The sequence below is a fragment of the Hippopotamus amphibius genome, chromosome 17 (genome assembly GCF_030028045.1).
Source record: "Hippopotamus amphibius kiboko isolate mHipAmp2 chromosome 17, mHipAmp2.hap2, whole genome shotgun sequence".
Lineage (NCBI taxonomy): Eukaryota > Metazoa > Chordata > Mammalia > Artiodactyla > Hippopotamidae > Hippopotamus > Hippopotamus amphibius.
The window spans coordinates 13,894,137-14,182,494 of NC_080202.1; the positions used below are offsets into that span (position 1 = coordinate 13,894,137).

Genomic DNA, 288,358 nt, shown 5'->3' on the forward strand with positions numbered 1-288,358 from the left:
GTGGGATCAAGGAAAACGTGGCAGAACAGAAAAGGGTATTTGCCTATCTTTCTACAGAAAAGCTCTGAGAAACTTAGTTGGGGTGGGGAGGGGGAGAAAGGGAGGGGTGGGGACTCCAGGGAAGGCCAGCCAGGGAGGGTGGAGTGGCGAGTGGCAAGTGGGACACACAAGGGTGGCTTGGATTTTCCCAGCCCTCTTGCATAGTGGGGGGCGAGCCCATGACTGGAACGCCTGAGGCCTCAGTTTCCCAAATGTCAAACAAGGAAATCTAACCAAAGTTCTAAAAACAAACAAATCCACGGACCACCCAACACTGATGCTCCAATTCAGAGCTTCCCAACCAGCACAGCAAATGCCCAGGTGATCCCCTTAGCCCTGGAGCAGCCACATCCCCAGGCGCATCCATCTGGCCCCAGCAGCCTCTTCAGCTGCTCTGCCCGTGTGAGGCCAGGGGAGCACATGTTTCGAGTCCTGAAAAGGTTGGGAAGCACTGCAGACACAGACATGCGAGGCCTCAGGTGCAAGATACGGGGCTGGTGGGGGTTTTGAGAAAAGGATGGGCTTCCTTTCAGATGTTGCCCAAGCCCCCTTCTCCGAGTTTTGCTTGCACAGCTTTGTTCTTAGAACACAGCTGCCTCAAATGGTGTGGGGGGGAGGAGTGGGATCCCTGCTGTCTCATGTTCTCTTTCAAAAAGCGGCAAGGCTCAAGCCAGGAGGTGGCCTCCAGCGTGACTTGGACAGGATTTGGGTGACAGCTCAGGAGTGTTGAGCGGGTGGTGAACTTCAGATGACAAGGTGCTCTTTCCTGTACCAAGGTGACACCGCCAAACGCCCTCTCCCCTCGAGCAGCAGCTGCTGAGGGCAGCAGCTTCCAAACTGATTTCTGGGGAGAACCTGGAATTCTTGAGATGTTTTGCAGGGCAAAGGAGCTCCACAAAGCTCTGATCCTAACTTCCCTTTAAGAATGCATACTCTAAGCCTACTCTAAAAACCGAACATTCCAAACTGTAATAACATCCTCACATGTGTTATTGGTGCAAATATAAGATTTTACAGACCGTTGGTGTGTTAACCTGCGCTGCCAGGGCTGTTCCATCCGCGTAGACCTCAGGAGAAAGAGTCCCTGTCACACCTGGGTAACCCCAGAGTATCTGGGAATGGAAGGAGGGCTGTTTGAAACAAAACTGATACTGTTTGCAAATTCTTAGCTGGATTAAATCAAGATTTCTCTATTCTGTGCAACCAAAGCAAAACACAGAAATAAACCGGACACTGCGGTCAATGCATGTAAATTGCCGCCCATAACCTTGGCTTTGAAACGCTTTCTGTTTCACTGAAATAGTTTCAGTGTTTTCACTGAATTGCTTTGAAAGATATTTGAACTCACAAAATATATCCATAAAATGCTTTCATCTGTTTGTAGAGTGAGAGTCCCATGTAAAGTTGGGTCTCATAAACTTGAAAACCACTGGTGTAGCGCAAAGAGCATGGGTGACCCCAATCCTGGCTCCCACTCATGAGCCTTGTAACCTGGGGCACGTCATTTGCCCCCCAGGCCTCTAGGTCCACGTCCATAAAACCGCACCCACTTCACAGAGATTTTTATCCAACGAGGTCTCTTAACTATCCAGGAGGCAGGACATACTCAGTTCCCTCCCCACCCAATAGCACGGAATGGCCTGGATCTCTCAGCCCTCCTCACAATCGGATATTATTTGTGTGCCAGACGATAGCTGGGCTGCACCTAAGGCCCAGGGCTAAATCCACTGGGACCTTCAGGCCCGTCAGCGTTCTCCTCTGATGACCGCGCCAGCCAGCTGAGGGGCCGACCCTTGGGACCTGTTGAAAGCAGTGCCAAGGTTGCAGCAGGGCGTGGGTATGAGGTTGGGCGGGATGGGATGTCTCTGTGTGAACTCATGTTTTCTTCACACAACATTGGCTATTTCTGCATTTGTCTGCTAAAGCGCTTCAGTGGCGGCCCCAGGCAGCCCAACTGTGGGACTTTAGTCTGTGAAGAATTCTGTGGAATGCGGTCTCTTCAGCCGGCGGTGTGCCTCTCCTCTCCCTGAGAGGGGCCTTCCTTTTCCATCAGCACAAAGCAAACCAGCGGAAGAAGCTAGGGTTTCTCGCCACCGTTTCACCTGGTGCCCCGGAAAGTTGCAGCCCACTTGGTAAATACTTTTCTTGGCCCCAGGAGTAAAGGGAAGTTTTGTTGAGAAGCTGTTCTTCATTTCTCATGTGTTGAAAAATTACCCCAAACAGGAGGGAGCACCAGCAATTGTGCAAATTCCATTTGACTGTTGAGCAGAGGCTACCGGAGCTCTCAGGTTAAGTGATGAACATTCCCAGCGGACAAAGCATTTCCACTGCTCTTCCCCCCATCACCCTATCACCCAGCATTTTCTGTACCAATTTTCCCAAAGGGGACTGAAAGAGCCAGGTGGGTACTTTTCAGCTGATTACAGGGATCCCGCTGGCCTTGCGAAAGGTCTGAACATCTCTGAAAGGCAACTGTGAAGTAATCCAAATAGCTGGTGAACTTCTGGCTTCCAAGTTAGGACTGCCTGTCCCAAGATGATGTTGCTTAGAGTTTTTGGGGCACTGAAGGTTAAAAGAAAAAAAAAAGATTGCAGGCAAGAATTTTGTGCCTGCCAGGACTGGCCAGCTGAAATAAGTTCTGTGGACACTGGACACCATTTCTAAAGACGTGGTTTTTGGAAGGAAGCCTTTGGCACTCCTTCTGATTTGCATTCAGAGGAAACGTGCCACATTTTCCACAACAGGCAGTCCAGGCAACACCACCAGGGAGGAAGCTCTTTTCTCAGTGTCTGCAGGTTTATCCCTAAACGCTACAGAAATAGCAGTTGCCGCGGCAAGGGGAGCAGAGGATGGAGTGCCTTTTAAAACTCTCGAGTAAGTCGGATGTCACAGGCAGGACCTATAAAGGCAAAGGCTCCACGTTCTGGTGCTTGCTTCATATGCGGCCCACATCCAGCGAGCAGCAGGCCGTCGTCACCTGGCTGTCCTGTTCGAGTGAGCCCAGGGACAGAGCAAGCCCTGTGGCCACCCGGCATCAGGTCAAGTCAGCCACTTGGGCTTCAGGCCTGGCGAGTGATCACGAGGTCACATTTCACGTGGCTTCGTGGCTGACAGAGCCTGTGCGCACAGCCGGCTCTTATGTGACCTTCCCCGCCCTGTTAATTATAACCCCCATTCACAGATACTGAAAACTGCTTTTGTTTATGGACACATCCTTCACATCCCACTGCTTACCTGGTTATGCAGGTGAGAAGGAAGAGAACCCGGCATATTAATCATCTGGCAGTGCTCTTCTGGGTGGGTTATTCAGAAATATTTCTTTTCACATCAGATTGATTTCTGGCTACCCTATTAAAGTGGGGGAACTGGTGAAAATAAAGAATGGAAACTCGGGAATGATCTCAAAGCCAACCTAATGGAAGTGCTGCCACAGATTTTCCAGGGCTGAAGGGAACATCAGACTTCCCCAGAGAGTCACTGCAAAATGCCCACCCGGGTAATTCAGGAAACAAGATTGACTTACCATGCACAGGACAGAAGGCCTCTGGCAGTCACACAGAGAAGCAGGCTATGATTGGAACCATAAGGCGGAGAAGAGAGAGTCAAAGGGATAGAAATCTGGAGCACAAGCAGGAGTCCCAATCAGAAGAACACTTTTATACACATTTACAGAGGGTTTCCACCACGCTGGACACACCAGGACCTTGCTGGAGAACACCACATTCTGGTTTTGTGCCCTGCTTCCTGTGGCTGTCAGGGAAGGGGCACATTTTCACCAGGGAGAAGGGCAGATGCCGAGAGGTGAGCCCGGGCTTCCTAGGCTTGTTTACGTTTTTCTATAGTCTGTTCTCTTTTCTGTCAACAGTAAGGAAATACATCCTAGCAAATGACATCCAGTAATGCTTTAATTAACTGTAGTATTTTATGCGGCAATGTGCACCAAGAAATCACTTCCAGATGGAAAATGAACAATATTTACACAAAAAAGCAACCCCTTTATTTGCAGGAAATCGATATCTCCCAAAGATATAGAACCTTGAGGGTCGGGGGGGCTTATCTATTTTGATAAATGCTAGACTGGGACTGGACAATTTTCTTTACTGTGTAAAACCTAACACTACTCTCTCTGCACGCTGGCTTTTCATGTGTCCATGTTTCCAAGGCTATTGTTTAAATGGCCTAATGCAGTCCTAACGATTCTATTTTTAGCAATCTGACTTGGAGGAGAGGAGACGTGTGAAACAGTTGCTTCCACCCTCAAGCAAGCGGGTTATTTTGGAGATTTCTCTGCCTAGGGAGAGGAATTACATTTCCAGCTGTGAACTTCTGGCGTTTGTCCCTCGCGTTCTGTCAACAGGCGACTAGGGTTCCTTATCCAACGGCAATTCAGGATGGGCCGGTGTCACAGCCCCCGCACCCCCTACTCGCGCGCCCTGCCTGCCCGTCCCTGTCAGCTTGGTCCTTGGATGTCTGCTTTCAGTCCTATTCCACCTGCACCGAGGAGCCGCCCGAGGCATGAGCATGTCGGCGTCCTTTTCTGGGTGATGGGCAAAGCCCTCGGTACTGGTTCTTTGTTCTTCAAGAGAGGGAGGCGTGGCAACAGTTAGTTTCAATTCCAGAACTGAACTTGGAGGTCAAAACACCCTGTCTGTGGTGGTTCCTGTTTCCCTGGTACGATCCAAACAGAATTTTCTCCTGCCTGGACTCCTCTAATCAGCAATCAGGAAGTCTGTCCATCGTCAAAACAGCAGTGAGCTCTTTATCAATTATAAATTACCAATATTTATTTTACCCGCATAAGATGATTTCAAAGTGTGTGTGTGTGTGTGTGTTTAAAGGGTTTGAGAAAGTGGAGAGAAGGAACTGGTACAATATCTAATTTAACTAAATAGCAGAATTGTTAGCTACTGTTTTGACCAACGAGTGCTCCTTTATACATATATTATTTCAAAGTAACAGTAATAAATAAACTTTCTGTTTGGGGATTGGTCATCAAAACAAGAAGACTCCTAGTCAGTGCGGGGAAAGCAGGATTTCTGCCATGGTCCCTGCCACCAACACAAACTCAAAATTCAAGCTGCTGGCTATCAGCAGAGAAATCTTTACCATGTGGGCACCAGCTCAATTTTATAGTAATTACACTGGCTTAGAGTGAGAAAAAATACATACAGTTATGAAAATGTGCAATAGGAACCGCTCAATAAAGCAAATGTCTATTACAGTGGCTCTTCCCAAGGAGCAGGCATCATAATCACCTATGGAACTTTTAAACGGATATGCTGGGCCCCACTCCAGACTCACTGATTCATAATCTCCAGGCATCTGCACTTGTGGAGAAAAGAGCCCCAGGTGATTGCGATGCAGACCCCCAGCTGAGAAACATGCTCTGTCTGCACAGGACGCACACGTGCCCATCAACACGACACTTAACGCAACTCCTACTGACATCTGTTGGCTCCTTGCAGATTACTGACAGTGTAATAAATCAAGAAAGCCACTTCCCTGGCTGTGACCACCACCTGGGGGGAAAAGAGCAGCTTGACATCTCGGTGCCATTATGGAGACGTCCAGAAAATGACTCCTCGTGGAGGAACCGCAAAGAGAAGTGTGGCTCTGTAAACACCAAGAGTGACAAGAACCAGGTGTGGGAATCCACTGGTGTTTGCAGCTCCCAGGCCGATGACGGACGGCTGCAGTGGCTGTTTGGAGATGGGCCCGTCACTCCTCCTCTCAAGAGTGGGGAGAGAATGTTAACCTCAATTAGTGCGGGCTGGATAACCTTACCAGAGCAACCCAGTGGCCGTCTGAGCAGAGCGAAATCTATCGCCCGAGTTGCCCAGGTGCCACCCCCACCCCTGCCCTTCCTGCACTTTTCTTATTTAGTCATCTTTTCCTAATAGGGCTCAGCTAAAGGCCACACCTCTTTCGCCACCCCTGTAATCTGCCACTCCATAATTTGGGCCCTAGAGCTAAGCCCAGAGGACATTTCTTAGGGGTCTGGCTGCAGAGGGAACCTCAGACAGCCACAGGTGGAGGAAGGGATGAGTTCCAGGCATTCTCACCCACGGTACTGGGAAAGAAGCATGGAAAGGAACAGGGCCACATGCCAGAGGGTGTGACTGCAGGGGTGAGGCAACAGAGTCAGTGACAACTGGACCAGTCAGGGGCAGCCCGGGAACGGCAAGTGAAGCACAGGGAACCTGCACCCCCTGCTGCAGGAATCAGACCACCTCGACTGCCTTTTTATACTCCAGCCCTTACTCGGCTTCTCTGATTAGGACAAGAATTAAGACAGGGCATGTGAGAGACACATGAATGACCCAAATGTCCCAGGAAGTTTCAAGACTGATGATCTGAGAGTCGGGGGAGCATAGGAGAGGAGAGGGGCTTCTGGGATCTGGGTGTGGGGGGTCACTGGCCAGGGGAAAAGTGCCCCTTGGACGCTCCTACAGTCTCTTTTTAATTAGTTTCTCCAGTTTGCGGATGCGAGATGACTCCTGTTCTGGAGTTGGAGCCAGGAGGGACAGAGAGCTGGAGCCTTCGGGCCCTGAGGGCGGGGCTGGGAGCCTCTGGCGGAGGAGCTCCAGCATGCTGCTCTGCTCGCTCCTCTTCAGCCCCTGAGGTGGAGAGAGGAAGGAGGAGGAAGTCAGCTGTGGCCCCAAAGGGCCCGAGGGCAAGTGGAGTATCTGGTAGTCACTGGGCTGATGAACACCTTCTTCAGGGAACATACCGGCCCTGGGTAGTAGCTTGGGAGAGGAGCAGAAGAAGAGAAAAGGCAACAGAGGAGGAGAGGAGAGAAAGAAGGGGCTGAGAGGGCAGTGGACAGGCAGCAGGACGCAGGAGGGTAGCCTCCCCTCCGCTGCAGCCCTGCTGAGCCCAGCTCTCTGCTGGGCACGGAGGTGCCATCAGAACAGGGACGGTCACAGCCCTTGGTACTTCCTCCTCCTCAAAGGCTTCTTAGAACTGGGTGTGCAGCCTGGGCCAGGCACCGGCACATTGAGAAAGCTCCCCAGGGGCCCGTATCCCACCCCCCAGTTAACCACCCAGTGTGAGAAGAAGGTGCCCGGGAACGGAACAAGACGCTGAGCTAACCTTCATGTCCAGGATCTTCTGGAAGGTTTCTGTGTTACAGTCCGTCAGGAGTTTGATGTAGTTGTCCACGAACACCACCAACGGCTCGTGAGGGGCCATCACCACCTATCAAGGGAGAGAGACGGGCGCAGGCCCGAGGGGAACACTCACGGTCGCAGGCCGAGAATCGCCTTTCCTCACTTGCAGCCGATCACAGAACAGACTCTGTGCCATCTCCTCTGGGACAGCAGCAGCCCCAAACCCAGAAACGCCCTGACGGCCTGTTTCGTCTCAACGTTCAGTTAGAGCAATGCTTCCTAAATTTCCTAAGTCATACATGTCACCTGGATTGCGTCTTAAGTACAGATTCCTACGTCCCTCCTCTGAAGGTTCTAATTCAGAGGGCCTGGGGGGAGTCCCACGTGACTTGGTAAATATGGGGACCACGAGAAACAATGTGTCGGAGGGTCCCCTGTTTGAGACATTTTGTGGGTTGGTGGTACCTGCTCCTTCTGTCCTGACGTATCATTCAAGGGATGGCCTCAAAAGGCACTGAGTTAAGTGGATTTTCTCTTAAACGAAACCCCCAGAACAGCCTCACTCTTTCCAAACTTAAGATCTGGAACTTCATTCAACGGCATCCAACTCATACCAACAGCAGGAAAGCAATGGCATCGCAACCTCACATTCACTGCCGTTTGCTTTCCAGTGCGGTATCTGATGTCCTTCCTCCAGCAGACTGGTTTTGAATTTCTGAGAATACAACTCAGAAATTCTCTCCAAACCCTGCTCTCCCCCGCGGAGAGTAAACCAGCTGGGAAAGAAATGGATTAGGCTGCTTCCAGCTTCCTCAGGCCAAAGCCCAAGGTCTGTGCGGGCCCCTCACCTGGTCCCACCTATGTCAGGGCTCGTTGCTACTTTCCATTCCTCCATCATTTGAGTCATTCTGTTTGGAGACAGACCTGAAGGGCCTGCAGGCCCTGGCCTTCTAAGAGCATCCCCTGACAGTTCTGTTTGTTCTCCAGCTGTTTCTTCCTTCCTCAATGGGCCCCTTCTCCCCTCGACACATCCAGGTGGAAATGAGATGCAGGAGCTCAAGGCTTCAGACATTCCCAGCATCATCACCCCATGTATATTTTGTTACGTGGGGCTTTAGAAAACCCATTTGCTAACTAGAATCAGTTACACAACATCTGTTCGGAGTTCCTGTGAAGTGGCAGAATTTAGAGCGCCAAAGAGGCTTATGTGGACGGAGGTGGGTGAGGGGACTGATAGCTGGGCCAGAAATTCCTGCTGAGAAGCAGGGAGATTCCTGACCTAGATGCTGATTCACAGTGACAACGCCACCCAGCCTTCAATCTTGGCCAAACCTTATTACAAGAGAATCCCGTTACAAGGAAGAATTCATTTGTCAGATAGAATTACTGACCCCCCAGTAACGGTGCACTGACTTTCAACAATATCTGATGAGGTAAAAGTCTGGTCCTGCCAAGGAATGTGGACAATCTTTTGGGGCTGATGGGCATAGGTCCTAACCTGCGCTTTCAAGACTAGTAGTCAGTACTCCTTGGAATAAGCGATCAGATAACCAGGCCCTTTAAACCGAAACCCTAAGGAAGACACAAGCCCCACCTTGAGGATCATCTCCGCGCGGGTCATGCCTTTCACCACGATCTTCGTGTAACTGGCCGGGGCTTTCCTCACCACCTGAGAGCCTATGGAAGGCAGATCAAGGAGGACCATCTTCAGGGAGTGGGTGTCCAGCAGCAGCTGAGGGGAGAGAGCAGAATAGAACCAGCCACTTCACAGGGACACGACACCTAGTGTACTCACGCTGATAAATAACATTTTCCTGGTTTTAAATGTAATACATTCTCACTGAAGAAAATTAGGAAAATGAACAGATAGAAAAGGAAACACATGAGTTACAATTACTATGACCCAGGAAAAAATAAGAAGCCATAGTTCAATGTGGTATCATTCCCACCAGCCTGTGTGTGTGTATAAAAAACTAGAATTACACTGTATAAACAGTTTCACAACCTCGTTTTTCTACTTCATATATGAAGTTTTTTGAATTCTATTTTCCCATCTTGGCAGTCTTTAAAAAAAAATCATGATTTTTAATTGCTATACAGTATTCTATGGTGTGTGTGTGTATAACTTTAATGTTTTTAACCATTCCCCTAGACTTGTTTCTAGCCTTTTATTACTGCTGTGATGAACAGCTTTGTGGATATAATTCTAGGTCTATCAATGGCGTTTCCTTAGGAGACAGTCTTTGGCATGGAGCAAAGCATAAGAACATTTGTAAGGTTCTTCACACGTATCCTGAACTGCTTTCTGAATGGAATGTACCTATTTACATAGTGCAGACCACACCCTCACCAGCGCTGAAAACTGCCATAAAATTTTTGCTTATTCAACAGGCAAAAAATATCTCCGTACTGCTCTATTTTGGACTTCTCTGGATGCTAGTCAGGATGTAGGAGATTAAATCAAATTTAAACATCAATCAGTATCCTGGCAACAATCTGTCCTTTTCTTTTTCTTTCTTTTTTCTGTATATTTTTCTTTTGGTTCTCTTGGATGCCAATTATTTCGAAGGCTATCAACCTTCCTGACTGCCCACCAACTGCAGGCACAGAAATGGCATATACACACCGGCCTGTTCAGACAGTTCAGGAGAATGGAATGACATGTTCACCAACCAGACAAAGGTAGCAGCAGGGTGACAGTCCCGCTACTGCACCTCTGTGAATCTTAGGTTTAGGACAGGGCTTGCCATATCTGCCACTGCCTGCTCCTCTCAGAAAGCTTTTCATAAATTATATTAAGCAAGGGTGGAATGGGCTCTGTTAAGGCCCTGTGACACCCTGCATTCTCTCTTTCTGCGTGTACTTTGCTATGGACAGGAGAATTAACAACTAAAGATAAGACAAGCTCGTTAATGAGAAACACTATTAATTTAAAGGTCGAGGTGATTCTAATTTTGACAATGGTACAAACATTTGGAGAAGCCATCAAAGTTTTACTTGGGATAACTTAGAGGGGAATATTGCTCTCAAAAAATGGTGAGGTAATATGTAATACAATGGGATATCACTCAGCCATAAAAAAGAATGAAATAATGCCACTTGCAGCAACATGGATGGACCTACAGACTGTCATACTGAGTGAAGCAAGTCAGACAGAGAAAGACATATATCATATGATATTGCTCATATGTGGAATCTAAAAAAATAGTACAAATGAACTTATTTACAAAACAGAAATAGAGTCACAGATGTAGAAAACAAACTTATGGCTACCAAGGGGGAAAGCAGGGGGAGGGATAAATTGGGAGACTGGGACTAACATATACACACTACTATATATAAAATAGATAACCAATATATAGAGCACAGGGAACTCTACTCAATACTCTGTAATGACCTATATGGGAAAAGAATCTAAAAAAGAGTGGGTGTATGTATATGTATAACTGATTCACTTTGCTGTACAACAGAACCTAACACAACATTGTGAAATTAACTATACTCCAATAAAAATTAATTTTAAAAAATGGTGAGGTATGGACAAACTGATTCTGAAGTTTATATGGAGAGGCAAAAGACCCAGAATAGCTAACACAGTATTGAAGGAGAAGAGCAAAGTTGGAGGACTGACATTACCCAACTTCAAGACTTATAGTAAAGCTACAGCAATCAAGACAGTGTAGTACTGGTGAAAGAACAGACAAATAGATCAACTGAGCAGAAGAGAGAGCCCAGACATAAATCCACACAAATATAGTCAACTGATCATTCACAAAGTAGCAAAGGCAATTCAACGGAGCAAAGACAGTCTTTTCAACAAACGGTGCTGGAACAACTGGACATGCACATGCAAAAAATAAAAATAAAAATGAATCTAGACACAGACCTTACACCCCTCCCCAAAACTAACTCAAATGGATCGTAGACCTAAATGTAAAACACGAAACTATAAAACTCCTAGAAGATAACACAGGAGAAAACCTACATGACCTGGGGTATGGTGATGACTTTTTAGATAGAACACCAAAGACATGATCCATCAAAGAAATACTGATAAACCGGACTTCATTAAAAGGAAAAACTTTTGCTCTCCCAAAGATAATGTCAAGGGATGGGAAGACAAACCACAGACTGGGAGAAAATATTTGCAAAAGATAACATCTTATAAAGGACTGTTATCAGGACTTCCCTGGTGGTGCAGCAGTTAAGAATCTGCCTGCCAATGCAGGGGACACAGGTTCAATCCCTGGTACAGGAAGATCCCACATGCCGTGGAGCAACTAAACCCATGTGCCACAACTACTGAACCTGTGCTCTAGAGCCTGCAAACCACAACTACTGAGCCCGTGTGCTCCAACTACTGAAGCCCAAACGCCTAGAGCCTGTGCTCCGCAACAAGAGAAGCCACTGAAATGAGAAGCCTGTGCACCACAACGAAGAGTAGCCCTCACTCGCCACAACTAGAGAAAGCCTGTGAGCGGCAATGAAGACCCAATGCAACCAAAAGTAAATAAGTAAATAATAAATAAATCTTTTAAAAAAAAAAGGACTGTTATCTAAAATATACAAAGATTTTAAAGAAAAACTCAACAATAAGAAAACAAACAACCCAACTGAAAAATGGGCCCAAGATCTTAATAGATACCTCACCAAAGAAGATATATAGATGACAAATAAACATTTGAAAAGATGCTCCATATCACATGTCATCAGGGAAATGCAAATTAAAATAGCAATGAGACACTACTATACATCTATCAGCATGACCAAAATCTGGAACCCTGACAACATCAAATGCTGGTGAGGATGCAGAGCAACAGGAACTCTCATTCACTGCTGGTAGAAATGCAAAATGGTACAGCCACTTTGGAAGACAGTTTGGTGGTTTCTTATAAAACGAAATATACGCTAACCATACAATCCAGCAATCATGCTACTAGGTATTTACCCAGAGTTGAAAACTTAATGTTCACACAAAAATCTGTACATGAATGTTTTTAACAGCTTGATTCATAATTTGCCAAAACTTGGAAGCAAACAAGATGTCCTTCAGTAGCTGAAAGGATGAACTGTGGCACATCCAGACTATGAAATATTACTTAGCACTAAAAAGAAATGAGCTATTAAGACATGAAGGAAACTTAAATGCACATGACTAAGTGAAAAGGCCAATCTGAAAAGGCTACATGTTATATGATTCCAACTCCACGTCTGAAAAGGCTACATATTATATGCTTCCAACTCCACCACATTCTGGAAAAGGCAAAACTATGGAGAAAGTAAAAAGGTCACTGGTTGCCAGGGGTTGGGTGTGGTGGGTGGGATGAACTGGTGGAGCACAGAGGATTTTTAGGGCAGTGAAACTACTCTGTATGATACCATGATGGTGTCATTATACATTTGTCCAAAGCCACAGACTGTATAACACCACGCGTGTAAACTCTAACACTATAATGTAAACTATAGACTTTGAATGATAATGATGTATCACTGCAGGTTCACTGGTTGTAACAAATGTACCTCCCTGGTGGGAGATGGTGATAATGGGGGAGGCTAAGCTTCTGGGAACTCTCTATAGGTACTAATGTTGCTATTCAAAGGCCTACACTCTGTAGGTCATTCAATGGCAGACCAGGAAAGTGCTAGGGCATTTTGGATGTTTCTAGGTTTCCAGAGATGAACATTCTTATTCTCCTAGTGCCTGTTTTTTCGAGAAGGTCATGGGCTCACAGAGAAAGGTACGCAAGTATGCAGAGGACTGGTGAGTATAGACTGCCAGAGGTCCCCCCCCACAAAGCTCTTGGCATCAGAGCAGTTCTGAGGGCCCCACTGTAAATGATCATTGCTCAGCCTCAGAGGGAACCCAGCACGGGCCTCTAAAAAAACAAGTATGCTCAATTCCATGCAGATTAAAAACCTAGATATAAAAAAGAAAAACTCTAAGAAGAAAATAGAGATTATTTTTGTAGGGAAGAGAAGAATGTGAGATAGAGGAAAGATGGAAAAATCTACTTTAAAGTAACGTAAAGTCTATATCAAAAGACACATAAACAAGGTAAAAAAAAAAAACCCCACAAACCAGGAGAAGATGTCTGCAACACCGCTAAAGGGATAATACTTAGAACACAGAATGATTCCTGAAAATCAATAAGAAAAAGACCAGCAACCCCAGTAGCAACAACAGCAGTGGGGCAAAGATCTGAACAGGCAACCCACAAAACACAAACTCTCAAGTGCTCACAAGGCATGAGAAATGATACTTAATCTTATTAGTAACCCAGTAAATGCAAATCAAAACCACAATTGTGTACCATTTTGTATTCATCAGAAAGGCAAAAGTAAAAAGGCTGAAAACACCAAGTGTTGCCAAGTATATGGTGCAATGAAACAGACTTAAAATGAGAATATAAATTGGTAGTCACTTTGGGGGAAACTCGGTACTATTTCCTTACTGGAAGATGTGCATAGCCTGTAATACAGCACTCACATCCTTTAGAGAAATTCCTGCCTGTGTAAAAGAAAACAAAACAAAACAAAAAACGCTTCCCTGCATCCACTGTTGGTAAAAGCACAGACTGGAAACAACCTAATGCCCATCAATGGTAGAATGGATAAACAAATGGTGGCATATTCAGGCAATGGACTATGATATCGAAGTTAAAATGAATGAACTCAAACAACCTATATCAACATAGATAAATCTCAGAAAACATTATGTTGGGCAAAAAAAAGCAAGTGGGGAAATTATATGTATAGTACCATTTGCATAAAGTTTAAAAACAAAATTATACATCTTTTGTGAATAGATACACATGTAACATATCAAAACACATATGGGAATGATAAAAATCAAAATCGGAGTAGAGATTACCTCTGGGCAGGGAGGCAGGCAAATGGCAGGGTAGGGTCCATGAGGGACTTCAGCCATAATTGTAATGATTTACTTTATATAAAAAAAAGATCTAAAGCAAATGTGGAAACATGTTAAGATTCCCACTAAGCTGAGTGGGAAGCTGATATTCTTGACATTATTTTCTATACTTTTATTAACTGGAACTATGTCTTCTTCTTCTTCTTTTTTCACACTATGCTATTTAAGGCCTAGTGAGGATTCAGCTTTACCTTCCCTAGAGCAAAATCTCAGAGCCTCGTCAAAATCAAAGCCATGTCTTGGCATTATTTGCTAGCAGGGAAGAAAAAAACCCAATGATTATTTGAAAACATATGGGGATACGTCCTGTTTTTTCCGTACTTTCTGCTTCCCAGAGATATATTATACGCATAAATAATTGTACAGTCTTAAGTGACAGGAAGAGTTTTGAATGAGCCAGACATAACTCTCTAGTGTCTCCCATATTTTGAGAGAGAGGACATTTTCAATTTCCAGCCAGGCACAATAGAATTCTGTCCTCACCAGACAGCTGTACAGATGGAAACCTTTGTCTCAGGTTTTACCGGAAGTAATGCAGTCAGCAAAGGTGGGAGCTAGTCCAACAGGCTTAGCAGCTGTCCGTGGGAAATGCAGGCGAAAGGCCCCATTTATCAGGATAATCTGCTGGTGTTCATCTTTGAAAACAGCTAAAAGCTTGTCCCCTTAGGCACGAGGCACTGGCCAAGAGGTGGCCATCCACCAAACTTGTTGGGGCCTCAGAGATAAATTTTGGGGTGGTGTGGCTCATGTTGATGGGCTCCTGGGGTGCAACGCTGGCCAGCATGCTATGCCTGGGAAGGCGTATCACCCAGCAATGGAAAGCGGAGGGGTTTACTTCTTAAAGAGCCCCCTACAACTCTTGGGGGGACAGCATGACTATCACAGTGATGGAAACCTTGAGCAGGCAAGATAAAGGTCCACTCCTAGAAGGTAAAGAACCATATATGTTTCAGTGAGGTGACACAGAAGAGACAGTTCAAGATATGAGGAATGGATGCACCAAGGTGAGGACATGCCTTGTTCCTTTCCTCTTTCTTTTCTTTTTTATAATATTTACTTATTTATTTAATTGGCTGTGTTGGGTCTTTTCTGCTGTGCACGGGCTTTCTTTTTAGTTGCGGTGAGTGGGGGCTACTCTTCGTTGTGGTGCGCAGGCTCCTCATTGCTGTGAATTCTCTTGTTGCGGAGCACGGGCTCTAGGCACGTGGGCTTCAGTAGTTGCAGCACATGGGCTCAATAGTTGTGGCGCATGGGCTTAGTTGCTCTGCGGCATGTAGAATCTTCCTGGAGCAGGGACTGAACCAGTGTCCCCTGCATTGGCAGGTGGATTCTTAACCACTGTGCCACCTAGGAAGCCCTCTTTTCTTTTTTTTTAATTTAGGTGTAACTTTCATACAATAAAGTACACAAAGACCAAGTACATAGCTTGATAAACTATTACAAATGTATGCACCCTATTGCCTAATTAAAGATATGGGACACTTCTCCACTCACAGGAGAATGGATAAAGAGATGTGGCATTTATATTTATATACATATAAAATGTTATGGAAAAACTCGAACTTTTTGGCCAACCCAAGACACAAAGACACACAGACACACACAGATACACACATACACAGGAATACTACTCATGCATAAAAAGAATGAAGTAATACCTCTTGCAGCAACATGGATGGACCTAGAGATTATCATACTAAGTGAAGTAAGTCAGAGAAAGACACATACCATATGATATCACTTACATTTGGAATCTAAATAAAATGATACAAATGAACTTATTTACAAAATAGAAACAGACTCACAGACACTGAAAGCAAGCTTATGGTTATCAAAGGGGAAAGGGCAGGGGGATAAATTAGGAATTTGGGATTAGCAGATACTACTATATACAAAATAGATAAACAAGGTCCTACTGTATAACACAGGGAACTATGTTCAATATCTTGTAACAACCTATAATGGAAAAGAATATGAAAATATACATATATATAACTGAATCACTCTGCTATACACCAGAAACTAACGCAACATTGTAAATTGACTATACCTCAATCAAAAAAAAAAAAAAAGATACAGGACATTTCTTGCGTCCCAGAAGGCTCCCTCAGGTTCTCTTCCAGTCAATGCTCTCTCTTCCTTCCCAAGGAGGATGACCACTCTTCAGCCCTCTGTCACTCAGGATTGGTCTACTGCTCACTGACCTGCTATGAACATTCTTGTACATGTCTTTGGTGGCCATACACCCTCACTTCTCTGGGGTGGCATCTACATAGAAATGCTGGATCAAGGGGTAGATATATGTTTAGCTTTAGTAGAGACTGCCAATAATTTTCCAACCTGTGCTGATTTCCATTCCTACCAGCAATGCATGAAAGTTCTAGTTGCTTCACATCCTCACCAACACTTGGTATTGTGGTTTTTTTTAATTTTAGCCATTCTGATATCATTGTGATTTTAATTTACATTTGCCTGGATGATTAATATGCTCTTTGGCTTTTTGGTGAGCCTCTTCCTGAAGTGCCTATTCAAATCTTTTGCCATTTTTCTACTGGTTGATCATCTTTTTCCTAATGGATTTGTTGAGGTTTTTTTAAAGTAATGTTTTCAACTTTACTGAGGAATAATTGACAACTATACTGTAATTGTATATATTTAAAGTATACACTGTGATTATTTGATGTACATATATAGTACAATGATTACCAAGATCAAGTTAATTAACTCTCCTTTTGTATGTGTGGTAACAATGTTTAAGATCTACTCTCAGAAAATTTCAAGTATATCACACCATGTTATTAATTATCAGCATGCTGTACATTAGGTCCTTAGAACTTATATATCTTAGAACTGAAAGTGTGTACCCTCTGACCTACATCTCCCCATTTCCCCCTTCCCCCAGCTCCTGGCAAATACCATTCTATTCTCTGCTTCTACGAATTTTTTTTTTAAGATCCCATATATAAGTGATATGTTAGAGATTTTTTAAAGTATATATTTACAATTTGAGTACTTTCTTAGTTACATATATTCCAAATATCATCTGCTACTCTGGCTTGTCTTTTGAGAGAAAGAAGTCCTTAATTTTAAGTACTCAATCTCTTTTACGATTAGTACTTCTAATGTTTTGTTAAGGAATCTTTGCCTAACCCAAGGTCATAAAACATTCTTATTATCTTCCAGAAATTTTGTTGTCTTATCTTTCACTTCCAGAGATATAACCCACCTGGAATGGATTTTTTAAAAAATTGAGGGCTTCCGTGGTGGCGCAGTGGTTAAGAATCTGCCTGCCAATGCAGGGGACATGGGTTCGAGCCCTGCGCCGGGAAGATCCCACATGCCGCAGAGCAACTAAGCCTGTGTGCCACAACTACTGAAGTAGTCTGCACACCTAGAACCTGTACTCGGCAACAAGAGAAGCCACCGAAATGAGAACCCTGCATACTACAATTAAGAGTAGCCCCTGCTCGCTGAATCTAGAGAAAGCCTGTGTGCAGCAGTGAAGATGCAATGCAGTCAAAATAAATAAATAAATAATAAATCTTTAAACAAAATTGAGATATAATTCATATACCATAAAATTCACCTTTTAAAAGTACCATTCAAGGGCTTCCTAGGTGGCGCAGTGGTTAAGAATCCACCTGCCAATGCAGGGGACACGGGTTCGAGCCCTGGTCTGGGAAGATCCCACATGTCGTGGAGCAGCTAAGCCCTTCTGTTTCTTCCATTCTAATCTGTGTACCTTTTATTTCTTTAAAAATTTATTTTGTGTTTTGCCTTATTGTTCTAGCTAGGACTTCAAGGGCAACGTGAGCCAGAAAAAGTGACAGCAGACACCCCTGTCTTACTCCATCTTTCTATATTTGACCATTAAGCGTGACGTTTATGGCATTTTTTTTTTTTCATTAACTGCTTCATTTCTGTAGACTTTTTTTTTTTGGCACATGGGCTTAGTTGCTCCGTGGCATGTGGGATCTTCCTGGAGCAGGGATCGAACCCGTGTCCCCTGCATTGGCAGGCGGATTCTTAACCACTGCACCACCTAGGAAGCCCCTAACTGCTTCATTTCTTTCACGAGCTTGCTCGGTCCTCCCGCCTCCAGGATCTTGATGACCCTGTTGATGGTTGTAAATCCCTGTGGAGCGTGGCTGTGCCCGTCTCTTTCCTCTGTGTGGCACAAAGCGAGGACCCTTGCAACTGGGTGACAGAAGAGGTTTCAAGCTCTCAGTGGGAAGGATGGCCTCATAAAAATCAAGATGGGCCAGAGCTTAATGAGACAGAGAGAAGTGAGCGGTTGGGTAGTTAGGAGATTCAAAAAGGTATTTAGAGAGAGAAAAGGGCTGCACAAAAGGGAGCAAGCTCTACCACGTGGGCAGAAGCACATGCACATAAAAAAGGAAGGAGAAAGCTTAGCTTTTCTGAACATATGTTCTATAATCAGAAAATCTAGAAGGAAGCTAGTTTAAACAAGCACGGGAGTTTTGTGTCAATTCCCAAAATAAAATTTACTTGTGGATTACACTTGAGTGGGTATATGTGGGGGTGGACCACTACTATTTTTTTTTTTTAATCTTGTTATTATGGAGAGTTTCAAACATATATGAAGTAAACAGAATAGTAAAGTGAATCCTCCCACTCTCATCTGGCTTCATCTGTGCCTTGAACCTGGTGGCTCTCAGCTAGGGGTGATCTGGTCCATCTTCCCACCCTGGCCCGGATATTTGGCAATGTCTGGAAACGCTTTTGGTTGTCAAAATTGGCAGGGTGTTACTGGTGACTAGTGGGTAGTGGCAAGGAATGTTGTTAAACCTCCTATAACGCACAGGATGGCCCCACAACAAAAGATTCTTTAGCCCCAAATGTCAGTGCAGAGGCTGAGAAACCCTGCTGTAACTGCTTCTTATCCCTCAATTTTTTTGAGGTTAAATTTACATACATTGAAATGTACAATTCTTAACCGTATGGTTTTGACAAATGGATTTATGCATGTAGTCCAGACGCTTGCATATGTTTTGTACATATACCCTTTCTATGAGATCAACACATTTCCTTCTGTTCCTAGTTAGCTAAGGTTCTGTTGTTCTTTTAAAAAATTTTATCATTTATGTGTATTAAATTTTATCAGTTCATTTCTTTTTTTTTTTCCCTCCAAAGGAGTGCTTAAAAACACCCTGCCACATTTAGGAGATTCACCAAGATGAACTATGGCTGAGAATAACTACCCTATTTTCTCATTTTTCCAGCTGCCATGCACACACCACCTGATTCTCTTTTTCCCTTTCCTTGGTGTTTGGGCTTAACATTTTTTTTTAAAATTTGCTTTAAACATTTTTTCCAGGTTTTGAATTACGTACATTTAAAAGTCAGTATGGTCAAAATGTGGTAATACGTATGATGGAATATTGTTTGGCCTTAAAAAGGAAGGAAGGAAATTCCGAAACATGCTACAACATGAATAAACCCTGAAAGCATGCTAAGTGAAATAAGCCAGACACAAAAGGACAGATATTGTATGATTCCACCTATATGAGGTCCCTCGAGCAGTCATATTTATAGAGATGGAAAGGAGAATGGGGGCTGCCAGCAGCTGGAGAAGGAGGGGTGGGGACTTCGTGTTCAGTGGGAAAGGAGTTTCAGTTTGGAATGATGAAAAAAGACTGGAAGTGGATGGTGGATGGCTGCACAACAATGTGAATGTACTTAATACTAAGAACTGTACTCTTAAAATGGTTAAAATGTTAAATTTTATGTTATGTATGTTTTACCACAATAAAAAAAAGTCAGTATGGTATATAAAGATAATACACAGGAAAAGAACATTACTTCATAGACATGAAATACATTGCTCAAAATATTTTAGATCCGTAATATGATAGATCTAGCAGGGGGCGTGTGGAGAGTCTGATTCAGGGCTCTTATCTAAACAGGAGGAAACTGAGCCCAGAGCAGGGGAGCAAGTGCTCTTGATCACAGGGACCACTAACAGCAGAGTAGGGACTGGTCCCCAACTTTCAGGGTCCTTTACCTGACACCACAATGAGCCGCTTCCTCTCTGGTAAGTTTGCGCAAATGGATTCCATTTTTACTGTGTGCCTGGTCACAGATACTGTGGCCAAAAGACTAATTAATAACCCTGCAAATCCCACAAGACTCTCTGAAAATCACAAACTAGCAAGAAGCATTACAAATACTGGTATGGTTCAGCTCCACGTGCCCTTGCAATTGCTCAAGCGGACTCCGGGGACCAAAGAGAAATAATTTACGTTATACAGTAATCAGGGAGAGAATCAAGAGCAGGAAAACGTCTCCCTTCCTATTTTTGGCACAAGCATTAACGTGTAATATAAATTTAGAAGCTAGTACTTTAGTGGCAAAGCAGAGGCATCTGAAGTTAGGCCTCAGTCTTTGCTTTGAGTCTCCCAGCTTTTGTTAAACCTTGGCTTACAGCTGCTATGAGATTTGAGGCAGAATCTGTTTTAATCCATGGACTTCTCTTTGTTAACTTCTTGGTTCCTAAGGTTTTGCTGCCTGAGCGATCACGCCTCCAGGTCCACGACTGCTTGGGTTTCTAAACCCAGATACTCTGGGCAAGCATGGACCCCAGCGAAACCCGAACTTCATGTGGGAATCCTCCAAGGGCCACGATGCCCTTCAGTTCCCACACGCAGCCTCCCCCAGGCTGGGTCTGTTGAGATCTACACTCCCGTCACCCACTCATATTTGTCTGGGGTCTGACAAAGTAAAATGCCAGCTTCACAGATGGTTTTCTTATCCACATCTCAAAGCAGAAGTAAATACTGGCCAAACTGATATATTTCTGAAGATGTGGGCTTTGAAGTCTGAGCTGATTATTTTAACATTCTTATAAAGAAGGGGAAATCTGAGGAAAATAGGTATGACATTGGGTTCATGTGACAATATGAAAATATCATGGTTGCTAGACACTAAATCAGCTTGCAAGGCCTGGGCAGAGCTGCAAACTCATGGAAACATGTTCCCAATAAGTCAGCTTTGTGTTCCAGTGGCTTCATCAAGTCTAGAGACAGAAACCTAGTGACTGAGAATCTAAAGCTTCTCTCAGACATACACAGAGCAATCAATCCACGTCCTCTCCCATCACGCACAGCAGTGAGGTGGACAGGGTAGATTCTCAGTAAACACATGCTAATGAAACTGGACATGCTGGGGCATTATTCTGCTGTTTCCCGAGGAGAGAATTCATTCTGTACTTATGACACACAAGAGGTAAGAATTTCCAAACACTGAAACTCTACACTCAGACACAGTCGGTCAGTGTCTGAATCCACGCAACCCCCCAGGACGTCTGCTGAGACAATACTTCTGACTCTGCTAAGCTGGTCAGCCAGACAGCCCATGGCAAGCATCGACTAGATGTTTCCATGTGGGGAGATGGGCGTTGACCGTGGAAACAAACTGTCAATAGTGAGAGCGGGCATTTGTTGAGGGAGGGCTTCTCATGTGCTTCACATTGGGTCAGGTACTTCGGTGGCTTATCTTGTTTAATCCTCACAACTGCCCTGAGAGGCAGTGCTGTGATTATCCCCATTTTCTAGACGAGAAACTAAAGCCCTGGAAGGTTAAGGAACTTGTCTAATGACAAACAGCTGCTGTGTTGCAGAGACAGGATTCAGCGTCAGACCTCAGTGATTCTGGAGCCGGTAACCTTAAGGCTCACACCTACTGCCTTTTCGTAGCCTAGAAAGGCCACTCACTTCCAAAAAGAGTACAAAACATACAACACTTATCAGATGCAAGAGATGCCTGATATTCACAGGTGTTACGTCTCTGGCTTTGATGCTTCCTGAGGGACCCATCATGCACCAGGGCACACGCCGACTTGCCACCTTCCTGAGCCATGACTCCGGCCAGCACAGCCGAGGGCCCAGTGTGAGGGCAAGTCCCGGAGCTAGGAGAGAGCGGAGCCTCCACCCAGTCGACTAACTCAGTGGAAGAGCAGGAGTTTTGGAAATGTCTTGAATTATATATTCTTCTTACTTAAAAGTGTAGTTCTTTTAAATACAGAAAGTAACTGAAATAGGTTAAGTATTGCTGAATAAAGGTCTAGAGAGGATTTATTTTAATGAATACAGAAGGATCATTTGTGATCAGTACATGAACAGTTTGCAGGTAAGTAGGTGTTTTTAAAAAATTAAGGGCTGAATAAAGTGAGGAAAGCGGGGAGGGTTGGGGGGGAATGAACTGGGAGATTGCGATACCAAACTGTACTCTAAATATATGCATTTTATTGTCTGTTAACTGTATCTCAATAAAAGTTTTTTTTTTTTTAATTAAGGGCTGAATATTATTGTTTGTTTGTTTTTTTCAAAGTAGCTTAAACTGTTCTCCAAACTCAAGCTGCTCAAATTTCAGGGTGTATGATTGAACTTGGTGTACCCCCCAAAAATAATAAATAAATAAAATTAAAAAAAAAAAAAGTTCAGGGTGTGAACAGGTGGTAGCTGAGGACAGGCAACTTTGCTGTAGCGCAGAACTCAACTCAGCAGTGCTGAGGTGACACCATAGGTGAAGAGATGTCCTGAAACACAGAATTCGAGCAAGCAGAGTGGGACTGATGGAGGACGGCTTGCTGGAGGAGGTGAACGGTTTCTCAGTACCAAAAAGATAAGCCTTTCTTTGCTTGCTACTCTTAAATGGTCTCTGCCCCAGCCACTACGGGACCCAAAATAATCAGAGCCTTTGCGGCTGCCTGGACATTTTTCTCCTAGTCCTCCTCCAGCCCCAGCTCTCAGAGGTGCCCTCTCTGACCATCCAACCTAAAGCCACTACTCCCTCATAGAATGGAGAATATGAAGAAAATAAAATATATAAAGAATATCATGCCCCTAAGATATTCTTTCATATGAACTAGTTTTATACCCTGCAGTATACTTAAGTAAAAATTACCCTCTAATTTATTTGGTAACTTGTATATTATGTCTCTTCTTACTAGAATGTAAGCATCATGAAGGAGAGATGCTTTTCTGTCCTGTTCACTGTGGTATGCCTTGCACCTAGAACAATGCCCGGGGACTTAGGAGGTGCTCAACGAAAAAATGTTTTAAATAAATGGATGAATAATTTAAGCTGTCAGGTCATCATTTGGTCCTCAAACAGGAGAAATAAGTGATTTTACTTCTCCACAGCAGTTCTGTACTAGAAAGATATGTGGTTTGATCTATGACAAAAGCCGTAAGGAACAGCCCTATCCCAGTTTCATCTCACCTGTTCTGCTCCCACCATGCTAATTGGCTTGCATTTGAAGAGGTGGGTGATGAACTTGGGAATGAAGGAGCTGTGGATAAAAAAAGGTGACAAATTAGGCTTATTTTCTCTTTGGTAAAGAACCACAGAAACTTTTCTTTTTAAGGCCTCACTTAATTCTACAAGAAAACTGAGACTCGAAGTAGATACTACTGTGGCCTATCAGCACCCATTCTTTTTCTTTCTTTCTTTCTTTTTAAAATTAATTAATTAATTAATTTATTGGCTGTGTTGGGTCTTCATTGCTGCACACGGGCTTTCTCTAGTTGCGGCGAGCAGGGGCTACTCTTCATTGTGGTATGCAGGCTACTCCCTGTGGTGTCTTCTCTTGTTGCACAGCATGGGCTCTAGGCACGTACACTTCAGTAGTTGCAGCACGTGGGCTCAATAGTTGTGGCACACAGGCTTAGTTGCTCCGTGACATGTGGGATCTTCCTGGAGCAGGGATTCAACCTGTGTCCCCTGCATTGGCAGGTGGATTCTTAACCACTGTGCCACCAAGGAAGTCCCCATTCTTTTTCTTTCTAACCAAAGCCCTGGTTTTATTTAGGTGAATCTGGCCTTGGGATGCTGGGGAAAAAGCTGATCCCTCCTAAACTACAGAGGTGGATTCTAATTAGCCTTGATCAGGCAGAGCATGGGGTTCCCTTGGTGACCCTTTACCATTTTACCACTATTCTAAGGATGGAGCCAGGCAAGGAGAGCAGGGTAAGTAAAGAACCTGGGTCCCTGATAACATTGCTGAACAGCTGAATCAATCATTTTGGATCTGTCCTATCTCTGGATTTCGGTTAATATGGAATAAAAAAGTTCACCTTCTGTTTAAGTCAGTTTGAGTCAGGGCTTCTATGGCTGGTAGCTGAAAACATCCTAATAGATACTATAGTCAAATATATGTGAGGTAGTTATGGGGCCTCAAATGCAAAAAATGCGAAATAATTGCTAAGAGAGTAACTGTCAGATCAGGGAACAAAATACATGATTGCCAAAAAATTTACTGGGGACCGAGGGGCAACCTGGGCCACGTAGATTGATGATGCTGGTTTGGGGACAGGGAGGATGTAATTTTAATAGATCAGGAGGGTTTTTTAGAAAAAAAACACTGCAGAGGCCTGAGTAGGGGTGGCTGAGTTATACTGGTGCTGAACAGGTGTGGGAACCAGAAATGCCTAAAATCAGTTCAGATTCAGAGTGAACTGACCAGGAGAACATAGGGCCCGTGACCAAAAGAGGACCATGGCAATATAGCAGGATTTGGAGGTCGAGGGAAAGGCTGGCCAGCCTCCCCTTCTCTTCACTCTTCAAACGCTGCTCTCAGGCTTGTCCCGCCTGAGAGCTCTTTGCTCTCTCCACATCTTTTCCGGAACGCTTGTGCCCACTCTGATAACCAGTGACCAACTGGCCATCCCAATGGCGTGGCACCGGCACCTCAACCCCAGCACATCCAAGACTCAGCCCCACACCAAATCCAGGCTCAGGGGACTGGATTTCCTCTGCCCAGTCATCCAAGTCAGAAACCGCACCCTTGGGACTTCCTAGGTGGCACAGTGGTTAAGGATCCGTCTGCCAATGCAGGGGACACCGGTTCGATCTCTGCTTCAGGAAGATTCCACATGCTGCAGAGCCTGCGCTCTAGAGCCCATGTGCTGCAACTACTGAAGCCCATGCTCCACAAGAGAAGCCACCACAATGAGGAGCCCATGCACCACAGTGAAGAGTAGCCCCTGCTCGCCGCCACGACTAGAGAAAGCCTGTGTGCAGCAATGAAGACCCAACGCAGCCTATAAATAAATAAATCTGTATTAAAAAAAAAAAAGAAACCACACGCTTGCCCTCAACCCCAATATCCAATCAGTTCCCAGCTCTTCCCTGAACGCCCACACTCACCCCTCCTGCTCGCCCGCCTGCTGCTGCCCTTCTCTTCACGCTAGAACTCTTTCAACTGTTTCCTAACTGGTCTCCCAGCCTTTAGTCTCATCATCTCTAATCTATCAGCTGTCAAAGGGATTTATTTCAGATGCAAATATGATCAAGACCCTCCCCTGATTAAAACTCCTGCAATGGCTGCAGACAGGCCTTCCTTGACTGTCCTGAGTCTCTCTCCCCAGCCCCATCTCGCTAAGCCCTGCTACCCTGGGCTTCAAGCCAGTCAGGCCACTTGCAGATCCTATAACTCTGAAGGCTATCTGATGCCTCTGTGCCTTTGTTCACACTGTTTCCTCGACCTGGAATGCCCTTCCCCACAGCCTTTCAGGTCAGTGTACATACATCTCCCCGACTCTGCTCAAGGACAGCTTTCCCATGGAGACTTTCCTCAGTCACCTCCACCATACTCTGTGGAGTCCACAGACTTCTAGCCTAATACATAACCTACTCTGTTACACTTCTTTGCTTACATGTCTATTTCCCTCCACTTGACAAGGCAAATGAAGATAGGGACCACGCTTACTAAGACAAAGTACTTAACTCTGCATCTGGAACACAGCAGGTGCTCAAGTGACTGCATGTTGAATAAATAATAAATAAGAATGGTAACAGCTAACACTTTTTACATGTTGGCGTGGTACCAGCACTTCACCAGGAAGTTTACATGACTTCTCACTTTATCCCCCCAACCACTATTCGATCTGTCTTATCATTTCCGTTACTGAATGGAGGAGAATCAGCCGAGTGGATGAGGGAAGTCGCTTGTGGTTCAAACTGTAGTTTCAATCAGCGGGGTGATCTTGACAACTAAACAGGAGAGACTGTTGTTGCTTCAGAGACCAAGTGGAGGCAAAAGGAAACATCTAAGGCTTTGCATTAGTGAGATGAGAGAGGAAGTGAAAGGGCAAGGAATGTCAGCTCCAGACATCAGATCTAGGGGAAGGCCTGCTGATTGATCAGGAGGGAGTGAGAACAAGGGCCTACGTGGAAGGGATTCTTCAGGTGCTAAACCAGAGACAGGCCAAACAAGTAGTGTGAGACTGAACTACGACTGACTGCAATGGCGCACAGTTTATAACCTAAACTACTTCACACTAGAGTAGGCGTCGATTGTGCCCTTGAACTGGCTCTGTGTGTTAGACTATAGGGGGTGCGGTGGGGAGAATATAGGGACCAGGGGCATGTCTTTGTGGGAAGAGTTCCAGCAATGTGAAGGGTAAACCACCAGGGGCTCCTCCAGGCCATTGCAGTGGTGGCAGTTACTGCTCTTGGCTGAAGGGTCTTCTCACAGCCTCCCATCGGAAGGTTCTGGTCTTCAGCTGGGATTTCACAAGGATGAGAGGGTACCATGGATTAAATGAGAAAACTACTTTCTAGATCACAGGTTAAACTTTTCCAGATGTGAGAGGTGGGCATCCCTATTCCCAGCTCACCCAATATGGGCTTAGTAATAAAAGCAAAGGGCTCTGAGAGAATGTGAGGCTGATGTCGGGACCCCTGACTCACTTTAACATTGGCTCCACCTGACCCCTGTGCACTGCACTGGAGATTTCTGGCCACAGTAAATTTTTATAGAGATGCTTTTCGAGCAGGGGTTATGGGGAGTGTCACAATGTGATTTATCAGCAGTGCTTTTAACACGCGCTAATGAGCACCCAGAGAGTGGAGGGAATGTCAGTCCTGGCCCATCTGCCGCTCCGCACACGTCAATGCCTCCCGGGAGAGTCCACGCGAGTCTTTCCTGACAAATTGGGAACTGAAGCTAACGCCACAAGCCACTCCATAACTGCTGCTCCTTAGGGATTCATCTGGGAGGGAGAGCAAAAGCCTTAATTGAATACAAACTGGGAGAGATCTGGGGAAGACAGAAACTTGGAGCCCTAAATCACCCTTTGGGACTTGGATGAGAGCAACCTAAATTCAGTAGCTTGGACTGGGCCGATCTTCCTGAGGCCCTCGCCTGCGAAGTCTGCCAAAATGCTTGTCTGATAATTGGTCAGAGGAGGCACTGACCCTCAACAGTGGCCAGTCTCGGGGGAAACAGTGCTACAGCCAGATGCTGCCTGGCGAAGGACCAAACCGTTTCCCCGCTTTAAAACAACAAGTAAGCGATGGCCACACACGAGGACGTGGCAGGAAGACATGCAGTGCAGTGTTCACTCCACCTCCTTGGCTCCCTGACTTGCTCTCCGCGATTTCTAGTACCTTCCCTGGGCACGCGGATGTCCACAAAGTGGACATATCCCGGCAGACGCAGTAACAAGTGCTATGAGAAAGGAGGGGGAGAAGGCTCAAAGGAAACTGAACTCATGGTTCCTACCCTTCAAAAGCTTATCATCTAGTTGGAGAGACAAAATACATACATGAAATTGCTGAAAAATAATTTAAATTATCCAAACTTGGGGGGAGGCACAGGTGCCATTATGTCCACATAATTCAAATAACGGGAGCCCCCGACTCATTTCTGTCTGTCTTGAGGGGTGGATGATTGTACTGCTGTTACTATTATTTATAACTTTAGTAGATTAGCTTGACTATTACGCTTCTCTGGGGTACTTGCGTTAGCGGGATGGCGGGGACACCTGGACTGGGCGCACGCTGGTGGTCCGCAAGCATTCAGAACAACGCACTGAGAAGGATGCTCCAGGACTTACTTTGCAAATTTAATGCAGAACTGGGTGAAGTATTTCCGCGTGGACGCCAGGTTGTCACGGATGATGGGGACGTTCTGCTTAATGTGAAGAATGACAGAGGTGACGTAGGGGCTCTGGTCACCAACGTGCTCCACGTTCTGCCACTGCATCTGAAAATGGAGACAGGGCAAGACAAGCCTTTAGATCCTGCGCAGGAGGACAGCCTTACCTGTTACCGGGGAAGGGGCAGGGGAGTGGAAATGAGCCCACAGCTTGCTGTCACGGGGACCGATTTTTCTTGAGGGGGGTTGCCTCTCCCCGTCTACAGGAGCTAAGTGTGAATGGGAATGCGTAAGCCTACATTCTCTCTGACAGTGTGGCATGGAGCAGGTACCTCTTCCTACCCTGTCCCCCTCAGGCTTGAAATAGCCTTCCCTTCCCATCTAAGTGCCATCTTCTTTCTTTTTTTTAAATTCTTTTTTTATTTTGGCCACAAGGCATGTGGGATCTCAGTTCCCCAACCAGGGATCGAACCCACACCCCCTGCACTGGAAGCACAGAGTCCCAACCACTGGACCACCAGGGATGTCCGCTATCTTCTTTCTAAAGGAACCCTCACCAGTAGATGAACTGGATCGTATTCTTCTATCAGCTATTCCAGTAGAAGGGACTATAGGAGGACAGGGGAGGGACATCTACTTCTGACCAGACCGGCACCCTGGGAGACCCACATGAAAGGAAACCTGGAGTGCCTTTCTGGTACCTGGGGAGAAGTTGGGGGTTTTTTAAAAAGGAAACTAGAAATGATATGATATGTGAATTGTTTCAAAATAATCTAGGGTTGGGAGGAGTAGATGAAACAAGATTACTGAAGCTGAGTGATGGGTGCCTGAGGTTCATTATACTGTTTTTTCTAACTTTTTTAAAGTATAGTTGCTGTATAATATTATGTAAGTTACAGGCGTACAATATAGCAATTCACAATTTTTAAAAATTGAAGTTATAATTGATTTACAATGCTGTGTTGGTTTCGGAGTGATTCACAATTTTGAAAGGTGACGCTCCATTTATAGTTATTATAAGATACTGGCTGTACTCCTGTGTTGTACAATATATCCTTGTAGCTTATTTTCTCTGCTTTTTGGTAGCTTATTTCTCCTACTTTTCTGTTTTCCCTACTTCTGTATATGATTGAAAATGTCCATAATCAAACATTAGACTCTTACTCCTAGAGCCGCAGGGATTATGTGGGATTTCCCTTAAGGGGAAGGAAAGAGGATCTCTGGCAAACACAGGGGGCAGGTCAGAAGTGAAGACAGTGCCATGGGGAACAGGGCAGGGACTCTGTGGATGGCAGGTGCGCGGGAGACGGGTATCACTGAGAGACCCTGTGTGGCCCTTGACCAGGCCTTGAACAAAAACGAGAGACCTGCTGCGCTCAAGTTCTCATCACCGGAGGAGAATTAGGGGAAATGCTCTGAAACACATGTACAGTCAAAGGGAGAAAGAAGCAGTGGCATGGCTCCCCTGCCCCCACCTGGACACACCCGGGAGAAGAGAGGCTGTACCAGCTCCCAGCCTGCCTACTCCGCGCTGGCGGGGACCATGCTGGGACTCTGCTGAGTCAGCCTCTCAGAATGGAGCCGGGCTGCCTGTTAAAAAGATCCTAAGCCCAACACAAATCATATAATGTGTTCATAGAAGAAGGGCACTAGTTCTGAAGCCTTGATATCTCTGGCAGGAAAACACTATTTTTACAGAGCTCTCAGGGAAAGGAAAAATTCAGTCCCGAGAGAATTTGTTTAAAAGAATCACATGGTACACAGATGATCCCCCAGCTCCTGGGAAGCTCAGATGACTCTATGTTGTGTCCTAATGTTTCTTCAAATCAGCAGATATTTAGAGCCTAAAAGTTTTAGGTCTGTGTCAGCACAGAACCATGGAAAAGCAGGGAGGCACCTCCATCTTCATTTCACAGATGAGAAAACCAAGGCCCAGGCACATGAAGTCTTATGCAGGGTTTCACAGTGAGGCTCCAGAAAGACAAGGGTTTCTAATTTTTTTTTTTTTACTGGGAAAAAGTAAAAACGAAGAATGGAGAGATGGTAGAAAAGTGTAATATGAACTGACTTTATATTCTAATGCTTTGGCTACATGTAATGTTCTCCTCATTCTCTTCTATTTTATTCAAGAGGCTTCTTTGTGCATCTGATTTTAGGGATGTGACCCTTCCAAACAAGGAGCATCCTATGGGGTTTTAAATGAGCCCAGAGGGTGAGGCCAGAATTGGCAGGTGCCGTTAGCGTCTACGCTTCGTCTTCCACTCCCAGCTTGGCAGCAGCTCTGGAGCAGCAGGCCCCGGGAAGGCACAGTGAACTGGTAGGAAGTGTGATGCCCCCGCCCTCCACCTGGCACAAAGCTCGTCCACAGTAATGACCACTGTTTTCCAAGCTGGCAGCAGTTTATGTTTCAACAGTTCGAAAACTTCATAAACAATTACCTAAGCACGACAGTTCTCCATCAGAAGATGACCACAGAGGGAGGTGGTGACAAGCCCTGTCATTGATTACAAAGCAACTCTGGGGCAAGATGGAGCATGCGGTGTGAGAGTTCAAGTTCTCACTGGAGAGTTCTCTCGTCTTGATCACCACTGGCCATGTCAGCTAGGGCCCACATTAGGAATTGATGTTAAAAGATTGTATTTGCCTTAATACTTAAGCCAGTTGGGACTCCACCAGTCAAGCTAAAGGAAGTATTGGAGAAAGTCAAGTGGATTCGTGAGTTTAAATTTAAGTCAGCTTTAACAAACACATGAAAAGAGCTCAACATCACTAATCATTAGAGAAATGCAAGTCAAAGCCACAATGAGGTATCACCCCACACTGTCAGAATGGCCATCATCAAAAAATCCAGAAACAATAAATGCTGGAGAGGGTGCAGAGAAAAGGGAACCTTCTTGAACTGTTGGTGGGAATGTAAATTGGTACAGCTACTATGGAAAACAGTTTGGAGGTTCCTTAAAAAACTAAGAATAGAACTACCACATGACCCAGTAATCCCACTACTGGGCATATACCCAGAGAAAACCATAATCCCGAAAGAAACATGTACCACAATGTTCACTGCAGCACTATTTACAATAGCCAGGACATGGAAGCAACCTAAATGCCCACCAAGAGATGAATGGATAAAGATGTGGCATATATATACAATGGAATATTACTCAGCTATAAAAAGGAATGAAATTGAGTTATTTGTAGTGAGGTGGATGGACCTAGAGACTGTCATACAGAGCGAAGTAAGCCAGAAAGAGAAAAACAAATACGGTATGCTAACTCATATATATGGAATCTAAAAAAATGGTACTGACGAACCCAGTGACAGCACAAGAATAAAGATGCAGATGTAGAGAACAGACTTGAGGACACGGGGTGGGAGGCAAAGGGGAAGCTGGGATGAAGTGAGAGAGTAGCACTAACATATATACACTACCAAATGTAAAACAGATAGCTAGTGGGAAGCTGCTGCATAACACAGAGAGATCAACTCCATGATGGGTGATGACTTACAGGGCTGGGATAGGAAGGGTGGGAGGGAGTCGCAGGAGGGAGGGGATATGGGGATATACCTATAAATACAGCTGATTCACTTTGGTGTACAGCAAAAACTGGCACAACAGTGTAAAGCAATTATATTCCAATAAAGAGCTTAAAAATAAATAAATAAATAAATACATTTGAAAAAAATTAAAAAATAATTTTAAGTCAGCTTTATAAAGTAAGAAAAAAATTTATAGTACTGAAAAACAATGATAGTTGACACTGTGTGGGCCATTTTCTTAAAAATGTGCAAAATACAGTCAGCAGTGATGCTATGCGGCCACTGCCTCGGAGGGATGCTTTGCCATTGCTCACCCGGATGACGTGGGGTTTGGGTTGTAACTTGAATGGCCCAGTGTACCTACATGAGGACCTACCATGCACAGGTTGCTTGGCCTGGCACTTTGCATACCTCATCTCATTACTATTCAGACATGATCTTACTCACAGCAGTCTTATCAACAAGGAGATTCAAAAAGCTCAAAGAGGAGAGGTCACCTGCCCAAAGTCACACAGCTAGTCCGCGGCAGAGTGAACAGCCCAGGCCTGTCTAAAGCCCAAGCACTACTCCAGGCTGCTTCCTAGACACTTGTTAAAAGCTGATTTAAAACAAAGAAAACAAAGAGAAAGAAAAAAGCACTCAACTGGCCCTAGTTCAAGGGGAGCCGGTTTCTCACGGAGAAGCTAATGAAATACACAGTGATCAAGCAAAGTTCTCTTTCAAAGAAGGACACAAACAGTATCTTGCACTGGAAGAACAAACATCCTGAAAAGCCATCAGTAGAAATAAGACTCCAACTTTTCCAGGTGAACTTTGCATCTGACCTTTAAAATTTACCCGTCCATACTTCAAATTTTTCCTTCTGTGCTTTTTGTTTAGAAGGTGGGGTGGGGCTGAATACCACTGGTGCTATATAAACAAGAAAAGCAGTTTGCAAAAGAAGTGGTAACTAAGATGTAGGGTTGACAGAAACAGCAAGCAATGGAAGGCTCAAGACAATGCCTGAGCCTCCGGGACCCCGTACGTGGCCTCAGGGAGAGGCTGAGGGGCCTGGGGCATCGACAGCCCCCGTGGTTTCTGCCGCCTGGGGAGGAGTGTGTGGCTGCACCTCAGAGGGAAGGTCGGGGAGATGCCCCCAGGGCAGCAGAGAATTCTGACCCATCCACTGACACGCAGGACAGGCTCCACACGAGCTTACGATGGAACTTGTGTTTCTCCATGGCTATGTGAAACTTGCAAAGAGGTCTCCTGAGAAGTTAATTTTCCTCAGCTGAGAATTCAAATTCCCACATATTCATCTTGATCTGGGGACTAGAGGTGCACAGAGAACAGACTCAGACATGTGGTGTCTGGGAACACTGCAGGCAATTGGAGTCTAGTGTTACGGTTTAGGCTGCTGGGCCACAGGCCCCAGGCATGCACACATGCGCACTCTCCTGTCTGTGGAGGCTACTTTCGCTCACACAACAAGCGTGTGCTATGTTTCTAGGCACCTTCCCCAAGTACAGCACTGAACCAAGTACTGAGTGGAGAATAAAAAAGAGGAAGGAACATCTATCGAGCACTGCGATGTACCAAGCACTGACACTGTCCTGTGAACCTACTGCTTACAGTCATGCGGTGAAGGAGGTATTCTTACTCCTGCTTTAGGGATGACAAGACAGGCTTGAGGACAATAAGGGACTGGCCTAGTGAAGCATAACTGGTAAGTCTGCAGGGCTGAGATCCAGACATTGGTCTGACTGACTACAAAGTCCATGTTCTTTCCACTTCAGCACGCTGCTTTCCAAAATAAGTAGTACCACCTGCAATGAACTTGAAACTAGCTGAGGGAACTGGGGGAGCAGCTAAAACCTACGTACAGAAGGAGCTTGTCCATAGCAGATGATGTGGTGGTGGTGACGGTGCAGAGGGGGAGCAAAGGATGACTCTTCTCACCTCTTTGCTCAAGAATACATGTTCCTTAACTCCAGGAGGAAAATCAATAAGGATAGAAAGTGGGGCAATAAAGCCTTTCAGAAGATATACAGATATATAGGTATAGATTTTTTCCCCCATTCACTGCTGGGCCAATGGGAAGGTGAATTTGCATAACCTTTCTTAAAGGCAATTTGAAAACACCTATCGAAAAATCTTGGCATTTTACATCACTTTAGATCCCTGCAATTCCCTTACGGCAATTAATCAGAAGTTAATAGTTATGAATGCTCAGAAAACACACACACACACGAAGCTGTCCATTGCCAGACTGTTTATAAATGTGAGAAATCGGAAATAGCCTGAAAATCCATCAAAAGTGAAATGATCACATACACTTCAGGGGCAACAGATGATAGTATGTAAGGGAATCTGGAGTCACCAGTCATGAGTTCTAATACTGTCTGTGCAATCTGCTAAATGCGTGACTTGGGCAAGTGACCAAACTCTCTGAGCCTCAGTATTCTCAGCCACAAAATTGGGATGATGATACTCTTTATAATCTATACAGTTATGGAAAGACAGTGCATGGAATGCTCTTAACATAGTGCTTATGTATTAATTCCATGGTAAATGTTAACTACTGTTACCATTTTAACAGTAAATACTCTGGACTATGGAATACTATGCAAGCACTAAAAATAATATCATAGCTCCAGATCAAATGACACAGAAAACTATTAAAACCTGCTAAATGAGAAAAACAAGCTATATAGTGTATAGGTATAAACTTATTTTATCCAAAAATATATGCACAGAAAGACAGAAATATGTCTATTAATTGGAGTTATGGGCAGTTTAAATTTTCTTCCCTTTAAAACTCTGTAATTTTCTATAACGAAGGTCATTTGCTTTGGTCATAATGAAAAAAAATCTCTTTTATGAAGAAAGGAAGATGTGCTTTGATTATAGGTGGTAGATGAAATTGAGGATTTCTTAACCATGGAGTTCTGTGGGCCTCCTGAAACAGATCTACATTTTAATGATGGAGGGAAATAAGAACAGATTTGAGGACTGTTCTAGCTATTTTGAAATGTCTTTGGGGGATAGTAAGGCGGCCTCCTAAATTAGTACATGTTCACAATCTTGAAACCTAATAGAAATTACATGCCAGACTGTAAGGAAATTTAATTTGTTCAGTTTCTTCTTTCTGGTTTTTGGGGTTTTTTTCCCTTAAAACTACCACTAATGGGCAAAAAGTTAAGTCTGTTTGATTTTGGACAGACTTAAATTCTTTCAATCTAGTAATGTGAGTAGCCCTAGGAAAAAGGACAGAGTGAGGAGAGGACCACAGGACCAATGGTTCCTTTTAAGGAACCCACAGATTAAAAAAAAGAAAGAAAAAAAAAAAATCCTACTTGTAAGGCCATACTCAGACATACTAATTCCTAAGAATTTACATTTAAAAGACAGAACTCTTCACATTTCCACCAAAGCACTCCAAACAACTTTCTTTTCAAGAATAAGAGATTTGGTTTTATTTTTGCCTTCACTGTTATAAAGCTATATGGCTTTGGGCATATTATGAAAAAGAAAACCAAGCAATACACACCCCAGAATGACAATTCATTAGTTTTAAGGAGAAATGTGCAGAGCAGACTGCAATACTTGGCTTGGCCGCTCAACCTGATTTCTCCCCTGCAGGAAAGTCATGGTGTTAGATCAAGAAAAGCTGAAGACCAGTATCTAACAGAACGCCTGTAAATGCTTGAAGAGCTCATAGTCAAGTGAGCATGGGGCTTCCCTGGTGGTGCAGTGGTTAAGAATCCACCCACCTATGCAGGGGACACGGGTTCAGTCCCTAGTTCAGGAAGATCCCACGTGCCACGGAGCAACTTAGCCCATGAGCCACAACTACTGAGCCTGCACTCTAGAGCCCACAAGCCACAGCTATTGAGCCCATGTGCCACAACTGCTGAACCCTGCACGCCTAGAGCCCATGCTCCGCAATAAGAGAAGCCACCGCAATGAGAAGCCCATGCATCTCAACGAAGAGTAGCCCCTGCTCGCCGCAACCAGAGAAAGCCCATGTGCAGCAACCAAGACCCAACACAGCCAAAATAAATAAATAAATTTATTTAGAAAAAAAAGTGAGCATGAATGCACACTTGTGTGAACCCAGCAGTACCGGGCACACACCATCATCGTTCTCCTGCTTTTAGGCAAGTTACTTAAGCTGATTTTTGCCTTAGTTTCCATATGTGCCAGAAAGACTAACTCTTACTCTGTAAATGTGGTGTGTACAGTCCCGCACGGAGGAGAGACTGAGTCTGAATCCTGGCTTCATCACGTTATCTAAGAGATCTGACAAGAGACCTAACTTCTCTGAGTTTCAGTTCCCTTCTTCTGTGAAAGCAAGAAGGAACTAACAGGTACCTTACATAATTGGTCAGAATTAAGTGAGATAAACAGCGGGTGCTGATTCCTGGTAAGAACTCCATAAATAACAACTTGCTACCATTTCACAGAGCTCATCTAAGAAAATAATGCAATATGGGAGGGGAAGTGGTCTGAAAAGTAATTTTGACATAACTTATCAGTCATGGTGTCTCAAGGTTACAGTTTCAGAGAAACCACTAAACTCTCCTCATATTTCTCTTCCTCCACGTGGGCCTGGCCTGTTTAAAGCCATTCCTGCGGATTTTCTACCAAACTTTGCCCCTCTGTGTTCTCCTCTCCTTTTCCAGCAGCAGGGCTCTTGCCCATAGCTGGGAAGCCGATGGCTAGGTGTGGGCATTTCCTATTTCCGACCTTTCCTCAATCAGCTCCAGGATGCTACTTGTTGAAGTAAGAAGCCCTGCTATTAAGTACCATCGAGGAGCATAACATCGGCCTCGACAGCCCTTGGATGCGCCTAAAGGTTTCAGGGACTCTACAATCCTGCCATTTCCAATAAAGATGCTCAAGTCTCCAACTCTATGTCTACAGCTCCACCCAGCTAAATCTGCTCAGTAGAGTTACTAGCTATGTCTCACGTTGTCACCATTCTTTGGTCAAATGGGTGTCTACAATCTCTTGTCCTTCCTGCCCTTTTTACTTTCAAAGTCACTCAAGGAGTACTACTGTTAAGCAAGAACTGTGCTGTGCTGTGGAGATCAAAAATTGAGTAAGACACAGCCCTGGAGTTGTTTAAAGCTTAACAGGGGAGACACAGATATAAAAATACTTCTACAACAAAGCAGAGAGTTAATATAGGTGCCATGGTGTCTTGAGGGAGAAAAAGACTCTGGATGAGACAAAACACGGTGACATTGCAAAAGACTCAAAATAGCTAAAATAATCTTGAAAAAGAACAAAGTTGGAAGACTCATAAGTCCTGATTTTACAGCTTACTACCAATCTATCATAATCAGAACAATGTGGTACTGGCATGAGGACAGAGAGACAGATCAATGGAATAGAACTGAGAGTCCAGAAATTAACCCATGTACTTATGCTCAACTGATTTTTGACAAGAGTCTCAAGATCATCCAATGGGTAAAGAATAAACAGTCTTTTCAACAAATAGTACTGGGACAGCTGGCTATCTATATGCGAAAGAATGAAACTGAATCCTTACTTCAAACCATATACAAAAATTAACTCAAAACAGATTGAAGGCCTAAATGTAAGAGGTAAAACTATAAAATATTTAGAAGAAAATACAGGTGTAAATCTTCATAATTTTGGATTAGGTAATAGTGTCACAGGTTTAACACCAAAAGCACAAACACCAAAAGAAAAAAATACAAAAATTGGACTTCATCAAAATTTAAAACTTTAGTGCTTCAATACACATGATCAAGAAAGTATAAAGACAACACACAGAAAGGGAGAAAATATTTGCAATTCATGTATCTGACAAGCAGTCTATTATCCAGACTATAAAAAGAACTTTCCCAACTCAATAACAGAAAGACAATCCAATTTTAAAATGGGCAAAGGATCCGAACTGACATTTTTTCAAAGAAGATATGTGGATGTCCAATATGCATGTGAGAAGATGCTCAACATCTTAGTCATCAGGGAAATGCAAATACAAGTTGAAACCACGATGAGATACCACTTCACACCCACTAGAATGGCTATAATTTTTTTTTAAAAAGTGTTGATGAGGATATAGAAAAATGAGAACCTTCATTCACTGCTGGTAGGAATGTTAAATTGTGCAGCTGCTGTGGAAAAAACAGTTTGGCAGTTGCTCAAACGTTAAATGTAGAGCTACCAGATGACCCAGCAGTTCCACTCCTAGGTATACATACAAGAGAATTAAAAACATATTCACACAGAAAGACGCAAGTGAATATTCATTGCATTATAAATGAATTCAGTTAAAAGTAGACTGAATCCAAATGTCCACTGACTGATTAATGAATAAACCAAATGTGATATAATCATACAAGGGAATATTATTCGGCCATTAAAAGGAGTGAAGTACTGATAAATGCTACCCAATGGGTGAACACTGAAAACATTAGGCTAAGTGAAGAAAGCCAGTCACAAAAGGCCATATACTGTTTGATTCTATTTATGTGAAATGTCCAGAGTAGGCAAATCCCTGGAGACAGAAAGTAGATGAGTGATTGTCAGGGAAATGGGGAGTGGCTGCTAAACAGTATGGGGTCTCTTCCTGGTGTGATGAAGATCTCCTGCAATTAGACAGTGATAGTGGTTCTACCAAATTATACACTTTAAGGATAAATTTTATGGTATGTGAATTACACCTCAATTTTCTAAAAGGAGGAAGACTTCTGAACTTGGATTTTAAAGGGTGAGCTCACTGGGCAGACGAGTAGAAAGAGAATTCTAGACAGAAGGAAGAGAACGAGAAAAGGCATGGAAGCCACCAAAAAAGTAATGCGTTCAGAGAAATAAAAGTGACACAGAGGCTGGAGTACAGTTATACACACGGGAGTGGCAGAACCAACAAGACAGTGAGGGACGGATCATGAGAGCCCTGTATGCTAACCAAGGAGGCCACCGGGCGCCTTCCACGAGCATGAGGTCTCCTCCCTGGAGGACCACATAACTCGGTTGCTTGGCTCAATCCATCTTGCCAGAGAAGCCTCCTTCCGTCAACTCAGAATCATCTAACAACACCACTCCACTTTGGCGAGCCAAACGTTCATTTTCTCACCATTTATAAAATACATTTATTTACAGCACCAATTACTCTAAGTTTTCCCGTCACCAGAATATAAACTCCTTAAGGACAGCCCTGTTTCTGATCTTGACTATGTAGGTGCCAGTACATGCAGAATTCTCTGTGGAATTCCAAATATGTGTAACGAGACTGGCAGTTTTGACAAAGTTCTGAGCTTTCCTAACTTATAACTTATAAAGTGCATATTGTCACTCAGTTCAGAATGCCCTCCTAATCACAAATTCATTTAAAACTTCACCATCCTTCGTGGTCTATTTCAAATGCTACTTCCTTAAGAAGGCTTTCTTCGCTTCCCCACCTGAATGTGAATTCCCCTCTTTTTTTTTTTTTTTTTTTTTTTTAAATTTGTTTTGTTTTGACCATGCTATGCATAGCATGTGGGATCTTAGTTCCCTGACCAGGGATTGAACCCGTGCCCCCTGCAGTGGAAGCAGAGAGTCCTAACCACTGGACTGCCAGGGAAGTCCCTAACTCTCCTCCATTGAGAAGGGTGTATTTTGTACTTCTGGTACTGATTTCCTCATACCTTACACTGCAGTCACTGGGGCATCTCTCTTATCTCACACATCTCTTACTCCACACTTTCTGGAATCTAAGTACCTGGGAATAAGGTCCACATCTTTTCCAGCCTCGCAACTCCCAGCACTGTGCTGGGTAGAGTCTAAACTGAACTCTTCAACCAGCAGCAAAAGTGATGGAGTCACAGACAGGAATAAGCATTACTACAAAACAAAAGTTTTTTAAAAGCCTGGAAGAAACCACACAGAACTGAATGTAGGCACAAATAACAGAAGGTATTTGTTGAATCGCTTTATGACCACTTGGCTTGTTTATACCTGGTCATTTTCATCACATGGATTTCATTTTGCTAGAGCTCCAGAAGACTCAGACAAAGAGTAATGGCCTCCCAGCTGCTACGTTCCCACGTCTGTGGTTTTCCTCTGATATAAACAAAAGATCTGGAGGTATGGTCTCTGTTAGCATTTGCTGGGGTGGGTCTGGTGGAGAGATGGGTGGTGGGGGCAGTTTGAGGGAAATCCCCCTAATGAACTGACAGTTCATATAAGCAACACCTGGAGTGTTAAACCCCCCTACAACTGTTATTTTACTGAAAAGAAAAAATCCACTCTTCTTTTGGTAAATGTAAAAATTCTTTCACCAGCTGCATTCCAATCTAAAGTGTGTGGCAGTGCAGGAGAGATGGCAGCTGGAACAGATCATGTGCAGGATGCAGGAGGCGTTCACCAGCAGCGAGGCGGTCATCAAGGCCCACGAAATGAATCTTCGGTCACGTTCCTTTAAGAAAGTGAGTGTGCCTCGGTGTGCCTCTCGGGGCATTCTGCTTGTAAACACTCACATGCTGGGGATGCACATCCGCGTCTGACTGGCGAAAGGATCAGCCTTTGGATCGGAAACTGTGGCATCAGCTACACAGGACTCCCCACTGAGCGTCGTAAAGCCCTGAAGCTTAAGTTTGGGTTTTAGTCCTATTTTTCTTAAATATTTACAATCTACTGCAAAACCAAATTCAGACCAAATGTCTGCTTACACAACCCTGTGACGTGGCCACTCCTCCTGACAAGAGGGGAAGGGGACTAACGTTTATTGGCACCAGGCCAGTCTCTCTCCTCGTGTTCCACCCTCACAATGCTCTGGGAGGCAGTTCCCCGTGTTTCACAGACCGTTGAGATAACTTGGGCCCAGAGAGGTTGCTTTTTTTTTTTTTTAATTTTTATTTATTAGGTTGTGCTGGGTCTTAATTGCGGCAGGCAGGCTCCTTAGTTACAGCTCGAGGGCTCCTCAATTGTGGCATGCAAACTCTTAGTTGCGGCATGCATGTGGGATCTAGTTCCCTGACCAGGGATCGAACCCAGGCCCCCTGTGTTGGGGGCACGGAGTCTTAACCACTGCGCCACCAGGGAAAACCCGAGAGGTTGTTATTTGCTCAACATGCCCAAAGCAAAAATGAGAAGAGTTAAGTCTGTCTGATTCCTAAGCCAGCGTTCTTTCCACTGTACTCTGCTACCGGCCACTATGCCTCAGAGAAGTTCTTTCTCCAGAATTTGTAAGAATGCTACAAGAGTCTATGACTCTAGAAGAGACACTGGGAATCTTTTTCTGTAAAGGGCCACACTGTTAATACTTTAGGCTTTGCAAGTCATCTGGTCTCTACTGCAATTACTTAACTCTGCCATTGTAGCACAAAAGCAGCCATGGATAATATATAAATGAATGAGCGTGCCTATGTACCAATAAAACTTTCTCTGGCAGTGGGCCAGATTTGGCTCACCGGCTGTAGTTTGCTGACCCCTGCTCTGGAAGGTTCAGAGCGGGCAGCTTCATGTTATTTGGTTTAGAAATCAATGAAGAATTGCCTATTTCCAACTTAATTAATCAACAAGTACGAGAGACTTCTTTACTCTATGTGGTCCATGCACTTCAGGAATTTACATTCCTTTAGGAAGAAAAGACACAGGTATGTAAAAGCCAAAGGGTAACATGAGGCTGCATCTGGTGAGTGCCAGAGGAGGGGTCCGGGGACTGAGGGCTGACTGACAGGCCACCGTGATATTAGAAAACAAGGGTCCACAATCCGATCAAATCCTGCACAGGCACGAGTGCACAGAAAGAGACGGAAAAGCCTCTCAGTGGGCCGGAATGAAGATGAGCTGGAAGTGACTGCTGTAAGCACCACACCCATCCTGGTGAGACCACAGGAAGGGGTTTTGGCAAGTGTCAAATGCTGATCAAAGACACCCTTGCCTTCAGACTTAGGAAACGCACCTGCTCCCTGTCTCATTCTCAAAGCACAAGCAACTGACTTCAGGTGCAGATCAACTGAGTGCTTTAGGAAACTCCTGGAGGGCTCTTTCTCCTCCCCGAAGAGCCCTCAGGAGCTACAGGCGAGGGCCGGGAGAAGGCACCTGGGGCCACTCTTGGATGCTCAGGAGGAAGCGCTTCCTAAAAGCTTACCTTGCTCATGGCCGTCAGGGCAGGGTCGCAGGCGGCATCGAGATCCTGAACCAGCAGCTGAATGCTGCTGGAGATGACACTGCAAGTCAAACACACCACTGTGGGCAAGACCGACTGACACAGCCCCTTCCAAATGTTTCAGGCACCTGTGTGAAACTTAGATGCACCATTTCATCAGAAAAACTCGAGTTCCATTTCAAAAGGGAATGAATGACACGGAGGAGGGTCTTGGCTCCGCCCTCCTCCTTGCTGTGTGTCCTGGTCTCACTCGGGTGTGTCGCCTGCCACACGGTCAGGACACAAGATTCCATGGCTCGTCTCCCCAATGGCTACACCCAGAAGCACTCTTTGCTGCCTCCTCCTAAAGTATCCGTTTGCCCAAAATGTTTAAATCAGATCTTGGGGGGAGAAAAAGTTGAGAAAAAGAGAAAAAATGATCTAAGAAGAGAATTTGGATTTTTCCTCAGTAAGTGGCCAACGTGAAAGCTGAAGCTTGGCCTCCGCAATCTCACTTAAGGACCATGACAAAAATCCTGCCAGGTAGCAGCAGGGCAAGAACTGTTTCAAGAAGGCTTTACAGTCTGAACTCCTTGAACAGACACCCTCCCACCCCAAGTACACCTGCCCCCTCCAGTGCCGCCCCCCAGTGGCTAAAATTAGGAAGCTCACCCTTTAAATCCTGTAACACTGGAGGTGGGGCTGGCCCTCTGTGGATTTACCGGGGCATACAGGAGGCCCTGGACCTGACCTTCCTGCAGGGATGGCCAAGGGGGGATTTCTTCTCTCTTATTATTCGAGATAGTGCAACAATAAAGCCCCCGTAAGCTAAAAACGACTGCATCTGAGGAGGCAGGATGGGTGGCAGATGCACCAACTTCTAAGGCTCCTCAGTGGCTAGCGGAGAAAATAATCCCGATCTGACAGAAGGCCCTGGAAACCTCGCAGGTTCTATAGTGACCTAAGCCTGCGGCCTGTGACGCGCTGCTCCATGCAGGGGGGAGGGCGGGCCTCGAGCAGGCGCACTAGTACCTACGTGCTGAACGTGTCCATTTCTCCCGTTAGGTTGATTCTCTCAGTCAGACTTACGTCGACCTTCTCCTTGAGCTTCTCTTCCAGCTGTTTGAGAGTAAGGGAGAGAACAACACACCTCGTGGTTACTGGAGGGAGCGCCGTGATCACGGCACTTAACATTTACTGCGTGTGAGGACTCCGGTACAGTTCCAGGCACTTCGCGTGTATGGACTCATTTAACCCTCACCGTCCCGTGAGGAAGATTCTATTAGGATCCCCATGTGACAGATGAGAAAATGGAGGTGTGACCTACCCAGGACAGTGAGTGGTAGGGCCCGGAATCAAACTTCCTCCAAAACCTGTGCCCTCTGGCCTTGTGCTGTGTTTGGTTCTCATGACACTCTGACAACTTAATCCATTACATTTAATTTTAAACAGACCCCCATCTTTTGGACACTCCCTGCCCCGTGAACTGCAGGCTCACCCCCCAACACTGGAAGCCTCCAGTGGTGGGTGGCAATAAAATCAGGTGAAGTATTCCCTGAGTGCTGGGATGGGCCACCCACCACGTTAAGATGCTGAGGATACAGAGGTAAACAAAAGAAACACAGGCTGTCTTCCTCGCCTACAGCCAAGGGGGAGAAACGCTGGCCATGCTCCCAGCCGCCTCAAAGAAAAATACAACTGACTGGGAATTGTAAATATCTCAATACCTCCCGGGAATTGCTTCACCTAGCATCCCCAAACCTATTTATTACAGAAACTCTAAGAATGATGAATGTTTTGTCTTGAATTTAAAAATGCCTCTTAGGAATGGGTAAATTAATGTAAGCTTTTGGGAAGGCAATTTATTTAAAAGCAAACATTTAAATATACACACTCGGCCAGCAATTTTGCATCTAGAAAGATATGTCAATGAGTAATGAGAACAAGGTACAGAGACGTGCACGAGTTCTTTGCAGCATTCATGATTTCAAGCGATATCTATGGAAAGCCTATTCTGCACCCGGCTCTGTCATAGCATGAGGGAGTGAGTTGGTGAACAAAAACAGATAAGACACTCTTCTCACAAAGCTCGCATTCCGGCGTTTTTTGTCTTAGTGAAAAACTGGAAACAATCTGCACGTTTATAAGGCTCCGAGGAGACAAATTACGGTACGGGCTCACAGGGCTTCAACTCTTCAGCGGCCTTTACCTGTTACACTGAAAATAAAATCCTAACTTCCAACTCTGATTGGGGTCCTGTCTGGCTTTCTGGCCCGCATCCTGCTTTCCCCCCTTGTCTGCATGGCTTCAGTTATACGGACCTCTTAAGGTTCTGGAACACACCAGGGTCTTTTCCCCCTCAGGGCAATCACACTTCCTGCTTCCTCTCCCCAAAACAGCCCCTGCTCACTCCTCCTAGTCAGCTCCCTTGCTTTGGTGCCTCTACCACCCAACCCTTCCAGGCTCCTCACTTTCCAGTCTCCTTCCCACCCCTCAGGTCTCCGCTTCAATATCACCTCCTCCGGGAGGTCCTCCTTGACTACTCTACCTCAGTTTGCAACTCCCTAACTAGCACTACAACATCTGTTTCCCTCCTAGCACTTACCACAAAACTGAGGTTACATCTTGCCTTACTTACTTATCTGGCTCCTTTATTAGTTCTAAGTTCCATGACGGTAAGAAATTTGTCTACTCTGTTCACCACTGTGAATTAATACCAAATACAGAGACTGATACATAATAAGTGCTTCCTAAAGAGCTCTTGAAGGAATGAATGACACACCCTATGCAGGTGTTAACTGTAAAAGTGTTAGAATTACTGAACCAATATCGACACATTATTGGCATTGTTTTCTAAGTATTACTTTTCAGTTCTTCTGTTGCTTGGATTCTCAAGTCTCTTTGGTTTCTCCCTCCAAAGAAGGTGCATTTCTTTTGCACCACCCCCAAGCCTGACCCCCTGTGATTTTCTCTTAAGGAAACTAGGTTGTTTGCCCTGTAGATTTTCTCATAGTTTGATCTCATTGATTGTATCCACAAGGTATTAACTAGCATGTTCCACTATCCCTTATATGTCCTGTAAATTGTAGTTTGATTAGATTCAGTTTTTTTTTTTTTAAGAAAACTCCTTCCTGGGAATTCCCTAGTGGTCCAGTGGCTAGGACTCGGCACTTGCACTGCTGTGGCTGGGGCTCAATCCCTGGTCGGGGAATGAAGATCCCACAAGCCGTGTAGCACCACCAAAAAAAAAAATCAGAAAGAAAAAAAAGAAAGAAAACTCCTTCATGATGGTGCTGTGTACTTCCATCAGGAGATACATGATGGTCGGCTGTCTCTCTTTTTGTAAAGTCCGCAGCCACTGATGGTCAATATCCAGATCCATTACTCCATGAAGAGGTATAAAAGAACGATAATTGAATTCACTATCTTTTCTTCTTCATTTATTAGCTGAAAATCTGCTATAAAGATACACTTCCCATTGTCTGTGATTTGCTTATCCTGAGGTACAAGTCAGATAGGAAAGGCAGGATAAGAACTTTCCCTTTATTTGCCAGTATTCAGTTCATACCAGTGGTTTCTTAGTATCTTCCAAGGTGGTAAGTGAATTTAAAAAATCATTATAACCAAAGGGATTTAAACATATTTGATGTTTTCAACCCACTGTAGCTGATATTCTCACTGATATTTATACATCTCATCTTTGACCAGTAGAGCTTATTCAGGTTGGCTCCTGTAATTAGTTTCCTAGGGCTGCCGTAACAAATGACTACAAACTTGGCGGCTTAAAACAGAATAGTATTCTCTACAGAATCTGGAGGCCAGAATTCCAAAGTCAAGGGTTTGGCAGGGCTGGCTCCTTCTGGGGGGCTCTGAGGGAGAAACCATCCTATGTCTGTCTTCTACCTCCTGGTGGTGGCTCGCAATCCTTGGTGTTCATCAGCTTATAGACGCATCACTCCAGCCTCTGCCTCTGTCTTCACATGAGCATCTTCCCTGTGTCTTTGTGTGTTAAATCTCCCTCTCCTTTCCAGGGACATCGGCCATTGGATTTAGGCCTCACCCTAAGTGCAAGATGATCTCATCTGAGATCCTAACTTAATTACATCTTTAAAGACCCTATTTCCAAATAAGGTCACATTTACAGGTACGGGGTGTTAGGACTTGGCCATATCTTTTTGTACAATAAAAGCTACTACAGGACTTCCCTGATGGTCCGCTGGTTGAGACCCCACACTTCCACTGCAGGGGGCACGGGGTTTGATCCCTGGTTGGGGAGCTGAGATCCCACACGCTGCACAGTGCAACCAAAAATAAAAAGTTTAAAAAAAAAAAAAAAAAAAGCGCTACTACAGCTCCTAAGTCCTTTTGAAATGACTCTCATAGTCTTTGATATTTTTCTTGCTTTTTGTATGACATGATGTTCCAGGTTCATCTTGTACGTTGCTCCAGACCTGGAATTAGTCATTTCTCCAGGAATCTCTGGTTCCCTTCAGTGGAAAATGGTACTCAGAGATCACAATATAGGCGCCAAGGATGTATTCACTTTTATAATCAGTAAAAATAATTTTCTCTAAATAACAAAAAAATGGCTCAATCAACCGTGAGTCATCAAAATGGCCTCTGATCTACTAACACGTCTAGAACCTCTAAGGATCTGCTCTAGAAAAATAACCCAAAACAGATGTTCTTTGTGGGACTGCTCATAAAAGCAAAAACTTGAAATAGCATAAATAATTATGAGGGATACCATTAAATAATTTATGGCATAGCCCCTTAGTAGACTAGTGTGTAACCATAACAACAGTGGCAAGCAGGACATGATAGCAGCAGGAGAGATGCTAATACTGTGATGTTAAAAACAACAGAAGGATATGAATGTGAACTGAGTTAATTATAGCATATGAAGCTATGTTCACGAAGAAAGACTGAAATGCTCCAAATTGCTAAGATGATTATTTGAGGGTGATGGGATTGAGTCATTGATTGTATAGTTTTTTTGTTTTTGTCTTTTGTTTTTTTGGTACCATGCCTATTTTACTTTTAAGATACCATATTTATAGGTGTATATACTTTTTCTGCACACACACAAAATAGTTAAATAGTGTTTCCCCATCCAAGAACTCTGGGACCCCTGCCTTGGAGGTCCTCACAGATATTGTCGTCCTGCCCTGCAAGTTCTGAGACTGAAAGAGTTGCTGTCTCTGGCTCCAAGGCCAAACCGTCACAGGTCATGCTCTCTGTGACTCAGTGTGACCCTGTCCCCAAGCAGAGTGTGCTACTGCCTCCACCTCTGGCTGGCTTAACCTCAACTATCAAGTTTTTCAGGGGGACCCTTCTTATCTGGCCTCTTGTATTCTTACTCTGGCTCCCAGGTGCTCCAAGCTGTACTGTCTGACCCGTGAGCCACGACTGCCTTTCCATGATCAAGGCATGTAGAAATAATAAACCCCGAAAGGAAGGAAGAATGGAACCGTCCCCGGTTATTTTCTTTCTCTTGGCCTTAGGTGAACTCCAGACCAAGCAAGGAAAGGAACGGCGAATCCCAGGTCCAAGGCTGAATGGAAAATTCTTCTGGGTCTTCCTTCTGCTAATGGGAGCTCCAGCAGAGGCATCACCCTTTCCTGCTTCCCAGTTCCTGAACGTCAGCATCCAAACAATGGTTATTTGTTTTCAGGAGATGGGCAATGCTCCGTAAATTTCAGGAGACACATAAAAGCCCAAAGGATTTTCGCTGAGCCTGGTAACACTCCTGAGAATGGAATCCATTGGTCGTGACTCATCACCACCAAGGCCGGGGCCTAGCACCACTATGTTTGTTACTGCTTTTCGCATATGGGAAACAGGGCTACTGACCTACTTTCAAGAGGGCACGTCATGCCCTTTGAGTAGCTTACACAGCTCCGGGGAGGAGACCAGTCATATTTTCTTGTCCAGTCTCCTTTTAACAAGGTCCTTCTGCAAGGCCTGGGCTGTCTCCTGGCTGGACTGCGAGTTTTCCCCTGTGGGAGGCCAGCTGGTCTGCCCGAGGTTGTGTGTAGCCTCGTTAGGGCCCATACGCTTACCCACTGAGCTAAGTGGCTCAGACGGTTCAGGAAAAGGAGGTGGTGCGAGGGCAGCCGGGCCGGCTCACCTGCTGGGTGGTGGCCAGGCAGTACTCCGAGGTGCTCAGGATGCCGCAGATGAGGCACAGCTCGTCCACGGTGAACTTGGCCACTTCCGAGCCCTCCTTTTCCTTGAGGAGGCTGGTGATGGTCAGCCCGCCGCTGCTGCTTGTGGTTCTGAGGGAAAGGCATAGGAAGCAGTCAGGCCCGGGCTTCTCATTCGCTTCCTGACCTGGAAACTGCACATCTTAAGGCAAAGAAAAGGGGGAAGGAAACGCTGGACGTGGCCCAAACAAATCCACACACAATGAGGCCCTTTCCTAGTGGCCTGACCTTGACTGTCATCTGTTTAAATTCTCTGACCATCAGCATAGGAAGGGATGAGCCCAACAGTGAGCCCGCCATCCGTCACATTGACCACGCCGACTCTCACGCTCACAGAGAGGGCTGCTCAGCGGCCTCTCTGCCTAGCTTGGGATTTCCTGATCTGCAGAGTTCATTCGGGATCATGGGTAGCACAAAAGCTGGTTCCCCAACTGTTTCTCTCAGTTAAGAAAATTCTGCACAGGAATTTGTCTTTGTGCTTGGGGAGGGTGTTCAAAAGCAAATGTTAAGACGTGGTTCCTGGCCAAAGGCCTGATTGCCTCAAAAAACCCAAAAGCATCTCATCTCTTCTTACTGATCTCATCACGTGATCACAAAGTATAAAAATGCCGTTTTTTAAATAACTTCCTGTAGTTATAAAATTTCAACTGCGAGATTCTATTTTTTAGGAAGATAGAATGCAATGACATTTACCTTAAAAATAAAGGAGAAATTTTTTTCCTTAAAACACACACACAGGACCTCCTAGGTGGTGCAGTAGTTAAGAATCTGCCTGCCAATTCAGGTGACATGGGTTCGAGCCCTGGTCTGGGAAGATCCCACATGCCAAGGAGCAACTAAGCCCGTGCGTCACAACTACTGAGCCTGCACTCTAGAGCCTGCGAGCCACAACTACTGAGCCTGTGTGCCACAACTACTGAGAAGCCACTGTACCGAGAAGCCCATGCACCACCATGAAGAGTAGCCCCTGCTCTCTGCAACTTGAGAAGGCCCTCACACAGCAACGAAGACCCAACACAGCCAAAAATAAAAGTAATTAATAAATTTATTTTTAAAACAACAACACACACACACACACCCCTAAATCTGCCAGTCTTATTGGTAAGCAAAGATCTGAAAACATCTTAATTTCTCGCACTTACAAGAGTGTGAGGACACCAGCTCTCTCTCCCACTGTGGGTTAGGAGTATTACATTGTACAACTTTTTTGGAGGTATATTCCAAGAGCTTAAAAAAATATTCACGCGCTTTGACCCAGTAGTTCTACTTCTGTTCAAGGATGCTCTTCTGAGTGTTATTTAAAAACACCAAAATAGTGAACCCAACATAAATGGTCAATAAAAAAATAGTTGCCTATGAAACAATGGACGAAGGATTAACCTCCAAAATATACAAGCAGCTCATGCAGCTTCATACCAAAAAAGCAAATAACCCAATCCACAAATGGGCAGAAGACCTAAATAGACATTTCTCCAAAGAAGACATACAGATGGCCAACAAACACATGAAAAGATGCTCAACATCACTAATCATCAGAGAAATGCAGGTCAAAGCCACAATGAGGTATCACCTCACACCGATCAGAATGGCCATCATCACAAAATCTGGAAACAACAAATGTTGGAGAGGGTGTGGAGAAAAGGGAACTCTCCTGCACTGTTGGTGGGAATGTAAGTTGGTACGGCCACTATGGAAAACAATTTGGAGGCTCCTTAAAAAACTACAAATAGATCTACCATATGATCCAGTAATCCCACTACTGGGCATATACCCAAAGAAAATCATAATCCCAAAAGAAACTTGTACCATAATGTTTATTGCAGCACTATTTACAATAGCCAGGACATGGAAGCAACCTAAATGCCCATCAACAAATGAATGGATAAAGAAGATGTGGCATATATATACAATGGAATATTACTCAGCTATAAAAAGGGATGAGATGGAGCTATATGTAGTGAGGCGGATAGACTCAGAGTCTGTCATACAGAGTGAAGTAAGTCAGAAAGAGAAAGACAAGTATTGTATGCTAACTCACATATACGGAATCTAAAAATGGTACTGATGAACTCAGTGACAAGAACAAGGATGCAGATGTAGAGAATGGACTGGAGAATTCGAGGATTGGGAGGGGGCGGGGGGTGAAGGGGAAGCTGAGACGAAGCGAGAGAGTAGCACAGACATATATATACTACCAACTGTAAAATAGATAGCCAGTGGGAAGTTGTTGCATAACAAAGGGAGTTCAACTCGAGGATGGAAGATGCCTTAGAGGACTGGGACGGTGAGGGTGGGGGGGAGTCGAGGGAGGGAGGGAATACGGGGTTATGTGTATAAAAACAGATGATTGAACTTGGTGTACATCCCAAAAATAATAAATAAAAAAAAAAAATACCAAAATAGTTAACCCAACATAAATGGTCAATTAAGAGGCTAAATCAATAAGAAATCTCAGAAGTTAGCTGAGAGTCTTCTGTATATGAGACCATCATGGCATCATTAAAAGTGTCTTGATGGGTATTTTTACCGTGCTGACTGTTCTCTGCTTTGCTCTTCCTTTCTCTACCGCTTGGGAGACTGGCCCCTGCAGACTTATCAGCCAGGCTCCCTGGCCCTCTGGCCTCCTGTTGGTTTCAGCCAATGGCAGAGGCTGCAGGAAGTCAGAGAGGTTGAGGAGAGAGGAGTCTGAGCAACAGCTAGCCCTCCTGCTCCCTCTGCTTCAGTGTGGTCCTGGCAGTCGCCGTGGCCCAGTGGGCCTACAATTTCTGTGGCGCAGCCCTCTGTCCACAGCCCCAGCTCTCAAGTGAGTTTTCAAGTAGTAACAATTACCTACTAGTGTTTGGATGCTTCACAATCCTCTGTTGGTTTAGCAACCAACAGTATCCCAGCTGAGTGCCATTCGTTTCCTGCTGTGACACTGACTAGTACACATGAGAAAATGCTCACGGCATGACGTTAAAGGAAAGCAGCAGGGTATAAAACTGTAAGCACTACAGTCCCAATCCCGTTAAACAAATAAACAGAAGCACGCAGTCACACACATTACATATATAAAGAAAGACCTGAAAAATGTACACTGAAAAGTTAAATTTGTTTTCTCTGGGTGGTGATTTTTATCTTTGTCTCTGTGCTTTTCTGTGTTTTCCAAATTATAATAAACTTGTATTATTTTGAAAATCAGGATACAAGTTATTAAACATTTTTAAAAAAATGTTTATCATATTCAAAGAAATTCTCATCTCTGTTGGTTCATACATATCTGTTGGTTCAAATCTCTTGTAGAGCATACGGATTTTATTGTTCTTTCCTCCCAATAATGTAAAACTCCTACACATGACACATTTTAGTGACAATGACAGAAACTAATTCCAGAACTGTTGAATTTAGCTATGGGGATGATTTCTAATTACTAAATTCTGATGCAATGTTTTAGATCATATTCTATTACAACAGAAATTGTTATATAACCAAAACAGCTGTAAAACTCCAGTCGAATGACCCATTTATTTCAAGTAATAAGCAACAGAACAATACTTTAATACCCCACAGTAATAGAGTGAAGCCACTGTAATTAGCAGTTGTGCTGTGCAACTACCTCCTCCCATATCCCACCACATCTTTAAACATTAGACTCCATCCAGGACAGCAAGACACACACACCGTAAGAGAGACTTTGGCCTGAATGAAACTGCCCTTGCTGTTCAAAATTTATTTCTACCACCACCCCACTTTTTTTCTGCCAAATACCTATCACTGAATCCATGTAAACTAAATACATCTATAATGGGACTGACTCCCTTGAGTCCACTGTGGTTGGAGCTGACCTATGCCGGTGGCCAGCGTGGCCATTTCCTCTGGTGGTCCTGATCAGCTGTGGAGTCCCATTTGAGAGGAAATAGTCGCAGACCCTTGGGAACTCCACAAGGGTATTTTCCTCCCTGATACTCTTAGCAGTTCAGTAAACAACCTCGGGGTGGATTTCCTTAAAGATTTCCATACTTAGGTACATTCAGGATCTTACTTCACCACTCAGACCAGGAAGAACAGGACTCACTTGGGCAAGTTGCCAGAGAGGATTTTCCAGGCGTATTCTCGAAGGTACTTCTGGAAAATGGTGGTCAGGGCGATCATTGGCTCCCCGGTACTGAGCTGCGAGCACTGCACCATGCACTTCTTGTAGTAGACAAAGAGGTCAGCGCAGCTGGGGAGCACAGCACCCCCCTCATCTGTGTTGGGCTTGGGTGGCCCCTGGGCTTTGAAATCAGCCACAAATCGATCTATCAGCTCTCCAAGGTTTCTAGGAGGAATGAAACATGAAATGTTATGTTATTTCAAGAAAGAGAAAACAAATGTGCTTGACTGCCACAAGGAAATCATTCCTAATGTCTTTTACATTTAAAACTGGACCCAGGGACTTCCCTGGCAGTCCAGTGGTTAAAACTCCGCGCTTCCACTGCTGGGGGCACGGGTTCGATCCCTGGTTAGAGAACTAAGATCTGGCATGCCACGTGGCACAGCCAAAACAAAAAAACAAAACCCCCCAAAACCGGACCCATTTTAGTAAGTCAGACAGAGAAAGACAAACATTATATGATATCACTTATATGTGGAATCTAGAAAATAATACAATTGAATCTACAAAACAGAAACAGACTCACAGACATAGAAAACAAACATGGTTACCAAAGGGGAAGAAGTGAGGGGGGGGATAAATTATGAGTATAGGATTAACACATACACACTACTATATATAAAATAGATACGCAACAAGGATTTACTGTATAACACAGGGAACAATATTCAATATCTTGTAATAACCTGTAATGGAAAATAATCTGAAAAAATATAACTGAATCACTTTGCTGTACACCTGAAACTAACACAATACTGTAAATCAACTATACCTCAATAAAAAATAATTTAAAGCATTTAAACAAATCGGACCCATTTTTTATCAATATTGTCATTAACTTACATCACCACTCAGCAGCAATAAAATTTGGCATTTGTGTACTACTTTACAGTTTTCAATGCATTTCTTGATCACATTTGACCCCAAACCCCTGGGAGAAAGATATAGTGTTACTGAACCCTCTAAGAGATGAAAAAATTAAGGCCCAGAAAGTTTGTCTCATGATTTAGTGGCAGAGCTGAGCTTAGAATCTACCAATTAAGTGTGTGCACTGGTCCTACTACCATATTAGTACCAGCTTCCCTTTCCACAAATGAAACCCCTAAATAATGACAGTGATCATTTTCTGAAGACTTATTGTCAGCTCTTTATAAGCATCACTTCATTGAACTTCACTTAATTTTCACAATTACCTTATGACATAGGGACTAACACTACCCTCATCTTCAAAAAGCAAGTTGTGGGACTTCCCTGGTGGTGCAGTGATTAAGAATCTGCCTGCCACTAAAGGGGACATGGGTTTGATCCCTGGGCCAGGAAGATTCCACGTGTCACGGAGCAACTAAGTTCATGTACCACAACTACTGAAGCCCACGCGTCTAGAGCCCTGTTCTCCGCAACAAGAGAAGCCAACACGAGAAGCCCACACACCACAATGAAGAGTAGCCCCCACTCCCCGCAACTAGAGAAAGCCCATGCACAGCAACGAAGATCCAACGCAGCCAAAAAATAATTAATTAAAAAAAAACAAAAACAAAAACTTAGGGGGAAAAAAAAAGCGAGTTGCAGAAAAGGACCTTGTCCAAAGTCATTCGGCCAGAGAGTGGGGGAGCCAGGATTAAAAACCAAGCAGCCTGGCTCAAAACCTCCTGCTTTTACCTACTCTATCCTACTACCTTCTCAAACACAAAAAGGTTACGTCAGCAAATATTTGGATATCATTAACCTAAAGGTACTCAGCAGATAGATGCCTAAACAAAGAGAAACTGTAAAGAAATTTATTAAAAAATGTGTTCTTTCTCCTTTAATGCAGTTTTTTCTTACAACTTCCAGAATCAACGGTGTAAGAAATCTTGGGAGGAGAGAAAACACTGAGCAGCTCCAGGCTTGCCCCAGGTATGGTGGTGATGATGGTTGCAACTTTTGTCCATTTCCCATTCAAACATCACTGAATTTGCCTCAGTCGCACTGTCATCACTGTTGGAATCCAGCAGGGCTGTATTAATTGGTCCCTGCACAGTTGTGCTGTATGAAAAATGGGGGAGGGGAGGCTGTTCCCACTCCTCTTGACATTTTCCATCTTTTCAGGTTGCTGTCTAAGGCTACAGGAATCCAGCTGTGCTTTTTAAATGTATTTATATATAACAGTCAGGAAGAAAAAGACAAGAACCACACGCAGTATCAATTAGCAGGAACAGGAGAAAACTGACATTTTACTCAAGAGCTTTTGTTAGAAAAAAAAAAGAGCTTTTGTAATTGAACGTTTATTACGTCCAGACACAGCTACTCTGTATCTGGATGTAATAAACTTCAGGCCTACGCTGGTTCATTGTGATGGTGGTGACGGGCAGCAAGCAGAGAAGGAGCTCGTCGGTTGACCTTGGAAAACTCCAGGGTGACCACCCCCTTTCCTCACATCCTCTTCTTGTCTCAGCTTCCCAGCTAACCTCCCAGTTTTCCTCCACCGCGACCCCACGCTCCGGCCGCACTCCCCTCGGCTGCCCCTCTGCTCCATCTCCATCTCCATCCCCGACTCTGTGCCTTTGCCCGGATGCCTCCCCTGGTGGCTCCCATCACCACCTGTCCACTCACCCTCCCGCTCAGCTCAGGGGTACTCAGGCAACTCCTACTCACGCCCATCCTCTATCTCAACTGCAACTTCTGTCATCTGTGACACGCTGACACTTTTTTTTTTTTTTAAACACTTTACAGTGTGAGGATGTCAAACAGTCAGGAAACACGCTGACCTTCTCCCACCCTGGGCCGGTGGAGGGCAACGCTCACCAGTGACGGCTCTTTCTCACTGATCTTCGGGGTAATTTCAGAAGCCTTCCTGAGACAGCGCTGTAGCCAGGCACTGCTTACAAGCTGAAGTTGGCACAAAAGGTGAAAGCTGCTCACTCTATAGGGGTAGAATCTTCTCTGTGTCACACACGTTATCAAAGGATTCTTGTGAACAGGGATAACGTGTATGCTACTTCTGCTCCCCCGAAGCCCAGCCCTCATGCTTATGCGTGAAGCTAAGCTCCCAATGATGCTGGTGCCCAGTATGTACTCGGAGGATCAACCTCCACATTTTGCTCCTAAGGGACGGGAATGGAAGGGAGGGGTGGTGGGCGGGGGTGGGGCTGGTGCACTGGAGGAGAGCACGGAACAGAAGGCGAGGGTTCCACTCGAGTCTTCCTATGAGAGACTAACCTCTGAATCCACAGTGGCAACCAAAACAGGGGCCAGAGCTCTAAAGCGTTTTTACTTGAACCACTCATCTACTTCCCTTGGAAGCTTAAGCTGGGATACTTCCTCATCTACCTTCTATTTCAGAGCCAAGGTGATGAGTGAGACTGTAAATGAATTATGATCATAGAACAGAAACAAAATTTCCATAAAAAAAAAAACCCTCTAACGATCTTCCATATTTTGCATAATGTCTACTGGGTTACTTTTGACATTGTTCTATGGTGTGAATGAGAAATAAACCACACACACACACACACACACACACACACACACACACACACACACACAAACCCCACAAAAAACCAAAAAAACCAAACAAAAAAGAAATAACCTAGTCAGAGTAACCCACCCTCCCTTCCACCTCGCATTCTTCATCAGCATGCTTCTATGCTGCACGAGACACTAGAAATCAAGTAATCAAATAGTTTCACAGAAGAGAAGAGGATGAGTCATCCAGGTGGGACCAGGTAAAGTTCATGAGTTTGCAAAGAGGGTGCAATCCAATCAAATACGGATGGAGCACTTAGTATGTGCAAGGTGCTGTGGGCTGTGAGTATGATATAAATGAATTCAACTAAAAAAAAGAAAGCAAAGGGTACCATTTCTTCTAGGCACCAAACCCTACCCTGAGTTTCAGCAAGATCTTACAGGAAGGGCTACCAGACAAAGGGACATGGGGCTTGCTGACCTGTTGGATGGAAACACAGAGACACGCCTTTTATACCCTAAAGCAATTACAATCAAGTAAGAGTTTATAAAGGGTCAAGTCCTGATCACGGTGCTGTGGGGGTAGAGACAAAGCATCTGCCCACTAGAAGTTGTGACCTATTGGGGGAGATAGGACCTTCACGCTTATCTTCTTTAGATCTCAAGATGGTAACCAAATGCTAGTTTTGCAGTACAGACAATATGAACAATTTGTTCTAGACAAAGGAAAAGGCAGAGGAAACTAAACAGAAAATTCCATGGCAGATTCAGACAAGAGAACGAAGGCCTGGAGTCAGAAGTAAATACAGGACACGGCGGGAGGGGGAGAGCACAGGAAGGAGAGGGGTTGGCTGGGGTAGAAGACACAGACTGAGAAAAGTCTGAGCTGCAGCTAGGTTCATACACACGTCTGAATTCCCACAGCAAACGAGTCATACCTTTACTCCTCCATGCTGTGTTCCAAAATTTTTTTCTGCTCTCTCTCTCTCTCGCACTAGGCTATAAGCCTATAAACTAGGCGCTGCGCTGGGTGCGTTATAAATACAATCTCACTTAATCCTCACAACAGCCCTGGGCAGAAGCCATTAGTATCCCTGTTCTATAAATGAAGAAACTGAGGCTGACAAAAATAATATAACTTGCCCTAGGTCACAGAATTTATTGGAGCTAGAATTTGAACTGGGGCCTGACGGACTCCAAAGCTGAGCTCTATCCACTAGCCGATGCTTTGATTTCAAAACTCTAAAGCGCTATACAGATACGTGGTATTACGATTATTGCTGTGCTTCACTTTCTCTGCAGCTTAAGGAAATGCGTCATGGATGCGGGTGGTGTCTTTTACTCTTTCCCCTGTAGCTTGAGCTTTTAACCCAAGAATTGTACAAGCATTTTGGGGGACCATGTGAAATACTGTTGGGAGGTCCACTGATACAGGAAATGGCCTAGGAATGAAGACTATTGCAGGGCGGTGGCAGCAGAGGGAAAGATTAAAACACAGAGAGAAGAAAAACCACACTGCTGGTCAAGCTTAGGTGTGGATGATCAAGGCTGTTTCTCTTGGTGGATGTGCAGTCGGCATTCACAGAAACAGTACTCTAACTGGAAAGTACAGGAGTGATGGCTCTGGGAGAGGTAGATGGCTGTGAGAAAAAGTGGGCAAAGAGGTGAGTATGGGCAAAGCGGCTTAAGACCCCCAGGAGGTTAGAGAACTCGTTCATCCAAGGGTGCTCAGGCTAATTTGCACCCCTACCCCTTCCTTTTGGTTGGGGCGGAGGAGCTGGCTCTGGTGTGGCCAGTGGGGAGCCAAGCTCCGGCTTGAGCCCACCTGGGAGGTGGGTTCTGCACAGGTAAATGTAGCAGGTAAATACATGCAGGATACTGGGAACCAAGTTTCTCACTGCTGTAGAAGGTAGTCACATACATGGAATGGGGAAGGCGCCAATAAACCCTGCAGTGTTAGAACGGGAGTTACTGGCATAGACTCACAGGTTTTACTGTATAAATAGGTACAAAAGTAGATATATACATAGATATACACATACATACATTTCTTAGCTCTCTTGGTTCAGAGGACCTAGAAGTATGACACCCCAGCAGTAATCAACCTACCTGATGCCCAGACTTCTAAATACCATTTCCCACCAAAGGGACAAGGGATCCTGGAAAAATGGATGACTCCAGGGCTGGGTTAGGAAAGTACAAGATGAGCCTGGTATATTTTCTTGTGCCAAAAAGAAAGCGCTCAAAAAATGCGAGGGGCATGCAGAAAGGATGGAAAATAGCTGGAAGGGGCCAAATCAGGGACAATTTGAGCTTTAAAACAAATAACGATGGATCCTGGAAGAGAGAAAGGACATTAGTGGAAAAACTGGTAAAATCCAAATAAGGCCTGGGGTTTAGTGGATAGTACTGTACCAGTGTTAACTGGCTGATTTCTATAATAACTGTACTGCAGTCATGTAAGATGTGAACACTGGGGGAGCCTGGGAGAGGGGACATGGGAAATCTGCACTTTTTTTGAAAATTTTCTCTAGGTCTAAATTTATTCCAACATAAAGCTGAAAAAGAAACAGCAATGGCTATAACCCATTAAATAAAATAGGAATCCACCAGTCCATGCTGACACAAATCAATGGGGAAAAGAGACAGTTGTTTCTTAAAACAGAATAAATGTAGAAGAAGGGACAGACTTAGAAAAATAATTATTAGGCAACTATCTTAGTAATAAATGGCTCAGGCAAGTGTCATTCATGATGGTAAAATAAGTAAGAGAAAGATGAGAAAAAGGCTATTTATACGGTTTCAAGGTTAACACTTTAATTACTTATTAATTAATAGAGAAACCTGGCCAATACCCTCTAAACCAAGTAGTAAAAACGAGCAGCACAGGTTGTGGGACACGTGGATACCATGTGTCTCCTGACAGGGTCACTGAGAAGAGCGCGGCACCACTTCCGTGTGCATCATGAACCATGAGGCAGCATCAGGCAGAACCAGACTGAGGGACGTTCCACAAAGGAACTGGCCTGCGCGCGTCAACAATTTCCAGGTCATGAAAGATAAAGAAAGAGTAAGTTATTCTTCCGGATTGAACCAAAGAGACATGACAACTAGATGTAACCCGTGATCCCGGAATGGATTTGAGGTTTATAAAAAACAGGATTGGGACAAATGGGGAAAGGGAATGGGGTCTATGGATTTAACGGAAGCGCTGCATCAGTTACCTTCCTGATTTTGACGGTTTGTACTGTGGTTATGCAGACTGTGTCCTTATTTACAGGAAATGCACATTGAAAGATTAAGGACTAATGGGGCATGTTGCCTGCAATTTGAGAATTTGAATCTCTCAGGAAAAAAAAATGTATGTGCATATATACATGAGTATGTGTGTGTCTGTAAGTGCGTGTGTCAGAGGCAGGAAGAGACAACTGTTAATTGAGGAGTCTGGGTGAAGGATACACAGGAGCCCTATGTACAATTTTTGGAACTCTTCTGAAAGTTTGAAATTAATTCAAAACAAACAATAAGCATCATTAGTTTACAGAGAAACTCTAGGCTTGACCAAGCTAGAAAGGGTGGTGGGCTCTATTTCAACAAAAGCTATTACAGGGCACTCAGGAGAACGGGCAGAAATGGAGTCCCTAGTAATTTCTCGGACTGAGAATGTCACTGAATGGAGTGAAGAAAGTGCCTATGGAGAGAAATCTCTTCTGCAAGACTCAGCCAAAGAAAACAACGGTCTCTCCAAGAGTAGAAGAGATACTACTAACTTCCTCCTAGGATATAAACAAAAACTCAGAAAGCTACTCAAAGCATGGAAGGACAGCTCAGCCCAGCCAGCCAAGAGGTGGCCTCGCGACATCTCCATTCCTGCCTCCTCTCTGGGCACCGGCTCCACAGTCCTCCTACTGTGCTGAGGCTTTGGGCTGGGGCAGGCACTGCCAGAACTCTCCCCGGGCAGGCTGGAGGCTGGGGAGATGAGAGCGTGGACCCTGTGTCAGGCCCAACAGAGAGCTGGCAGCACCACCGAAGCCACCCAACCGCCTGAGAGTCTGGAACAAGATCACAGGAAGGGCAGGGCAGGCACAGTTTATGAGCCCTGTTTACTTGTGCCAAGTGCCAACATGTCATGTCATTTCATCCTCACCTCAATCGTGGGGGGGGGCAGTTATTCACTTGACCATAGAGCGTTCAAAACAAACTCGGAGAGCTTAGGACCATGCTCAAGGCCCCGGCTGGTGAGTGCCGAGCATGGACTCAAGTCCAGATCAGTCTGGCACCCAGGCCCATGCTCTTTCCACCACCCTGGGGTGGATGTCTGTCACCTGGGAGCTTGTGAATGGTCAAAGATTCTCCTCCCTTGCAGGTTTCTGAGTTAGAACTACAACAAGAGGAGTAATTTGCCCCAAATCAGTCTCCACCTGAGTTCCTTCCCCACTCTTAGGATTCTCTGACTTAAGGGAGGATGGGCTTTGCAGAACCCCTTGAAATTGTACTCAAAATAGCGTGTGAGTGTATGTGGATTTTTTGGGGGTTTTTTTGGCGGGACAGCCTGTGGCTTTCATGGGGTTCTCCGAGGGATCTGTGACTCAGAAAAGGTTAATAACCCACTGCGTCAGGCGTTGTTTGTCTGAAGTTCTCCTTTCACAGGTGAGATGGGTTTTTTGAACTCTATCTTCTACTTCAAGCTTTTGCTGCTTATATTGGAGCCACAACAGCACAGCCTACGCAGTTCTCCTATGAGATGCTTCCGTTACTGCCCTGATGTGTGGAAACATCCCGGCGAGGCCAGACGGCAGGATGAGGGGCCAGCACTGCATTTTTCATAGAGAAATGGAGAGTCTCTAAGGAAGGGAGGGTTGGCTCTTCGCCCAAAGTCTCATGAACAATGAGTGTGCTTTATAGGAATCAAGGCCATGCGAAAAGAGTAGATCCCAGAATTATACCAGATAATTCAGAAAACTGGCTCTTTAGACCAGATAGGTTTGGGGAAAGTACATGGTTATCTCGGATATGCACTTTAAACCCTGGACCTTTTAAGCCTTTTAAAAAAACAAGAATAGGGACAGATAAGAGAAGAAAGGGCTTTGTCTCAAAATAGTCATACAGGTGGGCTGCTCTAAGACCTGTGTATCTAACAGGCAAATAACTGCTCTTTTTTCCTGCCCATGGGGTGTCTTATTAAACCTGAGAGAAAATGTTGTGAATGCAGAAGAGAGGGTGTTTTCAAAAAACTAAATTAGGCAAAAATAACTACTGCCCTTCTGCGTGCCCTGAGAGCAGGAGGAAAATTGGCGCTTTACAAAGCAAAAAATGTCAAGGTGACTTTTTTTTTTGCAGGGTGGGGAGCAGTGAGGAGGTTGTTTTTGTTACCAAAGAAGCTCTTTTACAAAGTTAATCTTCCGGGGTTTTAATGTGCAGCATTTTATAATCAGGAAAGAAAAGAGTAGAAGCAATCTATTGATATAACATCAGAACAGGTGATTAATGGTAATATTCCAAGTAAGACACAAATATCCACTTGAAATGTTCTCTGAGTCTCACGGTTTACCCTTGAAACATATTTGGAAGCAAGAATGTGCTAAAATGAAAGCAGCATTAAAAAATAATAATAAAATAAAGGATGGGACTTTAGCACCTAAATGCTTTCCTGGAGAACTCCCTTCAAGAACTTTCTCACAGCTGTTGTCCCCTCTGTGTGAGCCACTGTCTGGTCCTCCTAAGCATGTTCTTTACACTACGAGGCCTCATCTCAGAGCCTGGACCAGCTTGTCTCCAGCCTGTCTCCGGTTTCTGTTCCAGAAACCCGGCCTTTCCAAAATCTGCCTTCCGGCATGGAAGGGCCTTCCACAGTTGCTCCAGCTGTGGACAGAGATTCGGTGATGAGGTGGGATCTCTGTCCTTTACACGAACAATGGCTACTGGCACATGACCATACACTTCTGGCTGTGAGGGAATCCGGCTGCAGTGGGCTGCTCTGTAAACATTTTCTGGAGCCCCTCCGTTTGTAAGAAGCCCATATATTAAATGGAGACTAATTCATCAAAGAAAATATAACCCATCAGCCCAAACAGACAAAAACAAACAAACCAACAAGTAGGGGAGAAGAGGCAGCTCTTCCTTATAGTAGAACCCCAATGAGTAAATGTAGAAGAAATGACAGAAACAGACAATCGACGTTTGGCAAACACTACAGTAATCACTGTTTCAGGCGGGAATCGTGGAGGGATGTGAAAATGAGTGGGCAAAGTGTTATGAAACAAGGGATATTTACATAATCCCAAAGTAGCCCCCCCACCCCACAAGATATTTACGAATTACAAAGCAAAAAACAGTAGCTTCACAGGGAGAAAGCTGGAGGACACCACCTTAGCAAGTGGTCAAGGTCAACCGCCGCAGTAACAGGACAAAGTCACGTCAGGTGCCTCTTGACATGCACTGGGCACTGAGAAGGACACAATGTCACCTCTGTGGTTTTCTTGCCCAAAATGCATAACCTTGATGTAATCAAGAGGAAACATCACAAACAGAAATCGAGGGCTTTGGACAAAATAGCTGGTCAAACACTCTTTAAAAGCGTCAAGGTCATGAAAGACAAAGAAAAGACTGAGGAATTATTCAGCTTAAAGGAGACCTTTAAGCTTGATTGGATCTTGGACATTCGTGGAGAATGGTACCTTTCTGATTTTGATAACTGCGGTTACATAAACTGTCAACATTCTCTGGGCAAAGGGTATAGGAGAACTTTTTTAAACTTTTTGGTGAGTCTAAATGATTTCAAAGTGAAAAATTAAACAAATTATACCTGAAAACATATACATTAGAGATGAGGCTTTCTTTCTCCACTTGCCAGCGCCTGACATTGTAAAGCCTTGTGGGCTGACATACAGTGCAGCATACGGGCTCAGTGCCCACCTGGGAAGTAGGTACTGGGGCTTGTTTGGAACCTTGTTAGAGTCAAACTCAGGCATCTGAGATTTATGGACACAATACATGATAACACTCAAAAGGCCGGAAAATATCCTTAACAGGTTTCCAGGGAGGGTCAAGGGCGTGGCCAAGTCCCTCCTCCAACCTCTAGAAGGAGCTGTGACCTCGTGAGGCCACAGCCCTGACCCGAGGAGCGAGGAACATAGGAGAAAGCAGCGAAATGTTCATCACTCACTTGTCCTGGGACTCAATATACACATAGAGATGAGGCTCAAAACACTTGGAAACAACGCCGTGGAATGGATTGTTGGGGGCTTTAGGCTTCTTTGGCTGTAAAGGAAAAAAAAAAAAAAAGAAAAGAAAAAAGAAACCCGATACTTGAGCCATCTTTGCAAATTTTCAAGCAGTTTCAAAGAAAACACCCCTGCAAACTTTACTCCCAAGTTACAGATGAGAGGCACTCAGTGTAACTAGACTGAGACTATGTCCTGTATTATGATTCATGCCAGTCTGCGAACAATAAGCCAGCTTTGTTGGCATCGTTTACGTGCTCTGTGCGGTGAAAGATTTACTGCTACTTTGATAACACATGTGTTTTCAATTTGGGGGCTCTTCATCATCTGACTGATGGTTTTAAAATGTACATCCTAGCTAATAACAGCACTGTACAGCTGGGCAGTGCTCTGGAACGTATGAAGTGCTTTCCCACCACCCAACTTTCAAAGCCTCCATTTACTACTTGTTATTACGCGTCAAGCACTTTGATATGAAATAACATCTCATCTATTCCTTACAACAATCCTCCATTTAGGAATTATTACTACTATTTTACACCTAAAGGAAGGAAGGCTCAGAGGGTGCTAGCAGCCTGCCCCAAGGCACATGGTGAAGTTTCCTACCTCCTAAACCAGAACTCTTTCTATGAGATCCTTGCTGTTCTGCGATGCCTCCTAAGACTGTTGAATTTCATTAACAAATATTAAAAAAAAGAAGAAGAAGAAAAAGAAGAAGGGTAGAGGCCAACACAGGGTTGCTAACTTCTTATTTTGCTACTTTCTAGTCTCACCACAAGTTCTTAAAAGAGTATTTTATACCCAAATATTTTATAAGAGAAAATAGCCACATAAAGGCAGTCCTTCCCAAGGAAAGATAGTTGGTGACCTTATACTAGATAGAAAAACAGATAGATAGACAGACAGACAGCCTGGCTGTTTTGTCTTTATTTTCTGCCTTACACCAGCTAAAACCTGGATCAGCACTGGTCCCCAGCTGATACTGGGAAACCACTGGTTAAAAAGGTCATCTGGGCTGCAAATATTTAAAGGCTATATTTGCTACTTAATCCACTTTCAAAACATCTAAAAAATAAACAAAAATCTTCCTACATATTTCTTTCTGTTCCTAAAAAAAAAAAAAAAGCCAATTCTATCTATTTCTGTTTGTTGGCATTTGAAAATAGAGCACCCTGAGCCTTTGCTGGGGTTGACACAAGAGTACAATTTGGGTATAAATTGGCACCCACAGTACACTAGTTGAACTGAACTGCTCATATCTTTTAATAAATAGAGGAAAAGCTAAGCCCCTAATGACAGACAGAAATAATGATTACCTTCTTCTAGTAACTAAAAAAAAAAGTAATGGTTAAAAGCATCTGTAAAAACTGGTAATGATCACCAAAAATTAAATGTCAACCATAGATATATTCCATTTAATCTCACGTTTAGTTCTCTTCCCTTTCCACTGCTAAGAGTTTCATGTCTTTAATTTTTTTTTTTTTTTTTTTTTTTGGGTGCAGGATTTGAAGAAACTCTGGTCCTTCCTAAGAATAACTACAGTGTGGGCTATTTTCTCTTACCATCCAGAAGCCACTGCCAAAGTCAGGCCTTAGGCTGAGACTGTAAGAAACTCTCAAGATCGGCTTCACTGAGTTTAGACTGACTGGATCCAGAATTCCACTTCATTTCATAGATGCCTTAGGAGTTTTTCCACATCTCCATTACATTTTCCAAGTCAGTTACCATTTTTAAAAATTATTTTATTCTTTTCAATAAGGTGATCTGATAAATGAATAGACAAATGTGATTTAATTTGTCTAACTTTTGTAGAAATAGATATCCTGACTTCAGAACTGGAAAATATGGCCACTATAGCCAGGTATCTTTTCGTTAATTAAAATAGAATCTTCATTAATGTTATAATTACTCCCTTTATTTATATGTTCCTCCCTTGATAAAAATATTCACACATCTGTAGGACAGCTTCTGGAAATTATAAATGGGAGTTTATATAATATAGAATGTTGTCATGTTTTAAATCAACGAGTATATTTTGTACTTGGCTTTATTTACCTACTAATTTATGTGTACCTTTCCAACTACTGACAGTGTTTTAATTTATCACTTTTGAATCACATTATAAAATTTAAATAAGTCTGTAAATGAGATAACAGTATTGTACTGATGTTAAATTTTCTGATTTTGATCTGTGGTAATTTAAGTGAATATCTTTCTTAAATGAATATATTTCCTAAAAAGGAAATACATACTGAAATACCCAGAGGCAAAGGGCATGATACCTATAAACTTACTTGTTCTAAAAGAGAGAGACAGGGAGGGAGGGAAAGAAAGAGACAGAGAGAGAGAGAGGGAGGGAGGAGGAAATGGTAAAGTAAATACAGCAAAAGAGTAACAACCAGTGAACCCAGGTGAAAGATATTTGAGAGTTCCTTGTGATATCCTTAAAAGTTTCCCTAAGTTTGATGTTATTAAAAAAAGAAACAAAGTTTAAAACAACAATAAAAAAAGTGGCAGATAATCCCAGGTACAGCAGCGGAGCATTTTGAGATACGGCACATCCCCAACGCTCCGGGTGGCTGGAGACCACGCTGTGTGGGAGAACGCAGACATCCACGCCTGAGTGAAAGCGGAGTTAGAATCAACGTCCTGGTTTTGATAAGGCACTAGAGTTATGTTAGCCGTCAGCCCTGAGGGAAGCCGAGAGATGGGTACTCAGGACCTCTCTGTACAACTTCTTGTGAGTCTATAATTATTTCAAAATAAAAAGGTTTTGTTTAAAGAGTGGTTCAGGAGAGTTAGACCCTGAATGTGAAGAAGCCTTGGGAATATCTTAACCTATTTTGCTTATGTTTTCCTTTTATGTACGCACAAAAGTGATATATGATAGAAATGTATGGATGAGTCTGAAGAGCTCATTCAGTATAAAATATAGATTCTAATGATTAAGGAAAGTCGCTACATGATATTCCCACAAACTCATCTTGATCAGTCTTCCAGAGGCTTGATGAGGCCCCACAGAACCCTCCGGATGTGGCTCAGAGAGACCCACAACCAGACAGCACAGGTGGCCCGCCCCACCCCGCAGGGGACTCCGCTCTGCCCAGCCTCTGCCACTAACGGTGCTCCTGGCAGTGAGGAGGGCCATGGCACAGGGCCCCCGTCCTCTTACAGTGTTTTCAACATGAGTTGGAAGCAAGAGGGGAACAATGGGAGGGACTGCCTGAAGTTTCCCTTTTTCTTTTTTTTCCACAGGGCTGCCTCCTGCCTCTGGCTGCTTCATAGCTGTGCTCATATTTAGATGAAAAGGGCTGGAATTTCAGCTCAAACTGGTGTCTCCCTTTGCACCGTCCAGCTCCCCAAAGGGTTGCTTCTCAGCTTAAAGACTATACTAAGTCGTTTAGCAGTAGCACTCAGGCTGGATTTCGGAGTGTGTGAATTCTGTCCAAAAGCTGCAGATGTTTAAGCTATTTCCTCCTGGAGTTTGATGGAATAATAAAAGGTTACTGTTGTCACAGTAAGGAGGTCTGCAGCTGGTCCCATTTCCTTTTATTACTATCCAATGTAAACAGATTAAATCTAACTGCTTGGATCACCAGAAGGGTACATTTTAAAACCAGAAATTCTTTATTTCTTCTCCCTTCCTTTTATACTCTGAGGACCCTCAGTCCCCTTTCAGATGCCATTTTTTAATCAGTGGGAACATGCTGGCAACTGACTGTTCAAACTAATCTTTTCAAGTTCAAGCTCCCTTCTCTAGAGCCTAACTGCAGCGGTGAGCAGGGAGTGACCCTCACCTTGAGGGCCACCAGTCTGCCAACTGCAGCGATGCGATGGGTTGGGTAACCCAGGACAGCTACTGGGGGCTCCTCCCCACCTCTGGCCAAGCTCACCACTAGCATCCTGTGGGCTTCCGCCCAGCGCCCCACCGGCTCATCTTCCTGTGCGCCCAACTCCAGAAGCCAGTGAGTGGCTGGGAAGAGCGGGGTCCTGGAGCTCCCACCTCATCGACCACAAGTGGGACGGATGCTAGAGAGGCAGTGGGAGGTCGGGGACGCCATGTGAGGAGGCATTAGTCACTGGCGTGTAAGTTTTATTACTAACAAGTAACAGCCTGCGAAGCTGCCGGTGCATCATTTAGTCCAGGGGTTTTCAGTACTTTCTTTTTGAACATACCTAGAACCGCTGACCCAAGAGTAATTTTACCTGGAAGTCCATGAAAAAAGTGCCTCAAAACAGAACTCCTGTATTTGGAGGGACTTAGGGCCCTGGTCTCCTCCCAACTCCCTACAGGGACATCTGATGGGGCCCCAAGGAATACAGCTGGAGAACCATTGGCCCACTCTAAACATGAAGACACTAGGGAAGTCCAGAGAGAGTAAAAACCTGCCTAAGGTCACACAGTCAGCTAATGGCAAACGAGTCTGGCATCCTATCACGTGACTCTGCCTTACCTCGTGTACCTGTGTTCTGTGTCCTTAGAATGAGCAGGTCTTTGTCCTTAAGACAATAATCTCAAGCTTCTAGGAGGAGCAAAAAGTTCCACGAGAAAGAAGTCCTACGTTCCCTGGCAAAACTGATTCTGTAGCTAATGGGGGACTCTCTGATAATCCAGTTTAATAACATCCAGAGATGACTAGCATAAGGGATAACTTTTCATGGCAGCGCTGCTAGCACCCGAGTGTTCCGCTACACAATTCTGGACGTGACAATGGCAGCCGCTTGCACTGGGGAGACACGAGGGCCCTGAAAACAGCCCAGCTACACAAGGCCAGCTCAGAGGGTGCAAGTGCCCGAGCACAGGTGGAGGATACACAAGAGGGGTGAGCTCTACACCCAGACTCTTCTTTACTGTCCCCGCCCTTCCTCCCAAAATGTGAGAGATGCATTTCTTTAGTTAGAAGAAATCTTTTGTTTTCTCCCAGTCTAGCTGATATGATGGGTTTAAATCAACTACGTCTAATCCCACAGATCTCTGGGATACGGCCTCAAGGTGTCTCTCCAGTTTATTCATTCATTTTTATTCATGGGATGCATTTCTATGTCCTCCACTTTTCAGGGAGACATCATGGTAGAACAGAAAGAGCGCCAGAAGAGGAATTCTAGTCTCTGACTTCTAGACCGGGCTTCTGGTCCCAGCAACTCCACTTCCAGGATATGGAAACCCTGAGCTAGTCACTTAACCTGCAGCTCATATAAATCCTATAAAAGGAGAGGCACGCGTTGTGAGGATGAAATAAAATAAAGCATGTAAAAGACTTTTAAACTATAAAGCACCATAAAAACGTGAGGCATCCGTGTTACTATAATTACTTAATCAATGGATCGGACACATCTGATGGCATCACTTCAGAACTGCTCCTGGAAGTTCTGCTCTCTTGGCTCCTGCCAGAAGGGTACACCTACCCTCTCTGCGCTAGGAATGCAGGGTTAACTGCAAAGGGCGTGGCTACGGGGTTCCCAGAGCTGCTTTTCCCAGTTGGCCTCCCTTTCGGTGGTATCTGGAGCAAAACGATACCATAAAATAATCCTCTAGCACCCAAGTGTAGAAAATTAAAAAGAAGGATCACTAATCCAGACAGGAAAAGTCCTGATCTACTGCTCTAACCTCTCTTGTCATAAAATGACAGTCAAACAAAAACACCATTCTCTGGGATGAAGGGAGAGGAAATTTAGAGTTGGACAGAAAAAGCCGAAGGAAATGAAAGTGCTTGGTGTGTTCTGAAAAGTAACACCCCAAATATGCCATTGGTCACCATGGTGTTTCCAGGCCTCTCCAACGGCTGCTAGGCTAAGGTGCTCGGCTTACACAGAGCAGAGGCCTCTCCCGGCTGATGGGGCTGCTAACTTCACTGGGGATCTTTCAGCCTCTTGTGTCATCACTGGACCACATCAGGGGACGATGGAAAGCTAAGCTGACAAGCTTGGGAGATGATGAACGAGACAGGGCAGAGTTCTGCCGCCCCACCACATGGGCTAATCAAGCTTGGGCGTGTTGGTAAGGCCGGTGGTGAGGAGATTCAGAAACAGAGGGGTGGGGCAGGAAGGGCTGCTCTTTCGCTCAGTTTCTAAATGCACTTTCAGATAAAGGCCTCCTAGAAAGACCACCAAAGTCGTAATCTTTGAATGTGGTCAACAGCCAAGGGATCATATTCAGAGGAAGCAGTCCCATTTTCAGAAACAAACATTACAGGTAGGTCGCAGGGGGAAACGCAGACTAGACTTACTTGCTCTAAATCTCCCTTCTCCATTGCCAGGTCCTCCATCTCTGGTGCTGGCTCATCTTCCAGGAAGGGATTGGTGGATACAGGTGGAGACTCGAGTTTTTTCTGTTGATTAGATATGAGATACACATTGGCATTTTTTGAGCATAGTCAATAGCTTTCCCCACTGATCTGCTTTTTCTAAGTCTCTCCAACAGCTACATCAAGAAATCTGCTCTAACGAGCAAAAACTGAGACAACCTGGACCACATTCTCACCTCCAGGCCTTCACACTGCTTTTTCCTCTTCCTGAAACCTTACTGCCCACCTGACCGACCCCAAGCCCAAGCTGCCTAAAATGCTCCCTCATCCTTCAGTCTTCAAATCAGAAGTTCCCTCTTCTGAGAAGCCTTGCCCACCTGTCAAGCCTGGGTTAGAAGTCCCTGGTACACGCTCCCATCTCACCTGGTACGTCCCCTACCCAGCTATTTATTAAAATACCACCAACTGCTCATTTATTTGTCTTCTCCCCACTGCAGTCTGTGAGAGCAGGAATCATGTCTGTCTTGTTTCTATTTCTGGTGTCTGGCATGTCATAGGTCTTCACCAATACGAAGATGGGTTTGAATTCAAGAACAAATTAGAGAGCTAATCTTTTGTGTTCTAGATTATAGAGAGAAGTCCCTTCTCAAATAAGTCTCATTACAACAACCACAACAAAATCTCCTTGAGAGAAATTACTCCCCAGCTCCTGAATGTGACCATTCTTTCAAAAGATATCCAAGTGGGACCTCAGGCTAATGGGAAAGCTGGAGGCAGGAGAGGTGGGTTTTAGCTCCAGTGCTGCTGCGTTGGCCAAATCATCTAGCTTCTCTAAGCCCAGCAGCCTCATCTGTTGAATAAGGAGGATAGAGTTACAGGACTACTTGAAGGATTAAATGTGATAAAACGTGTGAAATTCTAGGAGAAGCACATGATACATATTAGCGGTGATGATTCCAATGTGACAACAGAATCAAGGCAGCTCTTTGGAATTTTTTTACAAATCTGACCTCAGGATGTTGTTTATGCCAGGGAGCTGGGTGTTCTAGCAAAAAGGGAACTAAGCGGACAAGCAGGAAAAGAGGATTGGCTGGTGCTAGGGAAGAGGGGAAGGGGAAAGGAATGGCTCTCTGGAGACAAGAAGCCGGGTGGAGAGGGAGTTTCTAAATGTACCTGTGACATCTGAGCACATATCAACGGAGCAGCCTGAACTAATCTCTACACCAAGAGGGCTGGCAGATGGACCACAGTGTGTAAATGACTTTGTCAAATGCCAGGACATCAGCTGAAGACACTACCAAAAAAAAAAAAAAAACCCAGAAAAATAAAAAATAAAACTTAAAACACAAAAACAAAAAACACACCTGTGTCTGGTTTAGGCTTTAAGACAAATTCTGCTTATACCCATGTAAACGATTTAATTCTTGGCCAAAACACCTGGATGCTATGATGTAACTAGAGAGCTACATAATACATACACAGAGCATCCCTGTATGAAGAAAGCCTTGTGATTAATGCATTAGCTCAAGGTAATCAGTAGTAAGACAATGATTTTTGTGGTATCCTCTGGAGAAACAACACGGTCTAAGAACCCAGCAAACATCTCAAATGTACACACTCTAAATTTTGGCTTCTTTGCCTGATATGGGGGAAAAATCCTTATAAATGTAAAGCTATTTACATCTGTTTTCAGAATTAGACTATTTTTAGAAAGCAATGTTTCTTTGAAAGCCATATTTCTAAGTTTTAGTTGTCTCTGTGAGGGTTGCTGGTGTTTTAGGGTGAGAGAGAGAAAGGGAATCTAGGCTTCAACAAGTTAAATTAGTTAATAGCACTGGATTCCTGATCCCATTGGCTCAACAGTGGGTTTGGGGATCATACTGTTAAGCTGAATCGCCATGACTCCGAGTCTTTCGGTCGATGTGGAGAACAAGTCAGCAACTGAAGTGAAAAGCTTTGTTCAAAATCATTCAGCGACAGAAGCGGGATATGAATTTTTGAACCAAACGTTCCTCACCTATTGCTAGGCCTACCAGGGTTGATAACAACATCTCACAATTATATACGGACGGGCCTCAAGTTAAAAACAATGTGTTACTGGAAATCATAACAAAAAGGGGACACTGGTGACGTGGACTGAGGGTGTTCCTGGGCTCCACGCTCACCAGCGGAGAACCCAACGGATGGATGTAGGCCGTAAGAAGCAAACATAAAAGGCAGCACTGAGAAAGCAGAGCGTTTCAGGCAGTACAATGTGGGCTACTTGTCCGTGTCACTGGGTCAGGAGATTCCCAACAGGAAAGGTGTCTTTCCTATTCCCACCGTCTGTCTCTAGTAACACACTGATGAGATTACCAGGGAGTCAGGGGCACTCAGGAACTCTTTGTTCATTTCAGGCACACACATTCCTATCCGGAACCAAACTGATGCCAGAAAAGGGATTCACTCCTTCATTCACCCACTTGACAAAGGGACGAGCTGGGCACGGTGAGGAAGGCAGGGAGCAAGGCGGACCACTCCCTGCCCTCAGGGAGCTTACAGTCAGGTGGGCGAGGCAGACTTTAACCAAATAATCACACGAGCGTGTGATGAGGGCCATGCAGGAAAAGCAAAGGTTGTTATGAAAGGATGCAAGAGAGGGTCACAGAAAACTTCCCTGAGGAAACAACGTCTGAGCCAGAACTGAAGGACGCACCAGAGTTCGGTGTGGGAGGGCTGTAGGATGGCCGGGGCTTCTAGGCAAAGGGACCAGCACGTGACGCCATCCATTCCGCAGTCACGTGCTGAGCACCTGCTCCAGGCACCCGTCTAGGCACCGGAGACACAGCAGTGAACAAGACACAGGCAGGCACGGCGATGAAAACACAAGGGAGGAACTGGGCCGGGCTGGCAGTGAGGTGGGTAAGTGCTTCTTCATGTGGTAATCCAAGAGGGTCCCTCTGACGAGGGGATATTTGAGCAGAGACTTGAATGAGGGGAAGGAGCCAGTCGGGCAAAGATCTGGAGAAAAGCATTCTCACCGGGGGGATCCAATGCAAAGGCTGGAATCAAAGGAGGACGGGGCCCAATCACACAGCCTGTGGTGGGCCGTGGGAACGGTTAGGTTTTCTTCTCACGGCAACTGCAGGTTTGAAACAAGGCAGCAGTAGGATCTGAAGAGGCTGCTGCAGCATGCCACGTGGCGCTGACGCGGGAGTGGGCTAAGCTAGAGTTGTGGAGATGGAAAAAGTGGCCGGACATGGGGCGTCTTTAGGACAGAGAGTCAAGAGGACGTGGTGAGAGAGCGGATGTGAGGGGAAAGGAAAGAAAGGAATCAAGGGTGATGCGCTTTCTGGCCTGAGCAACTGTGTGGCTGGTGCAACCACTGATGGAGGGACGGGCCTGGGTTCCAGTCCAGGCTCTACCACTGGGGTATGTGGCTTAACCTCTCCATGCCTCAGTCCTTCCATCTGTAATGTGAAGGGATATTAATACCTGCTGCACGGAGCTGTCGTGAGAATTAATGAGGTAATGTACGTAAAGCTTGACTATGTCTGTAGAGCAGCTTAACACAATGGCCAGCTCGTAGGGGAAGCTCAGCCCATGGGGGCTGTTGTTAGTGTTTAATCGGGGCGGGCAAGTCATGAAGGCAGAACCATGCTGTGCCTCTCTCAATGAAGCAAATCTCAGGAGGGAAAGAGGGGGGAGCACAGGACTTAGAAGACTCGTAAGAAAGAATTCTTTTTAATCACAAGTGAGACACTGTCCCTGCTGTTTTGTCTCTTCGGGAGCTCTCCAGCAAACGAAGGCAATGCACTCATCAAATTACAAGGCAGAGGCCCACTGGGCTTCACCCTTCCCTGCTAGTCTCCAACAAAACCCTCAAAGTACCGTCCATACCACCATCCTGCTGGCAAACGTTATGTTACAAAACCCCAAGGGTGGACACAGACGCCTGCTATTTAAGGGGCCGTGTTACTGCTCAGGTTAATTTGCTGTGATGAACGCACAAGTGTTTGCCGGGAGCCATCACCGGCACAACTCAGCCTTCTGTGCAAGAGCCCCGCTGGCGGAGCCAACCAGACCCCGCTTCTCACTCCTGCTCTGCAGCGGTCACGGCCCACAGAGAATTCCAAGGTTGGGTTTAGATGTGAAAGAACTCAAATGACGTATTCCATGAGCTCTGGGGCTGCTAAGTGAAACCAAAAATTTGCCAAGAAATAAAAGACTGTCCAGTTTTAAAAGGATTCATTCTTTTTGCTGACAGTTGATTCCAAGTCCATACAGGAAGGAAAAAGTCTTCATACAGCAAGTTAATTCCTACTAATTAAACCACATGGGACTCCCAACATCTCCAAAACAACAAGGGCCACAGGACAGCCCAGCTGCCTAACTTACTGTTGGGAAGAGACGGCCGGGCTTTAGTCAGTAGTATACCCTCATCTGGGTCTGCCTGTACAAATCCCTCTCTGAGGCCTTAGCTGGACACTTCAAATTATCAAAGAATGAATTCTGAAATTTAAGATGAATCTGTTTCCTTTCCCTGGAGGAGAGAGCTTTCAGTACGAGATGAAAGTTTCACGATTTCTGCATTTCTCATTCCATAAACACTTTAGTCCAGCCCAGTTCCTGATTTGTCCTTAAAGAGATGGCCCAGGGACTTCCCTGGTGGCACAGTAGTTAAGACTCCGCACTCCCAATGCAGGGGGCCCAGGTTCAATGCCTGGTCAGGGACCTAGATCCCACATGCATGCCACAAGTAAGGAGCCCGCGTGGTGCAACTAAGACCCAGTGCAACCAATTAAATAAACAAATAAATAAATATTTTAAAAAAAGAGAGAGAGAGATGACCTGGAGGTTTCAGCTGATAAGACGGTAAGCACCAGGCTGTGTGCACCTAGTCTAACATCACTGGAACCCCTCTTTTGCTCTTGGTACCACCACGTTCATATCTTATGTTGTGACAGCTATGTAGGAAGTAAGGAGACAAGGAGCAGCCAGTCTTTAGGTGGGGTGTCTGGTAGCTAGAGTGGCCATCAGGCCAGATGGCCCTCCTGGCCCAACCCAGGCCAGCCTCCTCCCAACACTGTCTGTTGGGAGCATGGTCAATGGTCATGGTTTCTTTCTCCTACTAGAACATAAGCACCTGTCTGATTCAATTTTTCATCTTTTCCCAAGGCTCTGCATCAAGAGGGAGCTTGAAAAACATTTGTGGATAAATGCTGATCACATGAGAAGCACTCAATAAAGTCCTCTTCAGACACATGGGCAACACTGTCTATTTTTTGTAAAACAAAACAAAAAAACCAGTGTGTGTGTGCATGCAGATGCGCAGGCACATATATGCTTGGAAGAGTCTCAAATTATACCCCAAATTATTAAACAGTGCACATCTCTGGGGAGAGGGATTTAGAGTAATTAAGAAGAAATTGTTCTTTTAAAATACTTTATTCTGTTTGAGCTTTAACAAGCATGTATTACTCTCCCTCCCTCTCTCTTTTTGGTAGACAAATTATCTGAAACGTAAAGATGATTTATAACTAAACAGACAATATTTTCTAAAACCCCTGATATTTTAAAATTGTGATATAATTAACATAAAATTCACCATTTTAAGGTGATTTTCATTTCAGTGCTTTCATAGAGGCTGAATATAATGTTTACCCTTAGATCTAATCGTCAAGTCCCTAATAACGCATGTGGGCATAGGTAAATCATACCTAGACACTGGCTTTTAATTTCAAGGCATTTTAATTTACAGACCTTTTCTTCTTTTCTTTTTTTCTTTCTTTTAAGGTGACAAGTTTATTGGAGTTTTTATTACATTTTTTTTCTTTTATATTTTCATAGTGTCTAAGATTTTTGTTTACATTGATCACATACTGCCTTCCTAATAAGAAAAAAATCTGTCTATTTCCCTCTCTTCTCTCTCTTTCCTTCTGTTTCTTTCTTTTTTACTTTTTTATTTTTTATTTATTTATTTTTTTCCTCTTTTCTTTTTTTGGCTGCACAGCACGGCATGTGGGATCTTAGTTCCCCAACCAGGGATCGAACCCAAGCCCCCTGCATTGGAAGCATGAAGTCTTAACCACTGGATTGCCAGGGAAGTCCCTGAATGTACAGACTATTTTAAATCCCTCCTCAAGGGTCAGGACAAGTAGCTAGAAGCCTTGGCAGCTCTCTTCTTCCACTAACAGTTTCAATGCAGGAAGTTATAAGACTGGTGGGGCTGGAATAGTAAAAACAAAACAAGCCCGGTCCTTAAAAGTCTTTCAATCTAGATTTCTAACAGATGTCAAATTGCATTCGTCAGAGAAAAGCAAAAGACAATACATCACACTGATCAGTTAGGAAGGGCTTTCCAGGCAAGCCTGTCCCCTCTTAAGCTCACCCTCATTGTTTGACTGTTAATCAGTCACCAAGGGGCTTAAAAGGACCCGAGTGATATAGTGGAGGCGGGGAGGAGGCAGGCCTGGGAGGGTCTCTGGTCAACCTGGCTCCTCGGCTGACTTCTTATCTGCTCTATAATTTTCCAAGGAATTGGCTAACTTTCTATGAAATTTGGCATATGTTAAAGGGTATTAAGATATACACTGGTTCATTTTGTAGTTCTGATACCTTGAAACAAAATGGTGACCACAAAAGATTTTCCGAAAGGCATATCCCAAGACCAAGGCAGGACAAGGAGGAGGTAAGGAGACAAGGAGCAGCCAGTCTTCAGGTGGGGTGTCCGGTAGCTAGAGTGGCCGTCAGGCCAGGTGGCCCTCCTGGCCCAGCCCAGGCTAGCCTCTTCCCAACACTGTCTGTTGGGAGCGTGGTCAATGGTCACATCTAATCCATTGGGGTCCCTGACACTGAGGCTTACAAGCTGCTGGTGAAGCTGCTGGCAGAACCGGGGTCAGAGTGAACATCACCAACAGAGAAGCACGGCCTCCACATCTCACAGCAGGGCTGCAGTGAACTGATTCTCCAAGACCTGGCCTGCCTAGTGGAAGAGACCAGAGGAGTTCTGTTGCCTTTCTAGAAACTAATTTTTTTTTTTTTCATTAAAGATTTATCATTTATTTATTTATTTTTGGCTGCATTGGGTCTTTGTTGCTGTGTGCGGGCTTTCTCTAATTGTGGCGAGCGGGGGCTACTCTTCATTGTAGCGCGCGGGCTTCTCAAGACATTGAGTGACTTGGAGAGAAGTCTGGGCAGAAGACAGCTGATGAACTGGAGGGTGAATGAAAAGCGCCTGGCTCAGCAGGATTTTCTGGCCAAGGATCTGTAATCTGGAACTCTCTGCAAACTTGATAGGAGAGGCAAGCAACAGCTGAACAACTGGAGGAGATACTTGTAATCGATTATGCCAGAAATTTTCAAAAAACAGAAGTCCAGAAAGGAAGGGATTGGGGGGAAAGGTTCAGGGGTCCCTGGTGACCATGAGCCATACCACAGAGCACAGCATCCCCCAGGAGACGGGAGGCGGCAGTCTGGGAGCGGGGCCCTGGCAGCGGGTGAAAGTGGAGAGAGGCCAGGCTGCCCCGAGGAACAGCCCTCCAGCCCTCTCCTCCCTCAGACAGAAGCTGGTTAACAGCTGACCAACTGCCACTTTGACATTCCTATACCAGTTTTCCACAAAAAAGCACTGTCTTTGCGAACATACATGCAGCTCCTGCCCGTTTTTCATGGTCTCTACATGGTTACCCTGCACAGTAGCCTCACCTGGTCTAGAGGGGGCTTTCCCAGCCTACGTTACTCTAGCTCTTTTGACCTTTGGGGCACTTCCTAGCACAGGTGAGACCTGACGTGCCCTGGGACAGCCCCAAGTTGACAGGTTGGTCATCAGGTACCACAGGGCCGGCCATTCGTTCCCCTGTGACCCTACAGCTCCCTAAATGTAAAACCAAAATCACTAGCAAGTAGGGCCCAGCCAAAGGAGGGGAAGAGTGGCTCAAAACAGGTATTTAGGATGAATGTTATTCAAGCATTTCTTCACTGGGACAGATTTCCTGGACAGTTAGCCAGATTACTGGCTCCCGGGGCCTGTCCGAGTGCACTACCAACCCTGGCCCAGTGGAGCGGTGGGACTCGGGGTGGGCGCTGGGGCCTGTGCTCAAGCAGATCTCTGTAGGGTTGAGCCCAGAGCTGCACGAGTCTCTGCTTGACACCAGGCCAAAAGCACGGCTCCAGCAGGGCAGAGAGGAGCGCTGGCACGAGGAAATCAGGCGGGTGCTGAAGTCAACCAAATACTTCTCAGGACAGACTCAAGTGTCTTTTGACAGCATTTCTGTGGCCTGCTTCCTTTTGGGATTTGCATTTTCATTTGTCTCATGTCCTGTTTTTTTCCTTGTTGATAAGAAGAAATCAATGTTGAACATGAGTTAACAAGCAGAGGAATATCTAAAGATCTGTATGTATATAGTTTTATTTGTGAAGTGTGGAAAGAGTGCTTTATAGATCCCTGCATTTTATTTTAGTGAGGTCACTAGTGGCCCTGAGTAGACAGGCCTTTATGGCCTTGCCTTAAAACTAAGCGCTGCCATCACCACGCTTCAGCCCGCTGCCCTGAGGGAGCAGCTCCTGATGCCCCTACTCTGGGGCAGGTCTGGGGAGGGCAAAGAGGGGATTCCAATAAGTCACAGGATTTTACGACTGGCAGGGTGGGGGCTATAGAAGGCAGTGGAGGTGAGGGGTGAACAAGGGAACAGAACTCCTTGCCCATTCCCTGCCCTGCCCCTGCTTCAAGCACAGCAGCTAGTTTTTCTATATGTGCATGTTCACTGTGTGACCTCGGGTAAGTTTCGGATGAGTACTTCCTAGAACTGATGAAGCAAAGTGATGGACCCCAGGTAAACGCACCTGGCACAGTATGAGACACACCGTGGAGGTTCCCAAACTGTGAGCTCTTATTCTCTGTGGATCCCACACTACAATTTGTTCGAAGAAAGAGTTTAGACTCACAGGTATAGAAAACAAACTTATGGTTACTAAAGAGGAAAGTGAGGGGAGGGATAAATTAGGAATGTGGGATTAACATACACACTACTATGTACAAAATAAACAAGGACCTACTGTACAGTACAGAGAACTATATTCAACATCTTGTAATAACCTAGAATAGAAAAGAATCTGAAAAAGAATATGTATATGTATAACTGAATCATTTTGCTATACACCTGAAGCTAACGCAACACTGTAAATCAACTACAAGTTAAAAAGGAAGGGGGGGGGGAAGGGAAGGAGGAGACAGAGGAGGAGAAGAAAGAGTTTGGAAGTCACTGTTTGGGCCATCTCATTTAAAAAAACTGAAAACTACCTTTGTTAAAGTATGCAAAAACAAAGTTTAAAAAGTATGTAAATGTATTTGTATAAGAAAAATTCAAACAAATTACCAGAGTAAAATGATAAAAAAAAAAAAAATCTTTGCTTCTCTACCTATTCTCACTCCCATTTCCTTCCCCAGAGACATCCATCTGTTATTTCCAGATCTTTTTCTTACCTACTTACATACATAAACATGCGTCTTACACATGGAATTATACTGTATATACTGGGCTGCCGCTTACACTTTGTACTGTGAGAGGTTTTCTTTCTCTGACAGCACAGCTAGATGTATCCCCCATTCTACTGCTTTCAAACTGCTATCCCTATTCCACAGCATGAATATACCATATCTTATTGAACCATTCTTCAATGATGAACGTTCTAGCAATCTCCAACGTTTCATGCTTTTAAGGTTGCAATTCACCTCTTTCTTGGTATATCTTCCTCTAAACATATCCTAATGGTAATAAAATTCAAGAGTTGATAATGTAATAAGGTATCTGTGAATAAGTGAGGCCTCTATGACTCACAGAATTACTAGCCTGCAAAATGGGGCGGATCCTTATATAAAATGATGACAGGACACTCTAGAAACATGAATACTGCATAACAGACAGACAGTAAATCCACACAGAGTCTTGTATATCACTATTTGCAAGAATTCAGTGACATCCCTGGGATGGGGGATTAGACACTTGAGCCGACGGATGGAACCACCATACTGGGAAAGACTGAAGTGAAGCCCACCCACCCAGGCCACTGATTTCCTGGTCCAGCCTCCCTTAGGACAGTCTTACCAGAGATCCATCCATCAGGGTGCACCCGGAGAAGCGTTTTGCAAGAAACCCCTCAAAGTTAGTCGTTCTCTGAATAGCAAAGAGAAGCAATTTCACTTCAATTTCCTTAGCTCTGGTACGCATGATCTTGGCAAGTTCTGTCCTGCAAATTTAAGAGATAAGAATATTGTTGAACAAACTGATCATCTGAGACAAGACAAAGTAAGTGGCTTTAGCTAACACTATTAAAAAAAAAAGTATGTGGTCATTTCAAAACCTGAGGTCTATCACCAACTAAGTTTAATGCTCAGGGAACAGAAATGCATATTCTAAATAAGAATTTTAGGGACTTCCCTGGCAGTCCAGTGGTTAGGACTCTGTGCTCTCACTGCCGAGGGCCCGGGTTCAACTCCTGGGTGGAGAACCAAGATCCCACAAACCACACGGAGTGGCCAAAAATAAATAAATAAATAAGAATTTTAAGGTGAAATTATCCACCAGTCCAAAAAAAAAAAAAATCAAGGATTATGGACATCAAATTGTTTACATGGATACTATAATTTTTACTATTTAAACTTTTCAATCATTTGTTAATAATATATATGAAGCATTTACTTGGTATTTTATAAAAATACATATATTCTATATAATCTCACAAGTCATTAATTACTGAATCACAAAGCCTTCCCTCTTCCAGAGAGCTCAGTAACCATCTCTTCCACCAGAGAGCAGGAGCCCTGGAAAGAGATGTGAGAGATGGGAATCCTCACGTGAAAAGCGACATGTACACGTCTGGGTGGTTCCTGCCTGTGAAGGTTACGTGACAATCAAGTGTCCCATCTTAGAATGCTAAGTTGTAAGAGAGCAGTGACACGAGAGTTCTCAGTTAAGTACTGAGTTATCATCCTCCCACACAAATAAATGACAAAAACCAAACAAAGAGCCTCTGAATTTATTTGAGAATTATGTATCTGTAGGATTTTAGCCAAAATTCGAATAACGAAAGCTCAGCAGCAACACTGCCATCGGCTGACACAACAGCAGCAGATGTGTTGGCTTTCGTGTACTCCCAGTCTCCTGGGGACTTCGCTGTTCACGAAAATGAAATCTGCAAGTCACTGAACTGGAGGCTAAAGCGAATTGGTTCTCAATTTCTCGAGGAATTCGCTCTTTCTTTGCTAATCAGGACTTAGAAAGCAACAACCACAATCAACCTGGAATCAGTAGGAAAAGGTTATCTAAACCTAGCAGCAAATGTGTTTCTGAAAACCACACCACCACACAGAACATACAGCACCAAGGGTGAACCCTAACACAAACTGCAGACTCTGGGTAGTAATGATGTGTCAATGTAGGTTCAGCGACTGTAACACAGGTACACTCTGGTTGCGTATGTTGATAATGGGGGATATGGGAAATCTCCGTACCTTCCTCTCAATTTTGCTGTGGATCTAAATCTGCTCTTAAAAGTAAAGCCTAGTTAAAATAAACAAACAAACAAAACAAAAAAAAAAGAAAACCAGCCAATATCCCTTAAGAAATCCCCGTCCCCCCACCCCCCCACCACACACACACACACACACACACACACACACACACACACACACACACACACACACAATGTGCCCTTAAAGCTACAGCTTGACTGTACTCTATGATTTAAAATCATGGTAGATGACTACCATGAATTACTCTAAGGTGGTTCTGTTACGCTTAGATATGGGACTTTTTTTTTTTTAATTAACTTGGAGTTAACGTAATTGTGCACTATTAGGAGGGACGATATAACCAATAAAAGCCCATTCCCACCACTGTTGTGGTATAGAGCTGTGACTCTAGCTTTAGCTTTGTCAGTGGATATACTGATCTCTATTTCTTGGGCTTTAATTCCTTGATATAAAGGGACTATCTGGCCCTGGGCTACACTCATGGAAACTGAAGACAGGATGAATGAGAGAAGGTCTTTAAAATGCTTAAAACACTCCGATGCTGATATTATTAACTATCCAAAGACTATAAACACTGTATTAGGGGTGGGAAATTTGCTCAACAACTATTTCCTGAGTGTCTACTCTGTCACTGAGGTAGATACTGCCCCTGTCCCTCTGGAACCAGCTTCCTAGCAAGTAGAAAAGCAGAACAGTGATGGATGTATACTCACTGCACATTGATATATGTGACACAGACACGTGGGAAAACGTGGGGCAATGAATCACTACAGGGAAATCTGGCTGATGAGCTAGCAGTTGGTTAAGAAGGAAGGCTGTTCAAGGCAAGGGCAAGGCTTAGGACAAGTGCTAGAGCAAAGATAAGAGAAGACTTAGCTGCTGTGTTGGGTATATATTACTCTTAAGGCATAAAGAAGTGCTCTTGCTACAGGCTACTGGGCCAAGGCTCTCATGTACCCTTTTCCATGTTTCCTTATCAAATGTTTACCAACCCCCCCCCCCTTCACATAATGCTCTCTCCTCTAGAGCTGGAACTCTGAAGTTGGAGAAGTGGGATACAGCTACAGCTAGAGTTTGAGACTTGGCTTCGGGTATATAAGATCTAACGTTCAACAGGAAAGGAGTCCTCTGAGGGGAGTCCAGCACAGGCGACGACATTCTCATTAAAATGATGACTTTCAAACAAATAAACAAAAAAAAAGGTGGGAGTGGTACCAAAGCCACAATACCACACGGAGCCCACAGAGACTGGTGGATTGGTTTCAATCAACTGATTTCAATCAACACCAAAACCAGTAGAGAGCTGGCATCTACCTTGTGATGTGGCAAAATTCTACTGCAATCCTCTCCGCCATGTACCACTCACGTGGGAACATCCGGCCGTATTTCTCCTCGTAGTCCACAAGCTGGCGCTTAATCCAGGCATAGCGTCGGTCGATTTTGTCCAGCCAGGCAACCTTGGGGAGGCAGGGAACAAAATCCACCCGTGTTTAGAAGCAGTATTGACAGTTTAAGGAAATAAGCAAGAATACAGAACTAAGAAAAACACAACCAATCTATTTCTCATGGTTTTAAAGAGTCCAGGCTACTTTTTTACTTGATCCAGAGGCTCTTAACCTGGGGTCTATGATTGGGCTTCAGGGGTCTATAAATTGCCTGAAACTGTATGCAAAGTTTTATGCATAGGTGCGTTTTTGGGGAGAAGATCTGTAGCTCTCATTAACTTCTCCAAAGGGTCAGTGACCTCAAAATGGTTAAGAATCACTGAATTGTACAGTCAGCCCCTAGGATTCACAGTCCAACAATCACCATTTTAAGGCAGTAATACTAATAAAATATAAATCATAGACTTGAGAGTAATCAATTTTCAATAAAATTCAAATGTAACATCTGAGCTCCTTTGGTCAATACTTACATCTTGGTTTTCTTGAAAAAGTACCAGATACTCTGACAGATGCTGTTTAATAAACTTTTTGATGATTTCTTGTTTGATTCTGGGGTCCAAAATATTAGCAACCAGACAAGCATCTCGTAGGACATTGCTGGGTCCTCCTGGCCTCTGGTAAAACAAACAACACACACCAGTTCAAAAGCCAGAAACGACCTTTAAATCTTATGGCCTCTGACAACTGCTGCTTCTTGTTCTACTCATGATGTTATGATTACTTCCACTCCCCTGACACTCATTCTTGTGCTGTGGATGGATATTTTAGTTACTTGTTCCTTGTTGAAAGAATCATTAAGCTAGTCTACAGTAGCCAATATAAAAGCTACTCTGTGAATCAGCAATGAGACATTTTGGGAACAGGGCCAGCAATGATGGTAGGAACTTTTGCTCTCTGAACTGAAGTCATCTCACTGAAGAGCCCTAAAAATCAGAATGATACCAGTCTCACGCCACACGTGCCACTTTCCCCTGATTCTAACCTTGGATTCCTGTTCTTATGGTGCTATATTTGTGCCAAACAGTGTGCTGTCATTTAAAACCTAAATCTAGGTTCCAAACCACCAGCCTTGTTCCACTGATAGTCAACTATGCAGACAGGCAGCCAAAGGTAAAATATTATGATAATGGCCCCTTGACTTGAAAAAAACAGTAGAAGGCCATCATGATGGGAAGACCTTTGTTATTACCGAAGGCAATTATTACCGAAGGCAATTCGGTCTCACTGAACCTTTCCTTATAGTAATTCATTGAATGAACATGGATGGCTGAGTGGACTATAGTGAAAAGAACACTTGGCATGTGCTCTTGGCTTGTCTAAATAGCCATGTAACTTTGGCACAGTTATCAACACTCATCTGAAAAATAAATGAAAAAAAAATAATGGACTTTAACTAGGTGATGATTAAGGGTCTTCCAAATCTTTATGACTTTTTTTTTGTCAATTCTGCCCAATTAATCCATCTCAACTGAAATTCAAGAGTTTCCCTAAGTGTTACTTAAGCTGCCCAAGAGCTAAATTGTTAAAATTCTGCCTTGCTCCGCGTTGAGTGGCTGTTCTGTCTTTCACTGAGCACTCTGACTGCTCAACTCTGGCTTCTGGATGAAAATGTCTGATCTGACAGAGAAGTCACAGAAGCCAAAATCTATGGGCTAATGGGTTCAGATATTTTTTCATTTAAAAAGGACCTAATAGGTAACCTTGGATAATTTATTTAAAAAAAACTTCATTTCCATTTGTGAAATAGTAATAATAACACAAGGCCTTTAAGAGAAGTCAATCATTATTCAGAAAGAGAAAAGAAAACTCTTAAAAAAAAACATGAAGTTACCCAACCAGAGAAAAGGGAAGCTAGTTGTTGAAGAAAACCATTTTTCACTTCACCTGCCTCACAGGGTCTGAGAAAAAGATATAATGTATGTTAATGTTACTTTTTCTAAATGATAAAGCTGGGCTTCACTCACATTTTTCTTAAACTTCTTAAATCCAGGGTGAACAGCAGAGGACAGTACAGCAGACCCTGGACTAAGGACAGACTAGTGCTTATAATCTGTGAATATCTTACAATCCCTTTTTACAGAACAGCTTTCCAACATCCACTCCCCACAGTTACAGCAAATGAATAAGGAAGATGAAGTCTGCAAAGGGACATGCTTTACAAATAAAAGATCTGATTGCTAGAAGACAGCCAGAATATATGCAGACATTAAAATCAGGGGCAGGTTTCCTATAGAAGGTTATCTACAAAGCTGGGGCAGCTACCCCCACCTACTTCCTAAGTTTCTTTTATGAGGCACAAAGAAAAACGATTAAGATATTTCCAGTGATTGAATTATAGAGCAGCTCCAGGAGATGTTCCTTGGCTCGTGAATGAACATATATCCCCCATCTCCACCCACCAAGTGCTGCTTGCTGGCATGTGCTTCGGGTCACTTCTGTGCTGCACAGTTCTTTCTCCTGAAATAGTTCAAATAATAGAGGGGGAGAAAAAGCTTCTGAAGGTTCTTCTCTCCCCGACACATGCAAAGCATTAAGATTATGTCTGCTACAATTTGCAGGATGGAGCTGACAGCAGTTACCCAGGCACAATGACAGCCAAGTGAGGCAAAGCTTGTTACATGAGAAGTGTAACCAATAGCTCACAAGTGAAATTCTGTGGGCTTTGCAGACTCAACACAAACAGCTAAGCTACCAGTGAGAGCTAAAGGGATTAACCCCAAAGAACAGGATCATTAAAAGCCAGCCTCCTAACTGTGTCACTCCGAGAGTTACATAAGCCTGGGACACTCCTCCCAGCTCTCTCTTCACCAAAATGAAACCAAAAAGTTATGTAACAACCCTAAAAAATACTGCGGCTGAAAAAAAAATTTTTTTTTTTTTTTTTTTAAAACATAGCCATGAAAAAAAAAAAGGGAATTGACCGGGCAGACAACATATTGGGTTTGACACACATTAAATTAAACCGAAATAAATCCTCACTTTTTGATGTTGGGAGGACATAGATGAGGAATCAACATTGCTTTGGGATGTTTAAAATCAAGGATGGTCTCATTACCCTGAACCTTTAGCAAACAGACTTTATGGCTGCCAGCAAACGCTTCTGGAATGGTAGATGAACAGTAACGACCGTGAGTGTGAATCCAGGCAAGAATGGTGATAATATCCAAAGACTGAAGGGAAAACGAAAAACAATACCTTGGTACCCTGGGAAGGAAATGCTTCTTCAAAGTCGGCCAGGATTTGCTGTCCTAACTCGGTCTGGGCAGCCTTCACTCTGTAGGGAAAAGAGAACACATCACTGCCTGGTATAATTTTCAAACATCCGTAACTAATTACACACAGATCCGTAGGGGTTAGAACTGTTGAAGTCTTCAGGGATGGTCCAGGAAGGGGGAGGGTGGCTAGCTAGGAGAGGTCACACACTAGTTAGTAGCAGGTTTATGACCAGGACCCAGGCATCGGATTCATTCTGACTATGGACTCTCACTACATCCTAAAGTTCTAGGCCAACCCTCACCTGTCATGAGGTAGTATATGCTAACCTCTAACCTGTCATTTGGCGGGTAGTTATGCTGCAGAAAAATGCTATATAATAATGCCCACATCACATATAAATCCACTTCGGGTTACTGGTATGACTCCTCTCCAGCTTCCTGGAGTATAGGATGGGAGGAGGGCTCCACACCGCTTCCAGAGTTGCTGTTTTTTCAACCTGGAAACTGACATCAGGAGCCTAAGTTTTATCAAGTGATCAAAAAGAATTTCTTCTAAAGTGAAAAGAAAAATATCCAAGTGACAAAATGAATTGCTAATTGAGAGCGAAGGCCACTGAATGAAGATTTAAGTTTGCTCAGGAGATGGTGAGGATGAAGACTGAGTTACACTGAAGATGAGTTAGAACGGGGAGATCGGTACTGAACAAGGTGGTTTGTATGGAAGTGAGGAACTCAAGGAATAGCTGTTGGCTGAGAGGAAAGAGGAGAGAGGAGAAGCAGCTGGGGGGGGGGGGGGGAGGGAGGAGCAGTGAGCTGCAGGTCAGCCCCCTGCGAGGAGCTCGGCCTCCACCAGCCCTGGGAGTTGGATGTCTCTGCCAGCCGCCAGCCGTCCTCGGAGCTGCACCGCCCTGAGCGTGAGGCAAACATTTTATCTTTGCTCAAAGCACCATAAAGTCGCCTTCTGCCTTTTTTGGTCTCCACCCTGTTACTTTGGAAGTAACTTTATGAAGTTTCTAGAAATAGTGAACAGCTCAAAACCACAATTTCTTTGGCTACTAGGCAGTGCCTGGCGACATACAGAGATTTTTTTTTTTAATGAGGGGTTAGTTGGGACCCAAAACCGTCTGGTTTCTCTGTGGCATCGTTATAATTATGCCTTATTCCAAATACTTTCCAGGGTTTTTCCACTATCTTCAAAACTTTGAAACTTATAGGTGGGTTTACAGCCTCTTTAGTCACTTTCCAAGGGGGTTAGAAATGACAGAGTAAGGCTATCTCCAGAGTCCCCCCAAGTCAGAATCAGGGCCATCCATCTACACTTGCCCAGGGGACCATGGGGAACATTCCTTGAGTGTGAGCTCTGACAGGAGAGAAGAGAACATGCTTTTGTAAAACCATTACCTCCGAGGTCTTATGACTCCCCATGATGGGCCAGGCAGACAGACTCCCCTGGTGCCAGGTCACAAGACGGAGCTCCCAGAGCTCAGGCCCCTCTGTTCCTCCTCTCCTCTTGGCAGCACACAGAGAGCCCAGGTTCCCTCCTAAGCCACAGGATCATTCCTGTGGGGGAAGTTCCACCCCCACCAGGGACAGTCACAGTTTTATTCTCCGGGCTCCCGAGCATCTCAGTGATATGATGGTCCCAGCTCTGTCACCTGGCCCACCCCACCATCCCCTAACTCCATATTCTTAACCAGATGTGGAACTGGGGTGCCTGAGGCAACATGGATGGACCCAGAGATGATCACACCAAGTGAAGTCAGAAAGAGAAAGATAAATACTATATGCTATCACTTATATGTGGAATCTAAAATATGACACAAATGAACTTATCTATGGAACAGAAACAGACTCACAGACATGGAGAACAGATTCGTGGTTGCCAAGGGAAGGGAGAGTGAGGGAGGGATGGACTGGAAGTTTGGGATTAGCAGATGCAAACTAGTATACAGAGAATGGATAAACAATAAGGTCCTACTGTATAGCACAGGGAACTACATTCAACATCCTGTGATAAACCATAATGGAAAAGAATATGAAAAAGAACGTGTGTGTGTGTGTGTGTGTGTGTGTGCGTGTGTGTGTATAACTGAATCACTTTGCTGTACAGCAGAAATTAACACAACAGTGTAAATCAACTATACTTTAATAAACTATATTTTAAAAAAACAAGTTGGGGTGCCTAAAAAGACAACCAGAGCCTATGATAAGTGCACAAGTACCAGATTGTGATTGGCAGACCCCCTTGCCCTCTTCTTCAACCCATTTCCAAGGTCACCTCTTGAGATAGTCTAGACTTACCTGTGCCACTGATGAGCTACATGTAATCTTAATTAAGTCATTTCCCCTACGTGGGCCATAACTAAGAATGGCTGTGAAATAAGAGGGTGGGGTGGAGGCCTGGACTAGATGCCTTCTGGTATCTGCTCCAGCACTGACTATTCTACAACACCCATCTTTACAGGTGACTGCAGGTCAGGTGTTTAATTAACGTCGGAGCAGAATAATAATCTCTTTTTTTAAAAAAATTTATTTATTTATTTATTTATTGGCTGTGTTGGGTCTTCGTTGCTACACACAGGCTTTGTCTAGTTGTGGTGAACGGGGGCTACTCCTCGCTGTGGTACGCGGGCTTCTCATTGCCATGGCTTGTCTTGTTGCAGAGCACGGGCTCTAGCCACACAGGCTTCAGTAGTTGTGGCACATGGGCTCAATAGTTGTGGCGCACGGGGTTAGTTGCTCCGTGGCATCTGGGATCTTCCTGGAGCAGGGATCGAACCTGTGTCCCCTGCATTGGCAGGTGGATTCTTAACCACTGCGCCACCTAGGAGGTCCCAGATAATAAGCTTTTGCACATCAATGTTTCCAAGTAGTTTCTGAAGTATCTACCAGTAACTCAGATGAAAGAGAAACCATTTTCCTCACTGACATTAATGGTGGTATCTATAAACCCAAACCACGACCCGTGCACTTTCAGGGTAAGATGTGAACAGTAGTCTTCACAATCAGTTGCCTGGGCAGAATCCTAGAAAGACGTCAACACACATAAAAGAACACAGCTTTGGCCTCACTCCTCTATACTCCTTCCTCTTCCAACGATGAAAAGTAAGAGATGGAGCAACAGACTCGGTTAGTGGAGCATATATATATATATATATATATATGAGTTCAGCTACTAAGACTTCCTAGTCATCCTTATGAAAATCAATCTACAACTAACAGAGAAGAGGAGAAATAACGACTCCTCCTGGCATCCAAAAAGCTCAGCCTGGTTGGGTGGTGACAACTTGGTGTTGACCACTCTTAGGAAATAAAAGATTCACTGTGCTGCCTGAAAACAAAGGTCAACCAACTGCCCCCTAGCATCCTCCATGCCATGTGACCAAGGGTTGTGCAAAGGCGCCGTTCCCTAAATGTGCTATGAGATTTCATAAGGGGTGGCAGCAGAGGGACAGCAAACTATGAAGCCATTTAGACATTCAAGGATAAAATAACCCTGAGGCTTCCAATACCTCGTGAATGACTGTCCCAAAGAACATACCCTCAATGATTCACAAGAAACTGACCTCCCAAAATACAGAGTCTGTACTGGACAGAACGGTTAGTCAGTCAGCTTAGTCAGATGCTCCATCTCCAAACAGACGGAGTCTCAACCCAGAATCTTAGAGTGACCTAGTGGGACGCTTGGAGATCATCAAACACAACACTTACACTTTCTTTTGAAACTTAACTTCTTTCCGTCACAGTCACACAGCTAGCCAGGACTTTTCTTTCTTTCTTTTAAATTTCATTGAAGTATAGTTGATTAGCCAGGCCTTTTCATTCTCCACTTTAGTTTCTTTGATTGCTAAGCCACATGATCCCCTCAACCTGCCAAGTACCTCTCATGTATAAAGTTAGAAATAACCATGAAAAATATGCTTCAGTTCAAAGGTTTCATGGGTTTCAAGAGAATGCAAGAATCTTCCATTCTTCCTCAGGAAATATTGCCTGCTTACTAGACACATTTGCTTTCATGGAGGATTTGAAATGTAAAGATGACATTAAAGAAGAAGAATCTTTCCTTCAACGCTACATTAACGTTTAACCGTTTTCCAGAAGGGTAGCTGGAAGAAACAGCTATATTCAAATCAAAACCTATGAACTTCATATTTCAAATGTACAGGCAAAGATTTCTGAACACAACCTTTCCTACGACTTCCACAGTTTACAGACAGCAAGCTATTAAGTTAGAGAAGCTGGAACAGTGCACTGGGTGTAACTCTCCTGCCTTCTCCCCTCCCCCCAAACAAACAAGCTATTTCTATCATTTCCAGATGGTTCTACCATCACTATGTAAACATGAGGGAGGAAAATTCACCAGAAATGATGCTAAAAATAAGATGTCTGGACTTCCCTCAAACTTTTAGTACCTTTTGAAAAAAAATTATAGTCAGGCATTGGAAACAAGAGATTCCTGCCCTTCTGTTATTTTTCATGTTACTTAATACCACGTATTCTCTATTCATCAACACACTTTTTTTTGCAGACAGAAGTTGTGAAATGAACTAAAAGAAAAGTAAATCCTTTTGTGTTTGCAGCAACCCTACATGATAATGAATGGCTGGAGCACCGAATTATATTGATAGAATGTTATCTTTTTCTCTTTTTAAGGGAAGTGTCATTACAGCAGTGATCACAAAATCCCTTCAAATTTATAAAACCACTTCTTTGAAAAAAAAAGTTAAAAGGCAAGGGATCCTGAAAGAGTGCATTATTTTGTTTGTCCCTATAGTGCTTTTTTATAAATAAAACTCAGTTCTGCCATGTTCCTGCCATCAACAGTGCCCATTCCATGCAACCAATGGGTAACCACCTCCTCACCACATCTCCTTGACCTCATCACGGTCACTGTCACAGCATGGTCTTTATCTTTTCTAATCCAGAACACAATCCCAACCTCCAGTCTCTTGTACCTATAACCCACAAGACTTTTACAAAATACAAAAAGACCATGCCTCTCCCTGCTTAAAATCTTTCATTGTCCACAAAATGAAGAGCAGATTCTTCAGCAAAGCATATAAAATCTGACCCTGCCTACTTAGACAGGCTTTCACCCTCCACTGTTCCCCCAAGTACCACAATGTTCTCTCTCTCTCTCTCCTATTTTTCCCCCTCTCTCTTGTCTTGGTGGTAAGATCCTACCCATTCTTTTAAGATCAGATTAAAATTAAATTCTTCTAAGACCCCTACCCTTGGTCCCTGAAGGCTGAGTCTATTAATTCTTCTTCTGAGACCCTGTTGTGCCTGTACAAATACTACATCCATCCTATGGTATTTCTATTAGTGTCTTGTCTCTCACAGAAATGGTGAGCGCTTTGAGGGCAGAGAGTATGTGTTTCTTATCTTTGTGCCCTCAGGACCTCAGCACAGGGCCTGGGATGTAGAAAGTGTGTGATAAATATCTATTAGGTAAATGAAGAAAAGAATAAGTGAAAAATGGGAAAAAAGATCAACTCTGGATCATCAGGAGGGTAAGGGGAGGTTATACTGCCCTCCAACTACTGAGAGCACGTCTGCCTTCTCCATCCGAGCTTCCTTCTTTCCTGCAGCTCACAAAGCCCCGTTTGTCTGCTCTCCTGGCTGCTTCACACTCCCCATGGTGATCAGACAGCTCTGAGTGTGAAGGGTTAGCAAGGATGAGGGGAAGGCTGGTGATTTCCCAAGTATTCCGCCAAGCTCTGTTCCGACACTCCTTAACAGTTCCTCGGCATTTCCACTCTAAGATGGCACCCTGAGCACATGGTGCAACCCTTCCCTTCCTGCCCCGGATTCTCAGAAATAATGAAAAGATTTTAATAAGAATCCAGAATCAGGGAAGAAAAGCAATGCAGACTAGAAACTCTGGTAGGACAGGACTGAAGAAGGAAACCCCTGCCTAAAATGGCTTTGCAAAAATGAAGGACATGAGTGGAGTGGATTCCGGGAGCAGGAGGGGGGCCCCGGGCAACCACCGGAGGGATACGTTGGGCTCCCGCAAGAGAAGCAACGAAGCCAGTGCCCAGGTCTCACCCCTGCCTTGAGTGCTTAGGTCAGGAGTGGGTGTGGGTCTAAGAAGTCCACAAGAGGCCACAGGGCTGATAACATCCAGGCAGGTCAGGGAGCCCAAGGGCCCAGAAAATCAGCCACCACATATCCTGCCTGGTGGCTCTCCAGCTCCAGCCCCACCTCACCCCGGAAGTGGACTATGCTGCCTCCCCATCACAAGGAGATGGCAGTAAAAGAGCATCCCTGATCAGACTAACAGAGAATCTCACAGCCAATAGTGAGCATTCAGCTAGAGATCACCAAATACTGGAAGAGTGCAAACACCAAGAAGGGGAGTCATCACACTCAACAAACTGAAGACCTGACATCAGAGAAACAGACGTTTAAAACACGTATCATTTATACTCCTGAGAGATTTAAGAGGATACTATGCTCTTGATAAAAGAATCAACTAGATACCCTGAAGATTAAAAAATAAAAACTTGAGACTTCCCTGGTGGTCCTATGGTTAAAACTCTGTACTCTCCATTAAAAAGATCATACACCATGATCAAGTGGGGTTTATCCCTGGAATGCAAGGATTCTTCAATACACGCAAATCAATCAATGTGATACATCATATCAACAAACTGAGGAATAAAAAACATATGATCATTTCAATAAACACAGAAAAAGCTTTTGACAAAATTCAACATCCACTTATGATTAAAACTCTCCAGAAAATGGGCATAGAAGGAAATTACCTCAACATAATAAAAGCCATATATGACAAACCAACAACCAACATCGTTCTAAATGGTGAAAAACTGGAAGCATTCCCTCTAAGAATAGGAACAAGACAAGGGTGTCCGTTCTCACCATTATTATTCAACACAGTTTTGGAAGTTTTAGCCACAGCAATCAGAGAAGAAAATGAAATAAAAGGAATCCAAATTGGAAAAGAAGAAGTAAAATTGTCACTCTTTGCAGATGACATGATATTATACATAGAAAACCCTAAAGACTCTACCAGAAAACTGTTAGCACTAATCAATGAATTCAGTAAAGTAGCAGGATACAAAATTAATGCACAGAAATCTCTTGCATTCCTATACACTAACAACGAAAGAGCAAAAAGAGAAATTAAGGAAACTCTTCCATTTACCATTGCAACAAAAAGAATAAAACACCTAGGAATAAACCTGCCTAAGGAGGCAAAAGACCTGCACTCAGAAAACTATAAGACACTGATGAAAGAAATCAAAGACGATACAAACAGATGGAGGGACATACCATATTCTTGGATTGGAAGAATCAACATTGTGAAAATCACTATCCTACCCAAAGCAATTGACAGATTCAACGCAATCCCTAACAAATTACCAATGGCATTTTTCACAGAACTAGAACAAGAAATATTACGATTTGTATGGAAACGCAAAAGACCCCGAATAGCCAAAGCAATCTTGAGAAGGAAAGATGGAGTTGGTGGAATCAGGCTTCCTGACTTCAAACTATACTACAAGGCCACAGTGATCAAGACAGTATGGTACTGGCACAAAAACAGAAAGGTAGATCAATGGAATAGAATAGAGAACTCAGAGGTAAACCCACACACATATGGGCACCTTATCTTTGACAAAGGAGGCAAGAATATACAAGGGAAAAAAGACAACCTCTTCAATAAGTGGTGCTGGGAAAATTGGACAGCTACATGTAAAAGAATGAAATTAGAACACTTCCTACACCATACACAAAAATAAACTCAAAATGGATTAAAGACCTAAATGTGAGGTCAGACACTAAAAAACTCCTAGAGGAAAACATAGGCAGGACACTCTATGACATCCATCAAAGCAAGATCCTTTTTGACCCACCTCCTAGAATCATGGAAATAAAATCAAGAATAAACTAATGGGACCTAATGAAACTTAAAAGCTTTTGCACAGCGAAAGAAACCATAAACAAGACAAGAAGACAACCCACAGTATGGGGGAAAATACCTGCCAATGAAGCAATGGACAAAGGATTAATCTCCAAAATATATAAGCAGCTCATGTGGCTTAACACCAAAAAGGCAAATAACCCAATCCACAATTGGGCAGAAGACCTAAATAGACACTTCTCCAAAGAAGACATGCAGATGGCTAACAAACACATGAAAAGATGCTCAACATCACTAATCATTAGAGAAATCCAAGTCACAGCCACAATGAGATATCACTTCACACCGGTCAGAATAGCCATCATCAAAAAATCTAGAAACAATAAATGTTGGAGAGGGTGTGCAGAAAAGGGAACTCTCCTGCACTGTTGATGGAAATGTAAGTTGACACAGCCACTATGGAAAACAGAATGGAGCTTCCTTAAAAAACTAAAAATGGAACTACCATATGACCCAGTAATCCCACTACTAGGCATATACCTGGAGAAAACCATAATCCAAAAAGAAACACGTACCATAATGTTCATTGCAGCACTATTTACAATAGCCAGGACATGGAAGCAACCTAAATAACCATCAACAGATGAATGGATAAAGAAGATGTGGCACATATATACAATGGAATATTACTCAGCCATAAAAAGGAATGAAATTGAACTATATGTAAGGAGGTGGATGGACCTAGAGACTGTCATACAGAGCAAAGTAAGCCAGAAAGAGAAAAATACGGTATGCTAACTCATATATACGGAATCTAAAAAAATGGTACTGATGAACCCAGTGACAGGGCAAGAATAAAGATGCAGATGTAGAGAATGGACTTGAGGACACGGGGCTGGGGGCAGGAGGGGTGGCGAAGGGGAAGCTGGGATGAAGTGAGAGAGTAGCATAGACATAGATACACTACCAAATGTAAAATACATAGCTAGTGGGAAGTTGCTGTATAACAAAGGGACATCAACTCGATGATGGGTGATGCTTTAGAGGGCCAGGACAGGGAGGGTGGGAGGGAGTCGTGGGAGGGAGGGGATATGGGGATATATGTATATATACAGCTGATTCACTTTGGTGTACCTCAAAAACTGGTACAAGAGTGTATGTAAAGCAATTATATTCCAATAAAGAGCTTAAAAAAAAACAGCCACTTGAAGAAATCAGAGAACAATTTCTTATAACTTAAGAAATTCATGGGTCTTCAGATTAAGAAAACAATTAAGTACACAGCAACATGAATGAAAAGAGAGCTATGTTCTAGTAAAATTTCTGATTTTCCCACCCCCAAATCTCAAATGCTTCCAGAACAAAATAAAAATAAAACAAAAATAGATTATCTATAAAGGAATAAGAATGAGATGGACTTTAGATTTTTAATAGGCAACAATGAACGCCAACAATAGATTTGCTTAGTCTATCCTACAAGAGCCACAAGGTAGAAGCAATCCAAGTGTCTATTAGCAGATGAATGGACAAACAAAATATAGTCTATATGTACAATAAGATATTCAGCCTTAAAAAAGGAATGAAATTCTGATAAATGATACATCAGGGATGAACCTGAAAACATCCTAATTGAAATAAGCCAGACACAAAACGACAGTGTATGATTCCACTTATATGAGGTACCCAGAACAAGCAAATTCAGACAGAAAATAGAACAGAGGTTACCAGAGGCAGGGAAGAGGAGGTAAAGAGTGTTATTATATAATGCATACAAAGTTTCTGCATGGGGTAATGAAAAAGTTTTGGAAATAGAGTAGTAATGGTTCTACAATACTGTGAATCTACTTAATGCTTTTAGTGTACAGAACTGTACACTAAAAAATGATTAAAACAGTAAATTTTATGTAACGTATATTTGAACACAATGTAAAAAAAGGAAAAAAAAGAAGTAGGAAACCTGAAAAGACCAATTACCACTGAAGAAACTGAAGGGACAAAGATCTGCCTTTAAAACAGGTGACACACCTAGATGGTGTTTGCAGGCAAGGTCTGGCAGATCTGACAAAGGATTAGTATTCAGAAAACATACAGAACTCCTACAAATCAATAAGCAAGGGATAAATAACTCAGTAGACAAACAGACAAAGGATATAAACAGCAGTTCACAGAGGAAATGCAAATGGCCAATAATCAAATGAAAAGAAAACTAATGTCACTAGTTACCACAGAAAAGGAAAGGAAAGGAGCTAGGTACCATTTTTCATCTATCAGATAAATGAAAAGGAAATCAAGTGTTGTTGAGGACATGGGGAAATGGGTACTCACACACTGTGCAGATGGTATTACAAATAAATAAAGCCTCTTTGGAGGGCAAAGGGGCAGAAGTTATTAAAATTTTAAATTTTAAATGCACATGACCTATCACCCAGCATCTATCCTACTTGCAGATGTGCAAAAAAGAGTATATTTTTACAATTAGAAGCAGTCTAGTGGTATGAAAATGGTTAACTAATCTGTGGTACGTTATACTACAGAATTCTATACATCTGTTGAAAAGAATGAAATGAGTGTGTATACAATGATGTAGAAGAGCCTCTAATATATACTAAGTTAAAAACAAAAAAGTTTTGGAATGAAGCATATAGTATGAGGTCATTTATTTAAAACAAAACAAAACAAAGCAAAATAAACCCACAATCTAAAACTGTAGATTTATTTAAATGCACAGAAAAATATCTGGAGGATAAGCACTGAACTGACAATAGTAACTACCTCTGTGGGAAGCAGTGGGGTGTGAGGTATAGCTAAAGAGGACTTAAGTTTCATCTCCATACTGCCTTTTTTTTAATAAAGAAAATGTATATGTGTATTACTTATATAATTAGAAATAAAGAAACTTAGGACTCCCCTGGTGGTGCAGTGGTTAGGAACCCACCTGCCAATGCAGGGGACACAGGTTCAAGCCCTGGTCCAGGAGGATCCCACATGCCGTGGAGCAACTAAGCCCGTGCACCACAACTATTGAGCCTGCGCTTTAGAGCCCACGAGCCACAACTATTGAGCCCACATGCCACAACTGCTGATGCCCGCGCGCCTAGAGCCCATGCTTCGCAACAAGAGAAGCCACCGCAATGAGAAGCCTGTGCACCGAAATGAAGAGTAGCCCCCGCTTGCCACAACTAGAAAAAGCCTGTGCCGCAGCAGCAAAGATCCAAAGCAGCCAACCAATCAATTAAAAAAAAAAAGAGAGAGAGAGAGAAATCACTGCAATGAGAAGTCTGCGCACCACAACAAAGACTAGCCCCCGCTCGCCACAACTACAGAAAGGCCATGCGCAGCAGTGAAGACCCAACGCAGTCAAAAAAAAAAAAAACTTAGAGAACAAGAGGCCTGTAGCCATCAGGCCTCATGAGGAGGCAGAGGTGAAAACGATGGCTCCTGCTGAGTACCAGCCCCTTTGTTTCCTCTTTGTTGCCAAAAACGTTGGGATCCATCAATTGTGACTGTCCCTCTCTCCTTAGTATTTTCCCTGATGCTACTTCTAATAGATAAAGTCATTAAATTTCCCACCCCTTATCTTCCTTCAGATCCTCATCTTCCTTCTCTTTAAGCATCTGCCTTTCTTTCTACTGAATATGGGATTAAAACTCAACAGAATAGGAAGGAAAGAATAAATTTAAAGAGGCTAAATTTGTTGCATCATTTTGTTGCATCTGAAGTTCAAGGACAGACTGTATTCGCAAAGGCTGCCGCAGCAATCTCTCATCCCATGTGCTTTTTACACCAGTGGGACTTTGACACTCCTCCCATTGGGGGTGGGGTCCCTTCCTCTTGAATGTTGGCAGCCTTGTGACTACAGAAGTGACTCTATGTGACTCCTAAGACCTGGTTCTCTTGGGATGTTCATTCACAGGCCCCTGCACCACCTCAAGGAAGCCCGAGCAGCCCAGGGAGGACAACCCGGCTGAGTGCCCAGCCGACAGCAAGCACCAATCTGCCACCCACGAGAATAAACCGACGGACCCCCGCTGATGCTGCACGGAGGAGCAGTGATGAGCTGTCCCTGCTGGGCCAGGCCAGGAACATAACTGGTCATTAGCCACTAAGTCCTGGGTTTTGCTGGTTTATTATAAGGAAACAGACAATTGGAACAGTTTCCCTCACAAACACGTGCTTGGGCGGCTGAGAGTTGAACCAGGCCAGCAACTAACACAGGTAGCGTTAGAAGACACGGTAAGCAGCTGGTGAGGGGACGCAGAGGGGACACAGACGGAACGTCTGCATCAGAGTCAGATCAGGTGACCTCTGAGGCTCCTTCCCACAGTGAGATTCTACAATAAACATCCTGAGCTGAGTGCTTCAGCACTTCCCAGCACCACCTTTTCTTAAAAGAGAAGATGATTTTCTCCAATAACGTTTTACCTTTCAGAAAGCTGCCGGATCTGTGGAATTCCCATATATTTGTGGAAGTGCTCCAGAACATTCATTACGCCCTGAAGAAGATTTGCAACTTCTCCATACTGCCTTCGCCTGGTCATGGCTCTGCAAGGAAACAGGAAGTTGAGGGTTCTAGAAAAACACTAAGGACACAAGATACAGATATGGACCAACCTACTCTGGGCTCTAAAGTAGACATCAACTCAATTTACTTAAGCATTTCCTGAGCACTGAATATATATGGTGCTATGCACTGGAGGAGAAAAAAATAAGACCAGGTCCAAATCCTTAAGGGGATGTGAGTTAGTAAGGGAGAGCAACAAAGACACATCTAGGTAGTACCAAGTAGGATGAATGCAGCTCTAAACAGAAGTCTAAGTTATGTGCTCTGGGAGGTACAAAAGAATGTGTAAGCGAGGGAGTCTCACTGGGTAGGGGGAGGGGAATCTAGGAAGACTACGGATTTGGGGATTTGGATTGGGCATTACAGATTAGCAGGCTTTTGACAGAGAACAGGGGTAGGGATGTTATTATTTGAGGGTTACAGCATTTGAGCAAACCAAACACACTTCAGGACATAACAAAGAGCATTTATATGCACTTACACATTAACTCAAATCTGTAGATTTTATGCCAGTGTTAAGCAACTCTGTGTATGCTTAGGTACGTTTAGTTTCCCTCCTGCTAAGGTTAATGAAGCTTAAATAAAAGGATGCTGATAAAATCAACAGTTACACACAGCAAGGAAGGAACAAATTATTAGATCTAAAGTTTTCATTAGGGTTGGGTTTTTTAATTAAAAGTGTCATTTATGACTTCTCTTACGAGGCATTTAAGAAGACAGGATCAAGTTTAAGACAAGGAGTTACGTTGCTACCACTGCCTGCTCTGCTGGTTTGGTGGGAAGCACTAAGCACCTGAGGAAAGGGACAAGGTCACTGCTCTTCCAGTCTCCCACGGGCCTGCTGACCTCTCCGACCACGGCTCACGAGAGAACGGGCCAAGGTTCAATGACGCCCATGCAACGTCTGGGAGAGACCAGGAAGGAGTCTGCCCCCTACTCGCCCCCAGTTTGGAAACTGTCTAAATTCCTATGAAGGTGCTCTTTCTTTGTCCATATATGAGATTACGCTGAGGCTGGGACCGGGGGAATTCTCAGCCTGGGAGAGACCATAGACGTGAACAGGAATGTCAGAATCTTGCTAGTAAAGGAGGCTTTGGGCTGCTTCTCTGTGGTCAATAACTGGCTCTTCCTTTTAATACTATTTCTCATGTTTTCATGCACCATTCACTATAGTTCCCCTGTGAGCCAAACAAGAAGCTTCTGCCTTTGAACAAGTGGGTTGGAAAAAAAGGAAAAAAAAGTGGGTAGAATGATCAATAAGGGATCTGTTTCCATACGGCACATTGGATGGTGGTGCAACTCAGCCCAACACAAGCAGGGAAACTTGCCAAGGCAGAGGCTGGGGTGGCATGATTACAGCCCTACATCGCCTCGTCGGCCTCCATGATAGAGATCCACCACACAGAAATGACCCGTGTTCTTGGAGTCATTCTCCACATGCTTTCTGGGTCCCCTTCAGACTCACCTGCCCCTCAATGCAAAGTCTCAAGTGTTTGTTACACGCGGAGCACCCGAGGCCGCAAAGTAAAAGTGGGGCAGGACGGTGAGACTCTCCTGGTTGAGAAGTAAATAAACCTATGATGCTGCTTCCTCTGTGACTCACTCACTTCCCGTGGACCCGAAAGAGCCCGCGGACGTGCTTACTCGAGGGAATCGACGCCGCCCGCCAGCATGTGCAGGTGGTTCAGCGTGGTGATCGAGGTGGTCAGGTGGCGTTTCGCGTGATCTAACTGCTTAATGTCGCGGGTGATTTCCTTCACCTAAACAGTGAAAAACCACAGGAGGAAAGGGAGGAGGGTTAAGACAGATGTAAACCCGTCTGCAAGCGGCCTCAGGAGAAAATAATGCAAATGAAATAAGGACAAACACACCTCCGGTTAGCCCTTGGAGAGAACACAGGTGTTCTCCCAATACATACTCAAAATAATTTCCAATCAGCCCGTTTACACTTAATTTGGCATTTCGTCAGCAGACTTTACCCAGGGCTACAAAACCCTCAGTTGTGAAAGAATGAAAGGAACTTTATTCTTCCCCCCAAACGGAGTGATCCAAATAGTAACTGAGTATGGGGCACATGGGGTCCAGGAGGCAAGGACAGCGGATCTCCTCCTGAACCAGGGCAGGGAAGTATGCCTTCTGGCACCCAGGCTACTACTAGGTTCGGTAAAAAATGGATAGTATAGTATTAGTCGGCTAATTCTATTGAGATGGCCTTTATTCGTGGAACTAGGGTTTACTATCCAGTCTCCAGCAAAGAAAGATTTCTTCTCAAATCTCAAAAGACTAAAATGTAACCCCTGCAACCTAAGCTTAACATGATATCCTAAGAGGAGAATCTTCAGGGAGACAGAAGGCAATCGGGGGAGTAAAGTTTCAACACTGTCGATGCCTTGGGTCCCAGAGTGAGAAACTCTGTAGCTGGGAATGTAAGTGTATTTCAGCCATTAGAAAAGTACATTCACTAGTGAGGGGGGAACAGTTCTCCAATTTTACTAACACCTAGGCAGACTCTTCCACTAAACTTCCCAAGTCCATGCTGACCAACAAGCTTTCTGAAGAGCAATTTTGTTTCCCAGGTTCTTTGACACTCAGAGGGTAGGCAACTCTCTGGATACCAGGCAAACATCCTAGTCACTGGAAAGATAGCTCTCCCCTTAAAAGTGAAAAACCCCGGTAGCGAGTTAAGGTCACGTGACCTGATTTTAAGAGTCTGATCATCCTGGGTGAAGCTATAAAGTAAAGGTCACGACCTGTACAGCTCAGTTCCACACCCATAAACCCACAAGGCTGACCTGGATCTTAGCAGCAAAAGCCTCTATCACAGGGACCTGTCCTCATCAAGCCTGCTTTCTCTATGACCCTCAGACCACCAAAATGTCGCTATTTCTATTGTAGGGGTTGGTGGGGGGGGGGGGGGCCGGAGTTTAAGAACCTATCATGTCTTTACTAAATAACTGAGTTTGGGGGAAAAGAAGATCAAGAATGGTATAATAAACCAGATACAGAAGTTTGGCCCTATAATCTGATCACCCGCTTCCAACACTGAAATAAATCATCATTCTCTTTCCTACCAAAAAAATCCCTGTACTTCTTCCTGGGTTCCTTAGCTCCAGCGCTAGTGTCAGGGGTCTTCAACCACTGTAATTAAAAGTCAGCATCATCTATGACTCCTCTCATCCCGGCATCATTAATTCAGTCATTAAATCCTGAACATTCCTCCTCTGCCTCATCTCAAGAACCTGTCCCCTTCTGCTCCTTCTTCAGGCCCTTGCTGCTTTGCACCGGTGCTGACTGGTCCCTTCACCCCCAGTGTTCCCCATCTCTCCCCACCACATACCCTGTGCTTCTCTACACAAACCGAACTTCTTGTTATTCGCCAAACAAAATTCGTAATGGCAGCTCATGCAAGGGGGGCTCAGGCCAAAGTCACGTGAGCCCAGCCCACAAAACAGAACACTGGTTGTTAATTTACCTTAACTGTTACCCCTGGGCAGCCAGAAAAGGACGGAACAGGTTTGGGAGTCAGACAGTTCTCGGGTTGAATCTTGGCTCTTCCACTCACCAACTCGGTGTCCTAGAACAAGTGGCTAAGCCTCACTGAGTCTCAGTTTCCTCATCCATAAAATGGGCAACCATTAAAATAATAATGAGAGGAAAGCCTAGTTCAGGAGGCTGTTGCGAGGGCGAAGTCAGACCACTCGTACAAAGGAACTGGCACAGGGCTCGGCACGCTGAAAGGTTCCCCGAGTATCAGTTCTCTCCACTCTGCCTCTTCTTCCCTCCAGCACAGCACTGTCCTGGGATGCAGGCTGCTTTAAAACGAAACACCTAATGGCGTTAGGCGCAGTCTACTCCCACTTGACTGCATCCGCCCTCGGCTGGAAGAGGGAGCGTGGTCCAGACTCAGGGTCGTAAGTGCTCACCGAATGCCCACACCCCCGTGATGTACGCATGACTACTACCTCCACAGTGAGGAAACAGTGGGGGTGGGGGGGGGTGTAAATCACTTGCTTAAGGCCCACAGGGAATAAGGAGAGAGGGTGGATCTGAAAGCCAGCAGTCTGACGTCAGAGGCCACGCGGCTCATTAACAATATCAAACTGCCTCCCGCCCCCCCCCCCCCCCCGCCCCCGGCCTTGTGAAGCCGGGCCCACCCCTCCCATGTTCCACATCCTGCCCACTGAAGACAACGGAAGGATCCAAGGCAGTGTGACCTTGGACCTGTTCTTGAGTGGATTCTGATAAGATGTAGGGAGAGAAGTCTGCGAGGGGTTAGGAGTTATTATAACCAAAACAAGTAGGGGGAAAAATGACATCAATAATGGTTTTCATTCATTAGGCAACTAACACCAGCCTAGTACTATGCTCTGTGCTCTTCACACGTTTAATCCTTACCACACCCCTTTGAGGTAGTTATTATTCCTATTTAGAGTGGAAGAAACTGACGGGGCCCTCGGTCTGCAGAGGCCCCTGAGCACACGCACTGAGGGCAGCGCTGCATAGAGGGAGAGCTTAATCAAACCCCTCAGCATCTATCACGGGCAGGATGCAGCCCACCTCCCAGGTCCAGGTCCAGGTCCAGTTTTCAAGTGATGCCAAGTGACATGTCATACATCTGAACTGAGAAATATGTGATGTGAACAAATGCTAGAGAGAGGAATCCAAAAGGACTAGGAACCTATTTTGGGGAAAGGGGAAGAAGAGAACTTTCCCTATTTAAAAACAGGGCTGCAAACACAGGGCAGCAGGCATGGTAAGTCACCACGTGTCTATCAGCACCTCCTGAATGGACACCCTCCCAGGGCTGGCACTGGAGTCGTGGGTGCTGTGGTTGGCAGCAAGAGGGAGAACACATCTATTAAGTAGTATGACTGGACGAGAAGCCAACTTCCTCTTCTGGTGTAAAAGTGTCGGGAAGAAACCTAAACTCACCATTTGCTCAGACTTTTCTGCTTTGTCCTTAATATCTTTGATTTTTCCAAAGAGCTGCTGAATCGCTTTCTGGGCCTCTTCAAGTGCCTGGAATAAGAGGAATAAATGAAAAACAAGGCAGCACCAGTCCCTACACTGTGATCAAGGGTGGCCTCAAAAGAACACGCCTACAGCTCTCTTGCTTCATTGAGCTTGTGTTGACGATTTTACCAGACCTGAGACCTGAGCAGCAGGGACAGAGGGAATCCAGCATTTGGATACAGGCAAATAAACACTCAGGATTCTCGCCAAGTTGCATCATAAAGTTTTAATTTAAAAACTAAGCTATTTCCCCCTTTCCCAGTGATTACTACACATGTTGATGACAGCAAATAAAGACATGCACGTGTGTGTGTGTGTGCACATATGCAGTAACCTTTAACACCTGCAGAGAGATAGGCGGCTTGAAGTTGGGGGTAAGGGAAGCTCTGGATTTTTGAAAGTTCCAGAAAATGGTACCTTAAAAAAAAAACAAAAAATCACGGCTGTGCACAGGGGCTCCAGGACCATGGTAAACCTTAAAAACGTTTATAAGTATCCCACTTGGAAACCAAAGAAGTGAAGTTAGAAAGGGCTGCTTACATCTAACAGTGAGCCCAATGGTTCCACTGAAACAAAACCCGGAAAAGATGGATGCCACCCACTGAAAGTATGACAACCACAGTGGTGACTGTGCGAGTCCAGTATTCGGGGAGTGGAGAGGGCGCCCGGCTGCACACGTGAAGAACACGCGTACTGCTGAAGGAGGCAGCAGCCAAAAGCAGAACTCCCGCTTCGGTTCATCGAATGCACTTTATTTTGGATTTGAGTGGCCTGTCCTAACGGGGCCTCCTGAGCCCTTTATAAATGTAATGACAAGGTCAGCGTCGCCCTACAGCTGTGTGTGGCCATCTGTGCCTGCGAGGGGAAACAGCCAGCCTCCCTGGGAAGGACACCCTGACAGACAAAAGAGGACAGTGAAGCTGCAATGTGGGGAGAAAGACAAAAGCCCTGACAGAGTTATCTGAACCTCCGCCTTTAGCAGAACCCAGTGGAGGCATTACCTCTAGACTACGAACTAACACATTTTCCTTTTGGCTGGAAAACATCCTCAAAAAGCAAACTTAAGTCGGCTTCCGCTGCAGGAAATTCCTTCCTTGTTGGAAGGAGGGATTGTATCTCCCCATCCTTCCCAGGCTTCCGGGAGGCCCACTTGTTCTGGTGCTGGGACTCCTTCCTTCCTCTGCAGCTCCTCCTCGCCCTGTGTGGCTCAGTCCCAGACAGAGCTCTCTTCTGACCCTCCTCCATCTCTGGGATCCACAAGGGTTTCACGCATGGGGACAAGGACACCAAGCTGCTGCGTGTGACTGTGCTATGGCTTCCTTTGCCCGTGTTGCCAAGTCTGAGCTGATGCTATTCGAATAAACAGCGGCTCACACCACCTCCTGGGACAGGCAGGGAGTGGGCGTCTGCTCTGCTGGATTGCGTCACTTACACCTACCAAGACTGGGAAGCAAAAGCGCTTTTATACTCGTCATTTCTGCCACCCAGACACAGGTATTTTAACCATCAGAAGGTCTGATCTTAGAACAACAGTCGGCATTGCTATCAAAGTCCAAAATCTGTAACTTTGGAAATTTTATCTGAACAGGAGCAACCAATCAAAAGGGGTGATGGAATGCAACTGGGTCTCACTGAGCAGCCCCTCTCAACCCCAAGAGGATGCCTCACTCAGCAACTGCTTCCTCTCCGCTTCCTACCATCCTGCTTTCCTCACTCCAGATTCAGCACCTCCGAAACAGTTGTAGTGCAGTGAGAAATTCTGCCACTTTCCAGCCGGAAGGCAGGAGTTTGAGGCCTGCCTCTGCTGTCACATACCAGCCGGACAACCTCCTGGGGATCAGTTTCCCCTCTGCAAAGTGGTGATGATGCCACCTATTTCTGGTGTTGTTAGGATGATTCCATGACATAATAGGTGTAAAAAGCTGCACAGATTATTAGGACTATTTCCAGGGCTTATGACCAGCCTGGGCAAATGCATGTTTGCACCTAGGGATAGATACATATTATATACATATCCAGGGGAGATATCAAGATGAAGCTTGGAAGAGAGGTGCAGGCTGGAGATTGAAATTCAGAAGTTGGGACTTCCCTGATGGTCCAGTGGTTAAGACTCCATTCTCCCAATGCAGGGGCCTGGGTTCGACCCCTGGTCAGGGAACTAGATCCCACATGCAGCAACTAAGATCCCACATGCAGCAACTAAGCTCCCACATGCCGCAACTAAGACCTGGCACAGCCAAATAAATAAATATTAAAAAGAACAGAAATTCAGAAGTCATCAGCTTATAGATGATATTTAAGTCTGTAGGACTAAAAATCACCCAGGAAGAGGGTACAGAGGGCAGGGGAGGGGAGGGGAGGAGAGGAGAGGAAAGAAGATGGCCCAGGGCTGAGCCCTCGGGTACTCCAACGTTCAGAAGTCTAGGAGAAAAAAAGAAGGGAGGAAAGACGCAAGAAAAAAACCACCAGTGACAGGAGAGAAAATCAGGGACTATGCTGTCACAGAAGCCAAACAAAAGCGTTGGAAGGAAGCGATTATATCTTATGTTGTTGAAAATTCATGTAAGATTAGGACAGAGGCTCGCCACTAAACTGGACACCAGGGAAGTCACTGATGACCTTGACGAGAGTGGGTTCAGTGGAGACGGTGCGTATGTGAGCAGGGGCCAGCAAATGACGGCCTCAGGGCCACATCCAGTCTGCCACCTGTTTCTCTAAACAACGTCGGCTTGGATCACACCAATTCCATTCATTTAGGTACTGTCTGCGGCTACTTGCACGACACGACAGCACGGATGGGTACTTGTCAGAGGCCAGATGGCGTATAAAATCTAAAATACTTACTACCTGGTCCTTAACAGAACAGCTTACTGACTCCTGGTATAGACTAGTTTTTTCAAGAAGCTTTTGTTATGAGAAGACAAGAGAGAAAACAAGAGAAGAAACTGATTGGGAGGTGTGGGTGGGTAACGGGATAATTATAAAAGAGAAGAACTTTTTTATGATGTTCTTGAATTGTTTACTGTGTAAGGATCAGCCCTGTTACTTACAGGGCTTTAAGTATCCTTTAGAGTGTGGCCCAAGGATATGAATGGCACTCTTAAACCCCCTACGGTTCAGGCAATTGACCATTCCGGTGGCCAGGGTGACAGGCCCAGATGATAACTTCTGTCTCAGTATAATTACCGGTGGTTCCTTCTTACTCTCGAAAGTGACTCTGAGATAAATCATACACATGGTCACCTCTACTCCAGCGTCTAACCAAAGTGGGGGCACAGCTGGAATTCGACAACTATTTGCCAACAAATTAAAAATACCGAGGGGGCACTTCTCAGAAGAGTAGCAGTGCTGAGGCTACTGCTCTGGTTGAGGTGGGCTGACACCCACGTCTTTCCCTAACTTCAGGCACAACTGTAAGCACTGGTTCCAAAACACAGCATCAAAATTCTGTAACTGTTATCTATTTGGTTAATGTGGAGTCTAATGCCCCTGACGCTGCCGGGGTGGATAAATTCTAAACCCACTGGAACCTTCTAAAAATGCTGCATCATGGCATGGAAAAGTACTACAGAGGCCCCTGCCGGCAACTGCCCACAGAAAGGACTGACCTTTTGGGGCACAGCTTGCGTGAAATTCTGTGATTTTGTTGGTCATGTCATGGTGTAAGGATGCACTCATGGGACTGTAGCCATTGTCTTCTGGTCAAACACCCTAAGACATACGACATTCGGCTAAGAAACGCACAAAGGACCAAGTTCTGTACTTAGATCTCAGGGCTGAAGAAGTTTCCACAATCCTTTCGCAGAGAAAAGGGTTTCTATCCCTATTGCTCTCTTATTCTCTCATCTGGCATTCTACCAGAACTGTCTCTGCTCAAGGCACCACTTTTTTTCTTTCAGTGAACAAGTAAGACTCACACAATCTTACATTTCACAGTCTTAAAGAAAGATAAACTGTCTGCCAGATTTTTTTTTTTCAGGCTGGAATACTTTTTTTACTTGTTATAACAATGTACTGAAGTCGAGGAAATTTAATATAATTCACTTTCCAGAGTCAAAAAGGTTCTTCTGAAACATTCACTCTGTCAAGCAAGTCTATCCTCAACACACACCCTAATATTTGCTATCTAATCTCTAACAATCAATCACACAGGAGGAGGAATATTTTGTAATTGGAAAAATCATAAGATCTACAAAAGGTTAAGATTTTATTTTTAGGTAACACTAAAATACTTTTATACCTAGCTAATCAGAAAATGTGCTGAAAGAAACATTCTGGCACTGTCCCGAGACGCTCTTTAAAATAAAATGTGGCTACTTTTCCATTCCAGGCTGTATGTGGATTAAAAACAGAACTAATCACCCAAAAATGTCTGCTTTCAATCTCCCCTTACCGGAGTTTCTGAATCGAGCACTGGAGCGTGGCTGCAGCCTGCACTGGAGGGTGCTACTAGGAGGCAGTGACTGGGGCCGTCCTCTTTACTAACTCAAATTCTGCAATCGGGAGATGCAAGGCGACCCACGGAGCTGGCCCAGAAGACTCAGCAGAACCAATTATGCTATCTCTGCATTTCTGTGCATCATTAACTGTAACCATTATTCTTAATTTTCCTTGCCTCCTGAAGTAGACTCTGAATGGGCTACCAAAGCCATGCTAGGTCATGTGCACGGAAGATAAGCAGCATGGAACCTGGCACAAACCCTGCTGCTTTCTTCTTCTTTCATCTCTCTTCCCCCCCGCCCAGAACTGCTGTCTGCCACCTGTGTAGACAGAGTGGATCTGAACCAATGGAAATGCCTCAAGAAACGAACATCCCCTCCGGCTCTTAGATGCATCTAATTTTGCAGTTTGCTCTATGAGAGAATTATATTGCTTTTATCCTGAGTCCACCGGCAGCCTTTAAGAGATTTAAAACTGAGATCCCATTTGCTGCCACTACAGGAAGTAGGAAGAGGCTGCTCATTTTCAGAAGAACTGATACAGCTTTATGTTCTTTGAAAAAAATAAGGTGCTAATATTCAAGGTTACTAGGAAGAAAATGATGTTTTCCCACTTATTCTGCTATCATTTCTGTTGTCCAATTTTACAACTGTCTGCTGGTTCCCTTCTTATTGTTTGGAAAAGCAATACACTGTATTAGTAAAAAGCAGCGGTTTTTTTGAAGCAGCAGACTGGGATCTGAACACTGGCCTTGCCACTTACTGTGTGACCTCTGTCAAGCCATTTAACCTCTAGGAGGCACGGCCTCATTTCTAGGACAGGGGCAACAGTCCCAACCCAGAGACTTCTTAGGAAAACAGGGCTTAGCAGTGAACACCTCGGGTACTGTTTACTGAGTTCTCTGCCTTCCTCCCTGGAGTCTGCCTCTCACTGTGTTCTAACAGAGTCAGCTGTCCCAGAGGCAGACCAAGCCCAAGCTGGGCCACGTGGAGCTTTTCTGTGATTTCTCATAAAGAACTGGGAAACAAAATTCATCTCTCTCTGGTGGTGGCAGCCCTACGATGTGAAATTCGGTTAGAGAGCAGCTGGTGTCCAGGTAGAGACGATGAAGCTGACACCTGGAAAGAGACCCAGACAGAAAGGTCCAGAGCTGTATTCCAGTGCTGCCTCCGTGGTTTGAGAAGCCCGGCAGAGACACTGATGTTTCACGCACTTACTGACTGTTCAAAACAAGACACAACAAGAGGCTTCCAAATAATCCCCCTTTTGCCTAAGCCAGTTTGAAGTGGATTTTGTCTTCCGCAGCCGAGAGAATCCTGATGGAGGACGGCAGCTCATAAAGATGGCTCACTAAATAGTAATTATTATTTCCAGACCTCCCAGATGGAGTGTGACACTTCAGATGAGACTGTCCCTCTGAGAACCAAAGGTTGTCGACCCATATTTTAGAGCTTTGCAAGTTGGCTGGTTACGTTCGACACCTGCAAGCACACACGGAAGAGTGGCTCATGGATAGGGGCGTGGTCTCTTCGAACCATGTTGCAAATGAGCCACTCTCCAGGGAAAAAAATAAGTTTCAATCTTTTATTTTTTCTTTCTTTCTTTTTTGGCCGCACCACACTGCTTGCGCAGGATCTTAGTTCCCCAACCAAGGACGGAACCCGCGCCCTCGGCAGTGAGAGCGCGGAGTCCTAATCACTGGACGGCCAGGAAATTCCCAAAAGTTCCCATCCTTTGTTCACCCGTCAATAAAAAGTGAGTGCTTACGATATGCACTAAGCTAGATACTGAGAAAAAAAGATCGCTAGATGCGGACATGTCTTTAAACAGCTTGTCAGGGATACAAAAGAAACAGAAATAACTGGAAAATGAGAACAACAGGAAGAGGTACGAACGCCAGAATCATCTGGAAAGCAAGGGACTCTGCACAAACACTGCTGAGGGCGACCACATCTGATAAGCCCTAAACAAAGGGCCCTGTGACATCCACTAAAGGCAGACACCTAGGGGTAAGTAGCCTCTATTTATGGAATGTCCCTTCTTTTGACACTGCTGGCCAGCCTGGCACCACTGAGAGCTGTTGCTATGGAAACGAAGCATCCCCAGCTGGAACAGAGGTGCAGTAAGAAGTCTCAGCAATAAAAACAATGCAGCCCATTCCCCGCGAGGGTGCCAACCAGGAGCAGAGGCTCCAGGAATCTCGCCACCATGGATGGCTGCATGTGTACAGCATCGCGCTTCTCTGTGTCCTTGAACACACCAGGTACTTTCCAGGTCCGGCAGCCCCAGTAAAATGCCAAGACAGGCCCCCATCAGAGGCAAAGCATTGGTGCTAACGTTAATTCCTCCACCGCCTGTTCAGAAACCTTGAGTATAAAGGGGCTTTATTTAAAACATAGGTTTCTTTCCAAGTTTGTGAACCAAAAGAATGCAAAGGGCAAAAGGAGTAATTTTCACCTTATTTGTTAAAATGCTCTGTTCCACTTAGGTTACTTTAATTTATGATTTCTGCAAACCACATCCACTGAAAATGTGAACCAAAGAGTTCATTTTTATCGTTTTTAGGAAACAAGCCAGGAGTTAAAATCGTAAGACAGGGCTGGGACACAAATTCGGCAGTGGCCAAACAAGACTAAACATTTACATTTTCAAGTTCTGCTTATATCTGTTATCGCCTGTAACTTAAAATCTGTTCATCCTGAAATAGTGGGGAGTGGGGAGTGCCCTCGTCACAGCCTCCTCTGATGAAATGTAACCCCTGAGGAGAGTGCATTTAAAGCAACAACTCCAAATGGAGTTGGAGAAGCAAATGTCCAAGTAAGAGTCTCAGTTGCTTTTGCTGAATAAAAGGTACAGACATTCAATTCTTTAGCAAATGGGGCCCATTTAAAGGAATCTGCCAGAGTCTAACAAAGAACTACTTCCTGCAAATAGCTAGGGCTTCCCAGCTGCCACGTTAAATTCGAATCCCTGCTGTAGTCACTCAGTAATTCTCATCTGTATTATGGGTCTTCATTCAGGGCTTCATTTGGGGTTGACTTCTGGGTGTACCTTCAGCTAATTTGGATTTCAATTTATTTATTTTTAAAAATTTCTCATTTATTTATTTGGTAGCACCAGGTCTTAGTTGCAGCAAGCAGGCTCCTTAGTTGTGGCATGTGAACTCTTAGTTGCAGCATGCATGTGGGACCTAGTTCCTTGACCAGGGATCGAACCCGGACCCCCTGCATTGCGAGCACAGAGTCTTATCCACTGCGCCACCAGGGAAGTCCCTTCAACTGATTTTTAGAGATACCTTCTGTATCAAAGCCCTTTAGGCTACGGCCTGCCTTGGGGTTTCTGGATGACTTCATCTTCCTGTTTCACTTCCCTTCAGGATTGGGTCCCATGCGTTCAGGACCACAGGTGTGCGGTGAATGCTCAGTTCTCTCCTTCCCTCCTGGAGCTCCTCTCTTGGTCCACTTTCTTCATGCTGAGAGGGGCCCAGCTGGTTAATGAGGCCATAGTCACCATCACTGTTTGGATTCCCTTGTGAACCAGTTAACTTTTTAGGTTCTGCAGTGGGAAAAAAGTGGCTTCCAAACCTGCTTTTAAAGTTTGCCACTGTTTAAAAAGAAAATTTGGTACACACAGGTATGGCCAGGTCAGAAAATCTGGACCTGTGATTAGCTAACCCAGTATGACTTGGGGCAAGTCACAGAACTTAGGTGAGCCTGTTCCTGCATCTGTAAAATGGGGAGAATAACATCTATGTGGCCTAATTCACATCTTTGTGAAGATGAAGTAAAGTAATCCATGCAACAACGTTTTGCAGAATGTAAGATAAACATGTTTATTTGTTTTTTTGTTTTGTTTTGTTTTGTTTGGAGGGGGCGGGTTTTGGCTGAGCTACAGGGCTGACAAGTGTACAGGGACTTGACCACAAGATGCTAATCCAGAAACCCCAATCTCCAAATACCAGAATCTCCAAGTATTCGATGGGAAAAAAAGTATAGCACTTGGCCTAGCATAAATGATATTCTCATATGAATAACAGTTGGCTCTCTGTCCCTACTATTCTCATGTGACTGAGAACTAGAAAAGTTCAGAAGTATGACAAGAAGACTAAGGGTGAGTAAGTAGCTCGGAGATGGGGTAGAGACCCCTCAATTCACCTCTTCTGTTTTATAAAAGATGGTATTTGGACCATCAGATTTACCTGTCAGTAAGTGTATCTGTAGAAGAAACGTCCCCCTTTTGGTTGAGGGCTGTTATGAGAGTGGCACTAATGTAGTTTGCCCAACATGCAAATTTCAGGTGTCACATACAATGCCTAGAGATGAACACAGCATCTGCTCAGAGGGTCCACAATATAACATGGAAACAAAAATCTGAAATCCTGGCATGTGATCCAGTGCTATATGAATGACCATAAATGTCTTGTATATTTTAGAGCTTTGATTTAGACAACCATAGAACACCAAACTAAGACAGACTAAAAAGGCATTATCTCTGGTTTTGCAAAACTAATCTCCTTCCAGAGGAGACCTCAGAGTCCAAATTAGAGCAAAGGAAATTTTATAGCTATGTTACAGAGTCCTGAAATTAGGGATTTATGAATGGAAATGTTGACAGAACCACCACGGAACCGAATTCATGCTGCTCTAAATTCTGTATTTCCATGGATGAAAGAGGGGAGAGGAAAAAGGAGGTCAAGTTCTTACATGAAGTAACAAGAGTTTCAAATTCCTGTCCATTGTTCAAACACACCTGGATGACTTCCCCTGTCAAGGATCTAAAACCCAGAAAGCTTTGCCCTGTCAGCAGTAATACTGCAATTTTTCTAATGGGCAAATTCAAACTAAGGATGGAATTTTCCTTCTATCACTAACAACTAGCAGTCAAAAGCAAGAGTAACCTGGGTAATAGCCAGAGCAGCTACAATCGTGATGAATGGCGTTTTCCTCTTTAGATGGACAGACTCTCGTTTAAACTTGTGACTGCCCTGAACACGGAAACAAGCAGATGGCAAAAGTTATGCTTGACCTTCTCTCTTGGCTCCTGAAGAATGCCAATTTACACGGAGATGGCTCGGAAGAATAATAAACTTCAGTGTTCCTTCTTGGCAATACTATTTTCCTAAAACCATTTTCAATAACCATGTAGCACACAAGTGGGACTTGATGTGTTTCTAAGGTCAGGAAGAAAACAGTCCAACTACTGGACATGCTAACTAAAAGAAATCATCACGGTAGTTTTCTTTTCTGGAGAGGGCGGCAGCATTATTAGGTACTGAACACAAAAACTTAAGCCTATAACTAATCTGAAACACATCATATGTATGCATTAAATGAAGACAAAACAGGAACACATTCTTGTCTAGAGGAAAAATATATTAAAATTCAGAACAATATGGAAAAAAATGTTCCCAGAGATTAAATATTGAAATGATTAAAAATTACCATATGATCCAGCCATCCCACACCTAGGTTTATACTAAAAGGAACTGAAAGCAGGGACTCAGGTATTTGTATGTGTGTTCATTACAGCTTTGTTCACGCCCAAGAACATATGAATGGATAAACAAAACGTGGTATATACAAGGGTGAGTCAAAAATTATCTGCACTCTGGCTGTAGAATTTACTTTAATTAGCTTTTAGAAAAGACAAATACATCATTTTTTGACACAATCTCCTTGCTTTTCAATATGCTTTGTCCATCTGTCAACAAGCTTTCATATTCCCGCATTAAAAAATGTCTTGGGCTGAGCTGCAAGCCACGAATGCACCACTGTCTTCGATTCTTCATCAGAAGTGAATCTTCATCCTCGTAGGGCTGCTTTCAGGGGACCAAACAGGTGAAAGTCTGATGAAACAAGACTAGGACTATAGGGAGGATGCTTTAACACCTCAAAACGAAGTAATCCATGACAGACGTAGGTTTCGAAAAGTCTGCGCGAGATGGGTACCAAAACAACTCATGGAAGAGCATGAACAGAAGCGTGTGGGTATCTGCAAACAAAATTTGGACCGATCCTCTAAGGAAGGTGAAAGTTTCTGAAAGAGAATCATCACTGGAAACGAGGCATGGATTCATCACTACGAGCCTAAGAGTAAATGGCAGAGTGTGGAATGGAAACATCCTCAATCGCCAACCAATATAAAGTTCAAAAGTCAACCATCAGGGCTTCCTAGGTGGCGCAGTGGTTAAGAATCCGCCTGCCAATGCAGGGGACACGGGTTCGAGCCCTGCTCCAGGAAGATCCCACATGCCGTGGAGCAACTAAGCCCGTGCGCCACAACTACTGAGCCCACGTGCTGCAACTACTGAAGCCCATGCGCCTAGAGCCCGTGCTCTGCAACAAGAGAAGCCATGGCAATGAGGAACCCACGCACCACAATGAAGAGTAGCCCCCACTCACCGCAACCAAAGAAAGCCTGCGCACAGCAGAAAAAGACCCAACACAGCCAATTAAATAATTAAAAAAAAAAAAGTCAACCATCAGCTGGAAAATTGATGCTTACAGTTTTCTGGGATTCTCAAGGGCCGCTATTGGAACACTGTCAGGAAAAAGCTTCAACAATCAATGATGCGTGTTACAGTGAGATGCTTATTGAAGAGCTGAAGCCTAAACTCTGGATTAAACGCAGAGGACTGCTATCCAACAGCACTGTGATCTTGCATGACAATGCACATCTGTATACTTCTGCCCACACTGTTGACACTCTGCAAAAACTTTGTTTTGAGGTGTTAAAACATCCTCCCTATAGTTTTGATCTTGTTCCATCGGACTTTCGCCTGTTTGGTTCCCTGAAAGCAGCCCTATGAGGACAAAGAGTCACTTCTGATGAAGAAATGAAGACAGTAGTGCATTCATGGCTTGCAGCTCAGCCTAAAACATTTTTTAATGCAGGAATACAAACGCTTGTTGACAGATGGACAAAGCATATTGAAAAGCAAGGAGATTGTGTCGAAAAATGATGTATCTGTCTTTTCTAAAAGCTAATTAAAGTAAATTCTACAGCCAGAGTGCAGATAAGTTTTTACTCACCCACATACATGCAGTGGAATATTACTCAGCTTTGAAAAAGGAACAAAGTTTTTTAACAGGAATGAAAATCCCACACAAACATACCAGAGTTCAACAATACATCAAAAGGACGATACACTATGACCCAGCAAGTATTTAAGGGGGGTTAAATATTAAAAACAAAACAAAACTAAGCAAATCATCAAATGGAAAAAAAATATGCTCTTATCAGAGGAAGATGGAAAGACATATGATAAAATTCACATCTCTTTTCTGGCAAACGGGATTAATGAACCAAGATCATGAGGGTAAGTCCTTAATAGAGAATTTGGAAATGAGAGAACATCATACTTGGTGTCAGCTCTAGAAGAGAAGGGTCTTTGCTCTGTTTACTCCATTATCCCCAGTACCTAGAACGGAGCCCAGCATGGAAAAAGCACTGACTTTCTGTAGGAGCAAATGAACAAATACACTAACTAGAGTTGCTGTCACTAAAATCAAGAACTGGGACTTCCCTGTGGTCCAGTAAGTAAGACTCTGCACTCCCTTTGCAGGGGGCCCGGGTTTGATCCCTGGTCAGGGAAGATCCCATATGCATGCCGCAACTAAGAGTTCACATGCTGCAACTAAGAGTCCAAATGCTGCAACTAAGAGTCTGCATGCCACAACAAAGACCCTGTATGCTGCAACTAAGACCCAGTGCAGCCTAAATAATAAATAATAAATGAATATATACTTTTAAAAAAGAACAAACTGCCTGCCATTCCTACTTTTCAAACACTGAAATATTATTCAGAAAGAGCATTTCTAAAAATTTTTATCCCAGGATCCCTTTATACTCTTGGAAATTACTGAGGGCCCCAAAGAGATTTTGTTTATGTGGGTTATAGCTATGGATACATACCATATTGGAAACTAAAACTGAGAAGTTTAAAAAATATTTATCTATTAATCCATTTAAAAATAACAATAATAAATCCATTACATGTTAACATAAATAACATGTTTTTATGAAAAATAACTATATTTCCCACAAATTTCAAGAGAGCAGCACTGTTTCTGTGCCTTTGCAAATACCTTTGGGGTCTGCTTTAACAGATGCCAGCTGCACTCTCATATACCCTTCTGTATTGAATCTGTTGTGATATGTTGTTTTAATCGAAAAATATGATGAAAATCTGGCTTCACACAGATTTGTAGTTAGAAAAGAAAGAAATATTTTAACATCCTTTTTACGTACTTGATAATAATCCTTTTTGAAACTACATCAAAACTTGAAAAGTGGTAGATTCTTTTTTTTTATTTTTTTAATTGAAGTATCATTGATTTACAATATCATATTATTTTCAGGTGTATAACAGTGATTCGAAAATTTTATAGATTATATTCCACTAAAAGTTATTATGAAATATTGGCTATATTCCCTGTGCTGTACGCTATATCTCTGCAGCTTATTTGTTTTACACACAATAGTTTGTACCTCTTAATTCCTTACCCCTATTTTGCCCCTTCCCCTTCTCTCTCCCCACTGGTAACTAGTATATCTGAGTCTGTTTCTGCTTTGTTATACTTATTCATTTATTTTTTAGATTCCACATATAAGTGGTAACACACAATGAAATAAGTCAGAGAAATACTAAGTATAATATCTTCCATGTTGTTGCAAGTGGCAAATTTTCATTCTTTTTCAGGGCTGAGTAGTATTCTATTGTGTATATGTGTGTGTGTGCACATATATATATATACACATATGTATATATCTGACATCTTCTTTATCCATGCATCTGTTGATGGATACCTTAGGTTGTTTCCATATCTTGGCTATTGTAAATAATGCTGCTATGAACACTGGGGGCGCGTGTATCTTTCCAATTAGTGTTTTCGTTTTCTTTGGATATACTCAGGAGTGTAATTGCTGGATCATATGGTAGTTCTACTTAAAGGTTTTTTGAAGAAAAGTGGTAGATTCTTTTTTTTTTTTTTTAATATTTATTTATTTGGCTGCGCCAGCTCTTAGTTGCGGCATGTGGGATTTTGTTGTAGCACGCGGGATCTTTTAGTTGTGGCATGTATGTGGGATCTAGTTCCCTGACCAGGGATCGAACCTGGGCCTCCTACATTGGGAACATGGAGTCTTAACCTCTGGACCACCAGAGAAGTCCAAAAAGTGGTAGATTCTTAAAGATTGCTTTCAGTGTGGAATCTGAAATATTATTACTGAACTTCTGACACTATGCTATACTGAAATTCATTGGTCGGGGCTTCCCTGCTGGCTCAGTGCTTAAGAATCCGCCTGCCAATGCAGAGGACACAGTTTCCAGCCCTGGTTCAGGAAGATCCCACATGCCGCAACTAAGCCCCTGTGCCACAACTAGTAAGCCCACACACCGCAACTACTGAAGCCCGCGTGCCTAGAGCCCGTGCTCTGCCACAAGAGAAGTCACCGCAAAAGCTTGCACACTGAATTAAAGAGTAGCTGCCGCTCTCCGCAACTACAGAAAACCCATGCGCAGCAATGAAGACCCAATGCAGCCAATAAAAACAAAAAATAAAAATAAAAATAAATTATTGGTCGGTTGTGCTTTTGCCCAGGATGCAGAAAGCTGGAGTGTTGCTTTTACATTGACAATGAGAAAAAAATAAACAAACAGCAAAATCACAACTTTTTCAGAGAGCTGAAGGCAACCAAGTCTCCAGAAATCCAAAAAGAGATGGGGACACCCAAGAACCATCTCATATGTGGCAGAGCCTAAGAAGACGCAGATGCTATCCCAGCAGACAGGAAGGAATCAACTACTGTTTTTAACAAATTGCTAAGGGCCAAGTATGGTGCTAGTGCAACGGTGTGGAACCTCTGGGAACTGCACCTTAGGCAGTTTGCACCCCTCTCAGGCTCACTCCCAAGACCTGTAGCAGGTACTCATGAGAAAACCTGCAGGCAGAGGGGGAGACCAGAAGGAGCCTCTCTTTGGGCACAGATGTGGAAGAGGGGATTAACGAGCACTGTAGGAAAGGCCAGAAGCCCTGATAACCTTCACTCTTGCCCAAACCCACCTGCCAAAAGCCTCAGTCCTCTAATACACACACACACACACACACACACACACAAAACTGAGTCATCTTGCTGTATACCAGAAACTGACAAAACATTGTAAATAAACTATACAACTTCAATTAAAAAAAAAAGCTTTAATCCACTGAGGGGCCGCCCTGGCAAATGTCCAAGGTAGGCCTTAAGGACAGAACAAGAGAACAGAGCCTTTCACCACCCCTGATGCAACAATTCTGGGCCTCGGGTAAGTTGTGCTGCAATTTGCACTCACAAAGAACAGCACACTGGGGGATAGTAAGGAGGCTCCCAGAGCAAGGGACCCTACAGGCGCTTTAAAGCAGGGCGGTAGGGATGGAAAGGAGTGGAGCTGCCAGAAAAGCCACAGGAACTTGAGAAATGCCTGGGTGCACAGATTAGGAACGTGGATATTCCAATGGTTACCTCATAACCAGCAGCAGCAGTATTACTGCCGTTTACTAAAGACGACTGAGCCTGATGTTATGCTCGGTGTTTTTAAATAGTTAACTTGAATCTCCACTGCCCTGAAGTAGGTATTATCATCTCCATGTCCCAGATGAAGAAACTGAGGCTTGGAGAAGTTAAGTAATTTGTCCAAGGTCACAGAGAGAGAGAATGACAGGAGCCGAGCTTTAAATCCAAGGCTCAGGTTCTTCTATTTGACCAGGCTGCCATCTAATGTCACATTAGGGACAGTGCCCGATCCTTAGAGAATTCAAAGACAACGCTCAATCCTGTCCACAGAGGGGAAAGAAGATAGCTGTTTGGATTCCTTACAGATTGTCTAAAAATGAGAGACCTTAGAGGACAAATGGCAGAAGGTTCTAATATGCAGCAGACATATCCTTCTGCCCAAAAGCACTAAAAAGGCTCATGTGCAATAAAAAAGATGAATCGTGGTGCTAAGACTGCACCCAGTCCCTGCCGTGCTCGATACTGGACGTTCTACGAGTCCTTGCCTCAACTACAGCCTACAGTGCGCTAGAAGCAGGTGAAACTGAACCCATTCACTTGGATGCAACTTGTCAAATAATGGCAAGCCAACCCTGACCTCTGCACCAGATGGAAGAAATCCCGGTTGGGGAATGGTGCAGAGCCACAGTCAAAACCAGGGACACCGGTCCCTGCAAAAGACTCAACTACACCCCGGCTCTAGCACTGCCCCACTGCATCACGGGGCGTGCTGCACTCCCAGGCCATTCTCACACCTTAGCAGCTGCTGAAGTTCAGTGTTGTCTGCAGAAAGTATCAGAAATATAATTTTAAAAAAATTTAAAAGAAACCAAAAAAATGCCTAACCATCCTCAGTCACAAATGCAAAAAAAATAATTTTTTTTTTTTAATCTTTGTTTGGCCGTGCCACACATGTGGGATGCGGGATCTTAGTTCCCCGACCAGGAATCGAACCCGCACGCCCTGCAGTAGAAGTGCGGAGTCTTAATCACTGGACCACCAGGGAAGTCCCAAAATGGAAAAACTTGAGCCTATACTTTAAAAAGCTCACTTGCTTTAGATTTAGTATGTTTCAGTAGGAGGAAGCAAAGGATGGTTGTCTTTTTTTTTTTTTCCTCCCCAAACTATTTATGGTCCCTTTACTACTAAGTGCCATTTATTTTCTTCTATCGATGGGCTTCATTTTCCTCCCAAAGAGAAGATGAGAGAAAGGATATATTTGAAATGATGGAGGGGAAGATTCAAGCCCATCTAGCAAGAGAGCTGACAATTATGAAGTGATAATCCCACGTGAGGAAGATCAGTGCTGTCCTGTGAAGTCCCACCACCGACCTAGTTCAGGGTCTTGGAGAGCATACTTTGCTCTAAGGCCTGAATCAGATGATATGCTAATTTTATGGCTGAAAAGCAAAGAATACTTTCTCCTTGGAAGGCAACATGCTTTGCTGATTTAGTTAACAAATTTTTACGGTATCTCTACGTAAAGAGAAGAAGGCAAGTATGATTAGCCTCCTTTTCTGAGGAAAATGAAGAACATGGAAAAACTAAGAAACACGGCCCTGGACAGATACCGAAGACAGGAAAAAAAATCCTTTGTCTCCTGGGCTGGGCACTTTGTACAAAAATGAGGATAAGAAGAGAAAAATGAGAAGTCTCTAATAGCATGCCACATGGCTCTGAACCCATCCTGGTCAACCTTTTCATCTGTAACTTGAATGAAGACATAGAAGTCCCATCTGGCAAATCCACTCATGATAAATGGGAAGGTCATCAAGATTCCAAAAGGTCTCAACAGGCTGGAACAATCAGGCAGAACTGAAAAGATGAAACCAAGGCTGAGACACATGAAGACAAGCGCTTAATTTCAAAGGATCCCTTAAACAAACAGAAGAGGGGAGAGTTTAAAAGCAGCTCGTATGATAAAAAATATTGCAGATATTGCAAACCGTTGGCCCACAGATGTGTTTTGTTTGGCCTTTGCAGTATTTGTGAAAAACACCAAGCCAACGTTTAAAAGTCAGGGAGAGTCACGTAAAAATCCGAAATGCCGGCTTCTCTTGAAAAACTGATAGATCTGGCAACTCCACGTCTGTGTTCAGACATGACAACGGTGGGTGAGGAATGAGCTGTGGCTGTCCCCTTCAGACAGGGCATCCACTCTCCCAGTGGATGCACCCGGATGAGTACTGGCCTGCCAAAGTCATTTGGGTGACTTTCTTAGTTCTATGGGCATGTGTTCGCAACTCTTGATCTGGGAGTTTCAGATAACTGACGGCTCAGGAGAGGCCCGCGGTATGATACAGCTGCCAAAAATTTCACCCAATCCATGGTAACAGAAGAACCATGTTGAGATCAGTGGCCCTTAACTTTTGAAAAGTCACAGACTCCTTAGAGAATCTACAGAAATTAATGAGTCTTCTATCCAGACATATGTCTATCCATATAAAAATTTACAATTGATTTCTGGGAGTTGAAAGCCCCCCCCCAACACCCCCGCAGAACTCCCAGTTCCCCAGTTAACAAGCCCAGTCTAGAACAAGGAGGTAAAGTGTCCCACTGTGGGTTCACACAGTATGTCTACCCATGGCCAGGAGGGATGCTGACAGACTGCAAGGCAACCAGGATGATAAAGGATCTGGAAATCATATCGTAAAGCTGAAGAAACTAAGAGCGGTCAGCCTAGGAAAAGGAACGCTCGGGAAGGAACATAATATTCATTTTTAATTTCGGAAGCTATGATAAGGGAAAGGGATTAGGTCTACACCTGTCCGGCTGGCAGAACTAAGATCAGTGAAGAAGTTAACAGTGAGGTCTATTTTACCATTTCAATTCAGTGTAAGAAAGAGAAGTTTCTTACAAGTAAAGCTGTACAAAACTGGAACAGACAGTCCTGTGGAACAAAAGAGAAGTGAGTTCCCCATCGTTGCAAGAATTCAAGCAGAAACAGGCTAATGAAATGTCAGAGACATGATAGAAAGGATTCTTGAACTGGGTGGGAGATGGTTCTACAATTACCTAACGCTTCTTCCGAATCGAAGTTTTAGTGAGCAGAGTTGAAGATGACGAGAACAATTTTCTTCCTCTCCCAAACCTTAGTCTTGCTCTGATGCAACAGTTACATTACAGCCAAGCTCCACACAAGACAGAAAGGCAGCCCAGGAAGGAAGCCCCGGGACTGATGCTCTCTTGGCGATTCTCAGTGAGCTGACTGGGGAATTGATCAAGGTCTGGCCACTCTTGAAATTTCACGTGCCAACTTTTTCTTCTTCTCACTCCTCTGTTTGCCTCTCTTTCTACCTCCGTTCAAGCTGTCCATTTTAATTCTTGGGAAGCTGCGTAAGTTGCAAGGCATATCAGCTCGTGTACTTACTGAACTGACTCATCTCATCCACAAAGTTTCAAACATGTGGGCATTTAATTAAAGCTTTTGCCTGATGATTTCAACAGACAGAAATGGGGAGAATTCTGTGCTGCATTAACTTTGTGTGAGCACCACATTCTGGTTAGTAAAGGTCACGGACTAGACCACTTCAAGTCCGCCCACGTAGGAGGTGGCAGACGTCGAAGGCTCTCCAAAATGTGGGGCAGAGGGCTAACCAGACGGCCGGTGTTTCAGAAATTTCGGGAAACTAAAGAAACTGCCTCACGGTGTCTTCAATTTCTAAATCACTCCCTCTCCACGAGTAATTTTTGAGTCAGAAACACTGCTTTCCAAAAAGAACTTTTCTGCTAAAGGTGTCTCTTAAGACACTACGAATGTGAAGTCAACACCTTCCCCTTATTTACACAGATTACAAAGCGTATCTGTTCTGGGTGCACACAATCAAGATGAAATGTATAAAAGGAAAACTTCCTTTTGTCCATATTACTGCTCTCCCCTTCTGAGTTGTTCCCCAGAAGATTCGGAAACAAGTTCTGAAAGCAAACTTTTCCTCTGTTCCAGGGAAGAGGGGAACCTGGGGCCTCTTGACCTATAAAACTCAGTATTTTGGAATATCCATAATTCTCCCGAGTCCGTGCCAGTCAAGTGGAGTCTCTCTTCAGCAAACCACCGGCCAGCGGGGCTGGATAGCAAGGCTCTCACCCCTAGGAGTTGACAAGGATAGGACTCAAAAGCTCCCTGGAAAAAAAAAAAAAGTCTCCCCTTCAGCTTGCATTACAAACTGTTGGAAAACACAGATGGAGGAGATGACAGGAAAAGCAATTACTTCTTCTGGGCTTCCTTTCTGTCTGGATTCTAAGGAGACGAATACAAAATTCCATCACAGATCGAAATGCTATCTAAACATTCTTGAAAATGTGGTCTTGCTCTCTGAAATATGACCTGCCTTGCTGCAGCAACCTGTAACCTATTAATATGTGAAGGTGGAGAGGGCTGACGTTCCTCCAGGCTGTCTAATTCTGGGCCTGCCTCTCCAATACCGCTCGTTTGTGACCACAGGTTAAAACATAAATAACTAAAAGATATATATATCTACACAGCGTGACCCAACAAAAAGTCCTGATGAATCACTCACTTTATTTCCACACTCTTGGAATTGTAAATACCTGAGACTCCCTGAAGTATTTCAAGGTTTCTAGCGAGCCTTTCTAAATTTAGGCGGAAAAACACTGAACAGCAGTGTTACTATTTCAAATGGTAGTAAGCTGGGACTAGTCACACACAAATCGAGCTTGAAGCATCTTTAAAGGGACACACACACTGACCAAAACGATGTTTTATGGGAGAGGGCTTTTGTTTATTTACAAATAATAAATACTCTCCCACAGACCTAACACTCAACACAGTAGAATAAAATGTTATTGCAGGTGGACTGTGTGTTCTGAGGAATGCCAAGATGAGGAAGATACAGCTTTTGCCTCAAGGAACTGATACACGAGTCAGAGGAACAAGAGGTGTTCACTGGTAAGTCAAAGCATATCATGAAAGCCAAATGAAAAGCTCAGGTGCAGGGCTGTGGGAGTTTGTGGGCAGAAAGACTGTACATCTAACTGATGGATGCTGGGATGGATTTTCTCATCTGTGAAGCGAAAGGAGTGGACCAGATGAGTTCCAAGTCCCTTCAGTTTCTAAAATTCTGATTTATTTGGTATATCCCATTGAGTCGAACAGAAAATTTCATAAAAGAAGTGGTATTTGAGCTGGGGAAAATTTTGAAATGAAGCTATTGGGAAAAAAAAAAAAGAGGAGAGAGAGAATTTAAGGCAAAAAGAAGAACGTAAGCATAGGTCCAGAAAGCACAGGGCATGCTTGGGAGAACACTAGGCATTCAGTGTGGATGGATCACAGCAGGAGACAAAATTGGAAAGGTAGATTGAGGCCTTGAATGCCATGGAAAGGAACTTGGATTTAAGTTGGTAGAAAGGCAACTGGGGTTTCTGAAGAGGTGGATGACATGACCAGACGTATATCAAACAGCGAAAAGAGCAGAATGAGGCTGGAGTGTTGGCCGGCTACCCTGTTACTTTTTGTTACGTCTAAGGGCCCCATTTACACGGGCTTCACCTGCCAGAGAGGTGACGCTTCAAGGGAGAAACCTAAACAGACAAAAAGCAAAGCAATAAGGACTGAGAACGGAGCAAGACCAGGAAGTAGGATCAGTTTCAGGAAACCAAGATGTCTACACACAAATACTGATGATGAGAACAAGGAGGACTCACAAACAGGCCAACGGAAGGTGATGAGTAAAAGGAAAAGAGAGTCCTAAAATGAAGGAAAAATCGAGAAGCAGATAAAACGAAAAATGTGAGAGAAAAAGAGAGAGATTTATAACACCTGCGAGCCACTAGAGGAAACAGGAATGTGAGAGACCATAGGATTACACGCCACACCCCCAAAAATCTGGGCAGCATAATGAACATTTAAAAACACTCGGATGTATACTAAACAATGTCAAAAAAGGACAAATAACAGGATTGAGAGACGCACACAGCCAACCTAATTGAATTAGTGTTGAAGAGGGCGGGCCGGACACTGTAAGAGAAGACTAGACGGGGCATGATCAGCACTTCTGTTATGACAGCAATTCTGAAATAGGATGTCTAAGCAGAAGACGAGAATCCAAACGAAAAGGAAAATGATTAACAGATAACGTCTGGCCCCTCAATCACTGAAGAACACCTCCTCCCCATACACTGCTTCTCCCCTTCATCCCCTTCCAACAGCCCTCCTTAGCTAAATCCAAAAAGAACTATAAAACTTTGAAATGAATCGACAGTTACTTGCTTGGCAACAAAGCTAGGTACGAGGAATTACAGCTGTGTCAGGTTACTACTTTTTTTTTTTTTTTGCAATATATCAACTTTACTTCCATTTTGATTTCAAAAAACTTTTTATTGAGGTAAAATACATATAACATAAAATTTACCATCTTAACCATTTTTTATTGTACAGTTTCACTGACACTGTTGTGCAACCATCACCACCATCTATTCTCATAATTCATCTTGTAAAACTGAAACTCTAGGCCTATTAAATACTAACTCCCCGTTCTCCCCCAGCCCCTGGCAGCCACCATTATACCATCTGTCTTTATGATTTTCACTGCTCTAAGTACCTCACGTAAGTGGAATTATCCAATATTTGTCTCTTTGTGACTGGCTTATTTCATTTAGCATAATGTCCTCAAGGTTCATCTGTGCTGGAGCAGATGTCAGAATTTCTTTCCTTTTTAAGGCTGAATAATATTCTATTTATGTAGAGGCCATATTTTGCTTATCCATACATCTGTCAATGGACACCTGGTCACTTCCAAGTTTTAGCTATTGTGAATAACGTTGCTATGAGCATGGGTGTACCAGATATGTCTCCAAGACCCTGCCTGCAATTCTCTTGGTTATACACCCAGAAGCAGAATTGCTGGATCATATGATAATTCTATTTTTAATTTTTTGAGGAACCACTGTATTGTTTTGCACAGCACCTATGCCATTTTATATTCCCACCAGCAGTGCACAAGCATTTCAATTTCTTCACATCTTTGCCAAGACTTGTTGTTTTCTGATAGTAGCCATCCTAATGGGTGTGAGGTGGTATCTCACTGTACTTTCAATCTGCATTTTCCTAATGATTAGTAATACTGAGCATCTTTTCATGTGCTCAGTGGTCATTCATATATCGTCTTTGGAGAAATGACCATTCAAGTCCTTTGCCCATTTTTTAATCAGGTTGTTTGCTTTTTTGTTGTTGAATTTTAGGAGTTCTCTATACATTCTGGATATTAAATCCCTTATCAGATATATCACTGGCAAATATTTTTTCCCATTCTGTAGGTTGCCTTTACCTGTTGATAGTGTCTTTTAACACAAAGGTTACTGCTATCTTTTGCAGCAACAAAAGTAATATCAAAATCCCAACACCTTAGCTGATGGATAAAAGCAGCAACCTTGTTGGGCTACAGCATACAAAACAAAGGAGGGCTCAGAGATGTCTGACACTAAGGGGAAAGACAAGGAAAATTCGGTTTTCTCATTTTGGCGTGCATTTCACCCTGGCTCTGGGTGAGCTGTGCTACATACAATATATGCCTCTGGTCCAAGGGATGCTGAGTGACAGCTCATGGCTGGTCTGGGCAGCCTACCCCTGCTACTACTGGGACAAGTCATGCAAGTTTCCTGATGCGAACGGGACAGATCAGTTAAGGGAGTACTCTGTAAGCAGGCAGATCAATATCTTGGTCACTTGGTTGTGGGGTCTTGAAGAAATCAACGGATATAGTTGATATAGAGGAATAAGTTACTTACTTGCCGGCCGTCCTGCCCCACATTTGTTTGACCTCTTACGACAGTTCGAATGTTGTCATCCAGTCTCCTAGCAAAAAAAAAGTTAAAGGATACAAATCAGTAAAATACTCTCAATGCCAGGTTGACCAAAAGAAAAAAAGTTAGTAACATCCATCAATGCCTGCAGATTGCAGCTACTTATTCAGAAAAAAAACAAAAAAAACACAAAGAAGTCTGGATGATATAAGGAAGACCAAGGCCTTGGACCCCAGTGAGGGGGCAGCACCAGTTGTGTAGGAGTCCGGATCGCAGGAGGCAGATCTGTGGTCCCCACATCCTCCTTCTCCTGCAGCTTAACAGCAGCCGTTGAATGGCACCTCAGCCAGAGAAAGTCATACCAATTTCATTTTTCATTTGAAGAATCCATTAAAGGTATGGTGGGAAACAGCTGAAAATAACTGGCTCACAAGTCATTTTTGGATCATCAGGGAATTTTCCTTTTCTGTGCAAACCCTGGACAACTTTGCAGTCTCTACTAGAATTGTTACAGCTAAAGACCACTGAAACAATCAACAGGCTTCTTTGCACTTTTTCTTTTTAATAAATTTATTTCATTATTTATTTTTGGCTGTGATGGGTCTTTGTTGCTGCAAGGGCTTTCTCTAGTTGTGGCGAGCAGGGGCTACTCTTCGTTGTGGTGCGCGGGCTTCTCATTGTGGTGGCTTCTCTTGTTGCGGAGCACGGGCTCTAGGCGGGCGGGCTTCAGTAGTAGTGGCACGTGGGCTCAGTAGTTGTGCCTCGTGGGCTCTAGAGCGCAGGCTCAGTAGTTGTGGCACACGGGCTTAGTTGCTCCGCGGTATGTGGGATCTTCCTGGACCAGGGATTGAACCCATGTTCCCTGCATTGGCAGGCAGATTCTTAACCACTGCGTGCCACCAGGAAAGTCCCTTCTTTGCAATTCTTAAGGCACCCAACTGAACAAAACATTAAAGGCAGAGGTCGTCACCTAAAAACCCAGAGGTTATCAGGGAAAAAAATCATCTCCTGGATTCAAAATGAAGGCTTTCTCCTCATCGAAAGTTAAAAAAAGCAAAAACAACAACAAAAAGCTATATTTCAAGTAATAACATCAACCATTACAATAATACTTTCAACAAACTAACTCTGACTGAGTATCTACCATGTGCCAAAACTGGAAATTCAGACATGGATAAGCCAGAATAAGGCTATTTGGCAGAAAGGACATCTGACGACGGCCCTAGACATCCTAGATTAATCACAATGTTTAGTCCTGGGCCACGACCCATGCCAACCAGCAGATATGACCACATTGTTAGCTGATACATGGCCAAGGGATACATATATAAGCCCATCTTCATATCTAAGCCTTGGAAATACAAAAGAAAAGAAAAGGAGGGGGGTAATTCTGCTAGAGAAATAAAGCAACTAAAAATATAGCAGAAATGCTTTTGCCTCCTTTTATTATCAACTGTTTTGAATAGCCTGTTACAGATTGCTTCCTTTTTTTTTTTTTAAGTTTTGTCAGAACTCTTTATTATTATTATTAGTTTGCTTCCTTTTTTTAATATAAATAATTGAAGACTGATCAAAGAATCAAGTTCTTTGCCACAAGGCTCAAATGGAAACCCAGAAAAAAGAACTTTTTTTTTTTTTAAATTGCCATTTACAGCAAACTTGAGATTTCAGTGTCCTCACAGAGAAGTGTGATCCAGAATGTGATTAACTATGTGAACAGCATAATTTCATTAATTATTAATAATCACACGCTGTGACTTACCTTATTTTCAGTCTAATTTTGTTCACAACGTCATCGATGTTCGCCAGAGACTACAATAAAGAAGGAAAAGTGCCTCCTATTATTTCACGTCCTGGAATTCCTCTTTCACAAAGAAATGAACTGTAACGGCTATTTATGGCATCTCAGAGAAACTAATCATACAGTATGATACAATTTTTACTTAAAAAAAAAAAAACAAACTATAGGGAATTCCCTGGTTGTCCAGTGCTTAGGACTCTGTGCTTCCACTGCAGGGGGCATGGGTTCAATCCCTAGTTGGGGAACTAAGATCCCGCAAGCCACGCAGTGTGGCTGGTGGGGGTTAAAAAAAAAAAAGAAAAGCATAGTGGCAGTTGGCAACAACTGCAAAATCCAGCCTGGAATCTATTTTTTGTAAATAAAGTTTACTGGAAAACAGTCATGCCCATTTGTTTACATATTATCGACAGCTGCCTTTGAGCTACAGAGTTGAGTAGCTGCAACAGAGACTGAATAACCCACAAAGCCTAAAGTTACTGCGTAGCTCTTCAAATTCATACAGCAAAATCCTCAGGGCCACAAAAATGAATGATTCCAATGGACAACAACATGAATGAATCTAACATAACGTTGCACACACACACACACACACACACACACACACACTAGAGACAAGAGCATGTACTGTATGATTCCATTCATATAGTTCAAAAGTGAGCAAAACTATTGTCCTGCGTTAGAAGCCAGGATAGTGGTTACCTTTGGGGGAGGTAGTGGCTGGGAGGGGCAAGAAGGGGCTATGAGAATAGGTTTTATTAAGGTTTTATTCCTTGGTCTGGGTCGTGGTTACATGGCTTTAATCATTTGGTGAAAATTCATCAAATTGTATATTTAGGATCTGTGTACTCCTCCACATTATGTTATATGTCAATAAATACATAACTGTATTTTTTCCTAAGCATCTAGGTGCATTAGAAAAAAGTCTGGAAGGATAAACACTAGTAGTTAGAGTCTATATTAGTAGCTGTAACCTCTGAAATCGGTAGTGGTAGTTGTAATTTATGAAAAAGAGGGATTTTAAGGTTTTTGTCCTTTATACCTATAAGTATTTCCTAACTGTTCCATATTGACAATGCAATGCAGTTGCAATTATAATAAAGTTATTTCCATTTCTAAGACAATGACAGCAAAAACAAATGGACTAGTACCAATTGAGTTGAAAACATGAGGAAAGGGTGCCCCCTAATGGAATAGACATAGTATAATTTTATAGCACCATTTTCACTGAAGTTTTCAAAATATAATTTTATAAGTCTTCTTTCCCTCTCCCCCGATTGATATTTCACCTCTGAAGGAATTGGGGGTGATGCAGGAATTGTGCTTACAAATTGCTACCGGCAACCTGTGCTGGCAGGAAGAGGTAGGAGCCTCCCAGGTGCAGGTCTGATAAGAGAACCAGGTCACATAAAACAAGATGAAATCTTATCATTTATGACAAGATGGATGGATCTTGAGGATATTATGTTAAGGAAAATAAGTCAGACAGAAAAACACAATTACCGTATGATTTCACTCATATGTGAAATATAAAAAGCAAACAAACAAACAAACAGAAAATGAACAAGCCAAATGAAAATGAACAGGTAGATACAGAGAACAGCGTAGTGGTTACCAGAGGGGAAAGAGCTGGGGTGGGGGGAGCAAAATGGGTAAAGGGGATCAACTATATGGTGACAGAAACCAAATTTGTGGGAAGCACACAGAAGTAGAAATTCAACATTGCACACGTGAAACTTACATGATGTTATAAACCAATGTTACCACAATGAAAGAAATAAATTTAAATAGACTGGCCAGTCTGGCAACTATTGATACAAATTTAAAAAGAAAGAAAGGAAGGAAGGAAAAGAAAGAAAGGGAGAAAAGTTTAAAAAAATAATACAACAAAACAAATATATTAATATATGTTTTGTTTTGTTTTTGGCACACGGGCTTATTTGCTCCGCGGCATGTGGGATCTTTCTGGAGCTGCGATCGAACCCGTGACCTCTGCATTGGCAGGCGGATTCTTAACCACTGTGCCACCTAGGAAGCCCTAATATATGTATTAAAACATTTCTTTGGGGGGAAAAAAAAAAAGAGCAAGAGAGAACCAGGTCACAGGTGTTTGAGATGCCAGATGGGGCCGTTCACATCTGTTCTGACCAAGTCAAAGGTTACTTAGAAACTTCAGAAATCCAAGAAGAGACTGAGGTAAAGATGAATCTCAGAAAAGAGAAGGTATTTTAATCCAGGAATCCTCTGCCAAGTCTGTTATTTCAAAAGCAGACTGGGGATCAATCACCACCGTGGTAAGAGGAGCTGAGCTGCTGCAGGGCCAAGCACAGCTCTGCCCCTGCCGGCCTGCGGAAAGGCTACGGGGCAAGCTATTTAACCTGAGTTTCTATTGCCTCAGATGCAAAATGGGCCTCACAGTTCCTGCCTCGCCTATCTCTGCTGGGACCCATTCCTTTCAGAATCATTTTTTGGGGTATTAAAAAAAAAAAAAAAAATTTTTAAAATATTAACATTTGGGGAATCTGGAAGAAGGGGAGCCATGAATTCTTTGTACTACTCTTGCATCTTTTCTAAAAATGGGAAATTACATCAAAAATTTAAAATCATAATCTATTATAAATCGGTAAAACATGTACATGACCAAAAATTCAAACAGTAAAAGGTAAAGAGTGAAAAGTAAGGCTTCCTCTCCCTCTGTCCTCCCCCCCCAACCCACCACCAAGTTGTCCCCCCCAGAGGCAATGGCTCTGAGTCAGTTTTTGTTGCACCTTCTCAGAGATGGTCTAGGTGTTAAAAGCACATCCGTAACCTACATGCCCTTCTGTATCTAAGGCGCCATGCTTTTTTCACTTAACAATTTAACTTGGAGGTCATTCCACATCAGTAAATATTGATTTTTGGTGGTACAGCAACCACTCCTTAAATCCTAGACTTGAAGGTCTTGCTTAAGCCACAACAATTTTTCCAAGAAGTATTCAAAATATTGATGCCTTCAGATGTCCAACTGCATTTAATTTAAAAGAGCAAAAACCTCAGAACAACCTAAATGGCCATCGATAGGAAAGGTAAATAAATCAGGCTACATTTATTCAACGAACTTTTATGCCACCACTAAAGATGCCGAGCAGGGAGGCTTTGAAACAACAAAGATCACTTCCTATGCTAAGAAGGGGAAAACATTTTAAAATATCAAGCACCCCATGAATACAGCTAGTGAAAGTCCAGAAAGGAATCCCATAAAATTATAATGTGTGCTTGCATGTTAGGTGGACCTGTGGAAGATGATCACTTTCCCTTTATCCTCCAGATTTTCTACTGGGGAAGCGAAAGGGAAAGGATGCTAACAGTTAATGTGGATCTAATTAGGCAATGCTCTGCTAGACGTTTTACAGAAGTTATTTCCATTAATCCTCTCAACCATATTAGGCATGCTAGTTTCCTTTTTAGTGTAAAGAATGGGCTCTGAAAGGGTAGATGCTTTGTCCAAGGTCAGGGATAGAACATTCAGATCTGGTTGGGGTCTGTCTGCCTCCTAGGTCTTTGCTCTTTCTTACTCTACCACACTGCCTCTACTACAATGGTTCTTGACCTACTTTTTCTGCACCCCAACACACCTGAAGGATATGTCACAATTCCTACTCTCGGTTCTGGGCCTCGTTATGGCAGTAGTTCTCACTGGGGTTGAAGGCCTCTCCTGGAGCTGGGAAAACACCACACAGGAATCCAGATTGGCAACCCGGGGTGGAGGTGATAACATCTCCTCTTTGAGAATCACTCATCTAGGTCAGTTGTAATGTGGCTATACGGTTTTAATGGTATCATTTAAAAATGTTTTAATTATTGAAAAGTATTTCCTGATTCTAATGGCAATTCTTGCTAATTACAGAAAATATATAAAATCGCCTGTACCTGCAGCTGAGAATAATCACCATTAGCATTTTGGTATACTGCCTTCGACTGTTCCTTCTGGGCAAACATAGGGCTTAAAAAAAATTAAACTGGCATGATAAGCAATTCGGCATCTTATTTTTTTTTCACTTGACGACACAGATTCAGAGCATTTTGGAAGCCATTAGAAATTCTTTATAAACAGCTCCCTCTGACTTTTTTCAAGGTTCCTAATTATATTAGTTTTATATTAGTCTTTAATAACCATCATCCAGATTCCCCTAATCAGACCTCTAATGAACACATGACAAATGATTATCTTCAGTTTTCTACTAGGAGGCTAGAAAGGTTTTCTAGATCATTACCAAAACTAGCTCCTCTTCAGAACCTCCCAGGGAGCCCTGTTAAATACAGAAACCTGAGCTCTTCGCACCTGGACCTGGTGAGTCAGAAACATCTGGGATTTGTTCCAGTCCACACTCCTGCCTCTCCGTAACCTCAGACCCAGGAGCAGTTGCCATTCAATAGAAACATATACACACCCTCCTCCTTAGAGTGACACTACATTTACTCTTGATATACTGACATCTACTTTAAATATCCTAAACTCATAATTCACAAGTATTTACCACATGTCCGTGAGGTATACAGATGATTTTGACCAAGATCTAGCAATAGTTGAAAGAAATTATAAATCACGCCACTACTTTCTATTACCTTTTAATTAAGGTCCATGAGAATCTAGGTTGGAAAATGGTGTAAATCTGGGGCTGGGGAAATAAAGCTACCTCTGTGTCTAAATTTTCTGAATTACCTAAGAAACTTCACTCTACATTACCATGGATGTGGGGACATAATTAGACAAGACATATAACTGAATCTGTGGAACAACAAATGTCTTAGGCTACCTTCAGCAGTTTAAAAACAAAAACCCACAAAAACTTATCAGGAAGAAGGGAGAACCTGGTGGTTCCCTATATACGTAATTTTCAAATCTAACAATTTGTTGCGGTAAGTCAGCTGTCTTGATACCTTGGGGTAAATGAAATCTTATTGTGGCTAAAACTGCTATCTTTATACCACTGTTTCCAAATTTCTATCTCTAGCTAATTCCTAGAATTCCTCTTTCATAGCAAATGATGAGCTCCTGGGAATTCCCTGGCGGTTCAGTGGTTAGGACGCGGGGCTTTCACTGCCGTGGGCCGGGGTTCAACCCCTGGTCGGGGAACTAAGATCCTGCAAGCTGTGCATGGCGTGGCCAAAAAAAAAAGATGAGCTCTAAAGGCTATCTGTGAAATCCCAAAAAAAGACAATCACACAGTATAATACCGTTTTTTTCCAAATTCCTTTAAAAATTAGCATGTCCATCAGAAAAAATTTGGAAGGATATATGCCAAAATAGTAACTGTTACGGCGATTATGAGCTCCACACTCAAATATCCAACTATGTGTTTCTACCCGGATGGCCCAAATATGTTCAAAAGGGAGCTCACCTTTACCCTACTTACCACAAAAACTGGCTCTTCCTTCTTACTCCCAATACAGGGTAAAGGTGCCCACACCCACCCACAGTCTGCTGGGCTAGAAATCAAAGTTTTGAAATTTTACATCTTGAAATAGAAAGAAAGCAGCTTTCTAAGTCCAGATTTATCCTGCCCACCTCACTCCCATGTTTCCCCATTACATCTGAAAAATCCTTTCCACTTCCCAATGTACCACAGAAAATCGGGGGCGGGGATGGGGGCTGGGCACAGGACAGACTCTTTCAACCTAAGGGTACAATTTCTAATAATATGCTCCCTATACAGAGAATTCCACGCTAACACAACAGCACTATTTGGTATTAGCGAACCCCACCCCCACCGAAACGGGTCACAACGGAGTCTGACGAATTTAACTCTCACTTGTTTATCAAGGTTCCTCAGATCATGTAGTATAACACACCAATCATTAACACTCAGGATGAGCCAGAGCCACGGCAAGAAGGAAACTCTAAACTTACTTGCTCTGTTGGGAACAGAGTGTTGATATACTCCACAGCATTGAAATCTGCTCGATCTAGAGGGTCTTGGCTTGGAAATACCTACATAAAGACAGAGAATTAAAAATCACCATCATCCTTCTGTCTTGCTTTCTGTATTTCTTTCCTCCCTATTGATTGGTAAGTTCTTTGAAGGCAAAGACCATATCTTTTTTCATTTTACAAGGCTTAACAACAACGAATGTTCAGTAAAATGTCTGGTAAAGTAAATCTGGAATTTTCACCAACATCCCTAACTTTAACATCTTGGTAAAACGAACAGAATATGCAACACTGAAAAGTTCCAGATATCCACAAAACCCCAAGGACAAGGTAAAATAAGCGGGCACTGTACACTACCAGATTAAGCCAGATAGCGACATGGTTGTATTAAGGGAATCTTGATGACAGACTTATGCATCATGTCTCAATGATGTCTCAGCAGCAGAATTCACTACGCATCGAAGCAATTTTTATGCTTCAGACAGCGTCAGGAAATGGAGAGCTGGCATTTAGGAACTGTCCATGTCTTTTACAGAAGAAAGAAAGCCGCCTTCTGAGAAACAGAGCTAACTCCCTTCAAACGTTGCAATTTAAAGAACATGTAACAAGGTGGATTATAAAAGCAGTCAAGTGATCCCCTGGGTACTAGATTTCACCAGCTCAAGACAGCTATTCTGGGAAGCAAATTCTCTTTTGATGTCTGCTTCTTGGAGAAACCTATGCTGGAATTCAATCTTACTAAGAAACAGGAAAAACTGTGCTCTCCTAAAACCCTTGTCAAACAATGACTACATTATTTGTTTCTTCCAATGGAACCCACTAGGTCCAAAGTGAATGAAATGTATGTCTCTGGGAATTCCCTAGCAGTCCAGTGGTTAGGACTCCACACTCTCTCTGCTAGCAGCCCAGGTTCAATCCCTGGTCGGGGAACTACGATCCCACAAGCCCCGTGGCAAGGCCAAGCAAACAAACAAAAAAGAAATGTATGTCTCTTTGTGGCAGAAAGAGGTGCATGAGAAGCAGTGTGGCTAGAATACCAAAACCTTTGCCCAATGGCCTGGCATCCTCAGAATGTGCCAAATGCACTTTGAATGAGTAATCCAACCACTCCAAGAAAAACACATCTAAGAATCTATAAATGGGACAATACAAACAAATAACTTAGTACAGTGGCAGACCCGTAGTAAGTATTAATGCTCAATAAATATGAACTATCAGTAATAGAAGTAGTAACGTTTTACTTCGAAAAACTTACCAGTGGTCATTAAGTATGGCACAGCCCTCCTTTTCCTAAATCCCCCACAGCAACTTCTTTAAGGGAGATTTTTCTCCCTTTATCAGGAGTGATACCCTGTACAAGGGTCTAAATTGTTATTACTAATATCATCACTCTTAAAAACTCAATAAACTTAAACGAGAATTTAGTGAAGTAAAGAGTCCCTGCAGGGATGAGACGCCACCTGGTAATATTCTTCAACCTAACCCAAAGTAATCCACAGCGGGAATTCTCAACTATTTAAGTATGGGAAAGGGGTCCTTTTTTTTTTTTAATCTTTTCCCCTCTGCTTTGCCATGTGCTTCAGAAATAGAGGTTACCCCCTCCCTTCAATTCCGAGTCACTCACAAGGGGCTAGATGGAGAAACCATAACATTGGGACACCAGCCTGATAAATGAATGAACAATCCCACAACCCCCAAAACCTGAGGTTGCTACCCATGAGGTCACTTCTAGGTGCATCCTTTCAGGAGGCACAGCTCTTTTGCCCAAACCCCACCCTCCAAAGGCAATCAAGGCCTAGAAAAGACTCCTTCCTCTAGATTCAGAAACCCCTTCCCACCACCACCTCCCACCAAAAACCTTTCCTTGCCCTTCTGCGCCTAGCTCCCACCTCTCCACCTGATGACCGCTTCCTCTGCGCCCCAACCCAGGTCCCACCCCCAGAGCTGCCCCAGCCTCTGCACTCTCCTCCCCTCGAGGGGAGGAACGCTCACCTGCTCGATGGCGAGCTGCACATCTGGCGTGAGCTGCAGCACGGCTTCCAGCTCCTCCACGAATTCCAGTTCCTCCTCCTCCATCATGCTGCCGCCCAGCTCCCTCCCGACGCCCACTCCGACCCCGGGCCGCGCCTCCTGCAGCCACCCAAGCCGCAGAACCGCAACCCCGCAGCAGCAGCGCTCCGGCGAGCCTGGGCTCTCTCAGCCAGTCGGGCACTTCCGGAAAGCCAGGCACTTCCGGGACCCGGGGCACTCTGGGATCCCGGAGGACTGACCTCTGATTGCCGGGAGGAGGTGTTCCCGTCGCCTGCCGGGAGTCTCCCGGGGCAGGCTTCTCGTCCGGCGGCCCCCACCTGCCGTCAGCCCTTCTTAAGATGGTGGGGACCCGCTTCACCTCACCGAAGGCGCCCCCCCACACACTCGGGCCCTGGAGCTGGGGACGGCCCGGCCACCCCGGCAGGACTCCCCAGTGAGGGTGCGCCCCGGCAGCGTCGCGATCAAAAGACAGCAACTCTCACGGGCCGCGAGGTCAGCGATCCTTCTGCTCCCGGGGGCCCCTTGCTCAGTGGCAGTAGGTGTCCCCCCAGCCATCGGGGGAGAAATGACCCCAGCTGGTAAGTGGCGACGTTGCCAAGGACAATTTGTAGGCTGGGACAGCGTCCCCTTGACAAGAGTTAAAGTCCCCTAGGCAGAGTTTTCTGGGGATGTCTGCACCCGAGGGCCCCTTGCACAGTGGCAGTAGCGGGGGCGGGGGAAAAGAGCCAGATGAGGCGGTGCCCCGCCCTGGGGAAATGTTGACTTTCTGAGACTCTTGAGTGTCTGGTGTCGAAGTCACGATCCACCAATGATGAGCTGTGTGATCTTGGACAAATTACTCCATTGGCCCTACTTACCCTGCAAGGATGTGGCGAGAGATAAATATTAAAAGCGCTGTGCAAATTTAAGCTAGTAATACAGGTAATATGAGGGTGTCTAGTTCTATGCACCACAAAGGAAAAAGCCAGGTCACCCTGTGGAACCACTTTTCCTCCAGACCCAATGAGATAATTGCAGACAAAGAGGGAGTTGTTTTGCCAGTTACACATTGTGAAACTCCATGATGAAGAGTCCCTGGCTCCAATTAGCTTTTTTTTTTCCACTTTTTTTTTAAATCAAAATTGTAGTCAAGAAAAGATGGAAGCAATATAATTTCTAATAATAAAGGAAGGCTTAAAAATATAAATGGGTTACATAATAGAATATTATTGACTCAAAATCATGGTTTTGAAAATTATTTAATGACGGGAAAATGTGCATATTTCAGAAAACAAAAATGTACGGCAGTGGTCCCAGTTTATGTGTGTGTGTATTTTGTACCTATAAAAATGATAGCAAGGGGACTTCCCTGGTGGTGCAGTGGTTAAGAATCCGCCTGCCAGAAATAGAGACACAGATGTAGAGAACAAACATATGGACACCAAAGGGGAAAGTGGGGAGGGTTGGGGGGGGAATGAATTGGGAGACTGGAATACCAAATTGTACACTCTAAATATATGCAGTTTATTGTAAAAAATAAACAAATAAAAAGTTAAAAAAAAAAAAAAAGAATCCGCCTGCCAGTGCAGGGGACACGGGTTCAAGCCCTGGCCCAGGAAGATCCCACATGCCAGGGAGCAACTAAGCCTGTGCACCACAACTACTGAGCCTGCGCTCTAGAGCCCTTGCGCCACAACTACTGAAGCCCACTCACCTAGAGCCCATGCTCTGCAACAAGAGAAGCTACCGTATTGAGAAGCCTGCACACCCCAAGAAGAGTAGACCCCGCTTGTCACAACTAGAGAAAGCCCACACACAGGAACAAAGACCCAATGCAGCCATAAATAAATAAATTAATTAATTAATTAAATCTTAAAAAAAAAAACCTTTGTTAATGAGATCCAGTGACATCTCTAAATTTCATGTGCCTCTGTCAGTTTACTGTTTTTTTTCTAACTCTGTTAAAAGGAACTTCCAATATCCTATTTTATTTGCAACTGGTTTCATTATTTTTGAAGTAGCTGTACTGTAATAAATTGAGTAGAGGTTGTGCAGAGTATGTTATTTTCTAAGATGGAAACAATGTCTTTATTCCATTAAGAGCAATCTCCATAATGACCTTCTCCTGAAATAGCTGGGCTTTTTATGAAACTTCTTGTAAAAAAAAAAAATCATAGAATGTCTGAATAAGTGGTCTTTATCCACTAAATGCCAGTAGCATAACCCCTTCCCCCAACATTGTGATAAGCAAACCCCCCTACAAATTTCCACAATGCCTCCTTAGGACCCTCAAGCACAATCACACTTATATCCTTGTCACTATGGGTGGCAAAAGCTCCCAAGCCAATTTGTAGAGGCATATAGTTTAATTTCTGTATTAAATCTCATTCAAAAGGTCTTTTTGGCACTTCTTTATAGACTGTTTTAAGTGCATGACTTTTCATGATGACAGGTTCTTTTGCTGTCCTTCATTCTGGTATTTTCTGACGTGTGTTCTTGACTGACATTCAGATGGTTCTGAATGTTCGCATATCCTGAATAGCCAGTTTTGTTTTGATTGGTACTCTGGTTCTCCAGGCATGCTCATTCTTGCTAAAGAGATTATAATCTCCAGCTAGCTTCAGCGGCTCCCCTGTTCCCACACTGGTGGCTCAGGCATTCAGTCATGCCTATATGCCAGCTCCTGGGTGCTTTTAAATCAGGACCCTTCCCCATTGGCTACACTGGGTTCATAGTAATTCCTTCACTCACTCAAGAAAGTGATAATTACACAGGTGAAAGAGACAAATCCTTTGGTGCCAGTCTTGCCATTACAACAAATATAAACACTTGTTTTATAAAATTGACATTAATTAACTGGTACAATTATTATAATGTAGCTACCATTAATTAATGTGTCTAACCACCCTCAAGTTTCTCACAATGCCAGGGCCACTTCCTGCCCTTTTTTCTTGTCTTCCTGCTGTGTTCTGGTACATTCCCTGAGCTGGATCTTCAGCTACTCCTCTCTGGTCTACACCACTAGTTCTTAATCTTTTTTGAATCTGAAACCCCTTGGAGGAGGTGAAGAACTCTATAGGATACATCCTTTCCCCAGAAAGATCTATTTACTTATATAACATTTTGTATGCAATTCTATGGGGAGAAGGATCCCACTGAATATTTCTTAAATTTTGTGTTTTAAAGCCCATCTTCCTTCTGCTAAACATAACAATCTTGAGACTTCTCTGGTGGTCCAGTGGTTAAGACTTCAAGCTCCCAATGCAGGGAGCCTGGGTTTGACCCCTGGTTGGGGAACTAGATCCCACGTGCCTCAACTAAAGATCTCACGTGCTGCAACCAAGACCCTGTGCAGCCAAAATAAATATTTTTTATTTTTTTTATTTTTATTTTTTGGCACATGGGCTTAGTTGCTCCATGGCATGTGGGATCTTCCTGGAGCGGGGATCAAACTTGTGTCCCCTGCATTGGCAGGGAGATTCTTAACCACTGCACCACCTAGGAAGCCCCAAAATAAATATTTTTTAAAAATGACAATCTTGGGACTTCCCTGGTGGTTCAGTGGTTAAGAATCCGCCTGCCAACACATGGGACACAGGTTCAAGCCTGGTCCGGGAAGATCCCACATGCCGCGGAGCAACTAAGCCTGTGAGCCACAACTCCTGAGCCTGCGCTCTAGAGCCTGTGAGCCACAACTACTGAGCCCACGTGAGTAGAAGCCTGTGCTCCACAAGAGAAGCCACCATAATGAGAAGCCCACGCACTGCAATGAAGAGTAGCCCCCGCTTGCCATAACTAGGGAAAGCCTGTGTGCGGCAACAAAGACCCAACGCAGCCAATAAATTAATGAATTTAAAAAAACTTTATAAAAAGTAAATTAAAAAAATGACAATCTTGCGAACACCCCTCCCACACACGATATTCCAATAAAACATGTGGTCCTCATCCCTCCAGCTTTACAATCACTGATACGTAGTTTTTATCTATTCTCCATCAGCCAAGAATATTTTGCCCAGCTAAGCATTTTTAGGTCTACATCAGAAAGCCAGTCAAAAGTTTTATATCCTAAATATAAATATAATATTGTTCAAGATTTTGATAATTTCTTCCTGCCCAGTCCCCCATGGAGAATCACTGCTTTGGGAGACCACTCTCACAGCCACCTGTAGTCTCCAGATCTTTTCTATCCATACTTGGGTTTCTCTCCTTAGTGTCAGTCACATATTTTCAAATGCCTGTGAAAATCTTCACTTTGCTTATCATCAGTTCTCTTTTTCTTTGCCCTCACTGCCCCAGCCTAAGCACATTTATCTGTTGGGTTTAGAGTTTAGCATTTGATAGAGAGGCACTCCAGTAGTGCAATCAGTTAGTGCCCAGTACTTATACAGCGTTTTATGGGATCTAATCCACTACATTAAATGATAACAAACGGTTTTAGGGACTAATACAGTACAGTGCATTTACATAGTACTTTATGCACGATTTATGTTTTCATATATCTTATTATTATTATTACTATTACTATTATTTTGGCCACAAAGCTTGTGGGATCCTAGTTTCCCGACCAGGGATTGAAATTGGGCCCCCTGCAGTGGAAACTCTTAAGTCCTCATCACTGGAGCACCAGGGAAATCCCTCATATATGTTATTTCTTAGTCTTCTCCGTAGCTCTTGAGGTAGGTGGTACCGTAGGGTGAGGAGCCAAGTCAGGCAGCTAAGTGCTGGCCTGCTAAGATGACACCAAAGTCTGTTAGGTTCTAGTACGAGTGTTTTTGCTCTTAATGCCTTTCTAACCTCCCTGAGCCAGGTCCTGTTAGAGCATTACTTTGAAAAATGATGACTCCCCAAAAGTGTTATATGAATTTTTTTTTTTTTTTGCACTGGGTGGCTTGTGGGATCTTAGTTCCATGACCAGGAATTGAACCCGGGCCCTTGGCAGTGAGAGTGCAGAGTCCTAACCACTGGACCACCAGGGAATTTCTTGAATGTCATATTTTTAAAAAATATTACCTTTCATGTAATTTTCAAGGCAGTGTGCTTTTCTTGCTTTATCAAATTTCTAACTATAGCTTTCAAAACCCTCATACACTTGTACAACACAGAAAAATGTAAGTCATTCTTAATTCACCTCACCCCACAGACACAAAGTCAACACACACCCATATACACTTCTCTCCCCAGAAGTGGCTCTGTTAGTCCGGTGTTTCCCTTCCAAACCTTTCTTGGCGTGATTATGTAGCAATATATGTACAATCACGTTTATAGTTTTTTTAAAATTGTAAGTTACATCTCACTGTACTTATTGTTCAGTGATTTGCTCTTTCCCTTTAAATTTCCAGTATGTTCTGGAGATCTTTCTCTGTATTTTGGTCTGTCTCTCCATTTAGCAGCTATATAGTATCCCATAGTTTGACCACGCCATAAAATATTTTATGTCAGACGGTCTCCCACTTGACTTACAATAGTTCAATTTACAACTTTTTAACTTTATGATAATGGGAAAGCAACAGGCATTCAGTAGAAACCACACTTAGAATTTTGGATTTGGGTCTTTTCCTGGGCTGGCGGCGTGCTGGGTGAATATACTCTCATGATGCTGGGCAGAGGCCGTGAGCTGCGTCCCCCAGTCAGCCAGGCAAGCGAGGCTAAACAACTGGTACACTTACAACCATCCTGTTTTTCACCTTCAGTACAGTACTCAATAAATTGCCATGAGATGTTCAACACTTTATTATAAAACAAGCTTTGCGTTAGATGATTTTGCCCAACTGTAGGCTAATGTAGGTATTCTGAGCACTTTTAATTAAGATGGGCTAGGCTCAGCTATGTTGTTGGGTATACTATTAAACGCATTTTCGACTTATATTTTCAACTTATGATGAGTTTATCAAGACATAACACCACCATAAGCTGAGGAAGACCTGCACTCCACTACTGGATATTTAGATCATACCTAATTTTTCTTTGCGATTACAAACAACACTGTATCCTTGCAATACATATTTATACTTCTATCAGCACTGAAAAAAAGGTGTCTATAATCCTCGTTTCTTTGTGTACACTGGATATGATCAGTCTTATAAATATTTACTTATAAACTTCCGTGGGCCTTTTGTATTTCTTCTGTGTATTTCCATTTTATATCCTTTGAATAATTCTTTTGGGTCATTTGTGTTTCTTCATAATTTTCAGGAGTTCTTTGACTATTCTGAATATTAACCCTTATTCTGCTGTATACTACAAATATTTTCTTCTAAACTGTTACTCGTCTTTTGACTTAATAGTGACTTCTGATGTAGTTTTTTGCTTTTTCAAAATGTACACAAATCTATCAGTCCTTTTCTATATGACATCTGGGTTTTATACATTGTTTGGGAAAGCTTTCTTTAGCTGGTGAATTATAAGAATAGTGTTCAAATTTTTCTTCTAATACATTTATAATGCTGCTTTTTTATGTGTAACCTTTGATATATTTGGAATTTATGTTTGTGTTTGCTGTGTGGGAGGGCACTGTATTAGTTTCCCAGGGCTGCCTTAACAAATTACTAAAGGCTGGGAGCATTATGACAACAAAAATTTATTTCCTCACAGTTCTGGAAGCCAGAAGTCTGAAATCAAGGAGTTTGCAGGATTGATTCCTTTTTTTCTTTTTTTTCCCTTTGGCTGCATTGGGTCTTTGTTGCTGTCTGTGGGCTTTCTCTAGTTGTGACGAGCGGGGGCTACTCTTCGTTGCGGTGTGCAGGCTTCTTACTGCGGCAGCTTCTCTTGTTGTGAAGCATAGGCTCTAGGCATGCGAGCTTCAGTAGTTGTGGTGCATGGGCTCAGTAGGTGTGTCTCTCGGGCTCTAGAGAGCAGGCTCAGTAGTTGCAGCACACAGGCTTAGTTGCTCCACAGCATGTGGAATCTTCCTGGCTCAGGGATCGAACCCATGTCCCCTGCATTGGCAGGTGGATTCTTAACCACTGTGCCGCCAGGGAAGTCCCAGGATTAATTCCTTATTGGAGGCTCTGAGGGAGAAACCCTCCCATGCCTCTCCCCTCGCTCCTGGTGGCTGCCAGCAGCCCTTGACCTTCCTTGGCTCCTAGTCTCATAATTCTGATCTCGTACTCCATCTTCCCTTGGCCTTCTTCCCTGTGCCCGTGTCCTTTTCTGTCTCTTCTAAGGATTCTCTCATTTGATTTAGGACCCATCATGATCCAGTACAATGTCACCTCAATTCTTACCATAGTTAAATCTGCAAAAACCCCATTTCCAAATAAGGTCACATTTTGAGGTTCTGGGTGGGCATGAATTTTGGGCTGACTCTACTCAACTAATTTTATTTTTTCCAGAAGAAGGCTAATAGTTTCTGTGATTTTCTCACATAGCCCTTCCTTTCTTCACGAGTATGGTGTGCTTGCCATAATTAAATTTAGTGGGTCTGGTTCAGGACAGTTTTGTTCCATTGATCTATTTGTTTCTTCTACACTGTTCCAATTATAATAATGTCTAGGATGTTGTTTTTTTTTTTAATTTCTTTTTTTAAATTTTTTTTATTTTTTGGGGGGTACACCAAGTTTAGGATGTTTTAATATATTATAAATTCCTCCTCCATCCCCCATGTATGTTCTTCATTCCAATATTTCTTGGCCATTCTTGCACATATTCTCTAAGTCACATAAGCTTTAGAAAGAGTTTATGGAGTCCATTAAAAACATGCTGGGATTTTGACTGGAATTGTATAGAATTTAGAGATCAATTTGGGGCAAGTTCACATGTTTACTATATTGAATCTTTAGGCCATGCTCTCCATTTCTTTAGGCTTTTATGTCTTTCAGTAAAGATTTGTGGCTTTCTTCATATAGGTCTTGCATATTTCCTGTTAGGACTAAAACTAGTGATTTTATAAATTAAAAAAATATTGTAAATGGTCCTTTTTTTCTGTTACCATTTCTGTTATGTGTTGGCTTATAGAAAAGCCATTTATTTTTGTGTCGATTTTGTATCCAGCCACCTTACCTCAACTGTTTTATTCTATATTTCAGTTGATTTTCTTTTTTCTCAATAAATTACCATATTGTTCGAAAAATAGTGATAGTTATTTCTCTTCCTTTTCAATGTGAAAATCCTTTTTGAAGGTTTATGTGTGTGCTGCTCTATTGGCCAGGACCACAATAGTAGATGTCAAACGGCAGCAGATTGAGCGGACATGGTACTTACCATCTAAACAGAAGACAACATACAAGGACAAACCAATCAAGGCACAGATACTGCATAAGGAAACAGTGGATTTATACCTCTTAAAAGAAGGAAAGCGGCAGACTCTTGACTAGCAGTGCTCCCTGCCCTTCATCTTACACTAATATTATTTAAAACCTTCCAAATCCTTCTAAAACCTCTGCTAGGCAGCTCCATCGTGTTACCTGGCAACACAGGAATTTGCTCTGCGTGCAAAGCAAATGTATTTCAGCCTGGCTCTTACCTCAACAGTTCATTCAGCCTTTATAAATTTATTTATTTATTTACTTATTTATTGGCTGTGTTGGGTCTTCGTTGCTGCACACGGGCTTTCTCTAGTTGCAGCGAGTGGGGCCTACTCTTCAGTGTCGTGCGCGGGCTCCTCATTGAAGTGGTTTCTCTTGCTGCGGAGCACGGGCTCTAGGCGCAGGGGCTTCAGTAGTTGTGGTGCATGGGCTTAGTTACTCCACGGCACGTGGGATCTTCCTGGAGCAGGGATCAAACCCGTGTCCCCTGCACTTGCAGGCAGATTCTTAACCACTGCACCACCGAGGAAGTCCCCATTTAGTCTTTAGACTGATCATTCATAGTTTGCGAGGTCAGTCACAGACAAGCGGTGACACTCAGCTGCCGCACAAGCGTGCGCTAGGGTGCCTGGGCCTGCGGTTCTTGTTGCTACATATACCGAAGATTTCTTCCCAAATTAGACTTTTAAGTCTCTGTAACTAATCACTTTTCTCTGCATTGTCCTTTTTTCTTTTAGTGAAGTATAGTTAATTTACAATGTGTTAATTTCTGCTATACAACAGTGATTCAGTTATACATATATATACATTATTTTTAAAATATTTTTTTCTATTATGATTTATCCAGGATATTGAATACAGTTCCCTGTGCTATACAGCGGGACCTTGTTTATCCATTCTCTATGTAAGTGTCTGCCTCTGCTAATCCCAGGCTCCCAATCTATCCCTCCCCTCCCCTTCCCTCCCCCTTGGCAACCACAAGTCTGTTCTCTCTGTTTGTAAGTCTGTTTCGTAGATAAGTTCATTTGTGTCATTTTTTAGATTCCACAAGTAAGTGATATCATATGATATTTGTCTTTCCCTTTCTGACTTACTTCACTTAGTATGATAATCTCTACATCCGTTCATGTTGCTGCAAATGGCATTATTTCATTCTTTTTTTTATGACTGAGTAGGATTGCACTATAAATATGTACCACATCTTCTTTATCCATTGCTCTGTCAATGGACATTGCAGTTGCTTGCATGTCTTCACTATTGTGGATAATGCTGCTGTGAACATAGGGGTGCATGCATCTTTTTTGAATTATAGTTTTCTGCATTGTTCTTAGTTTCTGGCCATTTAGGTTTTCACCTACAATCTTGGTGAGCTGTAATTAACCCCTGGGGTTCAAACTGGCTGTGCATGGCCAAAGACACCACAGACTTAGCTTCACAGAAAGGTTTTTCCTTCATTCATTTCTTAAGTACCTACATAACTGTAGTTTACTACACAAGTTAATAGAGCTCAGCCTATAAAATGAGAAAACTAGATACTTAAATAGGAGCTTGAGTTTCCACAGATATTATGATGCCCCTCTAAAAGCAGAAACCGAGTGCTAGTAGGGATGGGAATCTTAATATTTTTAAGGATAAAGTTACCAGAAAAGATGAAGGCATTGTCTATGCTGTGTGCCAAGGTGCATCTACAAACAAACCTGCTCTCACCCCCAGGGAAGAACTCCTTTCAAAACCAGTGAAAACCGACTTTGAAAGATAATCTATAATAATTCAAATATCAAATCACTTCTGACTTATTAAAAATTAGGTTTGTGAAAATCTTAACATTGAAAATGCTTATAAGTGAAATAATATTCAAATTAATTAAAGCATGATCTAATCAAATACATAATAAATGCATATAAAGAAGACTAGGAAGAATTATAATAGAATGTTAATTATCCAAGAGTAATATCTCTCAGTGATGGCATTATTTATGATTATTTTCCAAATTGGGCATGTTTGCTTTTTAAAGTATTACTTTTATGACCAGAAAACTAAAAAAAAATAAAAAATAGAAATCATCTGAGTTTAGTTAAGTAGAGTAGGCAAAATCAACCTTTTATGGAATTACTTATGAGACATGAAAACACTGAAGACTGTTGATCCGATGATTTAGAAAGGCAGCTGAATTTGTTCACAGCGATTTGGTGGTTCTAACTCATGTCAAAAGTAGTTTCCTTAATGGATTAACGTCCTTGAATATTTTTTTGAGCTTGAGTTTAGAACTCGCTCTACTTTTAGTTAGGTAGGGCCATCTGCAAACAAGCCATTTTTGCATTTATAGCAAAGGAAACACATATGTGAAAGGACTTTGAAAAACATGGAGTGGTACACAAAGGCAAGCACTATATCATCAGCTCTTTGTGTAAATCATGGTTTTTATTGACAGGGATCATTACCACTGTGTACAAAAGCAAAGACTTCCCTGTGGTGTGCAGCTGCGGCCATTGTTTGCAGAAGCCATGTGCCTGGGTGTGTCTCTCCTTCTCGGACTCACAGTTTGCTTTTGCAAATAGTAGAGGATAAAACTGAGGAAGCTGCAGTCTGGAAGCCGGCTAAGCCCAGGCCTAGGGCATCTTCAACATGTTTATTGAGAAGCTTAACAACAAGTAGCTGTGCTGCGGGGATACGAAGAGAAAGAACAATAATCCCTAGCTTCTGCCCTGTTATATAGTTTGGTTTTTTGTTTTGTTTTTTGGCTGCACCAAGTGGCATGTGGAATCTTAGTTCAGGGATCGAACCCTCGCCCCCTGCAGTGGAAGCACGGAGTCTTAACCACTGCACTGCCAGGGAAGTCCCTGTCCTGCACATAGTTTACATGTATTTTTGAAAATATCTCACCTAATTCTCACAGCCACCCTCTGAGTTAGGGTAGGTAGTTTTCCCCATGTCACACAGCTCCTGAGTAGCAGAGCCAGAACAGGCACTCAGGTCCTCTAATCTTAACCCTGGTGCTGGATGCCATGGCTGCCTCCTGGATGGATGGGCCCCACCTGCCCTTCAGGAGCATTCAGTCTGGAGGGGAAACACCAGTGCAAGTATCACTGAAAGGTGTTGATCAGGTGTTCTTACTGAGAGCAAACAAAGTACAGGAGAAAAAAAAGAAGAAGGCAACTAACTTCCTCCTGGCCCACACTCTGAGTCCTGAGAGCAAGCTGCCTCCTTGAAACACGGTCTGGCTTTTGCTGGCAGTAGCCTAAAGGGAGTGATGTTCCACGAATGGCCATCACTCTCTTTCTCTTTGTCCGCCTCATCTTTTTCTATGTCTTACAGCCCTTTTCCTCTTGTTCACATATTGTGAATTCCAGTCTCTGTATGTGTATCTGTGTATTTTCTTGTGTCCAAGAGTGTATCTTGGCCTTTTTATTCCCTGTAACTGTATCTCAGTCTCTTCCAGTGGATCTTCTTCCTGTGCTGTATCTTTCTCTCCATGTCTCCTCCCATACCTTCATTTCTCCTTTCCTCTTCCTTCCTGCTCTCTCTGCTTCACCTGTCCCTAATGCAGAAAGGAAGTGCGGTTCTAAACAAAATAATTTTTATTTCAGAAGAGTTTCATTTTCTCTGTTATGATTTTTAAAGTAGATGAGTGGATGGAGACCTCCGAGTTCTCTTTCAGTTCAGGAGCTCAGTGTGAAGATGGTTCATGTGTGCATCTCAACCTTTTTTCCGATAGATGCCAGATAGCAGCCCACACATCATATATCTTTTTTCTTTTTTTAAATTTTATTGGCTGTGTTGGGTCTTTTTTGCTGTGCGCAGGCTTTCTTTAGTTGTGGTGAGTGGGGGCTACTCTTCGTTGTGGTGCGCAGGCTCCTCATTGCTGTGGCTTCTCTTGTTGCAGAGCACAGGCTCTAGGCATGTGGGCTTCCGTAGTTGCAGCACATGGGCTCAATAGTTGTGGCTCACGGGCTCTAAAGCACAGGCTCAATAGTTGTGGTGCATGGGCTTAGTTGCTCTGCAGCATGTGGGATCTTCCTGGAGCAGGGATTGAACCCGTGTCCCCTGCATTGGCAGGTGGATTCTTAACCACTGCGCCTCCTAGGAAGCCCCCCACACATCACATATCTTAATGATACTCACTTGAGTATTCTGAAAGTATTTTACAAGTAAATATGGAATTTTCAATTTAAGGCTGGAGAAACCAGGGAACAGACGTGGGGAGAGTCAGGTGTTTTATCCCCTAATAGTATTCAGATTGGGAACTAGAAAAATGGTACAGATGAACCTATTTGCAGGGCAGGAATAGAGATGCAGACATAGAGAACAGACATGTGGACACGGGGGAGGGGAGGGGAGGGTGGGATGAATTGGGAGATTAGGTTTGACATAAATATACTACCATGTGTAAAATAGATAGCTAGTGGGAACCTGCTGTATAGCACAGGGAGCTCAGCTCGGTGTTCTGTGATGACCTAGATGGGTGGGATGGGGGTGGGGAGGGAGGTCCAAGAGGGAGGGGATATATGTATACGTATAGCTGATTCACTTCACTGTACAGCAGAAACTAACACAACATTAAAGCAATTACACTCCAATCAAAATAAATTAAAAAAATAAAGTAATGGAAGAGATGGAGCCCAAAGAGCAGGATCATATACCTCAGTGGCAGAAGAAACCACCGAGAAATCCCACCACAGCCCTCCACAACTGGAAGCTTTATTAATTCCCATTCAAGCGGTTTAACTCTGATTTGGTAAATATGTCTTAACATCCAATAACCCAAACTTCATTCCTGAAACCCACAAAGAAAGCATAATTAAAACCTCCTTAAATCCCAATCCTACAGCATGAAGTAGTTGAAATCACCCTGGTATGTGAATCAGGAGTCCTGGGGCCTAATTTGAGACTTGCCACTTCATAGGGTGGCAATTCAGTTTACCATTTGCACCCAAGTTTCCCTATCTAGAACATGAAAATAATATGTTCACTTACCTCACTGGGTTATCTTGAGAACCAAGTGAGATAATATATGTAAAGTGCTTTGAAAAATTATAAAGTTATACATAAATATAAAATGGTGTTAATAATAGCAGCATTAGAGCCCATAAACTCCACCCACACATTTATGTTTGTGGGTAAACAATCAGGAACTGCGGTTATTAATCAGAAACCACATTGTGAAAAAGAATTATATACTCTCTCCTTGCTTATCAAGTTTGCAGGCGGAATAGTCATTAAGCACATTGACCTTGAAGGCAGGAAATACTGAATTCAAATCCCAACTCTGCTACCAGCAGTGTCACCTTAGCAATATTTTAGTTGCTTTGGGTGTCACTTTGCAGACACACACACACTCACACACAGAGAGGACAACAGATTTTTCGTGAGGAACCAATGAAATAACGCGTGCAAGATGTTGGACCCAGTACCTGGCACATAGTAACTACTCAATAAGCATTAGCCTTAAAAAGTATCAAACAGGGCTTCCTAGGTGGCGCAGTGGTTAAGAATCCGCCTGCCAATACAGCGGACATAGGTTCGATCCCTGCTCCAGGAAGATTCCCACATGCCACGGAGCAACTAAGCCCGTGCGCCACAAAAAAAAAAGAAAAAGTATCAAACATTTATTGGGCACTTGCATGTGCCAGGTGTAGCTTAGGAAACAAAAGGAAAAGATTCTGTTTTTTTGTTTTTGTGGGGTTGGTTTTTTTTTTTTTTGGCCACACCATTCAGCTTGCAGGATCTTAATTCCCCAACCAGGATTGAAGCCAGGCCCTTGCAGTGAGAGTGCCGAGTCCTAACCACCCCACCAGACCACCAGGGAACTCCCGACATGGTCCTGTTTCAAAGAAAGAGCATACAAATAAAACCCAACATGCTCACTACTCAAATGCAAAGGCAGTTTAGAAAATGAACTTATAAACCTGCCTGGAGAGACAGGTAATTAGAAACCTTATTTCAGGAGGAAACATCTGACTCAAGACTTGAATGGTGAGTAGAAGTTTGTGTAAAATAAAGCTTGATGCTTTCTGACTTTATTGTTTGCCCACTTAAAAAGCCAGGGCTCGCCTCCTCTACCAAAATTACATATATACTAATCTTCCCCCCTGCCTCTTTGGAACAGTTTCTCAGAGCTATCTGGGATGCTGTCTCCCGGGCTGCAGTCCTCATTTTGCCCCAAATAAAACTTAATATAGGACTTCCTAGGTGGCACAGTGGTTAAGAATCTGCCTGCTGATACAGAGGGCACGGGTTCGATCCCTTCTCCAGGAAGATCCCACATGCTGCACAGCAACTAAGCCCGTGCGCCACAGCTACTGAGCCTGCGCTGTAGAGCCCAGTGAGCCACAACTATTGAGCCCGTGTGCTGCAACTACTGAAGCCCGTGCTCCTAGAGCCCGTGCTCCACAAGAGAAGCCACCACAGTGAGCAGCCTGTGCATCACAGTGAAGAGTAGCCCCCGCTCTCTGCAACTAGAGAAAGCCCGTGTGCAGCAACGAAGACCCAACACAGCTGATAAATAAATTTAAAAACAAAAAAAACCCCACCTTAACCTGTAAAATAAAAGAAAAGCCAGGGCTCCCTTTATGCTTGTTGCCCTTCTGGTGATTCAACCTAAACATTTTGGTGACTTCATGAGCATGGTGTTGGACACTGGTTTTACTGGCTATTTTCTAGGCATGAAACATCTGTTGTTTTGTTTTCATTTCATAGACTCCTTAAGAGCTGTACAAACGACTTCTTGCACAGGGAATAGATTGATTCCCATCAGTTAAAAGTACTGGCATCCTTGATGCATGTTGCTGATCCCTTTAAGGAGAGAAGGCAGGGAGGACTTGTGACCGCTTGTCCCTCTCTGGAAAAGCTGGAGCTAGAAGTGACTGGGATAAACGGGTAGGGAGTAGAAATTGCAATGCAGAAGGATCTGTTGTTCTGGAGAGGATGGAAGGTTTACAAATAGCTGTCCTTTATCCACCTGCGAATGTGAATATACAGAAAGCTTTTTATTTGCCAGATACCTTGCTACCAAACTGAAGTATCTTTCTTATTTCACCAAGTGTGTTAGTGGTAAATTTGGGAGTTAGAGATGTTGCCCTAAGCGGAAGAAATAGCAGACTTTTCTTTGTTTTTCTGCTTCCTTAATGTTGGTGAAATCCCTCACCTTAACTACATACAGGAAGATGTTAAAAGCCCTGTTTAATTCTGTATCTGCTTCTACACCAGCAACTGCCATGTTAGAGAAATTTAACTGACATCTAAAGCAATAATCTGTTACCTTATAAAAGCCGTAGAAGCTTAAGAATTTTGAGCTGGAAGAACCTAAGAGAGCTTGTAATTAGGCCTCTTCATTTCACAAATGAGGAAAGTGGCCCAGGGAGGCTGAACCCAGCTGTTCCAAAGTCCTCTTATGGGGCTTTGGTCTGCATTTTGCATAATGGTGATCTGAAGAGACCCACAGTACCTTTCAATTGCACTAGACATAAATGAATTGTCTTCCCCCCCTCCCCCCCACATCTGTAAGCTGAGGAAGATACAGACCAAAGTAAAAATTCTGGCAAGTCCCAAGAGAAGAAAAGCCAGTAATACTGAAGTTACTGTATTGGTGCTATGTGATTAATGCTGAGTGGAAATAATTCGATTCCACCCACTCAAGTTCAGGGCATCTGGCCCAAGAACTTTGAAATAAGGACGACGTTGTCAACGACAACAACAGTCACCAAGACGGGACAGCATCTTGATCCAAAGCCTAGAGACAGTACCGTAGTACCACGGAAAGTCTGCGGCCATGAGATGCCACCTGGATGTGTGGTTTGAGAGGGGAACTGCTGGATCTTGCAGCAGGATTTCATGTTTTTCAGAGCAATGCTGGGCAGGACGTGAAAAAGCCATCTCTGGACGGCAAGAGAGGCCATTTCCTTAAAGCTCCCGCTTGGAAGCGAGAGTGTTTCATGATAAGCCAGGCGGGGAGAGGGCCTCAAGCCCACCCGCCCTCTCCTTCCTTCCCCGGGAGAGACGCCCACCGCCCCGTTCGCGCCGGGCCACGCCCCTGCCCCGCGGGCTCGCCCCACCCTGCTGGGCCGGGGGCTCGCCCCCGCGCCTTTTCCTACCTGGCTCTCTCCGGGCCTCCCCCACCCGCCCGCCTGGCCGGGGGCTGGGGAGGAGAGGAGGGCCGTGGGCAGGTGCGGGGCAGCTCGTCGGCCAGGCGGGTCCCCGAGGGAGGGGGAGGCGTCCGCGGTGACGGAACAGAAGCCGCGAGAGCCTCGGCGCTGCCTCCTCGGCCTCCGCCCGGCGACGGCCACTCGCGCGCCGCTGGTCGGGGGCGCAGCGTCCGCGCGCTCGGGGCCGGGCGGGCAGCAGCTCCCGCCGCCGCCCACTCGCCGGCCGGGGAAGCCGGGGAAGCCTCGGGGCCCAGGGGCGACGGCGGCGAGACCCCGCCCCGCCCGGCCGGCCCGCGCCTATCGCGGTCCGCGGCCTGGTCACGCGGGGAGTGGCGCCGCGGGCTCGCGGCCGGAGTCGCGGCGGGCCGGGGCCGGGGCCGGGGCGGGGGCGGAGGGCAGGGGGTAGGAATAGGGGCGGGCGGGCCGCGCCAGTCCCGGAGCCGCGCGCGCGGAGCCGACCGAGCCACGCCGAGGGCGCCGAGCGGCGCGGCCGAGCCCGAGCACCGATGCTGCTGCCGCTGGCCTGGGGCTCGCTCTTCTTCCCGGGGCTCTTCGGGCTCTGCACCTGGGGGCTGCGGCGCGCGCGGCCCGCCTGGACCCGCAACGACTGCGTGATGATCAGCACCAGGTACGGGGCGAGGCCGCGCCGCCGCCGCCGGGGCACCCGCCCCGGCTGCGCCCTCCCCGCGCTGAGCCCAGGGCGGAAAAGGGGGGCGACAGGAAGCGGTGGGGGGGGGGCTGCCTCCCGGGTCGTCGCCCCCTCCGCGGCGCCGGCCGGAGCGCTCCGAGGACCCTGTGCGTCCGGCCCCGGAGGGAGGGAGGCGGAGGAGGGTGGAGCGGGAGGAGGCTGGAGGGTGGGGAGCTGCCCACGCTGATGAGGACCGGGAGGGACGGCTCCCCGCTGCAGACATCTGCCAGCTGCTTTGGGGGTCCGGAGCGCGGCGGCAGCCTGGGGGAATCAGGTTGAAGAGTTCTCGCTTCTTGCTCTCCACGGGCCTGGATTGAGCGCGCCCCCCCCCCCCCCTTCTCTTTTCTGCCGCACGTTAGGCTGGTTTCTTCAGTGCAGGCTGTGTTGGCCACCGGGTCTGGGATCGTCATCATCCGCTCCTGTAGCAACGTGATCACCGACAGGTAACATCCAGTGCCAGGTGAAAGCTACACAAATCACAGCGCTGAACTTTTTCGAAGCTTCCACATTTGAGTGGCTCACAGGCATTAGTTCTTTATCAGCATATGCCGTCAGGCAGCTGATGAATGGGTGAAACTTGGGCACCATAATTAGTTCCCTCCTCCTCTCCTCACCTCCTTCAGAATCCTCAGCTTCGGAGAAAGTAAACTGAAGTGCTAGAGAATGACAGTCTGAATCTTATTTAAGGTGGCGTGTTAAGTGGACAGTGTGCTCCATCGGTCCAAGTTCTTTATGCAGTAATGTGACAATTATTCAAAAGTGGAAGTATGGCTTTTGGTTCTTTTAAATAATCTCACTGGGGTCCTGCTCTGGAGAATTCATTGGGCAAGATATATCCGGTGTGGTTAGCAGAGCCCTTCTATGGTCTTTCTTTATGCCACCCCTTTCCTTACAAATGCTGCTCTTGTCTTCCTCTGAAACGTGAAGGTGATGAAGAGCTTTCTGGAGCTTTCAGAAAACTGACTCATATGTGTGTTAAAGAGGTGGGGTTCACATCCAGTGAAACAAATCATAAAGACCAGGCTGGTATACTTTGTATAGTGTTTACACCTGGGCAACAGTGGTGTGCCCTCCCACCCCCTTTTTATTTATTGATTTATTTTATAAATTTATTCATTTATTGGCTGCGTTGCGTCTTCGTTGCTGCACATGGGCTTTCTCTAGTTGCGCGAGCAGGGGCTGCTCTTCATTGTGGTGTGCGGCTCCTCATTGTGGTGGCTTCTCTTGTTGCAGAGCACGGGCTCTAGGCGTGTGGCCTTCAGTAGTTGTGGCACATGGGCTCAACAGTTGTGGCTCATGGACTCTAGGGCGCAGGCTCAGTAGTTGTGGCACACGGGCTTAGTTGCTCTTGGCATGTGGGATCTTCCTGGGGCAAGGATCAAACCCGTGTCCCCTGCATTGGCAGGCGGATTCTTAACCACTGGGCCACCTAGGAGGGCCCCCACCCCTTTTTTAAAGCCATCCTTTTCACCTATCTTCCTAGAATCACCCTTTCTTCCTCACAGTCAAGCTGAAGAGCAATCGTCACATGTGCAGGGAAAGTTAATAGCCTTTCCTGATCCCCTTCTCATGTTGACTCTGCTAAGTGTCCTGCTTTTCACCTGTTGGGACTGGAATGGGAGGGGAGCATCTCTCTCACCATGGCCTGCAAATTTATTGCCTGGATCTTACTTGGGATTAATTCTACCATCATGATTTTCGTGCTTTTCTTTTCAATAAATTTATTTATTTATTTATTGGCTGCATTGGGTCTTCGGTGTGGTACACGGGCTTCTCGGTGTGGTGGCTTCTCGTGGAGCACGGGCTCTAGGCTCTTGGGCTTCAGTAGTTGTGGCACATGGGCTCAATAGTTGTGGCTTACGGGCTCTAGAGTGCAGACTCAGTAGTTGTGGTGCGGGGCTTAGTTGCTCCATGGCATGTGGAATCTTCCCGGACCAGGGCTCGAACCTGTGTCCCCTGCATTGGCAGCAGATTCTTAACCACTGTGCCACCAGGGAAGCCCTCGTGCTTTTCTTCTTTTGCCTCTTTTTAGACAAAACCAGTTATTGGCGATGAATTGATGCTGAGAGAAGATAGGTCAAGTGACTTTGATTGCATACACGAAAGGCTAACAGCATTTGCTTGGCTGGGTTCAGTTTTTTGAGCATTTTCAGATGGTGCAGCAGGCTCCCTCACTGTCCCCAGTTTGTCAGGTCAAACTTTAAACCCGCCTCCTTTACAGAGATTAAACTAAGAAGCAGCAGCCCTCCTCCTGGCACTTTAGGGCAAGCAGCAGGCAGCTGCTACACATTTCAGAAAGAGATCTGCACACGATTAACTTTCTGTCCTGTAGCATGGTTGTGTTCTCCCCTGGGGAAGCTGTGTGTCTCAGTGGCTTGAGCATGGTAGCAAATCTCAGTTTGGCTTTCAGGGTCCTCCTTTTGTATGTCTTTACACCTTAGATTCACTCTCGGCTTGCAAAATGGAGACAGACACCACCTTCTGTGCCCTCAACTTACATAGATGCACAACGATGCTCTAAAGGCACCTAAACCATCTGAAAAACAAAAAAGCCTTTGGGGTTCATATTCTGCACATCCAAATATTTTTCTATTATATGCCTTTTAATTTTAGGCCTTCATATAGAATGTCTGTAGGTAGGAGGGGGTGTCTAGGCGCCTTCCCAAATTATATGCAGAGTGTGGTGTAGAGCCAGGGATTTCATCAGCTTCTTTTTCTTAATATATTTATTTATTTATTTATTCACTGTGTTGGGGCTTCCTTGCTGCGCACAGTCTTTCTCTCGTTGTGGAGAGTGGGGGCTACCCTTCATTGAGGTGTGTGGGCTTCTCACTGCGGTGGCTTCTCTTGCTGTGGAACACAGGCTCTAGGCACGCAGGCTTCAGTAGTTGTGGCTCGAGGGCTCAATAGCTGTGACTCGCAGGCTTAGTTGCTCCATGGCATGTGCGATCCTCCTGCAGCAGGGCTCAAACCCATGTCCCCTGCATTGGCAGGCAGATTCTTAAGCACTGCACCACCAGGGAAGTCCTCATCAGCTTCTTAGAGATCCAGATCCCTAAAAGAGCTGAGAGTCACAGCTCAAGGCAATTTCTCAATTTAAGCACTTTTCTTTTTTCGCCACACCGGGATGCTTGCAGGATCTTAGTTCCCTGACCACGGATCAGCCCAGCAGTGAAAGTGACAGGTCCTAACCACTGGACCACCAGGGAATTCCTTAAGCATTTACATTTGGATAGTACTTTTTGTATTTAAAAGGACTCCCATCAGGAATTCCCTGGCGGTCCAGTGGTTAGGACTCCACTCTCACTGCTGAGGACATGGGTTCAATCCCTGGTCAGGGAACTAAGATCCCAAAAGCTGCGCGGTGTGGCAAAAAAAGATAAAAAATAAAAGGACTCTCATACTTTTAATTTTCTAATCTTCACAATAACTCTGTCAGGGGAGTAAGACAAGGATTATTATCTTCATTTTATAAAGTTAAGGTCCAGACTAGTGCTAGCTAAGATTATCATCCAGATAGCTTGCTGATAAGTCTTTAGGGGATTCAACTAACAGCCACAATTTTGCATCTTATTGAAGTGGTACTGTGTGCAAAATTTTAAAAACCTAGGCTCCACTCAAGGGGAGAGGTCAGTTATATTTCAGCTGAGCTTTTAATAGCTCTTCATAGTTGTTTCACTTGGAATTGCTTCAAGAAAGCAATGGAGACCACAGATGGGCAGTAGAATAAATGTTGCATCTTTTTGCCTCAGTGGAACTTGGCTAATTAATTTACCTGCATGTATGTTAAATTTGCCGTTACTTTTTTGCCTGTTTCACTGCTTACTCATTATTTAGTTTTGCTGTGGTAAGTGTGGAATCATTCAGGAACAGAAATGTGAATGGCACTCTCTCTGTATATCCCAGCATTGCAGTTCAGTGGACTGGCTCCTTAGGTTAAATCACCTGAGACAAAGTGAAAACTATAGATTTGAGACCCTCGACACACCATGTGTAGTCTCTGGGGCGTGGAGCCCTTAACAAGCACTGCAAGTGACTCTGATGTTCCGGTAGTTTGAGAACCGTAAAACTAAACGGTTTCTCCTACCTAACACATGGGTGCTCGATAAAACTTTGCGGAGTTAGTGAGTCTAATCCTTCCCAGGACAGTGCATGATTTCAGTTTAGATTTGTTTTTTCACGTGTATTTTTTGTCGAATGACTATTTTAGGAACAAAATTTTGGAAATTATGGAGACTTCCCTTCTAATCTGCTCTGGGACAGTGATAAACTATCATTTTGACTCAGCAAATATTGACTCAACCCCTTTGGACAAGTAAATGGGAGCACTGTCTTTTGTCCTAGCTTCCCTTTTGGTATCTTTCTGCTGTAAGGTAGTCCTTGAGCTCTGGGCTCGTTTCCAGACATATTTTTCTTAATGAGTGAACTGTGTTTAGCCATGGAAAGGGACCGGGGTTACTTCCCAGAAACTCCCGAGGATGGGGTTGCAAACGGATGCAAGAGGAATCTCCCAACTACTGAGTAACTGAGTGGAGTTAAACTGGAAATGTTGGTTTGGGATTTGGGCCACCTTTCAAACCAGTTTCTTGGTGGGCCTGTTGAATCATTGGTAGAGATGTCTGTATCAAAGTCAGCTTATATCACAAAGTACCGGAAGATCCATACAAATGAATAGCTAAACCAGGCAAATAGTGACGGCAAGGCACTGAAAACCACACTGCTGAGTGAATCCTTGCTTTCTGCCTTTGACACTTATGAGTTTGCCCTGAATTTAGAGAAAGTTGTTCACTTTCCTTATTTATCAGTTTCAGCACCTTCATTGTAAAGTATCTGGAGTAAAAACAGCTGATGAAGTACAAAGCTGAAGCAAATGTGTTTAAGAAGAGGCTTCATAATTAAGAAGAGCCTTTATAATTGATATCCATAATTACTTCCTGGACCATCCATATGCTTTCTTTCAGGCACTGGCTTGCCCGAGAATATGTCTGGTTTTTGATTCCATACATGATCTATGACTCCTATGCTATGTACCTCTGTGAATGGTGCCGAACCGGGGACCAGAGCAGCAGACATTCCCTCACCGTTTTTCGAAACTTCCTCAGTAAAAACCGCCTCATGATCACGCACCATGCTGTCATTCTGTTTGTCCTTGTGCCGGTTGCCCAGGTAATGGCCTCCCAGGACAGCCACCAGTAGGCTTGGTCACTTGTGTCTGCTGTTGAACTGGGTATCCTGACCGTCAGGTTGCCCCCTTTTCCTCCCCTTTCCTGCTGCACCCACTGCCCTCCTGCCAGCTGCTGCCACAGTGTGGAAAGGAATTGAATGAAATGTCTGTGATCCTCTTTACTGGCAATCCCCCAGCCCTCTGTGATTCCTGAGCACTTGTCAGAGGGTTTGCCTGTAGTTCATACAATCTAAAACCAATATACAATATGAAACAACATAGAAGTTGCTTTAAAGAAATGAGAGTAGCTCCATCAACTGGTTATTTGCTCTAATAGTGCCCAGAGAGGGCTGTATGCGTTATATTTATGTCACAAAAGCACAGACTCTCAGAGTAAATAGCCTCGTAATTTCTCCCAAGGTCCATTTCTTCCCATTAAAAAAAAAAAAAAAAATTCACCCAACAAGGAAGAGAAGTGGGAATGCAGAGGGGAAACTAGTAATTCCCGAGTGCCTACTGGGTGACAGGTGCTTGATTTAAAAACTCGTAGCTTTCTAATAATCATTAGAAATTATTAGAAATAAAAATGATAATTAGAAGTTGTTAGCCCTCTATCATAGATGAAGAAAATGGGGCTCTAAGAGTTTTTGTACCTCACTCGGTGGTACTAAGAGAACTGCTATTCCATTCTATGCTGCTTTCTTGAAAGCATAAAAGGAGAGGCAGAGTGCGAGACATTCTTTGAGTCTCTTTGCGTTGGGACCCTAGCATCAAGCATGGGGCCTGGCACGTATTTTGTGGAACTGAACTGGCTTAAGTGCCCTTGGCGTGACTAAGCTGGACACCCAGAAGTGGGCCGCAGAGTTCCTTTTGGCTGATACTGAAATTCTAGAGGAAGCCTGGTGTGTGATGCAGTGGCCTCTGGACCCTGGTGATTCCAAGTGCGTTTGCTGTGGAGGCCGCAGTGTGATCTGGTCTGCGCTGGCCCGTTTAGCGCTTCCCTTTCCCTGCATGGCTGCTCAGGGTTACCCTTCTCAAGAGCCCTAGTTACAATTTTCCTTCCGGTGGTTCCTTAACCTCCATTACTTTTTTCCCTTTTTCCTCTGCAGAGGCTCAGGGGAGAGCTTGGGGACTTCTTTGTTGGCTGCATCTTCACAGCAGAGCTGAGCACTCCATTTGTGTCACTGGGCAGAGTTCTGATTCAGGTACTTAGGAACTGAGTGGCAGAAAGAGTGCCAAGGGAACGGACTCTGCTTTTCCTTGGTAGATTAGGAGGGTTTGGAGAAATCCCTTTACTGATACAAATAGTTGGGTAGGAGACCCTGGAACAGACTTAAAGGTAGTTGGTCTTCCGAGCTAATGGGGGTGAAATTTTACGTTTGATTCAAATTTGACTCATTTCTTTATACATGTTTACCCTGGCCACAGTTCCTCTAATCCATCATTCCAGTGCTCCTGTCAGCTGGGTGGCTTAGGTCAAATTACACATCACTGTTGGAAAAAATATGAAACTTTATGCACAAATACGGTAGTGCTCAATCATCTTTTGTATAAGTGTCGGAAAAGGAAACGCTTGCCTGTATGTTGTGGGACTCAGGCTAGTCATTCCCCGAAGGTGACCCTGTGTTCTCCTTCCCTCTTTTTCAGCTAAAGCAGCAGCACACCCTGCTGTACAAGGTGAATGGAATCCTCACGCTGACCACCTTCTTCTTATGTCGGATCCTCCTTTTCCCCTTCATGTACTGGTCATACGGCCAGCAGCAGGGACTGAGCCTGCTCCAGGTGCCGTTCCACATCCCATTCTACTGCAACGTGGCCAACGCCTTCCTCATAGCTCCCCAGATCTACTGGTTCTCTCTGCTGTGCAAGAAGGCAGCCCGGCTCTTTGATGCCCCCCCAGGCAAAAAGGATGGTTAATTGCTCCCAAGAGTCAGTAAGGGCGCCTCCTCATACTCGCTGCCTCCTCCACTCAGTATTCCGTGGACCAAATTGCAGATTGTGCCGTGGGTGGCCTCAGCCTTTCGGGTATTGATAAACAGATGGATTTGAGTTTTTTGAAAGAATATTCGTATCACCTCCCTCTTCTAACCTGCCCCTTTTGCAAAAGCACTTTTTTCTTACAACAACTGTTGGATCCTGTCAGACCTTCACTGGCAGCAAGGTGGTTTTAATGCAAAGCCCAAGGATCCTTCCTTGGGCCTTATCTCGAGGGCTCTGGGAGGTAGAAGCACGGGGTGTGGAGATAGGCAGACCAAGGTGATAAGTAGCTGGGCACCTGCCTGATCCTAATATTGGTGGCTCCCCACCTTTCCAACCACTCAGGGCAGTATCCACACATGCTGGGCCAGCAGAAGCAAGTCATGACTTTTTTTTTTTTTTTTTGAAATAATTTCTTGTGATGTTGGCCTGGGAAAATCATTGTGGGTAGGTAGTTTTTTTTATTGTTTACTAGATAACCCATTGGTCCTTTGCCTCATCCTTTCATCCATGTGCCAACATTGAATTCTCCTGTCTACTGACTGCCAATCAGAAGCCTCACTGGCAGGGCAGGGTAGGTGGCAGGGATGGCAACCTGAAGCACCTGAGTAGGAAGGAAGGCCAATGTCAGCACATCTGTGGGCTGACTTGGTTAGACCAGTGTCAAACTTGTGAGCTTGTCAACAGTCATAGATACTATTCCCTTTTCAGCATGTCCCTCAAGCCCAGCTCTCCCCATATCCACACACACAGGATGCTCTTGTTAAAAACTATAGGGGTAAAGTGAAATGACAGCTGCTGAGCTATTCACTGGGTAAGCCCACCCTGACACTGTCCTTTCACACGAGGTGGAACAGACTTCTATGTTCCAAACCGTGAGAGGTCTCATCTAGACTGCCTCCTGATACGCCAGAGCTTGTGGTCCAAAGCCTGTTCCTGTCTGAGTCACCGCCATTTAGCCGTAGAAGGCTGGACAGCAGGAGTGCAAGACAGCCCTGGCCAAAATACCTTCTGTGGACTGACCCTTTCACCTACCATTTGCAAATAGGATCCTCCGGTGCCAACACTAATTGTTCCTTAACAAGGATGGGTTTTAGAAACTGCTACCATGAAGTTTTTTCCCAAGTGGTAGATTTTTAAAAGTGCCTTTTAATTTGTTGTTCATGAATTTTTAAAGTACTGAATGTGTAACTGTCTCAAATTTTGACTATTTCAGTCTTTAATGGGTGCCATTTAAAAAACATAAAACGCTGTAATTTTTTTTTACCGTTTTGTTACTTTATAAATCACCCCTGTGGTGACTAAATTGCATTAATATTTTCCAACTTATTCTCGTTTGTGAAATACATCCATACCGACTTCCGGTAAGACCCGTCCTGTGACCTGACTTGAAAGGCTGCTGTGTGCTTTTGTTTCTGTTCTGTGTTCTTATCGGAGTAACTGGCAGAGGTGGGCTGCTGTGAGGAAGGGGATGTGCGAATGCTTTCAGCCTCCAGGAGGGCCCAGCTCATACCTAATTCATGGTGCCAAGAGTACGCCGCAGAGTTCTAGAATTCAAGCCTGGTGGTCATGTAACTTTAGGCTCTTCTCTTCCCAGGTGAATCCCAACTAGGAGTCAGGCGGGTGGAAACCCAACTGCAGGCCACAGACAGAGCCAGCCCACTTTAGGTGGGGGAGGGGGACCTGAATACTGCCTCATTGTGGTGAGGCTATCTGTCCTTCCTTGCCTCCCAGTTAACCCCCTCACTAACCAGTCCTCGTGGTTCTGGACTATATCCCGGGCATCTTAAATTCACACTTTCATGCATCTGCACATACCATTCCCTGCTCCCACTCATTCTTCAAAACCATGACAACCCACCCCAGGCAGAAGATATTACACCCATCCTTTAAACACATCCCTGCTGTGGTTACCAGTTTCAGCACAGCCTCTTCAGGATCCACTGAATGGACGGAGTTAACATGGAGGCAGAAGTCCCTGATTCAGAAGACACCCGTTTTCCTGAGGTCACTGACCTACTCCCCAACATCTAATGTTCTTGGTCCAACCCTCTCCTTTGACAGTAGTTGCAGGCCTTTTGGGCACACAAATCACATGGCCAATTGGGAGCAGAGAAGAGTCCTTTTCCTAGTTCCTGCCCTTTCCAGGATACCGCGAAATGACAGAGTTTCAGTGCAAAAGAACGCACATACCTTGTAATCTGTCCACTTGAGTGGTTTCACCTTTAGACTTACTTGCCAAGTTCTAGGCTGGAGAAGCCCAGGGATGAACATGTTCCTCCCAGCTTGACTTGACCTTTAAGACTGGTTGAGCCCAGTTTCAGAGTGTGTTGATGAGCCTGGATCTATTGACGAGAAAGGCTCAACAGGCAAGATGAAACTCAAAAGAATTTTATTATAATTTGTATGTTACAAATACTTAAGGAACTATCTTCTTTACACAGTTATTGTCATGTTTTTGGGCTTGTGTACAATTTCACATACTTGAAAAATCTGTGTTTCTCAGCCCTGGCCCCCACAAACCCCACCAAGTTGAGGCCCAGCTGTTTTCTGACCCACAAAGGTCAGAAGTTGCTGATCTTCTGCAGGAGGGTTTGGCGCCGCTCCTCGGGGCTAATGTTCTCAGCAATGGACTTTAAGAAGCGCTGCTCGTTTACTTTCTGGAGCAAGGAGCTGACAGAAGGGTTGGTCTTGCTCAGGGTTTCATAGCAGGTGAGGATCTCCAAGGCCAAAACATAGAGTGGTTCACACACCTCCTGCTGGATCATGGCCATGATGTGCAGAACGTGACAGAACACCTGGGTGTAAAAAAACAGGGTTTCCTGGGTCAGGTCCTGCTCTTGTCCTTGCGCCCAAGGGCCAACGGACTGGATCAACCGAACAGAGTCCAGGAGGTTGGTCAGACTGTTGCCGAGGAGCTTGACCACATGGCTCCAGCCTTCTACAGGGAGCCAGTTACGGCAACTCTGGCTGCAGAGAAACTGGAAAGCTCTCAGCAAGAGCACGGAGAGCTGGAGCTCCTGGGCAAAGGGCTTCAGGTTGAGCAGAGGGACGAACTGAATATACTCCAGGCTGTAGGGCACATGCAGGAGCTGCTTCTCCAACAGTCTCTTGGTCAGCTGGTGAAGGCACTGCCACTCCCGGGGGCTACACCATGGCATGACCTGCACCAGGGCCACCAGGAAGCCCTTGCTGAACAACCTGACCTCCTCAGGGTTGCCCATGTCCACCACCAGGAGGGAGAGCATCCGCTCGGAGACGCGGCTGGAGATGGCGGAGCACTCCATCCAGGCCAGGAGGCCCGTGCCAGGCCCATACCCGGGGTGGGCCCGGGAGGTCCACTCGTCCTCAGAGAGCTTACAGATTTCAAAGAGCGTGGCTGGCACCTCACACTTGAAGTGGCCCTCAAAGAAGCTCTTCAGTCTCAGGCCCACAGTCCAGTCCAGCTGCTCCAGCCTCCGGTGGAGCCAGGACAGGGACCTGACCCAGGCGTCTGGGGAGAAGGTCTCGGCGTTAGCGGAGACCACCTCGCAGAGGAGCCCCAGGATGTGGATGGCCAGGTCCTTCCCATCCAGGGGGAGGCAGCGCTTCTCCTGGGGGAGCTGCCAGTATCTGCTGAAGCTGTCCAGGAGCTGGCACAGGCTGAAGATGAGCGGGAACGGGGAGCAGGTCTGCAGCCAGTATTCCTCCAGGCACGCGCTTGCCTCCAGCGTCTGGATGAAGATCCTCAGGCTGAGGTCCACCTCCTTGACATCCAGCATCAGGAACGGCAGGACGAATTCCTTTAGCACCTCATCTGGCTCGAGAAGAGCAGCGACTGGAATCCCTTGGGGCTTCACAGGCCTCACCAGGCAGGTCAGGAGCTCCAGAAACTGCTTCTCTTCCCTGGGGCTAGAGAACTTCATCCAGACCGTTTCTTTGAGGCAGGACACCACGAACGTGGTGGAGGGATTTGGACCCTGCTCCTCCGTGAACCTGAGGGCGGGGAAGGCGGTGAGAATCTGAGCCAGGAACTTGTGGGTGCCGAGACTGATCACGGCCATGCTGCACACTTTCTTCACCGTGACCTCCGGGTGCAGAATGACCAGGCGGGCCACAGAAGCGACGGCCTTAGCCAAGCCCTGTTCAGAGGTGCTCTGCGCGAGCTGGTTAAAAGTTGTGTTGAGGTCTTCCTGAAACCCCTCCAAGTGAGCTGAAAGCTTCTCGGAGAGGCCCTTGCGTCCCCAGGAGAGCAGGATGCCCGAGAGGACTTTATTCTTATCTGGCAGCGAGAGGTGCGCGTAACAATCCAGTATCAAGTCGATCACTTGTTTGATCTGAGGCTCAGGGATGGCCCTGTCCAGCGCGCCGACGTCCATCACTGTTTCCAGCAGCTTTAATACCAGGCCTGGCTCGCGGAAGAGAGCCCGGTTGTTCACCAGGCAGGCCAGCCACTCGTCCGAGAAGGCCCACTTCCTCTCGGAAGCGAAAATGTAGCACATTTCCATGTGCCGGTCCATCTTCTGCTCGATGATGGCCATGGCGATGGAGGCGGCGATGTCCTTCTCAAAGCCCTTGTTCTTCAGCACCCTGTTTGTGTTCCTCAGGAAGTCCCCCACACACTCCGCCAGCTCAGACACCACCTGCCTCTCCTCCTTGGACAGGCTGGTGGTGTCCAGGTAGAGCTTCAGGTTGTGGTTGAAGGAGCTCAGGCTGTCGCACAGCCGGTAGCTGTCGTAGCTTGTCCCCTGGCTGCCGTGGAGCACGGCCTGCAGCTCCTCCCCCCACTCCCGCAGCAGGCTGCGCAGGAACTCGAACCCCACGAAGATGGTCTCGCTCGGCAGCCTGGCCAGTGAGGTCAGGCTGATGTCCCGCTCTGCCTCCTTCACCTTCTCTGCCAGAGCCTGCTGGTGATATGGGTTCTGGGTGTCCGAGTTCCACACGGAGATCACCGTGGCCAGTTTGTCGAGATACATGGCAGCGGACACTTCCTGGGGGTCGTCCTCCGTCAGCGCGAACACAGTCAGCATGTCAGCCAAGTTGGCTAAGGCACAGCACTTCATGCCGGGGCACAGGATCCTATCCTGGATTTGCTTCAGCCCAGTGAGCAGCATGGCCAGCAGGGGCATGGTAGGACACACATCCGGGTCAGACTTAAACCGCTTTGGGGGGGGGCAGAACTCATCTGTAGAGCAGAGGTACTTATGGGCCATTGTCCGGAACTGGGAGAGCAGGGGGTCCTGCTGGTTGCCCTTGTGCTTCATCATTTCCCACCAGACGTCCAGGAAGAAGGCCACATCCTTTGAAGAAGTGTCGATAGTCACGTGCTCCAAAAAGCGCTCCAGTTCTGCACGGCAGATGGTGGTGGGCAGGGCCATCAGGAGCTGGATGAAGAGTCCGGAAGCTTCCAGGGACTTGAGCAGCTCAAAGAGGACCGTGTGATTGATGGTTGGGATCATGTTGCCCACGGAGAAGAACACATCTTCCTGCCACCGGGTTTCAGTGTCAGCGGGGGTGACGGGGTAGGGCTGCAGAACCTTGGCCCAGATGATGACCAGAGCCTTCTTCTTCCAGGCAAAGGGCTGGGAGCAGGCCGTGGTGGAGGAGATCTCCCTCAGAGCCTCCACAATCGGCCGCCCGACATGCTCCCAGTCAGACTTGGTCAATTCTGCCAGTGTTTTGGGGCGGAAGAGCTGCTCAGCCAACAAGAAGCCCCCATGCAGAACAGTCATTTCTTCACAGATATTCAAAGGTCCTGCACAGACAGAAGTCCAATAGCATAGGATGTGGTGAAAAATTTTCAGAACAGCAAGTAAAGGTTAGAGGCAGAGGCAGCAGCTGGTCGGCGGGGTCTCATTAGGGTTAGAGATGATAAGGGTTCTGAACGAAATCGGTGGGAGAGGGGGAAGAAGGGATGGTTCTAGGAGCCGCTGCAGAGCCGGAGTCAAAGGATTTACTTGAGGAATGAAAAAGGACTCCCAAGTTCTCTGACCTCGAACTGGGAAGACAACAGGCACCACTGGACACAAAGAACACGAGAGAGGGGCTTGGCGGGAACACTGATCGGTTTTGGTCATTTGGAGTTTGAGGTAGAACATCAAGGTAGAGACGTCCTCCAGAAATGGAAAGGTGGGGCTGAAGCTCAGGAGGAAAGTCAGCCTTAAAATGTGACTCAGGGAGGAGCCTGCCCGGAGGCAAGGTCCTCCAGGAAAGGACGGCCCAGGAGAGGATTTGGGAGGAAGTGCTGAGAGAGAAAAGGAGCCCAAGGACAGTACCAAACTACAGCGGCCACCAAGTACATACTGCTAGACTTGACAACTGAGCTTCTAAGTAACCGTACAGACTAGGAGGGGCACGGACCAGGGCTGTGGGCTCAGCAGCACTCAGGCAAGCCCTGCTTCCCGGCCTTTTCTCTTAAAGCCTTGCCTTACAAACAGATTTCAAATGCTCTGCCTTTCGGGGAAACAGTTCAATTCCCAGTTTTTTCCATCAGAGAGAATAAGCTACTAATGGTCCTGGTTCTCTGGTAGAAACCAAGAGGTAGATAGAAAATCATATTGCACTAGATTCAGAAAGTCCTTCCTTCAGTGAGTCATGAGTAAACACAGACTTAGGAAGGAAGGCATCTTGGGATGTTTAATTAGATAGGTTTAAATCCTAGCTCGGTCATTTAAAAGTGGTGTGATCTTGGACAGATTACTTCTCTGAGCTTCCCTTCTGCATATGTGGGGATAATACACACTTCACATTATGACCTTGAGGATCAACTAGTATATACTGGTCAAGCCCTTGGCAATGGGTCTGTGCCCACTGTTGGCTCCCAATCCCATCTCCCAGGGCTGCTGAGGGTTAAATAAGATATAGGTACAGTGAGAATCAGGCTACAAAGAGCCTGATTAAGTGCTCAATAAACACTGGTTCCCCCAAACCTTTCCACTGTTGGTAGGACCAGAATCTTGTCCCTATTCTTTGCCTCCTCCAGCTCAGAAACAGGACATAGGCCTTTCTTAGGTATACTTCCTTTGGCCCAGAAACTAAATCACTGTACAATCACTGCTCATTCTTCAATATTCCTGACTCCTCTCCCCTTTCCCAGGGCCCCTTCCGCAGCCCCTCATGCCAAGAACACAGCTTCCCCATTTTCATGGGCCAGGAGACGTATCCTGCCCCTTCCATGCGGAGCGGCACTCCTATACAGCCCACTGGCGGAGGCAATCCACCTCGGCGCCCAGCGGCTGAGGCAGACTCCCAGGAAGAGCTAGGCTGCTGACCGGTCTCTGTGGGCGTTCTGGCCCTTCTTTCTAGCTCAGGCTGCTCTCCCAGGGCCCCCAAATAGGCTCCCTTCTGACTCTGTAAATTTAATTTTATTGCACTATCCACTCAGCTGAGACGTTTGGCCCCCGAGACCCACCTTCCAGAAACAGTAAGTATATACTTGTGCTACTTGAAGGACTTAAGTCCCAGAAGCAGCTAATGGCTGGGCAAATCCTAAGTGTTTTATCACTAATGGTTAACTGGTGCTTGTAACTGCCCACTCCTTATGTTTATTAAGTGCTTACTCTGTACCAGGCACTGTCCTAGTTGGTGTGTGTATATAAGATTTCTTTTAATCGTCAAATCAACCTTTTGAGGACCATTCCTGTTTTAGAGGTGGGAACATTAAGACTCAAACAATTTGCTCAGGTTGTCGAAATTACACAGCGGTGGGCTGGGACAGAGATCACCACAGCTGCAGGGCTCCAAACTCTTCCAACTCTACCCTTCCACCACGGAAGAGCTGGCTGGGGACAGGGACCAGAACACTTCTCCACAGCCTAATACTGGCACACCTTGGGAAGCCTCACCACAGCTCTCCCGGAACAGCTTCCTGTCTTATGCTCTTAAGAGCATGTCCAGCACGGGGGTGGGGGTGGGGGTGGGGGTGGGTAGGCTGCGCAAGGCGCTGCCGATTTATACCAGCTCCCCGCTCCCTTCTCCCAGACCTGGCCTCTGAGGAATCCGGATGCACGTGCCACCCTGGCTGCTGCAACCCGTGCCCGCAACTGCCGGTCTGTGAACAACGCCAGCCCTGCGCCAGCCGCCGGACCGGACACTGTACACACTTGATCTCAGTGAAAACTCCCCCAAACTCTGTGAGGCGGCTACGGCATCATCATCCCCGTTTATCCACGAGGATAAACCTCGTGAACGTCAGACACCTGCTCAAGAACTTAGCCGACTTTCAACAAATGAAACCGTCGGGGATCAGGGATTCCCCGGGGCGCCGCCGGGGCCCGGCCTTTTCCAAAGCACGTGCCCGAACCTGCACACTCTCGGGAACGCTAACCTCACATCCGCTGGGCCCTCCACGTGGACAGGGGCCCGGAGCGGGCAGAGGCAGGCGGAGGAGCGGCGGCGCCGGGGTTAGAGCCCGGCCTCCCGACCCCCAGGTCTTCAGGACGCCCCCGCCCTCCAACCGCCTCCCCGACCCGGAGGTCTCCCTCAGCCCGGGCCCGCGCAGCACTGCCTGGTCGCCGGCTGCGCGCCGTGGCCCGCGCGGGCCCCGCGCAGGGGGCACGGAATACCCACCTAGGTCCATGGCGGCGACGCTGGCGGTTGCGCGGGCCGCCCCTCCCCCACCAGGCCGCGAGGGTGGCGTAAGCGTCACGGCACAATGGGCGGCCCGCGGGGGCGGGACAATGGGCTGCGCCTGGGTCCTCGCCCGCTGTCTCAGCTCCGGCTCCGCGCGGTCCCCAGCAGACCTCGGCCGCTCCGCGCGCACGCGCGGTCCCACCTAAGCGCCCGCGGCGTCGGGACCGCCAGACCCACAGCGCCCCCTATCGGCCCGAGGCCTCCAACCGGCCAACAGGCAGGTACCGGCGCCTGGGTCCCAAGGCGTGCCCCGCCCCGCCCCCTCCAGCCCAGGCTCGGCTCCGCGGAGCGTCTGTGAGGTCCCCTCCATCCTGGACCCCAATCGGTCCTACCCACTAGTTCCGCCCCGGGCCCCACATTCTCCCGCACCCAGTACTCCCCGGATACCCCCTCTCCCGCAGTTCACCCTCACTGAATGTCCCTCCCCAGGTTGCCCACTAACCCGCATGGACGCACCACTCCCTGAGGAGCTTCCTCCCCCGCAGCGGGTCTCTCGTCCCACTCCGACCCGCCTGGCCCCTCAGTGCTCCTCCTTCCGAGAGCAGCAGCTGCTCTATAATTTTCTGGCATCACAGACACCTTTGAAATGTTAACGGGTTGTCCTTCGCCTTAGAAAATGCACTGTGCGAGCCAGAACACCTATGGGGGAGATCTAATCCAACGGGCCCCAGCTTGCAATCTGTACTTTATGAAAACCCACACTTGACTTCTCACTGAGAAAACGCACAAATATCCTATGTTCTTCGCACACATTGCCCTGTCTCCTTTCTTCCCTTTCCCTCCTCCCCAGCGTTAATCATTAGCCTCAAGTGTTTCTAACTCTTAATCCTTCAGCTTCTAGGGTCGGATACCTCCTAGAGAGCACAGAGGGGCCCAACCTCAGCTCCTACAATGTGCCAAGTGGAGTTTGAGCTGGCCTGCGCTGCTATCAAGCAGTTGAAGGGGCCAGTGAGTGACCGAGAGAAACTGTTGGTGTACAGCTATTACAAACAGGCCACCCAGGGCGACTGCAACATCCCTGCCCCGCCTGCCTCGGATGTGAAAGCCAAGGCCAAGTGGGAGGCATGGAACGAGAACAAAGGAATGTCCAAGATGGACGCCATGAGGATCTACATCACCAAAGTGGAAGAACTAAAGAAAAACGAAGCTGGTTAGGGAGGACAGAGTAGCATGGCTCCTCTGGTAGGGAATGGGGCCCTTTAAACATCTTGATGGCAGAAATGTCCTGAGACCGTAACAACCACCATAGCTGAGACGTCAATAAATCATTCAAACTGCATGATAGTGATTGTCTGCTACTGAAAAGTTGATGACCTGTGACTGTGTGATGAAAAGTAACTGTGAGAGTCCTGGGGGAGGTATCCAAAATGTATAAAATGCATCTCTCCTTCAGGGAAAGTTTCATCAAAACTGGCTTTGTGTAGGATTCTGAGTTCCCAGCCTTCCTATTCCCAGAGCATAGAGGACTTGTGGGAGAATCATGCTTTGAAAATGCTCAAGATTTGAGGTCAGTGAGACCATTCCTGAGGTTCAGCCTCTGGGGGTGAGGGGGAGAAGGAAGGAGAGGTGGCTGAGGCCTCTTCTCTCTCCTGGGGTTGTCAATTCAATACTAACCCAACATTATGGAGGGGAAACAGGCTTTGTCTTCCAGAAAGCTAAAGTCAGGTCTTACTACCAAAAGTCCCTACTGAACACAGGCCTGATGAAGTTAACGTTTGGAGGGAAATCAGACGTTGAGTTAAGGAACTGATGAATTGATGCCCTACAACACAGCAGTTGAGAAACACTGGAACAGATGGTTTCAAAACCCTGGCCTCAAACACTCATTTAAGGCCAAAATTTTCTTGGGACTACTACTCCCTTAGCTAACCTTGGTTTCCGCTTGGGGGTGTTTGTGAGGCAGTATGTGTACATATGTAAATGGGATTTGTTTTAGGAGCAAAACAGTGGGATTTGTTTTAGCTGTGCAGGGGCTAAGGCACCTGAGTTCAGCTTCTCCTCTCAGGGTTTTCTTGGAGGCATCGATGCACAATGGTGCCCTGGGATAGGACTGCTAAATGGTATTACTAAAGACATTTCAAAGAAAAAAGTCTGCTGTGACATGGAATTTCCCAATACGCGCCTCAATAACTCTTTTCCTAGCTCATGACATCAGGTCAGCTCCAGTTCATGAAGGGCTATTAAACAATAGAAGCAACAACCATAAAGACTTCAGAGGATAAAGGAAACCAAATCTAACCAGATATCTTCAAGATCTTCTGATCACATATTTGCAGGAAGTTGCTACAGACTAAGCACATTACTTAAGAATGAAGTAGACTCAGGATACCACAGTGACTAAAGAACTTTTCCTTATAATTAACAACTGTACAACAGTGCTGTGCTCTCTTCTGTGGAAGATATTATGAACACATTTTGATGCTTTTAGGACCATGATTCACATTAAATGTAAATAGTAAAAATAATAGAATATCTTGTTCCAAAATATGATGTCAATTTAGGAGCTGTAGGTATAGCCATACCATTCTGTAAATCATTATAAAACCTGATGAATTAAAACGGTACCAGAATTAGCACTGTAGACGGCAACTGTAGGATACAATATTTTTTTTTTAAAGCAAGGCACAGTGTACACAGTAAGATAAATTTTGTGTGAAAAAAGGGAGAAAGTAAGAATACATTTGTATGCTTAATGAGGAGGAGGAAGAGGGCATGGGATTGATGGGGACAGGTAGGAGTAAGACTTTTCAATGAGTGCCTTTTTATATTGTTTTGATTTTTGAACCACTGACTCTATTACCTTAAAGTCTGAGGCAAGGGTGCTTCTTTACTGCTCTTTAAGGCCAGGGTAAATTTCCTACAGATTTCCCAAGGGTAAAGGTAAGATATATTAGAACAAACTGAAACGTCCCATCAACTCTTACCATAAATTTCAGTGGACAAGGGGGAGCCCTCCTAGAAACTCTGCTAAATCACAATGACACTGTGGGACAGGTGAGATGGGCAGAAAGTCACATTAGGGAGCATTAAATGTCCCTGGCTTTGCTAATTCCACTCAGATGTCAGACATACACAGATTTCATACTAACTCTCCAGGCTAACCTAGGAGAACTCCACAACACAGCCATTCTAAATCTCTCTGGATTTAAACCCAAGAGATATTTGAACTTCAACTTAATATGCTAGGACCACAACCCCTCAAGTCGAAAAACAAAATGACTACTCTGAAAACACAACTCTGGAGAAACTGAGGACCTTTCCAATTTTAACTGTTTAAAAACACCAGCTTGGGCAAAACCATCTTTAAACCTTGTTTAGTAGTTGATTATACCATTCCCAGAGGTGGGAAAATAAGAATTTTTGGTTTAAAATTACTAGCTGCCCTGTGCAGAGGTAAACTTTTGGATTGCTTGATGAAAGGCCAAACTGGTACAGTAAATGGTTTTAGGATGAATAAAATATTAAAGATTGCAACAAAGGGAAAATGACAGGCAATGAGAGAAATAAAAGGGGGCTGATATCATGAAGCTAAAATGTCCCAGGCAGATATACAGCATTCAGTTCTCTCGTGCATAGCTGTACATTTAAGAGAAAAAACTGGGGGTATGTTACAATATAAGATAAACAAATAAAGAGGAATCTGGCATGTGTTTAGTACTTACAGAAACCATTTATTTTACTATAACAAACTTAGAAGGCCACATCAGGGACTTCCTGGTGGTCCAGTGGTTAAGATTCTGTGCTTCCACTGCAGGGGGCATGGGTTTGATCCCTGTCGGGGAACTAAGATCCCACACCAAAAAAAAAAAAAAAAAAAAAAGCCACATGACAACAGCCTAATACACTGGGAAAAGTAGAGTTTCTTTTATGTTACCAGAGACAAACGTCAAGAATTACTTAATAATCTAGTAGGAAATCTGAGAATCAACAAATCATAGTCTAAAGAATCAGAGGCATTTACTTGATCACTCAAAATTCATATAATAATTTCCCCACGCATAGGAAACAAGTGAACCAATTGTCAACAGGAGGAACACAGATAGCTTGGTCTGCTTGGAAACTCAAAATTGCTTCCCTAAGACAGAGAATTTAAGTGGAGTGAAAAGTGCTGTGGAGCCAGGAAAGGAGTTTTTTCTCTCAGTGAAGGTAAGATCACGCTATCAGAAGGTAAGCTGAAACACTCTGAAATTTCCATACCCCGCCCTGCCAACAAGGGAGAGCAGCAGAGGCTATGATTTACAAGTAATTTCATGTATATCGTGCAGGAACTGGTATCTTCTGAGTCAATCCTTTCCAATCTCCTCAGTTTCTTCCCTACAGTTTGAACCTGGTCACCGCTTTAAATAATGAGTCTTCAGGTTGGCTGTTACAGCTTGATTTCTGAAGCATAATTTCAAAAAACATTTCATAATAAACATGCCCAACTTAATTCTGTCTCCAGTGATTAAAATTTATTTATTCTGCAGAATCAAATAGAAAACAAGAAAATATTTTAAAGAAAGGTTTTCATGCTGAAGAAATCACCTAATCCTTCACTAAGAAATCTAACATGGTCTCTTCCTATGAGGATTAAAAGAAAAAAAAAATATACATATAGAGAGAGAAAAACTAGCACAGAGCAAGGCATGTAGCAACATAACACATTAGATCCTTCTGTCAGTTTTCTCTGGCTACTCAAAAATTTAAAGCAAAGAATGTCAGGATGTTAACCAAAGCTTTTAGTTCAAGGCACAAAATTTCTATAAAAGTTTTTGTATGTCAAGCCCTGCCAGAGCAAGACATCAGAACAGCCTACTGTCACCAGGTGCTAGAAGTACTCCTGCTATAAGCAACTGATTTGGATTTATTTGGATTTAGTTTTTCTCATTAAATCTACATATTTATCAAAATTCCCTCCACCTCCAACCAAAGGTCATGTTCAATTTATTACTAACCTAATACAGTCACACACAAAACGGACCCTTCCAGTAACAGCGCAGATGGCAGCAAGAGTTCTCCTCTATATGGACTGATAATGATAGGATCTTCTCTCTGAAGTATATTAGAACTTTCAAAGATTAAAACACGCAAATCTTCACCGCCCCAGCCTCTTTGCCTGTACAGGAAACCACCAAGTAAGGAGAGCGTTTATCACATAATGCACACGCCAGGCCTCGTGATGTCTTCTGTTAACCTGAAGCCTTTGGTTTATGTTGTGCAGCAAACCATTCATCACTTTTATCTTCTGCCATTGCCTACAGAAACAGAATTGGAATATTTATTTATTCTCAGTCCATAAAATAAAACATATAGTCTACTTCGTACCTCACTGCACGGCCCACAAGCAAGAAATTAACAATTAAAAGATGTTCATTCACTACAGAGTCTTGTGTTTACTTTGACAGAGGATGCTGATGGGTATCTAGTAATCACTTGTCAGTTCTCACTTGTCAGAGTAAAGGGCAGAGCCTGCAGCCAGGAAGTGTGACTGGCGGCTGGCTGGAGAGCAAGGCCGAGCCCACCCTGCTGTGGGCTCTGTGGAACAGAAAGGGCTGTTACTCTCAGCATCTGGGTGGGCTCTCAAGAATCTTTAGTGCTCAGGAGACTCAGTCTAATAATGAGACCAAATGTGAAAAGCTATTGTGACGTTTTAGTAATCAGCCTGGAAGGGTTTCCTTTTTCTATGCCTCCTCCCACGCCATTCCACTGATGTTGGTACTATTTGGTTTGCAGCCTCTTAATTAAAAAACAAGCCTTGTTAATAACAGTATGCTTTGGTTCCACGAGAGTCCTTTTATCCTATCATTCCATGAGGCTGAGGTCATAGAAAGGGGCTTGTGGATGGGGAGGGCAGGGAAGCCCAGCTTAGAACTGAAGTCTCTTAAAACGCCCAGTTGAGTACAACCAAGCATATACCAATTCACTGTTTGGTAGGAAAACACATTCAAGTGCAGAATTACAGTCAGGCCTCCGTATCCATGGGTTCTGTATCTGCAGATACGGAGGGATGACTACGGGAATTGAGCATCCTCGGATTTTGGTATTCCTGATGGGTCCTGGAACGAAACCCCCCACAGGTACTGAGGGACAACTGTATCTTTAAAAATGCCAGTTTCATTACGAGGTAGCTATTATGCTGGGTTCAGGTGTGGCAGCAGAGACACTGTCCAAGGCTTTGAGAAGCACATAAAATAGTTGAGGATTCAGATATGGAAACAACTGTTTTGGATGAGGGGTGTGTGTGTGTCTGTCTGTGTATCCGTCTTGCAGTATTTGCTGTAATAGGCCCACAGCCAAAGTGATATCAGGCCAAAAAGAAAGGAGTAACTAACTGGTTGGAGAAATAATGTAAGATCATTCATCTATCTCAGCAGGAAGTCAAAAGATGTCTGCAACTGAAAATCAAACAGTGAAGCTGAAAGTGGCTGCTGTGGGCAACGGGACTCAGAGATGGGATAAGGCATCGTTGCACTGCATCTATAAAAAAATCTTAGGACTATTTGATTTTTTATTTTGATGAAAGTAAAATGTATTTAAAAATGAAAAATATGCAAAAGAAGACCAAAAAACCCCACAGAGACACAGCAGTTTCTGTCTTTTAGGAGCCATTGAAAGTGGGGAGAAACAACAAACTGGTGTGAAAAACCCAAGAGAGCTTCTGAATGTTGAAGGATGAGTTGAATAAGAGGGGAGGGGGAAAAAAAAAACAACCCTTGGGCAGAGGCAAGAAGATATATCTTCATTAATATAAACATTTCCCTGGGACTGGAATGGGGGTGAGTCAGGGAGGAGAGGCAGCACAGCAGATCATAGCCAGACATGTCACATGCTCTGTCAGAGTTTGGAACTCATCTTAGAAGCCACAAAGAGCTATTAGAAGATTAAATAGTTTTTTAAATTACTGGATTTATGCTTTAGAAAGCTATTGCTGGCATCAGGGATTGACTGGAAGGTGGGAGGAGGCTTCTGCAGTATTGCAGGTGAAAAATGAGAGCCTTTTCACAAGGGAAGGAGACAGACAAAAGATTTCAGAGGTAGAACTCACAGCTCTCGGTAATTAATTGCTAACAGAATGAGGGGTGAGGAGAAACAATAGTCAAAAATGGCTCCGTTTGTAAATCTAAAGCTATTCTAAAATAAAAAGCATATTAAATGTTAAAAGAAAAATGACTCTGAGGATTCTAGCTTAAACAATTGTGGTAACAGATATACACTGTTGTTCAGGGGAGGGAGAAGAATATAGAAGAGAAAAAAAGAACGGGCTTTGAAACCTGAAAGGCCTCTGTTCAAGCCCTTGCCTACCACTTACTGAATGTATAATATTGGGTGACATATTCCTTTCAGCCTCAGTTTCCTCATCTGAAAAGGGAATACTATCCACCTTGCAGATTATGGAAAGAGTTACAGAATATACGTAAGGCACTTAAGAACACATCAATATAGGAGATACTTAAAAAATAGTAATTTTCATTTTTCTATTATATTAATGAAGAATGGATCTGAAGTAAGATAAATTAAGTTAAAGGCATGTGGAGCTGAAATGTCCGTGGTCTAGCCAAGTAAAGAGGTTCTTTGGCTATAACACTAGTCTGATACAAAAAGCATTAAACATAAAAGAAAAAGTTGATAAATTGGACTTAGAGAAATGTCTGCTCTTCAAAAAACTATTAAGAAAGTAAATAGGGAAGCTATCAAATAGGAAAAGGACTTGCATTTGCAGATTATCTAACAAATGACTCGTATCCAGAACTCCAACACATCAACTAGAAAGAGAAAAATGGTCAAAAATCTTTAAAACAGGAATTTAAATGGGCCTTGAAAAAGAAACAAATATTCAAATGAGAGAAGGGACATTCTAAGAGAATAAAATAATGTGAGCAAAGACACATAAAGTAAAAGTAAATTCATATTTAGAGGTTAGAGAATGGCTAAAATGTGAAATAGATGAGTCTTTCAATTAGTTTGTTATGCAACTCAATGGATCAGATAAATTATTCTGTATTGATAAAGTCCAATTATATTAAAGCTGTGTAAAAAGTACACAGGGCAGTAAAGAAACCAAAAAAATACACAGGGCAAACCAACTGAATAAAACCATTTTTAGGTGGTCAGGGACATTTTAATAAGAATTGGATTTTAGGGACTTCCCTGGTGGTGCAGTTAAGAATCCACCTGCCAGTGCAGGCGACATGGGTTTGATTCCTGATCTGGGAAGATCCACATGCCGCAGAGCAACTAAGCCCTCGAGCCACAACTACTGAAGCCCACAAGCCTAGAACCCGTGCTCCACAAAAAGAGAAGCCACCACAATAAGAAGCCCATTCACTGCAACAAAGAGTAGCCCCTGCTCGCCGCAACTAGAGAAAGCCCAAGTGCAGTAATGAAGACCCAAAGCAGCCAATAAATAAATAAATTTATTTTAAAAAAAAGAACTGGATTTTAGGTGACATTAAGGATATACTGCTGATTTTTTAAGTGCTTTGATGTAGATATGGGATGTAAGAAAATTCCTTAATTTTCACTTTTTAAAAATTAATTTTTATTGGAGTATAGTTACTTTACAATGTTGTAATTTTTACTTTTGAAATCATCCTAAAATGTATAAAATATTTAAGTATTTAGAGTTGAAATGACATGGTGTCTGAAGTTTGCCTTAAATTCTCCAACAAACATCCCCGCTGCAAAAAAAAAAAAGTGAGGTGGAAAGGAATGATGAAAAATTATGGCAGAGTTGATTGGTGACAGTCACACAGGGATTTGTTGCACTCTTTTGTGTAAATACGGAATTTTTAATCATGAAGTATTAAAAATAAAATCTGTTACGGAAAGAAATGGACAAAAGACACTACACAAATGTTGGTGGGGACGCAGAGCAGTTGGAACGCTTCTATACATACATGGCCGATAGTGTAAAACGGTTCAACCACTTTGGACAACTGTTTGGCAGTTTCTAAGACAGTAAAAGCAGCTCCCCTCCCAGGTATTTACCCAAGAGAAATGAAACATATGTCCACAAGAAGAGGTACATGAGAAGACTGTTCTTAGCAGTCTTCCTTATAATAGATAAAAATCTGGAAAAAACTCCAATGTCCACCATTGGAAGAATGAATAACCAAACTGCTATATTCATAACACTGAATACTACTCAGAAAAAAAGAAAAAAAAAAAGAGAATTCTGGAATGTGCAGTTACACGGAAGAATCTCAAAAATGATACACTGACTGAAAGAAGCCATTCCATTTATATGAAGTCCAAGGACAGACAAAATTAATAAGACAGAAATCAGAATAGTAGTTGCAGGACTTCCCTGGTGGTCCAGTGGTTGGGACTTCACCTTCTAATGAGGGGGGTATGGGTTCGATCCCTGGTCAGGGAGCTGGGATCCCACATGCCTTGCTACCAAAGGGCCAAACATTGAGCAGAGGCAACACTGGGGCAAATTCAATAAAGACTTTAAAAATGGTCCACATTAAAAAAAAAGAACAGAACAGTAGTTGCTGCTGGGAAGAGGGGTCAGGAACTAGAAATGGGCATAAGAGAACTTTCTATAATGATGAAAATGCCCTATATTTTTAGTAGTGGTTGTACGAGTATATGTAACTGTCAAAAATCATCAAAGTGGACACTAAATTTCTGTACATTTAAATTTTACGTATATTTTACCTGAGTAACAACAATCAAAAATGCTTGTTTATGGGCTTCCTAGGTGACGCAGTGGTTGAGAATCCGCCTGCCAATGCAGGGGACACGGGTTCGATTCCTGCTCCAGGAAGATCCCACGTGCCACGGAGCAACTAAGCCCGTGTGCCACAACTATTGAGCCCATGTGCTGCAACTACTGAAGCCCATGCGCCGAGAGCCCGTGCTCCACAACAAGAGAAGCCACAGCAATGAGGAGCCCTCACACCACAATGAAGAGTAGCCCCAACTCACTGCAACTAAAAAGAAAGCCTGTGCACAGCAAAAAAGACCCAACACAGCCAATAAAATAAATAAACAAACAAATAAATAAATTTATTAAAAAAAAAAATGCTTGTTTAGGACTTCCCTGGTGGCGCACGGTGGTTAAGAATACCTGCCAATACAGGGGACACAGGTTTGAGCCCTGGTCCAGGAAGATCCCACATGCCACAGAGCAACTAAGCCCGTGCACCACAACTACTGAGCCTGTGCTCTAGAGCCTGCGAGCTAAAACTACTGAGCCCACATGCCGCAACTACTGAAGTTCAAGTGCCTAGGGCCCATGCTCCGCAACAGGAGAGGCCACCGCAATGAGAAGCCCAAGCACCACAATGAGAAGCCCAAGCACCGCAATGAAGACCAACCCCCGCTCGCCGCAACTAGAGAAAGTCCACGTGCAGCAACGAAGACCCAATGCAGCCAAATTAATTAATTAATTTTAAAAAATGCTCATTTAGAGCTTAGGGAGGAGTGGGAACAAGGAATCAGGAAGTCGAGAATGGACAATGGCTGAAGCTTAGTGCAGAGGTAACCAGAGTGGCAAGTAACTTCTACTCAGAGAAGAGAAAGATTGTATAACGGGAAAGTAAAAGACAGCCAAAGTGGGAAAGTGGGCAAAATCATTTCAGGATCAGTCACAGAAAAAGGTGGCTGTGGCTGAGGGGAAGCTGTCAGAGAGATAGGAAGATGACAAGATCCCCAACATCAAGGGAGAAGAGAGCTCAAAAGAAGAGGAAGCTGGTCAGTGATATGAAAGAGCAAGAACAGTCTAGCCAATTTGCTAACCGAGAGGCTGCTGAAAGATCATGTTTGATGAGGACAGATGAACAGTTGCTGGATTTGGGAAGAGGAGGTCACCGATGATGTCAAGGAGAGCGTCTCACTACATGACAGGAGCCAGTGCAGAACAGAGTGAAGTGTGCACAGGGAGTAAGAAGTACAAACAGTGTGTAGGGAGATTTTTAAAAGAAACCTGGAGATGGGATAGGGGGTAAATAAAAGACTTTTAGAAGCTACTGCAGTTAGTCTGTATGCTTATGAGAACAATTTGCTAGAAAGGAAGAGGACGATGCTGTAGAATGGAGAAGAGATCACCAAGGAGCTAAGGGCAGTGAGAGGAGGTGGTGTCCAGACACTTCTGGTCACCGAGCAAAAGAGTGATGTATTTAGCAATACGGGTTGCCCAGGTTCCCTAAGGCAGCCCGAGGTGGAGGGAAGGCACAAATGCTGCCCCCAGATAAGAGTCCCATAGGTGGCAATGAAGTTGACACAGCCTCTGGCTCAAAAGTCACCAAAACAGCAAAAGGACACGGTTCTGAAAGTAAGAACTGGCCCCTCATGCTTGGGCCCTTCATACACATTTAACACCACCCCCTTGGGCCGGAGGTGATATAAATTTAGAAATGAGACTCACGTCATCCAATAATTTGCTTCCTTCTGGATCCATCTTTGAGAGTTCTCGAAATGCTTCATCCCCCACAAAACAAATTTCATGTCCATCCTATGCCAAGAGAGAGAAAAGAAATTTGGCAAAAAGGACACCTCAGAAGAAAGCCCTGGTGCAGCCTGTCCCATTCCTGGGTAATACTTACAGGGTCGGCCAGAATGATCACCTGCACTGTTGCTTTCCCTGGAGTGTCCAGACTCACCAGGGGAGTCAGAATCTTCTGGTTCTCCCTTTTCATCAAGTCTTCTAAGTCTGACAACTTGAGGAAAACAAAAAGGCAAAGTGAGCAAGGGGTCCCACACCACTCTTGCGCCGTGGTCCTCGGCAGCCCCAGAGGAATCTCAGATCAACCAGAAAGAACCCCGGTGCCACTTGTTTGATTTTTATTATCTCCGCTGCTCTTGAGACAACTGTTGAACTTGGTACCAAAGCCATAATCATTAGCATGAACCTAGAGAAGGGAGGGCCAAGGTCCTGAGCTGTTTGAAGCAGCTAGTCACAGAGTTTAAACAAAAGACCTGGTACCAAACATTACCTCTTTCTGGGGGCAAGAAAAGGCAATTCGTCCAAAAGCTGTTGCATGATCAACTGCCCCTTGGATGCCCTGCAGCTCCAGCTTACACTGAAAAGACATGATAAAGCAGGTTTATTTTTCACAACAGGTTATGTGGTTAAAAAAAAAGATTCTAACTGGGCTAAAGGAATAAAGAAAATTCTAAGTCTCCCTTCTACCCTCACTCCAGAAGCAACCAGTTTCCTGTGTATCCTTCTACATACATGGCATAGGCATATATCCTTTTCTCTTTTTAAACACAAATGGTAGCATAATTTATGCATTATTCTGTCCCTTGTTTTCCTCCAATTAATGTTACCATCTCAGCGCATAAAGACTGGCCTCATTCTTTTTGATGGCTGCTTAGTAATCCATTCTATTGATGAACCACAAATCACTGAACTATTCCTTGAATCCATAGGGCATTTAGGTTATTTCTTATATTTTGCTAATACAAACAATGCCACAGCAGATAACCTTGTATATACTTCTTTGTGCATAATGAGTAAGTCTGTAAAATAAATACTAGGGGTAGACCTTCTGGGTCAAAGTGAAAGGACTAACTCATGCTCAAAGGGTAGGCTATTCAACAAAAAAAAAAAAAAGAGGAAACTTGATTATTATTATAGCATTAAATCTCTTCTGACTCAGCAAATCCACTCCTGAAAGGACACAGCCCCAAATATAAACAAAGGAAATTATCTAGTAACATCTGGGTGGTGAGCTTACTGGCAATTTTTATTTTCTTCTTTCTGTTCTAAATGTTGAATTGCTATGAAGAAACTATGAGAATAACCTTCATGTTAACCTCATTTATAAGCCAAACTCAAAGTATCAGATTATTTTTCTCCAAGATTGCTCACCTGGTTATCAGCATAGCCCAGTAAAGCCTTCTGCTTCTTTTCATCTTTTTCATAAATTTTCATTCCCAGTAGATTAGACCAGTAGTTCAAGGACTTCTGAAGATCAGACACTGCTAGAGTTACTTTTAATACAGGATCTGTAGGGTAATGAAACAGCAGGGATTGACAGGGCAGTACAAAGGAATGGAACAGAAGGACCCAAACAGGCTCAAGTACATATAAGAATTTAGTTTATGATAAGAAAGGGATTTTAAGTCAGTATGAAAGGGCACATCACTCAATAAATGGCATTAAGATAACTGGCTTCTAAAGAAGCTACATCTTTAAACTAAATGGCAAAATACGTTCCTGATGGGTTAAAGGATTAAGTCTAAAGACTGAAACCATGAAAATACTAGAAATGGGTGAGTACTTATTCAAATAATTTGGGGGTGGAGAAAGATTTTTGTTTAATCTGACACTAAAGATAGAAAAATCTTGAAGAAAAAAGTGGTTAATTACACAAAATGGAAAACTCCTAGACAACAACCAAAAAAAAGAATTACAATCAAAATTAAAGAATAAACTACAAAGTAGAAAACATTTTTTTAAATAACATACATGACAAAAAGTCCTTAATGTTTAATTGACCTTTAGACATCAATAGGAAAAAGATGCACATCCTAGAAAAAAGGCAAAAGGCAAGAAGTGGTAATCCACAAACGGAGAAACTGGAATGGTCAACCGACATATGAAAGCATATTCAAGTAAAATATTTTGTTATCTACCTGGCAAATAACTGTACAAGTTCACAGTATTAACTGTTATAGTGCAGCCAGAAAAACCACAATCATGTAATGGCAGAGGGTAAATTAGTACATTTCTGGGCAACAATTTGACAGAACGTATCTAAAAAATGTCCACTGCTTTTGAAAGAGCAATCCCATGTTCAGCAATTAAAGAAGTAACTGTGGATGTATGAAGGGCTTTCATCACCAAGACACTCATGGAAGTGCTGCTCATAGCAATGAGATGCTAGAGACAACGTGAATATCTAACAATAGACAACTGTCTCTCTTCCTATGATCTCACACAATGGAATCCCATATATATTTAATTATATATTTATTTCTTTTGATAAAAGATTGTAAAGATATACTCTAAAATGTTAACAGTGGTTATCTGTTTTCTTCTTTCTTGTTTTTGTTTATCTGTTTGTCTAGAGGGGAAAATCTATTTTTTGTAAAAAGAATAAAAGTTACATTAAAACACTTAACATTATTGGGAATTTTTACATTGTTAAGTGACTTTTGGAAGGGCTGTTCCAAGTCTATAGCTGACTATGAGAAATTTAATACATTTCTCTTCACTGCCTGAGTCTCATTTGCTAAGGCTAGCAATACCATGACTAAAGCAAGGTGTTTCTCACAGGTGCCTCTCCCTGGCAGACTTAATTAATCCCCATTCATTGAGAAATCAACAACTTTCAGCTGACTCAGACCCTGAAGGGCTGCAGGGGCAGGAACAGTTGGCAGTGGCTGAAACTACACAGGAGTGATTCATTCAAAGAAGGATGGACACCAGCTAGACTGATAGATTTGACTATATTACCAACCAGAAATTAATGCCCCAAAGGTATTATCATTCCAGACAACAAAACATCTTAAGATTGTGGGGCCCTCCACTATTTTATGCACTGAAACATCATTAAGATTAGGGAAAATATGTACAGTGGAATTACTGTCAGCAGTTAAGTTTCAAAGTTAGTATATAAAGCACCAATCACCTATCAATTAGAAATACTCATAAAAATCCCTTACATCACCAGTGCAGTTCAGAAATACTATCTCTCAGTAGGTCCCACAGCACCAGTCTAACCTCCCGCACTGGAACGATCACTCTTTCTTTTGCTGAGCTCCGGATGAAAAGCAAGCAGCATTAAACACGACAGTCAGACTCAGTAGGAGGGGCATCTGGGACCAGCGGGGGAAAGACAATGTGTCCACCTCAGGTCCATTTAGGGGTGTTCACTGACTGAATGGCAGGCAGAGGTGCCCTTGCTATTCACCAGTATTTTTTCCCCCTCTTCTTGCTTTCGTTTTTCTCTTGGCAGAGCAGGTAGCAGGATTTGCAGGAATTACACACACATATGATGAGGATGACTCTGGGGTACCTGAAACGTTGCAGTTTCTCTCCTGCTCGCTGTGGCGGTCAGGGTGGCGGGCTCCTCACTTCATTCACCCACCCTCATCGAGAACCAGCACTATTGTCTGGGAAACTGACCTCAGCTGGGGGATATGACTAACTGGTCTAAGGATAACCCTATTTCTCTTCCTTGCCAGAGATCAGTTCAGGAGCAGGTATGTGAATCGATTCTGACCAGGAAGTTGCTGGAAGATTCTAGGAAGGTCTTGCTTTGCTTTTAAAAAACAGCCACAGGAAGTCAGTTTTTCTTTCTCCTACCAGATGAGAATGTGGAGGTGGGCAGCCCCAACCGCTACTGGCAGCCACCCTACCACCCTGATGGGGAGAAGCAGACCCCTGCGGACAAGAGGATGAAAAGAGAGATTTGGGTTCTTGATGCCCTTGCTGAGCTGCCGAATCAACTAACCCTGAAGTCTTTTCTACCTAGAAAATGCCTGCTCTGTGAACTAAAACATTTGCTTACCGTTCAAGCTAGAGTTGGGCATCTGATATTTGCAGCTGAAAGTATCCTAAACAGATACATTACCAGCAGGGTAGAACCAGTCCAGAACCCCTATAGTGATGCACTGAAGTTCTGATATGAGAATACAATTTCTTAGAGGACAAATAACAATACTGGTTTGGGACAGACGTGTCATGTCAATAGAGAAAGACTCCACAGGAGACAGAAATTGAGCTCCCTCTCTCCTTCCATCTAAAGATGCCTTTAGACAGATGGCTTCTGTCGGTCTGGGGATAATTACCTGACTGAGGTGGACTCTGGTTCTGCAAATAGAACTTATATCCTCCCGGGGCTTTGGTTTCAAAAACACCTTCTGCCACTTCATTGAGCGGCCACTCCAGCTTCCTGGCGTTGCTGACAGCCTGGTTAGAAGCGAGCGTGATACCCTGTGACGAACAACAGTATCACTCTAGTGCATAATCACAACAGACCTTTCATAGGAGAAAATGAAGCAAAACCCCATTGCCTTTATGTCAAATCACCTAAGATTTAACTGACACTCAAAATTTTCTGCTAGTGATTTTAAACTAGGTTTTGGACATTTTTCTCTCACAAAGATTCCAAACTTCATGAATCGTAGGACAGAAACTCAAATGCCAGAGAAATTTGATCCATTTAATACCAAAGATAATCTCTCCTCATTTTCAAGATCTGGTCAGAATAATCTTGATCTTACCCTTGGCTCGCCAGCTACTTATTTAAAATGTTTTGCTTTTATTTTTGCTTTTTATTTTTTCATTTTAAGAACAGGTTTATATTTTTATTTATTATTTATTTGTTTTTTATTTTAAAAAAAATTTATTTTTTCACTGCATTGGGTCTTTGTTGCTCTGTGCGGGCTTTCTCTAGTTGCAGTGAGTGGGAACTACGCTTCCTTGTGGTGTGCGGGCTTCAGTGCAGTGGCTTCTCTTGTTCTGCAACACGGGTTCTAGGTGTGCTGGCTCAGTAGTTGTGGCGCATGGGCTTCGATGCTCCACAGCATGTGGGATCTTCCCAGACCAGGGATTAAACCCATGTCCCCTGCATTGGCAGGCGGATTCTTAACCACTGCGCCACCAGGGAATTCCTCTATTTAAATTTAATCAAAATACCTAAGAATGTGCACTGCCTTCCGATACGTCTGGCCACGTTTCTAGCCTGGATTGTAGATCAGCCTCTCTCTGCCTCCAGTCTTGTCAATCCATCATCCACTGTGCAGCCGGAGTAAACTTTCTGGAACCCATGCCACCGTCTGTTCTCAAGACGACACCCCATGTTGTTTTTCCTCTGCTTAGACCCTTGATGGTTCCTGACTTCACTCAGGGATGGCTTGCAATGGCCTGAAAGGGCCAAGACAATCTAACCCATGTCGTTTCTGACCCCATCTCCTCCCCACTCCCCTGGCTCAATTCCAGCCATGCTGGCCTCCTCACATTTTCTCAAACGTGCCAAGCGCTGTTTGAGGGCTTTTGTACCGACTATTTTCTAGCTGAAATGCTCTTCCCTGAGATATCCACGCGGCTAACTCCCTTATCTCCTTTTAGTCTTTGCTCAAATGTCACCTCCTCACAGAAACCTGCTCTCAACACCCCACTTAAAATTAAAGCTGGTCATTTGCCCCATACTCCCAACCCTCCTTACTCTGCTCTGTTCTTCCCCCATTACAACGATCACCTTGAAAATAACATTCATTCATTCATTCAAATGTATTATTTATTGTGTGTCTGGCCCTGGGCCCCCTCCCCTGCCAGGCATAGATATTTGTCTGCTTATCCAAAGTTTGTGGAACACTGCCTGGCACATAGTAGGCACTCAGTAAATTCCGAGTTGTGTGAATATGGTATTTAATAAATAATTTAATACATAGGTCATTTCACATACTTGTTATGTAAACTAAACCCCTAGAAGTGAAAGTGCAAGGTCAAAGGGTAAATGCACTAATTATTGTGATACTGCCAAACTGAGGCTGCACCAGTAATGCATGAGTGTGGCAGTTTCCCACAGCCTTCCTCACACAGTGTGCTATCACGCCTTTTGATTTTTGCCAATCTGATAGGTGACAAATGGCAGCTTGGAAGCTGAACATTTTTCAATGTTTAAGAGACTTCCGATTTCGGTGGACTGTCTGTTCATAGTTTTTGCCCTCAAAAGAAAAATTCTCGTTGCTCTTCTTTTTCCTATATAGGGGTTTTTTTATACATATGGGAGTTCTATTTACCCTGTTTTTCTTTTTGTTCCATGAACTGAGGAGCACAGAAGGTATCGCTCATCAGCGTTCTCTTACTACCAAAGCCTCCTGGGAAGACCCACAGTGGGGCCACCAAGCTGTTCTCCACCTGCATGACCTCGAGCACCTGCAGGTCCACCGATCAACATTTGACTTGAGCCAGTTAGATGTTCATGGCACCAAGATGGTTTTGCTCTTTTTTTCTCTCCCTGATTTAAATTTGGAGAGTAAAGAAAAGAAAGATAAGGAGAAACACGAAGAGACCCTCGCAGACAATCACCAAATCCTATGAACCCTACCTCCGATATCTCTCCAACCCATCCACTCTCTCCGTCTCCCACTACTGCCACGTTTGTTAGTTAAGGAGCTGCTGGTCGCTGTATATTCTTTGAGCTAGTTGCCTCACTTCCAGTCTTGCTCCCTGCCAACCCAACCTCCCTGCTCCAGCCAGGGATTCTTATACACTGCAAATACCAGGTCATTCCCCTGCTTAAAAATGGCTCCATTCTGCTTTAGAATAAAGTCCAAACGTCCTCATATGATGTGGCGCCAGCTTACTCCCCCAACCTCAACTCAACCCACTCCCTTCTTCACACACTAAGCTCCAGCCAGACTGGACTACTCACAGTTCTCTGAGTGCCACGCTCCCTCTCACCTCCAGGCCTGTGCACGTGCTGAGGACAGCCACCTCACCCTCCTACCCTGACCCCCCCTCACCTGGCTCAGATATCACTTCTGGGAAGCCTTCCCTGCACTCTCATCTATCGGAGAATAGGCTGGAAATTCCTCCTGTGTGTTGCCACATTCCCCTGTCCTTAGCACTTATCACACTGTATCCTTGTTGTCTCTTTACTTGTTTCCCGCATCAGACAGGAAGCTCCCTAGGCCAGGGAACATGGCATAGAGCAAATCACAATAAACATCTGTTAAATGAATAAATTAGTGAGAGGCTTGGAGAGTGAGAAAGAGAAAAATGTATTAGTAAGTTAAATCCGAGCAGTCCTTTCCATTCACAAAACACTTTATAGATATCTGATCCTCATATAAAATCCATCTAGGTACCATTATTTTAACATGAGTTAACAGGAATAATGAGATCCAATGACCAAAATAACATCTAGCATGAGGTAGATTCACTCAGTAGATTCTGAGTAAGAACTAGTTACTCCTCTCTTGCTATGTATTTGGGCCCAGCGACATTACATCTCACACAGTGACTGCTCAGCTAGTGGCAGATACTATTACTATAACAGGTGCACAGTAACTCGAATTCTTGAATGAATGAATGAATGCAGTGCATGCAATGACATCTTCTTTCTATCCTTAGAACCTGCTCAGATTTTTCTCTGACTAGGATTGACTGTAACTGCCCATCCCAATCACAACTGTCCACTAGAGAGAAAATATTTCTCTGGATGGTGATTAGGACCTGACGAGCCAATGACCCTGGCCCTTCTACCTCTCATGTTTCAGTCATTCTCCCGGGGGAGACTTGTCTCCTTCAAAGCTGTCTCCAAGTCTTGATCTTGATTCCTAAATGCTGGGATAACACATTTTATTCTGAAGCCAGCTCAGAGACAGGGTGCCCAAGCAGGTTTTTTGGTTTTGTTCTTTTTTAAATAGAAAACACCATAAAACTAATCACTAAACTGCACCCCAAAGCCTCCAGTTCAGTGCTCATCATTATCTACACATGTATCCATGACCTCTCTGAAAGGTACAGCCCAAAATCTGCTAGAACAAAATGATATTTACCATGAAGTCATTGCCAAGCTTGTAATCGCCGATGCCATAATTGTAAGTCAGTTCTGCAACAAAATGATCATCCTCAGGTCCAAATCCCACCATTGTTTTACTCCATTTCCCATCATAAGGCCTAGAAAAATGAAAAAAATGAACCCAGTGACCACAGACAAAATCTGCTTCAGGCCACCCCAAAGAACTATTGGGACAGAGAGGTGGGCAGTCCCTTCTGGTCCTCCAAGTACCCATAAGGATGAGATGACCTCAGCCGGTGCTAAGAGCAGCTGCGGACAGCTCATGGGCCCCATCACCAAAGGCTCCAAAGGCCATCTGTCTGGCACTTACTTGAGGGAAAGATTCATTTACCTTTTTTTTAAAGTAGGGAGCTGAATCCTACAGGGACAGTTTTCCCACCTGAGCTTAACTTACTTTTTGTATATTCGTCAACAAGCATGCAATTCCCACCTGCCCTTGGAACTTCTTGCCATGGCTACTAAGCTTAAGAGATACTCCATAAGACGTTGCTTCATCCACAGCATATACTTACTTGTGACCCTGAAGCTGCCTTCCTAACTTATTGCCTCCTTAATGTATCCTGCTGCCTTCTACTCGCTTTGAGAAACTGCTTTCTGTTCTCCAGGGGTATTCAGAAAGCCTAAAGGAGATTTTAAGAAATAAGGGATCATACCCATTACAGGCAGCTTTGCAGCCTTCCTCAAACTCCTCATGCCGAAGAATCTGATAAGGAAATTAGAATAAATGGTACTACACACAGCACATTTAGCACAAACTACAATGTCAAAACACAGACATTATTCTTTATAAGCTTTGCATGTAAGACCAACAGATAATGAGCTGCATATCTTTCCCAGGCTGAAAGTAGTTAGAAGTAAGAAAGAACTGCTTGGTAGCAAGGGTCAGGCAACCAAGCAAAGTTGTGAAATCTATTTAGACTGGGAAGCAGTACTATATAGTGAAAAAAGTGTGGCCTTCACTCAACAGTTGTGCAACTTGGAGAATGATGCTTGGGATCCTAATATTTTGTGAAAATAGATAATTTATTAAAGCATTTGACACAGAACCTACTACACAGTAGGCTGTCAATATGTCAGTTTCTATTTACCTTTCTGAGTTCCACAGCTAGGGCTCCAGTTCAAGCTCCCATCACTTCTCTCAGAGTATTAGAAATCATCCTTCTTGATCTCTTAACACTACCACAAGATTAAGCCTCTAAAACACAGCTCTGATCACATCACTGCCCTGTTCTAAAATGTAAGAGAGCTCCCCACTTACTATGACATAAAATCCCAATTATTCAAGATTCTATCAGAAGCAATCCCAGCCTATTTGTCCCAGTACTCCATCTCCTCAACTTCAACTAGGTAATCTAAGCTAAAGACACATAAAACTAGTGGTGCTTCCCAAACATATTTTACCTTTGCATTGGCTATTCAGACCTCTAATCTAGGTCTGTGGAAATCCTACCTAACTTTAGAGGTCAACTCAAGTGCAAGGTCTCCATGAATTATTTCCTGCGGTGTCTCTACAGTAAATTGCACTCTTGCATACTGTAAACGAAGAATGTTGCCTGCAATTCCGTTTCTACAAGAACCAGAGCATCAACTACTGTAGTCGCCCACCAACAGTGCATCTTGAGGGGAATTCAGGATGGAGAAAAACAAGAAAGCATTCTATGCTTTAGATACTGGCCCTAGATATTTAAGATGCATATCTAAGGAATAATTTCAATGAACCCAGAACCCATCTTTCCATACAAAGAAAAGCACTAAAGTCATTAACTTGAGATGTCTGTTTTTGTGATTAGCAGTAATCTTTTGAAGTTCCACTACATGGTTTTGGGGTCCCGCCCAGCAAAAAACTCATATTTATTCTAGCTCCTCCCTTGCGTCTCTGGAGCAGTTCTTCAGAGCTATCTGAGAGGCTGCCTTGCAAGCCATAGTCGAAATAAAATTTAACGCGAAAATTTTAGGTCGTGCATTTTTCTTTCAGTTGACAACATCTAAAGTCCCTGCTTATCAGGAGCTCCCAATAGCTTGCACCTGTGCTTGCCACCCAAGGGATCTCTGCAGAATCACAGCTGCTCGGGGCTGGACAGGGGCCACTTTCGGGTGTTGGAGAGAAGGATGGGTTCTGACTTCACACTTAGATCTGGATTGTTGAGAGAAGAGTTGGAGCACTCAGCCAGAGAGACTGAATATCCAAGAGACCATTCAAACCAGCCCCAAGAAAAGCAGAACTCTGAATTATTATATGTAAACCGAAAGGCTCCAAGCCAGAAGAGAGTCCTTGTTCACCAGAAGAGTATTACATAACTTTTTATTTCCTGTCTTTCCCACTAGACTGGAAGATTCCCAAGGGCAGGAATAAGCATTTGTGAATGAACTTAAATGGAAGGTAGTGTGTAGGACACACAATCAGCGACTAGTAAGTGTGAGCCCCCTTTCAAAGTCCACCTAACCCAAGACGCGACTCGCGACACTTCCTGAAGCTGAAAACCACAGAACTAATAGGAAGTCCAGGGGCTGAGGTTGGACACCCGGGTTCCCGTTGACATTCACATCACACCCGTTTCTCCCCTCCCTCGGTCAGGTGGGGCTCAGCCGCCCGCGCCCCCCTCGCGCGCCAGCCCCTCTCCGCCCCGTCTGCACCTTCATCCCCAGGACATCACGATAGAAACACGCCGTCTGGAAGCGGTTTCCCACTTTGAACACGAAGTGCAGAAGCCGGCGAGTCGCCATGACCACCTACTCTACCCTGCAGTCACGCGTACAGCGTCCTCCACCCACAGAGGACGCCGGCGCGGTGGTGACGTCACTGGCCGCCGCCGGCGCGCTTCCGTGACGCAGTCCACGGCGCGGGGGAAGATGGCGGCGCTGGTGAAGCGCGTGGGTTGGGCAACGCGACCGTTGCTGCCGGTGGTGCAGGCTTGGGACCTCGACGCCCGGCGCTGGGTCCGGGCGCTGCGGCGGAGCCCCGTGAAAGTGGTGTTTCCATCTGGTCAGGTCTTGGAACGGAAGCCCGGTCCCGGGAAGCAGCCTCGGAAGGTGGCGGCAGAGGCCAGTCCCCGCGAGCAGCGACTGAGGCAGTCGCTTCAGGTGTCCCCGTCTCAGACGCCCAGCACCTGGGAAGAGTCGGGGATGCGCTATGATAAGGCTTTCCCTGGAGACAAAAGGCTGAGGTGATGTGTCTCTGGGGCTTGTCGAGTTTTCTCGTTTCTCGTCCCTCCTCACAGCGAGACCTTGACCTCTTTCCCCCCGTTGGAGGACTTAATCCAGCACAACCCGCTGGTTTTTTACTATGCACGGAGGGCAGAATAAGTGTCTTTCTTCCAGTTCGTTTGTTTCTTCCCCTGCGAAGCTCTTCATGTCTGTTAGAACTAGAAGTGTCTCCGTAACGAGGATGTTGGTAATTACCCATCTTTTTGTTCCCACCCACAGCAGTGTGATGACAATAGTTAAGTCCAGGCCATTTCGGGAAAAGCAAGGGAAGATCCTGCTGGAAGGTCGTAGGCTGATTGCCGACGCTCTCAAGGCTGGTGCTGTACCGAAAGTTTTCTTCTTCAGCCGTCTGGAATACATAAAGGAGCTGCCCATTGAGAAGCTGAAAGGTGTTAGCCTCATTAAGGTGAAATTTGAGGATATCAAGGATTGGTCCGACCTAGTAACACCACAAGGAATAATGGGTCAGTGGTTATCCAGTGTGTCTCTAGAAGTAGAGACTTGGGATTATTTGTTTGTACTTGTCTCAGGGCAACAAATTTTATTTAAACCAACTTCAAAATGTTACTATACCTTTTTTTAAGACACCCGGAAAAATATATTTCTCAAATCTGTGCATCTTGTATTTTCAGTGGAAACTGAGGCCAGTTTTTTGTCATTTGTGTTGTTTTTTAATAGTCTCTAGGGAATAACCGCTCTTCCTCAGAGCTTATTTTTGGGGTCATTTCTTCAACCTTTAATCTTGAATTAAAAGTTAAGAAAATGTTGGGAATTCCCTGGCGGTTCAGTGGTTAGGACTAGGTGCTTTCACTGCTGTGGGCCCACGTTCGATCCCTGGTCGGGGAACTAAGATACTGAAAGCCTTGAGGCACGGTCAAAAAAAAAATTAAGGGAATGTTTACCAAACAGATTTACCCTCCATTTCCACAAAACCTCTGCCAGTGTGGTGATACCTGGCATCACCACAGGTATATCGTTGACCCCCTTTTTCTAGAGGCAGGTCTGAGCAGAAAGCTGCAGTTTATCACCCTGTTTAGCTGGTTGAACAGGAAACCTTGTCTTCATTTGATTGAATCCAACTCAAGATTATAACAAGACTGATATCTGTTAGCACTTAGAATGTCTTTTTTTCTAAATGTGGAAAGACTAAACTCTTTATGCTTTTTTGACGTTTAAGATCTGAGAATTGAATGGCAGTGAGTGTAGAGATTTCTCTTGCATAGTAAGGGACAGTCGAGCAGTGGGGGTGTTGTCTTCAAGATTCTAATGTTTAGACCAGGGCCTCTCACACCAGTTTTGCATACGTATTCCCTGTAGTGGGCTCACTGTGCAGCTATTAATTGGGAGAGGAAATTCTGGGGACCATTTCTTGTTTCTGTAACCCAGCAAATCACAGGGATCTCTGCCCCTGTGCCCAGAACTCTCCCCTAGGGTGGGGACTTGGACTACTGAAGTCCTTTACTCACTCTAAGTAACTGTGTTCTCATTAGCTATAGTTGTCCTTGGTAGGTTCTCCAAGACAGCTTATGTTATGGAGTAGAATAACTAGATTACAGGGAATTCCCTGGCAGTCCAGTGGTTAGGAATTGGGTTTGATCCCTGGTTGGGGAACTAAGATCTCGCAAGCCATGCATTGAGGCCGAAAAGAAAAGAATAAGTAGGTTACAGAATCATTACATAGAGTGTGAATTTTTTTTTAATGTAAAAGGAAAAGCACTTGTGTATGGATAGATGGACATATATGTAGGGAGATGCATGAGACAAGTTCTGAATGGATACACTCCAAGACTGAAAGCAGTTATGAGGGAGGGGGAAGCACGGAATTTTTCGGTCAAAATGTTTTCACCTAGTATGTAATTAAGAATACACTAAGAATGAGAAATAAATGAAAAGTCAGATTACTTCCCATGCCCACATCAGACAAATGAACCACCTATTTTATTTCCTTAGGGATTTTTGCCAAACCTGACCACGTTAAGATGACGTACCCAGAGACTCAGCTTCGCCACACACTGCCCATATTGTTGATTTGTGACAATCTCCGTGACCCTGGGAACCTGGGGACAATTCTGCGATCTGCTGCTGGAGCAGGCTGCAGCAAAGTGTTACTCACCAAAGGTAAGAGCGCCTGTTACTGGGTGGATTAGGTGGCAGTTTGTAAGTGAGCTGGCTCTGGGCAGACGTGCATGGAGTTGAATCTTGGATCTGTCCCTTGGTTGCTGTGTGTAAGCAAGCAGTATTCCGAGTGTCAGTTTCCTCATCTGTAAAGAGGGCATAACAGACTCTACCTGGTAAGGATGTTCTGAGGATTAAGTGAGATGATGAACGTCAGGCACTGTGCCTGGCAGCCCATTCATGTTGATAATCTTTAAATTATTTTGACACCTGCTAGGTTATTAAAGAATTTTAAATTAATCAGGGAAGAAATAGATGCTGGTTTTAACACTTGGTTGTTTCCTCTGGTCAGAAATGGGAATTAGTAGCCTTGGTTCCAAACAGATTTGCCTAACAGTTGGCACATGCCTAAAAGGCCTATTACAACCTGGGGGGAGGGGGGAGGGAGGGAATCATTCACAAGAAACAGTCAGCCTACCCTTCATGTAAACCAAAGTGGTCCCATTGCTGAGACTTGCCTAAGTCCAGCTCCTCCTCCCAGTGACACCTTGTTGGGGCGCATCTCCACCCGCATGAGAGCGAGGTGCCCCGCTCACCTGCCTTGGTTGAGAGCTCTGAGAGCAGGTGTGGTTTGGGACTGCACCTGTATAATCCAGGCAGTGTGGTTTCCGCATTGATGCTGGCAGCTGGTGTGTGAGAGGTAGGGAAAGAGTAGGAACACTTGGTGCTGTGGCCAGTGTTGAGGACACAAGGATGAGGGGGTATCTCATCTTGTCCCTTACTCGCCACTGGGTGGAGGGGTCACACTAGATGGCACCCCTCAGTCTGGGCCCCTCTTCTGCCCGCCCCTACCTCCTGGCCCACAGCCCACCTCCCATCCCTTATTCCCCATGGTGGTCCCTTGCTCCCCATGGTAGGGGAGCCATGTGAGCAGTGTACATTCTTCACGCCTTTTTTTTCCTTTTTACACTTGGTTTGCCTACTTAACCTATCCTGAAGTTTGACAGACTAACTTTTAAGGTAACTTATAATGCGGAGACTCGTGCTAACAAGTCAGGGAGGAGAGCGTATATGTGGTGCCCTTGTCCTGCCACCTCCTGGCCTGCGGGGAAGGCCAAGCGTCTGCATAGAGGTGGTTGGGTTTAGCGTGACTGCGCGGAAGGGGGAGGAGGTGTGTGTGGGGAAGACAGGGTTGTGGCCTTGGCTCTCCCTGGATTACTGTAATTGCCTCCGATCTAATTTCCCCATTTCTAGCATCTTCCTTGCTCCAGTCCAGATTCAACAGTGAAGCCAAATGGGTCTTTCTAAAACGTAAACCAGATTCTGTCGCTACCTTGCTTAAAATCCTTCAGGGGCATTCTGTTGTCTTCTGGATAAAATCCTAAACTCCTCCAGCTGGCATACCCAGCCTCCTTTAAATTGGTCCTTTCCTGCCTCCTGTCTCATCTCCCACCCCACCCCACCCAGTAATTGGCCCAATTACCTTACTACAGTTTTTCTTCCCACTTTGGTAACTTTGTCTTCTGCCCTGGTCTTTCTCTGACAAGATCCTCCTATCCTTCAAAATCCTGCTCAGTGTCGTGTTCTCTGGGTGGTTTTCCTGATAGCCTTGCATTGTACGAGGGTTTCCTAGTCCCCTGTTCGTGCTTCTTTTACATCAGTTATTACGGATAGTGTAGTCACCTGTTGAAATGTCGTCCTGGCGCCATTGCCCCCTCCATCACAAGCTCCTTGAGGTTGGGGACTTTAAGGCTCTTGCATCTCCTGTCCAACGTCTGGCATGTGTGTGGTAAATTTTTTGTTTGTTTTGTTTTTGGCCGCGCCACATGGCTTGCAGGATCTTAGTTCCCCAACCAGAGGTTGAACCCACAGTGGAAGCGTAGAGCGCTAACCACTGGACAGCCAGGGACGTCCCTGTGTGTGGTAAATGTTGAAAGGATGGATAAAATCCTCCAGCCCCTTTGCCGGACACTGCCATGGCTAGGAGGCAGAGGTCCCAGCCACCAAGAAGGCCACGCTAGGACATTTTTTGCTTTATCTCCTGATTCAGAATTAATCTGATTTACTATAAAAGTCCCCATGTCTGGGAACGTTTGTAATCTTAATGGATCCTTTATTTTCCAGGCTGTGTGGATGCCTGGGAACCCAAAGTGCTGCGGGCAGGTATGGGCGCACATTTCCAGGTCCCTGTCATCAACAACCTGGACTGGGAGGCAGTGCCCAACTACCTGCCCACCGACACCCGCGTCTATGTGGCTGACAACTGTGGCCTTTATGCTCAGGCCCAGGCGTCTAACAAGGCCAGTGACTACGGCTGGGTATGTGACCGACGACCCCTGAAGTTTCACAAGTATGAGGTGGAGGAAGAGAATCTAGAAAGTGGAGCCAGTAAAGGCTGGCTCCCTGAACTTGAGGTCCAGAGTTATGACTCGGACTGGACAGAGGCACCCGCGGCTGTGGTGATAGGTGGTGAGACCCACGGCGTGAGCCTGGAGTCCCTGCAGTTGGCCGAGAGCACAGGGGGTGGGAGGCTGCTGATCCCCATTGTGCCCGGCGTGGACAGCCTGAACTCGGCCATGGCTGCCAGCATCCTCCTCTTTGAAGGGAAAAGGCAGCTGCGGATGAGGGTGGAACAGTTGAGCAGGGACAGGAGTTAGCACTGAGAGGGGACATGGAAGCCAGTCCTCAGTTTGAGGTTGTCTCTGTGGTTATTGGAAAAGTAAGAACTTCCGTGACTTTCTGCTTAGCCTCCAAAATAACAAAGGTCAGAACTCCTCCTGACACCTCCCATCTTCCCCCCGACTCTTGTGTGTGTGTGTGTGTGTGTGTGTGTGTGTGTGTGTGTGTGTGTGTGTGTGTGTGTGTGTGTGTGTGTGTGTGTGTGTAAGAAAACATAAGTACATACTCCTTGTGGCTCTGTTTTTAACAATTGTCCACCAAGGAGCATCTCTGGCCCAGAAAGTTGCTGAAGGCATCACCTTGGGCAGGGAGGACCACTCCCTCCACAGCTCGGGGTGTTCTGCAGTTGGGGATGGCTGGTTAGAGGCTGGGCTTGGTCGCTCACTCCTGTGATCGTTGGTCAATGGAAAATAAACCCGTGTAGTGTAGAGCATCAGATTACGTTCAAAAGTTTTATTTTAGTGTGGTCAGTGGGTCTCAACACCTGTCTTTTCATCTTTGACCTAGTGATGAGGACATTGCTAAGAGATTAATGACCCAGGAAGCTGAGGGCTACAGGGGATGGTGTTCAGTAGCTGTTCTTTTGGTTTGGCTGTGTTAATCTCTGTGATTGTTCATTCAGGCTGTGACTTAAACACTGTTTATGTATGACACAATTTTCCCCCCCGTTTCTGGTGAAACAGCTGAATTTATCAGGTGGTATTATACCTTCTTAGCACCTCTGCAGGTATCTTTTTGAGGACTCTTGGTTCAGAAAAAGAGGAAACGGGTTTTAAATCTTCCGCTTAACCGTGCACCTGTCAGCAAAACCATACCCTTTTTACTAGCTTCCTGCTGTTAGTCCTACTTTGTATAACACTTTTGGTTAAATGTAATGACTTACTTATTTACATTAATCCCCTGTCCTGCATAAACAGAACTGCTTAGGAAAATGTCACTGTTCCTGGATGCTGTGTGAATAGAGGCTCCTGTGAGGGGAGAGGGGCTGAGGTTCTGAGGATGAGAGCTTAGGGCCCTTCAGCCCACAACTCTGCAGCAAGACCCTGCTGTTCTTCTCTCAAACCCCCAGGGGACCAGGGCAAGCTGGATCCTTACTTACAGAGTGCCAGCAGGACAGGGCAAAGGCAGGTGGTAATCACTGTAAGTCACTGAGGGTGGGGAGGGTTAGAGTATAGGACACAGTTCAAGCAGTGCTTTTCACAACTGGAGAGAATGTGGTTGGAGTTGAGGACAAAGACACTAGCAGTGTAGTGTCACCACATCCCTTCCATACAGGGGCCTCTGTCATGGTTGGGGTTCCTTGGGAGCCCTCCAAGCCACTCATCGCAGAGAGGTCCAGTGAGTTGCAGTATGCCCAAGAGAAACCGTGGACCCATCCCTCCCCACTCTGCTCTCCCAGCTCCTTGCTAGAGCCAAAAGGTCACACATGACTGTGACCCAAGTAATGCCCCTGTGGGACTGCTTTGTTATGTTTGAGGGGAGGGGTTTTTGCAGGAACAATGTTTTTGGTTGGCTATGCTCTCTCAGGCTGACCTGCTGGGAGCTGCTCTGATGTCCCAACTCTAGTCTGGGGTTGTCCAGGGCCCCACACAAATGTTGGGTGACAGTGGCCCCGCAGAATGTTCTTGTGACCCTCCATCCCCCATCAGCTTTTAAAAAGTAGAAGAGCCCTCAGCCTTTATACTGTGCTGAGCCCACAAAGGCTGAGGCCTTATCTGCCAGCTTAATGCCTGTCACACCAGCATGTGAAATTGGCGGGGGGGGGGGGGGGGGGGGGGGGAATATGACCCAGAGAACGATACCACTCTATTGACAGCCTCCCAACACCTTGGAAAGGTGCTAAAAAAAAGACATCACTAAAAAGAGGCTCATGCCTTTTCAGCATGAAACCAATCTCCTGCAGTTATTGTTCCTGATGATTTTTGTTGTAAAATAAAAACCAGTGGAAGAACAACAAACCCTATACCTTGTCTTTGTTCAGAAAAACAAAGCCCTGCAAAAGAGCACACCCGGCAAGTCATTCTAGACCTGTTTTATCCTCCTGGGTGTAAGAAGGAAAAGAAATTTACATCTCATTCACTTTATAGTCAATGACTTGTATACCATGCCTTGTGAGTTCTCTTTGCATATCTGTTGGTATAATTTAGCAGAGGGGAGGGCAAATGTTCCTTTCTTTAAAATGATTACAGGGGAAGCAAATGGTGAAGTTGTTTGCCTAGTGATAGAAATTCACTATTTTGAATTCTTAGTTTTGAGGCCAATATTTATGTCACCATTTCCCCAGGAAACAGGAATAAAAACTGAGCAGTGTATGACGAGTAACACACATTGCTTGGCTGAAAGAGAAGCCTTCAGAAGGTTGGCCAGGCTGCCCCTTGCCTTTGTGTTGCATGTAGCTGTAATGGTCATTTCTGCCACAAGGGGGCAGCCACGCCCCAACCACTCCCAACCCTGAAGGGAGGGGTGGGGATTTTTCCTGGATGTAAGTTGTTGAAAGAGGATGAAGTCAAAAGTCTCCATCCACCACAGTGGGCCTTTTGCAAGCTGTGCTCAGAGGTGCTGAAGTTAGAGACCCATCTACATTGTCACTCATTCTCGGCAGAATCTGAAGTATAGAACGTTGGAACAAAAACTAGGGAGAAAATGGACAGAAATGGCAAGTAGCTGGCCTAGAAAGAACTAGCACATCCTTTCCCTTTGAATGGAACCTCTGGGAAAGCAGCTCTGGACTAACGCTGATTTTGCCAGGCGCCTGGAACGCACACTGAGAACCCACGGCCTCGGAGTTTCAGGGCAGGGAAGGCAGAAAAGTCCTCTTTCCTCCCCCAGCCGTGGCTGCTAGCTCACGTTCAGATCTCAGTCGTTAAGGCCCAGGGGATAAGCAGACCTCGGGGGACTGTCCCCCCACCTCCCGGGGGACTGGTTTCCACCAGTTTCACCTGGGACCTTCTACCACCTGCCCCAGGGTTATCAGCAACCCCAGACGTCACCAAAAGCTGAACTGCTTTTTAGCTCCACTTTTGTCGTTCCACCACACGAAGACCCCAGAAACAGCACCTCATCCAGGGTTCCCTGGCTGGTGCTGAAAACCACCAGCTGTGCTGTGGGCCCCTCTGGGCCAAGCCACCTCTGTCCTCTGTGGGAGCAGACCAGACTGGCTCACCTGAAAAAGTGTGTTAAAGGAAACACTCATGTAGACACCTCTACATCAAGGAACGTGCAAAGGAAATAAAACAGAAGCCAGATGAACAGACGAGCTGATGCCCTACTGTGGGTGACCGACAGTCTCTGAACCAGGGTCCCGCGTTACCTTGGGAGCAGCTGCAGGCGCTGAAAGTCTCAGGAAGCCAGGCCGCCGCTCAAAGGCTACGTACTGAAGATCTGCATATATTATGGATGATATAAGCTCTGTTCTTACCCACATTTGTTTTGTAGGGAAGAGCAACTTCTTTCAACTTGAGGCCTCGTAGTCGAAGACCATCACCAAAGCTGATCCTTCCTCAAAATGCAAGGAGAGAACAAAGGTTGGGGAGAGATGTGGCTGCAGCAGAGTCCAGCCTCCCTGGCACCTCTGTGACCGCCGGCCAGCAGAGTGGGTTGACTGGTAGGGGACTTCATATCCTCTGATGTCAAAGGAGATCTGTTTTGGGGCCTGAGTCTTAATCACGCCTCATCCTGTATCCCACTTCTAGCCTGTGTGGGTGACTTACTTGTGTGAGGCAAGAGTGCCCTGACACTGGCTGTCTCCTTGGGACTGCACACTGGCCTACAGGCCTGGGGATGGAGGCTTTCATGAGGTGGCACGTTACTGGATGGAAACCCAACAGCTCCTCAGAAAAAGTCCTACCCAAATCTAGTCACACATTTCCTGACTCGGGAAGTGTTCCAGAAGGCCAAGAGGGTGAGATGTACTCAGGCTGAAATATGAAGCAAGGTTACTTCTCTTCGTGCTTTCACACTTAGGCATACCTAGAACATCCTGATGTCAGATTTCCCCCAGTAGGAGAAATCCCAGCCATAGAAGAAGACCCAATATAAGATTTTCCTACATCTGAGCCTATTGTTTGCTGGAAAATATTCCACCCTTCACACATGTACCACTTGCTAATAATGAATAATCAGTGATGAAGCTAACAGACAACAGCCATTTATTCCCAAAGAATTTTCCTTTGAGCAGCCTGCTTGGAAGAAAGCAGTGGGCACCCTTGTCCCTGTTGGTGTCAGCAAAGAAGGACTTAGGTTTACGTGCTCACTGAATACAGCTGCTTCAGGGCGAATGGAAGATCCTGAGCTCTGGGCCTCACTTCACAGAGCAGCACCCAGACAGAAGCTGCAGGCAGCACCGCCGAACCTCCCACAACCCACACCGCTGCATGCTCAGGTCCTGGTCCCAAAGGGGCAAGCAGGGGCCTGCCTGGGGGGAGGTGACAGAGGACAGGATGCCTGTGTGACTGGAGGGGCTGGACTACATACTCACTCAGGCCAGTCCCAGGGCTGCCACTCCACGCCGGCAGGCCTCTCCACGTGTACAGCACACGTGTGTAGTGTTCTCCCTCCGATTACCTTATCGGGTCCAGCTGATCTGTTCCTGGCCCCTGTTCTACCGTGTCTCTATCACTACAGAATTCTGTTTGCTGCCCTGCAACAAGGCAGCAGGAGAGCACAGCTTTTTAGTGTCTCTAATTAGGCAACAGGAAAAAACACAGTCTGGCTGAAAAATTACCACTTGAAGCTTGGCTGATGCCAAAAAAGCAGAACAGACTCCCTGCACTCAGATAAGTGAGAGTCATTGATTCTGAGGACACACTTGGGGCGGGTGTAGCAGGCAGCCTCCTTGCTCCTGGAAAAGAAGCTGGTTCTCAGTCTCCCTCTGGCCTTTACAGCTGCCCGCTGGTACATGCCAATCCCAGACACATACCTTTTTTTCTTAAGCAGATCTTTATTGTTGGGGACAGGTAAAAAAATCCCATCTCCCTTGTGAAAATGGGTAGACGCGGGTCTGGAAGTCACTGTGGTGGACACAGATTTGGAACCCCAGGGTGGCATTTTATAGCCACCATCCTGCCTCAACCTGCAGGGCATGGTTTCCCTTGCTGCTGGCGGAAGCCCTTGAATATGTCACAGCTGGTGTTTTAACCTGCTTCCAATTAGCGACAAGAATTTTAAGGTATTTTAGAGCTGCTTAGTGGGAATTAAGAAGCCACCCACTTCGTCTGTATCAATAACCTTTAAGGTCTCTTACACTATTGAGACTGGGATTTTTCACTTGGAAGGTGATCCTCCCCCAGCGTTTTCTCCCAAAGTCACCACCAAAAGCACCTTTTTGGTAAACCTTCCCACTGATCTTAACCTCCATACCCCCTCCAAAAGGGGAATTCTGGTGTCAAGGGTCCAGTTGACATCAGTGGCAAGTAGTTCAGTCAGCCCTGTATGCCGTAGAAGGATCACAAATGACCCAACTTCTCTGCTACAATGACTTACGGGGACTTCTCACTGGATTTTGTTCCCTTTGTCCCAGAAGATAAGTAGCTGCTGAGAGACCACCTTTCTTCCACGGCCATCATGGTACAGGGCACAAACAAATCCTGACCATCCTCCAAGTGACACTGACCTCACCTTGTCCCCACCCCCCGGGGAGACACTGGCAGGGGTCTCAGAGCAGCCCCTAGCTCTAGCACGGAGCTAGGTTTGAGAGTATCCAACCATTGCCCCATTCCTCACAGGAGGACCCGGCTGGGACTCCTTGTGTTTCTCCAATTAGCCTTCTCAGGCTTCTGAGCATGCGTTCCCGTGGCGGGGGGCGGGGGGAATGAACACGTGCCCACAAGGATGTCTATAACCTGAGACTCCACCCCTGCAATGGCAAGTCACACCCGGAGAGATGGCGGCCAGAGCTCCAGCGGGGATCTGCCTCTGGCTCTAATCCAAATGAGTGTTCCGGCTTCCGGAGGATTCAACAGCTGACCACGTAGGGGCTCAGTTCTCAAAAATACTGAAACATACCTGCCCAATATCTGGTAAAAGCCAAGAGGCTCCTGTATGTCCCATCCCCCACTGCCCACTCCATGGAGCACAGCACAAGCCAAAAGGTTTCTGTTATGAAGGACAGGAGAGGCCAAGTGGTTGATACCGTCCAGAGATGCCTGTTTTATTTCTTACTAGGTGATTGCATTTCAGGCTGGTAAAAGTAGCAGTCTAATTACCAACTAAATTTGTACCTCTGAACTACAAGTCAACAATCCCACTCAGCAAGGAGCAACGGTGTCAACAGCTAATTGGAGGGGGCTGGGTTTTCCAAATAAATGGTCTTGATTGGCTGTGAGCGGAGCTAGGGACGAGGTCTGAGATTATTTTAAAGGCCCTGAACACCTGCTTGAGATAGGCTGAAACCCTGTGAAGCCCTAGGTGAAGCTTTCCAGCCCAAATCCTAAGAGCCCAGCTGTTAGCTTCCTTTCTGTGGTCAGTTCAGTCTGAACAAGGAGCTGAGCTGGGCCCAGCAGAGCGGACCTGTGCTCGGCCTGCACTCCCACCTTAGGGCACAGCCCTTTCTGCAGGCTCTTAGGAAAAAGCTAGGCTTCTGGTAATTTCTTATCTCTTTTAAGTTCTGCTTTGAGAAGCAAAGAGAATGCAGGGGTATCCCAGGGTGGGCAGAGGCCCCTCAGCAGAGCACGAGCAGCCCCAGGCCCAGAGCCGGGCTGAGTCAGGGCTCAGCTGGTGAGCTGTGCTCCGCTGGGAATGCAGGGCCACTGCATCTTCTTGGGAAGATGTCCAAGGGGGAAAACTTACTAACAACATTCCAAGATTGTAGCGGCTGTCCCTCTGAGAAGGCGGAAACTAGGAGAAGGTCAAGATCAAGGAAGAAAGAGCTAAAAGGAAGGAATGAGCAGCTCTTTCTCATCACACGGGAGGCGCTCCATCAAAGTAAGCAGTTACCACGTGAAACATGACCGCAGCTACTCTCTTCCTCACCAGAGAACACAAACCTCCTTTGAGGGCCAGAGATCCCCTGCCCAAGAACCAACTGACAAGCTGGTGATTTTCCCTCAGACCAAGACACACCAAGTCACTCAGGAGACGATGTCCCCGCCAGCAGCTCTGCGTTGAGGCCACCGCGGCCGCCGCCCTCTCCCTGCTCCACCTGCCCGCACGTGTGTCTCTGAAACCTGGGCCTTGCGCGTGCGTAGTGGCACCGGACGCAGAGCCCGGGCATCAATGCTCTGTCCCTTGGTGTCCACTTGGCAGAAGACACCCTGGCAAATCTTTCACCAAGACCTAGCGACCAAGAGAACGCTGCAGTCCCAGTTCTGGCCGGGTTCTGCCAGCCCCACGAACCCCGAGCAGAGTCTCCAAACACAGTGGTTCCTCTGCTGCTGGAGAGGATGCGCACCCTAGGGTGCTAGCTGAGGAGTTAATGCAGAAAACAAGGCACCACAGAGAGGTTGGACACTTGGGTTGTGTGATTCGGGACACGCTGGAAAAGTCCAAGGGTGGAGGGAAGGGGGGAGGGGGAGGAGAAGAACGAGTTTTAAATAACGTCCTGGGAAGCTGGCACCCCACTAGATGGGCTCTGGTTTGAGCTTTTCTGCTAGGAAGTCATTCACAAAGGCCTCCACAATGGCAGGGGTGATCTCCTCCACGTCCATCACGTACTTGGCCCGGGCCGACATGTCCAGAATGGTAAGCAAAGGGGCGGCCTCGGGCAGGTTGGTGTAATCTCGCAGGGAGTCGGTCATGTCATCCTGGAAGTCACCAGAGGGAAAGAAAACCAGTAAGTTTTTAAGAAAGAGGGTAGAGTCCCCTGGGCCCGGACTCCGCAGACGGCATGGAATGGAACCACCCTGTCATCCTGGAGAGCGGCCGGCCTCCAGGAAAGCTGGGCTCTCAGAACAGGGAGGAGGTGACCCTGCCCTGCCCGGGGTGGGGGCTGGTTCATAAAATTCTCTCTCTGAATCACCCCAAACCCCAGGCAAATCATCTTTATCAACATGAAAGCAACTTAACTTGTAAAAATGGGATGTCCTTTGATTACTTACTTTTGCAGCCAGCTCTCAATTATCTGCAGCCCCACTGTGGGCCGAGGCCAATCTGGACTTCAACTTTGGAATGCTTTTAACAAAACAGCCCACTGCCCCCACCCCCACAGCTGCAGGGGGGCAGGAGTTGCACAACCAGTTCAGAAGCCAGAGCCCCTGAAGGGCTACTGCCGTTTACATAAGTTGCTGTATTTATCATCCGTTCCCAGTGACTGTTGTGAGGAATTTCCCTAGTATCAGCTTTATTAAGTATCAAGGCAAACAGAAATCCAAAGACAAGGAGAAAGATTTGTGAGGGAGCCACCATCTGAGATTACCTTTCGTGCTGCTGATAACAGCAAATGGACTCTATACCCATCCCCAGGCTGTCTTAACTTTAACACTGACAAAATTCTCCGCTGTGTGAAAACACCTGAGCCGCCCCGCAGAGAAAGGGCTCGGGGCATTCCTGGCCTTCAGTGCTGGTGAGCAGGAGGCTCACCGGTTTCTGAGACAAAAACCATTTCTTTCTACAAGGGCAATTCTTTAGAAATGATGATAGCGATCGCCTTTTTCCCCCACTCTATAAAGAGCACGTACTTCCCAGCAATGCCGGGTGATTCAGCATCTCTGGCAGTGTTCACCCAATTCAGGCCCTCCATTTGGGTTAATAAACAATCTTCATGATAAACAGAGGGGAGACACCTGGACGAATACAGTACATCCAACTCCCGCTAGGAGGCCAAGCCCAGAGCCCACTGCCCCCCCAGCCCCCTTTCCCTGGAGCAAACACGGGCAGATGAATTTTAATGTCTGTTAGGGCTTAAGAAGGGGCAACTTCCGCCTGCAGGAGAGGACAGGATCAAGACAAAGCAGTAGCCCCGTCCGCCCCGGGGTGATGTGAGGGGTCTACATCCTGGGCTCAGAGGTGCCCACTTGGTGCCTGACGTTCCAGCGCCCTGTGCCCCCTCCCAGCTGCCTTGCTTCTGAGGTCAGAGAACTGGACCAAGACAACTGCCAAGGCCAGGAGCTCAGGCGCAGAGCAGGGGAAGGCCCGGCGGTGGCGGGCGGGGAGCTGGAGCAGCGGATGCCCCTGGGCCTCTGGCCAGCTGCCTGGTCCAGGCTGGGCCAGCCCATCTGCTGGACCGCACGGGCAGCGGGAATGAGAACACTGCTCCTGGAGTCACTCCTGATCTCACGTTCATTCCTCTCTCTGCCACCCACTTAATGCGGGACTTTCACAAGAAACTTCTCAGAGCCCAGGTCTTGTAAAAACCTGCAAGAGGGATTCAATAACGGCTCACACGGGGCTCCGCGAGCCCGCCCGGCCGGACTCGGTGGAGCAGTCTCACCCTCTCCCAGCCTCGCCTTCCTTACCTGGGAAACAATGACAATGACATTCCCCAATCCCGGGGTGAGGAGCATGCAGGCGGTGCAGGTGAGGCACTTGGCTCGGGGCCTGGCCTACAGGAAACCTGCCAGCGCTCCTTTTTAGCCACATTTCTAAAGAGGCCACAGGAGCCCTCCAGCCCTGCCCCCACCCTGGCTCAGCCCTTTCTCCTCTGCGCCCATCTTTTCTCTCCGACCCGTGCTAAAGGGGTTAGAGTTTAATACATTCAGAGCGGCTTTCCATTTGTGCTTTGTGTGGAGCGGGCTGTGGAGCCCCAAGGCAGGGCCCTGTGAACCTGCTTTGTTCCCTCCACCCCACGGCCGGGCAGGGTGGCTTCAGCTGCCTTCCAGGGGCCTACCGAGCAGGGCCGGCTATTGAGGTGATGAATGGCTGGTTCGGGGTGTCTGGCTGTCGCGGCGTCCCCCGGGATCCAAACAGCGTGAAATGAGCACGGGGCTCTGACCAACTGGAGGTACAGATGGGAGCAAGGAGGGCGGGGCCGCTTCAAAACATGTATCTGTCAATAAGCAGCTTAGGCCCGTGCCTGGGGGCAGGGGGAGGTGGTGGCGCATGCGTGGAGGGTGGCTCCGGGGTGGGGACCTCGGGCGCGGCTGCGACCATCTCGTAGTTTCCACGTGTGCGGGACCCAGGCTCCCCCGCCTCGGGGGAGGCAGGCACCTGCCGCGGGAGGAATCCCTGCGGGAGGCCCTCTAGGGACAGGCCTGGGGTGGGAGAGACAGGGATGCCAGGACCCTCAGCACTCTCCCTGGGCTGGCGGGGTAACTGCAGGTCGGAGTGGTGGTCGGATCCCCGCCGGCATCCTGTAATGGGAAAAGCCCCCTGCGGGCCGGTGTCGGGGGGACTAACCAAGCAGACACTTGGTAAAGCATCAAGAGCCTGGTTTGGACCCAGCCCGGAGGAAGTAAGTGTTGATCTCGATCTTTGTGGCTCTCCAGCAGAGGTGGGAGCAGCCTGGGTGCAGGAGGGGCACTGTCCTGGGAGGGCCTCCTGCTGCCCTGAGGCTGATGTGTGACAGGTGGGAAGGAGGCGGCAGGGGCCAGAATTGGTTTTCCTTGACTGAAGAAACCTTTTCATGCTACATTTGTCTGTGGGCTCTTCTGGAAGCACCATCACCCCAGACCCCGGGCCCCTACAGACATCCCCAAGTGCTGCCTCACTCGTGTTCTAAAAGTCCCCCTTGCTCAGCCAGCCTGGGAGCCAGGCCACAGCTGCACTCACCTCCCCCGCCACAAAGAACAGAAGTGGGGCTTCCTCCTCTTTGGCTTTGTACTTGGCGATGATCTTCTCAGCTATTGGCTGGATCAGCTGCTTGGCTGCCTCGGACTCCCCATCATCCTCAGAATCTGTGATGGGAGAGACAAAAACACAAAGAAGCACTGGCTTGTCCATCAGACAGAGTGGTGCCTGGGTCCAGGGCCTGACACACCCATCTGGGCAGCCCCCACACATGCGGGTGTCGCCAGGCACAGGCCAACTTGCTCACTGCTCTCACACACAGGCTGTCCTGCACCACGCTCCCAGGAAGAACTCAAGCAGCACTAATGCCCAGGCAACCACAATCCTGTTCACTGAGCTCTTCACAAACCCACCTTGAAAGCTGAGCACCCCCTAAGACAGGACCTGAGCTCCGGCAGTTTTTCTCTCAATCACAGAATGAGATGCCGTGTCCTTGGATCTCTGACTTCCTAATGGAAATGGCAGAACTGGTGGTGGTGGTGGTGGTGGGTCAGGACTGTGAATTGACCAGCAGCTTTGGTGGCAGTTGGGAGGCACCAGGGCACTGGCATGCCAACTTCACAGCTGGCAGCGGGACTCGCCTGGGAGGGGACAGGCTGACTGCAGGGGAGTACCCCCCACTGGGCTCCCAGAACCCCCTTGGGGCATCTCTTGCCTCCAGTGAAACAGCAGCATGGGAACAGCTCACTGTTGCTGAACCCTGTGACTGAGAGCAAGTGCAAAGTGGGGCGAGGGGGACAGGTACCCACAGAGGACCTTCACCCACAAGTGCCACACCGCCCAGGAGGCCCAATGAGCAGGCTCAGCACCACACATGCTAGGTCCACATCTGATTAGCTGGGTGATGCTGGGAACTCCCTTTGCCTCCCTGGGACCCTGTTTCCACATCTGCAGGCAGCCAGTGAGGTTCCCTGTGGTCCCTCAGTTGAGAATTGTTTCCCAGGCCTTGGGATGTGGGCGTGTGAACCTGTGTCCAGGAAAGCCCCGAGGTGAACGGTTCCCCGAAGCCATCCCTCCCCAGGGCCTCTGTCCTCCTAGCACAGGGCCAGCCTGCAAAAGTCCGTCTGCTTCAGGATTCCCTCGAGTCCACACACTGGCTCCCTACGAACCAGACTTTCAGAGAATGGGGGGTCGGGTGCTGCCCGCATTCTGCAGCCCCCTCACCGAGGTGCACACAGCAGCAGCCACGATCCCGGGATCCAGATTTATTTTAAGTTGGAACCAAGCAATGAGTCCCAAGGCAGAGGGAAAGGTGGCCCTTGGCCAGCAGCTGCTCTGTTTGCAGAAGGAACCAGGGTCATCCCACAGGCCTGCAGGGAGCCTGGAGTGGGTGTTTCTGTGACCTCCTGCCAGGCAGGGCCGTCACCCCCAGCACCCGAGTGGGAGAGGCGGGGAGACTGAGAAGCTCTTGGCCCCAGAGATGCTGCCCTGGGGCAGCTCCTCAGAGCACAGGTGAGCAGCGGCTGGGGGTGAGCCTTGGCCTGAGGGGGCCCAGCCCCTCACAGCTGCTGTGCGGCAGCCCCTCCTCCAACAATGGGTCTGTTCATCAGGGGGGCCGAGGGCTGCCTCCCAGCCTGACCTCTCCTTCCCAGCTGGCAGCCGGGAGCAGCTAGGAAGGAAAGCACAGCAGCAGCTCCCAGAACAGCCCCCACAGGGGAGAACTACGAAGAAATCACTGGGGAGACAAAGGCCCAGGCTCTGTGCTGCTGGCGACAGAAAGAAGCTGCGGGGACGGGACCTCACCCCCAACCCCGCGGGCTCTGCCCATCCCGTCCCACCCTGGGGCCCTTGCTGAGCTTCATACCTACAAAAAGGACGAGGCAAGGGCCCTCGTTGAGCTGCACAGCGTTGGAGTCGGAGAGCTCCAGCACGGGCTTGGGGTGCCACGGGAAGCCCCTGCAGTCCTCGTCGTTGAGCACCTCCACCCGCCCCTGCCGCGTGATCACCTCCCCCTGCGGGTCCAGCACGATGAGGGTGGGGATGCCTGCAAGAGAGCGAGCGAGCTTGGCCATGGCCCCACGGTCCATGGGACAGCCCCCCAAGGCACGGTTCAGTCCTGGGATGGAATCCGGGCTCAGCCTCTGAAGAGCTGAGGAACCCCCTTGAGTCTGCAGGTCACTTCTCCATGGAACCCAGAGCGAGTCACCTCCCCTCTCTGGGCCTCTGTACCTCCGCTGCCACCTGGTGAATGCACTACAGTTCCCACCTTATCCACCACCACCTAAAGATCAACGAGGCTGTCCATTGAAGAACTCAGCACAGGGTCTCAGCACATAGAAGCAGAAGAAAAATCCTAGAGAGACCCCCAAGAAGCAGGAGCCGCTCCCCCACCTGCAGGGAGTCCAAACCTCAGGAGGTGGCGTGAGCACACACTCCCCCGCAGCGGACTCGCTACAGGGCGCGGACCAGCCCAGACCCGCAGACCAGCCCAGACCCGGGGCGGGAGGGCCCCACCCGGGTGAGCTCGGGGGAGGAGCCTGGGGCAGCTGGACGGGAGGAGGACAGCTGGCCACCATCTCCAGCCCTGCTGCCTGGGAAGGTTCCAGCACTTGCTCTGAGGGGGACAGTCCCTGGAGGGAACATGCTGATGGCAGTGCTGCCGCCCTCACGTTAGAGTCCTGGGCTGGGGCAAGAAACGCGACACAAAGCTCCCTGCAAACATTGCCCCGCACCCACCATAAAGCCTCAAATGGAAAATCAGAGGAGAGCCCTCCTGGGTTACAATCTCATGTGGGTTTTCCACCTCCCTACCCTTGCACCCCACTCCCCACTGCTTCTCCAGCCAGGGCTACCCCCCACCACCCACGGCCCAGAGAGGCAGCCTCAGCCCTGCCCTTTGGGGACACTTGTCTCTCCACTGGCAGCTGGTCCCCTCTCTCCTTGCACTATCCAGCTACCTCCCCTCCGGAGCCGACCAGAGCTTTAATTTTATATGGGCCAGGGAAAGCCAAAGCAATTTAATATTTATAGATTCCACAGTATTCAGTCGGTAATTTGCTCCACTGACATTTTACTTCTCCGTGGGGGGGATGCTGAGGTACCAGAAATACAGCCCTGGTGTTTTGTAACCTGTGCGGTGGCTGGGGCAGCGGGCATGCGGTGGTATGCCTGTCTTCAAAAGGAAAAACGAGTCCATTATGTTCACACCTATTAGAAGGAGTGGCCTGGCGTGTTGGGGAACAGGTCCAGAGAGAAGCAGGCTCCGGGGACTGCCCTTCCCACAACACACATCACATACAAATGCACGTGGCCGCAGCCAGAACTCCGGGGGGGCTTTCAGGATGCGCCCAGAGCCGTCCGGGCCTCCGGAGTGGTGCATCAGAGCACAAGAGACTCGGGGCACTTCCAGCCTCATCCTCACAACTGCATGTCACCCCCAGAGGCCTGGGGCCCACAACGTGACAGGCCAGCCAGCTGAGATGAACGCCGCCCCAGCGCCACGTGCCATCTCAAAATGCCCTGGCAGAGTTCGTCCATCAGTTTCTGAAATTGGGCAATTTCAAGTGTTGGGTTATACGAGGCCCCGCCCATTGCTATGATTAGACACAGTGCAGGCCTGTTCGTAGCCCAGACATGGGATGTCGAGTTGGTCTGCGGAGGGCAAGTAGGCACAGAGGACGGACGGAGAAGCGGGGGAAAGTAAAACCCAAAGTCAAAGAAAACCACTTCCTGGTTTGGTGCCTCAGTTTCTCCAAGTGACTCCTCTAAGGGGCTTCTCTGTTACCATGGCTGCGGCCTCTCTCCTGTTCTTGCCGGTGGGGACCAGGACGGCAGGGCAGGGACATGAGCCCCCAGCTGCCTGCTGAGGAGTCCCTGGCCGATTCCACCAAGGAACAGCTCCCCTGGGCCCCGGGGCTCCCCACCCCTCCCCCACGGCTGTGCAAAAGCAAAGTCCGCCTTGTATTTGGTGCTTTGAGCCCAAGATGACAAGATGCGTGTGACTGTGGAGCATAAACAGAAAGTGACTTGGTACAATGACCACAGACTTCAACCCAGAGAAGCCCATTTCCGACACACGGACAGGGAAAAAGAATCGACAAACATTGGGCCAGGCCACCTTCCCAGCACTGGATCTTGGGTTAGCTTGGCCCTGGAGCCCTAAGTGTGTACGTCCCTCCAGGGGTGAACCAGCGGGCGAGAGAAGGAAGCTTGCTCTCTGGGCACCTGCTCTGTGCTCCACGCGAGGCGTGGGACCTCACCCTCTCCGGGAAGTAGGATTCTCCTCCTTCTGCAGATGGTCAAGTTGCCTATCCAAGCTCGTGCAGCCAGTAAGTGGCCAACCTGGGACAGGAGGTCTGGTCTGCCTATTGGAAAAGCTGCTGATCTTTCTACCAGGCTGGCCGCTGGGCTCTCAGCACCTGGGTCTGGGGTGCTCGTCCCCATGGAGGAGCCGGGTGAGGCAGGGTAGACTCCTGCACCCACTCTTTCTGCACCACCCACCTCCCTCGTCTCTGAGGCTGTGGGGAAGGAGGCTGAGATACGATCACCTCTACCCCTTCCCCCCCCAGCCCCCAATCATCCTGTCTTCCCTGCTCCCCCCCTCCCTTAAAGCAGGTTCCCCGAAGCAGAGACTTCTAAGGAGAAAATAGGGCAGAGCCTCTAATGGGAAACTTAAAGGGAACGGAAAATTTCTAATCGATGCCTTTGTACAAAATAACTTCCACACCAGCAAGGGGCTCCTCTGAAGGGAATGAAAGGGAGCAGTCCTTCTCTGCTTCTCTTGAACTTGTCGTTTCCCAGCTGGGATGGCTGGGATGGTGGGGGGAGAGTACAGTGAGAATTCTAAGGAAGATCCAGGCAAGTCACTTAACTGCTCAGAGCCTCATTTCCAAACCGTCAAATGGGGGTCGTGACAATTTCCTATCTTACCTCGGGACCGGAAGTAAGATGACAAGTAGAAAATGCTTTTGAGCAGACGATCTGACACACAGTAAGTACTCTGTAAATATTAACTCTTATTATAAATAAGTTCATTATTATTATTTTTTCATCATCCTTAAGTTGCTCATTTGGCTTGTAAGAAGGGACAGAAGACTGGTGCCTTGCTCTAGTAAGATAAACAGAAACCTCCAGGCTGGCTGGAGGGAGTTCGCTAAAGAAACAGAATACAGAGAAGACGTCAACCTGCAGGGAGGATTCCAGGTATGGTGAGATGCTGCCTTGCAGGGGGGGGCTGGTGTTTTTTCGGCTTGCACCACCCCAGCTTAACCTCTGGGCGTAGAACACACACTCTACACACACTCTACACTCCTCGAGAGGGCTTCAGCCCCAGGCCCCTGCCCTGGGGAGCTTGGGGGGACCACAGCAGTGCCTCAGAATCCCCTTCATCATCTCCCTCAAAACCTCGAGTAGAAAGAACAGGGCCTAAGAAGCCGGCTCCACACTGTTTCCTCCTGGGAGGAGCCGATTTGTGCGCATTTAAAACCATCTCAAAGCCATGTGTACCGAGACTGTCCCACGGATGCGACTGGTTGTTTTCAATCACCAAGGGAAGAGGGAGTTTCGAAGGAGGTGGCGGGTCTGGGGCAGCCCCCTGGGGGGCGGGAGCGGAGCGGGGCAGGGCTGTAACCCGGCTTCCTTTCTCTGCTTCTAGATGGCAGTGTGATCACAAAGACTGCTGGGAGTGGGGAGGAGAAAGGGGAGGAAAAGCAGACCCCAGGACAGGAAGAGCAGGTTAGGGCACGTGGCAGGGCACGAGGTTACGCGGTCATGGAAATAAATGGTCATCGTGAACACTGTAGCAGGATGGAAAATGTTTGTAATACGTGGTTAAGTGGGAAATACAGAATACACAGTGCTACGTGTACAATTACAACTACGTAGAAATATGGTTGTATACAGAGACCAAAAGGGACTCAGGAAAGTGAAAATAGTTGCGCTAGGAAGGCAGGAATGTGGGTGAGATAGATATATATCTGAGTTTTCTTAAATGACCTGATAAGTGCATGAACATTAAATAAAAATCAAACAGGAACCGAAGGGCAGCAGGGGTGGGATGACAAATGCAGACCACGCCTTGGCCACATCAACCGCCAGTTCCATTCATCCCATCCCTCTTCTCCTCTCCCAAACCTTCCCCTGTCGGGAGAGCTAAGGAAAGAAAGAAGGCAGCTGGTTTGGGTGGTGAAGCTCAGAGAAACCCAAGGGCGGTCAAAGGGATGAGTCTGGACCCACTTGAACCCACTTGGCCAGTAGGCCCGCATCAGGAGGCACAAGGAAGACTGTTTTTTTTTTGGCCACGCCATGCGGCTTGCTGGATCTTAGTTCTCCAACCAGGGATCGAACCCGCGCCCCTTGCAGTGGAAGCGCGGAGTCTTAACCCCTGGACCGCCAGGGAAGTCCCAAAGAAGACATTTAAAATGGCAGCGTTCTTGTCATACAGAAAAACCAGAAACAACCAAGGATCCACCGACAGTGGAACTGATAAACAGGCTGTGGTACGACAAAGCACCTCACGGCAGTGAAATAAACCAGATGTAAATATCAACAGGGATGAATCTCAGAAACATAATGTTTAGTGAGAAACAAGCTGCAGAATGATATTACAGCATGTCAGCACTTAAGTACACTTCTAAAAACACACCCAGCATGACGATACATTACTCCTGGATTCAGAGAGACGCAGTGAACATCTGAAAACAGATGAGGAAGCTTCCCATTGAATGGATGGTCATGTCACTGCTCTCCCCACACGGGGGAGAAGGGGCAAGGCTCCACAGAGGAGTAAAGGGAACCCACTTGGTCTGTGTTTAATGCTCCTGTTCACTGATATCTGAAACACCTGAAGCAAAGGTGTCAGTTCTAGGTGGTGGCCGCATGGGTGTCTGTTATGTTATTCCTTGTCCTTTCCTGTTCTTCCTTTTTTTATGTTCTCAGGATGAAACAAGACAAGCGGAGAAGAGCACCGAGGTTGCTCTGTAGGTCCCGGGGCAGCCTTCAGCCGCCTTTCCCAGGCCCAGGGGGCCAGCTCCAGACAGCCTGCGCCAGCCCTTTAAATACTGAGATCTGCCTACAAAAACACCAGTGTCGGCCCCTTGCCCTCTACTTATCAAAAAACACAATGGCTGAATGTTTCGTTTCTATAGAAAATAGACTCTGCCTCAAGTCCATTTTGTGAGAGGGGCAGGGAAGAGGGGCCAAGGAAGGGAAAGAGAGAGGAGGAGGGCGGAAAATGGATGAGAAAGGCAGGGAAAAGGGAAAAGGAGAAGAAAAAGCCAGAGGGTAAGGATAAGGAATAAGAGGGCAACAGAGAAGCAGAAGATAAATAGATCCCGGGAGAGTGACGGGCCTCACATCACTGCCTCCCAGTTCTCCCCGCTGCTTTCCTGGTGGCAGGGCCTCTGTCCACCCCAGGCCCTCTGTCCACCCCAGGCCCTGTCCATTAGCCCCAAAAGGGGAGGGGGAGGGGAGAGGAACAAAGCCAGCAAGGGCCCCTAACCCAGGAGAGAAGGGGCTCTGAGCCTCCCTTCAAAGAACACGGTGTTCTCTGACAGCCAGCATTAGACAATTGCTAATGGGATTTGCCTTTTGCCAAATGTGTCTAAACCGTTTCCTTAGAAAGGCGTTTGTCAACAGCTCATAGGGCTACAAATTCCCCAGTCTGCACAAAGCGCTGGGAGGAGGGAGGCCAACCCAGCGACTCCCCAGGGCAAAGGAGGTGGATGGAGGCCACATGCCAGGCCTTGGTGAACTCAGGTGGCCCCGTGAAGATTTCTGGATAACACGGCCCGGGCTCAGGCCAGAGCACCTGAAGGACCAGCGACCAGCCTGGGAGCAGATGCCTCCTCAAGGCCTGCAGCAGGTCCTGCCATCTGTGAAAGGGATGACTGGAGGGCACAGCCTCAAGACCCAGACTCTTCCACCACCACCTGGATGGACACCTGAACGAAGGGGCGATATCTTATGCAAGGCCTCCTCGGGACGTTGGGAGACACTGAACACCCAGAGGCGCTCTGAGCCGAGCTCCCAAGATGCTCAGGAGATTCTGGGTTCTCCAGGATTGCCCACTTTCACCCAAGCCCATCTGGATGACACAGGGGCACTCTGCCCTCATGGGCCTCAATACACAGAGTGACAGTCCGATCAAGTCACTTGCGCACTGAAAGGCACAAAGACAGGCCAGGTGGAGGTGGCTCAGCTTGGGTGTGGGCAGGGAAAGACACCTGATACTGCTCTGTGAGAGCACCCTCATGAAAACATTCAGGAGGAGACAGAAAGTGGGGTGAGAGCCCTGGACACAGAGTCAAGCAGGGAGCAGAGGTCTCCCAGACACAGCCCTGCAGGATTTGCTGAAGACCAGACAGTTGGCGGAACCCTCCACTGACTGCTTATGTATGGAGTTGTGTGTACGTGCACATCGTGATACTGTAACATAATAAGGCGTATATATTTGGTTTTCATCCCCAGTTCCTGGCTCAGAGTTCCTAAAAGCCTTATAATTTCCTGAATGATTGGGGTGATAGGAACATCTTTTGTTAAAATATTTGGTCTTAGTCCCAGATCCTGACACAACAGCTTCCAAGGCTGTTGGAATGGAAGTGGTAAGAGTGTCTTTTTGGATGCTAACGAGATGACGGGTCTAGGTCGCCAGAGAGACGTGGTTAGGAGGTTGGAACTTTCAGCTCCACACCTTTGACCTCAACATCTGGAGAAGGGAGAAGGGCTAGAGGTTGAGTTAATTACCCATGGCGAATGATTTAACCACTCATGCCTACATAGTGAAACCTCCATAAAGGCCCCTAAGTGATGGGGTTTAGAGAGCTTCCAAGTTGGTGAACACGTGGAGGTGCTGGGGGGTGGTACACCTGGAGAGGACGTGGGAGCTCTATTTGAGCAAGAAAGAAGAAAGGGGATGGGGAGAGGCACAGACATTCTGAGTTTTGGACCTGGTGATGCAAGAGACGCTTCATGGCGGAGAGGAGGGAGACTGAGGGAATTCAGGAGAGCTGGCCATACCCCCACTAAAGCAGGTCTGCTTAGGGGAGAGACACTCATGCAGGGGAGGAGTCTGGGCCATGGGAGATGCCAACAGGGAGGAAAGTGATGGCCCCAGGACCTCAGGTCTCCAGCCAGTCCCTGCTCCACATCCCCATCACTCTGTTCCTGGTCCAGCCTGTGCAAGGTGGCGAAAGCATCTTCTCAGCAGCCCTGCCCCCTAACAGGCTGTGGATTTTCTCTACCTTATATTTTGTAGTCAAAGGCAATGGGATACTGACTGGTAAGATCAATGGAAAATGCTGCCCAAGAACTTCAACAGCATGTGCTTCTACTAAGTCACCAGACCCCTAATACTCAGGGGACCCCCCCCAAAATGCCATGAAGCTGAAGGGACACTGTGAGGCTGGAGGTGGGCACTGGGCTGCAGAGGCCGCCTGCCCTAGAGCCCGAGGGAGCAGCCTCTCTCTCCCCACAGGTAGGCCTGTCGTGAGCCACAGGCTGAGGTCTGGCCACAGCAGGAGTTTAACGAGTCCATCAGAAATACCAAAGGGTAACGTGGTGCCTCTGGGATTTCTCTTCCAGTCTAGCTTAAATGGCACTGCTACACTGATCTCTCCTTAATCAAAATTTTCAAAAAGCTCCAAAGTCCAAAGGGCCAGGTACAAGAACCACAACCTGGTGCTCAAGGCCCTCTGTGATGTGGTGTCACCAGATTACCCAGTCTGCCCTATAGTAAGTACACCATGGACATCCTACTCTGGCCTTTGCCCCGGAATGTCCCAAACCCTCTACCTAAATCCCATCCATTCTGTAAGGCCCTGCTCTAGAGTCACCTCCTCCAGGAAGCCTTCCTGGCTCAAGAGCTCCAAGCCAGAGGCTCCCGTGGATTCAGATTATTCCATCGTATGGCCCTTCACTAAGTGCTGCCTTGAGAAGGATCCAGCGTGGCTCTTCCACACGCTCGCTGCATCGTGCTTTAGTGCATCTCTGGCTGGACAGGGCCAGAGGCGGACAGATCAAGGTTAGCCAGCAATGTCTGACAGGCTGCTTTTAGGAATGAGTCCTAAGGCTTAGCCAAAGAGGTCGGTGATCAAGTGAGCAGTTGGCAGAAAACACTGTGCCAGGGAGAGAACCCCAAGAGTGAGGAAGCAGGAGGTGGAAAGCTGGGAAAGCAGGCAGGTCCAAGCTGAGGAGAGACTTGTACAGATGGCAGGGAACGTACACCAGCAGACGCAGAGCCAGCAGACACAGAGCCGCGGGACGGGCCAGGGCCAGGGCTGGGCTGGGCTGCAGAGGACCCTCGCTGGCCAGAGCTGGGTTCTTTTGTGTGGCTGCCCGGCCGCTGCTTGCCTGGGCACAGGGCCTCTCCAGATCAGCTTTCTGATTCTCAGCCGAGGGCTCCTTGAAGTCTGGGAACTGCATGTGTACTTCTCCCCACACTGCCAGGCCTTAAGAGGCTGAGCCAAATGAATGCATCTCTGAAAAGTCTCCATTCTCTTCCTGCTCACTTGTGGTCACCCGCGTCCTGGCTGTCTGGGCTACACCTAACAACCAGGGCTCCTACCGCTGTAATATTTACATGTTGACAGCTGGAGAATCCGAAAGGAGAGTTCCCTTCTCTGCTCTCTAAAGGCAGACAGAAAACAATCAATTTAATTTTTTTTCCTTTTCTTTTTTTTTTTGGCCACACCACACAGCATGTGGGATCTTAGTTCCCCAACCAGGGCTCAAACCCGCGCCCCACCCCTAAAGTGGAAGCATGGAGTCTTAACCACTGGACTACCAGGGAAGTCCCACAATCAATTTAATTTTCTCGTGCCCTGCCAACGTCCGACAGAAGAGCACCTTCTAGCCTCAGCTGTGTGTCTAAAACTTGTGTGGAATCTTGCAGGGCTTGTGATCTCTCCTTAGAAGACTGCTGTTCTGTGCCCTCCCTGATACCAATGGCCCCGAGAAGCATCTCACAGAACACAGGGAGGGTAGAAACCCCCACCCTCAAACTGGCTATCCATGACATAGACTGTCCTTTGGTAATTTATTACTTTCAGGTGACCTCAGGGCCTTAGCATCGACCACCAAGAACATGACCTCACTGGCCTCTGCATCCAAGAAAGGGCAACTCCCTTCCTCAGAGAGGAAAAGGCTGTGCTTCACTAGAGGACGTGTGCTTGGAAAGAAGATGCCTCCACACAGAGAGGCCGCCTGACCGCGCAGAGCAGCCAAGTGAGACCCAGCACCTACTCTACTCTCCGGGACAATTTCAGTCCTCTGAGCCCTCATACAAAGTGGCTATTTGACCAACACTTTTTAGTTCTTCAAAAGACATCATCCTACTGTAGTTATTTCCCAATGTAAATCTCATCTTGTCCACTCAAGGGCAGCACTGAGATATCCTTCTGGTTTCTTATTCCTCATCAAGCTCAGTGTACAGTATTGGTGGTTGGAGTTGGAGTTCAAGAAATAGACTCCTATGCATTTAAATCTACTCCACCTTTTTTCCAAAATGGATCTGAGGCCACTTAAAAAGGGCCTCTATTTTTTATTGGATTATATAAATATGAAAACACCCCACTGAAAGGAAAGCAAGGAAGGAAGAGAAAACAAAGCTAGCGTCAAAGGCACACAGAGAAATGGTCAGCTTTGCAAAACTGCTAAAGGTGGTTACAGATTCAGCTCTTGAGTTTTCGAGGGGCTAAAGCAAGGAAAGAATTATGGTCTGTGATGAAATCCAAAGTATATGAAAGATGAAAGAAAAAAACAAAAAACAAAAATGCATCTCCAACTGCAAAAGAAGTTCAGTTTTTGCTGGGTGCTATAGGGTAATCTCCTGAACATAAATTCCTACAAGTGGGAGTTTGAAATGAAAGGTTTTATAGATTTTTAAGGCCTCTGGTGTACATCGCCAATTTCTCTCCTTGCAACTTTGTCCTGATTTGGATTCCTACTAGCAGCCTGCTCTCTTCCTTACTTGGATATTATCTTTTTTTGGAAAGTAGAGTTCTTTGCAGATGTGATAGACACAAATTCAGTGTTTTCATCTGTAAATCATGAATGAAAATCATTCTGAATATTTTTCTTATCCATTCTGACTATGCATCAGGTGAATTGCCCACTTCATCTCTTGTACATATTTTCAACTAAATTGTTTGTCTCTCTTTTTGGACTGGTATCTGGAAAAAGCTCTTTTTTCTATGAAGGATATAGATTCTTTGCCATACGTGTTATTAATGTTGTTAGTTGCCTTTCTGTTAGTAAGCTTTTTGACATCCAAAAGTTTATCTTTTTTAGGTTATAAAATCAAATATTTCCTTTTTTCCACCCTAAGTCAGTCAGTTAAATATTAAGTGCCTACTCTGTACTCAATGCTAAAACTGCCCAATTTTACTAAAAAAAAAAAAGTTTCAGTACCTTGCTCAAGGTCAATCAGCAGTAGGGGGGTGAACCTGAGCAAATACTTGTTGAATGAATGAATAAGTGAATTGAGAGACAAGAAGTTTTACTTATCCCCACCAAGTGGCAAATCAACCCTCTGTTTAGTACGACTGGCCTAGGATCATTCCTTACCTCCAGCAATACTGCTGCTACCCCAAGACATACATGGATTAAGTCTCTCTGCAAGCAGAGTGCTGGAAGGAAATACTCCCTGGCCATCTCCTTGAAATTAACCAACCTGGTACCCATCCTTTTGGACCAGTAAACCCTGTCATGTCTCTCCACTTCTGTTTGGAAAGAAAACTGCTTCCATCTTTTTTTATTAATAGGAGGCATAAGGCTCCAGAATTCTCAAAGTATGAATAGACCTGGACTTAATCCCCAAAGTGTGGTCCCTGGACTGGCAGCACTGGCATCACCTGGGGGGGCTTGCCAGAAATGCAGCATCTCGGCCACACCCCAGAGCCACTGAATCCAAATCCGCAGTTTCACAAGATCCCCAGGGAATTCTTATGCACACTTGAAATTGGGAATCACCAATTTTAAATGAAATATTAATTTTTTGAAACTAGCTCCTAACAAAGTCCAATGCTTACTCTAAATGGTGAAGAAAAAAGGTAAAAGAGCCTGATGAGTTCCCCCACAAGCTGTGGAGTTTGTGGGTAGATCTTGATTTGTCTTTTTTTTTTCCACTTCCTATAAACCAAAGAACACTGAGAACTCAAATATTAGCTGTTATCTCTCTAGGGTTACCAGGATCTGGTACCACTGATAGAAAGAGAATGGATTTAACTCTTAACCGGCCACCTAGAAAAAAACCTGGCAGGATGAAGACTGCGAAGGAGGTATTCACATAATGAAGACTAAAAACACAGATTGTCTCACTAGTAATCATTATTTCTGAAAACCACCGGGATTAGTACTTCAAGTCCAAGTTTTTAACACCCAGGAAATCAATTTTCTCACCAAAAAGGCAAAAGCCCCCCAGCCTTCTCTATGATGTTTCAGGAACGGCGAGAAGTATGGGGCCTGCATTATCCTACTAACACTCCCAGCAACTCTTTGGGGCGGGTTTATCGTCCACATTTTGCAGATGAGGAAACTGAGGCTCAAAGGGCCTGAGGTCACTCTCAGGTCTGTCTGACAGACCCTCAGGGTAGGGTTTTGGCCGAGTCATTTGGGCATGTGTTCTCCGCAGCCCAACCACGTCAGAACCCACTAGCCTGGGTGGCGAGCAGTAGCTGTCTCACCCGGACAAGCACTTTTTAAAAAAAAAGTCTTTAATGAGCTATAATCTACATACCATAAAATCCACCGCATATTTTTAAGATGCTGAAGAATGTGAACATTCACGGAAATAAAGATGTTCTTTTCCCTCTAGGAGGAAAGCCAAAGAGGCGGTGAGCCCAGATAAGCAGGATTCCAAGGAGCCCACAAGTCGGCAACGCCTACCTTGGATTCCGTACAGCCGGTTGAGGCGCGACCGCCGGGCCTCGTCAGTGTAAGGGACCGCGAGCCACGGCATCTCACTGAAGTACTGTTTGAACGAGTCTTCTGACCTGCAGAGACACACACAAGGAGACAAAGCTGTGTCGCCCCCCAAGGCACCACCACTGGGTCCTCCCTGCCTTCCACCAAGTTATGTCCGGGGCCCTATAGATGCCAGGGCTTCTCATCATCGTGCTTCTCAGACACCAGGCTGTGGGAGGACACTGTTCTACCCGTTTCAGGGCACACCCCAAAGCAAAGCTCCACACAACAGGTGGACGCCAAAATGAAATGCCAGGCCATTTCAACAGCCCACTTCTCTGCATCCTACCTGTTCAACTCACACTTAACTTTTCCTTTTTCAGCATGGACTGGTCTTACTTTTATAAGGAGCCTAGATGTTCAGATACCACATTCCCCACGATACTTGTAATCTGTGCACATAACAGTGATGTGTACAGCACACTTAACCAAGCATACACTTACGAAACCATGTCTAAGAAAGTCTAGGAGCAATAAATCTAATCAAGTGACCGAAAGCAGGTCAGGGGATCCGTGGGGCTGGAATTTGGGGGAGAGGACTGACTGAGAAGAGGCACGAGGGATCCTTTTAATTGATGGTAATATTCTACGTCTTCACTGTGATGGGATCACAGGTACATACATTAGTCAAAATTCATCGAACTGTATACCTAGAATGTATGCATTTTATTGTATGTGAATTGTACTTCAAAAAAGTTGATTTTTTTTTTTATTATTTACTTATTTATTTATTTTGGCCGTACCCCAGGGATCTCGCAGGATCTTAGTTCCCCGACCAGGGATCAAGCCTGTAGCCTCAACAGTGAAAGTGTGGAGTCCTAACCACTGGACCGCAAGAGAAGTCCTAAAGTTGATGTTTTTTAAAGCTTTAAAATACTGATTCCTCCCCGTGGCATGCCTTCATGCTTACCCTCTCACATGCAGAGCTGGGGCCGGGGGGTGGAGGGTGGGAGGAGAGGGGCAGGGCCCACAGGCCAATGAACCAAGCACGGCATTGCGCAGACGTCAAGGATACGACAGTGCACACAAGGCCCTCAGTGTGTTGGCATCTCAGAGACCCTTCTGTGAATAGCACGCCTGGTGGCTCAGTCTGAACTGGCGCTGGAGTTTTGAGATGAAGGGAGGTCACTGATCAGTAAAGCCGGTGAGAGGGCAAGAAGCAGAGGAGATGGAGGCTAAAAGGCCCTGACGTACTCCAGGAAGAATGTCTGCTTTTCTTCTTTTGAGGAGAGCCCCCAGAAAAAGCACATGGCCAGAGCTAAGAGAAATGATTGCAGAGCCAGCTAAGACAGGTGTCACATTCCATTTGTCTCTGGCTCTTTTCTCTCCATCCTCCCCCCTCCACATCCTTTCACCACCATCCACAAAGCTGAACCAATGAGAAAAAGAAAAAAAAAAACGCCTCCTAATCTCAAATGGCCCAGGCCAGAATTGGGATGTCCCTTAATATTGACAGCACGAACGGGTTTTTCTTGGCTCCCCTTCAGACAATTATGTGAGTAAATATGAAATGTATCTGTCCCTCTGCCAATCATCCCAGATATGTCTTCTCTAATCCCTATCCCCCAAGTTCTAAGCTAAAGAGACAAGGCATGTACAGCAAGAGACATCCACCTGCGGAAAAGGGGAGATGCACCACCACCCTCCCCAGCACGTGTTACCTGTCCGCACTAACGAAGATGATCTCAAATTTCTGGCCCGCCTCCTTGATCTTCCGGTAGGATTCCACCAGGACCCGGGTGAGGCTTCGGCAGGGTGGACACTGAAAGACAGGAGTGGGATCCTGCAGCCTCTCGTTATGGCTTCTCCTTGCCATTTCCCAGCCACATGCAGGCAGAGGCCAGGTCAGCAAGGCCCAAGTGGGATTTGGATCGTGTTTCCAGTTTATGGAAGAGGCAGAAACAAATGTGCCTCCCGTGGTGGTGCGCATCCAGCACAAGCCCCGGCCCACACACACGGATGCCAGCGCAGCAGTTAAAACAAGACCCTGCAGGGACCACGAAGAGCCTCATCCAAATGGTTTTGGAGGACTACCCTTTTTATTTATTTATTTTTTGGGGGGAAGGACCACCCTTTTTTTAATATAAATTTATTTATTTATTTATTTTATTGGCTGTGTTGGGTCTTTTTTGCTGTGTGCGGGCTTTCTTTTTAGTTGCGGTGAGTGGGGGCTACTCTTCGTTGTGGTGCACGGGCTCCTCATTGCTGTGGGTTCTCTTGTTGCGAAGCACAGGCTCTAGGTGCGTGGGCTTCAGTAGTTGCAGCACATGGGCTCAATAGTTGTGACTTACGGGCTCTAAAGCACAGGCTCAACAGTTGTGGCGCACGGGCTTAGTTGCTCCATGGCATGTGGGATCTTCCTGGAGCAGGGATCAAACTGTGTCCCCTGCATTGGCAGGCGGACTCTCAACCACTGCACCACCTAGGAAGCCCCAGGACTACCCTTTTAGGCCAGTCCAAAGAAGTCATTTTCTTGCTGCTAACATCATTCCTAATAATAAGCACTTTCAGCATGCTGGCAATGCAGCGGACACAGAAGGCAAGAATGCCAGGAAATGACACCTGAGCAGTCACACCCCCGGAAGCCAACCCCAGCTGGTCTTGGTGGCGACATCACTGCTCCCTGCTGTCTGGACTAAAGAGGGATCAAACACTTACCCAGTGTGCGGAGAAATAGACTCCCACGTGAGACCCCTCCAGGCTGCTGCTCTCCAGGGACTGCCCATTATTTCTGAGCAAGGGACCTGCAATGACTTCCCTGAAGGGTTTAGGTCCCCAAGGGAATTCCAAACCTGAAACAGGCCACAGACGGAGAGAATGTTAAGACTTCCTCATGGCCTCTGACGCAAGAGGCATCAGGGCTGCAGAGCATGACAACTTTATCACCAGGCAGTATTTGTTACCATATCCACAGGATCCGCAGCTAAAGCAGGAATAAAAGCGGGACTCATCCACAGGCAGAGCCCTACCTACCGTCAAGGCCCAGTGGTTTCTGAACCTGGATGACCACAGGACTCTCCTCCTGGGGTGCTTTCAAAATGTACAGGAGCCCAAGTCACCCACAACCAGCCCCCCACCCGTCTCAGGATCCAGGGGCAAGACTGAAGAGGCATGTCCACAATAAAGCAAAATGACTCCCCAAGTAACTGTGATGATGGGACAGTTGGGGCATCACTGCCCCGCGTATTAACCATGAGTTTGTTCAATTCCAACCCTGGATTCCCGGTGACTCTCGACTCTGCATTTTAGAATCAGCTGGGGAATTTTAAAATATGGTGCTCTTGGGCCCCACCCCCAGAGATTCTGATTCAGCTGGTCTGGGTTAGGGCCCAGGGAACCAAGTGAGATGAGAATTTCAGTCTAGTAAAGGAAAGCGTAAAACCACTCCACCCAGATGGTCGACATTCTGATGACACATAAGCCCCAGGCAGAAAGAGCAAATGATATGCTCCCCATTCAACTGGACAGTGTTTTCTCACAGGGTGGTCCAGGGACCACTGCCTCAAAACTGCCTGGGGTGGGTGGAGGATGGGAGGGAGAAGCACAGCCTGGCTGAAAAAGCAGGTGGCCAAGCCCACCCTGAAACAAATGGATCCAAAAATCTCTGGGGGTGGAGCTGGGGAAGCTGGGTTTTTAACAAGCTGCAGAGTGAGGAGTGTGTGTGTGTGTGTATGTGTGTGTGTGTGTGTGTTTACATTTCAGAAGGTAAAGACTTGGTTCCACCTGCCCTGGTTTTTACTGAGGGCAATTCTCCGAAGCGGGTGCAATTTTTACTGGGAAAATTTATGACCAGGGTTGACTCCTCTAATTCGATCAGTAAGTGTGGGACAGAAGATCTTACAACCCTTTTATGACTTTGGTGCACGGGAGTGGGGCTGGGGGTGGGGGTGAAGAAACAGGCCCTGGACAGCCTCTGAGCAGGGTGATGAGACCCACCGAGGCATGGCCATCCACCTGGCTGGTCAGCAAGACCAAGGCTTAGGACTTGGGTAGCATCAAGAACGGAGGGCCCCTCACCGCTAGGCCAGGAGAGCAACACAGAAACTGTGACTTTGCTATGCTAATATTTTAAAGAGGAAAAAACCGCAAACCATGCAGCGTGCCTCTGACTGTGAAGGTGACAGCTGCTGCTGAAACAGCACCTGGAGTCAGAATCCCAGAAGCTGCTTCTCAACAGCCTCCTCAGCCCTCGAAGCTAAACTTCCTTTTTCAGATTCCATCTCCTTTGGCCCATGAATTAAAGCCCCCACGAGGGACATTCTGATCTCTGTAAAAATCTTAACCATGACCTGGAGAATACTATAATTTCATCAAGACAATATTCTCTAGCCAAATAAACCCACACTCATATATTTCCATTATATGCTCTCTACCAACAGGGAGGAGGGCGGGGCAGGGGGACAGTGTAGGGCATCCAGGGGGACACGGCAAGGTCTTACCTTCTGGGTCATCGCGGATGACCAGCAGCCCGTTCCTACACACAACCTTCCCGGTGGTGGCGTCTAAGAATATTAGTGATGGAATGTTGGAAATTCGATATTTGTTCCAAAGTTTAAGCTGTAAGAAGAAAAGTAAAAGAAGGTGGCTAAGTCCAAACCAGATTAACTGCAGAGTTCTTTTGAGCCTCTTGAGCCTGAGGGGCGCACAAGCTGGAAAACACAGAAGTACAGATTAAATGAATTACTGATGGAAAGCAGGGCTGGCTGGGCAAAAGGGACAAGAGAAGCTACAGCCCTACTTGTCCCTGCGGTCTGAGACACTGGAAGGGACCCCGAGTCTGAGGCACAGAAGCCACAGCAGAGGCCGACGGAGGACCACACTTGTTCTAGGTGAGCTTTTCTCCCTGCCCGCCCTGGGTACTGTCTCTAAGAAGCGCAAGGATGAAGATGGATCAGGCGTCTTTCAAACACAATCAGACCTCCGCCAGGTGATTAAGGCAGGAAGGGAGGCTTTCTATTGGTGCCTCTCCACCCTATCAGCAGGCAGGTGCTCTGCTGTGTCCCCTTGGCCCCAAGGGAGAAGAGACAAGGGCATCCAACAGACGACCAAGAGTTGAAATTGGCCCCTCTCCCCACCTTGCCAGGTCCCTGCACCGGAATATCGGTAGTCGCTATAAGCAGGTGCCGCTCAGCCTGCAAACACTAGGGAAGCACGATCCTCAGCCGGCCCCAAGCCTCCGCTCCCTGTGCCACTCAAAACAATCCCTGGTCCTTGGCAGTTTCCTGCGGTCGGCTGTGCCAGCTGTCAGTGGACCAGGGTCTCAGAGGGCTGAGGCCTAGAGAGTGTGAAGGTGACGGCCCAGGGCTAGGAGCCCAGTGTGTCCTGCCTCCTTTGTAAGCTCCTGGCCGTCAGGTAGGCTGCCGGGTGCTCTGGAACTGAACTGCCAAGGCCAGAAAGTGATGTAATGAAATGAAACGTTGAACTACCAACGCACCTCCAGAAAAGAAAGAAACAAGGGAGATCACAGGATGGCCCACTGGTGATTCAGCTGTGGGCACTGGCAGAGTAGGGTACGGAGGTGTCGAGGGAAACGGGCATCAGAAGTCCAACTGCATACAGCAGAGGGAAAGCCATGTGTGGCTGTGATGTTTTTAAGTCAATCCCAAGCAGCCAGGGAGTCAGGCAGGGTGTCTGCCAAGAAATGTGAGGCTGCCCCTGCCCATGGAGACCTGGGTCTTGGCAAGAGGGGTTGTGGGACCCCCACCTCTCACTGGGTATGCCCCCCTTAGTGCTGCATGTTTTTCCCAGCCCCACATTTCCAATGGGCTCCTCAAACCAGCCAGGACCTCAGATCAAGGGCCACTCTGCACATAAAGTTTTCGTTGACCGATTTTGCACCATTCCCAAGAAACTTGATACAGGATTCAGATCAAGCATTCTTAAGAGGTTCAACAACAGAACAAGACCATCCTACTGCTGGGATTAGCTCTACAAGTTTGCTGGCACCAGGATCCATCCAGAAATTTAAAAAAAGAAAAAAAAAGAGTTGTGGGGTGGGGAGGGATTAAGATTATCAGATTTTTATGATTTAAAAAGTAACTATTGAGGGGGAAAAGTAAGTATTGGGAAAAATGGGAAACATAGCAAACCACAAAGATTGAGATAAAAAATCACCCATGACTCATCACGTATGAAAGCTTAGACAATTTTATATTCCACCAACAGCAAATGAGAGCACCCTGGTACTCTCACCAGCATTAGCACTACCATTAGTTTTCCCAATTTGGTAGGAAAAAATGATGCTCATCTTTCTTTTACTTACTGATGTTTAGGAGATATATGTCTGTCTCACTGTTATAAATACACTGTTTCTCCCAAGATGTGTTTTACAAGTGGTAAGTGTGGCAACTCATTCAACAGATATTAAGTGATCACCTACTATGTGCCAGCCCTGGTCTAAGCACAAGGGATACAAGAAAGAACAAGGCAGATGAAGTCACTCCCTTTGCAGAGTTTCTATTCTAGTGGGAGAGACAGACAAAATAAGCAAGAACATATAGAGAAAAAGAATTTCAGACACTTATAAGTAACAAAAGGAAGCCAGAACAGGGTAAGAATGAAGGCACACTGAGGGCTATGGTACACTTTTTAGCGAGTGCTCTGGAAGGCATCTTTGAAGAAATGACATTTGAGCACAGACTCCAATAATGACATGAAACAAGTCATGGGCACGTGGGGGGAGGCTGAATGGGGAAGGAGAGAGTGGACACAGCCAGACAGTTGGAGGGGCGGGGCCACGATGAGGTCAGAGGGCACTCCTGGACTGGATCTTGAAGGTCCTGCAGACTTGTAAAAATACGGAATTTTATTCTAAGCATACAGTCAGCCCTCTGAATCTACAGGTTCCACATCTGTAGATTCGACTAAGCGCAGATCAAAAATATTCGGAAAAAAAAAATCCAGAAAGTTCCAAAAAGCAAAGCTTGAACTTGCCAAGTTCAGGCATCTATTTTACATACCATTTACACTGCATGCATAACTAATTACATTATATGTACACTGTATTAAGTGTTGTAAGCAATCTAGAGATGATTTAAAGTGTACAGGAGGATGTGCGTAGGTTATATGCTGTTTTTTTAAATTAATTTATTTTTTTTTTAGGCTGAGAGTGTGTTACTTTAATAAAAAGTTATGATCCTAAATGCATATTACTTAGTGAAAGAAGCCAGTCTGAAAAGGCTACATACTATATGATTCTAACAATATGATACTCTTTTTTTTTCCCCTCATTTTATTTATTTTTTTGAGGTACACCAAGTTCAATCATCTGTATTTATACACATATCCCCTTATTCCCTCCCTCCCTCGACTCCCCTCACCCTCCCCGTCCCAGTCCTCTAAGGCATCATCCATCCTCGAGTTGAACCCCCTTTGTTATACAGCAACTTCCCACTGGCTATTTTACAGATGGTAGTATATATTTTTTTTAATTTTTAAAAATTAAAAAAATTTTTTGGCCACATGGCCTATGGGATCTTAGTTCCCTGACCAAGGATCGAACCCACACCCCTTGCACTGGAAGCACGGAGTCTTAACCACTGGACCGCCAGGGAAGTCCCTGTGCTATTTTATATAAGGGACTTGAGCATCCATGGATTTTGGTATCTGTGAGGATCCTGGAGCCAATCCCTGTGGATACCAAAGGCCAACTGTCATAGGAAGCTGCTGAGGGCTAGTGGGGAGTGGTACACAGTCTGACTTACCTTTTAAAAGGTTACTATGGCTGCTGTGAAGGAACAGACTGCAGGGGAAGACCAACTGGGGAGGCCACTGCCAACGGCCCAGGCAGGAGCTGAGAGCAGTGGCAAGGACCTAGGTTGTAGCAGCAGAGAAAGTGAGGACACGATGGTATATTTTGAAGACAGTCAATAGGGTAGGTTGACACATGGATGTAGGGAAGGTGTGAGGGAAAGAAGAAGGTCAAGGAGGTACTGTACTGTGGTTTGGAGGCTTGAGCAAAAGTGTGTCAAGGAGTTCCAGTAACCATGATGAGCAATAGTGGAGGAGGAGGAAGAGGTTTGAGAGGGAAAAATCAAGAATGGACAGGTCATTTGAGGTGCCTATTAGACATGGAAGTGGAGATTTTAAGTAGACACCTGGTTTATAAATTCAGACTGGGGGGTGGAGGGTATGAGATATAAATCAGGGATCTTCAGTGCCTAGTTGCTGTTAGGGGTCATGGGCCTGGGTGAGGTCATCCAAGGAGAGGACACGGCTGCAGAGGAAAAGGGACCCCAGGGGAGAGTCAGGGAGCACCCACAGCAGACTGAGGAGTGATGAGTGACACAGGAAAACAGGGAGACTCCAGTGTCCCAACAGACAGGTGAGGAAAGTGTTCTGGAGAGGAGAACATAGGCCACTGTGTCAAATGCCACTGAGACATTGAATAAGATGAGGACAGAGAACTGACCAGTGGATGTGGCACCAACAGTCATATACGACCTTGGTGGCATCGGGGAGGAGTCAGTGCAGGGGTGAAACTGACAGGCACACTGGAATGAAGAGGGAAGGACGGGGCACAGCTCTGTGCAGCACACATGCCTACAATGGGCCTGGGACCCAGACAAGTCCAAGTCCTCCCACCACACGTGAAACATCACGAGAAGAATAACGGAAAGAAGAAAAGTTATAAAAAGAGGAGAAAATGGCAGATAAGGGGCTGAGGCAGTGACCACACATAATTCTCTTTAAGAGTTTTGCTGTAAAGGGAGCAAAGAAACAGGATTGTAGCTGGAAAAACACATGGTGAGGTCAGATGGAGGATATTTTAAAGATGGGAGATACTGTAACATATGCAACTGGGAATAATCCAGAAGAGAAAGAAAAAAACTGACGAAAAGGGAAAGTGTAGAAGCAAAGTCCTTGAACAGGCATAGAGATGAGATCTAGATCACAAATGGAAAGGTGGAGTTGTAAAAACAGCTAATTTTTAAGCATACAGTCACTCCTAGGTATCTACGGGGCACTGGTTTCCAGGACCTGCTGCAAAGACCCAAATCTGGGAATGCTCAAGTCCCAGAGGTGGCCCTCCATCTCCTCGGTTCCACATCTGCAGATTCAGCCATCCACAGATAGTGCAGTACTACAGTATTCACTATCAGAAAAAAAAAACAAAAAAACAAAAAAAACCACGGTGTATAAGTGACCCACACAGTTAAAACCCATGCTATTCAAGGGCCAACTATACACTCTTCAAAGTAGTTTTTGGTCTGAATAGAAAATCATGCCATTTGCAAATAATTTTTCAATATTTATACCACTTACTTCCTTTTCTTATAGAACTATACTGGCTAGAATTTCCAGAACAATATTAAGTAGCAAGCATCCTTATCTTCTACCTGACTGTGATGGATATCTGTAATATTTTACTATCATATGTAATATTAGCCATGCGGTTGAGACAGATATCTTTTAACATGTTAAACAAAACAGTCTTGAATGTTATTCAGCCTTAAAAGGAAGGATATGCTACAATAAGGATGAACACGGTGGACATATGCTAAGTGAAATGAGCCAGTCACAGACAGACAAAGACTGTATGATTCCACTTAAGTGAGGTATTTCACAGAATAGTCAAAATCATGAAGACAGAAATTGTAATGGTAGTTGTCAAGTGGTTGGGCGATGAGAGAAAGAGTTACTATTTAATGGGCACAGAATTTCAGTTTTACAGACATGAAAAGAGTTATGCGGATAGATGGTGGTGATGGCTGCACAACAACATGAATATTTAATACCCACTGCAAAGTACACTTAAAAATAGTTAGGATGGTAAATTTTATGTGACGTATATTTTACTGCAATTAAAAATAAACTGCCTTCCTTAACTTTTTGAACAAAAGTTTTGTCAGGAATGGATGGTCACTTTAAGGTTATTCTTTTGACCTGTTGTGGTATATTTCATTAGTAACCACTCTAAGGTTAAACCATCCTTGCCTTCATAGAAGAAATCTCTGGTCACACGTACTGTTAAGGGATCACTATAATCATATCTCCCCAGGGACTTGGGACTCCCACAAGCAAATGGCATCATGTAACAATACTCTCTTTTTGGTAGCTAGTCTTTTTCCTAAAGGAAAGTGCAGCCTGTGAGCTTTAAATATAAAGATGGCAGATGCAGTGTGATTGTAATAGAGCAGTTTGAACGTAGGCACCATATTATACTTGAAACATAAGCATGTGATTGGCTTTTTGGCTAGATATTGTTCAAGGAATGGAGGCTTCTGGTACCTGGGCAACCTAGCCCCTAAATGCTGGGCCACTCGCTGTGAGTCAGGACCATTTCCCAGTTGATGTCATAAAAGGAGGACCCAGGGGTAGGCTGGCCTGCTTAGTATCTTTTAAGACTCTAAAAGATAGAGGTCTGTCCCCTCCCACTTGACAGATAAGGAAGAAAGAATTCCATTTTTTCTAGGTCCCTTGTGTAGGCGGAAGGACTATAACACCCACCCCTTGTCCTACTGCAAATCACCACAGATATTTCTTTTCTCCCAATATCCTCCTTAGAGAAGGAAGAAACTGTAACCCCTATGACCCTGATCCTCCTCCCTCCCTAGAGATCCTCCCCCTTTCTTTCCCACTGGATCTCAAGGAAGACAGGAGGTCGTGGCTTGTGTTTTGTCCATTGTTGTTAGACCTTGTTTCCAAGTAAAGGCCCACCGGGTTAGTGGGAAAAAATTATGTTTCTAGACTCACATCTGACACTTAAAAGTTGATCCTTTTGTAGACTAACATATCATGGCCTAATTTTATATGACAGTAATTTATTTAGGAACATATGTCATCCATCGGTGATCTATAGATTTGCTTGGGACTATCTGTCTCAGGTTTTAGCATCCTGATTACTCTGCTCTGAAACTGTGCAGAAAGCACAGGAATGATCATTCTAAATGTGTCGATTTTGATACCTGAATCAGAAAGGGAACCTTATGTTAAAAAAGTCACACAGGTCCACTTTGATGATTCTTTTACGCCAACTGGAAATGAGCTTAAAGACACGATCACCAAGATTCACCTCTGTGCCTCTTCAAGTGTGGGTGACAACTCAAGTCCCCTAAAGGTTTTTAAAAAGGCCTCTTAAAACATTGGTTTCATAACCATTTTGGGGTCACGGACACTTTTGATGATAAAAGCTACATACAGATCCTTTCCCTAGAGGAAAATACACATACACAAAATAGTCTGTGTGTAATTTCACAGAGTTCGTGAATTCTTTGAAGGCTGTTATTGAACCTGTCTGATTCCAAGAGGTCTAGGGACCCCAGAAAAAGACCCCCTTCTTTTAAAAGTTTACTTTAATACATGGCTTAACCTTGATTCAACTGGAAGAACTATGATATTGCCCCATCTTTACTCTTGTCGTGAAAAATTTCCTCTAATAAAAATTAGCATTTGCCTAAACTCTAGGATGATGCAATGGTGAGGAGTAGGAGGTTAAGATCTCACTATATGCAGCTGCCCTCTTCCTGAACTTACTCAGAGCGGGGTACTGCCGGTGGTCTCTGATTCACCCCTTTGTCTTCAAGATGGTAAAGAGCAGAACCATCCCGGACAGAGCACTAACATCACTTATTTTTTAAGGATCCCTAAGAAATGAGTTCATAGTCTTCCTTGGTATGATATCAGAGCATTTAACCAGAGTCAGGAGTATAAGTGCTTCCATGTTATCTCAAAGTTCTTGGGAGGAAGTAACGGTGGTGGAGGATGCAAACGGGCTTCGGAGGGCCTGGGTTTCTATCCTGGCCCTGATGTCTCAGTCGATGTCCGTAGGTGACATGGTCCCAGACCTTGGGCAGGTCACATCTGCTGGCCTAGCATGGTCATACCTACATCACAGGAAGAAAATGGAACTTAAGCGACGTAACGTGTGTGGAGACGCTCTGAAAACTAAAGCATTACACACGGGACACATTGTTAATATCTGAATCAAATTCATGCTTATTTCCCCCTTGTCTTGTCAGCATCCTTTTCAAGAAACATTTTCCTGTCAACTCTATTTTAAAATTAATCAATCAACTGCATAGTAGGCTGCATATAAAACTCCTCAGAAAATGGGGATTTCCATCTGCAGCAAGGGGCCTTTTTGCCATAAACACCTTCCGCAAAACACATACATATTTGGGGGCCAGTTTCATCTGTTTTGTTTGCCTTTTTCTCCCCTCTTTCTTTCTTCCTCCCACCTCCCATTTTGGATTTCCAGATTTTAAAAGGGCATCTGGATTTTTTTTTTTTTAAACTGACTCTGTGGATTTTGCTTTTCTCTCTTTTTAAGAGAACTCTGACCTCACATCTGATTCTGGCTTGGAAGTGTGAAATACCGTACAGCCTGCTACAAAGAAGCACAGGAGGGAGAGGAGCTGAACCAGGCGGTTCCTATCCCAGTGCCTGGAACCGGGAGGTGGATTGAAGGCAAGAGCTCCTTCCAGGTCACCGGGACAGAAAAGGCTAACAGCTGCTAAACAGGCTCATCAGAAGGGCGCTGCTGACCGGCACTGCTGCAGCTGGGAGAGACCCGGTGACTCTTACATCCAGTGCCTGTTCCCTCTCCAGTGGCCATCCTGGCACAACGTCCACCCAGAGTGCCTTTTGATGCCACATCCCACCTCCTTTCATAGCTACCCAGAGGCCAGGCAACTCTGAGAGAATGGGTCCCAGCAAACACCCCAAAAAGCCTAGAATTCAGAAGCAAGGCAGCAAAGATGAAATGGACAAAAAGAAAGAGGAGACAACATTAGCTGAACTTGGCCAAAAGCAAAAAAGGATGACAAACTGGGCTATCGGGTGACTTAAAAGTTCCTATTCCTCAGCCTGGCGGCTGGTTCTGGTTAGCAATCGCAAGGCTGCGGTTGGAGCGATCATCCCAGGAATGCCAGCCAGAAACGCTTTCACGCTGACCCACGAAGCAACGAAGCAAATATCAAAAGGGACGGGGCTGGGAGCTGGTAAACTGTAAAAACAGAGCCTCTGAAGCTGAGCTCATGTGAAACCCTGGCGGATTAGTCAGCAGCCACACACGCCACGGGGAAACGCAGCCTGGCGATTTCTGAGAAGCCCAGCTCCTGAGGGTGACACAGAATCTGCCTCTCATTCTGAGGACTGGGTCTTGCGCTTGACTGGGGGTCTAAGTTTTTATTTCTCAACAGCTGCTGCAAATCTGTGGGATCAAGCCAAAGCTAACAGATGTAGGATTAATCAGCCAGCTCCTTGGCAAGGTCAGCCGGAACCTTCTCAGGCAGACCTTACCCCGGCCCTTCCGCCTAAGGCTGACCACGGTCAACACCATCCTTTCTGTAAGCAGCATGTGAAAACAGATCCTCAAAAGTGTCCCCACCCTTCCTAACCAAACATGACCAAAGCCGATTACCTATGCAGTGTGAGAGGGACATCCCCCCATCGCACTGTCCATGTCACGTATGCACTAGAGGTTACTCAGCACAGGCTCTGGAGCCCAGGTCTAACTCTGCTAGTTGGTGACCTCAGGCAAGCTACCTAACTCCTCTCTTCGTTTTCTCACTTGCAAGATAGAGATGACAGTATCTACACTTCACTGGGCTGTTGTGAAGATTAGATGTGTCACATAAAGTGCTTAGAATAGGGCCTGGGACTTTCCTGGCTGTCCAGTGGTTAGGACTCCGAGCTTCCATTGCAGGGGGTGCAGGTTCGATCCCTGGTTGGCAAACTAAGATCTCACATGCCACGTGGCAGAGCCAAAAAAAAAAAAAGAATAGGGCCTGACCCAGATTAGGTACTATATAAGTGTTAGCTGCAATTATTAATATCAATTGTTGTTGTTACTGTTATTCTAGACCCATTCTAAATGTTGCAGCAGGACTTTGTCCTCATAGCCCCAGAGTTAAGACCAAGCCTTGCTTCTGAGGCAGGAGTCCCAGTGTGTGATTTGGCCCAAGACTGCAATTTCCCAGCCTGGTACAGCGGTTGGCTAAGTACAGTGCTTGGCACACGTTGTGTGTTCAGCAAACCATGGTGAGCAAATGGAGGAATGAATGAATGAATGGAAGGAAGGAAGGGAGGGAGAGAGGAAACACTGTTGACAGATCAGTGAGACTGGATGCCCAGCTACACAATCAAGTTCAGCCATTTAAAGGGCTTCTTGATGACCAAGACTCTTCCTTGTTCCTCGGAATACTTGGGGGCCCAGAAGGCTCTTTAAACTGTAGAATAAATTACCCAAAACAAGTGCTAGTGGAATTAGAGCTCTTCTCCCTTTATCTAACAGTGCCTCTGATCCCCTCCCTTCTCCAGCTCTTTCTCTTCCTGGAGCCAACACAGAGAATGGACCAGAGAGATCAAGGAAGAGGTGCAGGTGGGCTGGGCCGGGCTGACTGGAACCTGCACCAGCTTATGAGAAATCAAAGCCCTCCCCGTGGATGCAGCTCTGAAGCTAGATTAACAACCAATTCCCCCTTCACTACAGCTGGTTCAGAAAGAGGACCTGTGGTCTAAGGGTCGTAGAGCATGAGGTTTACAAAATAACATGTCCACGCTGCTTCCTGAAGACAAAGACACCAGGCATGAAATACACCACACATTCTCCTTCTGGGTCCATCTCTGCTACTCCAGGCTCAAGAAAAAGACAAGACTGGATAGAAGAGATGTTATAATACTTTTACTCTTCATTTCTCCATATCTCAGAATAATAAATTTTCTAGCTGATTTGCAGCTGACCTAGCTGGGCTGCGCAAATCCAACAGAGATTCATCAGGTGTGATTCACCCACAACACTCATCAAAGTGCTGCAGGGGACAGGAAGAAACCTTACGGTTTAGAAGTGGAAAATGGTAAAAAAGGTCAATGTTATATCTATCTTACCACACACACAAAAGTGGAGCTACAATTACTTCTGTGCAGGCACAGCATGTAGCAACTGCCAGGAAAAGTGAGCAAAAAGGGCCAGAAGGAAGCCTGGCTCCATCCTAGTTTAGTGAACGCGCCAGCAATGGCTCTGTGTGTTCACTTACTGTTTCAAACGCTCTCCATGAAACCACTGTGATTCCAAGCAGGGGCGGCCCCAAGAACCAACGGCTCAGGCTGAGTTTGGTCCTTGTTGGTCACTCAAATCTTTAGTCAGTAACTACTTCTGTCTATCAAAGGGCAGTATGGTGTAGGAAAAGTGGTTAAGAACATGGTTCTGGAGCCAGATTGCCTGGATTCAAATCCCAACTCTGCTACATCCCTGCTGGGTGACCTGGGGCAAGTTACTTCACCTCTCTGAGCCTCTGTTTCCTCAATGAGTACAGTAAGGATAATAACTATACCTGCTCATATTGTTGCTGTAAGAATGAATTGGATTAATATACATATGAGGCTTAGAACACTGCTTGGTACACAGTGTTCAGAAAGGATGTCAGAAAGGATGATGAGGGCTGAAGAGGACATTGCCCTTTCTTCTTGGCCCTAAGTGGGAAAATGTGCTGACCTCTCTAACCCCCGTTAAACACCCATGTCAGCTGCAGGTTACATTCTAGTGAAGGGGGCTGGGGGAAATGACTTCTTAGGCCTTGTGTCAATTTGGGACATCTGCAGACAGAGGAACCAGGTCAGGAGACAAGCCCACAGAGTAAGTGCCGGGTACTCCCAGCCTGGTGCTGTGGGGCTCTGCTAAGTTCTTAAGAGCCTCACTCTGCTCTGCAAGATATTCTTTTACAACAGAAATCACTTCGCTGCTAGTATGAGATGGAGGATCTGACATGCTACTTCCTTTCATCTCTTTATCCAAGAGATGTCTGTCCTCGTCGGCAGCCAGCCTTCCAGCACACGCCTCACCTGCTGACAGCAAGCTCTGCTTCCGTCTTAACTTGTGGCTCCAAAGTGCTGTCGAAGCCCTGCCAGTTCCCAGGATGAGGGGCACATACTATGCTTCTATGAGGTCCAACCCAGAGCCACCACTGTCCCTTCATCCTTCCCCTGAGCGGATCGCTGTGTTCTGGTGACCCCCAAACTTCACTGCATCAACGCAGGAGGGAAGCACAGGTAGCAGCTGAGAGCACAGGCTCTGGGGGCAGATGGCCTGGGTCTGAATCCCAGCTCTGCCCCTCGGGCAAATTACACAGCTGCCCCAAGCCTCACTTTCTTCAATGGCAAAATGGTCCCATGGTACCTACCCCCTAGGGTTACCGTGAGGATAGATAATACGTATGATGTGCTTAGAACTGTCCCTGGCGCACAGTAAACACTCACATGAGAACGTTTCTCATGTGTGTCCTTCCAGATTCTAGAATCTGATGAAAGCTTCCTGATGAAAGCCCATTTAGGACAACGGGCCCTGCACATAATCGAACTGCAAGAGCACTTAATAAGCAGTTTCATTACTATATATAAATTAGACAACCAACAAGGACCTACTGTGTAGCATAGGGAACTATACTCAATATTTTGTAATAACCTATAAGGGAAAAGAATATGAAAAAGAATATATATGTGTATATCACTGAATTACTTTGCTGTGCACCTGGAATTAACACAAGTATACTTCAATAAAAAAAAAATTCCTAATGAAAAGAGCAGTGTTTAACAATAGCGATCCAGACACCACAGGGCTGCGGTCCCTGTCAGGCCTGGAACCCAGAATAATCCACACAAATAAATACAGAATAGATTACAAGAGGCCTCCTGCCAGAAGGTAAGCAGATGGGCTCTGACGAAGGAAGGGAGAGCAGAGACGGCTCTGCTTCCCCAGCAGCAGCTCTGGGAGGGGCGAAAGCTCCACCTCTTCGTGGAAATGCAGATACTTTCCAGCCGAGCATCCTGCCTGTGGATCCTTCTTTCTCCTAACAGGGGTGTGGCAGAACAGCTAAGAAATGGCCACTAATTCTAACCACGACCACCCGAGACAAAAGGGGCTGATGGTGTCCATGCCAGTGGACACGAGAAGGCAAAACACTTAAAAAGTGGTGTTTCACGTGGCTCGGAGGCCTGGGCCTGGCTGCCAGCACCGGCAGTGGGCTGCAGCTTTGTGACTCTGGTGACAAAGCCAGGGTGGGCTGCCCTGAAAGAGGCTGCATCCCATGCAACCAGCAGTCCAGAAGGAGCCGCCACGCTCTGAGACACAGTGGCCGCCACCTCTGTCTGCTTCCCTCTTTCCTTCCTGGGAGTCACTCACCAGGCAACTTTGCTACTAAACATCCTTTCAGAAAACTGCACCTTCAGACTGGCTTCCATCAACAACAAGAATAAACTAATGAGATAAGAAATGATGCCCACAAATATAAGATAAAAAAAGTAAATGTTTTCTTCTCATCCTTTCCAAAGGGCTGAAATGCAAAATATTTCTTGATTTTTTTTTTTTTTCTTTTGGCCATGCTGCACAACATTCAGGATCTTAGTTCCCCAACCAGTGATCGAACCCACGCCCTCTGCAGTGGCAGTGTGGGGTCTTAACCACTGGACCGCCAGGGAAGTCTGCAAAATATTTCTTAATCCCTCTCACTCACCTTGGGCTTGGAGAGTGCTGTTCCCTGAACATTGGGAAGCTGGTCCCATTTGCAACACCGATTAAAGAGGTGCACTGACAAGGCCACACAACTTCCTGCCCTAATGACTCAACAGGCCAGGAGATGAGCAGTTGCTGGGAGCACAGAGGGACATATGGCTGCCAAGCTCTTTCCGGCCGACACCACAGATGGAGGAGACGCTGCTCCGCTTCCCCGTGCTGCAGTTTTCACAAGCTGACAGAGGGATTTCCTAAAGCCCCATCTGGTACAAAGGCCTCTGCTGGGCAGAGTGGTTTGGAACAGTAAGGGGATGGCTAGGAATAACAGATGCCATGGGGAAAGAAGAACTAAAGAAGGGTCTGGGAGTTTTCAGAGGACAAGGACCCAGAACCGGTCTGGAATGGGAGAGACCACGTCCCAGCTCCCGAGGCACTCGCTGCTGGGGGGATAGGGTTTCTGTGGCTTGTGTCACTGTGGATCCTTCTGCTGACATCATCGGGAAGGTCTGCCCACATTCACCCTAAGCAGTGCGTTCCTACTGGGCTCTAGGGTCTGCCACCTCCTTTGAGAGACATGTCACCATACAAGTTCAACCCAGAATGTTTAAGTTCATACCAAAGAGAAATAAATTCTGAGGGTCTGCACCCCAGGTTTTTACAGGACCCATAAGGTTAAAACAAACCAAAAAGGGAAGAAAGGACCCCTAGGAATAAGGACTCCGGGGAAGGAAGACCGCCGTTCCCCGTAGAGCTGGGGATTCTGCGGGAGGGAGCTGCTTGTTAAAGCAGAGCGATCTCCCACCTTCCCCCTCCTGAGCCAGAAGATGGTGGATGCCGTCAATTCACCCCGACCCATCCATCCCTCGTGGTTCAATACAAAATGTAAGGCCATCAAATTTGGGACCTGGCTATAGCTGATAAGGGGACTTTTGCCCCCCCCTCCAAAAGCCACTAAAGTTTTGTTTTAAATTTTTCAAAAATAAAAAAACAGGGAATTCCCTGGCTGTCCAGTGGTTAGGACTCTGCACTTCCACTGCAAGGGGCACGTGGCACAGCCAAATAAGCAAATAGATAAAGTTAAAATCCATGCTAAGAAACCTTCATCTGAAAACAGACCTTCCCCTAGGAGACAGCGTTAGCGCAGGTTCCCGAGGGAAGACAACAGAGCTCCCCCAGCCTCCTCAGTTCTGGGGGGGCTGACAAGCCATGACCTTGGAGCTCCAGGCTCTGATTTTCTTCTGACTATCACACTCAGCTCTTGAATGATGTGCCCAGCATGGACTTACTGCACACGATAGAACCCCTAGGGCCAGGTACCACAGTGAAAAGATCCAATGAGAAAGAGAGGAGATTTCACAAACTATGGGGACAGGGGAAGTTAAAGATGTGACGTGACCCAGCAAGTCAATAACAAAAGGGAGTTCCACCCTTCCAGAATCCTACTGTGTTCATCCTTCCAGGGCTCAAAACCAAAGACCATCTTGTGTCTCCTCCACCTGACGAGTCCCTCCAGGGGACTGAATCTTACGCTGCTTTTGCATCTCCAGTGCTGTGCACCTGGTAGGTACTCAATACATCACGATGAGGATGACAACAGTGATGTTCAGGCCAAGAAAGTACGTTTACTAGCTTCTCACATTTGACTCTACAGATGCAGCATGAAAAAGAAGCAAGCTGCTTTTTCGTTCTCACACATCCATCATGGCTCCTAAACAGCTACTAAATAAGTTGTTATTCAAAAAAAGGAATCAGGCAAATAGGCTCAAAACTTTCCGCAGCTTCCAGTAGATTAGGAATGCGATGGCGTAACACCTCCTAACCCAAATGCTGTAAATTACACATCAGCGGGTAAGCGATTTCATGTCCCCTCTCCCAATGAAAATAGGGGCGGGAAGTATGGTTTGTGAGAATTTCAGCAACGTTTATCACTTCAGCACCATCCCTACCTGCTCCACCATGGAGCCATTAGCACTCAGCACAGTACACCTTTCCATTTCCTACTTGTTATTTCATCAGGGTTTTTCATTCGGTTGGGTTTTGTTTTGTTTTGTTTTGCTTTGCTTTGTTTTTTTGCCCTGGCTGCGCAGAAAGCTCTATTTCTTGGCAGAACTTTCTGAGTGCCCAGTTAAACCCCTTGTTACCACTTTCCTGCTTCGGGAAGTCCCCACGGAGCCCCAGCCAAATGACAAGGGGAGGAAAGGAAACATTTACAATGATGTGAGAAATTCCCAGTCTGGAAAAAAAGATCAAAGAGGATACTCATAAGGGCCCGTTCTGCACGGAGCCGGGCACATGAAGGTCCGCCATAAATTGGACTGGACTGGTCCATGATGGGAACCACATTCCCTCACTGGGAACCCGGCAAGCCAGTCTCTTCCAGAGCTCTGAAACCAGGGTCAGCCACGCCGCTGTGTGCTCTAGAGCAGCTGTGTCCTGAGCAGGAGGACGCGTATCCTATACGAAGAAGCAATGCTCGCTGTGCTCCAAGACGCCTTTATACAGAAATGGCTTGTGTGGGCTGCATTGTTCCCCTCCGCCAGCTCTCAAAATGAAAGGGTTCCACGGCACAATGAAATAAATAACAGCAGGGAGAGAGAAAGAGGGAGGTAAATTGTTTGGAAAGTAGAAGACAGGATGGAAAAGATGAAATTCAAGACAGATGTGTGAGAGCTGCAAACATATGTCCTTGAATTTATGCATCTAAGGGATTCGTGTAGAATAGGAAAAGAGCCATATACCCAATATAGAAATAAATATGGGAGTCAATACAGAAAAAAGTATTACATTTCCCTATTCTTACTAAGAAACACCAGTTCACACCTCTCTTTCTGCAAAATAAAACTGTTAAAAAGCAGAGCGAGTGAAGGATCTGAGATGAAATTAATTAGGCCGAGGGTCTCTGTCACTCTCAGCAGGATGTCAACCGCTGCCAATTTATTTCCAATGACTGAATGTTGATTTCTTATCTCCGAAAGGTACCGCTGCTGCTTGCTTTAACATCAGCAGCATTTAAAAAAAATAGTAGGATTTGCCAAGTTAATGTCTGACCATTAAGAAAAAAAAATCAAGCAGGAAATTTAGACAGGCGTTTCCACAGAAACACAAAAGTCCAAGACATTGGCCGGAAAGACATTTTTACAATGCAGTATTAGTGTGCGTTGTTTAACTTCTAAACAGCTAACTCCAAGGGGCCACCACACAATTGGTTCCAAATGCCTCATTCAGAGAAAAAACACAGGCGGCCTGCCCCGCTGGTTAACGGCTCTCGGTTTGAGACTTCAGATGGTAACAAGAAAGAGGAAAACGGCATGAAGGTCTTGGTTGGTTGTGAGATGTCCTGGAGAAACAGGGGTGAACAGCGTCTGAGGACATGACGCAGGGGGTGGCGAGGCGGCTGAGTTTCCAGGGAGATTGAGTGTCAAGCTCAGCAGAACATCAGGCTTCCACCCTGCACAGGCGTAGGCACTCATTCAATGATAGATATTTATGGAGCATCCAAAACCTACCAAGTATTTGTGCCAGATGCTGTGGGGATACAGAGATTGAGGACAAAGGTCCCCACCTTCAAGGGAGGAAAGGAGGCTGCCTGCTAAGCACCTGGACCTGCTCGCTCTTTGGATGCTCCACCTGGGATGCTAGGCTCTGACCCCCCCCACACGCCCACTGCCCCCACCGTGGGGACCCTGGGAACATATCTGTTCCATGGGTGCCAGCCTCAGGCCACAGGTGATTGTGGCAGGTACGGACATGTGATCTGAGACCAATCCTACTCTCTCCTGGGAATTTAGAAATCGAATACAAAGTTTGATTTAGTAAAGGCAGAGCTCCCCAACCAGCGATCTACAAAGAGGTTAGAGGAGGGTGTCATATTAATCCCCTCAGCCCTCAGGGCAGCTGGATCCCCACCCCACACCCACCATGAGTCCTAGGCCTCTGGTGACAACCTGCCTTGTCCCTTTATCCCAGAAGACACACAGTGATCATTTTCTAAGTGTGGCAGGAATGTGACAAACGTGAAGTACTGATTAGGTGACGGTGGAGGTGGGGACCAAAACCCATGTAAAATGGAGACAGGAGTAGCCTTGCTGGACCAGAGACCAGCAAGGAAATGACACAGTATTACAGTCGCCTCTTCTTACAAAGAAACAGAGATGGGACGGTGAGGAAGACAGACACCAGAGAGTCGAGGACCAACAAGTAAATGAGAGAAACAGCACAGCCCCTGAGGGCGAGAGAGACCTGTTTCTGAAATCCCATTCTGGTCCCGCCACAACCCAGCTGAACTCTATTTCCTGAATCTGGATGCCCGTGTGATTAACAACTGTATTCTGAGAGCCTGCCCCGATCTACTGATGCCAGCGTGAGCGAATTTCTGTCCTTTGTAAACAACTCCTAACGGAGACAGATGTGGAGCTAGGCATGCACGGAGGGCCCCTATGCACCACAGAGTCCTCACCGCTCCAAACCCCGGCAAAAGAAAGGCAAAATTACATTATGTTCTTAACCCTTTCCAACCTCCTTCTCATCTAAACTCCCTCCCCTGTCCCCACAGGATCCTGGGACCCTGGGGAGGAAACTCCTCCCTGTGCTACAGATGCAGAGATGGGGGCAAGATGTCTCACCTACGATGACAGAACAAATGAGTACCAGGGCCTCTGCTCTCTGCCAGCCACCCACTTAAAATACAGTACTTCTTACATGTGAACCTAAAATACCACATGCGGATGGGAGAAAAGTCAGCCCGCCCCTCTGACTTGCGGCTCTAAGCGAAGGTCACCGTGGTGGACAAACTGTCACAAATGTGCAAAGAGGCATATTTTTTGGTTTGTTTGCTGTATATCTTTGCAGACATCTTTATTTCTATTTTTTTAATTTTATTTTATTACTTTTAATTGAAGTGTATGTGTGTGTATTTATCTCCCCCCCTCTTTGGGAAAAGCAACAAGTTACATACATACAATGTTTTTAATTGAAAAAAAAAAAATGTGTGTGTGTGTGTGTGTATTTATTTTAGTTCCTCCAGGAAGGTTCTGCATTCTCTTTGGCTCCAGGAGACGCTGCTCTGAAATGAATCCGGAGGGAAGAAAGCCTGAGGTTTCCTCTACAGGCCAGATGAATGGCTACTTTTAAAAAACCCCACGTCTTCTACATTCCCAAGGTATAACAGCATGTGTGACATTCAGGAGCAGAGACAGCAAGTCTTTCCAACTTTCATTCTCCAAACCCAGCTCGGTGAGGGGCGGCCCTCTGCGGACACTCCCAGGCCAAGCACACCAGCACCTTCTTGTGGGCTGATTCCAGAAGCCACTGGTGCCGCAGAGCCCAAGTGGACAGAGTGTGTAACGTTTCTGAAGTTGTGACTGGACTGACTTTCTCCTCCGGGACGTAAATGTCCCAGTGAATCAGACCTTGAATATGCCACTAATCACTTGCTTAGGAAACGTAAACTGCTGAGGCCTTCTGAAAAGAAACCACACACAAATTGATTCCCCAGAAGGAGTGCGGACTTTCTGGGACACGCTGACCATGTTCAAGAGCACAATAATCCTGTCAACCTTTAGCAGAACCGAACTGTGAAATGTCAACAAGTTTCAGACCGGGCTCCAGACCACCCAGGGGATCCTGTGCGTCCAAGAGCAGGGAAATTCAGTCAAGATACCGGCTTTCCATGTCCTCGGGCTCTGCCCTATGCTTGCCACAGTGAAGACCCAGAGCTCCCCGGGCTGAAGCGAAGGAGGCCAGGACAAAGGGTGAGGCCCAGCTCCTCTGAGAGCAGCTCTCCGGCTGCAGACAGCGGGGAAAGGCCCCTGCTCTGCAGGGGACAGAGCAAGCAGGGGGGCCGAGGGCCACAGCAGGGTGAGTGTGTGCTTCCCCGTGTCCCCCGGTCACCTCGAAGGGCAGGCTGAGAGAGGAGAGGGAAGTCGGCCAGGCCAGCTGGGTTGGCTCACTTCTCAGAAAAAGTCACTTCCGCTGGAATCAGGGAAGATGACTGTTCTCGCCTCACAGAGTTGCTATGAGGATTAAACGAGATGGAAAATCCAGATGGCTCCTTCCAGGCCCATACGTCCCAAACTCAGTTGTTCACATATAACATTTACGGTTTGTATCCTTAACTCTCTTATTTACTTATTTTGCTTTAAATAAGCCTTTACTTAAAATTTTTTTTTATTTTTGAAAGGAAATTTGATATTGCTGCTATAAATGGAAAACCAGCTCTGCGTACCATAAATAGAGAGTGAGTGTCAAAATAAAAAGAACAAAGCCGAAACAATTATTAAATTGGACCTAGCTCCTGTTGCCTGCTCTGAGGTCTGCTTTCTCTATTGAAAAGGAGACGAGAGAGTGTTCCAAAGCTTTAAAGAAGGGGTGCCCGTCAAGACTTCCTCCTGATATAACCAGAGACTTGAAATAGAGAATGGAAAAAACATGATGTAGTTTAACCAGCGGCTCCGATCCCAGTAACAGCCCTGCCACCTCAAATTCCTCAGGTCCTGTGCCAATGGAGGCAGCGAAGAGAAGGGGGGATGAGAAGCTGGCGGGCCTGGCTTTCCCCTGCATGCCAGCCGAGGCCCCACAGTCTCCAGAAAGCTCTTCGCCAGGGAGGAAACCCTGCTGGCTACGTCTGAGCTTTCCTGCCATCTGGGGGCATCACGACGGCTTCTCCCCACAAACCCCAGAGGGCAAACCCACCTTGGCCACGGCCAGTGGCAAATCTACCAAGGAACCTCATAAAACTCACCCTGACCAGGAAGCTGGCAAGAGTCCCCTGAACACTTGGGGTTACACTTACGCCAAATCTAAGTGCATCCACCCTTATGAAGAGGCCTGGGGTTCAGCAAACATTGCACATTGGAGGAAAAGAGCTTCCCCGACAACGTTTAATGTGGTATATTTCCCTAGATGACCTGCATCAGAATCCCCTTGGGGTGATACAGACTTGGGGGCCCCACTGAATCTGACTCTCTAGGGATGAGATGCAAACATGCAACTTTTAAGGACGCTCCCAGGTAACGCTTATGCCCACTGAAGTTTAAATCCCTCTGCCCGTACCGCTCTCCAGCTTCCCCGGTTAATTCTTACTCGTCCTGGGGATCTCGGGTCAAACATCACTTCCTCAGGGGAGCCCAATGCCGCCTCTTGCCTCCCCCTGGAAGTCTAGATCAGGTCCCCCGTGATATGTCCAAGCCCTGGTGCACTTCCTTCATAGCGCCGATTTTCATTACCTATTTGTGTGGCTTGTCGAATCACATTTGTCTTCCCCGCTGGCTTGCAGAGCTCCGTGAGGGCAGGGCTGACCATGGAGCCCCCAGCGTCTGCCACGGTGCCTGGCACAGAGTCGGTGCACACTAAAAATATTTGTGGATTAAAGGAATGAATCTGTTTCTAATTCTCATTTCCCACCCTACCTTACTCTTCTTACTAAGGTTTTTCAGCTCCTTCAGCTCCTTGAAAGTCCTTGTCATAGCAGGTCCTGGGAAGGGGGGGTGCCCTGTTGCTGAGATCTTTTAAATGATTCCCATCTGATCACCTGAGTAGACTTTTAAAAGTTTAGGGACTTCCCTGGCAGTCCAGTGGTTAAAACTCCGCGCTTCCACTACAGGGGGCGTGGGTTCGATCCCTAGTCAGGGAACTAAGATCCCGCATGCTGCGTGGCACAGCCAGAAAAACCCAAAAACAAGACAACCAAAAAAAAAAACATACAGTACTAGGAGAGGCTGAAAGCCTTCACAGTGGCCCCTGCTCTCAGCTCTCGAATCTCCTGGGTCCCACCATGTCCTAACAGCACAGCTACACCCAGGGTTACATTACAGGAGAGGAAGGGCATCACTTTCTACCCAATCCAAAATACCTTCCCTAAGGCTAATAAAAGATTGACTGCTCCCCTAGAATCAATTTATCCCATAAGTTCTACTCATGATTAAGTTTGTTGAAAAGTTTTGCTTGAATTAGTACAATTCTCTCTCTCTCTGAAAATATGCCCCAGAAGAAAGCAACCCTCCCATTCCTCAACAAGTATAGACACGGCCCCATCGGATCCACCTCCAGTTCTGGCAGCCGAATACCCGCAAATGTTTAAGTTCTGCCATGGGATATGTAGAATAAATTAAGTTTAGAGGGAGGAAAATCATAAAACAAGCCTCTAAGTCTAAAGACGCTGTGTACCTTGGCAGGGGGAATGTATGTGCTACAACAGATCCTATCCACTGTGCCAGAGAACTCAATCAAAACCAGCAGAAACTGATTGCTGTCATACAAGACAGGCAACTCAACAGCAGTCCCCGTGGGGCGATGGAGATGGGGGTCCAATCTGCCCTTGCATCTGCCAAAACTCTTTTCCATTACAGCTGAAGAAAGACGAGGCCTAAAACCCTAAATAAGAGGAGGCAGACATTCTAAAGTCAAGGCATTTGTAAGCACAAAACAAACATTAAACCCCTCAGGAAAGCTTTCTCACTGAGGTCTTTACCTCTAGGATTCTGACTGGACGTGTTCCAGTAAGAAAAGATTCCTAAGCCATTGTGGAGTACACGCTAGGCCAGGATTCTACCAGGTCTTTTTTTTTTTTTTTTTTTTTTTAAATTGGCTGTATTGGGTGCTCATTGCCACGTGCAGGCTTTCTCTAGTTGTGGCAGGCGGGGTCTACTCTTCGTTGCAGAGCAAGAGCTCTAGGTGAGCAGGCTTCAGCAGTTGTAGCACTTGGGCTCAGTAGTTGTGGCACATGGGCTTAGTTGCTCCCTGGCATGTGGGATCTTCCAGGACCAGGGATCAAACCCGTGTCCCCTGCATTGGCAGGCAGATTCTTAACCATTGTGCCACCAGGGAAGTCCCCCTACCAGGTCTTGCTAAGCACTTGTCTTTCACTAGACACTCCACTTTCCATGGCTGAACTTGCCCTGCATCTGGATGGCCAAGCTCACCGGCCAAGGTAAACCTGAGCTAATTAGACTAGAAGGCCCAGCCACACCGTCCACAGTAAAGACTGACTGACTCATCCCTGGCAAAAGAGACAACAGAGTACCGATTAGTTACTTGATTAATAAGTCAGGGTTTCTCAGGCCAGTGTTTTATATGAGGGGCAGCCCACCACACACACACTTTTTACCACTCTGTGGAGAAATCGACAAGAAACATCAAATTATCCATGGCTTTGAGGGACCTCTGCTTCTTCAGATACGAAAATGGTCATAGGCCAAGGGCATGAACTCAACTCTGGGCTACAGAGGCTCATTTAGAACCTGTACCGTAATAGTTCAAGAGTCACTATCAGAAATGTTTCCTGGGGGAGCAATTTCAACAGATTAGAATGCTTTCCATTCTGGCTTCTCTTCTTTGCAACTTTTTTTTTTTTCCCGATCCCCGACCAGGGATCCAACCCTCGCCCTCGACAGTGAAAGTCATAACCACTGGACCGCCAGGGAATTCCCTGCAACTTGTTCTTAATCATCTAATAAGTGATACCACTTCTGGATGAGCCTGGTACATGCCATCTGTAGAACAAAAACTACAGAGGCCTTCTTTTACCATCTAGAATGCAAGTGTCTCATCTCCAATGGACAAATGACTTTGCTAATTCACGTTGCCAGACTATTCTAAAGCTAAAGTTGTTATTTTTGGAAGATACTTCCCAGCTTTTAGTTGATTTGTAAATTAAGTAACAGTCCCATGTGACAAGCTGCTTCCTTTGGGTACCATCACAGAGACTTCACCAGAAACCAGGATCAAAGCTAAGTTGTCCGTGAGGCACCTGTGGAGAGTTTTCCTTCTTGGCCAAGATGATTGAATGGTTTTACACATTTCAAATTTCGTTCAGTCTCAAAACACTACATGGAGTGGAACGTGGGAACTCAATCCCTCTCCCGTCTACCCGGGTCCTAAGAGCAGATTCACGTGAGTTTCCGAGAGGAGTTCTTTCCCCACCCCACCCTCACTAGTCATCTTCCCTTGGTGAAGTCCAAAGTGGGATGGCCTTCCAGCCTGTTCTTATTGGACTCCTTGACTTTCTCAAGAGGGCACCAACCAACTCCCAGCTCTCCCATGGTCCGGGCATGTCTGGGAAGTACAATATTAAACTCATCACCATTTTCCTGAGTTCATTCTCTCCACATTCAGGGTGGAATGCTTGAAGAATACACTTTCAGATGATCTAAAGTATGTGTCTACTTCATGGCAGAGTGGCAGGGAGCTGAACTTCATACTGACTGCTCTCAGAAGCAGTTTTACTAAAACCTCTCTTTGGTAGAAGACACTATCTTCTCCACCTCTTTGGCTATCAGTCTATCTATCCCTAGTTATCTTATGAAAACTATACACTTATAAGAAGATACTGTTGAAGGCGTCATTCAACAGACCACACAAATTCCCCTCTATGAGGTTCCTGGAAGAAATGCTCATGTTTTTCTTGAGCAGTTGGTTTTATTTTATCTTACAGGTATTGGCATTGTGGAACAGACAATTTCCCTTTTCTCACTGGCCATTAGGAAGCTCATGCAAAATTTTATGTTCCCATGTGGCAGGTGTACAGGTCACCATGATACAAATTTTTAGTCTTACTGCTGCTAATTCTATTTTATCCTCTCCTTCCTTATTTTTCCTACTTTATTTCTTATCTATCTTATTTCCGTGTTTATCTTATTTTGCTTCACCTTTATTTTATCCTGCCACAGTTTATGCTTCCCTATAAGTCAACTTGAATCTTTTTTGGAACATGGATTAGAATACGTATGCATGTATTTTGTTTCTAGAGGAAACCTCAGTGCTGTGATCTGACATAAGGGTGTTTTTGTTTTTTTTTTAAGACATATGCCAAACTACTGTTTTAAAGGACTTAAAGGTTGAGCATATAAGCTATCTGTATCAATGGTTACCCACCTTCCCAAACGCAACCAGGGCAGTCAAAACATGACACTGGGCAATGTTTCTCTAAGTGGAATTCCTTACCCATACCTAATGGAGATCTTTTCTTAGGTGGCACAAGTATTCCCCAGTAAATAATACTGAATCAAAATGTTATTCCTTTTTTCAGTTTTCTCTCAGTACTTCCCATTACTTTAGGGGAGAAGTCTTAGTTTGATGTCAATAAGTGATTAACATTTTTCCAGCATCTGCTCATCTCCCTTTTTAATAATGATATAAATCTAGGGACTTCTCCAGTGGCACAGTGGTTAAGAATCCTCCTGCCAATGCAGCGGACACAGGTTCAATCCCTGCTCCGGGAAGATCCCACACATCGCGGAGTGACTAAGCCCGCGCACCACAACTACTAAAGCCCATACACCTAGAGCCCGTGCTGCACAACAAGAGAAGCCACCTCAATGAGAAGCCTATGCACCGCAACCAAGAGTAGCCCCCACTTGCTGCAACTATAGAAAGCCCTCATGCAGCAACAAAGAAACAATGCAGCCAATAAACAAATTTTTTAAAAAATGATATAAATCTAAACTTTTAAAGTGAGTATATTTAAAGAAAAATATGAAAAAATGGTAATACACTGGTATCCTGACATGACAAAACCACAAAGGTGGTACTGGAATGATCGAGATTTGGAAAGTATCAGTGAAAACCTTACACTCCCCTTTCTATCCCACATCTAGCCAAGAGCAGGCAGTAGTCAGTTTTCAGAGTCTATTTACTCTGAGCACCCTGACATGATCAAAATGGGCTTCGTCACCCAAGGAAGAACTGACAAAATGATTTAGTATTGGAAGGATCTGGTTCAAAGGCCATACCACCTCCACTGTCTCAGAGAGTTTCTTTACCAAGAACACTCACCATTCGAGAAAAGGACCAAGTCATTCCAGGAAATGCTTTCAGATCCAGTTTCCTGTTCAGCTCTAGTTTTAAGATTAACTCTTCTCAGTCTGACCCCAAAACCATGTTTAATGGAATCTATTAGAAGCGTTTATCTACGTTTACCAATAGTTCGAAGTTGTCATTTGGAAGTGGGACAAAGAATTACTCCCTAAACTTACTGAGGAGTAATACTTACAACTAGTAATACTGGAAGATTCCTACTGAGGTCATTTGGAGTTCAGGGGAATTTTTGGTTTGGGTTTTCTCCTAGTTTTAATTGCTTATAAAAGCTCCTTAATGTCACGTAAAGAACAACAACAACAAATGTGAAAAGTTAACTTCCCTAAAATGTTTATTCTAAAGAAAAAATGTGTTCCCAGCAACTCTTATGCAGGAGGGGATTAAAACTAGAGAATATTGTATGAAAAGGAAAGGGAAACCCAAATTACTCAAGTGCAAAACAACAGCTGCACTAAAAGCCCCGCCAGAGAAGCAACTTATCTGCTTAGTCAAAATCTGTTTCACGGATCCCAGATCTGCTCCAGGGATACAGAGTCAGTTCCACCCCTGTCAAAGGCGATTAAACAGACCAGTGAAACCGAACTCAGACATCTTCATTCTACTGGAAAGGCCTGCACCTCAGGGCCTCCCAGTCACCCGTTAATTATCCTCCCACAGAGAGCTTTGCCTTTTGCACAGATTACCAAGCAATAGACAAAACTAAGCAAATTAACAGAGCAAGGTAAGATAGGGAATGCCACATTTCGCTACTTCTAACTTGTTTTCTCGGGTTATTGCTGGCCCTAAAAACCAGCGCCTCAGACTATTCCTGTGTGTGTATAAAGAACAGGTCCTAATACAGACAGGTGCTGGTTGCTTTCACACTAAAAAAGACATAAACTAATGAAAATGGTTATGTCTGGCGGTAGAAGTGAGACTTCTCTTAGTATGTTGTTTTACATAGTTTTGGCCTTTGCACCATAAAATATTTTACATATTAAAACAATACAATTTTTTAAAGTGTATGAGGGAAAAAGCAAACCTTAAAATTGAATACAAACAGAAACATATGAACCTGTCATGATAATTATTATATTATCTGCACAAAAAAGTGAAGTCGTTCAAGTGAATTCTGCAAACAGTTTTCTGCCGTTCACCCTTATCTGGATGTAGTCAAAGGACAAAAAGAACTGAAAATATCTACATCAGCAGCTGAGTTCACTTAACAAGTGGTGCGAAACCTAAAAAGAAAAAGAGAGACTTCCCCGGCAGTCCAGTGGTTAAGACTCTGTGCTTCCAATGCAGGGGGTGCGGCTTCAATCCCAAGTTGGGGAACTAAGATCCAACATGCCGCAGGGCGTGGCCAAAAAAAGAAAAGAGAAAAAGAAAGAAATCCCGTACTTTACTTAATAGGTTTATTCTTGGCCATGATATGATTGTTGTCAATCTGTAAGCAAGGATCTCACTGTGTGACATGTAGGATATGCAATGGGGACAATGTGGAAGTACCCTGTGATGCTGGTTCTAAATTGAACATATCACACTATAAGCTCAAGATTTAAAAAAAAAAATTTTAATTTCTTAGTTCTACTGAAAGTATCTGGAAGCAATGACAACCCTAGCAATAAGCACAGTTCATGCCCAGATTTTGGTTTCTAAATACCTTTCTCCAAGCTTCCCTGGTGGCACAGAAGTTAAGAATCTGTCTGCCAATACAGGGGACACGGGTTCGATCCTTGGGCCAGGAAGATCCCACATGCTGTGGAGCAACTAAGCCCGTACACCACAACTGCTGAGCCTGTGCTCCAGAGCCCATGCACCACAACTACTGAAGCCCAAGCACTCTAGGGACTGCGTGCCACAACTACTGAGCCTACATGCTGCAACTACTGAAGCCCGTGAGCCTAGAGCCCGTGCGCCACAACAAGAGAAGCCACAGGACTGAGAAGCCTGTGCACCACAACTAAGAGTAGCCCCCACTTGCCACAACTAGAGAAAGCCCATGAACAGGAACGAAGACCCAACACACACACACACACACACACACACACACGAATGTTTATCACAGTGTTATTAGAAATATCAAAAGACTAAGGGAGGGGAGAAACATTCTTTATAGGTACCTAGGCAAGTAAATCATGCTATATTCATTCAACAGACTACAATGCTAGGATTTCAAAGATTGAAGCAAGTCAGCATGCGCTGAAAGGAAAAGACTGTCAAGATATAGAATTAAATTTTTTAAATATCAAAGGGTTTTTTTTTTTTGGTAAATAAAACAGACATTATGCACACATATTTGCATGTTTAGAAATCCACTGAGAAGGATATATCATATATATATTCATATTTTAGGGGGAATGTGTGGTTATCAAATTATATCTCTGTAGTATCCTTCAGTACAGCTTAGAAGGTTTAACCATGTGTATGTAGTTCTGCTTTTACAGTTTAAGAAAAAAGGCTTCTTCTTTTAGAAAATTCCTGGCAGACTCAGAGGTCCCTCCATTTCAAGCCAGGCTCCATCAAGTAAAGAGTTTTTAACTAAATCAGCAATTAAACTGCTGGATATGCGCTAATCTAGTTTGCTATCTCAAAATACATACTCTTAGTGAAACAAATGATTTGAACATGGGTCAGGGCAAGGCCAACATTCAAATGCTTCTTTGCTGCAAATGCTCAGCTGGTGCCAGCCTCAGGCTGGAGTCAGAACATTTGAGTGGAAACATTTTACAGGAAAGAAAAATGATGCCAGCTTGGTCAGCAAGTTCTCCAGCTTCCCCAGGGAATTCTTTCCGGTCCCTTAAACTGTGTTCAGGGTAAGGCATGCACAGCTACAAAAATACACCCTCCCTTTGTTGAAAGAAAAATTCAGTAAAACTCTGCTGCTAAAAGACACTAATGTCTTTTTCTCAAAGCCTGGGAGAAGAGCAGTTTGGTCCTCTGGATAATCCCAAATTCATGATTAAGAGAAAAATAGCTTAATGTAGGAGGTTCAAGTGTAAACAGATGTATTAGCAGTCAATTAACTTGCAAAGGATGTGCAGAATACGTCAAAATGTGAAGTGAATGTCCTGGATGAGGATTCTGCCTCGTCATGAAAGATCGCCAGAGTTCCAGGAGGTTGACCTATTTTGAGGGGTGCAGTGGGCAATGTGCATTTTGCTGTGGGCAAGGCTGTGGGGCTTGCTGTGCTTCGTCTCCTAGCTGGACCTCTGCAGTAGCTCCAAGTCTCTGCCTCCATTCTTTTTTTTTTTTTTCCCCATAAATGTATGTGCTTATTTATTTATTTATTTATTTATTTTTATTGGCTGTGTTGGGTCTTCTTTGCTGCACACTGGCTTTCTGTAGTTGCAGACAGCTGGGGCTACTCTTCATTGCGGTGCGTGGGTTTCTCATTGCGGTGGCTCCTCTTGTTGCGGAGCAGGGCTCTAGGTGCGCGGGCTTCAGTAGTTGTGGAGCGTGGGCTCATCATTAGTTGTGGTTCATGGGCTTTAGAGCGCAGGCTCAGTGGTTGTGGCCCACAGGCTTAGTTGCTCCTCGGCATGTGGGATCTTTCTGGACCAGGGATCGAACCCCGTGTCCCCTGCATTGGCAGGCGGATTCTTAACCACTGTGTTACGAGGGAAGCCCCTCTGCCTCCATTCTTGAGACCACTTACCTCCATTTCCTACCCCTCGGCCACCTGCAGGCTGTGTCATCTTACTAAAACACCTGCTTAAAATCCTTCTGACACCTTCAAGATGAAGTCTCCACTCCTTACCACATAAGACTTTGCTCCCATCGCTCTTTCCAGCTGTCTACCTGGACCTTGTACATCAACCTTCGCAACCATACCTTGGAGTTCCCTGAACTCACCCTGCCCTCTGTCCTTTGCATATGCTATTCCCTCTATCTGAATCACCCTTCCCTGTCCCGTTTATCCGACTCCTATTCCTTCTTCAGACTTGATGAGAATCTCTAAAATCTCCCTGACCTCTTTTCTCTCAAACTCTCGTCCAACCAGCAGAGCGAGGAGAACTGAGTGCACCCTTGCTCTCACCCTTGTACTTGACACCACCACATCACACATACCACAATTCTCTCTTGCCCCCACCGACACCCAGACTCCCCCAAGAGCAGAAACCATGGTAGCCCCAGTGCCACACAGGCCCTGTGCCGGGTTCACCACCCAGCACATGTACGTAGAAGGAGTAAATGAGCAGAGAGGACTATCCAGGAAGGATGAGAGGAAAGATGCTTTCCTTTCATCTCAGAAATCACCACATAAGTGAAAGATGCAGAGCATATAGAAGCCAGGCCGTCAGCTCTTCATGGGGTTGGACAGTCTTTGCAAGGCTGTCCAGGCATTCCAGAAGCAAGGAGGCAGCCAGACAGTGCACCATCCCCAGCCGGGGGCCTTGCCCTTCTCACAGATGAACCTCTAGACTTGGGTGAACCCCATCCACCAAGCAGTCTCGTTCCTTGCGTTTCTTTTTCCGTTTCATTATTTGTTAATTTCCCATCACCAATCTCTTCCTCTTTAAAATGCAGGCAGTCATAACACACACTGGGTTATATCAAAGGCCAGAGTGCCTTGGAGAGGCATCCAGAACAGACACTGGCTCCTGCAGCTCCTGACACTGACCCAGGAGCGTCCCAGCTTCTGACTCACCAGGCACCTGCTCAGCCTCTCTGATCAGGAAGCTCTGGGCAGGCGACGTTAGGTTCCAGGGGGCAGCCTGACACGTCTCTATTCTGATTCAACAAGGGTTTCAGACCTACGCAGGTTACAAAGTGGAGGAAGGTTTCTGAAGTATCCGAAATGGCCCTGAGCTGCTAATGGGATCATCTTCTCAAGGCATCCTGGCAAAAGTTCCCATCCCTGTTCACTTACCCATATTTTATACTCAGTATATTTCTGCAGCATTTAAACTTAATACTTGAGAAAGAGGCTATAAGAATAACTGGTGTAAGTAGGTTCCAATGGAAACACTTAGCTCACTAGCTCTACCCACTAGGAAAGATTCCTCATTTCAAATACGTGGGTCTGTAAATTACCTAGAGAAATAAGTGAAAAGGAAAGAGAAAGTGTGAAATAGGTAAAATCTTGATGTTTTTTATTTCCTCTACTATTTTGTATTCTGTGGACAATTAAGTGCTAAGTTCTGCCAATTCTTCCTCCAATGTCTCTGGGAACTAGAGATCTCAGTGAAGCACTGCCCCAGTGTCAAAGGCGGCATGCAGGATGCCTCTGGGAAGGCCAGCTGTCCAGGAAGCAGGGACGGTGCCGGGCGGAGTGCTTACTTTAAGCCCGTCATTCTCAACCAAGGGTGATTTCATTTTTGGTTTTGTCTTAGCAGGGGAGACACTACTACCATGTAGTGGGCAGAAGGCAGGGCTCCTGTTAAATGTTCTACAATGCACAAGACAGCCCACCCACAACAAAAAATTATCTGGCCCAAAACATCAGTCGTGTCAAGGTTGAGAAGCCCTGCTCTGAGCCTCTGCTGGAATTCTTCTGGCTTCCATTTGCTCCTGAATCACTTCCTAACTCCAATTCTCCAACCCAGGGATACAGGTAACAGATTAAAGAAAGGAAGGGAAAGTTAACTCAGCAAGGTGCTGGTTCTACCATGTGTCAGCAATAGGGAAAGCACCTTGAATTTATCGTGCGATTTGGAAGATGCATGGGCAAGCTTCAACAGTTTCATTCTTATAATCTGGTAAGAGATAGGAGGCCTAAAGGGACATCATAGAAGAGGAAGGGCCAGGTTGACTGGGGAATCCTAGCCCCGTAGTCTTTCCTTCTGAACAAGTAGTTTGGAATCACTCGCACTTTCGCAGCTTTGATATATCTACATCTATAGATATAGATATAGATCTATAGATATATTTATGTATTTATTTATTTCAGGCTGCGTTGGGTCTTTGTTGCTGCAGGCAGGCCTTCTCTCGCTGTGGCCAGTGGGGGCTACTCTTCATTGTGGTGTGTGGGTTTCTCATTGCGGTGGCTTCTCTTGTTGCAGACCACGGGCTCTAGGCACACAGGCTTCAGCAGTTGTGGCACATGGGCTCAACAGCTGTGGTTTGCAGGCTCTAGAGCACAGGCTTAGTTGCTCCATGGCACGTGGGATCTTCCTGGACCAGGACTCGAACCCGTGTCCCCTGCATTGGCAGGCAGATTCTTAACCTCTCTGATACCGGGGAAGCCCTAGGCTTTGATTTTGTTTTTGTTTTTTTAATTTTATTTATTTATTATTTTTGGGGGGTACACCAAGTTCAATCATCTGTTTTTATACACATAAAGCACAGTGATCTTCACAGCTCTAATTCTGGAGCCAGGTTTGCAGCCAGCATTAACCAAAGGAGTATACACTTCTCAGGCCTCTTCCGGCAGCAACAGTGCTGAGACTAGTCTGGTATCATCGCCTCAATAATGAGATAAACAACAAAATCTATTACTGCTACTACTCCAAGGATTTCTAAATCATTTCTTTTTCTAATGTAAATCATAGCACATGCATTTGTTTTTGATAAGCTTCCTTGAGTGGGAAAACTTCAAGTACACTAGCTAACTGGGAATTACATGTTTTAGCCATGCCCGATCTAGCCATGCTACATTACTGATGAACTCTTAAGAGCTACTCCCAAGCTTGTAAAATGCTTTTATGAACAATATGTCGCAAGGCATCTGTGGTGCTATTTGTTTTATTTCTTGGGAAATATGGGGGTGGGGGTATGGGGGAGGAATTGTCAAAATTTGGACATGCCCATGAAAGTATGTTATGCATGGAATCTCATACACCACGTGTGCTGCAGCCAAAAAAAAAAAAAAGAAGTTGAGGGGCTGTGGTTCTAATACAGAACAAAGAAGGCCTGAAATAATACCAGCTGTAAATGGAAGAGCCTGGGACGACATGGAGAGTTCCAGTATCAAGTCCTGGTCTTTCAGCTAAGCTGCCAAACGCTCAAGGCCAGGACACAGAATCACATCATTAAAAGACAGAAAGACAGACAGAGAGGCGAGCCAGCATGTGTGGGCCCTGCACCTAGGATGGTTAATTTTCTGTGCCAACTTGACTGGCTATAGGGTGCCCAGATATTTGGTGAAACATTATTCTGGGTGTGTCTGTGAGGGTGTTTCTGGATGAGATTAACATTGGCATCAGTAGGGACGTCCCTGGCGGGCTAGTGGTTAAGAATCCACCTTCCTATGCAGAGGACAGGGGTTCGATCCCTTGTCGGAGAACTAAGATCCCACATGCCGTGGGGCTACTAAGCCCGTGTGCTGAAACTACTGAGCCCGCGCACCACAGCTAGAGAGAAGCCCGCGCACCACAGCTAGAGAGAAGCCCGTGCACCACAGCTAGAGAGAAGCCCGCGCACCACAGCTAGAGAGAAGCTCGCGCACCACAGCTAGAGAGAAGCCCGCGCACCACAGCTAGAGAGAAGCTCGTGCACCACAGCTAGAGAGAAGCTTGCGCACCACAGCTAGAGAGAAGCTCGTGCACCACAGCTAGAGAGAAGTCTGAGCACTGCAACTAAGACCTGATGCAGCCAAAAAAATAAATAAAATATTTTTTAAAAACAACATGAAAAAAACCCCATTTGAATCAGTAAACTGAGCAAGCAGTTTGCCCTCCCCAATGTGAGTGGGCCTCATCCAACCCAGTGAAGGACTGAATTGAACAAAAAGCTGCATAAGGGAGAGTTCACTCTCTCTGTCTGTCTTCCAGCTGGGATGTAGGTCTTGTCCTGCTTTTGGACTCAGACCGAGACTAGAACTTACATCATCAGCTCTCCTCAGTCTCCAGCTTGCCAAGTGCAGATCTTGGGACCTCTCAGCCTCCAGAACTCCATGAGCCAATTCCGCATAATAAATCTCTTCATTTAGAAACATATATATATATTTCTATATGTACTAAATATTTTAATATATTAAATATAGAGAGATAGATTATATTGGTTCTGTTTCTCTGGAGAACCCAGAATAACACAAAGCCCAAATTAATGCCTTTTGCAGACCACAGACAGAGCCTATCACCTCCAAGATTATACACTGGACATCAGACTCTTATTGGAAACTTCTAGCTTCTGCCTATCTGAGACCTCCTGAGCCCTTATGCTTGATGTCTGGGGGAAGTGAAGTTCTAGAAGCTTTGTTCACATTAGTAATGATGAAAATATCCAAATGAGTTTGTAGGAAATTGCCTCCCTCCATCAAAGAAAAAGCAAATCCTCCCACAGTTGATTAAGAAAAATGTTTAAACCTGTATTTAAACCATTTCCCTGGGGAAAAACACGAGGCAGTCATTTATTACGTAAGACAATGAAAGGGCAGGGGTGTGGGGAGACAATATGGGATCTCGTGAGAATCAGCACTTCCCAGTTTCTTTTAATTCTCCAACACTCACTCCTAACACAGAATAATATTCTTCTGCATAAGTTCTCTCCTCTCAAGCACAACCCTTTTTTCACTAAGGCAACCCGTCATCACTGCAGAGAGAGTCTTGCATGAGAACCAGAATCTGTTCTAGATGAATAAATAAATAAATTAGCTGGGACAAAAGGCAAAAAATGACAAGAGAAAAGAATAATTCTGAAAAAACACATTAACATAATGCAATTTATTATTAAAAAGCGAAATAATGTTAGTTATCATTGGTTGAGCACTTTGTGTCAAGAACCATATGGTTAGAACAGTGTCTGGGCTTAGAGTTAGTGCCATGTAAGTATTAGCTATTTTTATTATTTAATCTTGTTACAAGTTAGAGTAGGTGAAGGGGAAAGAAGAAGAAACATCTGAGCTGCTTTTTGAAGAATAAACTGAATTTTATTAGGCAGGTTGTGAGGAGGAAGGGGTAAAGCATCCAAGACAGAGCGAGAGACAGGGTAAAGCCCAGCACTTCTGGGGGAACTGCAAGTCTTTAGGGCTGTGGAATACAAAGTATTGGAGGCTAGTAAGGAGGGTCGGGGAGGGTGGGGAGCAGTGGGAGATGGTGAGCCTGAAGCCATATGGGCTGAGTGTGACTCTAATAGATGTCATCATTGAAACAAACTATTGGAAATGAGGCCAGACCTAGAAAACCTGGGCTGCACTCTGGGGACACAGTCTGGAAGGGGAGACAGACAAGAACTAACTAGAATACGGGTAATGGATGCCACAACAGAGATCTGTAGAGCCAAGTGATAGACACAGTGGAGAAAAGGTTTCTTAGAGTCGGTGACAGCTGAAGGGACCATGCACACAGCTTACTTTTAGCACAACTTCACTGGACAGAGAAGAAGGGAAGGGCATCCCTGGTGGAGGAATCAGCACATACAAAGGTGCAAAGGTGTGACAGTAGGTGGTGGTTTGAGGATCTTTGGAGCAGATCGGTGTGACAGAAGGTGGTGCCAAGGTGAGAGGGCAGGAAGCAAGGTGGGATTTGGTGGTAGGAGGCCTTAGGGTCCACACTAAGGAGTTCTGGAATTCATCCATCAACAATGAAGGTTCGTATGCAGGGCAGTGACATGAACAGCTAATGTTGTAGAAAGGTCATCCTGGGAGTTGTGTAGAGGGGGCAAGACTGGAGGTCGGTGGACTCGTTAAAGGATTACTAATTCAGAGAATGGGGGGTGTGAGATGAGAAATGCCAAGGTTTGTAGCTTGGGTAAATGGTCAGTATAACCCTGTTATCAGAGTTAACTAGAGCCTTAAAAAGTAGGTAGAACCAGTTAAAAGCTCAACTATTTGTTGAATGAATGAATGAAAGAATGGGTGGGTAGAAAGAGAAGGCGAGAACGAAGTGGAGGAAAAACTGGTGAAGGCTGGGGAATGAGTTTGGTTTTGGACCAGGGAACTGGAGGCCTCTCCGGCAACCCGGTAAGGACACCACTGGCTGAGTGATGCGTGGGAGACGCTGCCTTTCCCCATCTAGGGAGGCCACATCTAACATGCAGAAGAGCTGGAGGGGAAGAGCTTCCTGCATCTGCCTCTTTTCGGCCTCCAGTGAAGGGGGGGTCAGCAAAAATGATGACTCAGAAGAAAGAGCTTGGCTAAGTTATGTGCCTTTCAAGCCAAAGGTCCCTAGAAGCTTCTCTCACAGGTATGGAATCCAACCACAATGCCCACTGTGGTGAAGCATTGTTTTGGTCCAAGAAGAAAATGACGAATGAAATGACATTAAGACAAACATCTTTCAAACAGAATTTCTGAGCTGTATTTTGTTTGGTTAAGAATGGAAATTCCATTTTTATCCCAAGCAAATCTTCTGACGCACCAAACTTAAGGATGAGGTTTCATGTGAGAAATAAAAAAAAGAGAGAGAGAGATCACAGTGATTTTTAAAAAATCATTATCGGGGGAGGGGATGTTCTTATCTTTCAGGGCATAATTCCTAATCCTGCTCTCTGAAGGCAACACACAGCCTTGAGCAAATCATTCTCTCTCTTTTTTTTTTTTTTTTGGGGGGGGGTGTTTATTGACTCATATGTAAAATTAAACAACTTAATTAAATACCTTTGGATTAACTACCAGGGCTGAGGTTTATAATAAGATTCTGACTAGGGACACAAAAAAGGAGAAAATATCTTAACTGCTTCTTTGTTGTCTGTTTGAGCCTTTCTTAGCAAAGTAGTAAGTTACACTTTTCCTGGAGAGAAAAATCTTGGAAATGACCCATTTCCCCAACAGGAGATCATTTCCTGTAATTCACATGTGGTAGAGTTAAAAAAGATCATTTGAACCTAGCTCAGATAGGTCAGGGAGAAAATTCAAAATAAGTGTTTATTTTTCTGATTAAAACCAAACAATCAGACTCAAAATAGGGAGGCCACAGAAAAGCCACAAAATCTTCCAAGTGGCAGTGAGCAGCACACATACAGACCTCTACTAACGGCAGGGAGAAGCAGGGAAGAGAGGAAAAGGTGCCCCCCTCTCCTCCAAGGGGGCAGAGCTGGGGTCTGTCGGTCAAATTCCTCACACATATTCAAGAGCAGAGCATCCTTTCAGCCAAAAGAGTAAGTTGACTGTGAAAGACAGATATTTCCAACTGGAAACTAACTAGGGCATTTGGTTTGAAAATAGGATAAGGCTATCTGAAATGCCGCCCTTCTCCAACAAGGGTGATCACACCAGGGTCCATTGGCTCAAACACGTGGAAGTCTCTCCCTTCCTTTCTGCTCCCTCTATGCCAGGTGACATAAGCCCCACCTCTGCTCCCACTCTAAACAATCAGAAAGTGTTAGGTGTTGGAGTGAGGTGCGAGAACAAAGGACAATCGGCTAGAGTCTGAATGGCTGTGGAATGTCTTCTTGGGAAAAGTGAGATTGAAAATAGGTCTGAGAAGTGAAAAAGCGTCCTAAACGTGAAAGGCAGAATAATGAAGCTTGTCCAAAATAACAGAAGGTGAAAGAAAAAAACTTAGGATGAAAGCCTCAGGGTGCTGAAAGATTTCTTATGACACAAAAGCACTCACCTTAAATGAAAAGTCTGAATAATGTGACCTCACTTTAAGATTAATAAATAATTCTATGTATATAAAGCTCTCTAACAGGCAAAACTAAACCATAGTGCTTAGGGAAGCACACTTAGGTTGAAAATTCTCGACAGAGACAAGGAAGTGACCACCATTCAGGGTGATGGCTCCCTTTGAAGGTGAGGAAGGGCTTGTGCTAGCAGAGGGGCACGTGGGAGACTGAGAGTCTGACAAATGTCTATTTCTTTCTTCCTTTCTTGTTTCTTTCCTTCTTTCTTTTGAATTGAGGTTCTTAATTTTTGTTTTAACATTTATTTACTTATTTATTTATTTATTTGGCTGTGCCAGGTCTTAGTTGTGGCATGCAGGATCTTTTTAGTTGTGGCATGCAAACTCTTAGTTTCAGCATGTGGGATACAGTTCCCTGACCAGGGTTCAAACCTGGGCCCCCTGCATTGGGAGTGCAGTCTTAACCACTGGACCACCAGGGAAGTCCCCAAAGGTCTATTTCTTGATTTAGATGCAGTTATACGGGATATGGGAGTTCACTTTATAATAATGCACTAACTCAAGCATTTATGTCTTTTGCACTTTTCTGTATGTATATTATACTGGACATAAAGGTTTTATGAAAAAAAAAAGTGAAGGGGAATCAGATAGCTGAACTGCAGAACATATGACCCCAAAGAGCCTATAGACAAGTTCAAGAAGAGCCAATAAGCACAAATGAACCTATCTACAAAACAGAAACAGAGACTTCCCTGGTGGCGCAGTGGTTAAGAATCTGCCTGCCAATGCAGGGGACATGGGTTCGAGCCCTGGTCGGGGAAGATCCCACATGCTACAGAGCAACTAAGCCCCTGAGCCACAACTACTAAGCCCACATGCTGCAACTACTGAAGCCCTCATGCCTAGAGTCCGTGCTCCGCAACAAGGGAAGCCACCACAATAAGAAGCCCGCACACTGCCACGAAGAATAGCCCCCGCTCACCGCAACTAGAGAAAGCCCACACGCAGTAACGAAGATCCAATGCAGACAAAAAGAAAAACGAAAAAACAGTAACTGACTCACAGACATAGAGAACAGACTTGTGGCTGCCAAGGGGAAGTGGGGGGAGGGAGAGGAATGGAGTGGAAGTTTGGGGTTAGTAGATGCAAACTGTTACATTTAGAATGGATAAACAACAAGGTCCTACTGTATAGCACAGAGAACTATACCCAGTCTCCTGGGATAAACCATAATAGAAAAGAATATAAAAAAAGGATGTATGTATGTGTATAACTGAGTCGCTTTGCTGCACAGCAGAAATTAGCACAACATTGTAAATCAACCATACTTCAATTAAAAAAAATTTTTTTGAAAAAAAAAAAAAGAAATAAAGAGCCAGTAAGGATAAAAGGGAGCTAGTTTGTCTTCTGTCAGTGATGATCAAAATTCAGACAAAGGTCATTCAAACAAACCATAAAAAGGTATTACTATGGAATTATTAATTTGTAAGGTGTGATAATGATATTTTGGGGGCGTGTGTGTGTTTTCAAGGAGTCCTTGTCTTTTAGAAATACACACCAAAACATTCATGATGGAAATGATAGGACGTCTGGCATTTGCTTCAAAATGAGCTGGGGAGGAGGTGTTAGTGTAGGTGGATATGGATGAAACAGCACTGGCTATGAACTGCGGAGGCTGGGTGATACACACATGAGGGTTCATTATAATATTCTCTCCACTGTGAAATGTGAAGTTTGGAATTTACCACCGCTTTTTAACAGTAAGGCAAGGGAGGGCTTCCTAGGTGCCGCAGTGGTTAAGAATCCGCCTGCCAATGCAGGGGACACAGGTTCGATCCCTGGTCTGGGGAGATTCCACATGCCACGGAGCAGCTAAGCCTGTGTGCCACAATTATTGAGCCTGTGTGCTGCAACAATTGAAGCCCACACGCCTAGAGCCTGTGCTCTGCAACAAGAGAAGCCACCGCACTGAGAAGCCCGCATACCACAATGAAGAGTAGCCCCTGCTCACAGCAACTAGAGAAAGCCCGTGTGCAGCAACGAAGACCCAATGCAGCCAATAAATAAAATAAATAAATAAATTTATAAAAATAAGGCAAGGGAATATTATCTTGGAAAGATTCTAATAGTGGTTATTCAATAACTGGGAAGAAGTGTCCCTGGCACCACAAATAAACACATTTCCTAACATACAGAGGCTCTCATGTGCCTACGTGGGCACTGCTCAGCTCCAATCCCCGCCTAGAACAAGAGGCAGCAACAGCACCTCTCACTACGCATGATCATATTTAATCCCTGAAATGCCCAGAAAGGTGGGCACCATCATCACTCCCATGTTTATATATGAGAAAGCTGAGGTTCAGAGAGGCTAAGTGACTTTTATGGAGCCAGAGCCACTGATAAAGCTAGAACAGAGAGCAAAACCTACACTCTGGGGCTTCCCTGGTTGGCGCAGTGGTTAAGAATCCGCCTGCCAAAGCAGGGGACACGGGTTCGAGCCCTGGGCCGGGAAGACCCCACATGCCGGGGAGCAACTGAGCACATGAGCCACAACTACTGAGCCGACTCGCCGCAACTACTGAAGCCTGTGCGCCTAGAGCCCATGCTCTGCTACAAGAGAAGTCACTGCGCACCACAAGGAAGAGTAGCCCCCGCTCGCTACAACTAGAGAAAGCCCCCGCACAGCAACAAAGACCCAATGCAGCCAAATAAATAAATAGTAAAAATAAATCTTTTAAAAAAACCCTACACTCTGTTATTTTAACAACAGAAATAAGTGATTGTAATAACTAAAGCATGTTACACCTTATAACTTCCTGACAAGAATCTGAAAATGCCTTTAATGCTTAGTGCCTCCAGATGGGTAGAACCAAGTGATATTAAAACCAAAAACTTATGCAAACGTGTATTTGACAAAAGGACACCTACCTGGACTACATAAAGAACCCTTACAAATCAACAATAAAAAGATGAGCAGCCCAATAAAAAAAAAAGGGCAACAGATCTGAATAGACACTTCAAAAAAGAGATAGACGGATGGCCAAATAAGCATATGGAAAGGTGTTCCACATCATTAGTCATCAGAGAAATGCAAATTAAACCCACTTCACACACAGGAGAAGAGCAAAGGTAAAGACTGGCAACACCAAACGCTGGTGGGGAGTGGGGGCAAAGGGAACTCTCACACACTGCTGGTAGGAGTATAGAATGGTACGACCACTTTGGAGAACTGTTTTAAACGTAAATATACATTTACTCTCTGACCCGACAATACTACTCATAGGTATTCATCCAGGGGAAATGAAAAATATATCCATAAAGAGAATGAGACAAGAATGTTTATACCGGCCCAGCCCCATCCCAAACTGGAAATAATTCACACCTCATCCACAGAAGAATGGAGAAATTGTGACACGAGTGTTCAGTCAATGGAATACTTCCCAGCAATAACAAAGAGCACACTATCGATGCTGGCGACAGCACGGACTATCTTTCTGGACATTAAATGCGTGTGTATGATTCCATTTATATGCTGTTCTGGAATAGGAAAAACTAAATTATAGTGACAGAAGGCAAAAAGTGATGGGGAGGAGGACTAGTTGACTGGAAAGGAGCATAAGGGGGCTTTCTAGAGAGACGGAAATGTTCTACATCTTGTTTTGAATGATATTTATATAACAGTTGTCCAAACACATTGAACTGAATGCTTAAGATCTGTGCATTTTATCATATTAAATTACACCAAAAGAAAAAAAAAGTATGCCAAAAAGAAAAAGAAAAACCAAACATTTGTTCCTCCATCTAGGGGTAAGTAATTGAGAATTCCAGAGCGAGCACGTGGGGCCTGCCAGCTGGGCGTGTTCGCTTTCCCCCTAGCGAACACACCCCCTCCCTGTCTCTCTCTGCGATTATTCCGTCTCGGTGAACGGCACCATCTACCCTCCACCCAGTTTCCCAAGCCAGAAGACCTGGAGTCTAGCCATACCCTTCCCTCTTCCTCACTTCTACTCAGTCACTACTCACTTCTACCCTAACCCTCACTTCAAGTCTACTCACTTCCACTCCTGAATCCACCCCTGTACCTGCCCTCCATCCTAACTGCCTCAGCGAAAGTTTGGGTCCAGGTTACGACATCTGCCTCCGGACCATTTCTGGGCTGGCTCCCCAATCTGTCCTTATCCAAAACCAAAACCCTCTACCTAACATCTTGTTGTTGCTCCCAGTCACCCTGAGGATAAGGACCAAACTCCTCAGCAAGATAAGCAAAGGCAGTCAGTCCCCTTCGTGCATCAAACAAAACTCTTGGCTTTAGCTGTTACGGCTGCCTAGAGCACCCGCCTTCCCTTTAATGCTCCCCTCCCTCCCCTACCATCACATCTGTCCACCTGGTGAGTCCCTGTTCTTCCTTAAGACTTAGATCAAGCATCACCTATTCTCACAAGCCTCTCTCCTAAGCATCCCTCCTCGGCCCTCTGCCTCAGACATCCTCTTATACTGACGTGGGGCATATATGCTTGCAAAACGGCTTAGGCACCAGGTGTGAGCATGTTACGTACGTTAGTTCATTTAATAGCAATTATCACTCTGCACAGTGATGACTGGTTTTTCTTTTGTCTACACGGACTCCACTGTAAATAGGGGTTATTTTGTTCAACTAGTACCTTTTCAAGCACTGGGAAAATATAGGTACTAGCTTAACTCCTTGCTAAATAAAGGTCACACAGTGAAGGCCTGAAATGGTTTGCATGTCATTTTACTTTGACAAGCAAAGTGAACATAAAGGACATCTAGGCAAGATGCCCAGGCTGTTACCTGGCTTGCTGTGGCAAAACCCAACTGTACCCAAATGATTTTCTAGGGATAAGTCACTCGCCACACCCAACCATCCAGTGGCCCTAAGGCTCTAACAACCAAGCTCCTTACAGCCACCTCTTATGAAGTGCCTCCTATATACCTTGCACTGTCCTGGTCTCTCACATAATTTAACCCCTGCCACAGCTGGAAAGCTGGGCAACACCATCATCCCATGTTTATATACAAGAAAACTGAGGTTCAGAGAGGTTACATAACTTTGTTTAAGGAATCAGAGCCACGGAATGGTAAAGCTAGAACGGAAAGGTTCTAATACCCAAAACCTACCTTCTTCCCACTCACCACACTGCTTCTCAGGAAGACAAAGTGGAAAACCTTGCTACTGCTTTGAGACAATGTGTTTTGAGCCACTGTTACATGGTTGTGTATCCAGTTTTTGTAGAATGGGAAACCAAGTCTCACTGTGACTCTGTGACCTTGCTGAGGCTACTCAGAGAGCCATGACAGGAGGGAGGCAGGAGTGGGATCTGCACCACCAGGCAGCTCCCAAACGGCTGAACGGCAGGTGACTGAATCCACGCTCCCCCCACGCATCACACTTCTACCTGCTCAAACCCATCCCATGGCTGCGACTTACAGTGATGAACTGGGCTTGGGCTTACTATATAGAATTTCTAGAAAATTAGGGACGTGACCATAATATGTTTATAGTCTCAATGGCTCTGGGTTAAAATAGCAAAAATCTTTAAAGCCAAACCCCTAGTACGTAAAGATGGCAGAACTGAGTAGAGAATGTTTTACGTGAGGGTTGCCTTAAGGGACAAGTCGTGTGCTGGAGGCCATTCTTGGAGGAGAAGCTGCAAGGCTTTGAGGAGCTAGGAGACACCTGGGGGAAGCTGTTGGTTTAGGGTGAGGTTGACTCTCTTGGCTGCTGAGGATGTGAGGAGGCTATCAGCTCACATCCTTCCGAGAAGTGATAGGAAGCAGAGAGCTGGGTTGGTGGAACTGTGATCCCATGAAGCACGGAGCCTGCAGAACCCAGAGCATGCGGGAAAGTGAGCTGGACTCTGCTTGGCCATGAGTAACCATGAGATGCAGGCCAATGTGGTCCCCCAGAGCCGGGCCCTGGAGCACCAGGAGGAAGCTGGAGGGTGGGTGGTCCCATCTCTCCCGAGGAAGGGTGGGTGGGTGAGAGAAAGATCTCTAAGAAACTGATCCGGCCTCTTCTTTCTCCATTGTGTCTTGGACATCAATTCACAGAATATAAAATTCCCATTTTTAGATGAAAAAAAAAAAGAACTATTTTTCTATCTTTCCTTCCCATTCCTTCGTCCTTCATACCAACAAGTGCAGGAACTGGGCCAATGAGGACCAGAAGGGAGGGTGGGGGGGAGAAGTGAGCTGCATTGGATAAAGGAGGCTGACCCTCTGTTACTGAATCTTAGTTTCTCAGACTCGGAAACACCCTGTTCACAGCTGAGGCCTCTCCTTCTCTCTCCTTTTCTCCCTGAGCTCCCTGGGCAGAAGCTGTGCCCTGGCTGTTGTAAAAGTAGTCTTTGTTCTTGGAGTTCAACCAGCATGGGCCTCGAATTTCCATTACATCCCCAGCTCCAAACTCCTCCTGCAGCACCTTCCTGACCTCAGGCTAAAGAAAGAAAACAGCCATCCATAAACAACCTGGGCTAAGACACTAAAACCTCCTCTCCACGTACGAGGAGACCCTCTGGAATCCTCTCCTGAAAGCAGGCACAACCCTGGGAGAACCAGAAATTCCCGTACAAGCAAGCACGGAGGAAAGCTCACTTAGCAAAGAGTTCAGGGGTGACTGAACCTCAGAGGTCAAGGTACGAAAATGGGGGCAGCAAGGCCATGGGACCTTGGCCTGGTGAGTGGGATGAGTACATCTAAAGACAGACTTGGGGCACTGTGGGTGGTGATGTGGGGCATGGTCAGCAAAGAGCAGAGAAAATCAGGGTTCACAAAAGCAAGTTCTGGAAGTATGCCCGGCACTGTCTGGGGGACAGAAACTCAATGGTCACAGGAGTTGGGGACAGGTGGGGGGAAATGTCCCTCCACCTCTCCATCCACCTGCCTTTCTAAAAGTCCCTCTGGTTCCTAAGTTGGTTTCTAGTCCCCTAAATAAGTGGGAAATTCATGGTCCTGGGTGGGGATATAGATGTTCAGATACCAGAAAAGGGATGGATGGCCCCTTGTGAATTGATAAACTAGCCTGAGCTGATGTCTCATCACCTCTGTGTCTCATCACCGCTGGAGGTCCTGGTAAAACGTGTTTCTAGAAAGTGAACAAATGGCTCTCAAGCAGCTGTATCCCAAACACCAATCTGGAACCTAGGGAGCCAGAGATCAAAAACATGGTTTCCGTACTCTCACATCTGATTAATCCACCTCAATAAAGTCACCCGGTGAATGAAAGATCCCAGTGGAGAGCTGCCTGACCTCAGCTTGGTTACAGCTGTACACTGATTGCCAGGGCTGCCCACTGCCCCGTACACAATGGAAATGAAGTATTAAAACTCGTTACTTATCATTATTATTAACCTGTGGGGTTTTCCCCCCAGGTGTATAGCCGAGGACAAGGAAGAATGACTGCGATGTGTATGAATGAGGAGTCTGGCAGGTGCCATCTCAGTTAGGGGTAAGAGGGACAGCTAAGATGAAGTGGTCCTGAGCCAGGTTTCCTGGGTGGGGTGAGCTGGTACAAGGAAGAGTCCCGAGGAAAGGGTCTTGTATCGATGACAGGTCCCACACAGATCAGGTGAGGCTTGGATGGTGACCATATTGACAAGATGTGCAGGTCTGAGCAGGAGACAGACACTAAGAAGGGTTAAGGATTCCAAAGTCGTCCATTTCTCAGCCATGAATAGTCTCTGGAGTTAAATGGCCTTTTCCTTTTCTTTTTGCAGATGCTCCATTCTGAAGACAGGCTCTGTGTCCATGTGGGGTCTACAATATATGTTTTTGAGGCCCCTTAGGAAATCCTAAACAAAGGCTCCAAACACAGCTCAAAACACTGGCTGGGATCCACACAAAAGGCAGAAAGAGGCTGGCATGAGGTGGGGTCCATCAGAAGTTAAAGGCTCGCATTCAGATCCACCACATCCTGATCGTGGTGCAGGATTTCTCAACCAAAGCGCTTGGGTACCAAGCGTAAGGCAGATTGGACTGCTGTCAGAAAACTATGCAAGGCTATGTTCTTGTACAGAATCTTTCCAGCATTATTCTTGGCTCTGCGAACATTGCTTTGGCTTTAAGAAAATCAATAAATAAAGCAAGCAGAAGGTCCCGTCACATCTACGCTGGACTAAAAGGTTTGCCCTTACTAAGCCAAAGGAGTATCTAGTCCAAGGAGATATATTCTACTGGATACCTGACACCTTCACATGATTTTTCCTTGGGAGGATCAGCAGTGCCCAGGTAGCTTTGCTACATGAGATCAATGTTGCTAGGCTACCACAAGTCACTGTGGTGAGGGAACAGCCAGGGATTCCAGCGGGGTGGCGGCGGGGGTGGGGGTGTGATCAGCAGGAGGACAGGAAATAAAGTCCCAATGACTTTAAAGGCTCTGAAGGGAAACTGCTGGCTCCTGAAAGTTTCAGTTCTAGAAAGTGGATCAAAATCCCTTCCAGCGATCCTGAAAGATATGACATAAAGAAGGTATAGAAATAACAGCTCTTACTCCTCTGGGTGCTTTGAATCCTGACCTAAATCAAAAGGAAGAATGCCTTGATCTCATTCTAATATTTATTCTAACATTTTTGCCTGACAGTCTGGGTACAACAAACAAACTTTTATCTAGTAGGAGCTCAATAAATACTGGCTAGTGGACTGGCCACGGCCTTCCCAGGGAAGAGACCACAGCAGTAAAGGATCAACAGGGGAAAGAGAGGATGTGTGCAAAGTTCTGCAGCAACAAGGCAGCATGTGATTCGTGGGTATGATGCAGGAAGTTCTTGTCACCAAGTCAACAAGGATACCTTCTCCTGCACCACATATTTGGTGACTTTCCAAATCCAGGCATTTTCAGTCCTGTACTCCTTCCACTAAAATCCCACAGCTTACTTCTCCTGAGTGATGAGGCCAATTAAAGAATCTGCTTGGTCAGAACCAGCCATATGTAAACAAAGGAAGTGTGTACTAGCCAATTATAAAACAGAAATGTAGGCTTGTGGCAGCTACATGACCCAGTGTTTCTATCCACTTAATGTAAGTGAACCTCCATTACTGAGATGGCCTCTGGCTTCTGGGGAGGGGGAAAAGAACAAGGTTTTCCATGTGTTTCTAAGCCTTCTCTGCCCCCTTTTCCTAAGGAAAAGCAAAATGCCGTTAAACCCAATTCTCATTCAATGGAAAGAAGTACAGTCAAGTAGAAAGAACCTAGGCTGATGACACAGAGGCTTGAGTCTGAATCCTTGTTCTGTTACACCTCACTGGCCGTGAGGCCCAGAGCTAGTACACTGAACCTCTCCAAGCCTCAGTTCCCTTATTCATAACAGAGATGTCTGCAACTAGGGGAGAGACGCCACATTCAGAAAGCACCTGGGATATAGCACGTGCTCGCTAAGTGTTCCTTTTCCTTCAATCAGGGTTCATACCACACCTAAGGGGTGTGGTACAGGTATCATCGTAGGCATAGAAAAGGACAGAAGAGTGGACTTAAGAAGGCTGTAATGAGAGAGAGAGAGAATTCACATCTTAGAACAAGGTTGAAGAAAGTTCAGCCAGAGAGGGGAAAAAAACCACAACAAACAGGGACTTCCGTGGAGGTCTAGTGGTTAACACTCCACTGTACTTCCACTGCAGGGGGCACCATGGGTTCGATCCCTGGTCAGGGAACTAAGATCCCACATGCCTCGTGACGCGGCCAAAAAAAAATAGAGCGCTCCAAGGTCTTCAGACAATTGTTATTATCAATCACAATGAAAAAATACACCTGGGATGTCAGAGGACTTTCTAGATACACTGGAACGTACACATACTTTGACTGATACACTCAAAATTCCAGACTCAAAAAAACAAGTGCCAGAAAGTGGGGAGTTTTTCCAAGTCTGAGAGCACAAAGAGAAAGCATGACAGCCTTCTAGCCAAAGGCTTGATTCCGGTCGGGAAAAGGGTGCAAATCTCAGCTCTTCCACCCATCAGCTGTATGACCCTTGGCTTCTTGGAAGATCCAGTAAGAAGGCAGAGCATTAAGCCCAGTCCCTGCACATGTTAAATGCTTAATAGGTGGTGAAGATACTGTTCTTGCAACACACTGGAAAGCTCTGGGCCCTGATACCTGGAGGATTCTGCAATTCAAGGCAAAGGGTAGACCGTGGGAAGGTAGAGATGAGGAATGCAGACAGGTTAATCCTGCCAGGCTGCAGGATGCAAAATGAGGGTGGAGCTTGGGGTTTCAAGTTTAGGGCCAAGGATACCTCTTGTACTTCAGAGTGAGTGACGGAGCACCCGAATGCTTTGTCCTTGCTCCCCCAGGACTTGCTACACAAAATGTACCCCCACCCCCTCCCACAAAGAGCGTGCACGAGCACGGCCAGTTCATGAGCCTTTATCATTAGTCTAAAGAAAAACGCCCCAAACCCAAGGTCCAAACTTGCCAAGACATTAAATTTGAAACAACCAAAGTCGACACCTCATGTGTAAAGGATCTTAATTAAACGATATCAAAAATGCAAACGCGAACTCAGTGTCTGGACCTACTTATTATGAAATAAACGTGATTAAGAACAAATCCCTTTTAAGAAGAGGAAAGAGCCCAGCAACTCTCATGCACAGTCAAATGCTGTTCTCAATTAGCCCCTTTCCTCTGAACTTCACAAGGTACCAGCAGGTGGGAGATAATTAACGTTTTAATAAAACTTGTTTTACATGCCTCAGTGGGAACCTTTTTGTTCTGCAAAGCTTTTCCCTCTCCAGCACCCACAAAGGAAGATTTTTTTTTTCTTCAAAAGATCATTTTTCTGGTTACATTTGGGGTTTTATGACTTCAGGATGATGAGGGTGGAGGACGTAATTTATGAAAAGGACTATTTCTCTTTATCCATATTTACATTCTCTAAGGGAGTGAGTTTTTGGGCTTTGGATTCTACCCCCCAGGCCTATCATGAGAGGTCTGCGGGAGCAGTGCAAGCCACACCACTGATTCTTGAGCACAAGCCCTCCATTTGCAGGAATTGCTGACTTTTACAAAGCTTGTATTTTTCCCTTATAAATCTCGTCTTGAAAACCATCTCACAGCTTACCACCCTCGCCCGCAAACCTCAGCATCCACGTAAGCCCTTCCCGGCATAAAAATGCTACTTCTTGGGCAGTTTCTAATTAATTAGGTCTTCAACAGTATGTCCTGCTGCCCATAAAAGAACGTTGGCATCACAAAAGCTAATGGCAGTGTACTGCAGAGAGTAACTCACGAAGACACTCTAAGTTGAGACAAGGAAGACAACAGTTTTCCTTGGAAAAGGAAACCCAGGCAGTGAGAAAACACTGACGTTGCTTAAAGACAGGGGATCTGAACTCAAGACCTGGCCTCTTAGTTCTGGATGGCTCCAACTGCATTTAATTTGAGAGTAACCTAAGCTAATCCCACCATGCACGACCCAATAATTATACTTTGGGGCATTTTAATTGGACTCAGACCTCAGGGTTTGAATTTAAGAGGGTGAGAGTTAAAGCAACATGTGTAGAGATTACGGATGAAATGCTGCCTGTTGAGTGACGGTTCATTTTCTCCTCAGGACTTTCCAAATCTTCCTGGGTGCCTCTTTGCTGCCAGTGCACAGCCAGCCCCTCCCACCATCCAAATGCCAGGTTCCTCTGAAGCCCTGGAGCCTCAAGACCCCCGCCCCCCCGCCGCCACACACACAACCAAACCTGCGCAAGTGTGCACAGCGGGGTTTCGCAATCGAGGCACTACTGACTTTTTATCAGGGCGTTGTCTTGCATGTTGCAGAATATTTGGCAGCTTCCCTGGCCTCTACTCGTTGGATGCCAGCAACACCTGCCTCGTGACAATCAAAAATGTCTCCAGGAGCCACGGGAGATCTTAGGACAGTGAAACTATTCTGTGTGACACTGTGATGGTGGGTACCTGTCCTTACGCATCAGTCAAAACCTACAGAATGTACAAGACAGAGTGAACTTTGGTAAACCATGGACTTTATAAGTTATCAGTGTTGGCTCATTGACGGTAACAAATACACCACATCAGTGCAAGATGTTCATAATGGGAGACACCGGGGTAAAGGAAGGTATGTATGGGAACTCTCTGCACTTCGGCTCAATTCTTCTATAAACCTAAACTGCTCTAAAAAATAAAATTAAAAAAAAAAATCTCCAGACATTGCCATATGTCCCCCTAAAGGGCAAAATTGTCCGGTTGAGAACCCTGCTGCAGAGGGCAGACCGACTCCCTCTCACTGCTTTATTGAGTGCACCAGTCCAGTTGTACCAAGTCACACTTCCAGAGGGAGGGTGGAAAAGGTGAGTTTTCTGAGGGTCCATGGATGGTGGAGACTCCTCGAGAGGATAATCTTATTAGGGGAGAGAGCGAGGAAATCTCTTAGGAAAACCCAGGCAGAGGCTGGATGGAGGGCCTCAATTCTCCATCCTGGCCTCAAAGACAGTGCCTTGGCCACTGTATTCAGTCTTTGGTAAGAATGTCCTCCTTGGTGTTTCACTTTGTCAAGAATTCTCTCTACAGCTCCGTAGCCTGAGACAAGGAATGAAGGCATTAGTTTTCCAGGAGGCCAAATGAAATATCTGACCCTCTCCGGCTTTCGCGGCTCTGGCAGAGTTACGATGGAGAGAGTGGCCCACGTCCACTCTCCCCTGCTTTGTGTGACCTGTGCTAACATGCTCCTTCCTGGCAGGCTGCATAACTGGGATGTGACAATGTGAAGTTTAAATCCACCTGGAGGAGAGCGGCACCACACCTGAAATGTGGACAAACACAGGTCCCCTGCAGCTCACTCAGCTGGGCACTCCAGAGCTTTCCCTGGAGTCCCAGCTCTTCTTTTTCAAAAAGAAATTTTACTGGAGTGTAGTTAATTTACAATGTTGTGTCCATTTCAGGTGCCCAGCAAAATGAATCAGTTATACATATACATATATCCACTCTTTTTTTTAGATTCTTTTCCCATATAGGCCATTACAGAGTATTAGGTAGAGTTCCCTGTGCTGTACAGTAGGTCCTTATCAGATATCTATTTTATAACTTGGAAGACTGAGATTGACATAAACACACTACTGTATATAAAACAGACAATTAAGGACCCTTTTAACCTCTGTCTTGATGTCCGTTTTCTCTCCTCCTTTCCGTTCACTCCTTCCCTTTACAGTTCATCTTCTTTAATAGAAAAAGGAAGAAAAGAGGCTCCCCAAAGAAGTGGAAGAGTGAAATCAGATAACACATAAATCAGGAGAAGAGGGGGCTTCCCTGGTGGTCCAGTGGTTTAGACTCCAAGCTTCCAATGCAGGGGGTGCAGGTTCCATCCCTGGTGGGAGGGGGATCAGGAGAAGGGCTCTGGGGCGAGCTGCCATGACAAAGCTCGGTGTGGGCACAAAACAGAATTAAACACCACCTGAAAGGCACTACAATAATACTTCTCGGCTCAACGAGACCTCATTTCTCCCAGCGTCATTCATTGTTTCTCTACATCGTCGATTTCTTCCAAGGTTAAACCTTTTGGTAAAATGGGCCTCGCGAATTGTTCCTACACCTTCCAGGGCTGGGGGGAGGACTGAGTGTGTCTCTAGTACTAAACCCAGCGCCTGGCACACCGACCAGGCTCACTAGATGGTTTAGCTATTCTCTTTATTTGTATTTCAACTTCATTTTAACCAAATCTAAACATTTATGAAGCTACCCACCCCGTCCCCCCATGTCTCATCTCATCCACCCTAGCCCCCAGGGGAGTTTCTCTGGAATTGACATTTGTTTTTACAGGGAGAGCTGTTCCTGGTAATAGGACTTTCTCATCTGGTTCAAAACTCCCTTAAGGACCAAGCAGCCCCGGCCACTGAAACTGACCCAGGCTCAACCACTTGCATGTGGTCCACGTGGTCACTTGATTACAACTCACCCATTTCTCAGATGCCAGATAGCAGAGACTCTTCTTTTTTCAAATAGGTCCCTTCTTATGCCTTACTGTCTAAATGATGCCTCTTAGAGAAAAATCCCTGCAGCAGATAAACACAGGATCTGGAATGGAAACTCCAGCACGCCCAACAATAGTGGCACTGTCACACACACGTGAGCTTTCGTGAAAGCAAGGGATTGGCAACCCAGGGCTGCCGTGCCCAGCAAAATTATTTCCTGTGGGAGAAAGAAAACAATCTTCAGCTTCTGGCAGGTCCTGGGCAAGCCCAAGCCAGGCTCACTGGAGAAGCTGAATGCTGTCTTTGGGAGGGGCGGGGGGTACGGAGGTAAGGGCCGTTCCCACCCTCACATGCCCCAGTGGGGAAAGGCAGTGGCTGGGTGAGCATCAAGGCTGCAGCATGGAGCCCTGGTTCCTTCCTAGGAAAGTGGAAACAAAGCCACCATGGGTTGCTCAACACTGCTTAGGGGACAGTCAATTAGCAAGACAGGGTAATGTGGAGTCAGAAACTCCATTTCTGTTTGAAAGCACCTTCCAGGGTCAGATGCATTTTCCTCCCATCAGTCAGATGCGCAAAGGCAATCACTTCAATTTAATAAGAGAAGGAAAGTGCTGGGCTGCCTTACTGACATCCTGCGTGTTTCTCTACTATTGAAAGGAAATAGAGGAATTACAGGCAGCATAAGCTATTAGCTTCATAATGCCCAGTCCCAGGGCAATCAGCAAAGACTTCTTCAACACTGGGTGCTCTGCAACTTGGTGTTAAATGAATCCTTGCTTCAGGATTATTTAAGGTTGACTTGACATTGTACATCTAGACGTTCTCCATGTATTGAGCCACGGAACAATACTCAGTTCTCAAATGACTCCCCACCCACGGCGGCCCCTTTCTTTCCTCTAGCCATTTATCTTTGTTCCTACCTCAGCACCTGCCCCACCTGCCCCCAGGCCATTCTTCCTCTAACTCAAGGTTTCTCAATCTGGGCTCCAGAAGGCCAGACAGTTTCTCTGTTGTGGGGGCCGTCCAGTGCGCTGCAGGATGTTCCCCCAGGTCAGGACAAATTTCCTTGAGGGCAATACCGCCTCCACCCCCCGAGAACCACTGTCCTAGTCCCTTACTTTGCATTCTTTGGGGGTAAAACTTTCCACTGCCTGGAATACTTTTGGTTCCGTTTTTATCCTCTAACTCCGGTTTTGCTGTCAGGAAGCAGTGTGGACGTCGCCTCCTCTGGAAAACTACTCTCCAACTTCACCCCACACTTCCCCCAGAAAAGGAGCAGGGCTGGAATTCCTCCTCTGTGTGTCCTCCCCGCCCTGTGCTTGCTTTTCTGACAGCACCGACGTAACAGGATAATTGTCTCCTTACTTTATTTAATAATTCATCCACCCATTCATTAATTCAACGAATACTGAAGTGATGGGGTACAGGAAATAAGAGCACGAATAAGATACTTGGGTTCCTGCTCTCATGGGCTTATATTCTAGTGATAGAGGACAGGCAATAAATAAGAACACACAGGAAAATGGCAGATATTAATAAGCGCTACAAAGAAAACACAGTGGGTGTCCCTCCGCCCCTCAACAGGGAGACTTAGCTCCTTAAGGGCAAAGACCACTTTACTCATTACTACGTCTACAGGAATCAGCAGTGAGTCTTACAAAAACAAAAACAAAAAACCTAGCCTCGTCCTCCTTTCTCTCCAGGCATTTGTCATTTTCTGCTCTCTGTTATGGAGATGTGGGTACAGGGGTTCCCTCCTTGGGGACAGTAAACTTCTTGAAGGGAGGAACTGCCTGATCTACAAATTTTATAGAGAGAAAAATCAGAGGGTTTTTGTTAAATTAAATATTTTTCCTCAAGCTATAGTTTTTGACACTAAAATTTTACTAAAGATATAGCTAAAAAGCTTAAGAGGAGGGACCTCCCTGGTGGCGCAGTGGTTAAGAATCCATCCACCAATGCAGGGGTCACGAGTTTGATCCCTGCTCCGGGAAGATCCCACATGCTGCAGAGCAACCAAGCCTGTGTGCCACAACTACTGAGCTGTGCTCTAGAGCCTGCAAGCCACAACTATTGAGCTCATGTGCCACAACTATTGAACCCTGTGTACCTAGAGCCCATGCTCTGCAACAAGAGAAGCCACCGCAATGAGAGGCCCACACACTGCAACAAAGAGTAGGCCCTGCTCTCTGCTACTGGAGAAAGCCCAGGCGCAGCAACGAAGACCCAATGCAGCCAATAAATAAATTAAAAAAAAAAAAGAAGAAGAAAGAAATACTAACATTAAAAAAAAAAAGCTTAAGAGGAGAGACAAGCATTTCATAGATGGGGAAACAGACTCAGAAGCAGCGACTTGCCCAAGGTCACAGTCAGCAAACTGGACAAGGCATTGGGCTCCAAAACTCCAAGCTCTTTCTTCCCCACCACATATCACTGCCTCTTGTAGAAACAGACAGGCACAGATTAGGTAAAAATGTCAGGAGGAATCTCTTTCCTGACAGAAGGCTGTTGGCAAACCGTGGCTAGCATTGGGGATCCTCCCTGGGTGGGAACAGGGAGGTGGTGAGTTTATTTACAGGCGAAAGGGAGCTGCCAGTTCAAGGAGAAGAAAAATGAATGACATTAATTTTTCAAATTCTTACCACTGGGACTGGGCCTCCGCTTCAGCACGTCACTGGCAAGGCCAAAAATCACTCCAAAGCTAACGCCTACAAAGAAGAGGGCCAAAAATGTTTGCCTTTATTCTTTTCAGAGAAAGAAAGGTTTGTGATATACAAAAGCTTAGGATCGTTCTGCACAGATGTTAAAAATGACCCAATCTGTTGGGTTGGAAGCATCTTCTGGGAGGCAGGATGGCTCCGAGGGACGAGCATGGACTTTAGGAAGACGAGTCTGTATTCTTATCTGCATCTACTTTAGCCTCTCGAAATTCAGGGGTTTGGAGGAAGGGGGTATGATATGTAAGCTAAGTGGGATAACAGCACCTGGCATAGAAGCAGACACCAACCTCTCCTGCAGTTTACACCAGGTAAGAACGCTGGCTGGGGAAACAAGAGACGTGGTTTCACCTCCCAGCTCTGCCCTGACTCGGTGTGACTTAAATACTTCAAATGCCCTGACCTCAGTTTCCCTTCTGGTCCCAACCTCAGGACCATGGTCATAGGATCACATGACACTTCATCAGTTAAAACCAGAACAATGCCCAGCAAATTGTAGGCACCCAATAAATGTTAGCTAAATCTGACATCGACTGGATTTGTCCTGTAAATGCTCCCCATGCAAGTTTTCCTCAACGTGCTGTTTACACATGGTTCCATCTGTCTCACAGCTGGACAGCAGTACCCGTCAGCCCTCCATGGTCAGCTCCCAAACATATGCCTGCAGTATTTGCCCCAGCTGAAGAGTCAAGAATGAACCTGAAACCAAGGGCAAGTGTTATTGCTCTCCTTCTACCTCTCACCAATCTTATTATTCACTGCTCCCATACATTCAAAGAACAGATATCTATAATCCACCCCAGACAGAAAGCAACATTACCTCTATCATGCTTAGAAACTATAAAGGGAATAGAAAAAAAATTTTTTAAATTTTGAGTATCAACATCTGATATCCACAACCTTCAAGCAGAAGGCATCAGAAAGTCTTTCTGAACCCTGAAAATCATGGCGAGGGTCTTAAGCATCCCTCCATAGAGACTGGCACAGATTGATTAGGGGGAGAGCAGTGGTGAAAAAAAGACATAAAAAACATGCTGCCTCACCGGACTCATACCCTGCCCGCTCCCCCCCACCCCCACCAGCTTGCAAAAAGGCTGAGCAGAGAAGGCTATTTAAAGCCAAACGTCATTGGATGGCAATGCCACAGGCTCTTCCAGGACTTGTTTTCTTTTCCCCAAAACCTGTTTACAAAGAAGTGAGGAGGGAAGAAAGAAAAGAAGGGAGAGCACAGCATACAGTGGTGCCTGTCTCCGCTTAGCTTTTTTATTTATTTATTTAGGCTGCACCACATGGCATGCGGGATCTTAGCTCCCCAACCAGGGATCGAACCTACACCCCCTGCAATGGAAGCACAGAGTCTTAACCACTGGACAGCCAGGGAAGTCTCACCACTTAGCATTTTAACGCTGCCACCGAGAACAGGTCACCGCAATGAAGGATGAGGCACACAACGGCAATAAAAGCGCTAACAGTTATCAGGTGCTCACCTCTTCCAATCCGCCGTGAGCTTTATATGCGTTAGCACATTTAGTATCTAGGTCTTATCGTCCCCATTTTCCAGATGGGACACTAAGGTTCAGAGAGGCTAAGGAGCCTGCCCCAAACCACACTTCCCATAAGTGGTTTGCAGGATGTGAACTCAGGTTGTCTAACTCTACAGCCTGAGGACCTGACACCTGCCTTAATTCAAAGGTCAGGATAACTCCCTTCTGGAGTGATCTCAGAGCCCTCTCCCGCCCTTCTGGGTTCTTAATAAAATTCACGTGCCTTTGTTGGTGGGAAAAAGTCACTTGGCCTGCGGACAAGGAGGAGTTAAGGCCACACTTGTGGACTCAGAACTCAGAGCAGTTTTCTCAGTTTTGTGGGCTAGAGTCAGACTTGTAGCATTAATTTTAATGTAAATTTTTTTGGAGGTGATTCATGTAGAACTCCTGCCAAGAATTTTAATAATTAGACTGAATTAGACCAAACTGTGTCTGTATATGCCTAACAACATCTGCTGATGTAACGCTTATCCTGGAAGCCCCGCAGAGCCTGGGGAAGGGCCAGCTGCACAGGCTGCGAGCGGGGACGGTCAGTGGAGAAAGACACCTGTGAGCCCCCCATCCTATGAACAACTGGCTCCACTTTCCCAACATCCCACTACCACCAGGGACCAGAGGAAGGGGCGGAACCAATCAGAAAATGCTCATAAAAGAAAACCTTTCCCAACGGTCCTTTCTACAGTGAGCTGAGGGCTATAAAGTGTTCCTTTCTCATGTGGCGATTTTCAGCCCTTTCCCTGCTCGGGCTCAGTGCATTCCCATCGGCAACAGGGACTCATCCACAGGGTGGGATTTCTTTAAGGGGAGGGGGAGGTGGGGGGAGAATCAGACTCTTAAGGGTGGGGACCTGCAGAATCTGGCTGAGCTCTTGGAGAATCTGTTTCCTGCCCTCCTCTCCCCCTCCCTCCCGGTCACACACAAGCACATACATCCACACACGTGTGTGCTCACACACAAACTCACTATCTCACACTCACAGGACCACAGATCTAACAGACACCTCCCGAAAGAGGCCAAGGAGTCAAGCCTCTCCTGGAAGGCGGTGCCACTAAAAACACAGAAATTACATTAAAATTAAAAAATAATTTACAAGCTTCTTAAAGCAGTCTTCAAAACAGAAAGGGACATTTAGATCAACCTGCCCCTCCCCCAAAAAAAATAATGGGGAGAGGGGTTATATGCCAGAAGAATAAAATGTAAGGGCATATTATTTGCATAAGACACAAATTATGCTACTGAAAACCATGGAAAATGGCTCTAGCCATTGCTGTCCCATAGAAATATAATGTGAGCCACTTATTTTAAATTTCCTTACAGTCACATTAAAAAGGTAAAAAGAAACAGGCAAAATTAATCATAATATATGTAACTCAGTATATCCAAAACAGTATCACTTCAATATATAATCACTGTAAACAAGTATTAATAGGATATTTTACATTCTTTTTTTCATACTTAGTCACTGAAATCCAGTATGTATTTTAAACACAGCACACTCCAGTTTGGACAAGTGACATTTCAGGTGCTCAGGAGCCACAGGGGGTAGACAGCTACTGTATGGATTACACAGCTCTAGGAATTGGTATGGTGCAATTTTTAAAAGGTCCAGAGTTTCAGCTTAGTTCTAAATTGTGTATTTCTGAAAGACAGGCCTGTAAGTAATGAATACACACTATGTTCTTCCAAGATTTTTCAAAAAGAAAAAAAGTGTTAAGTTCATTTACTACTAAATGGCTCTGGACAAGTAATTTCAGCCTTCTTGAGCTCCAGCTTCATCAATTGTAAATGGAGATGAAAAAATGCCAACACGATTTCCCTTATGAGGGCTGTTGTAAGGATCACATGCCATCTGTGTAGCAAAGTGTTGTATACGGTGCTATGCAAATGCTAATGATCGCTCTTACGGCTCCTGTAAGAGAACAGCTCATCCTTGCAAATCAATAGCATTCTTCTCTTCAGACTATAAACTTAATGCTCACAGCTGTCCTTCCTTCTCTGAGGCTTCAGAACGGTAAGAAATGCATATTTCTGTTACCCCTATCAGAAGCTATAAACCTACTTTACAAGCAAAATCCCATCTGAATTTCCCAGTGATATTCAGACTGTTTTGTTGAATAGATGTTCAGGAAGACATCCCTGGTCAGCAAATTCTAGAGGGAACTAACTAGCCTTGCTTCCAAGAGAATTGGCCAATTCAAAAGACACATTCTGAACTAGTGAATAAAGATGGAGAACACACAGCCCCATCCCACCCCCATCCACCCACCCCATCTTGTTCCGTTTCCTCCAGCCTTCTGACTCTTTTAAGAGTTTTCCCAAATTAACTGTGAATTCGGGTGGTTAGGAACAGTCAATATTTTAAGATTGAGAAGAGAGCTGATGTCTAAATATTTCTTGATGGTTGAACAAAAGCCCTTCTAGACGCCCCTCCCCACCCCAACATGTTATAACAATGCAGACAGTAACACAAGCCTTGAGGAGAGAGGAAGTGAATAAGTGAGTCGTACGGAATTATTTTACAAAGAGCGACGTATACAAAGAGAAACCAGAGAAAGCTTTTGTCTTTGAGAATTTATTGCGGGCAGAGAACAAATCCTTGTTCCCAAAGCCACCTGAGGTACTCAGCATTAACACCCTTCCCTGCAGACACAGACCCCTGTTCACGGAGACAGACATGAAGCCCAAGAGTGACAGCATCCGCACTACACAGCACAGCCATACTTAGAGTTTCTGAGGTTCCTAAGGTCCAGAGTATACCCAACATCAGCCTTTCCCAAAGTGTGCTCTGCACGTTTCCAGGCCTTTCATATTTGGGGGCTGGGTGGGTGGACAAGCCGGAGTTCGTTGGCCAAATGACTTCTGGGAAATCCTGGATCCACATGAAGTTCAGCAGGTTCTTCTACTGCTCAGAGGCTTGGACAGTTAAAGAGAGGGATCTGACCATGGACTGGACCTTTTTTAAGATATCAGATCCAGGGATTTCCCTGGTGGCGCAGTGGTTAAGAATCTGCCTGCCAATGCAGGGGACATGGGTTCGATCCCTGAGCTGGGAAGAGCCCACATGCCATGGAGGAACTTCGTCCATGTGCCACGACTGCTGAGCCTGTGCTCTAGAGCCCACAAGCCACAACTATTGAGCCCACTGCCGAGACCAGCTCGGCGAGTCGAAGCAAGTGACGGGTGCCACAAGCTTGAAGAAGACACAGACACAGACTGAAGAGAAAAGTGGGACGGGGGGGGGGGGGGGGGGGGGGGGTGGAGCTCAAGACCTCTGGGATCAAGAGCCCTGCTGACTCATCCCAGGTTGCTTTTATTGAGTTCGTGGGCTAACATTCTCAGGTTACACTCATAAACAATCAAAGGCCTCACATGACTGAGGCAATTATCTTTGTTTACTTCCTGGGTCCGAGTTGAGCAGGTGTGGATTTAAGCTGGGCCTGGAGAGCAAAACAATCCTGGGGGCAGGAGACCTCTCTCAGATATTAGGGGTCTGTGCCCCACCCCTGTTGGCCCCTCTGCGACTGTGCCTGTCTTAGGTTGTTCCTCCCTTGAGGAATCTTACCCGTCTCTGGCTAACCAGTCATCCTCCAGGGCCAAACAGGGTGATATAAGGAAGGCTCTATGCACCACCCTTGTTGGCCCCTCTGCGGCTGTGCCTGTCTTAGGTTGTTCCTCCTCTGAGGAATCTTACCCGTCTTTGGCTAACCAGCCATCCTTCAGGGCCAAACAGGGTGATATTAGTCTCCAGGCCCGCACCCTCAGCTCCTCCACTGCTCAAGCAGGACATTCTGAATCCCATCGCTCAGCCCACATACTTTAACATTTTCAAGGTTTCAGAAACGTTCCCGAATGTCTTCCCACAGCCCACATGTCATAACTGCTGAAGCCCGCATGCCTAGAGCCCCTGCTCTGCAACAAGAGAAGCCACTGCAATATGAACCCCATGCACCGCAACGAAGAGTACCCCCTGCTCGCTGCAACTAGAGAAAGGCCGTGCACAGGAACAAAGACCCAACACAGCCAATAAAAATAAATAAATTTATATAAAAAAAAAAGATATCAGATCTGGAGCATCCTCAAGTTGACATGATCACATCTTCAGACACTTCCACTTTCATAAATGGTCACAAAATATACTGGGCGGCAGAAAAAAATGAAAGTAGGTTCTCTCCTGAAACCAGCCAAATCTCTGTTTCATGTTTTCACACTTGTAGAACTAACTGCACATCAAAGCTGACCCTCAATAGTGCCAGACTCGGTATCCACTGATGTAACAGCAGTAGCTTCACCCACCGACCTGTGATTTCTCTGTTCTACCTCCCAGGCTACCCCTCCAGGCCTCTCTCCCTATAGACACTTGGGGCCCCTAATCAAAGGCACTCCTGCTTTTGCACCTAAAGGTACCAATATAAAAGGTGTAAACATCCTGGAACAAAATATAATCCTAATGTCTTAACCCCATGCTCCACAAAGCTTGCTCAGAGTCGGAACAACAAAGGAAGAACCACTTCAGTTCTGACCTCCGACTCTTCTCCTCTAGACCCAGGTGGGCTGTTTCACAAACCCATGTTCTACTTCCTTGGATTAAAGTTGTCATGGTTAAGTCTGAATGGTGCATGGCAGTGGTTCCCAAACACGGGTCAAGGGCCCCTCAAAGAGGGTCTCAGGGTCATTTCAAAGGTCTTCCAACCACATGAGCACCAAAAATTGTCTGCAGACCAAAAAGTCAAAAGTACAACTTCTATTATATGAGGGAATCCACAAAGCCTTTTGATGTTAAAAAGAGGTCCTCACGTTTTAAAAAAATGGAAACCAAAACCAGCGCTTTTAATAAATATACCTCTTGCCAGTAATCTGTCCTATTAGCAAGAGAAAAACATAACTCAATATCTTCTTTTAAGTCACAGATTAATTAAATGATTTTAAAAATTCTTTGATTTTGTTTCTCAGACTTAATCTCAAAAGACAGAGCAAAATTTGAAATGAAAAATGCTCATAAACCCAAACATTACACAACTGTCCTCCCGGAAGTTCTACAATTTTCTACTCTTCAGCAAGGAACAGATTAGTAGATTTTGTGTTTATTTTTCAGTGACACCAAACGGAGCTATCGGTGTGCCTTTAGAATAAAGCTTCAGTACAACATTTGGACAGACCTGCACTAATTAGAAAAACAGTATAGCCACCAAAACCGTGATGACCTCTGACGATTCACAAAAGACAGCATTTCTTTATTTCTGGGGAGTTTCTCAACGCATGGAAAATGGAGGTTTTATAAACTTGTGTTCCAAAGGCAATGAAAGTTAAAGAACTACTGTGAGTGATGCTTATAAACTAGACGAATGGGAAATGGCATATGATAGATAACAGATCTTAAGAAATGTTAGCAAGTAAGAAACCCTTTACTATCTACTTCTATTCCCTACGGACATTATAAAAGAATCACCATGAAATACTAACATAAAGGCAATTTATTTGCCAAGAGAAAAATCTTAAAAGCCATTTCACCTATTCACAGTGGAGATTTCATGAAGACCTACAAAAGCAATCCTTTTTCTACTAAAAGTTCTATCCAGTTCTCAGTTGGAGCAACAAGTCACATCTTCTATATCCATCTATGGCTTAAATCCTAATCCTTATAACTGGCATAGAGAGATAATAAAATGTTTTCCAAATGCTGTGGGAATTTTTTTTAAGTCCCCAGTGCATAATAGTGTTTTTTCTTTTAAAGAATTTCTCATGAGTTCCAAGTTAGAGTTCAGTTGCAACAAATACTCAGAACTGATGACTTAAAAAAAATAAATACCTTCTCTATACAGCATTATTGCTTCCATGAATTAATGCCAACAAATGTGGTCAGTATTGTTTCCAGATTCTTTCAGCAATTGTACTCCTTGTATGGTCGACTCAATCCCGTCTGTCCTTGATTACTTAATTTTCAGTCATTTGCAAACTCAAAAGTGAAAATGTAGGGGCATTTGGGCCACTTTACTCGGCAGTAGAACAAGAAATGTGGGCCCAGTTCACAGACTTTCTCACATAGGTCTTCTCAACACAAAATATACTGTAGAAAGAAGCAGCCTACATGAAGCCTATGTGAAGAAGTCTTTGGGAGGACAGTTTCCATTTTTTGAGAGAATATGGACTTTAAGAAAGATTCCTTCTTGTTATATAGCTTATTGTTTTTTAGCTTTTTAAAAAAGTATCCTTTGCTGATTAACTCCATTCTGTCTATTCTCTCAAAGGACTCCAAGTTCCCACAATACATATGTATTCAATTTTATTGCTTTGCACTTGATATATTGCATTGTAACTGTTCAAGGCATTTTTTTGTGAACATTATGTTTCTGTCTCCCAAACTATACTCTAAGCTTCTTAACAAAAAAAATGGATTTTTTTCTTTACCATGACTGCATTAAACCTATAAATTATTCTGATTAAATGACATCTTTACAATATTTCATATTTCCAGCTAGTCTGTTTCTCCATTAATGCATGTTTTTTTTTTTTCCTTTAATGTCTAACCAAAGTTTTGTCATTTTCCCTACAAAAACAAAACATGCACATGGTAAAAAAAAGAAAAAAAATCTTCCAGTGAGTCTCTCTCTCTCTCCCCCCAGATTCCACTCTCACCATGAGAGGTAACCCCCTATGTAGCTTCCGGAACACGTCATGTATATGCATGTTTATATAAACATAAATATCTTCCCCCACCCCCTTGTTTTTAAAACGCTGGGCCAGTTATTGATACTATCTCTCAGCTGGCAAAGAAAAACTATTTAAAAGGATCAGAACCATTTTCATAGATCAGACAAGAAGAGTGAATTTGGAGCCAAGAGACAATAAACTGATATTGGGCACAGAAGCTAAGTATCAGTACACTCTGCGTGGCACCAACTACAAATCTTTTCAATGGCTGAACAGTATTCCATTGTAGATACATCATGACTTACTTTTACTCACAGGCACTTACATTGTTTCACATTTTAGCTAATATCGCTACAATGAAGACATCTTTGTTTATATTTGTAAATCCTACTGGATAAATTCCTAGAAATTGAATCAGGAGGTCACAGGTTACATACATTTTGAGTGACACTGCCAAAGAAACAGCATCAGTTTACATGTGTGCCTGCTTCTCCACACCTCTCCAACACCCTATGTTATCAAATGTTCTTTTTGCCAATCCGATAGTGATGTATCGCATTTTACCAGTTACACCTCTTGCATTTTAAGTGGAACCGGGCATCTTCTCATGTTTACTAACTTGTTTGTATTTCTTTCCCTGTTTAAACTCAAGTCAAATGGATTTTAAGAGCTCTTTATGCATTAAGGGAAAATACAGCCCTTTTCTCAGCTGCATGTATTGGAAATATCCTTTCCCAGTCTACGGTTTGTCATTTGATCTCGTTTCTGGTATTCTGAACCACACAGAAGTTTTATATGAGATTCATCTCTTTTTTATTCACCATCAAAATCTAGCTTAATTTTCTCAACACAAGTATATGTTAACTTCCTCCCAAGAGAGGTGAAGTCAGACAGAAAAAATTAACAGTCACCAAAAATCCTTCCCCTGAATTTGTGAGAATTTGGAGGAGCAAATAGCTGTTAACCAAACCACTGCCAGCACCCAATTACATAATCCATGGAAGGAAAGGCACATCTTCTCCTTTTGTTTGCAAAGTCCATATGATTGTCAGCTTCCCAGAGTCCAGCAACCCTCTTTGCCTCCAGTAAAAGATGCCTTGGCTTAGCAGTTTCAGAACAGAAGTGGTTACAGATGAAGATTTAGGCCCTTGCCCTGCCAAAGCAGAGACTCTCCCACACAACACCCAGGCTGATAGGCAAAGTACGGAGATTTGGTCAATTTCCCAGAGAGACTATGGCCCAACACAAGACGAAAGGAAAAAAATAAGGCAGGTGCTTCAACTATCCACGAAGTCCCCAGGCAATGAACAGATGACAGATGTGCTCAGATAACTATTTCTCTCCTGGCACTCTCTTCTTCTTCTCCTTTCCAGTAAAAGAACAGAGGGAAATGAGGTAGAAAAAAAATATTAAAAATGATTTCTTGGGCTTCCCTGGTGGCACAGTGGTTAAGAATCTGCCTGCCAATGCAGGGGACACAGGTTTGATCGCTGGGCAGGGAAGATTCCACATGCCAAGGAGCAACTAAGCCCATGTGGCACAACTACTGAGCCCATGTGCTGCAACTACTGAAGCCCACACACCTAGAGCCTGTGCTCTGCAACAAGAGAAGCCACTGCAATGAGAAGCCTGCGCACCGCAACAGAGTAGCCCCTGCTCGCCACACCTAGAGAAAGCCCGTGCGCAGCAACAAAGATCCAACGCAGCCAAAAATAAATAATAAAATAAATCTTTAAAAAAAAAATGATTTCTCTCTTCACCTACACTACCATAAAGTCACTTACATTATGGCAAGGACATTAACCCTAGTAAGAATGATGTGTCCTTCCAAATTCAGGGAAGATTTTAACTTCATTCTATTTGTTCTTCGTATTTGAACATGATGGTACCACATTAATGTCCATACAAGTGGGATAGTTCAAAACTACTCAATGATTATTGATAATCAGTTCATGGAATCAAGAGTAGAGATAGAGGAAAGAAAGAAAACAGGATGAGTAGAAATATTAAAGGGGGGTGCGGTGGCAAAAAGGAACTTGTATTGGAAAAATTGGATTTTTATAGTTGAGAATAAATAAGTGGGATGATGATTAGAAACTTCAGAGGTATAAAAAAGTAAAGCTCTGGATGGCCTCTAGGAATTGTTTCTAACAAAAGGATAAAGGTGAGAATTAATCAGTACACAGTGTAATGCTCACCAGCTCTGGTGCAGGAACAAAGAAAGCGCCTGACCAACAAGGATACAGTGAGGCGGGGAAGTTGGCAGGGTGGCAGACACAGCAAAGCAAGGGTGACGGTTCTCAGACACCAGGACATGTGATACTAAAATGGGTAACACATACGGGGGCAGAGCTGGAACTTTCAGGGTTTCCCCCCAGGTCTTCCTGCCTCCCTAGAGTTTTGGTCTCCAAGCAATCAGTTCTGTGCTTTTGTTTCTGGGCTCAGTTTTAAACCACATTTTGAAAAGGCACTTCTTGAAAGGCAGAGATTGGGAGAAAAATACTGAAGCTCTTAAGAGCTCCTGTCTAGCTGCCAAAGCATTGTTTTAGTCAAATGTCAAATGAAAAGGGAGAAACAGAATGATGATTTTATTTGAATTGCTTCCAAGGAAAAGTAACCTCCAGCAAAACACTGGGCCCACTTTGCTGGAAATCCTGGCAGGTCGACAACAGAGATGGAAGCAGAAAATTGCATCTTCCAGAAAGCACGGTATCAAATAGGAAAAACCACAAGGAGTGATGTGCTTTCAGGTTCCTGTGGCTCAAGATCCCTTTTATTATTTTCTATTCCTTCCTGATATAAATAAAATTATTTTTAACTTTGTTTTCCTTAGAAGGGGGCTTTAAAAATGCTTAAAGGTCAAACCTCTCATTTTAAGTAAAATTAATATATTCCAAATTTACTGAACTAAATAAGGAGAGTGAAAATCAATATAAATATATTCCAGGACTTCCCTGGTGGTGCAGTAGTTAAGAATCTGCCTGCCAATGCAGGGGACACGAGTTCGATCCCCGGTCTGGGAAGATCCCACATGCCTCA

General features: G+C 45.4%; 7 protein-coding genes across 15 annotated transcripts in view; 3 read left to right on the forward strand and 4 right to left on the reverse strand.

Moving 5' to 3' along the window:
- Positions 1-3,693: 3,693 nt before the first annotated feature.
- On the reverse strand, positions 3,694-135,438 carry VPS53 (VPS53 subunit of GARP complex). Of its 4 annotated transcripts, XM_057715914.1 has the most exons (22): positions 134,930-135,438; positions 132,917-132,997; positions 126,991-127,040; positions 125,214-125,280; positions 102,417-102,503; positions 99,129-99,244; positions 97,346-97,465; positions 85,013-85,091; positions 82,288-82,431; positions 81,687-81,829; positions 78,946-79,087; positions 68,843-68,944; positions 62,558-62,652; positions 51,871-52,113; positions 47,741-47,888; positions 42,647-42,729; positions 41,614-41,692; positions 27,942-28,090; positions 23,323-23,392; positions 8,743-8,880; positions 7,132-7,236; positions 3,695-6,656 (listed from the first exon to the last, which is right to left on the reverse strand). In XM_057715914.1, the coding sequence occupies exons 1-22, from the start codon at positions 135,014-135,016 to the stop codon at positions 6,486-6,488; spliced, it is 2,499 nt and encodes an 832-aa protein (XP_057571897.1). In that variant the 5' UTR covers positions 135,017-135,438; the 3' UTR covers positions 3,695-6,485. The 4 variants fall into 4 exon arrangements, with proteins under 4 accessions (XP_057571898.1, XP_057571900.1, XP_057571897.1 ...); XM_057715915.1 differs by lacking the exon at positions 132,917-132,997 and having other exon boundaries at positions 3,694-6,656; XM_057715916.1 differs by lacking the exons at positions 3,695-6,656; positions 7,132-7,236; positions 8,743-8,880 and adding an exon at positions 8,887-16,360.
- Positions 135,422-160,480, forward strand: TLCD3A (TLC domain containing 3A). Of its 3 annotated transcripts, XM_057715925.1 has the most exons (6): positions 135,422-135,546; positions 151,032-151,959; positions 152,379-152,462; positions 156,981-157,185; positions 158,293-158,388; positions 158,831-160,480. In XM_057715925.1, exons 2-6 carry the CDS (start codon positions 151,838-151,840, stop codon positions 159,098-159,100), a joined length of 777 nt encoding a protein of 258 aa, XP_057571908.1. In that variant the 5' UTR covers positions 135,422-135,546; positions 151,032-151,837; the 3' UTR covers positions 159,101-160,480. The 3 variants fall into 3 exon arrangements, with proteins under 3 accessions (XP_057571908.1, XP_057571909.1, XP_057571910.1); XM_057715926.1 differs by lacking the exons at positions 135,422-135,546; positions 156,981-157,185 and having other exon boundaries at positions 158,831-158,965; XM_057715927.1 differs by lacking the exons at positions 135,422-135,546; positions 156,981-157,185; positions 158,293-158,388 and having other exon boundaries at positions 158,831-158,968.
- Positions 160,481-160,651: 171 nt separating this feature from the next.
- LOC130840423 (uncharacterized) lies at positions 160,652-167,991 on the forward strand. The gene is made up of 2 exons (XM_057715922.1): positions 160,652-161,167; positions 166,524-167,991. The coding sequence occupies exon 2, from the start codon at positions 167,014-167,016 to the stop codon at positions 167,914-167,916; it is 903 nt and encodes a 300-aa protein (XP_057571905.1). The 5' UTR covers positions 160,652-161,167; positions 166,524-167,013; the 3' UTR covers positions 167,917-167,991.
- On the reverse strand, positions 161,542-170,582 carry GEMIN4 (gem nuclear organelle associated protein 4). 2 transcript variants are annotated; one of them, XM_057715913.1, is made up of 2 exons: positions 170,571-170,582; positions 161,542-164,894 (listed from the first exon to the last, which is right to left on the reverse strand). In XM_057715913.1, the coding sequence occupies exon 2, from the start codon at positions 164,869-164,871 to the stop codon at positions 161,725-161,727; it is 3,147 nt and encodes a 1,048-aa protein (XP_057571896.1). In that variant the 5' UTR covers positions 164,872-164,894; positions 170,571-170,582; the 3' UTR covers positions 161,542-161,724. The 2 variants fall into 2 exon arrangements, with proteins under 2 accessions (XP_057571896.1, XP_057571895.1); XM_057715912.1 differs by lacking the exon at positions 170,571-170,582 and adding an exon at positions 167,708-167,840.
- An 817-nt stretch (positions 170,583-171,399) lies between these two features.
- Positions 171,400-190,089, reverse strand: GLOD4 (glyoxalase domain containing 4). 2 transcript variants are annotated; one of them, XM_057715924.1, is made up of 9 exons: positions 188,331-189,828; positions 187,896-187,945; positions 187,220-187,340; positions 183,500-183,644; positions 180,573-180,709; positions 179,692-179,778; positions 179,302-179,415; positions 179,124-179,210; positions 171,400-173,004 (listed from the first exon to the last, which is right to left on the reverse strand). In XM_057715924.1, exons 3-9 carry the CDS (start codon positions 187,310-187,312, stop codon positions 172,939-172,941), a joined length of 729 nt encoding a protein of 242 aa, XP_057571907.1. In that variant the 5' UTR covers positions 187,313-187,340; positions 187,896-187,945; positions 188,331-189,828; the 3' UTR covers positions 171,400-172,938. The 2 variants fall into 2 exon arrangements, with proteins under 2 accessions (XP_057571907.1, XP_057571906.1); XM_057715923.1 differs by lacking the exon at positions 188,331-189,828 and adding an exon at positions 189,877-190,089 and having other exon boundaries at positions 171,403-173,004.
- A 3-nt stretch (positions 190,090-190,092) lies between these two features.
- On the forward strand, positions 190,093-195,424 carry MRM3 (mitochondrial rRNA methyltransferase 3). Of its 2 annotated transcripts, XM_057715920.1 has the most exons (4): positions 190,093-190,406; positions 190,666-190,910; positions 192,397-192,564; positions 194,686-195,424. In XM_057715920.1, the coding sequence occupies exons 1-4, from the start codon at positions 190,093-190,095 to the stop codon at positions 195,216-195,218; spliced, it is 1,260 nt and encodes a 419-aa protein (XP_057571903.1). In that variant the 3' UTR covers positions 195,219-195,424. The 2 variants fall into 2 exon arrangements, with proteins under 2 accessions (XP_057571903.1, XP_057571904.1); XM_057715921.1 differs by lacking the exon at positions 190,093-190,406 and having other exon boundaries at positions 190,720-190,852.
- Positions 195,425-201,360: 5,936 nt separating this feature from the next.
- The window catches only part of NXN (nucleoredoxin), a 145,009-nt gene continuing 58,011 nt past the window's right edge, over positions 201,361-288,358 (reverse strand). The window contains exons 2-8 of the mRNA XM_057715918.1: positions 224,238-224,355; positions 222,457-222,590; positions 221,460-221,560; positions 219,721-219,827; positions 207,704-207,883; positions 205,882-206,006; positions 201,361-202,979 (exon numbers count right to left, since the gene is read on the reverse strand). Coding sequence (XP_057571901.1) covers positions 202,797-202,979; positions 205,882-206,006; positions 207,704-207,883; positions 219,721-219,827; positions 221,460-221,560; positions 222,457-222,590; positions 224,238-224,355 — 948 coding nt within the window. The 3' untranslated portion in view covers positions 201,361-202,796. The remainder of the gene's footprint in view (positions 202,980-205,881; positions 206,007-207,703; positions 207,884-219,720; positions 219,828-221,459; positions 221,561-222,456; positions 222,591-224,237; positions 224,356-288,358) is intronic.

Excerpts from the sequence above, each read along its gene's own strand:
- MRM3 (XM_057715920.1), top strand. The coding sequence starts at position 190,093 with ATGGCGGCGCTGGTGAAGCGCGTGGGTTGGGCAACGCGACCGTTGCTG. Across the intron at positions 190,911-192,396 it reads AACACCACAAGGAATAATGG|GGATTTTTGCCAAACCTGAC; the intron begins GTCAGTGGTTAT and ends TTATTTCCTTAG. Across the intron at positions 192,565-194,685 it reads CAAAGTGTTACTCACCAAAG|GCTGTGTGGATGCCTGGGAA; the intron begins GTAAGAGCGCCT and ends TTTATTTTCCAG.
- VPS53 (XM_057715914.1), bottom strand. The coding sequence starts at position 135,016 with ATGATGGAGGAGGAGGAACTGGAATTCGTGGAGGAGCTGGAAGCCGTG. Across the intron at positions 99,245-102,416 it reads CAGAAAAGTCTGAGCAAATG|GTGAAGGAAATCACCCGCGA; the intron begins GTGAGTTTAGGT and ends TTCACTGTTTAG. Across the intron at positions 97,466-99,128 it reads GGCGGCGTCGATTCCCTCGA|AGCCATGACCAGGCGAAGGC; the intron begins GTAAGCACGTCC and ends GTTTCCTTGCAG.
- LOC130840423 (XM_057715922.1), top strand. The coding sequence starts at position 167,014 with ATGCTCTTAAGAGCATGTCCAGCACGGGGGTGGGGGTGGGGGTGGGGG.
- GLOD4 (XM_057715923.1), bottom strand. The coding sequence starts at position 189,966 with ATGGCGACTCGCCGGCTTCTGCACTTCGTGTTCAAAGTGGGAAACCGC. Across the intron at positions 187,946-189,876 it reads GTGATGTCCTGGGGATGAAG|ATTCTTCGGCATGAGGAGTT; the intron begins GTGCAGACGGGG and ends TTTCCTTATCAG. Across the intron at positions 179,211-179,301 it reads TGATCATTCTGGCCGACCCT|GATGGACATGAAATTTGTTT; the intron begins GTAAGTATTACC and ends CTCTTGGCATAG.
- TLCD3A (XM_057715925.1), top strand. The coding sequence starts at position 151,838 with ATGCTGCTGCCGCTGGCCTGGGGCTCGCTCTTCTTCCCGGGGCTCTTC. Across the intron at positions 152,463-156,980 it reads AGCAACGTGATCACCGACAG|GCACTGGCTTGCCCGAGAAT; the intron begins GTAACATCCAGT and ends GCTTTCTTTCAG. Across the intron at positions 157,186-158,292 it reads TCCTTGTGCCGGTTGCCCAG|AGGCTCAGGGGAGAGCTTGG; the intron begins GTAATGGCCTCC and ends TTTCCTCTGCAG.